The sequence below is a fragment of the Oncorhynchus keta genome, chromosome 13 (assembly GCF_023373465.1).
Source record: "Oncorhynchus keta strain PuntledgeMale-10-30-2019 chromosome 13, Oket_V2, whole genome shotgun sequence".
NCBI classification, from domain to species: domain Eukaryota; kingdom Metazoa; phylum Chordata; class Actinopteri; order Salmoniformes; family Salmonidae; genus Oncorhynchus; species Oncorhynchus keta.
Genome location: NC_068433.1, coordinates 50,011,794 through 50,249,293, shown reverse-complemented (window position 1 = coordinate 50,249,293; position 237,500 = coordinate 50,011,794). Strand labels below are relative to the sequence as shown.

The following is a 237,500-nucleotide window of genomic DNA, read 5'->3' as shown; positions in this document are numbered from 1 at the left end:
TTTCGTAGCAGGTTAGGGCAGCATTTTTGTCTCCTAACCTGCTACATTAATTATCCTAACCTGCTGCGTAAGTTCTCCTGACTTGCAGAAAAATAGTCACTTCCTGATCGAAGTGGTGAAAAGAGAGTGTTTTTCCACAGTACAAAGTGAGTGTGCGGTGCACTTCCCCAAGGGTCCTGGGGAGAGGAGAGGGTGCTGGTTCCCTGTGTCTGTCCCAAAGTGTCCTCTTCCTCTTAAGCTGACAGCACAGTATGACATTGTACTGAGCACTGCCCAGCGTTGTAGTCAAGCCCCTAACCTGGACTGAGTACTACAACACTGGCACAGCTCCCACGTGTCCTGTAAGAGAACAGAGTGCTGGGGCCCAGTGTCTGTCCCTAAATGCCCTCCTCCTCTTGGTTCGATGTTAGAATTGATCGACGAGGCGATGTAAGTTGTGGTGGATTGCTGGATCAAAGTGCAGGTTGATAGTGTTGAAATGGACTCCACCCACAATGACCAGCAGTTTCTATTTGTCATTCCCATGAGTTGCTAGGCAACAAAACCAAAACTTACAGTCACATTTCACTCTGCCTGCTCCAGACAGAAACTAAGGCTCTGACTCAGGGGTGTTTGCACAATACTACCAACCAGTGGAGGCTGCTGAGGGGAGGACGGCTCTGAATAATGGTTGGAATGGAGCAGATGTAATGGCATCAGACCATGTGTTTGTGTTTGATACCATTCCACCTATTCCGCTCCAGTCATTACCACGAGCCCTTCCTCCCCAATTAAGGTGCCACCAATCTCCTGTGCCACATTATCTGACAATCTAACAGTCAGATAATAAGTATTGTCTTGTCAAACCAACTGGTATCCGTATATACGGTAAATATGCAGCTGTCATCTTTGCAATATCTATTATGAAATATATTGTGCAGACTAGAGTGACATAAAACAACAACAACAATAATAATACATCTCATTAAATTAGTGATGTGTTGTGTTGTGAGACCACTACTTTACCACTAGATGTCAGAAATTATCCAGACATAATTGCAACTGTTTCTCTTGCAAAGAGAAACAGTTGTTACTCTGAAACACATTGCAAAACTACATTGTAGACTGTTACTTACTGCTGGTGAAGACATGGTAGTATTACTTAATAGGGTATAAATATACAAACATGATCGCCCAATGAGATATGCTGTAATTATATGTTACATACTTTTAAATCTAGATGAAAAATGATCCTAAAGTAAATCCAATTTGTTTCAAATATGTCAGAGACCAAGGGTTACTGTCCTCTTATTAGCAAGCAATTCCAACAGCCTCAACTAAGTATTAAGTATCTCTCTCTCTCTCTCTCTCAGAAGGAGACTGGCAGGGAGGCAGTGCGACGGACGCAGGCTTAGTGATTCATTATTTCTCTCATACCGTTCAATGTTCTCCCAGGCAGCCAGGCAACTAGGAGCCTCATTGGGTTTGAGAATGGCTGTCAATCCCCCTAGGTTCTAATGAGCTTGGGCAGTTTGACATGCAGTGTTCTCTCTTACTATCCTCCCTGGGACTCGTCTCAGTGACGGATGCCTTCTGGAGAGTATCAGGACCCCTCCACCAGTCTCACACCACTATCAGGGCATTATAGAGCTGATAGTACATGGGACAGACATTTCTGTCTCCTAACCTGCGAGAGAGAGAGAGAGAGAGAGAGAGAGAGAGAGAGAGAGAGAGAGAGAGAGAGAGAGAGAGAGAGAGAGAGAGAGAGAGAGAGAGAGAGAGAGAGAGAGAGAGCGCCTCAAATGATCACAGTGAATAACTACCAATGGAACAGGTCCGTAGAGTAGTCCTTGGGTAAATAGTAGAAGACATTAGCAGATGAATATCCTCAAGTTGAAACACAACCGTAATTGTTTCAGCCCCGAGATGGAAGGCCATGGTGCTTGGTCTGTATGTCATGCCTTATCAATATTTCCTATTCAGAAAAAAATAGTTGTGTGACGTGTCGACCAATCATTTCCATTCCCTTCACGTTCTGAGTAGTATTGGACCACGAGCGTCAAAGGAAATAAACCTCAAGCACATCCATTTAATCAGAGGAGAATTTCATTTCTGCTTTTCACACATGAGTTGAGGCCTCTATATAAATTGGATTAAATGCACAATATCACCAGACTGGCCAGGCTGGCTGCTTACCAAGTACCAGTTACCTTTTCGGTCATATTGATTTTTTTTTTTATCCCTTCTCTGTATGGGTGGAGGAACTCTTGACAACAATCTCAGACAGACATGAAACCAATGGCAGAAAGTTTCCCCAGAAGCCATTTTATTTATGGATTCTTACTCAGAGGCGAAATGTGTGTTGATCACTGGAATAAACACGCACACATGCTCGCTCACATGCTCGCTCGCTCACACACACACACACACACACACACACACACACACACACACACACACACACACACACACACACACACACACACACACACACACACACACACACACACACACACACACACACACACACACACACACACACACACACACACACACACACACACACACACACACACACACACACACACACACACACACACACACACACACACACACACAATCTTATTTGGAGAGAATGGTGAGAAACCTGGGACTTAGACTCCATCCTCATTTGGGCTCTGGAAGTTCGCCAGGCCTCACATTCCAGATCTCCAGGATTCACTGGGAGCCCAGCTGTTATTGGGTGTGCAGCCCTGCATATCTCCACCTCCACCGCTGCAAATAGAGTTTAAAGGAGCAACATCAATTCAGTAACCCACACCTGACGGGTCAATACAACACCCACTCTCCCCTCCCCAATCTCATTCTTCTTTTCATTTTATATTCCCAAGCTTTCCTTTATACTCTATCTGAGGGAGAGAGTGATTACAAGGTTGTTTCTGGGAGATGAATTTGTGCTCTGCAATGACTCAAATCGTTATTAGTTTTTTTCTCTGGCTTCGTGATGGTGCGAGCGAGCAAAGCGCTCCTGGTGTAAGGAAGGTTTTCACAATCACTTTCCTGAAATTGTGCTTCATGTTATGGATTTTCTTTTCTTCTATGTCCTGAAACGGTGACTGGGGACAATTATGGAAACACCCACTCTGGAGAGATAAGAAATGATACAATGTGATTCAGATCACAGACGCAGGCACTACATCACGTAGACATCTCCAGACTACGGTGTTTAGAGTAGCGACCATTTTATAAGGGCTGAACAAAAAGGTTGGTGCCAAACCAATGTGACAGATTGACCCTCTCCAAGTAGGTCACATGGCCTACAGTGCAGAAATGGTCATTGTCACTGGTGAGGGGCCTAATCCGCTGTGGTATGCTAGGATAGGCTCTAAGCTCTGGGCAGCACAGGGAAGAGAAGAGGACCAGCTTCACGCCACAGGCAGATAAGGAGGTAGTAGCGAGAGGAAACTGGGAGTCTTTTTAGAGCCAAGATGGATGGTTGTGATGCTCCATCATGGTACAACAGGGCCTCTGTCCCAATGATAGGGGATATTAAGCGCTGTCCTGGGAGAAAGGATCCTGCCCTCATTAACTGTGTGCTAGTGGGGCATATACAAGATGGGAATGGTTAAAAGGCACTATATAATCCTCCATTGACCTCTACCAGCCACCTGCATCCGTCTCAGAGCGGAGGTGGAGTTCAGGGACACGAGTACTACAACACTGGCACTGCTCTCTCATACCGCTGGCTAGAAATAACGTGACTTGTGTGGGGTTGATTCATGACATGATGGGATCCTTGGAGACAGTGGATAGTAGATGGTGCCGTACAGTAACAATACATGTACCTTCCTCTGAGACATCACTGTTATATGTGATTACATTGAGAGTAAGTGATGACGTGAGGCCTCTGCATGTGCCGTTTTCCCATCCTGATCATGGGGGGAGATTTAATTAATAAAACCTCTTTGCTTGCAGGAAGCGATTGTTACCGTCTCAAATTCGACAGTTTCCATGGGACCGAGAATGCAAATAATCCTTTAATCTTAGCAGTCGGTCCCAGCCTCACAGCCGCTCTCCTGCATCCCTCATCACATTACAACTCACACAGCTCACATTGGTCCCAGCAACCCTTTGTCCCATGTCAAATGCTTCAGGCTCGTAGCCATTGTGGGGTTCTAGTGATTTTTATTAGTCATTTCTTAGCGGTTTGGTGCGCTGGCCTCCCACTGAGGGGAGATGGCAGAGAAAGTAACATTCAGTAAATTAGCCTCCCAAAGTGCATCAGCCCAGTCTTTAAGCACTGGCCCGTCATACTAGTGTGTTAGCGTAGGAAATCCCAGGATACTTTGAACTGCTGAGGGCAGAGAAAGTACCATTCAGTAAACAATGAGGAAGTAGAAGGTTGGAGTGAGTCATCAGGGAGTTTTAATCTATAGATAACGAGGATTAGGCATGCAGGTGACATAACAGGTGCATCACTGTGGATCCCTGGTTTAACCGACAGTTACTCATAGCTCAAGTCCATTCAGCTTCAGTCATCAGTGTACAGTAGCCTACATCCTCTTTGTCATGCAAGGAGCCAAAGTGGAGCCGATGAATGAAACGGGATGCCGTCACTCACGGCAACCAGTCCGTCCCCTTTACTCCTCTTCTGTTGGTGGACGCTGGACAGACATAGTCCCGTTGCCAGGCTACGGCAGGGGAATGTTTCGCTTCGTTGTGTCATTTAACAATCGTGTGGATGAGGTCACTAGTTTTGTACCTTATTCGTCTGACATTTCTACCGAGGGGGACCGGGGATGTGTCCCTGACTGATTGCTGACAGTAAATGTCAACTCTAAGACCTAATGATTTTTAGTCGTCGACGTGTTTTAATGTGTCCATTAAAATAGAGCGAAACCAGTCCATTAAAGAGAAGATGGCAGAGAGTGGAGAGAAACTAATAAGGTCTATTTTTAATCACCCAGTGCCTTTCAGAGTGAAATAATGTGAGTTTTTGAAGAAAATAGAAGGCTTCGTAATAATTGTATTTGCGGAAAATGACAAGGAAATAGAATTGGGGCTATAGTCTTAAATCCTGGTTTATAGTCCTTCATTCTCTTGCTCATAGCAGACCATCGACCATCCAGCATGTGACGGCTCCAGTCCGTGACTGTCACAGATGGAAGATGCCGAAGTACCTACACATCAGGCGTGCATTAGTGTGACTGCACTGTTCATAAAACAACAAAGTCCCCTTTCATCATTCTAATAGCTGGTTATTAAAGATAGTCTCCTATTTTACCCTCTGCAACGTGATAAACGACGGCCATAATCTGACTGCCATCTGTATCGACTGGGGCTGGGACTGGGGCCGGGACTGGGACTGGGGCTGGGACTGGGACTGGGGCTGGGACTGGGACTAGGACTGGGGCTGGGGCTGGGACTGGGGCTGAGACTGGGACTAGGACTGGGGCTGGGTCTGGGGCTGGGGCTGGGGCTAGGGCTGAGGCTGAGGCTGAGGCTGGGACTGGGGGGGCTGAGGCTGAGGGAGGCTGGGGCTGAGGACTGGGGACTGGGACTGGGACTGGGGCTGAGACTGGGGCTGAGACTGGGGCTGAGACTGGGACTAGGACTGGGTCTGAGACTGGGACTGGGACTGGGGCTGAGACTGGGACTGGGACTGGGGCTGGGGCTGGGGCTGGGGCTGGGGCTGGGGCTGGGAGGCTGAGGCTGAGGCTGAGGCTGGGACTGGGGCTGGGACTGGGGCTGGGGCTGGGGCTGAGACTGGGGCTGAGACTGGGGCTGGGACTGGGACTGGGACTGGGACTGGGACTGAGAGTGGGGGGCTGGGGCTGGAACTGGGGGGCTGGGGCTGGGGCTGGGACTGGGACTGGGGCTGGGACTGGGGTTGAGACTGTGGCTGAGACTGGGGCTGGGACTGGGACTGGGACTGGGGCTGAGACTGGGGCTGGGACTGGGGCTGGGTCTGAGACTCGGGCTGAGACTGGGGCTGAGACTGGGACTGAGACTGGGACTGGGGCTGAGACTGGGGCTGGGACTGGGGCTGGGTCTGAGACTGGGGCTGGGACTGGGGCTGGGGCTGAGACTGGGGCTGGGACTGGGGCTGAGACTGGGGCTGAGACTGGGGCTGAGACTGGGACTATAGGACTGGGGCTGGGGCTGAGACTGGGGCTGAGACTGGGGCTGAGACTGGGGCTGAGACTGGGACTGAGAGTGGGACTAGGACTGGGACTGGGGCTGAGACTGGGGCTGAGACTGGGACTGGGACTGGAGCTGGGGCTGAGACTGGGGCTGAGACTGGGGCTGGGACTGGGACTGGGACTGAGACTGGGGCTGGGGCTGGGACTGGGGCTGGGGTTGGGGCTGGGGCTGGGACTGGGACTGGGGCTGGGACTGGGGTTGAGACTGTGGCTGAGACTGGGGCTGGGACTGGGACTGGGACTGGGGCTGAGACTGGGACTGAGACTGGGACTGGGGCTGAGACTGGGGCTGGGACTGAGACTGGGGCTGAGACTGGGGCTGCGAATTGGACTGGGGCTGAGACTGGGGCTGCGAATTGGACTGGGGCTGAGACTGGGGCTGAGACTGGGACTAGGGCTGGGACTGGGGCTGGAACTGGGGCTGGGACTGGGGCTGAGACTGGGGCTGGGGCTGGGGCTGGGGCTGGGGCTGGGGCTGGGGCTGGGGCTGGGACTGGGACTGGGGCTGAGACTGGGGCTGAGACTGAGACTGGGGCTGGGACTGGGACTGGGACTGGGACTGGGACTGGGACTGGGGCTGAGACTGGGACTGGGGCTGGGACTGGGGCTGAGACTGGGGCTGGGACTGGGGCTGGGACTGGGACTGGGGCTGAGACTGGGGCTGGGACTGGGACTGGGGCTGGGGCTGAGACTGGGGCTGGGGCTGAGGCTGGGGCTGGGACTGGGGCTGGGACTGGGGCTGGGGCTGAGACTGGGGCTGAGACTGGGGCTGAGACTGGGACTGGGGCTGGGACTGGGACTGGGACTGGGGCTGGGACTGGGACTGGGACAGGAGGAGTGGACTGGAGGAGTCGACTGGGGCTGGGACTGGAGGTGTGGACTGGAGGAGTGGACTGGAGGAGTGGACTGGAGGAGTGGACTGGCCTTGAGAGGAGAAGAGATATTAGAGGCGGGTTGTTTAAAATAGTAGCAGTGCAATCAACCATTGATCTGGGGAACAAGGGGCGGAAGAGGGAGCCGGCCCTGCAGCGGCTCAAATTAATACTAGGGTTTACATTTTGATAAACAATGATGTATGAGCCGATACGGAGAGACGGGAGAAACGAAGCGAGATAATTGTTTTGTTGGTGTTCTCTCTCTCGTCCATGGTGCTCAGTGAAGGTCATGCTTTATTGAGTGTTTGGCAGCGTTTTTATCCATAACCATATTTGAAACACGAAACTATGGGTAATGGCACTATTGATTCTAGCGATCGCCGGAATCGTGTATTTTACGAGCCTTCAACGCGGCCCATAAAGATGCTAAATGAATTTCTCCATTCAAGGTGACACAAAAAGCTGCCCATTAGCCAAGAGGAATTGGAGGCTGTTATATTTCTAATGCAATGCCATTGAGGTAGAGTAAAATATACATATGCAATGGTTTACAGAAACAGTAGTAGGCCCTATAGGTGTCAGGTAAGTGGCATTCCATTTGTAGTTATGGACATCGGAGGATGATGTTTCATTGCTGTGAGGCAGCTCTGAATGATGCAGTTGACTGCTGCTCAGACAGTGGAGCAGAGAGGGAGGTGACATGATCATCATGACAACAGTGATGCAAACCTCTTTGGGTTATCAGTGCCTGTAGAGAGAGGACTGCTGCAAACGCTCTCTCTGTCTCTGCCTAGCCCTGGTCCCAGATCTGTTTGTGCTCTATAGCCAACTCCTATGGTTGTTGATATGCCAGGCGTTGCAGGCATAGCAGGCATAACAACCACCATAGTAGGCTACACAGCACAAACAGATGTGGCACCAGGCTAGTCTCTGACACACATAGTGACCTCCCTCTCTGATGGTCTCGTCACTTACAGGGTGATTGATGCATGGCGCCCGCTGGCTGGATGGTGCGATGGTTGTTTGCAGTCAGACACAGACCCTTATGATGGATTTTTGTGTGGGTTGTAAAGGTCAACACGGTGTTGAACTCCCCTGCCCAGAGCAGACCTCCTCTCAACCTCATTAGAGAAGAGCACAGAACTGCCAGCACCAGACAAACTCATCTGTATGCTAACAGACTAATAAACATGTCAATGTGTCTGGAACGCTGCCCTGTCTGACCCCCTGTATGCAAAAATCACTTATTAAAGCTGTTATTGAACACAAACAGTGTATCATTCTAACAACACCTGCAGATTGAAAACCAGATGAGGAAAGGCGCAGTGAAATCAAAATGGCCGCCCTCTTTGACCAGGGGTGACCCCACTGAAATTTGATGGGAACACGTCAAGTTCCAGTATCCTGCACGGATATTAACTCTAGTAATAAAACTAGATATATTAATAACAGTAGTTACAGTATATTTCAGCCCTGAGAGAAGTTTCAAATGAAATGAAATAAAGCAACTCTGTGGTACTTCATTCTCATCAAACTGGGGATTAAAGTTAAATCGCCCTTTGTTTTTGTTCTCTTGTACAATAATGTGTGATCTTTACAGGTTATGTCTCTTCATCAGTTGGAATGTCATGCTCCTTATTGCCATGGAAATGAATGCACACCCAGCGCACTTCAAAGCAGTCAAATTTGAGTTGTGAATAGATTTTCATTAATAATCGAAATGAGCTCTGAATATTGTGATCAAAGTTAAAATCCGTGTTTAAAGAGTTCCCTTTTTATTGTCCGTAATTACAGTGGATTATGTGGGATTAGCTGGGAAGCAGTGCCATTAGATTAGAGATTATGTCACTCGCTCTGACGTCCCAGGTTGTTTCATAACCTTAGTTTTTCTTCGTCCTACCAGAAGTGTTCTCAGTGATGACATGACTCACCAGATGCTATAGCTAAAATCCACACCCATACAGTACATGTACCGATAGATAACACAACTATAGATATAGGATCTTAATTTGATCATTCTTTTGTTGCTGAGAATTTTCCTCCTCCGCCGGATACGCAGATAAGCTTCTGTGATTTCCATTAACTCACTGAAAACTCACACTAACACACGGTTATATTAACAGTATTGTACTTTTCCTAACCACCGATCGAGCAACAATATTGACTAAACTTTACAATCCTGTTTCGGAAGGAAACACTGTCCAAAAGTTTAGGGTCACTTAGAAATGTCCTTGTTTTGGAAAGAAAAGCTAATTTTTTGTCCATTAAAATAACATCAAATTAATCAGAAATACAGTATAGACATTGTTCATGTTGTAAATGACTATTGTCGCTGGAAACGGCTGATTTTGAATGGAATATCTACATAGGTGTACAGCGGCCCATTATCAGCAACCATCACTCCTGTGTTCCAATGGAAGGTTGTGTTAGCTAATCCAAGTTTATCATTTTAAAAGGCTAATTGATCATTAGAAAACCCTTTTGCAATTATGTTAGCACAGCTGAAAACGGTTGTTCTGATTAAAGAAGCAATAAAACTGGCCTTTAGACTAGTTGAGTATCTGGAGCATTTGAATTTGTGGGTACGATTACAGGCTCAAAATGTCCAGAAACGGGCCTCCCGGGTGGCGCAGTGGTTAAGGGCGCTGTACTGCAGCGCCAGCTGTGCCACCAGAGACTCTGGGTTCGCGCCCAGGCTCTGTCGTAACCGGCAGCGACCAGGAGGCCCGTGGGGTGATGCACAATTGGCCCAGCGTTGTCTGGGTTAGGGAGGCTTGGCCGGTAGGTATATCCTTGTCTCATCGCGCACCAGCGACTCCTGTGGCGGGCCGGGCACAGTGCGCGCCAGCCAAGGTTGCCAGGTGCACGGTGTTTCCTCCGACACATTGGTGCGGCTGGCTTCCGGATTGGATGCGCGCTGTGTTAAGAAGCAGTGCGGCAAGGTTGGGCTGTGTATCGGAGGACGCGTAACCTTCGTCTCTCCCGAGCCCGTACGGGAGTTGTAGCGATGAGACAAGATAGTAGCTACTAAACAATTGCATACCATGAATTTTTTTTTTTTTTTGTTTTTTTTTTTAACTAAAAAATGTGCAGACACAATGTACTTTCTATTCCATGATTGAAATTGCCAAGAAACTGAAGATCTCGTACAACGCTGTGTAGTACTTCCTTCATAGAACTGGCTCTATCTAGAATAGAAAGAGGAGTGGGAGGCCCCGGTGCACAACTGAGCAAGAGGAGAAGTACATTAGAGTGTCTAGTCTGAGAAACAGACGCCTCACAAGTCCTCAACTGGCTGCTCATTAAATAGTGCCCGCAAAACACCAGTCTCAACATCAACAGTGAAGAGGCGACTCCGGGATTCTGGCCTTCTAGGCAGAGTTCCTCTGTCCAGTGTCTGTGTTCTTTTGCCCATCTTAATCTTTTCTGTTTATTGGCCAGTCTGAGATATAGCTTTTTCTTTGAAACTCTGCCTAGAAGGCCAGCGTCCCGAAGTCGCCTCTTCACTGTTGACTTTGAGACTGGTGTTTTCTGGGTAATATTTAATGAAGCACAAGATGGTTGCTGATAATGGGCCTCTGTACACCTATGTAGATATTCCATATGAAATCAGCCGTTTCCAGCGACAATAGTCATTTACAACAGTAACAATGTCTACACTGTATTTCCGATCAATTTGATGTTATTTTAATAGACAAAAAAATTAGCTTTTCTTTCAAAAACAAGGACATTTCTAAGTGACCCCAAACTTTTGAATGGTAGTGTAGGTCAAATTAAGATCCGACATCTGTACGCAAACACAATCCACCAATAATGTTCATTTCATTTCCACTGTAATGGTTTGATGTTACAGTATCCATTACCATGAATCTGCTCTAGTCCAGTCTTGACTCTAACCCAAACTGCTGGTTGAGGAAGACTGATTACAGATTACCGAGGCACTTGCTGTGTGTTAATGCTATGGATTTGTATTGACTTTTGTACTGGCTGGATTGACAGTGAGCACCTGTGAACGGCGAAGCACCATCCCACTAAACAGATCTGTTTATACACTCCATTGATTTGGAGAGGAGGCTGCGAGAGAAGAAATGAGGGCCTGCTGCCCCATGCCAATCAAAAACAATTCAGTGTCTGCTGAAGATGCAGCACACCCTAGTAGTGAACGAGAGCCATAAACAACGCCAGCGCTTGACGCCGTCCTCATCTGATTATTGATGTTAGCTAGGTTTGGTTTCTTATAACTTTTTTAGTAGTACTTTCTCAATCGTTCTTTTTTAAACATTTGTCCCACAAAGGAGTTTAGAAGGAATGGAGATTCGACCTCTTTCTCCTCAGGCCTCCGGCGAGGTCTATGCTGCCTGTGGTAATTTATTTTACAATCGATTTCCACTGCAGGCCCCTCTCTCCTATCACTGATGTCCAGTGATCAGCTGGAGTAAGTGTTTTATTATGGGGGTATTGCTCTCAATATAAACTTCATGGAAAGATACTCTTTATAAAGCACAGCGAGGCAACCAGATGAAGTGGTATGTATCACACCATTACGGGACACGGTTCTGTCTGCCTCTGTGGCAGGAATGGAGGGGAAAGGATGGGGTGAGGAGGGTAAGGGTGGGGTGAGGAGGGTAAGGGTGGGGTGAGGAGGGTAAGTCATATGTCTAATCTACATCTTCTGCCACGTAACAGCTATCAACATGACTGTTTCGGAGAGAGACAGTTCCTCAATGTCCTCAGGTGATACTGAATAGAGGGGTTCATTTCCTGGTCACAGCCCCATCTCTGTCTCGCTCTCCAGCACTTTACATAGGCAAGATAAAAGGCTAGACCTGAGAGCAAACAGCCAAACCCAGTGGCAACAGACAAAAATGACAAAGAAAGAGCAAACTGACCAAACCAAACACAGAGCTTGTGGAATGCTCCCGAGGGCCCAAGGTTCCATCATCTGTAGCAGCCCAAGTCAGGCTTGATTCACTTTAACTCTCTGTTCAGTGTTCACTCCCACTTGCACTAATATCAGTGTTCAGTCTGCTGCCAAGATCACTGACAGTTCGCTCAGAGAAACACAGAGGTTTCCCTCCTCCACGGTTTAATGCTACTGTCTGTCTGTGTCCGTGTGACGTGCAGCAGACAACTGGGAGCACTTTTAACCCTATTCTTTATGAATGGCTCACTTCCTCTGTTGCTATGAAGGGACTGGTGTAGTCACATGGGCCAATCAAGGGCATTGCTAGATGACATAGGGATGTATAGGGTGCATACTGTACATTAGTTACAATGTACACTGTAGGAGGTGTAACCATTATCTTCTTATTAGAATGACAGAGAGAAGCATATCTACCACATGGCTCCAGTTCAGACTTCCACAGTAATTAGATGTATGTATTTAAATCTAGCTTGAGCCCGAGAACACAACACTGCATATTAGGCAGATACATGTGAATAGGAAAATTATTATTTTTCACTAGATTTGTCATGTTTACAGTGTACTTTGAAAGGAGAGAAAGAGCGAGATGTGATATTGTGATAGTAGAGAAAAATGCACAAACATGTCTGAAGTTTTGTTCTAAACCGAGGATTCCTAATCAGAGCACACAAACAAAACACGAGTTCAATATTTCACCAGATTATTTTGAGACATTTTTTGAGAAATCTTCAAGGTTGATCAATAAAAGTCTGGAAGATAGAACACATATAAATCACATATCTAACAGAGGTTTTCGTCACCTCGGGGTATAGAATTCAATTATAAGCAGTGACACAATACTGCAAGACCTGCCCCCCCCTTTGTCTCTCACTTTCTGCTCCTCTCTCTATTTGTCTATCTCTCACACTCTCTCTCCCTCTGCCTCTCTCCCCTCTCCCTCTCTCCCTCTCACACCCAGAGAGGACTTGCAGCTCTAGTCATTATTTTAGTGTAGGTACTGTACACCATCCTCCCGATCCCAGAAGACTGAAGTAGAACTTGTATTCGAATGCCAAAAAACAAAGAAGAACTGGAGGATTTAATTAATACAACCTCTTTTCTTGCAGGAAGCGATTGTTTAGCTTTGTTTGACTGCAAAATTCATTTTTGTGTACAAAATTGACCCTCAAATAAAACATTTGGAAATATAGTTCTGCCGCATATGATTGAAAACTCATTAATAAGAACAAACACGTGGCATCCTTGCACATTGTAATAAAGCCATTAAAAATGCATGAGTTTCTGAGGTGAAGTGTTTGTAGGTGGATAAGCGCATGGCGACTGGGTGAGAGTGTCGAGCTGAGAGACAGATCGCACCCGTCCAGGCTGGCTGTTGCTGCTGCTTCGCAAGCGCTGTCACGCTTCAACAGCCAGACAAGGTGTTTGGCTCCTGCAGATTAATTGTCAGGGCTAAATTAACTTTCCTTCCATCCAATTGCAACCTAAAACAGCCAGGGCTTTCGAGGCTCTGGGTTCTCGAGACAGGGGAGAAGGGCAGCACATCAGGAGCTGTCAGATCCCACACAAGTCCACAGAAGCATCAGGAATCAGTTCACTGGGAGCACTAGACCAGGATTCATGGTGTCTGCTGTCCGAGAGGGTACAAGAGAGAAGGCTTCAGTTGGATCAGTATCAGAGGTACATTCAGTTAGAAATATTTAGTTCAAACTGTAATACATTTTGTAGTAAAATCCCTTGACACAGGGAGAAAATTCACTTTGAACTGTGCATCCTATTCATATGATACAATGAGGCAGCAGCAGTAGTAGTTGTGGTAGTAGTTGTAGTATATTCAAGAAAGAGTACACGTCGACCTGAAAGACTCTTGCATAAATATAGAACAATGAATTGTTCCTCAGAAAGTGCATTGCGAAGGCTTTCATTATAGGGAAACATCATGCTGATAAGGGTTGTCTTGGGTGGGTTAGAAAAGGCCCTCTTTACTTTTATAAGCAGTGGCACAGAAGCATAAATATTAATACTGAGCCTAGAGCTCATGATTTTTTTATGCAACTGAGAATCTTTTGAAATTAAATCGGCATAATAGAATTTCTTTCATTACTTCATTTTGAAGGCCATAAAAAAATGTTGGCGTTTAAACTGCGTTGGAGAGGACTCCCAATAAGAAAAGATTGTATTGTGAACCTATTTGTTTTCCAGCCAGTGAAACACCCAACAACATGGAACTGAGTGGCCTCGTCTGTGACATGTTTTCCAACCTGTCAGATTGTGTGCGGTTTTTCAGGATTGGAGTGGTGCCTGTGACACATCCAGCCTGGTTGCAAGCCAACAGACCCTCAAATCACATACAGTGTGCTCCAAGGTAATGATGAGGGAGAAAGTTAAAGACCCACAAATAGCATACCCCAAGACAACCTCTCACCATCACAATAACAGGGGAGGTTTCATTCAGGATTATCCGTAATCATGGTTCCCGTCCATATTAATGTAGAAGTGTTTACAAACATATTTTATTCTTATTTACAATAAACGTGACTTTAAAATGACACAATACATTATTTAGTCATTATGTAGTCATTCAATTTAGTAAATATGGGACCAAACACTTAACTATTTACATATACGTGAATTTGTCCCAAAACTTCTGGTCCCCTAAAATGGGGGAACTATGTACAAAAAGTGTTGTAATTTCTAAATGGTGTATCCGATATGGATGAAAATACCCTCAAATGAAAGCTGTCAGTCTGCACTTTAACATCATAGTCATTGTATCATTTCAAATCCAAAGTGCTGGAGTACAGAGCCACAACATCATAATTGTGTCACTGCCCCAATACTTTTGGACCTCACTGTAGCTGGCGATTAACGCAGTCAGCCAGATACTCATTTGGCCATCATCTCAGCCTGGAGAGTCCTGGAGGCAATTATGAAGTGGAGAGCAGATGTCATCGGATTCTGAGCGTCTTAACAGATAATAAAGAAATGGATCCAAAGAGCACCGAAGGACACTGACATGTAATCACCAGGCTGATAGATTTTAGACGCTCCACGGTGACATGTAGTGAAGAACAGAGTTACCCCCTGAGAACTCCTCAATGATTGGGTCAACAGAATGCCATCACTTTCACCTGTATTGATGGGTTCCATTCCCTAGGCCCCTCCCCCTCTTGGTTTTGTTCGATCTCAGTCTCTGCCAGTGCCCCAGAGGTGCTCCAAATGTGTTTGTATGAAGTCAGCCTGTTTGTGTGTGTAAGACAAATTAAATGGGGGGAGGCATGAAGTCCACATGCTGAAGTTTGACCATACACTTTAGGTCAAAACGTTCAATCACGCAGACGGCCAGAGACTGGTGTAGACATTGTCTCCATTCGTTCTCTTGCTGTCTCTGTTGGACCTGAAGTTGATAAGATGAATTGGATAAGAACCACTGTGTACTATGGATCCAGACAGAGGAGATGGAGTCTTGCATGTGTTATAGTTCTATCTAAACGCATGTGTTGCTGTTCTACTGTGCTGTGTGACACTGGAGAGGACTATCTTGCCAGACAGTGGCAACCCAGCCTGTCTCTGTGCTAGTCTGATCGAGATGCATGGAGTTACCTGTCCTCAATGGCCAGAGTGTTAGCTGTCAGCCTGGCTCTGTTTGCATGGCTGATTTATGTCATTTCCACTCCACTCGGAATGGACTCTCGGCTTCCATCAAGGTAGAGGAGTTTAGACTCCTTTCGACTCAGCAATAAGTTCAATCTCAATTTCCACTCAGACACATAGCAGAAATGGAACATTTGCAAGACTGAAAAAAAAACAACAAGTAATTCTCCCTTTCCACCGTATGCTCCCTTTTAGCGATGTTTCCCCAACAATATTGCTCTCTGCTCAGCAATTTTCTCCCAGCCAACGTATTTGTGTCTGGGAGATGACAGAGCGAATGACAGCCGGGTCTCTGGGCCTTGGGTAGGTAGGTGTTTCATATGTCATAGAGGGAGCAGCACGACGGTGTTAAAGGGGGATTTCATTTTGTTTCATCAGACACACACACACACACACACACACACACACACACACACACACACACACACACACACACACACACACACACACACACACACACACACACACACACACACACACACACACACACACACACACACCTTAGGGACTGCCCCATGCCATACGAGGGATGGGGTGGGATGGGGCTAACCTAATGGTAGAAACAGGGATTGGATGGGGCTAACCTAATGGTAGAAACAGGGATGGGGTGGGATGGGACTAACCTAATGGTAGAAACAGGGATAGGATGGGGCTAAGCTAATGGTAGAAACAGGGATAGGATGGGGCTAACCTAATGGTAGAAACAGGGCTAGGATGGGGCTAACCTAATGGTAAAAACAGGGATGGGGCGGGATAGGGCTAACCTAATGGTAGAAACAGGGATGAGATGGGGCTAACCTAATGGTAGAAACGGGGATGGGATGGGGCTAACCTAATGGTAGAAACAGGGATGGGATGGGGCTAACCTAATGGTTGAAACAGGGATGAGATGGGGCTAACCTAATGGTAGAAACAGGGATGGGATGGGGCTAACCTAATGGTTGAAACAGGGATGAGATGGGGCTAACCTAATGGTAAAAACAGGGATGGGATGGGGCTAACCTAATGGTTGAAACAGGGATGAGATGGGGCTAACCTAATGGTAAAAACAGGGATGGGATGGGGCTAACCTTATGGTCGAAACAGGGATGAGATAGGGCTAACCTAATGGTAGAAACAGGAATGGGATGGGGCTAACCTAATGGTTGAAACAGGGATGAGATAGGGCTAACCTAATGGTTGAAACAGGGATGGGGTGGGGCTAACCCAATGGTAGAAACAGGAATGTGGTGGGATGGGGCTAACCTAATGGTAGAAACAGGGATGGGATGGGGCTAACCTAATGGTTGAAACAGGGATGGGATGGGGTGGGGCTAACCTAATGGTAGAAACAGGGATGGGGCGGGATATGGCTAACCTAATGGTTGAAACAGGGATGGGATGGGGTGGGGCTAACCTAATGGTTGAAACAGGGATGGGATGGGGTGGGGCTAACCTAATGGTAGAAACAAGGATGGGATGGGATGGGGCTAACCAAATGTTAGAAACAGGGATGGGGTGGGATGGGGCTAACCTAATGGTAGAAACAGGGATGGGGCGGGGATGGGGCGGGATAGGGCTAACCTAATGGTAGAAACAGGGATGAGATGGGGCTAACCTAATGGTAGAAACAGGGATGAGATGGGGTTAACCTAATGGTAGAAACAGGGATGGGATGGGGCTAACCTAATGGTAGAAACAGGGATGGGATGGGGCTAACCTAATGGTTGAAACAGGGATGAGATGGGGCTAACCTAATGGTAGAAACAGGGATGGGATGGGGCTAACCTAATGGTTGAAACAGGGATGAGATGGGGCTAACCTAATGGTAAAAACAGGGATGGGATGGGGCTAACCTAATGGTTGAAACAGGGATGAGATGGGGCTAACCTAATGGTAAAAACAGGGATGGGATGGGGCTAACCTAATGGTTGAAACAGGGATGAGATAGGGCTAACCTAATGGTTGAAACAGGGATGGGATGGGGTGGGGCTAACCCAATGGTAGAAACAGGAATGTGGTGGGATGGGGCTAACCTAATGGTAGAAACAGGGATGGGATGGGGCTAACCTAATGGTTGAAACAGGTATGGGATGGGGTGGGGCTAACCTAATGGTAGAAACAAGGATGGGATGGGATGGGGCTAACCAAATGTTAGAAACAGGGATGGGGTGGGATGGGGCTAACCTAATGGTAGAAACAGGGATGGGGTGGGATGGGATGGGATGGGGCTAACCCAATGGTTGAAACAGGGATGGGATGGGATGGGCCTAACCTAATGGTAGAAACAAGGATGGGATGGGATGGGGCTAACCTAATGTTAGAAACAGAGATGGGGTGGGATGGGGCTAACCTAATGGTAGAAACAGGGATGGGATGGGGCTAACCTAATTGTAGAAACAGGGATGGGGTGGGATGGGGCTTACCTATTGGTAGAAACAGGGATGGTATGGGGCTAACCTAATGGTAGAAACAGGGATGGGATGGGGCTAACCTAAGGGTAGAAACAGGGATGGGATGGGGCTAACCTAATGGTAGAAACAGGAATGTGGTGGGATGGGGCTAACCTAATGGTAGAAACAGGAATGTGGTGGGATGGGGCTAACCTAATGGTAGAAACAGGGATGGGATGGGGCTAACCTAAGGGTAGAAACAGGGATGGGATGGGACTAACCTAATGGTAGAAACAGGAATGGGATGGGGCTAACCTAATGGTAGAAACAGGGATGGGATGGGGCTAACCTAATGGTAGAAACAGGGATGGGATGGGGCTAACCTAATGGTAGAAACAGGGATGGGATGGGGCTAACCTAATGGTAGAAACAGGAATGTGGTGGGATTGGGCTAACCTAATGGTAGAAACAGGGATGGGATGGGGCTAACCTAATGGTAGAAACAGGGATGGGATGGGGCTAACCTAAGGGTAGAAACAGGGATGGGATGGGGCTAACCTAATGGTAGAAACAGGAATGTGGTGGGATGGGGCTAACCTAATGGTAGAAACAGGAATAGGGCGGGGTGGGGCTAACCTAATGGTAGAAACAGGAATGGGGCAGGATGGGGCTAACCTAATGGTAGAAACAGGGATGGGATGGGGCTAACCTAAGGGTAGAAACAGGGATGGGATGGGGCTAACCTAATGGTAGAAACAGGGATGGGGCGGGATGGGGCTAACCTAATGGTAGAAACAGGGATGGGATGGGGCTAACCTAATGGTAGAAACAGGGATGGGATGGGGCTAACCTAAGGGTAGAAACAGGGATGGGATGGGGCTAACCTAATGGTAGAAACAGGAATGTGGTGGGATGGGGCTAACCTAATGGTAGAAACAGGGATGGGATGGGGCTAACCTAAGGGTAGAAACAGGGATGGGATGGGGCTAACCTAATGGTAGAAACAGGAATGTGGTGGGATGGGGCTAACCTAATGGTAGAAACAGGGATGGGATGGGGCTAACCTAAGGGTAGAAACAGGGATGGGATGGGGCTAACCTAATGGTAGAAACAGGGATGGGATGGGGCTAACCTAATGGTAGAAACAGGAATGTGGTGGGATGAGGCTAACCTAATGGTAGAAACAGGGATGGGATGGGGCTAACCTAAGGGTAGAAACAGGGATGGGATGGGGCTAACCTAATGGTAGAAACAGGAATGGGATGGGGCTAACCTAATGGTAGAAACAGGGATGGGATGGGGCTAACCTAATGGTAGAAACAGGGATGGGATGGGGCTAACCTAATGGTAGAAACAGGAATGTGGTGGGATGGGGCTAACCTAATGGTAGAAACAGGGATGGGATGGGGCTAACCTAATGGTAGAAACAGGGATGGGATGGGGCTAACCTAATGGTAGAAACAGGGATGGGATGGGGCTAACCTAATGGTAGAAACAGGAATGTGGTGGGATGGGGCAAACCTAATGGTAGAAACAGGAATGGGGCGGGATGGGGCTAACCTAATGGTAGAAACAGGAATGTGGTGGGATGGGGCTAACCTAATGGTAGAAACAGGGATGGGATGGGGCTAACCTAATGGTAGAAACAGGGATGGGATGGGGCTAACCTAATGGTAGAAACAGGAATGTGGTGGGATGAGGCTAACCTAATGGTAGAAACAGGGATGGGATGGGGCTAACCTAATGGTAGAAACAGGAATGTGGTGGGATGGGGCTAACCTAATGGTAGAAACAGGGATGGGATGGGGCTAACCTAATGGTAGAAACAGGGATGGGATGGGGCTAACCTAAGGGTAGAAACGGGGATGGGATGGGGCTAACCTAAGGGTAGAAACAGGAATGTGGTGGGATGGGGCTAACCTAATGTTAGAAACAGGGATGGGGTGGGATGGGATGGGATGGGGCTAACCTAATGGTAGAAACAGGGATGGGATGGGGATAACCTAATGGTAGAAACAGGGATGGGATGGGGCTAACCTAATGGTAGAAACAGGAATGTGGTGGGATGGGGCTAACCTAATGGTAGAAACAGGAATGGGGTGGGGCTAACCTAATGGTAGAAACAGGGATGGGATGGGGCTAACCTAAGGGTAGAAACAGGGATGGGATGGGGCTAACCTAATGGTAGAAACAGGAATGTGGTGGGATGAGGCTAACCTAATGGTAGAAACAGGGATGGGATGGGGCTAACCTAATGGTAGAAACAGGAATGTGGTGGGATGGGGCTAACCTAATGGTAGAAACAGGGATGGGGCTAACCTAATGGTAGAAACAGGGATGGGATGGGGCTAACCTAAGGGTAGAAACAGGGATGGGATGGGGCTAACCTAATGGTAGAAACAGGAATGTGGTGGGATGGGGCTAACCTAATGGTAGAAACAGGGATGGGATGGGGCTAACCTAAGGGTAGAAACAGGGATGGGATGGGGCTAACCTAAGGGTAGAAACAGGGATGGGATGGGGCTAACCTAATGGTAGAAACAGGAATGGGATGGGGCTAACCTAATGGTAGAAACAGGGATGGGATGGGGCTAACCTAATGGTGGAAACAGGGATGGGATGGGGCTAACCTAATGGTAGAAACAGGGATGGGATGGGGCTAACCTAATGGTAGAAACAGGAATGTGGTGGGATGGGGCTAACCTAATGGTAGAAACAGGAATGGGGCGGGATGGGGTTAACCTAATGGTAGAAACAGGAATGTGGTGGGATGGGGCTAACCTAATGGTAGAAACAGGAATGGGGCGGGATGTGGCTAACCTAATGGTAGAAACAGGGATGGGGCGGGATGGGGCTAACCTAATGGTAGAAACAGGGATGGGGCGGGATGGGGCTAACCTAATGGTAGAAACAGGGATGGGATGGGGCTAACCTAATGGTAGAAACAGGGATGGGATGGGGCTAATCTAATGGTAGAAACAGGGATGGGGCAGGATGGGGCTAATCTAATGGTAGAAATAGGAATGTGGTGGGATGGGGCTCACCTAATGGTAGAAACAGGAATGTGGTGGGATGGGGCTAACCTAATGGTAGAAACAGGGATGGGGTGGGGCTAACCTAATGGTAGAAACAGGGATGGGATGGGGCTAACCTAATGGTAGAAACAGGAATGTGGTGGGATGGGGCTAACATAATGGTAGAAACAGGAATGTGGTGGGATGGGGCTAACCTAATGGTAGAAACAGGGATGTGGTGGGATGGGGCTAACCTAATGGTAGAAACAGGAATGTGGTGTGATGGGGCTAATCTAATGGTAGAAACAGGAATGTGGTGGGATGGGGCTAACCTAATGGTAGAAACAGGAATGTGGTGGGATGGGGCTAACCTAATGGTAGAAACAGGAATGTGGTGGGATGGGGCTAACCTAATGGTAGAAACAGGGATGTGGTGGGATGGGGCTAACCTAATGGTAGAAACAGGGATGTGGTGGGATGGGGCTAACCTAATGGTAGAAACAGGAATGTGGTGGGATGAGGCTAACCTAATGGTAGAAACAGGAATGTGGTGGGATGAGGCTAACCTAATGGTAGAAACAGGGATGGGGCGGGATAGGGCTAACCTAATGGTAGAAACAGGAATGTGGTGGGATGGGGCTAACCTAATGGTAGAAACAGGAATGGGGCGGGATGGGGCTAACCTAATGGTAGAAACAGGAATGTGGTGGGATGGGGCTAACCTAATGGTAGAAACAGGAATGGGGCGGGATGTGGCTAACCTAATGGTAGAAACAGGGATGGGGCGGGATGGGGCTAACCTAATGGTAGAAACAGGGATGGGGCGGGATGGGGCTAACCTAAGGGTAGAAACAGGGATGGGATGGGGCTAACCTAAGGGTAGAAACAGGGATGGGATGGGGCTAACCTAATGGTAGAAACAGGAATGGGATGGGGCTAACCTAATGGTAGAAACAGGGATGAGATGGGGCTCACCTAATGGTAGAAACAGGGATGGGATGGGGCTAACCTAATGGTAGAAACAGGAATGTGGTGGGATGGGGCTAACCTAATGGTAGAAACAGTGATGGGATGGGGCTAACATATTGGTGGAAACAGGGATGGGATGGGGCTAACCTAATGGTAGAAACAGGGATGGGATGGGGCTAACCTAAGGGTAGAAACAGGGATGGGATGGGGCTAACCTAATGGTAGAAACAGGAATGTGGTGGGATGGGGCTAACCTAATGGTAGAAACAGGAATGGGGCGGGATGGGGTTAACCTAATGGTAGAAACAGGAATGTGGTGGGATGGGGCTAACGTAATGGTAGAAACAGGAATGGGGCGGGATGTGGCTAACCTAATGGTAGAAACAGGGATGGGGCGGGATGGGGCTAACCTAATGGTAGAAACAGGGATGGGGCGGGATGGGGCTAACCTAATGGTAGAAACAGGGATGGGATGGGGCTAACCTAATGGTAGAAACAGGGATGGGATGGGGCTAATCTAATGGTAGAAACAGGGATGGGGCAGGATGGGGCTAATCTAATGGTAGAAATAGGAATGTGGTGGGATGGGGCTCACCTAATGGTAGAAACAGGAATGTGGTGGGATAGGGCTAACCTAATGGTAGAAACAGGGATGGGATGGGGCTAACCTAATGGTAGAAACAGGGATGGGATGGGGCTAACCTAATGGTAGAAACAGGAATGTGGTGGGATGGGGCTAACATAATGGTAGAAACAGGAATGTGGTGGGATGGGGCTAACCTAATGGTAGAAACAGGGATGTGGTGGGATGGGGCTAACCTAATGGTAGAAACAGGAATGTGGTGTGATGGGGCTAATCTAATGGTAGAAACAGGAATGTGGTGGGATGGGGCTAACCTAATGGTAGAAACAGGAATGTGGTGGGATGGGGCTAACCTAATGGTAGAAACAGGAATGTGGTGGGATGGGGCTAACCTAATGGTAGAAACAGGGATGTGGTGGGATGGGGCTAACCTAATGGTAGAAACAGGGATGTGGTGGGATGGGGCTAACCTAATGGTAGAAACAGGAATGTGGTGGGATGAGGCTAACCTAATGGTAGAAACAGGAATGTGGTGGGATGAGGCTAACCTAATGGTAGAAACAGGGATGGGGCGGGATAGGGCTAACCTAATGGTAGAAACAGGAATGTGGTGGGATGGGGCTAACCTAATGGTAGAAACAGGAATGGGGCGGGATGGGGCTAACCTAATGGTAGAAACAGGAATGTGGTGGGATGGGGCTAACCTAATGGTAGAAACAGGAATGGGGCGGGATGTGGCTAACCTAATGGTAGAAACAGGGATGGGGCGGGATGGGGCTAACCTAATGGTAGAAACAGGGATGGGGCGGGATGGGGCTAACCTAATGGTAGAAACAGGGATGGGATGGGGCTAACCTAATGGTAGAAACAGGGATGGGATGGGGCTAATCTAATGGTAGAAACAGGGATGGGGCAGGATGGGGCTAATCTAATGGTAGAAATAGGAATGTGGTGGGATGGGGCTAACCTAATGGTAGAAACAGGAATGTGGTGGGATAGGGCTAACCTAATGGTAGAAACAGGGATGGGATGGGGCTAACCTAATGGTAGAAACAGGGATGGGATGGGGCTAACCTAATGGTAGAAACAGGGATGGGATGGGGCTAACCTAATGGTAGAAACAGGGATGGGATGGGGCTAACCTAATGGTAGAAACAGGAATGTGGTGGGATGGGGCTAACATAATGGTAGAAACAGGAATGTGGTGGGATGGGGCTAACCTAATGGTAGAAACAGGAATGTGGTGGGATGGGGCTAACCTAATGGTAGAAACAGGAATGTGGTGGGATGGGGCTAACATAATGGTAGAAACAGGAATGTGGTGGGATGGGGCTAACCTAATGGTAGAAACAGGAATGTGGTGTGATGGGGCTAATCTAATGGTAGAAACAGGAATGTGGTGGGATGGGGCTAACCTAATGGTAGAAACAGGAATGTGGTGGGATGGGGCTAACCTAATGGTAGAAACAGGAATGTGGTGGGATGGGGCTAACATAATGGTAGAAACAGGAATGTGGTGGGATGGGGCTAACCTAATGGTAGAAACAGGAATGTGGTGTGATGGGGCTAATCTAATGGTAGAAACAGGAATGTGGTGGGATGGGGCTAACATAATGGTAGAAACAGGAATGTGGTGGGATGGGGCTAACCTAATGGTAGAAACAGGAATGTGGTGTGATGGGGCTAATCTAATGGTAGAAACAGGAATGTGGTGGGATGGGGCTAACATAATGGTAGAAACAGGAATGTGGTGGGATGGGGCTAACCTAATGGTAGAAACAGGAATGTGGTGGGATGGGGCTAACATAATGGTAGAAACAGGAATGTGGTGGGATGGGGCTAACCTAATGGTAGAAACAGGAATGTGGTGTGATGGGGCTAATCTAATGGTAGAAACAGGAATGTGGTGGGATGGGGCTAACCTAATGGTAGAAACAGGAATGTGGTGGGATGGGGCTAACCTAATGGTAGAAACAGGAATGTGGTGGGATGGGGCTAACCTAATGGTAGAAACAGGGATGTGGTGGGATGGGGCTAACCTAATGGTAGAAACAGGGATGTGGTGGGATGGGGCTAACCTAATGGTAGAAACAGGAATGTGGTGGGATGAGGCTAACCTAATGGTAGAAACAGGAATGTGGTGGGATGAGGCTAACCTAATGGTAGAAACAGGGATGGGGCGGGATAGGGCTAACCTAATGGTAGAAACAGGAATGGGATGGGGCTAACCTAATGGTAGAAACAGGGATGTGGTGGGATGGGGCTAACCTAATGGTAGAAACAGGGATGTGGTGGGATGGGGCTAACCTAATGGTAGAAACAGGAATGTGGTGGGATGAGGCTAACCTAATGGTAGAAACAGGAATGTGGTGGGATGAGGCTAACCTAATGGTAGAAACAGGGATGGGGCGGGATAGGGCTAACCTAATGGTAGAAACAGGGATGGGATGGGGCTAACCTAATGGTAGAAACAGGGATGTGGTGGGATGGGGCTAACCTAATGGTAGAAACAGGGATGTGGTGGGATGGGGCTAACCTAATGGTAGAAACAGGAATGTGGTGGGATGGGGCTAACCTAATGGTAGAAACAGGAATGTGGTGGGATGGGGCTAACCTAATGGTAGAAACAGGGATGTGGTGGGATGGGGCTAACCTAATGGTAGAAACAGGGATGTGGTGGGATGGGGCTAACCTAATGGTAGAAACAGGAATGTGGTGGGATGAGGCTAACCTAATGGTAGAAACAGGAATGTGGTGGGATGAGGCTAACCTAATGGTAGAAACAGGGATGGGGCTAACCTCATGGTAGAAAAAGCCCTTATACTCTGCCAGGTTCATAGGGCCAACAACCAGCTTAAACTGATGAAAAATAATGAGGTAGGAACTGGACCTGCCGGAGAGAGCAATTTCCTATGTCCTCTGCTTGTGAATTGTGTTTTTGAGAGCGGTGCCCTGTGATAATGGTGAATCCACAGTTGTTCTGGGTTGAATGAATAGAATAAAACGGCTGGTGTTGACCGAGACCTTTTTCATCGCGTCTCGAGAAATCATCGAGTCTCATTTCTCATTCAATAAGTTGATAAAAATGGCATCACTGAAAGAGCTCAAGAGGGACATACTGGGACATATAACACACTTAGGGGAGGGGAGAAAATGGAGTGAGTTCATTATTGATGAGAGGAATATGAGAAGGAAGGAAGGGGATGGTGGAGTGACATATTACCACCTGGGACCATGACTCATACTGGCCAATGACCACCGATGATGTTCTCCTGATGAATGTCTCAAATTAAAGAGTTACTTTAACTGTAGTGTGATACCGAAAGAAGAGCTGGTGGTTCAAATTGGCATTTTAAGCACAAAATGCGCTTCACAGCTTCCTCATCCAACAACACAGGGTGGGTCCTCCTCTATAGATTGGACAATACTCAGTCCTTTCCCTTTGTCTAATGTGGTAGAGAAAGGCACTTTCCAGCAATCTAAATACATTCCATAAAGAGACTAGATCTTTTCAAACAGATATTTGATTTCAAATTGGATTGATAAAACATTCAACAAACATTCTGATAAATACTTCGAAACCAGCATCAAAGGCCTGTCTAATAGTATGTCTAGGCTCAAGCTCCTGTTATGAAACACAAGGCTGTGTGTGTGTGTGTGTGTGTGTGCGTTTGTGCCCGCATGCCTGTCTGTATAGGCTGTGTTAGTCTGACGTCAGTATTGTACATGGGCTGTGGAATGTCCAGCGGTAATGGCACGGGTTATTGATTCAGTGTGCACTAATCTGTCGAAACCGGTCGAAACCAGCTGCAACAGGGGGCGACGCTTCCTAAAAGGTCATCTGCAGCCATCTGCTCCGCAGCGGATGTGATTATCCTCCTACAACTTGTTAAAGTGCCACCATTAAGAGGATCCCACAGCAAATTAGAACTGAAATTAGTTGAGAAGAGGGAGAGTTTTCAGAAAGTTACTTTGTCGAACGCAGTTGTAGTCGACAGAAGTACAGTGCTGTCGATTGAGAATGATACCAGTTAAAAGTCTAACTGATCCAAACTCCTATCACTCAATAGTATTTTGACGATACTCATATTGAAAAAAGGCCTATTTTTAGATACCTTTTTAGGATACATTAAATATAAAAAATTGGCCAAATAATGTATAATTTGAATTTTATTTAATACATTTGAAATACATTCTGAAATATATTACGGAATGTATTTAAAATGTATGTCAAGTCTATATCACAATATATGTTAAATGCATCGGAAAATGTATTTACTAAATTTCAAAACACATTCTGAAATACATTAAAGAATCTATTTTAGAATCTATTTTCAAATGAATTTGTCGATATATTTGGTAAATATATTTTAAAATGTATTTGGAAATGTTTAGTAAAATATATGCCAACATTCATTTACATTTATTTGTCAGAAATATATATTTTAGATTAGAATGTATGGCAAATACAAAAATTGGCCAAATCATATTGGAACAAAATGGTGACTGTCTTAACAATGAAACTGTCAGAGTAGGCTCTTTGGTATCACATGCACTGATATCAGTCTCATGAAGACTGTGGAACTGGCAGTGTCCAAGCATAACCTTTAGGGAAATTTCTAAATGTTTCAACTTCATATTCATCATCACTCAACAAATTGGATGCAGTCTATTCCAGTGCCATCCGTTTTGTCACCAAAGCCCATATACCACCCACCACTGCGACCTGTATGCTCTAGTCGGCTGGCCCTCGCTACATATTCGTCGCCAGACCCACTGGCTACAGGTCATCTATAAGTATTTGCTAGGTAAAGCTCCGTCTTATCTCAGCTCACTGGTCACGATAACAACACCCACCCATAGCACACGCTCCAGCAGGCATATCTCACTGTCATCCCCAAAACCAACACCTCTTTGACCGCCTTTCCTTCCAGTTCTCTGCTGCCAATGACTGGAACGAATTTCAAAAATCGCTGAAGTTGGAGACTTATATCTCCTTCACTAACTTTAAACATCAGCTATCTGAGCAGCTAACCAATTGCTGCAGCTGTACACAGCCCATCTGTAAATAGCCCATCCAATCTACTTACCTCATCCCCATATTGCTATTATTTACTTTTTGCTCTTTTGCACACCAGTATTTCTACTTGCACATCATCATCTGCACATCTATCACTCCAGTGATAATTTGCGAAATTGTAATTACTTTGCTACTATGGCCTATTTATTGCTTTATCTCCTCACGCCATTTGCACACAAGGTATATAGACTTTTTTTATATTGTGTTATTGACCTGGCATGATGACTCCTTGCTGTCCCCAGTCCACCTGGCCGTGCTGCTGCTCCAGTTTCAACTGTTCTGCCTGCGGCTATGATTTTGACCATGATTTATAAATGACCAGATTTATGAACATTTGAACATCTTGGCCATGTTCTATTATAATCTCCACCCGGCATAGCCAGAAGAGGACTGGCCACCCCTCATAGCCTGGTTCCTCTCTAGGTTTCTTCCTGGGTTTTGGCCTTTCGAGGGAGTTTTTCCTTGCCAACGTGCTTCAACACCTGCATTGCTTGCTGTTTAGAGTTTTAGGCTGGGTTTCTGTACAGCACTTTGAGATATCAGCTGATGTACGAAGGGCTATATAAATACATTTGATTTGATTTGATCTAATTGACTGTACGTTTGTTTATTCCATGTGCAACTCTGTGTTGCTGTTTGTGTTGCACTACTGTCACGCCCTGGCCATAGCGAGGCTTTTATTCTCTATTTTGGTTAGGCCAGAGTGTAACTAGGGTGGGCATTCTATTCTATGTTCATTTTCAATGTTTTGTATTTCTTTGTTGTTTGGCCGGGTGTGGTTCTCAATCAGAGGCAGCTATCTATCGTTGTCTCTGATTGAGAACCATACATAGGTAGCTTTTTCCCACATGGGTTTTGTGGGTAGTTGTTTTCTGTTTTTGTGTCTTCACCAGACAGAACTGTTTCGGTTTCGTTCGTTGTCTTTGGTCTCTTTGTTATTTCGGTGTTCAGTCATAAAATAATGGACTCCTGGACATGGGAGGAGATCCTGGACATGAAGGGACCCTGGAGGCAGGCGGGGGAGTATCGCCGGAGTATCGCCGTCCACAGGAGGAACTGGAGGCAGCTAAGGCTGAGCGGCAAAAACATATTTTTGTGGGGGGCACACGGGGAGTGTGGCAGAGTCAGGATTCAGACCTGAGCCAACTCCCCGTGCTTACCGTAAGGAGCCGAGGATGGAACCAGAGCCAGTCAAGGTAAAATTGGAGGTGAGCGACAGAAGCAAGGAGGAGACAGTGAAGGAGTTGATGGGGAGACTGGAGGCGAGAGTAGTGAGGGAGTTGCTGTGTTGGTGCATGAGGCATGACCTCCACCCGACAAAGTGTGTCCTGGATTTGATGTCACCTGAGTCAGCTCTCCATACTCGTTTTGAGGTGCATGCTAGCTGTCTGGTGAAGACTGTGCCAGCCCCACGCACCAGGCCTCCTGTGCGCCTCCCCAGCCCTGCACGTGGTGTGCTAGCTTGGCGCTACAGATCTCCAGTATGCGTTCTGAGCCCGGTGCGCTACATTCCAGCTCTCCGCATCTGCTGGGCTAGGGTGAGGATCCAGCCAGGACGGATGGTGCCAGCCCTGCTCTCCAGACCTCCAGTGCATCTCCTCGGGCCAGGATATCCCGCGCCGGCTCTAGGCAGGGTTTCCCCAGTTCGCCAGGAGATCCCAGTGCAGCCTGTTCCAGCTCCCCGCACGTGCCGGGCTAGAGTGGGCACTCAGCCTGGAAGAGTGGTATCAAGGCTATGCACCAGATCTCCAGTGCTCCAGTGCTCCCCCACAGCCCGGTCTATCCTGTGGCTCCTCCACGGACCATTCCTCCAGTAGGTCTCTCCAGCCTGGTGAGTCCTGTGCCTGTTCCCAGAACCAGGTCTCCTGTGCGTCTCCCCAGCCCGGCGAGTCCTGAGTCTCCCTCCTGTCCGGAGCTGCCAGAGTCTCCCTCCTGTCCGGAGCTGTATAGAGTCTCCCTCCTGTCCGGAGCTGTATAGAGTCTCCCTCCTGTCCGGAGCTGTATAGAGTCTCCCTCCTGTCTGGAGCTGTATAGAGTCTCCCTCCTGTCCGGAGCTGTATAGAGTCTCCCTCCTGTCCGGAGCTGTATAGAGTCTCCCTCCTGTCCGGAGCTGCCAGAGTCTCCCTCCTGTCCGGGGCCCGTTGCGAGGGTCCATGCTCCAGAGGCGCAACCTAAAGTGGGCCGGGGTGGAGTGGGGTCCACGTCCCGCACCAGAGCCGCCGCCGTAAAGAAGGCCCACCCGGACCCTCCCCTTTAGAGTCAGGTTTTTGAGGCCGTAGTCTGCACCTTTGGGGGGTGGGGGTACTGTCACGCCCTGGCCAAAGAGGCTTTTATTCTCTATTTTGGTTAGGCCAGGGTGTAACTAGGGTGGGCATTCTATGTTCATTTTCTATATTTTGTATTTCTTTGTTGTTTGGCCGGGTGTGGTTCTCAATCAGAGGCAGCTGCCTGTCATTGTCTCTGAGAACCATACTTAGGAAGCTTTTTCCCACATGTGTTTTGTGAATAGTTTTCTGTTTGTCTGCACCAGACACAACTGTTCTTGGCCTGGTCGCAGTTGTAAATGAGAACTTGTTCTCAACTGGCCTACCTGGTTAAAGGTGAATAAAAAAATCATCTCCAGCACCACACCAACAGCAACATATGTGAAGATGGTGCGTTTCTATGTTTTGTAGTAACAAACAGAGGAATATGTGTTTCCAGTGACATCAACCAATTACTAGATGCTTGGAAACACTTACCTAGAAGTGATTACAGCTGGGAGTCTCTAAGAGCTTTCCACACAGATTGTGCAACATTTGCCCATTATTTTCAAAATTCTGCAAGCTCTGTCAAATAGGTTGTTGAACATTGCTAGACAACCATTTTCAGGTCTTACCGTAGATTTAAGTCAAAACTGTTACTCGGCCACTCAGTATCATTCAGTCTTCTTGGTAAGCAACTCCAGTGTAGATTTGGCCTTGTGTTTTATGTTATTGTCCCTCTGAAAAGTGAATTAATCTCCCAGTGTCTGGTGGAAAGCAGACTGAACCAAATTTCTCTAGGATTTTGCCAATTCCATATTTTTTTTTTATCCTGAAGAACTCTCCAGTCCTTAACGATGACAAGCATACCCATAAGATGATGCAGCCACCACTATGCTTGAAAATATGGAGAGTGGTACTTAGTAATGTGTTGTATTGGATTTGCCCCGAACATAATACTTTGTATTCAGGACAAGTTAATTGCTTTGTCATTTTTTTGTTGCAGATACTTTAGTGCCTTGTTGCAAACAGGATGCATGTTTTGGAATATTTTATTCTGTACAGGCTTTCTTCTTTTCAGTCTGTCAATTGGGTTAGTATTGTAGAGTAACTACAATGTTGGTCCAGCCTCAGTTTTCTCCTATCACAGCCATTCAACTCTGTAACTGTTTTAAAGTCATGTTGAAATCCCTGAGCTGTTTTCGTCTTCTACGGTGACGGAGTTAGGAAGGAGGCCTGTATCTTTGTAGTGACTGGTTGTATTGATACACAATCCAAAGTGTAATTTATAACTTCAGTATGCTCAAAGGGATATTTTATGTCTTTTTATCCCACTACCAACAGGTGCCTTCCTGGTCTTTATGGTTGAATCTGTGCTTGAAATTCACAGCCTTCGTTTGAGGGACCTTAGAGATAATTGTATGTGTTGGGTACATAGATGAGTCATTCAAAAGTCATGTTAAACACTATTATTGCACACAGAATTAGTTCATGCAACTTATGTGATTGCAAATGTTTACTCCTGAACTTATTTAAGCTTTTGCCATAACAAAAGGGTTGAATACTTATTGATGCAAGACTTTTCAGATTTTCATTTTTAATTTATTTGTAAAGAATTCAAAAAACATCATTCCACTTTGACATTATTTGGTATAGTGTGTAGGCCAGTGCCAAAAATCTAAATGTAATACATTTTAAATTCAGGCTGCTGTGGAGAAAGTCAAGAAGTGTGAATACTGAAATTAAGTTCTCTTTAACAGAATTCAATAAATGTAATTTTCGATAAAGGCTAAAGTGACAATTCAGTATTTTGACATGTCTCTTCGTGGACCCTCTGAGACTTCTAGGAAGGTTTTAAGTATGTACACGTACACTACCGGTCCAAAGTTTTAGAACACCTACACATTCAAGAGTTTTTCTTTATTTTGACTATTTTCTAAATTGTAGAGTAATAGTGAAGATAATAGTGAAGACATCACAACTATAAAATAACACATATGGAATCATGTAGTAACCAAAGAAGTGTTAAAATAATCTAAATATATTTTACATTTGAGATTCTTCAAATAGCCACCCTTTGCCTTGATGACAGCTTGCACACTCTTGGCATTCTCTCAACCAACTTCCAGCTTTTTCAAAAGTCTTGAAGGAGTTCCCACATATGCTGAGTACTTGTTGGCTGCTTTTACTTCACTCTGCGGTCTGTTACTTAAACTCTGTGAAACATTTATGTGGGCTGCAATTTCTGAGGCTGGTAACTCTAATAAACTTATCCTCTGCAGAAGAGGTAACGCTGTGTCTTCCATTCCTGTGGTGGTCCTCATGAGAGCCAGTTTCATCATAGAGCGATTTTTGCGACTGCACTTGAAGAAACTTTCAAAGTTCTTGAAATATTCCATATTGACTGACCTTCTTAAAGTAATCATAGACTGTCATTTCTCTGTGCTTATTTGAGCTGTTTTTGCCAGAATATGGACTTGGTCTTTTACCAAATAGGGCTACCTTATGTATACCCCCCTACCTTGTCACAACACAACTGACTGGCTCAAACGCATTAAGAAGGAAAGAAATTACACAAATTAACTTTTAAGAAGGCACACCTGTTAATTGAAATTCATTCCAGGTGACTGCCTCATGAAGCTGGTTGAGAGAATGCCAAAAGTGTGCAAAGCTGTCATCAAGGCTATCTTCAAGGTAAAATATATTTAGATTTGTTTAACACTTTTTTGGTTACTACATGATTCCATATGTGTTATTTCATAGTTGTGATATCTTCACCATTATTCTACAATGTAGAAAATAGTAAAAATAAAGAAAAACCCTTGAATGACTCTGTGTTCTAAAACTTTGGACCGTTAGTGTACTTAAAATACATTTTACGTGACGTTAAATATATTAAAATGTATTTTTCCCTCTGTGGGTACTGTTCTCCATGCTGTTGTCCATGTTGTTCTTCATGTTGTTTTATATCCTGTCAGAGCCCATCTGTAGCTAACCCCACCCCAACCCAACCCAACCCAACCTCTCGCCCTCTCGCTCTCTTTCTCTGTCCCCAGTGTGACTACATAGCTCCAGTTCTGTCTCTAAGTGCTCCCTCTCCTCCCTCCTGTCTCCCTCTCTACCCCCTCTTTCTCTCTTCTCTCTCTCTGAGTGCTGCTCCCCTGCCAAGCGGGCCGTCCCTGGAGTGACCTTGTGGCAATGAGATCCTGATCACGAGTCAGGAAACCAAGCTTTTCAGAACGCCCTCCTCTCTCAGCAACAGAAATGAGAGGGTGAGAGAAAGAGAGAGAGAGAGAGGGGGGAAACAGCTATCGTTTGCCCAGACTTGTGGAGAGACAAGAGTGAGAGAGTAAGTGAAAGAAAGAGAGGGAGGTAGAGAGAGAATTAGAGAGAGAGTGACTGACAGCAGGGGTGAGGAGCAGATGAGAGGAGAGTTCACAAACTATTGCAAAGCATTGGAACAACCACCAGACCTCCAGTTCAAAGTAAGTACTTATAACCGGAGCAAGGTGCACACTTGGATGTGTGGTGGTAGTTGGGTGACCAGGAGAGATGTGGCGTGTGAAGCTATTGGGGCTGAGATGAGGAGGGAGATTTCAGAACTGTGAGAGGCAGACAGGGACGAGCGATGCTGGGAGGCTGTGGAGTATGAATGGGCCGAGACTCAATCAGATGAGTCCAACTGTAGCCTAGACAGATATGGACAATTAGTGATGGCAGAAGGAGCGTAGGGGGAGTGTTTGTGTTGTGGGATAGTGGAACTGGTGTCTTTGAGTTGGCAGCATCATTATTAACTCTCTGTGTAGTAAGTGTTCTCTGGCTTGCTTTGTTTTGGATGTCGTGCCATGTCCCAGGCTAATAATACACTAAACACTGCGACAAACCAAAGTATAGCTCGAGAGCCTTTTTGTGAAGTTTTTTTTTCTCTAATATAATTTATGGTTGCAGATATTAATCACCACAAGCTATGGGTGTTGTTTTTGTATCCCTTTCAGCACGCTGTTGATGTAAACCATCTTGATTGTCCATGTGTTTCCTATGGTTTATTCAGTTCTGAACGTGGAAGAATCAGGTATATGAACATAAGAGCTCTTCTTTTTTCATTAACAAAAGATTTATAATTTAAACTGGATATATTTCCCTTTCAGGCTTCGTATGAGAGACAAACAAAACAGTAAAGAACAAGAAGCTCAAAACAAGCTCATGAGGAAATAACAGTAGTAGAGAGAGCTGCAGGGCTTTGTGTTTACCATCTCCCTGTAATATTTAGTGTTTGCATTACAGTAAGAGGTTAACTCCAAAAGTAGCATTTATCCAACTACTTAGTATGCTGTAGGACTCATTGCGGACTTCAAGACTTCTAAGAACATCTGTTTCCTCAAGTCTTAAACAATATTTAGTTTTTCTTCATATTGTAGCACAACTGCTTGAATCACTCCATCAGTCAAGTTTCCCAATTCTACAGAGGTGCACGCCCACCAGAACATAACCCTTCATTCTCCAAGCATATCATTAGACTAGTCATTTTATTGCCTCTGTTTGGTATCCTCTTATAAAGACCTATGCTTGCAGTGTATGTGAGTGTGTTTGACAGAGAGTATTTGTGCGTGGCCGTGCATGTGCGTGCGCATGTGTGTTGTCGGGGACAGTGTTTTTCCCAGGATATTGTAATTTGGGTCAGGCCTGACTGGAATGAGAAACCGAGGGCATCGGTATTGTAGCACTCCTATGGTTGAGCAGACCTTGCGCCTGTGTTGCCATAGTTATGTTCACCCCTGGTATAGGAACCCAAACTTCAACCGACATCTCTAGCATTCCTACTGTGTACAAAAGAGCCCCAATCTAGATTTAAATGAGCTTTGGCCAGTTCATTGCTTTAGAAGTAACACATGGTGTGTTCCTAATGAAAGAGCTGGGTGATTAAACATGAGGCAATAGGTGGAGAGATGAGCTTGAGAAACCAGCTTTGGTCAGTGGGAAGTCAAGCTCATTGAGAGACCCGAGGTGGAGCTGAGCTGCCCGGATGGAAGCCAGGAGGGTGAGCTAACTCTCACATAACCAGTCCCATTTGTCAATGTGCACTGGCGTTTATGTAAGGGCTGGCATTTGAGGAAGATAAGGCAGGGCACATTTTACGGATCCTGCTTTCCCTCAATGTTAAGTTGCCCCTCACATTTCAAACATTTGATATTTCCATGTGTGACACTGAGAGATGCTATTCAGCATGGAACACAAAGCCAATGCATTTCAGTCATCTATACAAATGCTGTGTCACATGACCACTCTCCATGGAAGACCTGGAGCAATAAGGTATAGAATGGTCTGTGAGATGCCTAAGAAGGCTGCTTCACAGTGGGGAAGGGAAGCACTCTCAAAGGAGCCAGGTCCGGTCTATGGGGAGTAAGTGGCTGAGAGAGAGAGGGAGGGTGGGAGGGATAAGGAAAATGCACAAAGATCCCCACATTGAGTGGCTGGTTCATTCATGTGGTGTACACATTGACCCCTCACATCACATGTAGGCTGAACAGAGATGGGGTCTGGGGAGGGAGGGAGAGGGCTGCCAGACCCAAACCAGAGACGGACCCCAGTCTCGGCCCTGAGTAGCCGTTCCCCTGTTTGCACCGGATAGCCCTCACTGGCTCTCGTCATGCCATCGACGACCTAGGAAGTTGGCAGTACAGCACAAACAGTTCAGGCTGAGCTCGGAAGTGCATGGGCTGTATGCTGTTCGGTACTGTAGCTAGACTAGAGCCGTCAGCTGGGACCCTGCAATAAGAGAGATAAGGTTCAACAGTGTCCACTATCGCAGAGCTAGAAGAGGCTACTAAGATACTATGATACTAAGAGATGACTGGCTCTCTATTTCATCAAATCTTCTCAGAAAGTCCATCGGTAATCATGGCATGGGATTTAGTCTGAGCTGAGGGCCTGTGTCGTTTAAATGGTTAAATTGTCAATTGAGGAAATGCACATATTCTAATTGAGATGTAATAATAATAATAATAATGATGTCAATTAGACGGCTATTTCATTACAACAAAACCGTAACAATCTCTGGCTTACTGAACATTGCTTGACATGACAGTCTCTTTGTAGGGAGGAACATCCTTGATGGCGCTGCCAATGACTTTTGTTGTGGGGAATCTGATGGGTGCAGTTTTGTGTGAATCATGTCTGTGTCCATCTGTTCGTGTGTCTGTCCGTGTTTTTGTCTATCTTACTGTGTGTGTGTGTGTGTGTGTGTGTGTGCGTGTGTGTGTGTGTTTGATGGGACAGACTTCGAATCACATAACCACGTACATCGAACTTCAGATTCAGACCACTAATGGCCAAATAATATATTCTTAGGAATGTTATGAATATAAACTGTCTGGAGAGTATCTGTATTGTGGAGAGCTAGTTTGCCTGTGGTCATATTAATATCTGACTCTGACTGTGACGTACTGTGGTTTGGCCCTTGTATCGGCCTCATTGGCTGTATGATCCTCTGAGGAACAGTGACGGCCAGAGGCCTTCCACCCTGATCAATTAGTTCATTAGTCTCCCACAGTCACAGCTTGGCCGGCATACTCCTGGCACTGTCCCTTGGCGTCTGATTGGCCCACACACTGCTGGTGAGGTCATAGGTCAGGGTGTTGATGTCTGTCTACTGTACATACCAATTACACAAGAAAGGAAAACTCGATATGTGACCTGACAGGGAATGTGTGTGTGTGTGTGTGCCTGCACGTGCGTGCATTCCCATGCATGCGTATGTAATCAGTCAAGTTGAATCAGATGTTTGTGACTGTGGAATAGAATGCAAATAAAGCCTCCCTACAATCCTGTTGAATTATAGCCCTACTGTCCAAGTATCCTTGCCTCAAGAGGTGACTGGTGCCCTGAGAGAAGTTTGGAGTCCAGCGTCTGTTTGATAGAAGTTTAGAGTCCAGTGTCTGTTTGATAGAAGTTTGGAGTTTGGTGTCTGATAGAAGTATGGAATCCAGTGTCTGTTTGATAGAAGTTTGGAGTCCAGTGTCTGTTTGATAGAAGTTTGGAGTCCAGTGTCTGTTTGATAGAAGTTTGGAGTCCAGTGTCTGTTTGATAGAAGTTTGGAGTCTGGTGTCTGAGTGTGTATAGGATGACAGCCTGTTTGTGTTTGTCTAATGAACTGAGAGAACACAGGAGGGAGAAGATAGGGAAATGGAGAGAGAGAGATATAGGGATGGAGAGGGAGGGAGAGGACAGAGAGAGATGGGAAATATATAGCAAAAGAGAGAGCAAGAGAGAGAGAGAGAGGGACAAAGATAGAGAGCAAAGAGAGGGAGAGAGCAAAGAGAGAGCGCAAGAGTGAGAGTGAGAGAGAGCAAGAGAGATAGAGAGCAGAGAGAGCAAGAGAGAGAGAGCGAGAGAGAGGAAAGAGAGAAAGAGGAAAGAGCAAGAGAGAGGAATGAGAGAGAGTGAGAGAGAGGAAAGAGAGAGAGGAAAGAGGGAGAGAGAGTGAGAGAGAGAGAGAGAGAGAGAGAGAGGAAAGAGAGAGAGGAAAGCGAGAGAGAGAGCGAGAGAGAGCAAAGCGAGAGAGCGAGAGAGAGGAAAGAGAAAGAGAGCGAGAGCGAGATAAACGTTCTGTGTTTGTGTGTACAGGCTGCAGTTACCACACCATGGGGGACCAGCCTGTTTGTGTTTGTCTAATGAACTGAGAGAACACAGGAGGGAGAAGATAGGGAGATGGAGAGAGAGAGAGTAGATAGAGGGATGGAGAGGACAGAGAGAGATGAGATATAGAGAGAGAACAATGAAAGAGGGAGAGAGAGAGAGGAGGAGAAAGAGAGAGAGAAAGGGATGAGGGGAAGAGAGAACAAGGAGAGAGAGAGAAATAGAGGGGGAGAGTGAGAGAGAGAGAGAAATAGAGGCAGAGAGAGAGGCAGAGAGAGAGAGAGAGAGAGAGAGAGAGAGAGAGAGAGAGAGAGAGAGAGAGAGAGAGAGAGAGAGAGAGAGGGCGATCTATGCTTTCATATCTGTGTCATGTGGCGTTATGGATTCTTGTATGTGGTGTGTAGAAGTGTGATTCAGAGCCATTCATCAATCATAAAGCAAATTCTACATAGTGATATTTTATGAAAGGAGGGCATGATAAAATTCATCCTTACAGTACATTGTATTTTTAAAATTGACTGGTTTACATAAGCTAAGCAGGCCAGGGCTGGGTTAACCCCTGGATGGGAGACCACATAGGAAAGTGTGGTTGCTGTTGTTGCAGGTGGTGCTGAAGGGTCAGTAGTAACCTTTTCCCCATATGGTATGAAACTCACATATGAAACTCACCAAGTACTGAACATGCTTACTGATGCATTTAATTGCACTATATAAATGCAACAATCCATTACATACAACATTAAATGTGTCCTTTTATGCATATTGGGAAAATGAAACTATCCACGTCCCTTTCAGCAACCTTTCCTGGCAATAGAGGTGCCTATATAACATTTAACACTCCTTGGGGGCTCAATAACATGACATACAATGTATGTGCCGCCTTCAATGCAAAAATCTAAATGTTAAAATCTATGAAGGCAATCAATGCTAATCTCATTTTATGTTACCGGACCTTTTAGTACTGTGGCTGAGTTACTTCGATCCATCGTAGATGATTTTATTCAATATTATGGCCACTGTTAATCAGAAAGGAGACTGTCGTAAGGCGTAAACAGTGCAGGGGAAACACAGAAAATGACACCCACCGAGAATACTCCCCATATTGGTTTGATGAACCATAGTCCGTCCTTAGGGGACTGTCAGTCTGTCTGCCCTTGACAGGTAGTCTGTACAGACAGACACAACTGAGAGCCATTTCCACTGATGTGGCCAGTCCACTCAAGGTGAATGGAAAGTTTAACTGAGTGTGAGCAGTATCCTGCAGCATTCCACCACTTTGTTTTCTTATTCCATTCTCACGGCTAATAGGATGGCTAATGCAAATGAGAGATGCAGTGGAATGGGGATAATAGCCTAATGACAAGTTCTGATGGAATAACGTTAGACAGCCTATAGTCGATATACTGTGATGCGTAGATGATTTTGAAACTCCACACTTCTGCGGATGGATGAATGTTTATGATGAATGTAAGGATGTTGCCAACAGACCATCATCACAAATGACATTCGAGCCAATCCTTTTGTCAATAATCTGTTTGGATTAGTCTCTGACTTGATCAATTCTTGTTAAAAACAGGAGCATACGTTGCATGTCCATGATCAAGTCTGCAATCAATGCCAGACATCCTCTTATCTTTGTTCTGGATGTGTTTTTTTTGTATATATTTTTTTAATCTGCGTCAGTTATGGATGACGGCTGTTTTTAAAGTCGCCTGAATTGGAGATGTTGCAAAAAGCTATATTTCAAAGTCCTTGTTAAAGTCAAATGCAATCAGACTTTGTACACTAAAGATGGAGCTTAATCCTACTCCATTTAAATCTCACCAGGTTTTAATCGGACTCTGTGGAGACGTTCACAAGCTGATAGCGTTCTGGGATGTTTTTATTTCTTTGAGGGATGCATTCAGGAGTGAGATAATGATTTGATAACTTTACCACATAGAATGGCTAGGGGGGGATTAGGTAAACCCACTCTATGGAGCTAAAACCAAAGCGGTGCTTGTACCCACCAATAGGTGATCAGAGCTTCAGGATCACAACAATTATGAGGAGGGTTGCCATCAGCAGCGCCTCAGGGGGATGTTCAAGAATGTTTTTTATCCCTGTTCTCATTAAACCTCCCACTAAATTCCCCCAGACTGACTTGTGTGGCTCAGAAATCCCTTTGCAAATCCCTCACTAAGGAAACAATCTTCAATGTGCTTGAAGTTGCGTCTTCAATGTGGTGGATTATGGCTCTCACACATACTGTGTTTGTTGTGGAGAGAGGGAGAGAGGGATAGAGGGAGAGAGGGATAGAGAGAAAGAAGGAGAGACAGAGAGGGAGAGATGAAGAGAGGGAGGGAGAGAGGAAGAGAGCGGGAGAGAGAAAGAAGGAGAGAGAAATGAGAGAGAAAGGAAGAGAGTGAAAGAAAGAGAGAGAAAGAAGGAGAGAGAGCGGAGAGAGGAGAACGATGGAGAGGGAGGAAGAAAGATGGAGAGAGAGGGAGAGAGGAGAACAATGGAGAGGGAGGAAGAAAGATTGAGAAAGAGAGAGGAAGCGGGATGGAGAAGGAGAGAGTGAGAGCGAGAGACAGACACCCCATTAGTCATACATTAGTATTCTGTCCACAGCTCATAGTGAGAGACAGCCGGTCTACACTAACACCAGAGAATGGGATGGCTCATTAGAACTTTCTACTCTTTTTTTTACCAATAGCTCAAATTCTCCTGACCCTATACAAAAGGCAGAGAAACACCTCCATGTTTCAGAAGGCAGAGAAACACCTCCATGTTTCAAAATGCAGAGAAACACCCTCATGTTTCAGAAGGCAGAGAAACACATCCATGTTTCAGAAGGCAGAGAAACACCTCCATGTTTCAGAACACAGAGAAACACATCCATGTTTCAGAAGGCAGAGAAACACCTCCATGTTTCAGGCAGAGAAACACATCCATGTTTCAGAAGGCAGAGAAAACATCCATGTTTCAGAAGGCAGAGAAACACATCCATGTTTCAGAAGGCAGAGAAACACATCCATGTTTCAGAAGGCAGAGAAACACATCCATGTTTCAGAAGGCAGAGAAACACATCCATGTTTCAAAAGGCAGAGAAACACATCCATGTTTCAAAAGGCAGAGAAACACATCCATGTTTCAGAAGGCAGAGAAACACATCCATGTTTCAAAAGGCAGAGAAACACATCCATGTTTCAAAAGGCAGAGAAACACATCCATGTTTCAAAAGGCAGAGAAACACATCCATGTTTCAAAATGCAGAGAAACACATCCATGTTTCAGAAGGCAGAGAAACACATCCATGTTTCAGAAGGCAGAGAAACACATCCATGTTTCAGAAGGCAGAGAAACACATCCATGTTTCAAAAGGCAGAGAAACACATCCATGTTTCAAAAGGCAGAGAAACACATCCATGTTTCAAAAGGCAGAGAAACACATCCATGTTTCAAAAGGCAGAGAAACACATCCATGTTTCAGAAGGCAGAGAAACACATCCATGTTTCAGAAGGCAGAGAAACACCTCCATGTTTCAGAAGGAAGAGAAACACCTCCATGTTTCAGAAGGCAGAGAAACACCTCCATGTTTCAAAATGCAGAGAAACACCCTCATGTTTCAGAAGGCAGAGAAACACATCCATGTTTCAGAAGGCAGAGAAACACATCTATGTTTCAGAAGGAAGAGAAACACCTCCATGTTTCAAAATGCAGAGAAACACCCTCATGTTTCAGAAGGCAGAGAAACACATCTATGTTTCAGAAGGAAGAGACACACATCCATGTTTCAGAAGAAAGAGACACACATCCATGTTTCAAAAGGCAGAGAAACATCCATGTGTCAGAAGGCAGAGAAACACATCCATGTTTCAAAATGCAGAGAAACACATCCATGTTTCAGAAGGAAGAGACACACATCCATGTTTCAAAAGGCAGAGAAACACATCCATGTTTCAGAAGGCAGAGAAACACATCCATGTTTCAGAAGAAAGAGAAACACATCCATGTTTCAAAAGGCAGAGAAACACATCCATGTTTCAGAAGGCAGAGAAACACATCCATGTTTCAGAATGCAGAGAAACACATCCATGTTTCAGAAGGAAGAGACACACATCCATGTTTCAGAAGAAAGAGACACACATCCATGTTTCAAAAGGCAGAGAAACACATCCATGTTTCAGAAGGCAGAGAAACACATCCATGTTTCAGAATGCAGAGAAACACATCCATGTTTCAGAAGGAAGAGACACACATCCATGTTTCAGAAGAAAGAGACACACATCCATGTTTCAAAAGGCAGAGAAACACATCCATGTTTCAAAAGGCAGAGAAACATCCATGTGTCAGAAGGCAGAGAAACACATCCATGTTTCAAAATGCAGAGAAACACATCCATGTTTCAGAAGGCAGAGAACACATCCATGTTTCAGAAGGCAGAGAAACACATCCATGTTTCAAAAGGCAGAGAAACACATCCATGTTTCAAAAGGCAGAGAAACACATCCATGTTTCAAAAGGCAGAGAAACACATCCATGTTTCAAAAGGCAGAGAAACACATCCATGTTTCAAAAGGCTGAGAAACACATCCATGTTTCAGAAGGCAGAGAAACATAGATTCCAACGAAGTTCAGGGGGGGGATCTACTTGTGTTAGTGAACCAACACACCATATTCTCCTCAGGAAAGGTGGGAGAAACCAACGTCCAGAGAGAAAGGTAGTCGGGCAGGTTGAGGAAATCGTTGAAGCAAGCTTGTTTCTCGTAACCCCTCAGATGAACACTAATGGTTTGCCCCATACATGTAACTGGGTAATGCCCCTGGTGATTTGAGTGTGCTGGTTGAGGGGGCTTTTTTGTCGTCGTCCCCCCCCCCCCTTCCAGGCCAGACACCCCTGGAGCTGCTCGGAGAGAGCCCCTGGGGGCTAAATGGACCAGTGCATTGTGAGCTGAACACTGATGCTGCACTGTGGACACTGTCAGACTGTTGTGAGAAGGAGCCAACAGCTAAACTGGCATCAACAACCAGAGTTGGGTAGGGTACTTTCTAAATATAAGCCGTTACAGTTACTAGTTACAGTGCCTGTCCAAAATGATCAGTAACGTAACTTTTGGATTACCCAAACAGAGTAACGTAATCTGATTACTTTTGGATTACTTTCCCCTTAAGAGGCATTCGAAGAAGACGAAAAAGATCCCTCAAACGCATTTGATGTGATTTCATAGTGGTCTCTGATTCACTCAGGTGGAACAAACTTAAATTGTGCCTGTTTTCAATGCTGAATTGAATGTCATTGAGAAAATAGAAAGTTGTCATGTTTTTTTTGCAAACATCCTTTCTGAATTTAAATGTAATCCAATTAGTAATCGTCTACTTTTTTGAAAGTATCTGTAATCTGATTACAATATTTTAGCTGGTAACGGATTAGTTGTAGTTGTTTTTGTAATCAGATTACATATAATCACTTACTCCCCAACACAGTTAACAACCAATTTCTGCAACTATGCTGGATGTGTAACCAGGCCAACCCAGTACAGCTCAGCTTGGTTTGACTCAGTAGTGTGAAAACGGTATTAGATAACTATACAAACACACACCCAGACAGACAGGTCAAGATCATAAAAAAACACGTGATTTGAAATGAGTTCTTCAGTTTTTGCATACCAATCTGTTGTGATGTATTCTCTGAGGGGGAAACCACATATGCCATAACCTGTTTGTCTGTGTGACCCAGTTCAATGTGACAGAGGTGGTCAGAGAAGGCATGGCACGTTGCACAATCAACCACACTTCAACTCACGGAAAAGGAGTGTGTTTCTGCCCAGTCTGGCGTAATGTTCTGTGTCATGTTGAAAGGGCCCGGTCAATGCTCTGGGCTGTGCTGTGTCTGTGAGCAGGTGGCCAGAAACTATCTTGAATCCCACCATGACCAGAGACAGTGATGGGACACTGCCAGAAACATTTTGTTTTTCTGAGAAAAAACATAGGGATTGAGTGGAGGTTGTCATGTATGCTGGCTCCCAGGAGTGTTGTTATTCCCTTTGAGGAGGATGAAAGTGGAAAGCTATATGCACTCTATAGCAAAAAAGAGCTCCTCAATGTACTTGCATGTTGTCCTTTGGAAAGAAGCATGTATTTAGGTTCTACTAACCACCGGTCCTGGCAACCCACACTGTGTTCACCTGGCAACCCACACTGCGTTCACCTGGCAACCATCATTGCGCACACCTCTTCCCCATCGTTAAGCACACCTGGACTTCATCATCACCCTGATAACTCTCTGTTCATATAGCCCTCTGTTGCCTCATTCATCAGGCACTGTTGGTTTTGGTTATGTTCAGTATGCAGCTTCTGTTTTGTATTATCCCAAATGGCACCCTATCCCTAGGGGTCCTGGTCAAAAGTAGTACACTATATAGGAGTAGGGTGCAATTTGGGAACCAGGATAACAATACATGTGTGATGGATGGGGATAACATGTGTTGACGAGGCCAGTGATGTGAACAGATGAAGTTGGTTGACAGGGTTGGCAGATCCTCAGTAAGGAGAATAAATGAAATAGCCTCTGAAAACAAACTGAGGCGGGCATTTCACGTGCAAACGCTTTTACTCGTGTGTGTGTGTGTGTGTGTGTGTGTGTGTGTGTGTGTGTGTGTGTGTGTGTGTGTGTGTGTGTGTGTGTGTGTGTGTGTGTGTGTGTGCATGCATGTTTGGGACCTTTGGTTTTGGCAATGGGAGTAGCTAAAGCTGACTAAGACATAGAGTTGATGTTGTATTTTATGTGTGGTACTCTGATTCAAATGTGCCAAGGAGACACTAATTGTTTCATGACAGAATATTTCTGATTAGTATGGCTTGAGACGATAACATTGAAAATACCTAGCTAACAGTGGAGGCTGCTGAGGGGAGGACGGCTCATAATGATGTTTGGAATGGAGTCAATGGAATGACATCATTCCATATCATTGGTTGATTCCATTGACTCCATTCCAGCCATTATTATGAGCCGTCCTCCCCTCAGCAGCCTCCACTGCCAGCTAACTAATAACACTTTTAGGCCGCTGGAACATTTCCATAATAAAGGATGGACTTGACTTCATACAGTGCATACAAATATCAAACGACAAATCAATGCAACGACAAATCATTTTTCTCAGATGAATCTTTTAGCATCCGTAAATAATGTGTGCATATACTGAAGTACATTCCACAGCCATTGCACACAGAAACAGACAAACAAGCTTCTGTCGGTTTTATTGTGGAATAAATTAGGCAGCGTTGCTGTGTATCGAATTCCCATCAGCCCTCTCTGCTGACTGACGTCACAGGGCCCGAGGCGTTGGATCTCTCATGGCTCTGCTGCACATGTTTTCGACAGTGGCTGGCTGCATACTCTTCATCAAACAGCTCTATTAGCCCTATATCTCTACAGCCCTATATCTCTAGCAGATCATCCAAAAGTTCTAGTATCCCTATATCTACAGACTAGCAGATCATGCAACAGATAAGGTATATCTCTAAATCAAATCAAATAAATCAAATCTGATTGGTCACATACACGTGTTTAGCAGATGTTATTGTGAGTGTAGCGAAATGCTTGTGCTTCTAGTTCCGACAGTGCAGCAATATCTAACAAGTAATATCTAACAATTTCACAACAAATACCTAATACACACAAATCTAAGTAAAGGAATGGAATTAAGTATATATAAATATATGGATGAGCAATGTCTGAGTAGCATAGACTAAGATACAGTAGATAGTATATAATACAGTATATACATATGAGATAAGTAATGCAAGATATGTAAACATTATTAAAGTGACATTATTAAAGTGACGAGTGCTCCATTTATTAAAGTGGTCAATGATTTCAAGTCTGTGTATGTTGGCAGCAGCCTCTCTGTGCAAGTGATGGCTATTTAACAGTCTGATGGCCTTAGCATTGGTGCACCTGTATTGACCTCGCCTTCTGGATGATAGTGGATTGAACAGGCAGTGGCTCGGGTGGTTGTTGTCCTTGATGATCTTTTTGGCCTTCCTGTGACATCGGGTGCTGTAGGTGTCCTGGAGGTTTGGTAGTTTGCCCCTGGTGATGCGTTGTGCAGACCGCACCACCCGCTGGAGAGCCCTGCGGTTGTGGGCGGTGCAATTGCCGTACCAGGTGCTGATACAGCCAGACAGGATGCTCTCAATTGAGCATTTGTAGAAGTTTGTGAGGGTTTTAGGTGACAAGACAAATGTCTTCAGCCTCCTGAGGTTGAATAGGCGCTGTTGCGCCTTCTTCATCACACTGTCTGTGTGGGAGGACCATTTTAGTTTGCCAGTGATGTGTACTGGGAAACCCGAGAAACGTAAAACTTTCCACCTTCTACACTGCTGTCTCGTCGATGTGGATAGGGGGGTGCTCCCTGTTTTCTGAAGTCCATGATCATCTCCTTTGTTTTGTTGATGTTGAGTGAGAGGTTATTTTCCTGACACCACACTCCAGGAGCCCTCACCTCCTTCCTGTAGGCTGTCTCGTCGTTGTTGGAGTCTAGTATCAGCTACATTTATGCCTTTACTAGACTATAGGGATATGTTATATATGAACGCTTCCGCTCAGTGTTTGAGATCAATTGACACTCTTTACCATGACACTTTGAGATTGATTTTAAACTGCAAAACCCTTACGCACCACTGCACTTTGTATACCAGTGTTGACTGGCCTTCTCTAGTCACTCGTAGGCTCAGTCACTGGAAAACTTTCATTTACAAAGCCATTTTGGGTTTACTACCTTTTTATTTGTGCATTGTTATTGATCAGAAATGTGGTGGGTACTCTCTTCGTTCGCTGGACTTTATCCTGCTAACTGTTCCAAATGTCCGAACTGAATTTGGTAAAAGGGCTTTTATGTACTCTGCGCCATCGTCTTGGAACACCTTACAAAATACTTTTAAACTGGAAGAACTTGTCCCGATTGGTGTTTTTAAATCACTGATGAAGGATTTTGAGGCCGATTCCCTGACCTGTCAATGTTTTTAATTTGCTGTTTTATACTCTTGTGAATTCAATGGTTTTTACTAGATTACTTGTAGTTTTTCATGTTTTTTTGTAATGATTTTTGTAATGACTTTTGTAATGACTTGGTGCTGCCTATCTTGGCCAGGGCGCTCTTGAAAAAGAGATTTTAATCTCAATGAGCCCTTCCTGGTTAAATAAACGTTAAATAAATAAAATAAAATAAAAGTTGGTAATCAAGCCTACTACTGTTGTGTCATCTGCAAACTTGATGATTGAGTTGGAGGCGTGCATGGCCTAAGCAGTCATGGGTGCACAGGGAGTACAGGAGGGGGCTGAACACGCACCCTTGTGGGGCCCCAGTGTTGAGGATCAGCAAAGTGGAGATGTTGTTTCCTACCTTCACCACCTGGGGGCGGCCTGTCAGGAGGTTCAGGACCCAATTGCACAGGGCGGGGTTCAGACCCAGGGCCTCGCTCTTAATGATGAGCTTGGAGGGTACTATGGTGTTGAATGCTGAGCTATAGTCAATGAACAGCATTCTTACATACAACTTAACTGACCAAAACCAGATACAAAGCATTCAGAAAAGATATTGAACTATGTACAGTGCCAGTCAAAAGTTTAGACACACCTACTCATTCAAGGGTTTTTCTTTACTTGTTATATTTTCTACATTGTAGAATAATAGGGAAGACATCAAAACTATGAAATAACACATATGGAATCATGTAGTAATCAAAAAAGTGTTACACAAATCAAAATATATTTTACCTTGAAGATAGCCTTGATGACAGCTTTGCACACTTTCTCCAAAGTAGCCACCCTTTGACTTTAAGATAGCTTTGCACACTCTTGGCATTCTCTCAAACAGCTTCATGATGAATGCTTTTCCAAGAGTCTCAAAGGAGTTCCCACATATGCTGAGCAGCTGTTGGCTGCTTTTCCTTCACTCTGCTGTCCAACTCATCCCAAACCATCTCAATTGGATTGAGGTCGGGTGACTGTGGAGGCCAGGTCATCTGATGCAGCATTCCATCACACTCCTTCTTGGTCAAATATCCCTTACATAGCCTGGAGGTGTGTTGGGTCATTGTCCTGTTGAAAAACAAATGATAGTCCCACTAAGTGCAAACCAGCTGGGATGACGTATCACTTTAGACTGCTGTGGTAGCCATGCTGTTTAAGTGTGCCTTGAATTCTAAATAAATCACTGACAATGTCACCAGCAAAGCACCCCCACACTTCATTATCCATGCTTCACGGTGGGAACCACACCTGTGGAGATCATCCGTTTACCTACTCTGCGTCACACAAAGACACGACGGTTGGAACCAAACATCTCAAATTTGGACTTATTCGACCAAAGGACAAATTTCCACCTGTCTAATGTCCATTGCTCATGTTTCTTGGCCCAAGCAAGTCTCTTCGTCTTATTGGTGTCCTTTAGTAGTGGTTTCCTTGCAGCAATTTGAACATGAAGGCTTGATTCACACAGTTTCCTCTGAACAATTTATGTTGAGATGTGTCTGTTACTTGAACTCTGTGAAGTATTTATTTTGGCTGCAATTTCTGAGGCTGGTAAATCTTATGAACTTATCCTAACTCTGGGTCTTCCTTTCCTGTGGCGGTCCTCATGAGAGCCAGTTTCATCATAGCGCTTGATGGTTTTTGCGACCACACTTTTCAAAGTTCAATGTTCTGGATTGACTGACCTTCATGTCTTAAAGTAATGATGGACTGTCGTTTCTCTTTGCTTATCTGAGCTGTTCTTGCCAGAATATGGACTTGGTCTTTTACCAAATAGGGCTATCTTCTGTATACCTCCCCTACCTTGTCACAACACAACTGATTGGCTCAAAATCATTAAGAAAATTCCATAAATGAACTTTTTACAAGGCACACCTGTTAATTGAAATGTATTCCAGATGACTACCTTAAGAAGCTGGTTGAGAGAATGCCAAGTGTGTGCAAATATGTCATCAAGGCAAAGGGTGGCTACTTTGAAGAATCTAAAATCTAAAATACATTTTGAATACTAGATGATTCCATTTGTTATTTCCTAGTTTTGATGTTTTCACTATTATTCTACAATGTAGAAAATACTACAAAAAAAATTAAGAAAAACCCTTGAATTTGTAGGTGTGTCCAAACATTTGACTGGTACTGTATATATGTAATTATCTTTGAGAATTTAGAACTAACCATCAAATAAAAGCTAGACAGTCAGCGAAAAGTTAAAGGCCATTCAGAGCACCTGCCCATTGACTTTGTTATAATTTTTTATAAGAAGCATTATCCTTTGCAAAATGCATAGAATTGCAATACATTTAAAACTGCAAAATTGTCCCAGCGCCATGTAAAACTGTGTAGAATTGTTGGAAATTAGCTTCGAAGCTCTCTTAGAGTTTCCACTTCCTCTTCCAGTGAACTGTGGGGAGGTCACAATAATGAACCTGTCTACCAAGTCTTTTCATTTTAAAACATTGATTACTTCTACTTGCCATTATCATTCACCTGATGATGAGACAAGACGCACATCTTTGTGTCGCCGGTTGGCCTGGGAGGGGGTCCCTGGGCAAGAAACATTTGAGCAATGTTTCTCAATGTCACGGGATACTAGGAGTGGTGGGTGGAATTAGGCGCAGAGAGCAGGATTCAGTAGATCGTCAATTTATTCTCTGGCGCACAAAACGGTCACGCCAACATACATACATACATACATACATACATACATACATACATACAATTGACCAGCCCAAACACAGGACCAAATAGTCAGGAGAATACACATACGGAGAATACACATACGGAGAATACACATACGGAGAATACACATACGGAGAATACACATACAGAGAATACACATACGGAGAATACACATACGGAGAATACACATACGGAGAATACACATACGGAGAATACACATACGGAGAGTACACATACGGAGAATACACATACAGAGAATACACATACGGAGAGTACACATACGGAGAATACACATACGGAGAATACACATACGGAGAATACACATACGGAGAATACACATACGGAGAATACACATACGGAGAATACACATACGGAGAGTACACATACGGAGAATACACATACAGAGAATACACATACGGAGAGTACACATACGGAGAATACACATACGGAGAATACACATACGGAGAATACACATACGGAGAATACACATACGGAGAATACACATACAGAGAATACACATACAGAGAATACACATACGTAGAATACACATACGGAGAATACACATACGGAGAGTACACATACGGAGAATACACATACGGAGAATACACATACGGAGAGTACACATACGGAGAGTACACATACGGAGAATACACATACGGAGAGTACACATACGGAGAGTACACATACGGAGAGTACACATACGGAGAATACACATACGGAGAATACACATACAGAGAATACACATACGGAGAATACACATACGGAGAATACACATACGGAGAATACACATACGTAGAATACACATACAGAGAATACACATACGAAAACCACCATACGACAGAGTAACCAAAAAACAATCCCGCACAAAACAAGGGCGGGACAACCTACTATATATAAGGACGCTAATTAAACTAAAATACACACAGGTGAAACTAATAAGACAAAACCAACAGACAAACGAGAAAGGGATCGGTAGTGGCTAGTAGGACGGAAACGGCGACCGCCGAGCACCGCCCGAACAGGCAGGGGAGCCAACTTCGGCGGAAGTCGTGACACTCAACCTCCGGTTCTGGGACAAGCATCAGTCCCAGGGATGATGCTGACCGGTACCTCTGATGGTTCGCTGACATTAATCTTTTTGTCAGTTTTAAAGTTAGTTACAGTATATTGTCATCAGACCCTTAAGTAGGAAGTACCATAGCTTACAGAAAACGTTGGAGAAACACAGGATTTGAGGAATATACTTGTATACTGGAGGCATAGCCTATCCCATGGCCCTCCATCCAAATAGCCCCGAAGACAATGCAATAACATTGACTTGTTTTGGCTTGGAGTCATGTCCTTGACGTAACAGGGTTGTCCAATCTGTTCACACTCACCATTTTCAATAAATAACCTCCCTCTCTGCATCCCGGGGAGCTGAAAATAAAACTGTCTCTGAAACCAGGGATATAGTGCATCTAGACCCTTATGACAGATGGTGTAATTCATTTAAATTAGCAGAAAGTCAGAAATAGAAGTGCAAGAAGTTAAATAGAGACAGCGCTCCATCCACGTGCCTGTAAATATCTTAGAATGGGTTTCTGGCTCCATATTCAGAACACACACACACACCCACTGGGCAAAAAATTGGTTGAATCAATAATGTTTCCACTTCATTTCAACCAAATAATTCAATGTGATGATGTTGAATCAATGTGGAAAACTGATTGGATTAGAAAAACAGTAATCAATGTTAGGAAATTTCATCATTTTTTTCAGACAATTTTTAAGCTAAATCCAGTGAACTATTTTGTGGATTTCACGTTGAATTTACGTTAATTGACAACTCAACCAAATGTCAATCAAAACCAGACGTTGAACTGACATCTGTGCTCAGAGGGAATGCAGTGTTTGTTTGCCGACAGACACTAGAATAAGACTCTCTGGAAGAGAAATGAGACTATTAAATGTACATGGCAGACGTGAGCCTCTCTCTCTCATGACAATCTGGTGCTTGTACCACGGAGGGTGATCATTCTGCTTTGACTACTGTCGCGTACTTGCTGAATTTTGATTGATTGGGCACTATGGCCAAATGTATTTCTCCATTCAGACTGTGTTGTCTATCTTTGTTGTTTAGTGTCTAATCCAAAATGGTGGGCACTCAGGAGAAGCACCAGTGTCAAATTCCTGTTCCTCCACTACTCGCATTTGATCAGCGTCTCATAAGACTGTAATTTGAATGATTCAGGCTCATTGGAGACTTGGTGTAAAATCAAAGCCTGCCAAAATGATTTGTTATCGTAGATGAATTGTTTTCGCCTCAGGGCACAGAACACCCTTAACATGCCAGACGTTAAAGTCCTTCACAGTCCATGCATAAGGGAATACATGATCTGAACGTCACAAACATATTATTCAGCCATGGTACTGAGCCTGCCTGTTTATGAATGACTGGAAACGTCCTATATGTGAAATCATACAGTAGCCCTCTATCACTGGGAAGATTTGACATTTTACAGTAACTCTCATAAATGTTATAACACTGGTCCTCATTTCTCCAGGCAGTACTTAGGACTGCCCAGAAGAGGGCAGTGTGTAGTTAATGAGAAGGACTAGAACTCAAGCGTTTCCATGACTGAATGCAACAAAAGCCATTCTCTCAAGAGACAAACAACTCCTACACATGGAGGTCTCAGTGAAGTTGTGACCATAGATATAATTTAAGCCGCTAGAACAAGAAATATTATGAAGAGAAATCAATGGAAACACCCGCTATACTAAGACACAAAAGAGACTCCAGATGTGCAAGGCAGAGAGCTGTAAGCATGATGAAGCACAAGGCCATTGCTGCCTGTATTAGCTGAGGAAGACAGTAGAGCCTGTTCAGTATTTCATGAGAGAAGGGATGTGGGCTGCATTCAGCAAGTCACAACGTTTTGGAAGAAATAGAAACGGATAGAAATATAAACTGTAGAACAAACACGCCTCTGTAGAAGAAGGAATATCGTCCGCTCTATTTGAGACTTTCTACTTGCAACGTTCCCTAAAGGTTGCCTATTGAACAAAGGCCTGGTGCTCGTTTAGGATTACACAACAGAATGGAGGGGGAGAGAGGTTGCTGTGTGTCTGCTACTACTACAGATCATGAGAGCCTTCTGCTGTCTGTCAGTTGACTCCAGTCGGTGCCCAAAGTACTTAAAAGCAATTGGATCTCTACGTCATACAGTTGGAAGCCCCATCAAAATGAACTAAATCTGTTCTGGAACCGTAAGAGCATTTTGTTCATGGTGGAGTATTGGGGTGTATTTAACACAAAATCACAAAAGCGTCTGTAGGTCTATTTGATAAATGCTTTGTAAATGAATATGTCATGGTATAATAGTAAAGGTTACGATACATGACCACTCTAACACTTGGTGGGAGAGGAAGATTAGGTTTTAATCATAAGGAAGGATGGTAAGATATATAATTCAGCACACCCACTATATACCACCAACATGTAGACATTTACTGTATGTCGTCAAAAAGTAGTAACTTATTCCTGATGCCGATATTAAGGTTGCCTTCAGTTCCCCATCTTCCTACTCCAAGCTAAGGACCTGCTCCAACAACTTGCTTACGATCAAATCACATGAACTTGAATAACCTTTGAGGGCTATTAAAATGCAGTTATTGATCGAGAGCTCAAAGAACATTTTCAATCCTGTTTAGTCTAGACTACTATCCACCCAGATAGATCAGCACAGACACAACATCATCCCTGGCTGTTTATCTACACTTCAATGTTAACTCCAATCTGGATATTCCCATCCAACACACAGAAACAACTGAACAGAATATATTGCACATCCACACACAAGTACAATAGACGAATGCTTTCCTATTGAATTAAACCCCCCTCTATGGATATCTAACCTCAGACAGGTGCTTGTGGAATATATTCATAAAAACAACTTGGATAGGTGTTTGAATTTTGGGCACAAGCACTAATTTGTTCACTCCACACACCTGCTACTAGCATGTGGGTACATCTGGAGTCAATTAGGACGTCAGTGACAAGGGTCTCAAGAGAAAACGACTGAAAATTACCAGCCACAATTCACTTGTACAAAAGCGAACAGGTTAGTGGTTACAAACTAAAAGTTTGAATTATCTGAAAAGGAACTGAAAAATATATGTTGTGTGGAGGACTGAAATCAATGCGACACAGGACAGGCATTTACTTTGTTTAAGGGGACACCAACCAATCTGCTTTTGGACTGCCTCAGGAGGAGCTATAGGAGGACAGGTTCTTTGTAATACCCGGAATGGAATATATGGAAATCACATGATTGACTCTGTTCCATTAATTCCATTCCAGCCATTACGATCATCCCATCCTCCTATAACTCCTCCCACCAGCCTCCACTGCATTGGTATTATATATCCCACACACAGTAGCAATCTCTTGTCAGGGTAAGCTGAGGTGAGACACTAAGCGAAAGGAATGTAATACTGTTGGCTTTTGTGTATGTCGTAATCTTCACCTAAGCCTCGTTCCCTCACCCAGCTTACTGTCTTGTCTCTGTCTTTTACAGGCTAGTTTTCTAGAGGACCTTGGTGCATTGAGTAAAGACACCTAGGTACCCCTGACTGTAATAAGGAAAGGGTAGAGACACTGCCTAGACATGGTTATGCTTGGAATGTCAAAAGTCCATTTGGGACGCTGGTTTCCATGTTCTATTCCCTTGTGTCCTGAGTGGCAGCACTCAGGGCACAACAAAGAACAGCTCCCACAAATGGATAACCCATGGTTCGCGCAAGGGAATAGAATAGGCCTGGGATGGTGGTTTAAATAGGTATGAAAGTAGTATAGGATTAGAGGTGACTGACAGCTTTATATCTCCTCTAGCAGCTTTAGCCAGGCTGGTGACATCTTGTCTTCTAGAAGCTTTAGCCAGGCTGGTTACATCTTGTCCTCTAGCAGCTTTAGTCAGGCTAGTTCCATCTTGTCCTCTAGCAGCTTTAGCCAGGCTGGTTACATCTTGTCCTCTAGCAGCTTTAGCCAGGCTGGTGACATCTTGTCTTCTAGAAGCTTTAGCCAGGCTGGTTACATCTTGTCCTCTAGCAGCTTTAGTCAGGCTGGTTCCATCTTGTCCTCTAGCAGCTTTAGCCAGGCTGGTTACATCTTGTCCTCTAGCAGCTTTAGTCAGGCTGGTTCCATCTTGTCCTCTAGCAGCTTTAGCCAGGCTGGTTACATCTTGTCCTCTTTAGCAGCTTTAGTCAGGCTGGTGATTCCATCTTGTCTTTAGCCAGGCTTAGCAGCTTTAGCCAGGCTGGTTATCTTGTCCTCTAGCAGCTTTAGCCAGGCTGGTTACATCTTGTCCTCTTTAGTTCCAGTTACATCTTTAGCCAGGCTGGTTACATCTTGTCCTCTAACAGCTTTAGCCAGGCTGGTTACATCTTGTCCTCTAGCAGCTTTAGCCAGGCTGGTTACATCTTGTCCTCTAGCAGCTTTAGCCAGGCTGGTTACATCTTGTCCTCTAGCAGCTTTAGCCAGGCTGGTTCCATCTTGTCCTCTAGCAGCTTTAGCCAGGCTGGTTCCATCTTGTCCTCTAGCAGCTTTACCCAGGCTGGTTCCATCTTGTCCTCTAGCAGCTTTAGCCAGACTTGTTACATCTTGTCCTCTAGCAGCTTTAGCCAGGCTGGTCACATCTTGTCCTCTAGCAGCTTTAGGCAGGCTGGTTCCATCTTGTCCTCTAACAGCTTTAGCCAGGCTGGTTACATCTTGTCCTCTAACAGCTTTAGCCAGGCTGGTTACATCTTGTCCTCTAACAGCTTTAGCCAGGCTGGTTACATCTTGTCCTCTAGCAGCTTTAGCCAGGCTGGTTACATCTTGTCTCGCGCTTTGAAACCCTTCACATTGTAATGCCAAGCTGTCATTGAGGAGGGGGTGGGTATGATTGTGGAAGTGGTGTCTCTGTGACACAGGAGATTGGTTGCACCTTAATTGGGGAGGATGTGGTCGTGGTAATGACTGGAGCGGAATAAGTGGAATGATATCAAATACATGAATTCTATGTGCTTAATGCCATTCCATTGCTCTGTTCCAGACATTATTATAAGCCGTTCTCCCCTCAGCAGCCTCCCCTGTTCTGTGAATGTGTCGGTTTGAATGAACATACTGTATTGTAGATTGCTCTTCACTGCTCAAAACAAAGACTCTGAAATCAATTGTGTTAACAGTACTATCATTTTAAATCCGTCCTCTTAGGGTTGGTTTGTTCTTTCAGTTCAATACTTTTTCTTCTTTCAGGTTAAGTGAAACATTTTCAGTTGCTGATTCGTTGCAAATTCATGGTTGGTAAGTCAGAAGTATAGAGTCAAAGTTTGATTCGAAAAAGTATTGAGTGATGTTAAAAGTAAGCCTGTGGCCTTTAAAGTTCTGCAGTAGAATATTTTGCACCTATAATAGTGAAGTCAAGACACAGTCAAGCTTCCACCGTCAGAGCTAAAGAGCACATTGGAGCTGGTGTTTGCATAACGTTGTGGGTTTAACATATTGATATCGCCCTGCAGTTAATGAAATCCTTGGAGACCTTCGACACTATTCATGCATCTATGATGTTAATGCAAATAGTTTATTGTTAAAGTATTATTCATTATTTAGCCTCACTGTCCTTGGCGCTGACACTCACGTTGAAAACTATCAGTCCTTTGTGATAACCTCCGTCGTCCACTCAGTTTCCCGTGACTGACATCAAAACAATGCTCCATAGCTGAAAGAAAGTAGCATAAACATATGAGCACACTGTCTGTGTACAGGGAATGAGTGATAGAGAGAGAAAACCAGAGAGCACGTCCGAGGGGAGCGACAACGCTTTAATCAAAAGCCAGACCAAACTCCCCAAGGCGTACGCAAATGCTGTCTTTCAGACCTGATTTAATGAACTAGTGTCTCAAGGTGCTTTCACCAACGTCTCCTCAATTGTCTCTTCAATTAGGAGGGCTGATCTAAATTGGAAGCTTTCGAGAGAGAGCTGATAAAGGTACAGAGAGAGAGAGCGAGAGAGAGGAAGAGAAGGAGATGAGGAGAGAGAGATATGGAGATGACTGAGGTGCTAACAGTGTGAGGCTAGAGGGACAGGCTGCTGTCACTTGTCTGCCCGTCAGGCCTGCATGTGAGAGGGGATCAGAGGAACACAACTGGCAAGAGAGACAGGATCTAAAGTGAACAAAAAGCTGCTACTTCCAGCAAACAAGAAGGAACCAAAACAACAGGAAATGAAAGATGGATAGGAAGGGGGAAACCTAGTCAGTTGCACAACTGAATGCATTCAACCGAAATGTGTCCTCCGCATTTACCCCAACCCCTCAGAGAGAGAGAGGTAACACATCTCTCCAATAGCCAGAGGCTTCCCACAGCTAATTCAAGCGTGACTTCCACCCGTCTCACTATGATGAATTCTGATCAAAACGAAGAGGGGGTAAAAGTGCTTCCGGAAAATGGTAATATTTCAGCTCCGCCCCAGTGTCGCCATCTCAAGTCCCCAAGTCCCGGTTGAAAATGAATATTCATAAAATATGCAAATTTGTATGAGCCAGAAACAAAACACAAACAAACATGGGCATCTTTGTTGAGTAAAGCCTTTGAATGCAGAAGACAGGAGGACTAATGGTAATGAACCGTTACAGTGTTTAATATGCTAAACTGCTGAGGCAACGCAGCTCGGGCTGCACGCTAACCTGCAGGGGTGAACGGAGACGCTTTAAAGGAAATCTTTTTACTTCGATTTTTTTCTGGAGAGTTGTGACGATCTACATGTGCACAAAGCTGCTCATTTTTTGAGAGACATTTAGGTAGAGCAGACTTTTCTAAAACAGACATGGGATTCCCATCTGTCTTACGTCAAACAGCTCACAGCTCAACAGATATACTGGCAGTCAAGTGGAAAAAGATCTAAATAAGAGATATTTGCATTGAGACTGTTTATCATCAAGAGGGGCTGTTTGTTTGGAGAGTTTATACTCTGGTGGTGGTTAATGGACTGTATGCTTTTTGCAAGGGAGAGATCCTAGGATCTTTGGATAGTGTGTGTGTGTGTGTGTTTGGAAGTGTAAGAGAGAGCGATTGTTGAACAGAAAATGGTGGGTTTAGGTTGTGGGACACAGAGAGTGGGTGTCTAGATGCTAAATGTAATTTCTTGAATGTAATGGAGGCATTCACGCATAATTTGATGTCTTCCATTTTAGTCTTTTCAGCTCTGATGCACTCACTGAGCCACTGCATGTCATCGTTATTAATGTGTTCTATCATTAAACAAGCCTGTTGCCTCGGCTATGTAGATTCCTGCTCTATTCGGCACCTTGCAACACACACACACACACACACACACACACACACACACACACACACACACACACACACACACACACACACACACACACACACACACACACACACACACACACACACACACACACACACACACACACACACACACACACACACACACACACACACACACACTCACTGTTTGTGTTCATAAGAGGATATCTCTGGAGATTGGTAGTGCGTGGCTGTTAGTAGAGATAATGAGGATGGTCTGCACACAGTCACACAATAATACAGTCACACAATAATACAGTCACAAAATAATACAGTCACAAAATAATAGTCATACAGTCACAAAATACACTGGAAAATGGCGACAAGCCTCAATGAAGGATGGAGGATCATGAGTAAAGACTTGCTCCCCCTCAGCTTGATAGCTCCAAGGTTGATGTACGGAGACAACATTTACCCACAGCCATTGTTTACCATGACTTTGACTATCTTCCTCTGGCTGGTGGAGGTTTGTTAACCATGATTTTGACTATCTTCCTCTGGCTGGCTGGTGGAGGTTTGTTTACCATGACTTTGACTCTCTTCCTCTGGCTGGTTGGTGGAGGTTTGTTTACCATGACTTTGACTATCTTCCTCTGGCTGGTTGGTGGAGGTTTGTTTACCATGACTTTGACTATCTTCCTCTGGCTGGTTGGTGGAGGTTTGTTAACCATGACTTTGACTATCTTCCTCTGGCTGGTGGAGGTTTGTTTACCATGACTTTGACTCTCTTCCTCTGGCTGGTGGAGGTTTGTTAACCATGACTTTGACTATCTTCCTCTGGCTGGCTGGTGGAGGTTTGTTAACCATGACTTTGACTATCTTCCTCTGGCTGGCTGGTGGAGGTTTGTTAACCATGACTTTGACTATCTTCCTCTGGCTGGCTGGTGGAGGTTTGTTAACCATGACTTTGACTATCTTCCTCTGGCTGGTTGGTGGAGGTTTGTTAACCATGACTTTGACTCTCTTCCTCTGGCTGGTGGAGGTTTGTTAACCATGACTTTGACTATCTTCCTCTGGCTGGCTGGTGGAGGTTTGTTTACCATGACTTTGACTATCTTCCTCTGGCTGGTTGGTGGAGGTTTGTTAACCATGACTTTGACTATCTTCCTCTGGCTGGTTGGTGGAGGTTTGTTAACCATGACTTTGACTATCTTCCTCTGGCTGGTTGGTGGAGGTTTGTTAACCATGACTTTGACTATCTTCCTCTGGCTGGTGGAGGTTTGTTAACCATGACTTTGACTCTCTTCCTCTGGCTGGTTGGTGGAGGTTTGTTTACCATGACTTTGACTCTCTTCCTCTGGCTGGTGGAGGTTTGTTAACCATGACTTTGACTATCTTCCTCTGGCTGGTTGGTGGAGGTTTGTTTACCATGACTTTGACTCTCTTCCTCTGGCTGGTGGAGGTTTGTTTACCATGACTTTGACTATCTTCCTCTGGCTGGTTGGTGGAGGTTTGTTAACCATGACTTTGACTATCTTCCTCTGGCTGGCTGGTGGAGGTTTGTTTACTATGACTTTGACTCTCTTCCTCTGGCTGGTGGAGGTTTGTTTACCATGACTTTGACTCTCTTCCTCTGGCTGGTTGGTGGAGGTTTGTTTACCATGACTTTGACTATCTTCCTCTGGTTGGTGGAGGTTTGTTAACCATGACTTTGACTCTCTTCCTCTGGCTGGCTGGTGGAGGTTTGTTTACCATGACTTTGACTAACTTCCTCTGGCTGGTTGGTGGAGGTTTGTTTACCATGACTTTGACTATCTTCCTCTGGCTGGTGGAGGTTTGTTAACCATGACTTTGACTCTCTTCCTCTGGCTGGTGGAGGTTTGTTTACCATGACTTTGACTATCTTCCTCTGGCTGGTGGAGGTTTGTTTACCATGACTTTGACTCTCTTCCTCTGGCTGGTGGAGGTTTGTTAACCATGACTTTGACTCTCTTCCTCTGGCTGGTTGGTGGAGGTTTGTTTACCATGACTTTGACTATCTTCCTCTGGCTGGTTGGTGGAGGTTTGTTAACCATGACTTTGACTATCTTCCTCTGGCTGGTGGAGGTTTGTTAACCATGACTTTGACTCTCTTCCTCTGGCTGGTGGAGGTTTGTTTACCATGACTTTGACTATCTTCCTCTGGCTGGTGGAGGTTTGTTAACCATGACTTTGACTCTCTTCCTCTGGCTGGTTGGTGGAGGTTTGTTTATCGTGACTTTGACTCTCTTCCTCTGGCTGGTGGAGGTTTGTTTACCATGACTTTGACTATCTTCCTCTGGCTGGTGGAGGTTTGTTTACCATGACTTTGACTCTCTTCCTCTGGCTGGTGGAGGTTTGTTTACCATGTTTTTTTTCTATGAAATCAAATCAAATCAAAGTTTATTGGTCCCATACACAGTTTTGCAGATGTTATCGTGGATGCAGTGAAAGGCTTGTGTTTCTAGCTCCAACCGTGCAGAAATGTCTAGCAATACAGTCATATCTGTTTTTCTAGGGTTTTGTGAACTTTTATGTTGTTCCGGCCATACTGTATACCTGGTGGCTGTGTTTGCAACCAGTCTTACACTGCACTCCGTAGTCAAGATGTTTTTCATCTGTTTAGAAATGTATCTTAAGGTGTGATGATGAAACACAAACAGGCAAACACTCAACAAAAAATACATCCTTTTAATGTACTGTGTGTCTGGATGAAGCCTTTTTCTGCTCCTCTAAAATATAATTAAAACATCTCAAAGGTGTATATCCATGCTACTTTCCCCAAGGACAAATAGAAAAATACTCAAACATTTTCCCTTTCAATAAGAGTCAACAGAAAGTAATAGCTAAACCAACCAGTGAATTGTGTTCTTTTGAGATAGTCTGGCATCACGTTTTAAACTAGGGGCCACCATCGAGAGTGACGTGATGACCTGATCTTACTAAGGCCTGGAGTTTCTCACAAAGTCAGGAAAGACTCCTGGCCCTCTCATAGCTCTGTACCAAGCATTAGAGGTTGTTGCACCTACTGTAGGTTTTATATAATAAGTAATAAGATATCACAATGACGTCTTAAGGAGTATATAAACCCGCCAGGTGACCAGGCAGTTATAGGACGCTGTGATCTGAGCAATCTGTCATTTCCAGAACTAGGTTTAGCACCCTGGTTTAGTGTCATTGATAGCCATCTCTCTAGCCTACATAAACACCGGTACGCCGTTATTGTAGGTCACCTTCTCACTAAGATAACAGAATGTTGTCATGTACGCATTACATTTTGGAACAACAATACTAGGCATAGGACAGGGAAGGGAGGGAGCTACTTCTCCCTGTTCACAAGTTTGTTTAGGCCTATTTGTTTTCGTAATCTGTGAGCGGCTGAACAGTGGAAAGCTTATTTAAACCTAAAACAATGCTTTGAAGGCTATACTTATCTCAAAATACGATCTATGTATAATTGAATTCTTGCTGGTTTAAGAAAATGGGGATTTGCCTCTGAGCCTTCAGGGGGATAGAATTCAATGCATGTTTTATTTATGTATGGCTACTTACCACAGCATGCTAGTACATGAATCCCCCTCATTTGTTAGGATATTTCCCTCTATCATACCAGTAGAGAGTTGTAATGGTTGGATTACCATATCATCTATTCCGTTCAAAATATTAAAACATGAAAAAAAGATCAAGTGTACATTTTCGTTCTTTGGAGGATGACTGTGGTCCAATATTTTGCATGTAGCTTTAGAAAGCTAATACCCCCCAGTCGATTCTCTTTCTGTCTTTTCATTTATTCATTTTAACGGCTCTTTTCTTGATATGATATGAATAGAGGCTATTGAAGCAGTATCAATGAGAGAGGGAGTGGAGCGGGAATGGAGGGGAAGGAGTTTGTGGTGAGCTCCACAAACTCGCTGAGCGCCGCCACCGCTGTTCACAGATCAATGGGGAAATGGAGTGTTTGACAGGACTAATTCTGCCTGGCTCATGGACTGTGTCTGCCACAGTGTTTCTGTCGAGGGCTGAGGAGGACTGAGGTGCACCCGCCTGCTTGGCAGCTGGTGAACACATGTTCTCCTGTGGTCCCTAAGCCATGTCATCCTCCTCTAACGGAGTGATTGGGGTTGGGCCTCACATGCCTACCCAGCACTCCACACTGTGATCTTCCCCGCTGCGCCACAGGAAAGAATCCCACTTCATTGTGACAGATAGGAGTGATGACTCATTGTATTAGGTCTTCTCATTTGGCTTCCAGTGGTATTCAAACTTTTTCAGCTTGGACCCCATTTTTTTCCCACCAGAATTTCTGGGGACCCTACTTTTTTTCACAATAATTTCTCGCATCCCCACCCATCCCAAATCTAATGACAACCTTTGAAGTGGTAAATTTACATTTTTTACATCAACATATCACCTTCAATTCTTATTGAAATGAAAAGTAACTAATAAATATTGTGAAGTTGACCATGCATTTGGATGTAGCTTTTGCAACAATGCAGATCTACAGACTGGAATAAAAAAATATATACCCAAAGAAAACACAGGCTTCAATCATGCCTGTAAACCTGGCAGTAGTGCTGAACCAGTAGTGCTTTGAGGTCGGTATGGTTTCGGTTAGATTATAAAAAAATTAAAAGGTTTTCGATTTCGGTTTCGATTATTTGTGTTGAATGCTGTAACAACACAGAATAAAACAATTAATACAAGTCCCATGATGGTAGTGACTGCCCATTACTACTTATTAACCATAATTTATTCACATGACTTTACTTTAATAAAATATTTAAATTGTTGTGTATATTACATTTGTTTTATTTGATTAATTTCTTAATTCATTCCAAGTCATCATTGAATCTTTATAGAGCTATGCTATAGACAGCCTATGCTGTCTGACAAAAATCACAATTTTGTAGTTCTTCAAAGTAAGTAACGCATGCTTCTATGACTGCTGAATACCAACTAACAATTATTTTGATCATGTATTTTCAGGTAGACATACCTGGTAAAGCAGCAGTGGATCTCTACATCCCCTCACGATGCCGCATTCTTGTCTCCTCTGTAGCAGGCGTAAAGAAACATACATAGTTTCATACTGTACTGTCTTTGGAAACACAGACCGGACGGACAATTACATTAAGGTCATTGTAGTTAATTACCATGCTTTATGCACTAAACTATGTAGAATATTGGCCTGCTGGAAACTACAACTCCCTACGACATCGCACAGTTCAGACTGGATCTGATTAATCTATAGATATACTGTGCAATTTGACTATTGAGCTCACAGAAACAAACTGAATGACATAGAACTGATGTGGTTAATCGCTCAGCACTAACCAGCAGCAAGCAAGCAAGCATACATGGACATACATAATCAGGCAAGACTTTTGTTTATGTGACAGAGGACATTGGACAAAAGTACCGAATACATTCACTCAATAAAATTGTATTTTTCAAATAATCTTTCTCAAAAACGTTTGTATATTGTCCCATACAATAATCTGTACTCTTATTTTACGGTAAGAAAAAATATATCTATGAAAAAGTATAATTTTGCCAACCCAACTGGAGGTTCACAACCCCAACTGAATTCCACTGTCATAGGGTGACTTGTGTCTGGTTGTGATATGAGAAGATATACATTTGAAATTATCTATGGGTCGTGGGAGGGATAGTGGGAAAATAAATCGTAACTTTATTCTCAAATACAAGTTAAATATCATACGATACCCTGGGTATGGTACAGTATGCATGGTGTGTACAGTATCTGAGAACTCAGGTATTATCGATCGACTCTGTAGTAGTAGGGCGGTAGGTAGCATAGCAGATACAGCATTGGGCCAGTAACCAAACGGTTGCTGGTTTGAATACCCGAGCCAACAAGGTGAACAAAATCTATATTGAGCAAGGCACTTAAGCCTAATTTGATCCAGGGGCACTGTACTAGTATGGCTGACCCTGTAAAACAACACATTTACCTGCACCTATTTGGTGTATGTGACAATAAAAACATCTTTATTTTTTACAATGGAAATCCAGGTTACAATGGAGATGCACATGTAGCATCTAAAAGTCAAGTGTACTGAATCAATCCATTCATCCATTATGGAAAGTGTTGTCATGCTCTGAGAGACAGAAAGGGATTGGGTGTAAATATTTGATGCACAGCACCAGTGAGTGAAAGGAGGAACACTTGATTCCATTGCAATGAGGGAAACCCTGTAGTCTACCCCTCAGCAAACTATTCTGTCTGAACATACTGTACTGAACGCTGCAGGAGGTTGATATCCCCCTTTAACCTGTAGCCCTCCTCAACTACACCTGGACCTGGACTGGAACTCATCTGCAGACTGCTTATTAATCATTAAGGGGAAAGACTTCTCCTTTGAGAAGTCACAATGCCGTAGCTTCCAAACTCCTGGTTGCAAACCAGAAGTACGATTGGGGAATTTCTCAGAAAACACTTTAGACTTTGCAGGTTGTCTATTTTTAGAAACGATCAAAAGTGTTGGACCAACAAGATTTTTCTTGGAATAGAGAGAAGAATGGACCATTGGCTGAACAGTTTGACTGACACCAAACTGCTTCTGGCAAGAAAACAGTCTGTCTAAAGGGGTTCTCAAATCAAATCAAATGTTATTCTGCCTCTGAGTTCAAGTGGGTATGCTGTATGCTTCCACTGTTGAGGGTTCAAGCCCTGTACTGTAAGGGTTCAGATGAGTTCAACTCAGAGTAGACTCATTGTATATAGATGCACGGAGAGCAGAAGTGAATTCAAACCAGTGAATACTCTATTAATAATGGCTAATAATAAAAGAAAAGAAAGAGTTTGAATGCCATCTTTTTAAATTGATTATCACCTTGCCTACATGGCTAATAGACGTGGGGAGCATCAACTTCTGCAAAGTCTCAAACTGGAGAGGACTAAAAATACAGGGCCAAGTGCGCCAGGGGGTTGGTAAGAGCCATGTCATCTCATGATTAATTAAAATTGACAAATGTAAATGATTTCCCAGCCAGGCTGTACCTTTTGCAGTAATTTGGGCACAGTGGAGCATTTTGGCATCCAAGACGCTCGGTAATTGTTTAAATCTCATGCTGATTCCCCTTCTGTGGGTTTTAGGGTATCTCGAAAATAAACAGGGGGAAAGTGAAAGAAGGAATGAATGAGAAACGGGGATGGTGCGCTAATTCCACCACCCAGAGTTCCCGAGCACAGCAGCACCCGCGATTAGAATGGTGCTTCTCTTTATTGGGCCGCTGGGAGGCCGGAGAGCGCCTGGAGGGGAAACAATTAGTCTATTCATAAAGAACATGCAAAAAAAGGTTTATTTCTATTCCCAAATCGTCTGTATCATTGTCTGACAGCCGATAATTTCCCCATGTCATCATACACGTCTGTAGACACGAGCACAGTGCAGCACACAGCAGGCCATTGTAGCAGATAACAACCATTTATTCCACAAATAGCCTGAGCTTGCCTTCACCTGTAACTGTGAACCATACATGTAAGTAGGGGCATGCTGTGGTTCTTTGTCAGGTCTGCCCCTTCGTCTGAAGAAATGAGAGGGTGGTGTTACATTGGTTGCTGTACTTGTTATTCCTCAGTGCCTGTTCTCCCTCTCTCCTAGCATGTCAGGACAGCAGCAGTGGACGCTTCTGGCCGTCATGGCCCTCCTGGTCCTCACAGTGACAGCAGGCGAGGGGGGGAAAGCTGAGAAACAAGGTGAGAAACACCGGCAGATTGGTAGCAGTCAGACAGTTGATATGTGGATGGAGGGGGATCTCCTATTACAGTACCTGCTACAAGGTATGAATGGTAATTTGATGTAAAGCTCAAATCAGGTCAGATTTGTGCATAAATACAGGGGGGGGGGGGGCTCACTGCAGACTCACAATGACAGACGCACATCTCGGTGCTTTATATATTTGAATACTTTGACCTTTCACAGTGGTAGTGTAGCTCTAGACGGGCCTAATTACAGCCCACATAATTATGTTCCAGACATAACTGCAGTATAAGGTTGGTGTGTGTGTGCGATCCTGCAGGGAAGAAGGAGCGTAAGTCGGACTGTGGGGAGTGGCAGTGGAGTGTGTGTGTGGCCAACGAGGGTGACTGCGGCCTGGGCACCAGGGAGGGCACACGCACTGGCACCGACTGCAAGCAGACCATCAAGACCCAGCGCTGCAAGATCCCCTGTAACTGGAAGAAGCAGTTTGGAGGTGTGTGAGTGTGGTCATGGGGAGCGGACTCACATTTACAATTCAGCACGAACATGACTGGTCTAGGGATTTTATGTATTTTTGTTTTGGTAATATTTTTTGTTGTGTATCCATGTCCATTAAAGGGGAAAACATGCTGCTACTCAATGGAGTAGGATATTCAGTTGGGTTTCCAATTCAGTCTTCATGAATGGACATTCCCAGAGAATGATTGCCTGGTTCAGGAAATTACAGCCTGGGTATATACAGCAGAGATGTGAGTCCAAACAGAGCATGGGCTACCTGCCACTTTCCCTACTAGCTTCCTCCTGATTCAGCTCACACCCAGGCTTGAACCCAAAATCTCTGCTTTGCTAGCACACGTGACTGCCCACCTGAAGCATCTTACCAGGCAGCGCCACATGAAAAGCTAGCAAGCGGGGACACTTCAGGCTGAGGAGTAAGGTTCACACATGCCCATATGCTACACGTGTTCACTGCCAAATTATAGGTACAGAGGCACACGCTTTTAGAGCACTCTGTTTTGAAGATCCCTGTAGAATTCCCAGAACAATAGTCCTGTCAACCCCTCCTCACCCCCCTTCGCTCCCCTCAGCCGAGTGCCCTGGGATTTCAGAGCCAGGTGACAGCGGCCCAAGCTTTTCTCTGAGAGAAATAGGAAAACGAGTGTCACAGCCAAGAGGAAGCTACGCCAGAGTCCAACAAAAGGACGGGAGAGAGGGATGGAGGGATGACAAACACAAACACGTACACACACACACGAATGCGGACACACATTCTTACACACAAGAACGGGGCATGGCTAACCTTTCCTGGAACAGCCCTGCATCCTTGGGGGAGGGGTTTAAAGAGGACTCTGAATGAAATTGTAAAATAAGATCCTTAATGAAATCCAGTCTGTAGACTGCTTAAATGTTTTCCTTCCATAAAGATAATAAAATATCAAGTGAAAGAGTGGAGGCCCCCTTTGAAAGGCAGAGAACGTCAGACAGTCTATGTATGGGAAAGACAGATGGAATCTTCAGAGTGGAGAAACTGGGCAAAATGGAGCATAAAGGAGACAATCCGGTCTTGGCAGGAAAGCCATACATTGGCTAATAACACGGTGCACCAGTTGGTGGTTGATAAAGAAAGTCCTGGGGCTGAGAATAGTTGGAATGTAATTATTTTTGCAAATATTACCGGTTCTGGTGTTTTTGAGTAGAAGATCAGATTATTTAACGGATAAAACTAAAATAAATCAGACATTTTATGAAAAAAATCCCCTTTCCAGTAAAAGAAAGGATGTTCCACAACAGCAGCTCTCTGAGCTTGAGGGTACAGGTCTTAATTGCTGATTCTAGGCCGAAAAATGTAATTACATTTCATTTTCTACTTGATCAGTTGTATTCAACCTATGGGATGTCTTCTGGGTGCTACAATCACCATAATACAAGCAGCCTGGACTTACGGGAAGACGTAACATAGTAAATACCAATCTGGGACAGTCAAATTAGTATGATATGGTATGTATTCATTTGTGGAAGTTCATCATCCATTTTGTATTATATGTTACAAATTAAAATTCTTATGATATGTTACCAATTGAAATTCATATAATATATTACAAATCTGCAATACTGATATGTTATGAATTCCAATTTGTTGTGAATGTTAGCTAAGTGGCTAAATGGCTAATGCTAACATTAGCTAGGTGGCTAACATTAGCGAGGCTAGGGTTTAGGGTTAGGGTTAAGGATATGGTTAGTAGTTAGGTGAAAGGGTTAAGGTCAGGGTTAGGGGAAGGATTTTCTAACTTGAAGTACAGTGGGGAGAACAAGTATTTGATACACTGCCGATTTTGCATGTTTTCCTATTTACAAAGCATGTAGAGGTCTATATTTTTTTTTAATCACACTTCAACTGTGAGAGACGGAATCGAAAACAAAAATCCAGAAAATCACATTGTATGATTTTTAAGTAATTCATTTGCATTTTATTGCATGACGTAAGTATTTGATACATCAGAAAAGCAGAACTTAATATTTGGTACAGAAACCTTTGTTTGCAATAACAGGGATCATACGATTCCTGTAGTTCTTGACCAGGTTTGCACACACTGCAGCAGGGATTTTGGCCCACTCCTCCATACAGACCAGACCAGTAAACAGCGTTGTACGTGATCTTCAGTTTCTTGGCAGTTTCTCGCATGGGATAGCATTCATTTCTCAGAACAAGAATAGACTGACGAGTTTCAGAAGAAATTTCTGTTTCTGGCCATTTTGAGCCAGTAATCAAACCCACAAATGCTGATGCTCCAGATACTCAACTAGTCTAAAGAAGGTCAGTTTTATTGCTTCTTTAATCAGAACAACCATTTTCAGCTGTGCTAACATAATTGCAAAAGGGTTTTCTAGTGATCAATTAGCCTTTTAAAATGATAAACTTGGATTATTTAACACAACGTGCCATTGGAACACAAGAGTGATGGTTGCTGATAATGGGCCTCTGTACGCAAATGTAGATATTCCACAAAAAATCTGCTGTTTCCAGCTGCAATAGTCCTTTACAACATTAACAATGTCTACGCTGTATTTCGGATCAATTTGATGTTATTTTAATGGACAAAAAATGTGCTTTTCTTTCAAAAACAAGGACATTTCTAATTGACCCCGAACTTTTGAACGGCAGTGTTTATACAGTAGGTATGTCTGTGGCTGTAACAATCCTGTAAAATGTGTGTTTTATATTGAACATGTATCTCTGTTCTAACCATGTCTCTGTAGGTGAATGCAAGTTTGACTTCCAGGCCTGGGGAGAGTGTGACTTGGTGACAGGGAAGAAGAACCGGACTGGGGTGCTGAAACGCGCTCTCATGGATGCCACCTGTCCTAACACAGTGAGCGCCACCAAGCCCTGCGGCAAGATCCCCAAGACCAAGCTGCAAGGTAGGCTGAGGGGGAGTGTGGGAGAGCTTACCAGCAAAGCCATAGATTTACATATATGGTACATATATGTCTTTACCAGTAGTGTATATCCTGAGGGGTTTGAATGGTAAGATAAACCACTGCAAAGGGAACACATGTTTGGTGAATGTTTAACTTACAATACCAGGAAATGGTGTAGGTACCAGTCAATATATTACTAGTCTAAAAATGTATACAGTACCAGTCACAAGTTTGGACACACCTACTCATTCAAGGGGTTTTCTTTATTTTTTATATGTTCTATATTGTACAATAATAGTGAAGACATCAGCACTATGAAATAACACATATGGAATCATGTAGTAACCATAGAAAGTGTTAAACAAATAAAAATATATTATATATTTTAGATTCTTCAAAGTAGCCAGCCTTTGCCTTGATGACAGCTTTGCACACTCTTGGCATTCTCTCAGCCAGCTTTACTTGGAATGCTTTCCCAACAGTCTTGAAGCAGTTCCCACATATGCTGAGCACTTGTTGGCTTCTTTTCCTTCACTCTGCGGTCCAACTCATCCCAAACCATCTCAATTGGGTTGAGGTCGGGTGATTGTGGAGGCCAGGTCATCTGATGCAGCACTCCATCACTCTCCTTCTTGGTCAAATAGCCCTTACACAGCCTGGAGGTGTTATTTTACAATGATGGCCTACCGCGGCCAAACCCTCCCCTAACCTGGATAACTCTGAGCTCCGCCCTATGGGACTCCCGATCACGGCCGGATGTGATACAGCCCGGGATCAAACCAGTGTATGTAGTGACGCCTCTTGCACTGAGATGCAGTGCATTAGACTCTGTGCCACTTGGGAGCCCCTATCCTCTGCAGCCGAGGTAACTCTGGATCTTCCTTTCCTATTGCAGCCCTCATGAGAGCCAGTTTTATCATAGCGCTTGATGGTTTTTATGTCTGCACTTGAAGAAACTTTCAAAGTTCTTGAAAGTTCCTTATTGACTGACCTTTAAGTAATGATGGACTGTCATTTCTCTTTGCTTATTTGAGCTGTTATTGCCATAATATGGACTTGGTCTTTTACCAAATAGTGCTATCTTCTGTATACCACCCCTACCTTGTCACAACCCAACAGATTGGCTCAAATGCATTAAGAAGGAAAAAAATTCAGCAAATTAACTTTTTACAAGGCACACTTGTTAATTGAAATGCATTCCAGGTGACTACTGGTTGAGAGAATGCAAAGCTGTCATCAAGGCAAAGGGTGGCTACTTTGAAGAATCTCAAATCTAAAATATATTGATTTGTTTAACACTTTTTTGGTTATTACATGATTCCATATGTGTTATTTCATCGTTTTGATGTCTTCGCTATTATTCTATAATGTAGAATATATTCAAAATAAAGAAAAACCCTTGAATGAGTAGGTGTGTCCAAACTTTTGACTGGTACTGTACACGGTTGGTAGAGGACAAAACACAAAGTTAAAGGATCCATTTTAAACACAATAGTCAATACATTGGAGAGTGAATCTCCATAAATGTGCGGAAGCGCTGGAAGATGATATTACGTTTGGTTTATTAAACCATCAGAAAAGGACCATTTTCACCTGCTCCTTTTATGCTTCATATTTAAAGCACGTTGCCACTTTCAGTCAACTATTTTCCTCCTTTAACCTTGCTAACGTATATTTATTAGCATATTATTTGGCAGTACTTTCACAGCTCACACCGATGACATCCTGCTCTGCTGAAGACTCCACATCCTCTGAATGATTCATTCTGCGATAGTGCTGGACTTGTCAGAGATTCATGTTTAATCCAGCTCCACTATGGTGGAATTAGCCCCTTCACTGAGCCTAAAAAGTTCAGTCGGAGTAAGTCTTCAACTCGGGTGAACTAAGGTAAATACAAGTATTGAGCAGTACAAGTATGAAAATGTAATGCTGCATTCTCTCAGTAACTGCCAGTAGACGTCTAGACTCACCCATTTAAAGAAGACAATATGAGAAGTCAAGAAACATCGACTTTTCTCTTTCAATTATGGAAAGCAGTGAGACTGAGATGGTCACCGAACATGACATAGAGGATTGCAGATTGTGGTTTTAGTTGGCAATTCGCCCAACAGACATGATAGATTTCTAATGTATTTCGTTTTGGTTAATTTCACCTGTCTGATACAATGAACGAGATGAGTATCTTAATAGAATGAAAGTGCATATTCAATATTTAGGTCAGTCACAGTTAGCCCTGTTTGTCTAACGACTTCATTCAATGCGCTGATGAACATTGGCATTCATCATTCATCAAACCGTGTTTAAGATAACACATTTGCCATTCAGTTTGTTACAGTGAGGGAAAAATAGTATTTGCTCCCCTGCTGATTTTGTATGTTTGCCCACTGACAAAAAAATGATCACTCTATAATTTTAATGGTAGGTTTATTTGAACAGTGAGAGACAGAATAACAACCAAACAATCCAGAAAAACGCATGTCAAAAATGTTATAAATTGATTTGCATTTTAATGAGGGAAATAAGTATTTGACCCCCCTGCAAAACATGACTTAGTACTTGGTGGCAAAACCCTTGTTGGCAATCACAGAGGTCAGACGTTTCTTGTAGTTGGCCACCAGGTTTGCACACATCTCAGGAGGGATTTTGTCCCACTCCTCTTTGCAGATCTTCTCCAAGTCATTAAGGTTTCGAGGCTGATGTTTAGCAACTCAAACCTTCAGCTCCCTCCACAGATTTTCTATGTGATTAAGGTCTGGAGACTGGCTAGGCCACTCCAGGACCTTAATGTGCTTCTTCTTGAGCCACTCCTTTGTTGCCTTGGCCGTGTGTTTTGGGTCATTGTCATGCTGGAATACCAATCCACGACCCATTTTCAATGCCCTGGCTGAGGGAAGGAGGTTCTCACCCAAGATTTGACGGTACATGGCCCCGTCCATCGTCCCTTTGATGCGGTGAAGTTGTCCTGTCCCCTTAGCAGAAAAACACCCCCAAAGCATAATGTTTCCACCTCTATGTTTGACGGTGGGGATGATGTTCTTGGAGTCATAGGCAGCATCCTCCTCCTCCAAACACGTTGAGTTGATGCCAAAGAGCTCCATTTTGGTCTCATCTGACTACAACACTTTCACCCAGTTGTCCTCTGAATCATTCAGATGTTCATTGGCAAACTTCAGACGGGCATGTATATGTGCTTTCTTGAGCAGGGGGACCTTGCAGGCGCTGCAGGATTTCAGTCCTTCACGGAGTAGTGTGTTACCAATTTCTTTCTTGGTGACTATGGTCCTGGCTGCCTTGACATCATTGACAAGATCCTCCCTTGTAGTTCTGGGCTGATTCCTCACCGTTCTCATGATCATTGCAACTCCAGGAGGTGAGATCTTGCATGGAGCCCCAGGCCGAGGGAGATTGACAGTTCTTTTGTGTTTCTTCCATTTGCGAATAACCAACTGTTGTCACCTTCTCACCAAGCTGCTTGGCGATGGTCTTGTAGCCCATTCCAGCTTTGTGTAGGTCTACAATCTTGTCCCTGACATTCTTGGAGAGCTCTTTGGTCTTGGCCATGGTGGAGAGTTTGGAATCTGATTGATTGATTGCTTCTGTGGACAGGTGTCTTTTATACAGGTAACAAACCTAGATTAGAAGCACTCCCTTTAAGAGTGTGCTCCTAATCTCAGCTCGTTACCTGGATAAAAGACACCTGGGAGCCAAAAATCTTTCTGATTGAGAGGGGGTCAAATACTTAATTCCCTCATTAAAAAGCAAATAAATTTATAACATTTTTGACATGCGTTTTTCTGAAAGTTTTTGATGTTATTCTGTCTCTCACTGTTCAAATAAACCTACTATTACAATTATAGACTGATCATTTCTTTGTCAGTGGGCAAACGTACAAAATCAGCAGGGGATCAAATACTTTTTTCCCTCACTGTATAAGATGTATGTATACCTCATGTCCAAACTTTACAAAATGTTCTGAAAGTAAATCAGATGAATGCTTTAATTCAATGCTCCATCATTCATACAATGACAGAATATTACCAACACAGAGGCCAACACACAGATTTCCATATATTTTCCCCACATAAAGGCTTTATTAACAACTCCCACTTGTCCGTTATTTAGCTGATGACTCCCACTGTTAAAACCAATCAAGTGAGAGCAGAAGTTGTTAAAAAATAGAATGAATGCTGCATGATGTCGCCAGTAAAGGACTCATGGGGCTAGTGTGTACATTATGTCCAATCTGACTGCGTTTCGAGAAGTAGGCTACTGTGGTGATATGTTGAGAGTGTGAAACTGGAATCAGGGTAGATTTGGCAGCAGCCCTGACAGTAATCTGCTGTATGAGAGGGTGTGCCAGAACAGAACAGACTCTCCAGGAGCGACTGGACCAGAGCCTCATTGTGTTTCAGGCAGGCGGCTAACGGTTAAGACAGTTTTCCCGGTCGAGGACAGATAAAAACACGCAATCCTGTCAATCTGATTGGGATTTTGGGTTCAATTCAAGTTTCCCTCGCATCCTAATAACCTGGGAGTTGGGGAAATCAAAAGGGTTAAAAGCTGGTAAAACAAATCTCACAGTGACGAAAAAAAAGATGTCAGATTGACAGTGGAGTGGAACCCCTGGCTTGGGTAATGGTTTTCGGAAAAACTACAATATCGTTCACATAAGCCGAGCAAAGCCTATTTAGGATGTCACATGTAAGGAATCTGATCCAAATTAAAATCATATTTGTGTTGGTGTATTTCTTCTGTGTACATGTATTTCAGTGACAGAAATATCAAGGTGACACACAGAAATAACATTACTTCTGCATTGATTAACATTTAATGGTAATTTCTATACAGTGTGTGTGTGTGTGCGTGCGCGCAAGCACATGTACAGGATTGTATAGCACTGTACCTGTATGAATGATCATATACTCCCAAATTAATTCTGTGTGATGGAGGCCAGTCCTGTTTTAAGTCGGGCCTACTTCCCTGGGGAGGGTGAGAACCACAGTATGAAAGGAGGAGGGAGAGATGACGGTGGAGAAGAAGAATAGAGAGAGTTGAAAAGAAAGACCTCCTATCTGAGAGTATGATTTCCCATGTCTGCCATTTGACAGATAAGCCCTGGTAAGCCAAAGGGTTACTGGGAAACAGAGAGGCTGACGGTGTTTGTGTGTGCGTGTGCGTGTGTGTATGCGCTTGCCTCTGTGTGTGTGTGTGTGTGTGTGTGTGTTGGAAGGGGATTCCAGGCCAGGCAGAGTCACAGAGGAGGGATCAGAGGACTTGTAATGAACCCCAACTACAGAGCGAGGGACTATCCTACATCCGGCTGGGGCCACCACATCCACCCAGTCATATTTACAATTCTAAACAAGCCACCTTGTCTGCTGCTGCCAGGAGCAATGGAGAAAACATGTCAGGCCGATAGTCTTGAGGAGACAATGCTGCGAGGCAGCGAGGGAGCGATCTGAGATTCAGTGTCAGCTTCTCCCTTGTCTAACCTCAGGAAGAGACGGGCCCCACGGAATGAAATGGAAAGGCCGGAAAACAGAGAGTGACCGAAATGAAGCAGAAATGAAACGTTATGAATACCTGTAGAATTCTCCTATTCTCCTCCCTCCTTACCCAGAAGAATGAGCAGGGGAGCCACAGTGGGGAGCGGAGAATGTCAGAGATGATTTACGGGGAAACAAAAGGCTTTATAGAGATGAAAACCCTGTGGCTGCCGTCGAGGAGTTCTTTTGGGGCCGGCGATGGTTTATCATTCCCCTGAGAAGGGCTGTGTCGTTGTGTCTCTGTGTACGAGACAGCCCATTCAGACACTGAATTCAGTTTTATTGCACTCAGCCTGTTTCATGGAATCCCGGTTCAAAACATAATCTCTCAGAGCCGCTCTGATTATTATGAGTCTGTGTCAAAAGTGCGGTGGCAGAAATGAGTACACAGTAATGTGCCTATGCAGCAGAAAGCACTCCGGCATGGTGAGAGCTCCAATCTCACAGACGGGGCTCGCAGAGGGAATGTGATCCTCTCTGTCTCCCTAGGGAGACAAATGTGCTGACAAAGGCAAAGGCAAAAACACAGTTAAACAAATTAAAACTGGCCAAACAAATGGAGCGAGGAGCAATTTTCTGTGTTTTTGTATGAACACCCACGTCCCAATCTCCAAACTCACAGAACTCTCTCGGCTTGTCCACAATATGCACTGCATAGGAGGGGCCGTGACAATTGCAATACATGTGCTTCTGAGAAATGTATAGATCAGATAGCAGGTCCCTGGGGCATTGATGTCAGCATTATATTTTAGGAGGATTCGAGTGACAAACATTATGCATTTTGGTAGCACAGGCAACATCTGGTAGGTTATCACCAATCAGTTAGACACTTGCGATTCATGAGTCATCTCTAGGTCTGTACATTGGCCTGAGGCATATCGACCCTTACAACGGGTTCATTTATACCCACTTATTAATGATTTGGCAATTCTATACAAGCAAGGAATCATTACTTCTGTATTTACCGATGGATTGCATGTTTGTTTATCAGGGATGAACGATTAGCATCGGGATGATTTACAATACTTTATATGCTGATTATCATCACATTCTTCACATTAATGCTCCACTGCTGATAGGATGTTTATGACTTGGCTTGGTACTGTATATGACTTGGCTTGGTACAGTATATGACTTGGCTTGGTACTGTATATGACTTGGCTTGGTACAGTATATGACTTGGCTTGGTACTGTATATGACTTGGCTTGGTACAGTATATGACTTGGCTTGGTACTGTATATGACTTGGCTTAGTACAGTACATGACTTGGCTTGTACTGTATATGACTGTACTGTATATGACTTGGCTTGGTACAGTAGATGACTTGCCTTGGTACTGTATATGACTTGGCTTGGTACAGTATATGACTTGGCTTGGTACTGTATATGATTTGGCTTGGTACAGTATATGACTTGGCTTGGTACTGTATATGACTTGGCTTGGTACAGTAGATGACTTGCCTTGGTACTGTATATGACTTGGCTTGGTACTGTATATGACTTGGCTTGGTACTGTATATGACTTGGCTTGGTACTGTATATGACTTGGCTTGGTACTGTATATGACTTGGCTTGGTACTGTATATGACTTGGCTTGGTACAGTATATGACTTGGCTTGGTACTGTATATGACTTGGCTTGGTACTGTATATGATTTGGCTTGGTACTGTATATGACTTGGCTTGGTACAGTATATGATTTGGCTTGGTACTGTATATGACTTGGCTTGGTACTGTATATGACTTGGCTTGGTACTGTATATGACTTGGCTTGGTACTGTATATGACTTGGCTTGGTACTGTATATGACTTGGCTTGGTACTGTATATGACTTGGCTTGGTACTGTATATGACTTGGCTTGGTACAGTATATGACTTGGCTTGGTACTGTATATGACTTGGTAGTATATGATTTGGTACTTGGTACTGTATATGACTTGGCTTGGTACTGTATATATGACTGTATTGGCTTGGTACAGTATATGACTTGGCTTGGTACAGTATATGATTTGGCTTGGTACTGTATATGACTTGGCTTGGTACTGATTTGGCTTGGTACTGTATATGACTTGGCTTGGTACAGTATATGATTTGGCTTGGTACTGTATATGATTTGGTATGAGTTGGTACTGTATATGATTTGGCTTGGTACTGTATATGACTTGGCTTGGTACTGTATATGACTTGGCTTGGTACTGTATATGACTTGGCTTGGTACTGTATATGATTTGGCTTGGTACTGTATATGATGACAGTATATGATTTGGCTTGGTACAGTACATGACTTGGCTTGGTACTGCTTATATATGACTTACAGGCTTGGTACTGTATATGAGTACTGTATATGACTTGGTACTGCCTTGGTACAGTAGATGAGTATATGATTTGGCTTGGTACTGTATATGACTTGGCTTGGTACTGTATATGACTTGGCTTGGTACTGTATATAACTTGGCTTGGTACAGTAGATGACTTGCCTTGGTACAGTATATGTATATGACTTGGCTTGGTACTGTATATGACTTGGCTTGGTACAGTATATGACTTGGCTTGGTACTGTATATGACTTGGCTTGGTACTGTATATGACTTGGCTTGGTACTGTATATGACTTGGCTTGGTACAGTATATGATTTGGCTTGGCACTGCATATTGGCTAATGCTGCATTGGTGGTGAATAGATCGATTCATGTGCTGTAAATTTAAATCCAATTTGGATCGTTCTAATATGTTGCAGTGGAGCAGCAACGTACAGTAGTATTGATGGAGTGTTTCAATGTTTTATGTTGAGGATGTTTTTCTCAGATTAGCTGGAGAGGGTGGCAAGGCTTTCATCAACAAACTGACGTGGGAGGACCTTAAATTAGTGGCAGGTGGGAACTTGCTTTAGATCAGGTACAAAACAAACAGGTGTTGATTAGCCAGTTGACATCCTCGTCTGTTACCGCCCACCAACAACATCCCACCCTGTAATCTACAATGATAGGAGCTCCTGGGGGAAACAGACTATAGATGAGTCCTGCCTTTTCCTTGTTGTTTACTTTCCCCCTCACGCTCTTCTAAACGCAGACAGACATGCAGACATGCAACCAGGCAGATAGGCAGGCAGACAGACAGACAAGCAGACAGGAAGACAGATAGATTAGACAAGCAGACAGACAGGAAGGCAGATAGACAAGCAGACGTGCAGACAGATCGACAGATAGACAGATGGATAGATAGATAGCAGAATATATGTATGGAGGGAGGGGTATGTTGCTCCTGTTCATCAGACCAGAGACTGGGATATTGACTGTGGTTCCTGTCATGGCTGTCAGGTACTAAAGCCACTCTTGTGGGACAATGATAAAGCACTTTTCATGTTTGTCCACATGCACAGTAAACCTGCAGTCCTCAGGCCAGCGGTAGGATTAACAACACGACTGACTGCAGGGTAAGTGACAGTATGGATGTAGATTCTAACCTGATGCCCACCTGTTTTTGCAGATGCCAAGAAGCCGAAGCGGGAGGGGAAGAAGAGGGAGCGCACCCCGATGGACTAGTGGTGCATCATGGGAATCAGGAAATGGAAGTTGATGCTTATACTGCCCTATCTCAGCATGGTTCCTATATGTTTGTCCTGTAGGTTTATAGGGGCCTGTAGCAGCTACACAACAAAGAGTTGGATAGTAGTGATAAAATGTATTTCTTTCCAGATTTCTCATAGGAAAATCTTGTAGGCGATTTCATACTTTGAGTGAATAATACAAATGAAGCATTTCTTACTAAAATGCTTACCTTATAACATTTTTCAGGGTCATTTTTGGAAAGTCGTAATAAATTGGATTTTTGTTCATATTACATAACATCCTTTTTGTTTGAGGTGACAAAACGATTCTCACTCAAATAAAACATAATTTCTTGCATGTCTTGATTTAAAGCAGCTTAAAGTTAAAAGCTCATGCCTTTACTGGGGTTTTAAAGGTTATTTTGCTGGTACCCTCAACAGCAAAATTCCTAACAACTTTTCTAACAGTTTTTGAGGGCATACATTAATAAGAAACATAAGTACTCATTGATGTAAAGGAAATTCCTTTTCTAATGTTATCTACAGTGAAAGATGTAAACTTTTGTATAAATGAGCTAATGTTCTGTACAGCTGTTAGTGTGTAAGAGCTTGTGTCCAGTATTAGTTCTGGTTCTCCTGCTATTATACCTCACTTTGTAGTTCCCCCGCTCTCCAGTTGAACTCGGAGTAAAACTGTTATTGTAGTTTACAACTGGAGTTGACCTGTCCTAATCATCGATTACATTAAAAAACAACAACTTTGAAATGATGTCCAAATATGTGTGATGTTTACTCACCTTGATTGAAGTAATTCCATGTTCATATGAAATTATGGAGGCTTAATATGAAAGCTATTTCCAATTCCGACCTAACAAGTGATACATTTCTCCACACCACTATCATTTCAATAATCTGGACACAAAATGCCATGAAACATTTTTCATACATTTTATTTGAATTGATTTAAAAAATGAATATGCCTCCATAAATCCACTGAATATGGTTCATATTTTACAGCTTCATAAGTGAGTGGCCAGTGATATTAACACTCAGCTTCGCTGTCCAGAACTATTAAACAATCAACTAATGGCGCAAAGGAAATCATTAACGTCATTACTGTACATTAGGGGTGAGGGAGTATCATATTAGGACAAGGGAGGGTGAGAAGGGAAGGGAACATTCAGATAGCTATTAAACACGTGTAGACTTATGTACATTTCAACTGTACCTCATCCAAATGACATATAATGTATACTATAGAGATATATACAATTCAAATAATACGTTTTAAACAGGCAATATATCGACCGTATTAGGAGCCATGAGGCACAGTGGATGAGAGCACAATGATTCGATTTACATACTGACGCAAATGAAAAATTAACACCCTGTACACTAAAACAAAAGGTGCTATCTGGAACCTTAAAGGGTTCTTCGGCTGTCCCCATAGGAGAACCCTTTTAAGAACTATTTTTGGTTCCAAGTAGAAACCTTCTGGTTCCAAGACAGAGCCCTTTTGGGTTTCATGTAGGACCCTTTCCACAGAGGGTTCTACTTGGATCCAAAAAGGGTTCTCCCTGGAACCAAAAAGGGTTCTCCTATGGGGACAGCTGAAGAACCCTTTTGGAAGAGTGTACACTGCTGTATATACATTTTCCACCATATAAGTTTTCATCATTTGTATTCCATTTGTCCATTTGAAGAGATATTTAAATGAAGTTGCACCTACAATGGTTCAAAATGGTTCATTCCCTCAAGACAAGACTTTGAATATGTTTCAATAACAATTCCCCCAGATATCTGGAAGAGGTCCAGATGTTTCCAATACTACACTGCATGTTGTAGCAGCTGGTCTCACAGTTTCTCCCTACGGTCAGTCTGTGTCCCTTTCCACTCATCACTCATTTACAAGTTGAGACAAAATGGATGCCGAACACACATCCCTTGGCTGATCATCAGCACTTCATTGTTTGTCAGTAATGGGTTTTTTTCTCTACAGATTCAGCAGGTTACCACTTGACTCTCCTCTTCGACTGATCGTCAGTCTCACAAAGCCCAAACATGGGACAGAGTAAAAATAAAAATGTTAAGTGGGACAGTTGAGTGTACTTTAGTTCAGTTTTAAATGTCACACGGCAGTGGTCCGTTCTCTCAGAATTGCATTTGTTTTCTCATTTACTTAACAATGTTTCTTTCTTTCCCGCCATAATATTGTCCCTTCAATAAACACATGTTCAGTCTGGATGCAGTCTCATCTAACACATACTGATACACTGTTCAATTCTAGATTTTGTACAACAATATAATAGATATAGCTTTATAAAACGTGATGCAAAATGTACAGTATGATGATCACATTGTGTTTACATGTGTTTAGGCAAAAATAAATGTTTGTCTTGTAAATCTTTATCTTTCAGAGTGTGTCTTTGGAAGCCACTTGCTTTTGAGACACTTTTCAAACAGGGACTGTGAGGTGAGGACAGAAGCAACATTGTTTGTTGAATCCTTTAGTGTTTCTTACCCCCTGAACGCAATGTGTGGCTTGTGTTTCTATGGGGTTGTGCTTATTTACAGATGCCACTTGGTGCTTTGACATGCTAAGGGTCTCTTATAGAGCAAAGCAAAGCAAAGCAAAGCACACACACACTCATTTGTACAGACAGACAGACAGACAGACAGACAGACAGACAGACAGACAGACAGACAGACAGACAGACAGACAGACAGACAGACAGACAGACAGACAGACAGAGATGCCCATAGGGGGCATAGAGAAAGGTGCCACCCTCAGATTTGTCCTGTTTAATGAATTTATAGGTATGTATGTATGTATGTATGTATGTATGTATGTATGTATGTATGTATGTATGTATGTATGTATGTATGTATGTATGTATGTATGTATGTATGTATGTGTGTGTGTGTGTGTGTGTGTGTGTGTGTGTGTGTGTGTGTGTGTGTGTGTGTGTGTGTGTGTGTGTGTGTGTGTGTGTGTGTGTGTGTTGTGTGTGTGTGTGTGTGGTTGTCGTTGTTTTCTCTGTAATATTACTCCCGACCGCATAAATAGCTACCATGAAGCCACTTCAGGCAATCAAGTTTGAGTAGCGAGCTTGTCTAACTATCTTAGCTGGCATGCCTGCTGGCAAGGTTAGCAGACTTTAGAAAAGCAAGCGTTTTCTAAATGTACTGAATAAGACTCACATTCCTTTCAATCTTTTACCCAGATTTTAGCAGAGATGCAGAGAAGCATATTTAGTTTGTTTAAAAAAAGAACCACCAGTCAGGAGGATACAGACAGCTCAAGAGGTATGCGTAGATATGCAGAAAAATAGACACATTGTGACATATAATGAAGCATAATTATTATGTCTCTAGACTGCAGAAAAAAAGCTATTTCAGGCGTTTGAAAAATGTCAAATTAGCCCCTCTCAGGACCACCCCCAGCTGTCTTCACATACATTTTTGGGGTGCATGACATCCCTGCACACACACACACACACACACACACACACACACACACACACACACACACACACACACACACACACACACACACACACACACACACACACACACACACACACACACACACACACACACACACACACACACACACACACACACACACACACACACACACACACACACACACACACACACACACACACACACACACACACACACCTTAAAGTACCCTCCAAACCTCCAGGGATGAATTAGATACGTTTTCCCCCTTTTACAAAACCTATGCCTTCTACGACCACAACGAAGAAGAAAATAAACATTTTAGACTTTAGATGATCTTGTGCTTTTCTACATCTATGACTGTCACCTTAAATTGCACCACCATCTAACAAAGATTTCATCAACTGAAAATATAAAACATCAATTTAAACATCAATGAGCAATTATAAGAATGGGTAATAAGTAATAAGGCACTTCAAATTGCTCAGTATACAATGTGGCGATATATTTGTCTGTTCAGATACACTTCATATACCACATCGCCTTGGAAACACGGCTAGAAGTGGCAGAAGCAGCCCAACTATCTCAACTAGAAACAGAGACTCAGGATGCTCCCATCTCAATGGGTACTAACCCTCTGCTCAAGAACAGACCAAACAACACAGTAACAATCTAAATAAATACTCTTTCACACACTTGTCAAGTACACTATCAAAACATCACAATTCTAACTAACTAAGTACTACACCAAAACAATCCCCCAACATTTAATCAATCACAATCAAACATTTAGGGGAAATACATCTCCCTAAAAAGGTTTAGCCCTTTGAAACAAGCCGTGTGAAGAGGAGCCCAGCTAGCTCAGACGGCACATGATGATCTGTTGACGCCATGGAGACAATGTTTATGTGATGAAAGGGAAATATACAGTACCAGTGGAATGAGACTCTTTGTACGTTGACAAGTGAATCCACTCAATGAGAAATACCCCCCCGACATGGACAGAGAGCATGTCCTGTTGTTACAGTATGGTAATAAAAAGTCGAGCCAAAATCCATCTGAGAGTTACTGTACTCCATCACTTTGTTTCCATCATTCTCTAGACTATACAGTAACGTCTGATTCCTGAAGGACGGGTAATTTATTTTGTGGAAACCTTTGGCTGACTCCCTTTGGCTGACCCCCTTTGGCTGACCCCCTTTGGCTGACCCCCTTTGGCTGAAATGGCTGACAGTATCCAAACATGGTACCTAAGACGTGAGAGCCTGTTGTGTATCCTGTGGACGACAGGCCGCCTCTCTGCAACTGTGACTACAAATGCGGGCTTATCAGACCGTACAAAGTGGGCAGCGCAGGATTTCTTTGGTCCTGTTAGTCAAACGATATGCTGTTGACAGGTGAGGAGAGCGAAAGGGGTGTGAGCTTTCCACTTTGTCTGAAAGCAGCTGAAAGAGCATTCCGCTGAGACTCAGTGAGTGACAGCCATCTTGTCTGGGGGCGGTGAACCCTGTCCCTCCATTGGTGATAAATGGCTGTCACTTTCCATCAAACACCCGGATAACTGTTCTCTAAAAAGACCCAGACCACCAGTTGTGTTGGAGAGCACTTTCGTTCCTACTGGTATCACTCAAACAACAGCTTAAACTGAGCTGAATCAGACGTTCCGTTCTGGGAAGCTAGGAGGCTCTTAGCAACACCAACCACTGAGACATGTGACAGATGACACCCAGACATGGGTCCACTTATCAACCTGACGGATGGCTGGATTGTAAACTTGGATGGGTGCCTCGCGCACACTGCTGGGCTCAGGCAGTTGAACAGATTGACTGAATTATACGAGCGAGGCTTCCAGAGGACAACCTGCATTTAAATAAGGACGATTGCAAGGAATCAGATGATCTTCATCCTCTTCCACTTCCTTTGCCATCACTATTTCCATTAAAAGCATAATTTATTAATAATTACTTGTGACCTAAATTTTGTGTTATTTTGACGCCTCTAGTGAATTTGCAGTAGGTTGCGTTGTCTTTTATCTTTATAATATTGGGGGCGATGTTAGTCATAACAATGTCATTAAGGGGGAGGAGACATTGGGGGACAATGTCAGAGAGAGAGAGAGCGAGAGTGAGAGAGCGAGCGAGAGAGAGAGAGAATGAGAGAGCGAGAGAGAGAACGAGAGAGAGAGAGAGAGAGAGAGAGAGAGAGAGAATGAGAGAGAGAGCAAGCGAGAGAACGAGAGAGAACGAAAGAGTGAGAGAGAGCGAGAGAACGAGAGAACGAAAGAGTGAGAGAAAGCGAGAGAACGAGAGAGAACGAAAGAGTGAGAGAGAGCGAGAGAACGAGAGAGCGAGAGATAGATAGAGATAGAGAGGGATAGATAGAGATAGATAGAGATAGAGAGGGATAGATAGAGATAGATAGAGATAGAGAGGGATAGATAGAGATAGATAGAGATAGAGAGGGATAGATAGAGATAGATAGAGATAGAGAGGGATAGATAGTAAATGTAAATATGATGTTCCTTATGTTTCACAGGCCTTTAAACAATGCCTGATATAGGGGACGTCACAGTCACACATAACGGGATCAGGAGCAAGTGGGACACTAAGTGGGACGGGAGGGGCTGTGTAAACCGAGCACGTAATAGCCAATCTTTAATCTCCAGTCGGTGTTCCACATCATTTTATAATCTGATCAGGCTCATGGTGAGTTTCCATTAAAGGCCTGTCCCATATCTCTCTTTAAGGAGACTGCCTTAAGGGGCTGCTCAATGCTGGTGTCATTTTCTGTTAAGCCCCCCGAGCAACCAACGTGGCGACCATCCCATGGCTGCTTTATATTCATTACTTAAATTGGAATACAATTAGCATGTTAGAGATAAATGGACTGTGTTGAAGATCAGCATACTGTGTGGACGAAATGAATGGACACAAACAGTATGACACAAAAACATGGGAATTCTAGTATTGTATTATTTCTAACGTCATTAGACTGTGATCTCATTAAAACAGACATACACAAACAGTACAGACTTCATCTATATTCTATATTCATGTGATGAAACACACACACACACACACACACACACACACACACACACACACACACACACACACACACACACACACACACACACACACACACACACACACACACACACACACACACACACACACACACACACTCTTGTCCAGCTAACCTTGTGGGGACACACAATTCAGTCCAATTCAAAATCTTATTTTCCCTAAACCTAAACGTAAAACTAACCCTAACCCATACTCTTATCCTAACCCTAACCTTAACCCAAAAACCTAGCCTTAACTCTAACCCTAACATGCTGACCACACCGCTCACATTGCGTGTGCTCGTTGCAAAATGAATTTAAACATACATGTTATTCAATTATTGCACGCCCCACTGCTCGCAAGCGCCAACGAGCGTCTGCGTTCCCAAGCACTAAAATATACGTTTTATTTGTGACGCTGAAAGTCCTGCCTCTCCCATCTCCTCATTGGTTTATAGAAGCAGATACCCATGTGCCATCTCCTCATTGGTTATACCCACGTGGGTGATTGAAAGATGAACTGAGTTCGGTTGGTCGTCGATGTAACTATAAACTACACAAGTCCAAAAAAGACAAAGCCTGGAAGGAGGAGCGATGACTAGAAACGATTCGGTTGACCGTTTTATGTGTGGATTCATTGTCGGAGTAGAGGACCTTGTGCATTTCAGGTAAAATAACAATTCAACGTTTATCCCAGAACAAATTAGCTAGCAACAGCAAGCTAGCTAGCTAAATTGCCATAAATGTTTAATACTTTTTGACCTGTCCCCAAATGAATATAATTTGTTTTGATATTTTAACCTGCGTGTCTTGATTGCGTTTGGGGGCACAACATCAATTTTGGCACGATGGCGCACGCGTGTGGCCAGTTTGGGTATGGTGTAACCCTTGCTACTAACCCTAACCCTTTATCATCATTCTAACCTTAACCCTAAACCCTCTAGAAATAGAATTTGACCTCGTGGGAACTAACAAAATGTGCCCAGTTGTTCAAATTTAGTTTGTTTACTAATAGTTAAACACGTCCACACACACACACACACACACACGCACAAACGCACGCACGCACACACGCACGCACACACGCACGCACACACACACACACGCGCACACACACACACACACGCGCGCACACACACGCGCGCACACACACGCACACACACACGCACACACACAGATGTAGATGAATTAGTACATCTAACATCGAGTAGCCCTTATAATTCACAAGGCCATGGCCTGTGATTATTGGTATTTAACCCCATTCTGGGGTAACAACAGAAACATGGACTGAAATAACCTCTAAAATCTCCACAATATGACACTCTTTCAATCCCTCTACAACCTTAGTAGCCCCTACTCAACGAACCACCTCTGATGACAGCAAGACAAAATACAATCCTTTTCAATCGTTCTCTTCATTATCAGTCAGGACTGACATACAACAGGCTCTTGTCACAGGCTGTAACATCTGCAACACAGCGGGATTAAATTATGTTGAAAATCCAATCTCAGAGGAATATCCAACTCACCCCTGGAAAAGCACAAGATCCCTTCCTGTATAATTGAATAGGCTTTGGCTCCAAGCCCAAGCCCCTGCCAACTGCCACCCTCTGAATGTATTTACACGCTCCAAGCATCAACACACTTTGAGAAAACAGGCTCCAAAAGGGTTCTGAAGCTGTCCCCATAGGAGAACCCTTTTTGGTTTCAGATAGAACCCTTTTTGTTTACAGGTAGAACTCTTTTGGGTTCCATGTAGAACTCTCTGTGGAAAGGGTTCTACATGGAACGCAAAAGAGTTCTACTGGATCCAAAAAGGGGTTCTCACAGGGTTCTCCTACCGTGACAGCCAAATAACCCTTTTTGGTTCTAGTTAGCACCTTGTTTCCTAAGAGTTTAGACTATCTGACTAAAAAAATATCTTAATATACAATCAAATAAACTTCAAACTGTTCACGTAATGAATTGTAAGAGATCAAATCGCTGATCATCTAAAAGTATGTGGAAAACGAATAGCAAGCTAAATAATGTCATTGAACAATGCCTTTTTGGATGTATTTTTAAATGATCTATTTATTTGTTTACTTGTGACCTTTTTTCAAAACAAGTTTCCTAACCTCAGTCCTGCGTTGTGGTGAGAGGTGACCCTGGCCAGGCCTGGTCTCTGTCCTGCTATGCCCTTCAGGGGCCACTTATGGTCCATCCCTGGAGATAGGAAGGCTCCCAGCCATATTACTCAGTCGTATATGAACATGTCAGAGAGGAAGTTTAGACAAGCTGCTCTACTTTGTGTGCCGCCAACACAGAGTGCCACCGGCATACAGATAACAGTTTGTAGTATGTTCTGTATGTCCTTGTGCTGTCTTTACTGGCAGACATCTCCACTGAAACTGTGTGATGGATCATTCTGTCACGCTCAGACTGATGCACGCACACACACACACACACACACACACACACACACACACACACACACACACACACACACACACACACACACACACACACACACACACACACACACACACACACACACACACACACACACACACACACACACACACACACACACACACACACACACACACACACACACTTAGATTTTGCGTATACATTGATATATACAGGTTTCTTTTTTTGACACTGAATTTCAAACGGGAAGTACATGAATTCAGTCAGCCCTATTTTCCCTTAGAATTCGTCTTGTGCAGTGCAGAGCTCTCTATCCAACTGTCCTTTTCATGTTCGGTCTATTTGTTCTCCTGGCTGTGCGCTTCTTTGTAAGTCTTATGTCTCAACAGTTGCATCACAAATCTCATTCATCAGAGCCAAACCCAACATGGCTGCAGGATACAAGTTCTCTTATGAGCCGTAGCGTAAAAACAAAGGAAAGGGACCACATCATAAACGTCTCTCTCTCTCTCTCTCTCACACACACACACACACACACACACACACACACACACGCACACGCACACGCACACACACACGCACACACACACACACACACACACACACACACACACACACACACACACACACACACACACACACATGCTCACACACTCACATCCACACTCGCATCCATATTCATCTAGCTGACCTAATGTTTTTGTATTGGCAGAGGAGGAGATGTTTGAATGTCTTTTTGAAAGTGACATTGCAGAGGGCATAGCAGGCGGGGTTGATGGTGCTGTTGATGTAGCACAGCCAGTAGCCGATAGTCCAGACTGTACTGGGGATGCAGCTGGAGCAGAAGGTGTTGATGAGCACCATGACATTGTAAGGGGTCCAGGTGGCCACAAAGGCCACCAGGATGGCCATGATGGTACGGGTCACCTTCTTCTCCCGAGACGGTGGCGCTTTCTTCTTCTTGGGCGGCTGCTTGGTCATCTTCACGATTTTCCGCGCCACGTGGTTCTGCTTCTCCGTGGCGGGGACGATCTCCACCGTGGCGTTGGAGGGCGTGTAGCAGTCCCCCTTGGGAGACTTGGTCTTAATCTTGATGCAGGTGAGTTTGGAGCCGCCTGCCTTGGCCCGGTGGCGGGTTGGTTGCTGAACGAGCTCGGTGTTGCAGTTTGCTCTGGATGGCACCGCTTCTTCTTCTTTGTGGTTGGACGCCGCTGCACTGCCAGATGTCGAGTCGTTGGAGCTCTCTTTCTCCTCTCCGTGGGCACAGTTCTCCCTACCCCTGTCCACACCCTCCATCTCCCCCTCTCCACCCGTGGTGGACGGGCCCTTGCCGTTCTGCAGTTTACCGTCGTGCTGGTTGGCCACGTCATCTATGGCTTCGGTCCTGCCCTGCTCTGTGTCCTCTGCTGTCACGTTGTTGTTGATGGGCTTGGCAGGATTACTGCACCTTGCCTGCTCGTGGGACAGGGCCTCTGGGTTGGGCCCTGACGGCTTCCTGGTCTCTTTCTTCACCCGGCTTTTACTGGCTATAGAGATCTGTATGTAGAGAATGACCATGATGATAACGGGCAGGTAGAAGGCTGCGATGGCTGTGCCGAAGGTGACTGCTGCATTAGAGAAGAACTGAATGTAACACTCCCTCTCAGGCACTGTCCGCCCGCCCACGATGAACTGCCAGAAAAGGATGGCCGGGGCCCACAGAATGAAGGACAGGACCCAGGCAGCAGCAATCATCATCCCTGCCATCTTGGTGGTCCTTTTGACAGGGTAGCTGAGGGGCTTTGTGACACAGAAGTATCTGTCAAAACTGATGATGAGTAGGTTCATGACAGATGCGTTACTCACTACATAGTCCAAGGCTAGCCACAGATCACACACCACAGGCCCTAAGGGCCAGTAGCCAATCACTATGTATACTGTATACAAGTTCATGGAACACAGCCCGATGATTAGGTCAGCACATGCAAGGCTGAATAAAAAGTAGTTGTTGACAGTCTGTAGGTTCCTATTGACCTTAATGGAAAGCATGACCAGGATATTTCCAATAACGGTGACCAGGCTGAGGGACCCAGCCACCAATACGATGAACACCACCTCCACAGTCTTGTATGGGCTTTCGGGTTCAGTGACAGGCCCTGCGTCAGTGCCTTCTGAGGCATTCCAGTAGGTGAAGTTGGTGAAATTGAACATCTCCATTGCATCTGGTCTTGGGGATGTTCTTCTATTCAGTTGGAGTTCAGGCTTTGAATCGCCTTTGCACCTATGGAGGGAAACAGAGGAAAATAATGGATTAGATAATTAAGTAGCCTACATGCATCCATCAAAATTTGAATTTAGAGAAACTACTGAAAACTAGGGCTACTTCCACACATATAACATCATTAACATGTATCTTTATTTAATAATAATGAATGTGTGCGACAAGGTGATTAGCGGAGATGTGCTATGAAAACAAAGTTGTTTACAAACAACGACGAGGACTAATGAGATTGTCGAGTTAAAACAAGACATTCGACAACTTGCTGGTGGTATACTGCTGTTGAAAACAGGCCTGGTAAACAAAAACTATTGTAGCCGACATGGGAGAAGATACTTTCAGCAGGACAACGGGACAACCAGAAGTTGGAGAGGAAGCCACATACTGACAACAGTTACAAGAGAGACCCTTTTTGTCTCAACAAAAGAAAACACTGCAAATGAGATGTATTTCCTCCTATTGTTTACAAAAAGCAATGGAATTGACAGACCAATACATTTGTCTCTTGTGTTGTGTTAGGTTATCTTACATGCAACAACATCTATTACTGGTAGGCGATGATTCAGTGTAGGCCTAACAGGGCCATGCAGACCTAGCAGGAGCTCCCCACATCTACAGCAGGTAAGAGCTGGTAGTATTATATCCAGCTGTGTTTCAGGCAGGTAAGAGCTGGTAGTATTATATCCAGATGTGTTTCAGGCAGGTAAGAGCTGGTAGTATTATATCCAGATGTGTTTCAGGCAGGTAAGAGCTGGTAGTATTATATCCAGATGTGTTTCAGGCAGGTAAGAGCTGGTAGTATTATATCCAGATGTGTTTCAGGCAGGTAAGAGCTGGTAGTATTATATCCAGATGTGTTTCAGGCAGGTAAGAGCTGGTAGTATTATATCCAGCTGTGTTTCAGGCAGGTAAGAGCTGGTAGTATTATATCCAGCTGTGTTTCAGGCAGGTAAGAGCTGGTAGTATTATATCCAGCTGTGTTTCAGGCAGGTAAGAGCTGGTAGTATTATATCCAGCTGTGTTTCAGGCAGGTAAGAGCTGGTAGTATTATATCCAGCTGTGTTTCAGGCAGGTAACAGCTGGTAGTATTATATCCAGCTGTGTTTCAGGCAGGTAAGAGTTGGTAGTATTATATCCAGCTGTGTTTCAGGCAGGTAAGAGTTGGTAGTATTATATCCAGCTGTGTTTCAGGCAGGTAAGAGTTGGTAGTATTATATCCAGCTGTGTTTCAGGCAGGTAAGAGTTGGTAGTATTATATCCAGCTGTGTTTCAGGCAGGTAAGAGTTGGTAGTATTATATCCAGCTGTGATTCAGGCAGGTAACAGCTGGTAGTATTATATCCAGCTGTTTGGGGGACAGGCTCTGCAGCTCAAAGAAAAGACAAATTGATCCATGTGTTTTCAGGCCCCTAGTATTTTACCTTGTTTCGTGGCCTGTAGTCTATCCTGTTAGCCTGCCTCAGACAAAGCTACCAGTCTCACGGTAAAGTGTTTGGAGGGAGGCTCTGCACGTTTGCTACATCTCTGACAGTTTAATAATGGTTCAGCCGATGGCAGGGCGATCTCATTTCGTGTACAGCATCTGACTGAGTTACTCAGATTGTCTCTGAGTAATTTGTCACTTTGAGTAGTTGTTTTGTGATACTGGATGGTTCAGGGCCCTGTTTGACTGTCACAATGCACAATTGGTTGATGTGAATGGGACTTAATGAGGAGGTATTGGCTGACAGCTCATTATCTGACACTGAACAACTCCTTCTATCTTAGGTCCTGCTTTTAGGCTTTTCCCCCTTTAACAGTTGAACACAGCCTCTGAATAACTAGCGATACAGTAATTTACTTATCTGCTCTGACAGAAATCCCTAATCATTGCATTAGGCACAGAGCTAAGCTGGACTAATCCCCATCAAATGTTTAAGTCCACCAATTTATATGTTAAAACATCCAACAATACAAACAGGACACACTTGTGGATCACTAGAGAGAAGTGGATTAGAGAAAGAAAGTGGATGATTCAGTGAGGAGAGACTGAGGATGGGGGAGTCAGTATGTCCCTCGGCACATCTTTGTCCACCTCCAGCTTACATAAGCCTCGTCCTACACCTGAAATCTCTGCCATAACAGCCAAAGCTTTGCCCTTCCGGAACCAAACAGAGACAGTCCCAAATCCCTTCTCTGTATTACCATGGCACATAAATGTGGCTTAAGGGCCTCTAGAGAAAGTCTTCTTCTAAATGTCTCCTCACCTTGTCATGGTGACATCACCCTGCTGAAGACATTGCATTCACACTCTAGGGAGCCCAGCCAGTCAGTATTTGACATTTCCCTTGAGAGGATGGGACACAGATGCCTGATGCCCGATCCGGGGCTGCAGTCTGGTTACTCATTTGACTAAATGGGTAACACCTTATTTGTAGATGCTCTACGGACTATCAGGAACATTTCAACTAACTATCTACTAACCCTAACGCTAGTCCTAACACTAACCGTAACCCTTATCCTAACCCTAACGCTAGTCCTAACACTAACCGTAACCCTTATCCTAACCCTAACGCTAGTCCTAACACTAACCGTAACCCTTATCCTAACCCTAACGCTAGTCCTAACACTAACCGTAACCCTTATCCTAACCCTAACGCTAGTCCTAACACTAACCGTAACCCTTATCCTAACCCTAACGCTAGTCCTAACACTAACCGTAACCCTTATCCTAACCCTAACGCTAGTCCTAACACTAACCGTAACCCTTATCCTAACCCTAACGCTAGTCCTAACACTAACCGTAACCCTTATCCTAACCCTAACGCTAGTCCTAACACTAACCGTAACCCTTATCCTAACCCTAAACTTAAGCCTTACCTTAGCCCTTATTTTAAACCTAACCTTAACCCTAACCCTAGCAAGCAGTTGCTTATCAACAGATCATTTGTTGATAGTATGGCCATTTGTAAAGTATCCGGGCTATCCAAATTAAATGTGACCTAGATGGTGTTCAACAAGTGAGTTGGGGTGGGCGTGAGTTGGGGTGGGCATTCTATTTTGTGTATTCTAGGTTTTGTATTTCTGTGTTTTCCCTGGTATGGTTCCAAATCATAGGCAGCTGTCGATCGTTGTCTCTGATTGAGAACCATACTTAGGCAGCCTGTTACCCCACTATGGGTTGTGGGTAGTTGTTTTCTGTGTCTGTGTCTTACCATACAGAACTGTTTCGGTTTTAATTTATTTCTCTTGTTCTTTTGTATTCAGGTTTTGGTTATATTTAATTAAAATATGGACACTTACCACGCTGCGCATTGGTCCGATCTTTCCTACTCCTCCTCTTCTGACCATTACACCATGTTCATAGCACGTAATGACTACATACTTGTTGGATGCCTTTGCAGTTTGATTTGGTTGTGTTTCAGATTATTTTGTGCCCAATAGAAATGAATGGTAAATAATGTATTGTGTCATTTTGGAGTCACTTTTATTATAAATAAGAATAGAATATGTTTCTAAACACTTCTACATTGATGTGGATGCTACCATGATTACGGATAATCCTGTGAATAATGATGAGTGAGAAAGTTACAGAGGGTCAGAGATCATACCCCCAAGACTTGTGTCTTGCCCAACTCATGCCTCCCCCTTGAGCTTAATGAGCTGGCCTAGGTTATCCCTGCTTCAAGCCTATTACCCACGGGCATTGACCTTCCAGCCCAGTCCCGATCCTAGCATCCCACTGATACCAGTGGCGTAGAGCTCGGCAGCCGACAGCTGGAGTGGAAGAAACCTTTTTATTAAAAAACACTCAGTGGGGTGTCCAGCTCAGAGGTAGGGCGACCCCTAGTTCATCAGGCTCTCCCAGGGCTATAAGGCCAGGGAAACTATAAGACCAGAGAAACTATAAGACCAGAGAAACTATAAGACCAGAGAAACTATACGATCAGGGGAACTGACCAGGGAAACTATAAGACCAGGGAAACTATAAGACCAGAGAAACTATACGACCAGGGGAACTATAAGACCAGGGGAACTATAAGACCAGGGAAACTATACAACCAGGAGAACTATAAGACCAGGGAAACTATAAGACCAGGGGAACTATAAGACCAGGGAAACTATAAGACCAGGGTAACTATAAGACAAGGGAAACTATAAGACCAGGGGAACTATACGATCAGGGGAACTGACCAGGGAAACTATACGACCAGGGAAACTATAAGACCAGGGGAACTATAAGACCAGAGAAACTATACGACCAGGGAAACTATAAGACCAGAGAAACTATACGATCAGGGGAACTGACCAGGGAAACTATACGATCAGGGAACTGACCAGGAAACTATACGACCAGGGGAACTATAAGACCAGGGAAACTATACGATCAGGGGAACTGACCAGGGAAACTATAAGACCAGGGAAACTATAAGACCAGGGAAACTATACGATCAGGGAACTGACCAGATAAACTATAAGACCAGAGAAACTATAAGACCAGGGAAACTATACGATCAGGGAACTGACCAGGGAAACTATACGACCAGGGAACTACAAGACCAGGGAAACTACAAGACCAGGAAACTACAAGACCAGAGAAACTATAAGACCAGAGATACTATACGATCAGGGGAACTGACCAGGGAAACTATACGATCAGGGGAACTGACCAGGGAAACTATAAGACCAGGGGAACTATACGATCAGGGGAACTGACCAGGGAAACTATACGACCAGGGAAACTATAAGACCAGGGGAACTATAAGACCAGAGAAACTATACGACCAGGGAAACTATAAGATCAGTGAACTATAAGAATAGGGAAACTATACGATAAGGGGAACTGACCAGGGAAACTATACGACCAGGGGAACTATAAGACCAGGGGAACTATATGACCAGGGGAACTATAAGACCAGGGAAACTATATGACCAGGGGAACTATAAGACCAGGGAAACTATAAGACCAGGGAAACTATAAGACCAGGGGAACTATAAGACCAGGGAAACTATAAAACCAGGGAAACTATAAAACCAGGGAAACTATAAGACCAGGGAAACTATAAGACCAGGGAAACTATAAGACCAGGGAAACTATAAGACCAGGGAAACTATAAAACCAGGGAAACTATAAGACCAGGGAAACTATAAAACCAGGGAAACTATAAGACCAGGGAAACTATAAGACCAGGGGAACTATATGACCAGGGGAACTATTAGACCAGGGAAACTATAAAACCAGGGAAACTATAAGACCAGGGAAACTATAAGTCCAGGGGAACTATATGACCAGGGGAACTATAAGACCAGGGAAACTATACGACCAGGGAAACAATAAGACCAGGGGAACTATAAGACCAGGGGAACTATAAGACCAGGGAAACTATACGACCAGGGGAACTATAAGACCAGGGGAACTATAAGACCAGGGAAACTATACGACCAGGGAAACTATAAGACCAGGGGAACTATAAGACCAGGGAAACTATAAGACCAGGGAAACTATAAGACCAGGGGAACTATAAGACCAGGGGAACTATAAGACCAGGGAAACTATACGATCAGGGGAACTATAAGACCAGGGAAACTATAAGACCAGGGAAACTAGAGTGATGGTATACTTTCTACGCTTGGCAACTGTTATTATTAAATAAATATTTTGTTTTACACCTTCAGGTGTTCGTCACATACCCTTCACCTTTGGACCTGGAGTTACTCACCGTAATGGGACCGAGTGTCCCACGACATTGAACCGTGTCATGCCTTAGTCCCACGAGACTAAATGGTATAGTCACCGTGTCATGCCTTAGTCCCACAAGACTAAATGGTATAGTCACTTAGCCTAACATCCTAAGACATTGCTATACACACCCCATGCATGGACCCACATGGTAACAAAGAGAGGAAGCCCTCTGTTTTATTTTGGTCACTCTAGCAAGTGGAAATCCACTCCCTGTTTTTATTTAAGCAAAGCCCTTTACAATCAGTCTACTTGTCCTCTGGATACCCTAGCCAATCCTAGGGTATCCAACCCGATCCCGATCCTGCCCCTCCCCAAACCCCCAGTCCCCGTTGTTATTATCTTCTTCCAGAATGACGTCAAAGTTCACGTTTCACTGCACATCCCCTCCGTTCTGGTAATTCCCCGGGCTCCACTTTTGGGTGAAGGTGAAGGTGCTGACGATGGAAGTAAGCCTGCTGATGCTGCAATCCCTGGCTGACCGCGAGCAGAGATGCTCGGCCCTCTCCTTCCTGTTTTTCAGATTTTCACGATGAATTCCCGCCTTTATGGCCTCCTGCTCCCTCCGACCCAGAATTAGCTGTAGCTCAGCAGGAGTGAGAGTTACATCCAACCCCCGAGTCACGACACATGCTCACCTCTCACCATTACCAATAACAGGGGAGGTCAGTATGTCTTGGGGGTATGATCTTTGACCGTGTGTAACTTTCTCACTCATCAGTATTCACAAGTAATTTCTCCATTGTTTTCAGCAATACAATGTAGCTCATTATTTGAATTCTTTATTTTATACAGTCTTTATTGCTCATCTTTATCAAAAAGTGTCAATCATTTCTGAACTCACTCTATATCCCCCAGTGATTGGTGCCGAGATACAAAACGTGACAGGGAGATAATGGTGCAATTACAGCCTGTGAGGTGAATAATGGTATCTCCCCTGCAGTCATTGACTTACAGGTGTAGGCTTCCAGCTGTACAGCGGCCCCGCTGTGCGTGTGTACAGTTCAAACCGCCTGAGGCGAGGCCTGCAGGCTCAAGCATGGCCATCAATCATTGAGGTTGCCTCTCATCAGTCATCACTGAGATCCAGTGCACCTGGGTGATCTACACCATAGACTGCATTCATACACAAAAGCACACATCTCAGGCTCCTAAAGATTTCGTTTTTTTTCGATTGCCCTGTCATGTACACTGTTTCCTCCTTGGCTAAAACCTATTTTTTAATGTTAGATTATCTTATGAATATATCTATATTTGTATTGCCTTCCTGTGATTTGTGGTGTAGTCCCATCTCCCATGTCATTGATTTCCACTGTCCCCATTTCCCCATGTTCAGTAAGTTTAAAAAATAAACGCCAAGGAGAGTAAGTTGCTGCTGTGGGGTGGATGTGTGAGTATTGTTCCACATTTGGACTTAGCTGGTCCTGGAGCTGGATCACTAGAGCTGAAAATTGCCTGTGCTCTTTGGGAGGCAGTGTCATGACTTACACGAGGTCGGCTTCTCTCCTTGTTCGGGCAGTGTTCTGCGGTCGGCTCCTCTCCTTGTTCGGGCAGCGTTCGGCGTTCGGCTCCTCTCCTTGTTCGGGCAGCGCTCGGCGGTCGGCTCCTCTCCATGTTCGGGCAGTGTTCGGTGGTCGGCTTCTCTCCTTCTTCGGGCAGTGTTCGGCGGTCGGCTCCTCTCCTTGTTGGGGCAGTGTTCGGCGGTCGGCTTCTCTCCTTGTTCGGGCAGTGTTCGGCGGTCGGCTCCTCTCCTTGTTCGGGCAGTGTTCGGCGGTCTGCTCCTCTCCTTGTTCGGGCAGTGTTCGGCGGTCGACGTCACCGGCCTTCTAGTCATCGCCGCTCCATTTTTCATTGTTCCATTTGTTTTGTCTTGTTCCCCGCACACCTGGTTATCATTCCCTAATTACATTGTGTATATATATATATATATATATATATACCTCTGTTCCCCCCCATGTCCTTGTGTGGAGTTATTTGTTTTGTTACATGTTCAGTGTGTTGCGCCAGGCAGGTTATTTCCTCCCTGGGTATTCATGTGTAACCCATAGGAGGTTGGATTATTATGTTCGTTTTTGTGACTGTATTTAGCGCAGTTCTCTTTTGCATGTTGGCTGGAGGTTTGACGCTGTTGTGTCCGTTCGCTGTTCTTCTGCCCAATAAAGAGTGCGCCTGCTCACAACTCTCTGCTCTCCTGCACCTGACTTCAAACACTAGTAGCGCATACGCTGACAGGCAGGGAGGGCCAACTTCTCCCTTTTTCTGCATTTATGTGGGTATCCATTTTCTCTGTACTGTCTAACCCCAGACAAGTCAGATCACCAGTATGCAAAACGTAAAGACATTTTTTCCCGAAATCGAATAAATCAAACTGATAGTTCTGACCAAAATGTTTTTTTTTTAGGTATACTTTCCAGGTCATATTTGTTAGATTCACAAGCGATATTCTGACTTCACCTATGTCCTAGGAGACACACAAGCATAATTTCATCTTGATTCTGTATAAAACATGCAAGGGAATGTGATTACAGGGGAACGGGTTATTTAGCTGCACTTAAAGTGATGCATTATGCTGACTCCCCAGGGTACAGATTCTCATTCCCATCTCCGAGCACTGATTCAAGGTAAAGCCCTGGCAGTTACCCCCTGTTTCAGATGATTAGATGCGTTTTTATTGCCTGCTCTCCATGGGAATACACAGGGTTAAGGCCTTTGTTTACTGAGCTGTTTGTGGCGAGGCATGCCTGGAATACACAAGCCTTCCTCGCTGCATCACAGCAGAACATTGTTTTCGGGATAGTAAAACGTTTTCACGTGTACACTTGAACGACTGAAATCAGACATAAAGTATGTAGAAAAACAGATAATGAGAACTAACAATCTCCTAAATTAAAGTCGGGGAGAACCCCATTAATTTTGTTATAATGTTTGAGTCACTCAGATAGTATAAGAACATGACAGAAGCCGTGACAAATTGTATAGAATTGCTGGAAATAAGCTTGAAAAGAAATCTCTGCAGCCAAGAGGACGGCCTCAAAAATGTTGGGTCAGAGACATCACCATGGGTCACACCCACTACCACGCCCCCCCACGATCAATAACGTTCAACACTACTCTCAATGGTATTACATGGGTCTGTTCCAGGAAGAACATATCAGGTTAGTTACTAATGCTGCTGAGCTTAGGGCAGGCTGATTCCAGCGCAGTTAGTAGTGGGGAAATAAATGCTTATATTGAATGTCTGCAGTTCTATCTAAAGAGGTTGTCTTAGGATCAAAGTTCTCTTTTAGTGGAATGTCAGACTGTCACGTCTGTCGGACGAAGGAGAAAAAGGTGCAGCGTGGTATGCGTACATTCTAATTTATTAAAAGAATGAACACTGAACAAACGTGACACTAATATGAATAATGCAGACGGGCAACTAAACATAGACCAAGAACCCACAAACACAAAAGGGAAAATGGCCACCTAAATATAATCCCCAATCAGAGACAACGATAAACAGCTGCCTCTGATTGGGAACCATATCAGGCCACCATAGACATATAAATACCTAGACCTACAAAACCCCTAGACATACAAAAACCCCAGACATACAGAAACCCTAGACATACAGAAACCCTAGACAATACAAAACTAGCATACCCACCCTCGTCACACCCTGACCCAACCAAAATATAAAGAAAACAGAGATATTAAAGGTCAGAGTGTGACACAGACTACATGTTGCTCAAGTCACCAATGTGTACACACACACACCTGAAAATGTTATTATGTGAAAATCAGTCAGAGCGGCATTTAGACTGTACTAGGCGTTGTGTCCATGCCCTATTGTCTGTACAAACCCATTTGAATGAAAGTGTTTTGGAATTGTTTACAGATGAAATGTTGATCTTTCATCTCAGCTGAGCTCCTGTGGATTTTCAACTGCCACTGTGAGGTTGACAACCCGGTTAGGTAAATATTGGCTCGTTTCATCACAAGTGTGTGTTAAGTGCATGCAAAATGGGAAATGGTATTGAATACACCCACACATCAATAAACTGCCAGTATGTTATATTTGTGATTCCTATAGGCTATTGGAGCATTGTGGTGTTAGTCATTGGAAGTTTAATGGTTGTGATCTTGTCGAGTTGGTGGATGCCATCTTAGAAAATGGCATCAAAAAATGTAAAAAAGGCCATTTCCACAATCTATTCTCATAAGGCCATATGGTGATGAATGCGTTCATGAAGACTGTAATCTTCAGTCGCTGGATTATGCATACTGTATGTAGTTAATTCAATATGGTTTGCGTTCATTTCCTTGGAGCATCAAACCCAGTGGGATCATAATGTGAGCAACAGGACCTTTCCCTTGACCACAGCCTGGAGAAACCTATACATTTGAACCCAGAGCGTGATCCACTTATCATGGGATGTTTTGACCTTTACATACCTCCCATGGAAAGATGTCTCTCTGATATTGCAAACAGCTTGGGAGGCAGACAGGCAGTCATCAGATCAAATCAAAGGTGATTTTTCACATGCGCCGAATACAACATGTGTAGACCTTACCGTGAAATGCATACTTAACCAACAATGTAGGTCAAGGAATAGAGTTAAGAAAATATTTACTAAATAAACTAAAGTGAAAATAAAAATTACATAACAATAACAGGGCTATATACAGGGGGTACCGGTACCGAGTCAATGTGAGGGGGTACAGGTTATGTTAATGTTAATGGGGGCCTGTCTGGCCCTCCTTTTCATATAATCCACAATCTGCTCCTTTGTCTTGCTCACATTGAGGGAGAGGTTGTTGTCCTGGCACCACACTGCTAGGTCTCTGACCTCCTCCCTATAGGCTGTCTCATCGTTGTCGGTGATCAGGCCTACCACTGTTGTGTCGTCAGCAAACTTAATGATGGTGTTGGAGTCGTGCTTGGCCACACAGTCATAGGTGAACAGGGAGTACAGGAGGGGACTAAGCACGCACCCTTGAGGGGCCTCACTGTTGAGTATCAGCGTGGCAGATGTGTTGTTGCCTACCCTTACCACCTGGGGGCAGCCTGTCAGGAAATCCAGGATCCAGTTGCAGAGGGAGGTGTTTAGTCCCAGGGTCCTTAGCTCAGTGATGAGCTTTGTGGGCTCTAAGGTGTTGAACGCTGAGCTGTAGTCAATGAACAGCATTCTCACATAGTTGTTCCTTTTCTCCAGGTGGGAAAGGGCAGTGTGGAGTGTGATTGAGATTGCGTCATCTGTGGATCTGTTGGGGTAGTATGTGAATTGGAGTGGGTTTCCGGCATGGTGTTGATGTGAGCCATCACCAGCCTTTCAAAGCACTTCATGGCTACCGACGTGAGTGCTACAGGGCGGTATTCATTTAGGCAGGTTACCTTCGCTTTCTTGGGCACAGGGACTATGGTGGTCTGTTTGAAATATGTAGATATTACAGACTCGGTCAGGGAGAGGTTGGAAATGTCAGTGAAGATACTTGCCAGTTGGTCCGTGTATGCTTTGAATACATGTCCTGGTAATCCGTCTGGCCCTGCGGCTTTGTGAATGTTGACCTGTTTTAAGGTCTTGCTCACATTGGCCACGGTGAGCGTGATCACACTGTCACCCAGAACAGCTGGTGTTCTCATGCATGCTTCAGTGTTGCTTGCCTATAAGTGAGCATAAAAGGCATTTAGCTTATCTGGTAGGCTTGTGTCACTGGGCAGCTCTTGGCTGTTTCCCTTTGTAGTCCGTAATATTTGTCAAGCCCTGCCACATCCGACGTGCGTCAGAGCTGGTATAGTAGGATTCAATCTTAGTCCTTTATTGATGCTTTGGCTTTTTTTATTTATTTATTTAACCTTTATTTTACTAGGCAAGTCAGTTAAGAACAAATTCTTATTTTCAATGACGGCCTAGGAACAGTGGGTTAACTGCCTGTTCAGGGGCAGAACGACAGATTTTGTACCTTGTCAGCTCGGGGATTTGAACTTGCAACCTTTCGGTTACTAGTCCAATGCTCTAACCACTAGACGGTTCATCTGAGGGCATAGTGGATTAGTGTCCCTCTTCTTGAAAGCGGTAGCTGTAGTCTTTAGCTTGATGTGGATATTGCCTGTAATCCATGGCTTCTGGTTGGGAAATATACGTACAGTCACTGTGGGGATGGCGTCTTCGATGCACTTATTGATGAAGCTGGTGACTGTGATGGTATACTCTTCAATGCCACTGGATGAATTCTGGAACATTTTCCAGTCTGTGCTATCAAAACAGTCCTGTAGCGTAGCATCCTTGTGATCTGACCACTTCCGTATTGAGCGAGTCACTGGTACCTCTTGCTTTAGTTTTTGCTTGTAAGCCATAATCAGGAGGATAAAATTATGGCCAGATTTGCCAAATGGAGGGTGAGGGAGAGCTTTGTATGTGTCTCTGTGTGTGCAGTAAAGGCGGTCTAGAGTTTTTCCCCCCTCTGGTTGCACATGTGACATGCTGGTAGAAATGAGGTAAAACATATTTAAGTTTGTCTGCATTAAAGTCCCCGACCACTAGGAGCACCGCTTCTGGATGAGCATTTTCTTGTTTGCTTATGGCCTCATGGCCTTATACAGCTCGTTGAGTGTGGTCTTAGTACCAGCATCGGTTTGTGGTGGTAAATAGACTGCTACGAATAATATAGATGAGAACTCTCTTCGTAGATAGTGTGGTCTACAGCTTATCATGAGGTATTCTATCTCAGACGAGCAATACCTCGAGACTTCTTAAAAAATAAACATTACTTACCAGCAGTTATCGACAAATACACACACACACCCCCGCCCTTTGTCTTACCAGACATAGCTGCTCTGTCCTGCCGATGCACAGAGAAGACAGCCAGCTCTATATTATCTGTGGCGTCGTTCAGCCACGTCTCGGTGAAACATAAGATATTACAGTTTTTAATGTCCCATTGGTAGGACAGTCGTAGATCATCCAGTTTGTTTTCCAATGATTGCACATTGGCTGGAGGAAAAGGGGGAGGAGGGCGAGGTGCCTTGTAGGAATTTGCTGATGAGTAGGTAAACCACCACTTCCCTCCGTATTATTGGCCAACGTGGAATCACAAATACTTACAATGTACCCCGCCCTCCTCCCCCTTTTCCTCCATCTTTTCTTCAGCTGATGACTGAGATTTGGGCCTTGTCTTGACAAAGCAGTATATCCTTTGCTTTGGAATCTTAAAATACAAACATCTTCATCCAGTTTGAGGTGAGTAATCGCTGTTCTGATGTTCAGCAGCTCTTTTCGGTCGTAAGAGACGGCAACATTATGTACAAAATGAGTTACAAACAATACGAAAAAATAAGGATTAGGAGCCCGTAAAACGGCAGCCATCCCCTCCGACGCCATGTTTCCTAAGCATTGAAATGTCTGAGCAGGTGTGACAAAGCATACAGTTCACAGGCGCTGCTGAAGTGGCAGAGTGGACACAAAGCGCGAGGGGTTAATGGAGAGTTGACAAGCAGTAAATGACATTCAGCGCAATGGAAAAACACTCTGGGCTGTGCAAACACTGCCTGCTGTCCTCTCCAGAGATCACTGACGGGCCATGTGGCACTGTACGTGTGTAGAGGATGGAAGTGTGTTTGTCTGTGTGTCTGTGTGTGTATGTGTGTGTGTGTGTGTGTGTGTGCGCGCATGTGTGTGTATGTCTGTGAGTGTGTGTGCACATGTGTGTGTGTGTTTTGCATGAAGAGCAGAGTAACCTTGATCCTCCCAGATAGTATGTGACACCTCCTCATCGACTTGGGTCGGTCCCCACTGTGAGGGTTAACCGAATCATAAAAACACCTCTGCTCTCCCTCCATTGCTTCCATTGCTTTAGATCACGTCAAACTAATTCCACAGAGGGCCGAGTGTCTGCGGGTTTTCGCTCCTCCCTTGTACTTGATTTATGAATTAAGGCCACCTATTAGTAAGGAACTCCCCTCACCTGGTTGTCTAGGTCTTCATTGAAAGGAAATAATAAAAACCAGCAGACACTAGGCTCTCCATGGGTTGAGGTTGACACCTCTGCTTTAGATTAACCCCCTCTACTCCTTAGAAGATGAAGAGCCCACAACCTGAACTTTACATGCCACTTCATAGAAATTGCATTCATCCTGATGTACTACAAATGATACTTTCCAAATACAAGGTCTGTCAGTTTAAAGTGTCCCCTATTCCTCTCCCCTGTCTGCACGGCTCTCTGAGAATGCACATGTATGTGCTTACTCATATGCTGGCTAGTTTTCTACAGCAGTCTCCAACGCCATCTGTGAAAAATGACAGTGTCATGTACGACCTCTAGAGTCCTGTCAGACCACACCAACAATAGGGCTGTGCTGATTTACAGCACTAGAGTAGGAGCTCTTTACACAGGAACAACATAGCAAATGCCACAAAATAGGCCTTGGACAATGTAATGCAAAGGTTTAACTCATAGGTCATTCCTGAAGATGAAGCATTAGCCAACTGTCGGACTAACTGTTGTGCTCTACGAAGTTTATCTAAAAAATGTAGTCCTTCCTTGCCCAGTTATGCAAATACCACAGTATGACAGTATGGATATGCAAAGTTGCTTTGTCAGATGAAGAGCAAGAGAAATATAACCTATCACTTAGCCTGCTTTCAATTGGTAACAGTTTCTGAGCCATGTGGGCAGGTCAAATATCACACAGTGATTTGGCAAAATTGCTATGGAAAACAAAGATACACACAGCCCAAATTCTAATGACAAAAAAACGAAGTTCTCAAGCAGACGAGTCAATTTCCTCCTGTCAAATTGAGTGTCCCCGTGTGGCTGCCGCCACTTGACAAACACAATCACGCTGCTTACCCAAATGCTACCAATATTGCCTTTCACTACACATTACTGCGTTCATAATTGACCTTTGACTGAAAACTGGACGTATGTTTCCTGTGTGAGATGAACGGTAATTAGCAGTCTTTGTGTATTGGTGAAGTTCGGTGCATTTTCAGTAATCTTGCGACCATATCAAATCTAAACTAGATACCATGTTTTTGGAGTTAGGACAACCATTGTTTATGCACTGAAAGAATGCAGGCCTCCTGTACGAACAGGGATAATTAAGTCAAATTAGACTTTATAACACAGCAAGACTTCTGACACGGCAGAAAGTAAGAGTTATTAGCTCCAGTGAAATCTTGTTTTGGAAAGTGTCCCAGGTGTCATTGTTGGCAGACGGATGTGCCATGTTTTCCATTGGGATACAAGGACAGTAGCGGCACCCCTGAAATAGCTCATTATCGACAGGCAGACATATTAACGCCAACATCTGGCAGCCAGGTCATCACTCTGGCGGAATGCCGTAGGTGACAACTGCCGGGACAGGCACCATGTTTGGGAGGGGGTATTGGCATGGAAAGAATGTGCACAATGGTAACTGTCACTGGTACACCTTGATGGGCTAACAATCTAAAAACAGACACTTCCCATCAGCTTGTCACTATATTTGCAGTATTCTTCCCGGCAGTGCTAATGACTGGCAAATATACAAATATTTGTTTTTGAATCAAAAGATAAGCAAATATACACATATTTGTTTTTGGATCGAAAGATAACTAAATCCTGCTGTGGCACGTAGCAAGATATAGTGCTGGGTTCAGCCTCATTGGAGGTATCCTGGAAAACAGAATCACTACAGGGTTGTGCTTGGCTGAGGCTACGGTCATGAAACCCATTACACTTGGTAATGTGACGCTCTACATGGCCACTGTCATCATCTGAGCGTATCTCCCAGGTTATACGCTCCCGTAGAGAATGACAATATATCCTGTTTCCTTTTTTATACTGCTGGGGGACTCTCCTGTTGTCCACAGCCATCCATACTATGCATGGCAATGAGCGGGCCTGCCGCACTGCCTCTCCACTCTCTATGTGTTTGTGGCTCAGTAGTCGTATCACGTTGCAGAAATAACCCATTGGCCCTGTCCTGTGCTGAAGCCTCCTCTATAATGGCTTGGTTCCATTACGCCCTGTGCTACAGTGAAGGTCCAGAGCCAGCTGTCTCATAGGTACAGGGAGAGGAACAGGTGTCTGGATCTTTTACAGATGCTGGGAACAAACTTGGAGCAACATGGAATTAGGGAATTAATGGAAACAATTTGGTCCAGTAATTAGATTATGGAAATGAAGCACACCTGGTGTGAAGGAGCACATCCTCCAATCTGATGAACAAAGTCTTCAGTGATTATGAATAGAGCAATCTACAGTACACTACATATACAAATTTGTACATATAGAAATTTGGCTATTTCAGCCACACCCTTTTCTGACAGGTGTATAACATTGAGCACACAGCAATAATCTCCATAGACAAACATTGGCAGTAGAATGGCCTCACTGAAGAGCTCAGTGACTTTCAACGTGGCTCCGTCACCTATCCAACAAGTCACTTCGTCAGATTTCTGCCCTGTTCCAGTGAAGGGAAATCTTAAAGCTACAGCATACATTCTAGATGATTCTGTGCTTCCAACATTGTGGCAACAGTTTGGGGAAGGTTCTTTCTTGTTTTAACATGACAATGCCCCCGTGCACAAAGCGACATCCATACAGATTTCTTTTTTTGAGATTGGTGTGGAAGAACTTAACTGGCCTGCAGAGCCCTGACCTTAACCCCATCGAACAACAGTGGGATGAATTGGAACGCTGACTGCGAGCCAGGCCTAATCGCCCATCATCAGCTACGGGAAAGCCTTGGAAGGCTTTCCCGCAGCAATGTGGAAAGCCTTCCCAGAAGAATGGAGGCTGTTATGGGGCGGCTCTCTAGTGGTTAGAGCATTGGACTAGTAACCGAAAGGTTGCAAGTTCGAATCCCCAAGCTGACAAGGTGCAAATCTGTCGTTCTGCCCCTGAACAGGCAGTTAACCCACTAGGCCGTCATTGAAAATAAGGATTTGTTCTTAACTGACTTGCCTAGTAAAATAAAGGTAAAATAAAAATAAATAAAATAACAGCAAAGGGGGGACGACCAGCTACATATTAATGGCCATGATTTTGGAATGAGATGTTTGACAAGCAGGTGTCCACATAGTAGTGTATGTAAGGACTTTGGAATGTGATGATTTGGTGAAATGGAAGTGTGAACAAAAACATGATTTATATTGGTCGCTGAATGTTGATAATACTGGTATGATATGGTTAGTATGGTGGTTTTGAGGATCTATAACAACTCTAGCCTCATTCTGTGCATTGCCTTTTCACTGCATTAAGAGAGTTCATCTCGTTCTCTCTCACTCTGAATGTATTACATTGAGGACATCAATTGACTCTGGCTAATGAGCCCTTATTGCACGAGTGCAGTCACTTGTTGTACAGTGCAGGGTTCAGTCTCATAATGTGTGGGATGTGGAGGACTCAATGCACTACCCACTTTATGGGAGAGACAAGGGCAAGAGATATGCATTCAGGTCAAGATGAAATGTTTTCTTTAGTAGATTAAGGCCATTTGAAACGCCGCGTCTGAGTGGTTTTACTCTCAGCACCAAAATACCAAAGTCATGACTCGTGGAGTACTTTAGGGTTTATGCCAGTATGAACAGCCAGGACATCTCGGTGATTGGATGAGTCAAGTGTTATTTGAGAATGAACAGTGAATTGCACACCGGATTCAGCATGGTACTCAGGGGACAGTCTTTCCTAGAATGTGTTATTAGATGTTAACTTGCTGGTAGGTACTATGATTTAACTGTCATACAGTGCAAGTGGAGTCCTCTCACACACACAGTGCTTTCGGGAAAGTATTCAGAGTCCTTGACCCCCCCCAAATAATTACGATACAGCCTTATTGCAAAATGGGTTAAATAAATGTTTTTCTTCATCACTCTACACACAATACCCCATAATGGTAAAGTGTAAACAGGTTTTTAAAAACAGAAATACCTTATTTACATAAGTATTCAGACCCTTTGCTATGAGATTAGAAATGGAGCTCAGATGCATTCTGTTTCCATTGATCATCCTTGAGATGATTGATTGTAGTCCACCTGTGGTAAATTCAATTGATTGGACATGATTTGGAAAGGCACACACCGATCTATATAAGGTCCCACAGTTGACGGTGCATGTCACAGCAAAAAACAAGCCATGAGGTTGAAGGAATTGTCCGTAAGAGCTCAGAGACAGGATTGTGTCGAGCTTCACATTTCTGCAGCATTGAAGGTCCCCAAGAACACATCTGGAGGAAACCTGGCACCATCTCTACGGTGAAGCATGGTGGTGTCAACATAATGTTGTGGGAATGTTTTTCAGTGGCAGGGACTGGAAGACTAGTCAGGATCGAGGAAAAGATGAACGGTACAAAGTACAGAGAAATTCTTGATGAAAACCTGCTTGAGAGCGCTCAGGACCTCAGACTAGGGCGAAGGTTCACCATCCAACAGAACAACGACCCTAAGCCCACAGTCAAGACAATACAAGTGTCTTCGGGACAAGTCTCTGAACATCCTTGAGTGGCCCAGCCAGACCCCGGACTTGAGTCCGATCTCAAATCTCTGGAGAGACTTGAGAATAGCTGTACAGCGATGCTCCCCATCCAACCTGACAGAGCTTGATAATACTGCAGAGAAGAATGGGAGAAACTCCCCAAATACAGTTGTGCCAATACCCAAGAAGACTCAAGGCTGTAATCGCTACCAAAGGTGCTTCAACAAAGTACTGAGCTAAGTATCTCAATACTTATGTAAATGTGATATTTCAGTTTTTATGTTTAATACATTTGCAAAAAATTCTAAAAAATGTTTTTTTTTTGTGGGGTATTGTATGTAGATTGATGAGGGTAAAAAAAAACAATTTAATACATTTTAGAATAAGGCTGTAACATAAAATGTGGGAAAAGTCTACTTTCTGAATGCACCGTACATAATCAGTATAATGGAGTTTATCCTACTTCAATCACAAATGGAATCTTAACCTTGTAAACTGAATAGAGTAACAGCAATCATTTAAATTCACATCATAGATATAATAAAGCATTAATACCTTTTTCCAAATATAAGCTCCCTCTTTAAAGAGAACACAGGACGCCTGTGTCGTTCTCCGCCATGATGTCGCTCTCTCTCCTTCTGTGTGAATCAGCGTGGCTGTCTACTCAATCTTAATTGCCCTGTATAGTGTTCTGCCAGCATCGCCGTCACCACGCTCCTGTCCTCTCCCCGTCCCCCCTCTGTGTCCTGCTTGTGATATATTGCTCCTGCACTCTCCGTAGATGGAAAGTTCTGCTGCTCATTAAGATGGAGGAAGATAGTGGGAGTGGAAGGAAAGGCAGACGAAAGGAAGGAGATAAAACATGGGCCTGTTGGATTTGTTCCACTTCATTGTTTTCGTATTTTCAGCCTCTTCCTCTACCTTTCTCCTTTGACGCAGAGCTTGATGACAAAGCCAAGCTACATCGTCCTTGAGCAGGTTGTTCCATTCACCCGAATGCTCTTGCCTGCTTTCCTGGCTGCTCCCGTTTGCACAGGTCTGATAGAATAGATGTATAACACATAGGAATAGGTCTAGGGGAAATGTGCTATAGTTAAAGGGAATACCTAGAACCATACTACCCTGTTCACATTACTTGGCAGTTTTTCCCAACAGGTTCAAGTTGTCTCTGAACCGCACCTTTTGAATTGTAGCTTGACTCATTTTCTTACCGCCAGGTACAATCCAGGACACACACTTGCAACCTGTGTAGCTTCCTCACAGTGGGTTTTGGGAATTGCGGTTCAAGAATCATTAATGCATGAAGGTTCTCTGTGGTCATTGACCTGCAGTAGAATCTGTCTAACACTTATAAAGAGACAACTTCAACTGTGTCAGATAAGGGAGGAACAAAATGTGCCACATGCCAGACAAGTGGGTGACAACATTCCCTTGCAGTAATCTCCAGCCCAAAGCCCTGTGATGTGTGACTGGAAATGAAACAGGCTGAAGGATGCTAATCCATGGAATACAACCTTGATCCAAGCATCAGATTCCCAATGCACAGCAATCACAGACACTAAGACTTTGAGAGGCGATGTCAGGACAGGTGGGAGCAGAGAAGGGTGATCGTGACAGAAATCACTTAGGTAGGTCTTATCTCTGCTTCATCTTACTGTCATTACCTCTCATTCCCCTCCCAATGCAAAAGCCTCAGTATAGATGAATACATGACAGGTTGTATATAACCCGACCACGCATGCTGCTATTAGCACAGAGTCAAAAAGAAGATGGAATTCACATGGTACCTCAGAGCCCGTTAATGGGATTTCTCGCATTGTCTGCTCTCCTGACCTTAAACACGCCTGCATAGTGTGTTAATCAGCTTCCATCAGTCCCTCAACATTGCTTATTGTTTATTACTTTTGCTGTGTTGGACCCAATATTATGACACTTTAGACAATGGTTACATATTTTCACCAATACCAGGTATTCTTGATTAAGTCTTCTCAAAAAGATGCTAATGAATGTCCTATGCTCTACCCATTGACATTGTCAGAACAAGCCTCTTAAAACTTGTTAGGGAAGTGCTCCCGCTGTGGGGATCAAATCAGCGGAAATTTCAAGTGCGCCACGTATAGTTTTTGATAAAACTCAAACTTTCATTAAAATGCACATACAATGTACTGAATTAAAGCTACACTCGTTGTGAATCTAGCTACCGAGTCAGATTTGTAAAATGCTTTTCGGCGAAAGCATGAGAAGCTATTATCTGATAGCATGCACCCAAAAGTACTGGAACTTCATCTAAAACGACAGATTTTGCGGTAGCCGGTCCTAACCAAAACGCAGAAATAAAATCTAAAACATTCATTACCTTTGACGAGCTTCTTTCTTGGCACTCCTAGATGTCCCATAAACATCATTTTGGGTCTTTTTTCGATTAAATCGGTCCATATATAGCCTAGATATCGATCTATGAAGAGTGTGTGATCAACGAAAAAAATAGCGTTTTTTTTTACGTAACGTCATTTTTTTTAAATTAAAAAAGTCGACAATAAACTTTCACAAAACACTTTGAAATACTTTTGTAATGCAACTTTAGGTATTAGTAAACGTTAATAATCGATCAAAATGATTACGGGGCGATGTATATTCTTTAGCTTCACGTCTTGATATCATGTCCGGATATATCTCAACCAAAACATCTTGTCGGAGACCGGAAGAAATCGGCTTCCTTGTGTCCGTTTGACCAAGAAACAAATCCGAGACAAATTACAAGACTGTTGACATCGTGTGGAAGCTGTAGGTATTGCAACCCTCCATTTAATGTGGGTCACTTTTAACAATTGGTTGAAGTTGCGCATGGAGATATTTTCCCATTTTCAGTGATCAGATTTTCCTGCACTTTTCGCTGAAACGCACGTTCTGTTATAGTCACAGCCGTGATTTAACCAGTTTTAGAAACGTCTGAGTGTTTTCTATCCACACATACTAATCATATGCATATACTATAGTCCTGGCATGAGTAGCAGGGCGCTGAAATGTTGCGCGATTTTTAACAAAAAGCTGTGAAAATTCGCAGCTTCCTTAAGAGGTTTTAAAATTGTTTAAAAAAACAAACTCCTCCAATTAGCTCTCAGTCTCGAAAGCCCAGCTATATATTTCACAGGCACTGTCATAAATGAATGCTGTATATTAAACACTTCAGTTTCCCACTTTTCTCTCAACTCATTTGCATTACAGTGAGGGGCCGTCCCGGCAGGAATAGCTGTCCAAAACGGTTACTGCTTCATTAAATGATGCTCACAGAGTTTACTAATAGTGCCTGATTTCTTAGACAATGATCACATAGTTTACTTTTCAAACATGAACGGCCACAGGGGAAGAAGTGCAACAGAGATGTATGAGCAAATTCTATAATTGAGCCAGGTAAGCAGTACGATCAAGGGACTTTCCACTGGGGAAGATCGGCCTCAGTGTTCATACAGTTCTTCAACAGGGACGGACAAACCAATAAGCCGTGAAGACAGAACAAAATCAGCCTCATTAATTCATTAGGAATGTGGACGCAAGAAGAACTTATGATGCAGCGCTTTGGCAATTTGAAGACACAAGGTCTCAGCTGCACAGTTAGCCCCCCTCGGCTCTCTTGCTCTCTCTCCTCGCCGGCAGAATTGCATTCCCCAGTGTTCTGATGGACACCACAACTCAGAATCTCCAGAGGCACCAGGCTGCCGGACTTTGGCAAATAAATCCCCACTCTCATGCCCCTCGAGACACGGCTAATTGGGTTTGCGGATTGGTAGGAGCAAATAAAGTGCGCCCGACACAGCATCTCATCAAAACTCGAGCCCAGAGCCAATCAAAAATCAAGGCCCAGCAGCAAAAGCATTCAATACAGCACTGACTGCGATGAAGGTTATTTTTGTTTGTCAATGTGCTGACTTTGTCAGGGGACCCGGCCTGAAGGAAACTTGCTGTCAAATCTGATTCTGTTAATTGGTGATGTCAGTTCTGAGTTAATGTGGCCTCTGGTCAGAAATGCCTTGAAAAGGGCCGTTCTTTGACCTGGATAGTTCTGCACTTCTGACTGCAACCCTGTTTCATCGACACCATTTCTTCAGAATAGAGAAGAACCCTGCTCTGAAAGAGCACATCTAACTTCCAATTTGCACACAGCAGGCAACAGGATTACCACTTGCAAACCCAGTGAGTTATTCAACAGAACCAAAATGAGCTAAACATGACTGTTTCTCCTTTTGAACATACTTATTCAGCTGTTTGCTCCACTTCAGTTGATTCGCACAAACTTTGTCCTGGTTTGCATCTTGCTTTGGGGTGTACTAGCAGCACCTTTCCAGAATGCTCTGACAGTCTTGGGTGTGTACAGCAGGCACGGAATGAGATCTCCATGAGAATTCACACGTGTGATCCTTTCACTACCTACTATGCCAACAGCCTGATGTTTCACCAGGAGGGTTAGAGGCAGGAAGCTAAGACATACAGGTGACACTTCAATGAGGAAACACATGTCTTGTCGCTTTACATCATGTCAACCTGTCCACATTCATTCATGTGTAGATGTATGTGCCAGCTACCGGTAGTTCCATTGTTCTGGGCTTTCCATCCCCAGTCAACATGCCCGACATTTAGCACGTTGACATACAGTATAGAGTATTGGTTTGTGCTAAATATGGTTTTGGAGAGACACGACTTGACCCAATTGATGACGACAAATGCAGAGCATAGCTGTTGCTAAGCAGGATACGGAACTTTATTCATGGTTCATTAACAGTTACAAAAAGTGAATTGCCGACTGATTGAAGGTATCCTATTTGTGCATTGATAATTGATATGTTTAAAAAAAATAATGTTTTACCTTGCTCTGAGCTGCTGTGTGAATTACTAGTCTTGCTTTTTGAGTTTATATGTAGAACAAAACATACACTGCAACAGGAGAAATCGAATGCTGATTAGGGTCCTACTAGGACTTGTATGTCATGTCAAGTGAACTAAGAAAGAGCATAGAGCAGTAATCAGACATTACGTTTTAGGGGGCCTCAGGAAATGCCGGCGTTGAATGTCTCTCATCTACAGAAGTACATTGTGACAAAGCATGTTTCTGCACGACTGGTTTCTCAAATGTATCAGAGCCTGTTGGAAGAGCTTTCTTGCTGCGAGTCTAAACCAACATCAGCAGACTCCTCGGGGGAAATCTGATATCTTTCCTAATGGAGATCGTTGACCGATTTCATGGTCAAACACATCAATGAAGTTATTCACAGTCACTGCCGAAGTCAAGAGGTTCTAAGAGCGTCTGAGGAAGCCGCCTGAAAGACTAGAAAGACAAGAATTAAGGGTTGTTTTCTGATATATTTGGTTAATAGCAATAGTTGCGGTTTAAAATCTATAACTTCAGAAACTCTGATCTGAACACAGTGTAATGGCTTCCTCTCATGACAGTGTCGGCATTTATATCAATGCCGTTACATTAGCTGTGAGGTTCCAATGGTGGAACCTTTTCACATGAACATTTAGAGTAGAGGTTTTTCCATGGAGTAGCCAATCTTTCACTGTTAGTCTGTAATGCTTCTGCCAATTGTCAATTTGTAAGAGTTTTGAGAGAAAGTTAGGATGAGCTGAAAAGGGGGGTCATTGGCAAACATCCAGTCAAGATAGGGTAAACAACAAACATTACAAACTGATACTGGTCTAAGAAATGCGACAGTGCAAGCGAAAGGCTGGACATGAAGAAAAGTGGTGGATCCACGGGGGGAGAAGAGCTGGATGGAAACACTTCAGATCTGTACCCCATCTTGTTTTCTGAGATGGAGCTGTGTAAATGATTTCCCAAGCTGTCTGAGCTATGATGAAAATGGATGCTGCATTGGAGTATTAAGTCAGCCCCATCAGCGGCTACAGTACTTGATCGGCAGAGACCTACAAATGATAGACTAAGATTAAGAACTGTTTTATGTGACAATGGCCTCACAAAGGGCAGTAGCCCATTTTGAACATGGTAACTCAAGTGATGAAAAATGAAAGGGGCAGAATTTTCTTTCTCTTCAAACTTTTAAGCTTTGAGCGCAATTGACCTATTACTCCGGTGGGGAGATGATAGATTCGGATTAATTCAAATGCATGCAGCCCTTTCTGCAAAAGCAAGACGAGGATCCATCATTCACAGAGAAATGACTGTGATTTTGATCCCCCTCTTTGTCATACGATTCAGATGAGGGTAACTGAAAAATGATAATTGACCAGAATGAAAAAGTCCTTGTCTCTTGAGATTAAATTCACTTCTGTCTCAGCCCTCGGTGACAAGGCCAACCTACCAGTGTAACGATAGCAAATCAGTCAAACACAGAGAAAAGTTGACAAGCTGAACTACGAGGAGCCTCGAACTGCAACACTGTGGATTAACAGAAGCCCAATTTATCTGTAGTCTAATGTTTTTCTGTTCGAAAAAACATGATTTTAGTAGTTTTCTCACATAGTGTGATGGTACATGATCTATTATTGTACAATACATTCGGTAATGTATATAAGTGTTTACAGTATAGCAGCACTTCCTTCACACGCAAAAAAATATGAAAATGACCCTTTTAAAAATGAGTCAATCTTGTATACCTTATTTTAATAATATGCGCTCTTCCCAGGAACGCTAGTTGTGGTGTTCCACTGTTTACTGGGAAAGCTTCAAAGGGAACAAAGCAATGCAATATGTTCCATTGTTTACTGGGAAAGCTTCAGAAGGAACAAAGCAATGCAATATGTTCCATTGTTTACTGGGAAAGCTTCAAAGGGAACAAAGCAATGCAATATGTTCCACTGTTTACTGGGAAAGCTTCAGAAGGAACAAAGCAATGCAATATGTTCCATTATTTACTGGGAAAGCTTCAAAGGGAACAAAGCAATGCAATATGTTCCACTGTTTACTGGGAAAGCTTCAAAGGGAACAAAGCAATGCAATAGGTTCCACTGTTTACTGGGAAAGCTTCAGAAGGAACAAAGCAATGCAATATGTTCCATTGTTTACTGGGAAAGCTTCAAAGGGAACAAAGCAATGCAATATGTTCCACTGTTTACTGGGAAAGCTTCAGAAGGAACAAAGCAATGCAATATGTTCCATTGTTTACTGGGAAAGCTTCAGAAGGAACAAAGCAATGCAATATGTTCCATTGTTTACTGGGAAAGCTTCAAAGGGAACAAAGCAATGCAATATGTTCCACTGTTTACTGGGAAAGCTTCAGAAGGAACAAAGCAATGCAATATGTTCCATTATTTACTGGGAAAGCTTCAAAGGGAACAAAGCAATGCAATATGTTCCACTGTTTACTGGGAAAGCTTCAAAGGGAACAAAGCAATGCAATATGTTCCATTGTTTACTGGGAAAGCTTCAGAAGGAACAAAGCAATGCAATATGTTCCACTGTTTACTGGGAAAGCTTCAAAGGGAACAAAGCAATGCAATATGTTCCATTGTTTACTGGGAAAGCTTCAAAGGGAACAAAGCAATGCAATATGTTCCACTGTTTACTGGGAAAGCTTCAGAAGGAACAAAGCAATGCAATATGTTCCATTGTTTACTGGGAAAGCTTCAAAGGGAACAAAGCAATGCAATATGTTCCACTGTTTACTGGGAAAGCTTCAAAGGGAACAAAGCAATGCAATATGTTCCACTGTTTACTGGGAAAGCTTCAGAAGGAACAAAGCAATGCAATATGTTCCATTGTTTACTGGGAAAGCTTCAAAGGGAACAAAGCAATGCAATATGTTCCAATGTTTACTGGGAAAGCTTCAGAAGGAACAAAGCAATGCAATATGTTCCACTGTTTACTGGGAAAGCTTCAAAGGGAACAAAGCAATGCAATATGTTCCACTGTTTACTGGGAAAGCTTCAGAAGGAACAAAGCAATGCAATATGTTCCATTGTTTACTGGGAAAGCTTCAAAGGGAACAAAGCAATGCAATATGTTCCAATGTTTACTGGGAAAGCTTCAGAAGGAACAAAGCAATGCAATATGTTCCACTGTTTACTGGGAAAGCTTCAAAGGGAACAAAGCAATGCAATATGTTCCACTGTTTACTGGGAAAGCTTCAGAAGGAACAAAGCAATGCAATATGTTCCATTGTTTACTGGGAAAGCTTCAAAGGGAACAAAGCAATGCAATATGTTCCAATGTTTACTGGGAAAGCTTCAGAAGGAACAAAGCAATGCAATATGTTCCACTGTTTACTGGGAAAGCTTCAGAAGGAACAAAGCAATGCAGTACATGTATTGGGCAATTCAAAGGCACTTTGTAAGCATTTCGAACTGCTCGCCTACTCACTGTACTTCTTGGAGCACACACGCTTTTGTGCTTGTAATATATCCCAACTAACAGTTCTATCTTTCTTAGACCATCAATGGAGTAAATAAAATGTTCCAACTCTGCTATTTGCCTGAAAGAAGTCTGCAACCTTGATTTCCAAGTAAGTAACCTTTTCACTTCTATCAAGTTGAAATGTCATCCTAACAGAAGCAGTGCCTTGAAGATACAGTGCCTTGCGAAAGTATTCGGCCCCCTTGAACTTTGCGACCTTTTGCCACATTTCAGGCTTCAAACATAAAGATATAAAACTGTATTTTTTGTGAAGAATCAACAACAAGTGGGACACAATCATGATGTGGAACGACATTTATTGTATATTTCAAACTTTTTTAACGAATCAAAAACTGAAAAATTGGGCGTGCAAAATTATTCAGCCCCTTTACTTTCAGTGCAGCAATGCTGCTATAGGGCACCACCATTCACCAGGTCAGATTAGTTTGAAAAGGGAAGGAGCAAAACATACTGGAACCATGTGCAGGTAAATGAGGTGAAACTTTGGATAAAAGCGTCAGCTAAATGGCATATATTATTATTATTATATTATTACTTTTAGTGTAGGTGATTTGATATGGTATAGCTGTGCTGGGAAGCCCTAGTGCTGGGAAGCCCTAGTGCTGGGAAGCCCTAGTGCTGGGAAGCCCTAGTGCTGGGAAGGCAAAGTGTTCCCATTTTCAACCATTTCATGTGTCTGTACAACTCTGCATACCCAGCAGACCTCGAGAGCAAATCAAGTGCACCTATAGGCCTACCGTTGGCCAATCAGATAGCTCAGATCAACGTGTCTGTACAGTTTCCTCATACCATAGACTGTAAAAAGAAGCCTGGAAGCCAGCAAAGTTGATAATGTGAGACTTCAAAACCTTTAAAACCACGACTAGAGAGAAACTCAACTAATACAGCGAAGAGTGGCTGTTTTTATGAGCAAGTTCATGTTTAAGTTGTTATTCAGCACCGTCAACACTTCGTTCAGCACTTTTATGAGCCATAAAATGTGCATTCTCCTTATACTTCCACTCACACTACAACCAGCACTGCAGCTGTAATGAATGAGTAGCAAAGTGTTTCGACAAGCTCGCATTGTTGTTATTAACGCCTTGTCTTTTTTAATATCGAGGAATATTTCACGTTCTCTGGTCATAGGAGTAACAACATGAATTGGTGCACGAAGCAGAAGTAATGTCGTGCGACTTAAGTTTCGTCATCAGCTGGAAGACTGTGTCCCCTTTTCTCAACGGAGGGCGGGAGTGAAGAGGGTAAGTCTGGTGAGAGGTCAACCTCACCACTGCTCCCTCCATACCCCAGTCTGACCATCAGATGCAGGCCACCAGTCCAGTAAAAGAAGCACATTATTATACTCACTTAGCTGTGCCTCACAAGTAATACAACACATCATCTATGACCAGTGTGATCATGTTCCTACAGTTTTGAAATAGTTTCAAAATGGTCTGAGAAGAACAAAATTGGCAGGGCGATTCAAGCTTAGCCAATATGCAGTGATAATGTATTGGGCCTGTAGCCTGCTGCACAAACCTCATTGCAACAGAACTGTTTTTAATTGGTTAATGTTGCATAGGCTTGAATTTGGACTCAGAAAGTGATCTTGACTCAGAAAAGGTTGGTGACACCCAACAATGTAGAAATCAGTAACAATGTAATACTAAAAATAACAAGATAGAACAAAAACACACAAGATATAAAAATAAGAAGAACACACTGAAGTAAGTAAGCATACTGTACACAGGGTCAGTTCCAGCACCATTTTCACAATATGCAGGGATACTCTAGGCTCTGCGTGTTCATCGTTTAAGCTAAAGGTCACACATTACACTAGGGATGGCTCTTGCTGAGAACCTCAATGGGCCAAAGGTGAAACACACTGTGCTCTATTCTGGGCAATAATGAGATGCACTGCTTCCTGTTTACCTAAATGCTAAACTAAGGCATCTGTTGAAATGCTTCAACTTTTAGATTCACCCGTTTCAACCACAGCACTCCAGGTTTTCCTGCTCATCCCACCAGAACAACCGGTGCTTGAGAATGAAATGTTTCCTCAATAAAAAAGAGCAGATTAACCAAGTATATATATTTTGTTTGAGGGGAATAATGGATATTTCGCATTCTTTAAAATGCTCTCTAGATTGTGTTGGTTTGCCTTCGTGCTTATTTGTTTATTCTCTCATCATGTCTCAGCGTGATTTCTCCTTGTCCCCTGTTGAGCTGTGCCAAATGAGGTGTAGCTTCTCTCCTGGAGGCTGCCACCAGATACTTCCTGGAAGTTTGGGTTTTACTCAATATGATCCCCTCGCAGAGGAAAAGATGGATTTCTGTTTGTTTATGCGTTGGCAGTTGAAACATTTTTGGAGTCAGGCCTCAAACTACTCTCTTGTAATGTGTTCTACTCAATGTGAAGCTTTGAGGTAATTGTTGCATCTACCTTCTTGCCCTTTGTGCTGTTGTTTGTGCTCAATAATGTTGTACCATGTTTTGTGCTCCTGCCATGTTGTGCTGCTGACATGTTGTGTTGCTACCATGCTGTGTTGTTTTTTTTTAATATCCCCCGTCCCCGCAGGAGGCCTTTTACCTCTTGGTAGGCTGTCATTGTAAATAAGAATTTGTTCTTAAACTGACTTTCCTAGTTAAAATAAGTTAAAAAATAAATAAATAATAAACCCAGATAAAAACTTTTTTTCACTCTCCCTCTCTCAGCCGTCCCGTCTCCCCGGTTAGCTATCTGTGCTTTCTCATAATCTGATTAGGAAATCCCATTTGAGGTCTGATTAATCAGCCTAATAAGGGCTCTCTCTTTCTCTCTCTCTCTCTCTGAGCTGTCGTCCCGTTAGCAGATTAGCATCAGGCTGTAGCTGTATGATTGGTCCTAGTGTAGAGTCTGACTGTGTTGAATCTGTTCAGCACCGATGTGATGAGGAAGGCTGAGCAGCCAACTCTTAGGTGGTCCTATTGATCTGATCATTTCCAAATGAAGACGGCTAACCGGAGAAAGCCGACAAAGCGCAGGTTAAAGGAGGAGTTTTGGGGGGGGTGTTTTGGCCGTGAAGGGAGGTGAGTTTAGGCTCATCAGGCGTAGATGACAGAGGGATGAGAAACATTCAATAGTAAATTGGTTACAGGAGCCAGCCAATACAAATGCTTATCAAGTGTCAGGAATCAGGGCGAGTGCAGTCTCTCAGATCTGGCATAAAGTTAGTGTTACAAATGGATAATATCATGGCCTAACATACTGGGCGCACCTTGGCTGGGACAGAATGCAGGACATTTAGAAGGGCAGTGTCGGCGGAAGAAATATTGTTTGTTTGGGTGAGGTAAGGAAATGAGATTATTCCATCTGGCTGTGACCCGGTGTTATGAGTATTATCATATATATTATTATACTCAGTTATGCATTTATTCTGGCAGTGATGGAGCGGAGTGTGGTTTTAATCTGCCAGCGTCTCGCTGTCACACTTTCATGCTGTGGTGGGTTTGATAAACTGGGGCTAAGCGCTCTGAGTGGGAAAAAGGGAGAGAGGGAGTTTGCCATGACCAAGCAACCGTCCAGCTGGACAGTTCCCTGCCCCAAGTTTGACATTGGTACACTGCTTCCTTATCATATGTGACTGGGTTGGAAAGGGGAAAAGAATGGACATCAAGAATGTATACAAGTTTTACATGAAACTATGATCGTTTTTGTTTTCGCTGACTCCTCAAGGGGGTGTTGCATTTTACAACCATTCCTCTTGTGCAACCGGTGTGTCTCTCTCTCTCTCTCTCTCTCTCTCTCTCTCTCTCTCTCTCTCTCTCTCTCTCTCTCTCTCTCTCTCTCTCTCTCTCTCTCTCTCTCTCTCTCTCTCTCTCTCTCTCTCTCTCTCTCTCTCTCTCTCTCTCTCTCTCTCTCTCATATATATATATATATAGCTGAGTAGCAGGGTTAGTGTGCAGCCCTGTCTATTCTGAGACAGAGTCATGAAAGGATCATTATCAGTGACCCCTGAAGTAATAAAAGCACTGGCTTTGTGCATGAGGAGGGGAGGCTGCAGCGAACAGGCAAAGAGGCCAGGCTTCAGTGATGGGTCACTGCACGCTCTTAGCACAGTGCTTTTCAAATCTTTTTTTCCCCTGCCGCTGCCTTCACACAGGGACAGTTTTCTCTCACCGCAATTTCTGGAGTAATTACAAAAAGTTTCAAAGTGAAAATCTGTCAAGTTACAACAAGTGTTGAGAAGAGCAGGTTGTGGGGTAATTTATATTTCTTTTTCAGTGGGTTTGAATTGTAACTTGTTTATTTCTTGTTGGGGAAAAACTATTTAGGTTGGGTGATGATTTTTTTTCAAAGCTTTAGAAATGCCTATTGATGGATGGCATAGGCCCTAGGGTTATATTTTATAAATACTTTAGAAGTATTTATCTCTCAGCCTAATAATCCAAGCAATCAGAAAATGGTGACGTGTGTGTGCGGGTGTGAGTGTTCGTGTGTAACAATGAGGTGCATGGTGGTGGTTTCCATGAATGATGACATCTGGAATCTGTGTGGACATATGATAGTGTATGGCTCCTGGTACTGGCCTGCCCCGTACCAGTTTAACATTGATACCAGAGATAGGTTGTCTAACCATGTTCTCTGTTAGCGTAGAGGGATGGAAGTGCTACATGTATAGGTCACACATGAATCTAGATGCATTCAGCAGATCTCTTGCTGTACAGATGAGAGATTTGATTTTCCAAACGTTTTATTTTGATTAATTTACGAATGAAAGCTGGTGACCAGATAGGAGCACCTCCAGCGTATCTTTTGCATATAAGACAGCTGCAATTGTAACGATGACACTGTCAGGAAGCAAGTGGTGAGTTTATTATTATTATTCACAATGATGATGATGATGATGATGATGATGATGATGATGATGAACATAGAGCGATACAAAACAAGCGCCACGTCTGGACAGAAACACAGAATTAATACTGCCTGAAGAGTGATGCTAGGGAGTGCCAGATAAAGGGGGACTAATCAGGGTAGTGCTGGAGCCCAGATGTGTGCCTCATGATGAGGTGCAGGTGTGCATAATGAGGGTTGTCAGGTTTGTGTAATGATGGGTTGCCAGGTGTACGTAATGATGGGTTGCCAGGACCGGGGGTTAGTAAACCGAGTGCCGGAGCGAGGCAGCGGGAGTATACATTAGATTCATGAGCACTCAATGTTCCCAGCGCTGACCAAAGCGCGTTCCACTTCTACCTACCTGTCAAAAACAGATTTAACATGGAGAAATAACAAAGAACTAGTGCCTTTTTCCTTCGGCACCTATTTGGTCACAGAGAGAAGGCATCAACAACTTCACATTCCATACTGCAATGTGTTCATTATCTGATGGATTACGATGTTATGATTCAGTCTGTGCCTACAGCCCTCTGTTGGGCAGCCAGTGAGCTCAGAGAACGATACATCAGACCATCAAGCATGTCTTTTGAATGACACTCAGAGCAGATAGCTATGCCAAAGCCACAAAGAAAGAGATTTCAAGGCCTGCGTGTCTACGTGGATAGATAAAAATACATACTGTCCCTCTCGTTGGCGTTGTGTCAGAACACTAACACAGTTTATTAGCCTGAATGTGACTAGGTGTTGTGATGCTAATGGCGTTGAGAAATGCAGCAACATTTGGCCACTGATATTGAATCACTAAATGGCTCGATGTGCCTCGCCCGTCGTCATTTCAATATAGCCTATAATATCTTTTGATAAACTCAATTCTTATATGGTTTCACAGCCGTCATCCATTTCAGTGAAATCAAATGTGCAAAGACGAAGTACTCTGCAATATAGTGCAAAACAATCCAGACGACTAATTTTCATATGCCTTGAGCTAGGCCTATATATTATATTCTTAATTGCACTTCTCTTAATGGATTGACCGGACAGTGGGGTTTTCTCTCATCAGACCCGCTGATTGGCTGAGATGAATGGGGGGCCCAGTGTAATGGCTAGTGTGAGGATAGCGATTTTCCATTATGCCTAAGTCAAAGAGAGGGCATCTGAGAAATGACCACACATGTGAAACATTGATCACATCCAATTAAGTTAGCCTCTCCACTCCCCCATGATAGACTGCCTGCCTGGCCTGCCTGCCTGCCTGGCCTGCCTGACGTGCATGGACAGAGGCCTCGGAAGCTACCCAGCTCATCTTAATCTCATCAAGACTACGCCTCTCTTTCCCTCTACCTCAACGTCACTCATCTGTCCACACATTCATTAATTTAGTCATTCTGTCAATTTGTTATTTATGACCAGTTTGTTTATTCATTAAATACACAGAAAGATGGTCAACCCCTGAAGTCTCCCTGGAGGCACCAAGACTATAAAGATCCATCCTTCTACAATATTCCATTACAAAATCCAGTGCCAGTGGAAGGAACCACTACTCCATCACTCTGCGCAGTACAGGGCAAAGTAAGATGGCCAATGCAGGATAACAAACACCTGTCAGCTAAAGGTTAACCAGCTCCAATATAACAACAGAACGAGACAATTAGAGAGGGGAAATAGAGTCATCTCTGGCACTCTTCCACCCTCTAAGCGTTGGGGAAAAGTTCCTTGACAATGTCCATCCTGTTGCATCCATTCAGAGGCAGGGATTACTTAATGCGATTACCAGGGCCGCCAAATCAGCCGTGGTGAACAGAGCCACGTAATTACAGCTGCGAGATGAGGAAGGTGTTTGACAGAGATTAGGAAAGGTGAACTGCAGTGTCCGATAGGAACACAATACTTTTATACGAAACACTTTCACTAAAGGTTCAGGAAGAGTGCGTTTATAGAAACAAAGAGATTCTCGACAGGTAGACGTTTTTTCTCCTTATGAAGGTCACACTATGTCCTATGCTGCTCTGGAATGGTTAAGTACCTTTGATAGTCTACATTCTTCAACATAACTCTGAAATGATTGATGATGGTAATCATAGTAGGCTATAGCTGGTTCGACCCAGATCTGACACGACCAGATTAGTTTACCTGAAGGGAAGTACGACAGTAGGTTTGCATCATCAATGAGTTCGGCCTTGACAAACCATGACAGTTAGTCAACCACCCCATTCACCCTGTTACTCCTTGGCTAGATGTCTTTCATATGAGGAATGGTATTCATTCTCTCCCGTCATATGGGCATTGCCATTTCATTTGCTAGCGAAGGCCCTCCTGTGGATACGGTTACATGTCTTGAGTATCATTTCTGAAGACGAACTCTGGGAGGTTGAGACCTTCTTAATGATACACGGATGAACATTTGATTTGTAATTACACAGATGAACTTGCTCGGTGATATGAGCGCTATCATGTTGCTTCTCCGCTAAATGGATTGGATGGGAGAAGTAATTAAGTGGTTGCCTGTCTGAGATTGTTTAACCATTTTAACTACATATCTAAGCAGCTAAACCGCCCTGCACCCTGCTTAAAGTATTGAGCAGGATATCAATACTCTATTGCTTTTCTAAATAAGCCCTGATGACCGCCTGTTAAGGTGTAATGTCTTGACAGTAAGATGTAGAGGTCACGACCCTTTAAGGTGCCATTAGCGTAACACTACAGGGACTCTATGTGGCACGTGTGTATGTTTAGTATGTACATGGCTAGTAGATGTAGAGAAACATTCAACACCTTGTCATTTAGTTTGGTCTTTTCCCCTCTTTAGCACATCATTCAGAACACGTAATTACTTTCCCAGTTAGACATTTTTCTTCAAGTGTGCCTTTAGGCTGTATGTTGAGTCAAGCGGTTGGCAGCTCATTTGAATTGGGAGACATCACTTGCAATTTGTGTGAAGTAGCATTGCTTCAGTTCCTTCACTTTGCAATAAAGGAGCTTAATGTCCAGGCGGCTATAGTAGTTGTTTTTTTTGGTTTGGGACAGAGGCTGTGAATGGCTTAGTAGTCTTGAGATGGAAATTGTGTGTTTGTGGCATTCGATTCTTGTTGCTTACATTGGAAGTTAGAAGAATAACAGAGAAAAAGGTCATGTTTTAGTGTTAAATTGTAAAGGGTTCTCGTCCTTCTCTTCTGAGGAGGAGTAGCGAGAAGGATCGGAGGACCAATGTGCAGCTTTTTAAGTGTCCATAATGTTTTTTAATAAAGACAATAGAACACTCGAACAAAACAACAAACGATGACGTGAATATACAAAACCGAAAACAGTACCGTGTGGACCAAACACTCACACAGAAAACAAACACCCACAACCCAAAAGTGAAACCCAGGCTACCTAAGTATGATTCTCAATCAGGGACAACAATTGACAGCTGCCTCTGATTGAGAACCATTCTAGGCTGAACTCAAAAACCAACATAGAAAAACAAACATAGACTGCCACCCTACTCACGCCCTGACCATACTAAAACAAAGATATAATAACAGAACTAAGGTCAGAACGTGACATAAATTAAACATCAATCGAGGTTTAAATAACATTTTGTTTGTATCCTATTGGCCTAATCTGTTTTGTTGTAAAGGACAGTAGATTTGAACTGTCTCAAACCCATCCCAGGGGGACTAACAGTATAAAGTATATGCTTGTATAAAGGGCCACATTGTTCTCACATATTATATTTGGGGACATCTGAGTTAATTAAACATGTATGTCTGCATATGACACCACAGCGACAGTGACTCACAATACAGGTCGGGGCTCTCAGAAGAGTATGCCACCATGTCATCTGGTACTGTATCATCTGGTACTATATCATCTGGTACTATGTAATCTGGTACTATGTCATCTGGTACTATGTCATCTGGTACTATGTCATCTGGTACTAAGTCATCTGGTACTATATCATCTGGTACTATATCATCTGGTACTATGTCATCTGGGACTATATCATCTGGTACTATGTCATCTGTTACTATGTCATCTGGTACTATGTCATCTGGTACTAAGTCATCTGGTACTACTATATCATCTGTTTTACCTGCAAGAAATTCATTATGTATCCCTCTCTATGTGACTGTAGCCTACATTTTACCCTCATCCAACCGCTGCCAATCATAATTTCTTGGGGGTGAGAAGGAAGTCAGCCAATGAGAGCATAAGGGAGTAACAGGAAATTGTGTCCAAAGTGACACCCACAAGGTCTCTGATTTACAAAAAAGAAGAGGAATCCCGTCTTTTTATATATCACCTATACCAAGGAGACATGAGGCATCATCCATCAGTGATTTCTCTCAGTTTATCAGGCTTCCCAAGTCGAAACATACACAAGGATGCCAGTTTATCAGACTGCTCAAGTTGAAAGACACACAATGATGTCCGTTTATCAGGCTGCTCAAGTTGAAAGACACACAATGATGTCAGATTATCAGGCTGCTCAAGTTGAAACACACAGGATGATGTCAGGTATGAATCAAATGATGAGCCCTTACACACTTAGATGGGTGCCCTTTCTCCATTCCCAGAGCTGGCGCTGTCCCTGCGGTGTCTCTGAGAACCAGTTAAACCTCTATGAATCTGAGGACCTCGCATGTTGGAGAATGTCGGAGCATGTTGAAGAATGTTGAAGCATGTTGAAGCATATTAGAGCATGTTAAAGCATGTTGAAGAATGTCGAAGCATATTAGAGCATGTTAAAGCATTTTGAAGTATGTTGGAGCATGGTGAAGCATGTTGGAGAATGTTGGAGCATGTTGAAGCATGTTAGAGCATGTTAAAGCATGTTGAAGAATGTTGGAGCATGGTGAAGCATATTAGAGCATGTTAAAGCATGTTGAAGATTGTTGGAGCATGTTGAGGCATGTTGGAGAATGTCGGAGCATGTTGGAGAATGCCGGAGCATGTTGAAGCATGTTAGAGCATGTTAAAGCATGTTGAAGAATGTTGGAGCATGGTGAAGCATATTAGAGCATGTTAAAGCATGTTGAAGATTGTTGGAGCATGTTGAGGCATGTTGGAGAATGTCGGAGCATGTTGGAGAATGTCGGAGCATGTTGGAGAATGTCGGAGCATGTTGAAGCATGTCGGAGCATGTTGGAGAATGTCGGAGCATGTTGAAGCATGTCGGAGCATGTTGGAGCTTGTTGGAGCATGTTGAAGAATTTTGGAGCATGTTGAAGCATGTTGGAGTATGTTGGAGAATGTCGGAGCATGTTGAAGCATATTAGAGCATGTTAAAGCATGTTGAATAATGTTGGAGCATGTCGGAGCATGTTGAAGAATGTTGAAGCATATTAGAGCATGTTAAAGCATGTTGAAGATTGTTGGAGCATGTTGAAGCATGTTGGAGAATGTCGGAGCATGTTGGAGCATGTTGGAGCATGTTGAAGAATTTTGGAGCATGTTGAAGCATGTTGGAGCATGTTGAAGAATTTTGGAGCATGTTGAAGCATGTTGGAGCATGTTGAAGCATGTTGGAGCATGTTGGAGCATGTTGGAGCGTGTTAAAGCATGTTGGAGCATGTTGGAGCATATTAGAGCATGTTAAAGCATGTGGAAGAATGTTGGAGCATGGTGAGCATGTAGTCTTATGAGTTGTGACTTGGGTTCTGTCACTAGAGGTCACTCACTGTATGTAGTTAATAATTGCATTGGCAGTCATTTTGCCCTGTAACATCTTTTCTGTTTTACCTATTAATGTAAATACAATTTGATGACCTTAAGCTAACCTTGGATTAAATAGTGATATAAGAGAAAGTTGAGGTACTCTCACCACTCAGTTTCTTGTGATTCCTACTGATCTCTGTAGTGTTAATCCTGTATTGAAGGTGAACATTTCGAATCCCCAATTCATTAGTAAAAACCAGAAGTCACCAAAACGTCCATGTTTTTCTCCTGAAATATCAGAGAGAATAACTTCCCTTTGATTTCCAGTTGTTTCCAGTGATTATGAATGAGCTGGGAAAAAGATGGTTGTTGTTCCTCCTCCTTCACCATAACAACCTGCACATCTAAAGGACTGCTGCATATGCACTATACCCTGCCTGGAACAATCCACTTTCATTCAGAATGCAGTGGAATGAGGAGATGAGAGTTTCGGGGGAAGGGTAGGGTGCTGTCTCTTATTTTTTAGACTCCCTGCTGATCACTCACTTTCTGCCATCTATAAATTACCATGACAGTTGTCCCATTGATATGATTAACTAGATTGTTTGTGACAGGAGAGGTTTAGCATCAACCCAGTGTTGTACCTTATTGTAGCTCTTTGTAAATGAGCAAAGCACACAAGTAAAGAGGCTCTGGCTTAGATAGTTATTTGGACTCACATTGTTCTGGTCCCCTTTAATAACGGGGGAAGTGAATCATTTCAAATGGAGAGATCTCTGGGAATGCAAGGCAGGGAGCCAGCTGTGATCCACCCTGACACACATTTCTCTGTTCTCTCTCTCTCTCTGTCTTTCTTTTCTCTCTCTCTTCTTTTCTCTCTCTCTCAGTCAGACTGTCCATCAGCATCAGAGAGTGAATGTTTTGGATGCCCCATTTATTTAACTGAACGTCTTTCTATGAGGAAGAGGCAGAGAGAGTGGGTGAATCCACTGTAGCGCTGCAGGGCCTCCGAGGCTGCATGTCACTCGGGTTCACCATGTACATTTTCACTATAACCCAAAATGTCTGCGCTGCACTTTGCCAAGATCAGACTCTTCCGAGATCAGACATGAGCGCCCCACTCTGAGGGCCAAGTGTCTCGATAAACCTCCTGGCTGGTCTTCCAGCGTCGGCTTCGACATCTCTAAGGCGGGGAAGTCACCCAGAAAATTACATTTTTACAAGTTACACACTCACTGGCTGTCACATGCTAATTCTAGTGTGCCTGACTCCTTTACATTTCTTAACTCACTCGGAAGGAAAGCTAAAGGCTTGTAATGGGAGATTATGTATACATACAATTGGTGTTGAACACAGACACAATATTTGGTATTGGGCCATTATGAGTGTGGCATTGTAATTATAATAGTGGTGATGAATGGTAATGTCCCACAAGTGTATGGCCTTATCGTGGCCCCTCTGCTAATGCTATTGCTAACAGACTCTTGTTGGAGTCGCTTTATGGCTGCACACTCCTGTCTCAGAAGACAAACAGCCTGGATAGATAATTCAATACGTTTTCTTATTAATGTACAGCTAGGAGCCCATTTAGATTGACGCAAAGCTAATGTCTTTCCAAGGCGGATTTTGGACTTCTTTTCTACACTTCAGTAAACTTGACTAAGAAATAGCTAGAGGAAAAGTAGACATAGCATATCGTCGCACATCCAGTCACTCTCTTTGGATGTTACAGGTCGTAGCACATCCAGTCACTCTCTTTGGATGTTACGGGTCGTAGCACATTCAGTCACTCTCTTTGGATGTTACAGGTCGTAGCATATCCAGTCACTCTCTTTGGATGTTACGGGTCGTAGCATATCCAGTCCCTCTCTTTGGATGTTACAGGTCGTAGCACATCCAGTCACTCTCTTTGGATGTTACGGGTCGTAGCATATCCAGTCACTCTCTTTGGATGTTACGGGTCGTAGCACATCCAGTCACTCTCTTTGGATGTTACGGGTCGTAGCATATCCAGTCACTCTCTTTGGATGTTACGGGTCGTAGCATATCCAGTCACTCTCTTTGGATGTTACGGGTCGTAGCACATCCAGTCACTCTCTGTGGATGTTACGGGTCGTAGCATATCCAGTCACTCTCTTTGGATGTTACGGGTCGTAGCATATCCAATCACTCTCTTTGGATGTTACGGGTCGTAGCATATCCAGTCACTCTCTTTGGATGTTACAGGTCGTAGCATATCCAGTCACTCTCTTTGGATGTTACAGGTCGTAGCACATCCAGTCACTCTCTTTGGATGTTACAGGTCGTAGCACATCCAGTCACTCTCTTTGGGTGTTACAGGTCATAGCATATCCAGTCACTCTCTTTGGATGTTACAGGTCGTAGCATATCCAGTCCCTCTCTTTGGGTGTTACAGGTCGTAGCATATCCAGTCACTCTCTTTGGATGTTACAGGTCGTAGCATATCCAGTCACTCTCTTTGGGTGTTACAGGTCGTAGCATATCCAGTCACTCTCTTTGGATGTTACAGGTCGTAGCATATCCAGTCACTCTCTTTGGGTGTTACAGGTCGTAGCACATCCAGTCACTCTCTGTGGATGTTACGGGTCGTAGCATATCCAGTCACTCTCTTTGGATGTTACGGGTCGTAGCATATCCAATCACTCTCTTTGGATGTTACGGGTCGTAGCATATCCAGTCACTCTCTTTGGATGTTACAGGTCGTAGCATATCCAGTCACTCTCTTTGGATGTTACAGGTCGTAGCACATCCAGTCACTCTCTTTGGATGTTACAGGTCGTAGCACATCCAGTCACTCTCTTTGGGTGTTACAGGTCATAGCATATCCAGTCACTCTCTTTGGATGTTACAGGTCGTAGCATATCCAGTCACTCTCTTTGGGTGTTACAGGTCGTAGCATATCCAGTCACTCTCTTTGGATGTTACAGGTCGTAGCATATCCAGTCACTCTCTTTGGGTGTTACAGGTCGTAGCATATCCAGTCACTCTCTTTGGATGTTACAGGTCGTAGCATATCCAGTCACTCTCTTTGGGTGTTACAGGTCGTAGCACATCCAGTCACTCTCTTTGGGTGTTACAGGTCGTAACATATCCAGTCACTCTCTTTGGGTGTTACAGGTCGTAGCATATCCAGTCACTCTTTGGGTGTTACAGGTCATAGCATATCCAGTCACTTTCTTTGGGTGTTACAGGTCGTAGCATATCCAGTCACTTTCTTTTGATGTTACAGGTCGTAGCATATCCAGTCACTTTCTTTGGGTGTTACAGGTCGTAGCATATCCAGTCACTTTCTTTTGATGTTACAGGTCGTAGCATATCCAGTCACTTTCTTTGGGTGTTACAGGTCGTAGCATATCCAGTCACTTTCTTTTGATGTTACAGGTCGTAGCATATCCAGTCACTTTCTTTGGGTGTTACAGGTCGTAGCATATCCAGTCACTTTCTTTTGATGTTACAGGTCGTAGCCTATCCAGTCACTTTCTTTTGATGTTACAGGTCGTAGCATATCCAGTCACTTTCTTTGGGTGTTACAGGTCATAGCATATCCAGTCACTTTCTTTGGATGTTACTGGTCGTAGCACATATCCAGTCACTTTCTTTGGGTGTTACAGATGCATCTTTTGGGAAAGTCGTGTTGGGCTACTCTGTACCAGTGCTGTGGAGCACTCTGAACCTGACGTCTGCTGTGTGACTGTTGCTGGGATGAGCCAATCTCATACCTGATCCAACTTTTATTGGACTGCTATCACTGTTTCCACAGCAACTAGCCTCTCATTACCCATCAGTGACCCTGATCAATCCACTGATGATGCAATAACCTTTTTCATTAATATAAGTGGGCTTTTTTAAGTGTCACTATTGGGCTGTTTGGCTATTTATGCCCATGTGGAAACCTCCTTAATGTGTTAGAGGCTGGTCCAATCATGGCTTCACCTCCTCACTGTTTGGAGGCCTATCTATAGAACATGCATAATTCACTGAGCGTATCTGAACTCTGGGAATAGATTCATCACCACAAAGGTAATAGATGGCAATGTTTGATTGGTCACCTGTTGAGTGGATAGGAACTCCCATAAATTCTATGACTCAATAACAGTTCAATGGAGGTGGGAGACATTCATTTAATATACTGTATATTAATGTTATGGAGAATAGTATGAATAGTCTGACGAGTGCAGCAGAGTTCTAAGGCACTGCATCGCAGTGCTTGAGGCGTCACTACAGACCCGGGTTCGATCCAAGGTTCTGTCACAACCGGCCGTGACCGGGAGTCCCATGAGGCGGCGCACAATTGGCCCAGCGTCATCTGTGTTAAGGGAGGGTTTTGCCGGGGTAGCTTTAGCTGGCTCATTGTGCTCTAGTGACTCCTTGTGGCGGGCCGGGTGCCTGCAGGTTGACTTTGATCGTCAGTTGAGCGTGTTTCCTTCGACGCATTGGTGCGGCCGGTTTACGGGTGAAGTGGGCAGGTGTTAAGAAGCGCGGTTTGGCGGGTCACGTTTTGGAGGACGGATGACTAGACATTCGCTTCTCCCGAGCCTGTGAGGGAGTTGCAGCGAGGAGACAAGATTGCAATTGGATATCACGGAATTGGGGAGAAAAAGGGGGTAAAATACAATTTTTTTTTTTTTTAAGAATAGTATGATATTAACCCATATTAAATTAGGCCTATTTCCAGCATTCGTGTAAGCATGTAAATGTGTTAAGCGGCATAGCCCAATCAAGCAGATATTCTGAGACATTCCCTTTGAAGAAATCCCCATCGGGCCACTCGCATACCTGACTCTAATCAATGACTTGGTTCCTGTAATTACTGTTTACCTTGGCTCATTATTCTCCCAGCTTTAATTAAACCATACAATAGTCTTCATGTGGAGGAAATGTGACCTTATTTGGGTAGTTGCCATGGCACATATATCCGGCAACGGTGGTATTGGTATACACAGAAGGAATAGAGGTCAGAGATCAAAGCTGCCTAAGGCAGAAGCTTTTCAATCACCCTCCCACACATCCATCCTCTCTCTTCTCTCTTTGCCGTTGTGTCCATTTAGAATCTCTTTGTAATTGCCCACCGGGTCAACCAGAAACAAAAGATGAACAACAGTTCTTTGGAAGACTGAGCCACAACAAATTGCTCACACATAGCGGTTCAAACAACAGTGCAGAGCGATTCATATCTTGACATTTAGAACCTAATTAAAAGCAAGGAGGGAAATGACCCAAGAGCATGGTCAACCACTTATTACAAACACACACACACACACACAAGCACGCGAGGGCAACAGAGATTCAGTTGTCACATCTGATTTATCTCGTGAGAGAATGCCTCGCGGACACTTGTTTCAATCACAAATAAGCAGGCTTCACTGGACATAAACCCATCGGTTTGGTGGCTGGCGCTTTATGCAACAGACCTGATAAGGCCACATAGAGCTAGTTGTATAGAAATAATAGTTTGATATTGATTTCCATTTCTTCATGGTAGGGTGTTCTGTATAGAACTCTGTAAGCTGATATTGCTATGAGAGGGTATAAATAGACTATGGAAACAAGTCCTAATGCTCTGTGGCCTGGAGTAGAGATTTACAGTATAATCAGGAAATTGTTACCATTCAATAATCTAACATGCATCCCTCCCCCTGTTTCTCCGAATACTCTCAGGGTACTGTGTGGTAAGGCCTTCCAATTCAAGGCCTATCAAATAAGATGACATGAGAGACATTGTTCGTCATCCCATAGTGACTGCCAATGCTGTTTCTTTCCTGTGCTCCATTCACTGAAATGTTCTCTGTAAGTACAGTGCACCTAAAAAAGAACAAGATTGAGGACAGCAGCAGACATTTCCGTTTGCCGCCCCCACACTCCTCTAATGATACACCGCCATGTCATATTTGTGCATGTAGAGACTGCTGTTGGGATATATTCAATATACAGTACATCAAGCAAAACAAAAGCCAGGGCTCAGTAGAATATTTTCCAATGTAAATATTACTGCACCATCTCTATTTAGAAAAGGGAGCTGGTTTGAATGCATTTTCTTCAGGAAGATACAGCTGAAATACTTCACAAAGTAGTAGACAGACAATGGATAAGTCAAAAGTGTCTGTAACTATAGATGAATCGATAACCACTTGCTGAAATGAGCTCAGCTAGCATGCTTCTGGTGTCCTCAAATTGAAAAGCAGCAATTTCTAAAAGCCTTCGCTGTTTTCCATTAACAGAACTGGTGGTGACGTACAGAAGTTGCCAGGTCAGGAATCCAAACTGAACTCCAGCCATTGTTGTTGCTGCTGAGATATATGATGGCGTACAATTCCACAGCATTCTAACCCAGCACATTGAAATATGCCAAATCTGCTAGTAGTTGTTAATCACATCAGCTTTTAAGTATGCAACCTGCTTTAATTCTCCCATTTCCATGCCTAATTGCCTATCCAGCGCACACATTGACAGAAGCAGAAACCTGTGGACACTGTAGATGAGAGGCTAAAGCGGGATTAAACTAAACAGGAATCACTGAAGCAAGGATCTCCGGCTCCTGGCAGACAGTTATTTAAAGGTGCTGCTCTCTTTTCCTTCTACCTGTTTTTTCTACCTCTCAACTCTCCATCTTCCTCTCACCTCACATCTTAATTCTGCCCCTCCGTCTGTCTATTTAATATAATATCCTTCTTGAGACATGTCCACATCTGCCCCCATCCGTCTCAGATTCCAGACCCCATACTCAACTTCTTTGCATCATGGCACATTTAGCCAGCTGAGAATGTTCTCACTATGCCATTAAGATTCCAGCGATGGACCATGCTGTGTTGTCATGTGTTGCTGCCCTGCCTATGCTGTTGTCTTCGGTCTCTATTCATGTAGTGGTTTGTGGTCTCTCTTGTTGTGATGTGTGTTTTCTCCTCATAGGTGGAGAATCACCCACATTTCTCAGTGTTGAATAATGTGGAGCAAATCCCATGAAAACCCAGCCGCTCCAACACCTGCCTTTGAGAAGAAATACCATTTCAGTCAGTGCATGTGCTCAACAGTACATTATTACAAGCAGCACGGAGGACCTCTCACCCTGCATGTGCACAGGCCTTATTTATTTCCATGGTGTTTTCTTGTCTCTTTAAATCACCATGTCTGCCTGTCATTGGATACACTAGTCCAGTAGTATGAAGGTGTGATGAACTATTAGATCTATTATAAGTCACACCAGGATTGATTCATTGCTTTCAACCCATTCACATTCGGGGAACCATCCGCACCGTGTCCCTTTGTCCAATGCTCTATTTCTACAGGGACAATAGAGCATCAATATGGGCCTCCTCAATCTTGTCACTTTAAGCGCGATCAATGCGACTTTCCCTCTGACTGAATGCAATTGGATACCAACCTTCCTCTGCTTCTCTCACAGTGGATTGAACATAACGATCAATACAATCTGCTATACAATTGTCAAAGCCTTTTCGTAAAAAATATATATATTTGCTCATAGAAATGACATACAAGAGTGACCATCTAAAAAGCGTAGCATATTGCATAATTCACATAATGCTACAAAACACTGCCTTAAGAAAAACACAAAATGGCTATAGAGTTTTATATAGAGTGGGAAACTACTACTTTTTGGGGGGACATCAGTGTTTTTCTTGATGGGGAACAAAATTTGAACAGTTAGTTTTATGGGTCACCCCTCTTCCTAATAGGTGAATCGTCACATGACACGTGTTCATGGTGATGATCAATGAGTTGTCAGTGGGTTGCAGAGTGCTCCACTCCAATGAGATGGAATGAAGTGAGTCTTGGACCACAGTCCTCAGCAATGTAGATGAATCTACATTCACAGTTCAGTCTCCTGTTGGTTGGGAGAGGTATAAGTGCCTGGTGTTTGGCCATACTAATTGTGAGTTGTTTGCCTTAAGGATTCCGTTGAACATTGTGCGTGTGTGGATGTTGTTGTTCTGCTACAGCCTAATGCTATGTGAACACTTGAGTTGAATAGTCCTATATGTACTATATCAACTGGTAATTGTCCGTAACTGTCCAGTACCCTCTTCACACACCGCACAAAGGAGTGAGTTGCTGCTGGCTCCTTATCACTTCGGGTACTAGAGGCCCAGTACAGGGCCAAATTCTTCTTCTATTTGAATAGGCTTTAAAGAACTCATCACTCCCCTCTCTAAGACACACAGGCTGTGAGAACTGGTTAGAACATGTTCTTGTTTGTTCAATGCATTAAGGAAGTGGAGCCAAGTCCCCCGTATCTCTCAACTTAGCATCTCTTTGTGTAGAATAAGTATATGATGACTGTGTAATTCTGTAACTTTTCAGTTCCTCTCCGGTTTATCCTGAGTGTGATCTCCCTTGCAATTGCTTGAATAAACTCTTATTAACTTGACAATGAGCTCTGCCTGATCCTTGGAACGAGTTTTCCTCAACAATGTGAGTAGATCTGTGTGTCTGTGTGTGTGTGTGCTCAGGTCTACGTGTGCATCCCTGTCTGGCCTTGGAGCCCGGGCTGAAAGCAGGGCAGGGTTGGAAGGTTACTGGTTGCTAATTGGAAGGGCACTCCCACTGAGCTCTGTCAGCACTGGTGCTGCCCTCTCCTGTCAATCCCTGCCAGGGAGCCGACGAGCACAACACCACACTGACCTGACAGTCCTCTGGGAAGTGCTCCATCTCACACGGCAAACAAACCACCGCTTTGATGCTGCAGCTCCACCAACAACACTACTGTTGAGAGGCAGGCACTGCCACACCATCTACACACAGAACTCTATCTCCATCAGAGATGCAGAAGAGCTTTGAACTGAGAGGGAAAGTGTGGCTGGCAGGGTGGACTAATACTGTGTCCTCCATTATCTCAGAATAACCTGTGAGGCTGTTGATATGGAGCACTAGGCTAACAAATTGCTGTTGTTTATATGGAGCACTAGGCTAACACATTGCTGTTGTTGATATGGAGCACTAGGCTAACACATTGCTGTTGTTGATATAGAGCACTAGGCTAACACATTGCTGTTGTTGATATAGAGCACTAGGCTAACACATTGCTGTTGTTGATATAGAGCACTAGGCTAACACATTGGTATTGTTTATATGGAGCACTAGGCTAACACATTGGTATTGTTTATATGGAGCACTAGGCTAACACATTGGTATTGTTTATATGGAGCACTAGGCTAACACATTGCTGTTGTTGATATAGAGCACTAGGCTAACACATTGCTGTTGTTGATATAGAGCACTAGGCTAACACATTGCTGTTGTTGATATAGAGCACTAGGCTAACACATTGCTGTTGTTGATATAGAGCACTAGGCTAACACATTGCTGTTGTTGATATAGAGCACTAGGCTAACACATTGCTGTTGTTTATATGGAGGACTATTTTTTAATTTTTAATTTATTTAACCAGGTAGGCTAGTTGAGAACAAGTTCTCATTTGCAACTGTGACCTGGCCAAGATTAAAGCAAAGCAGTTCGACACATACAACAACACAGAGTTACACATGAAATAAACAAACATACAATCAATAATACAGGAGAAAAAGTCTATATACAGTATGTGTAAATGAGGTAAGATAAGGAAGGTAAGGCGATAAATAGGCCATGGTGGCGAAGTAATTACAATATAGCAATTAAACACTGGAATGGTAGATGTGCAGAATATAAATATATGAATGTGCAAGTAAAGATACTGGGGTGCAAAGGAGCAAGAATAAATAAATAAATAAATACAGTATGGGGATGAGGTAGTTGGATGAGCTATTTACAGATGGGCTATGTACAGGTGCAGTGATCTGTGAGCTGCTCTGACAGCTGGTGCTTAAAGCTAGTGAGTGAGATATGAGTCTCCAGCTTCAGTGATTTTTGCAGTTCGTTCCAGTCATTGGCAGCAGAGAACTGGAAGGAAAGGCGGTCAAAGGAAGAATTGGCTTTGGGGGTGACCAGTGATATATACCTGCTGGATGCATGCTACGGGTGGGTGCTGCTATGATGACTAGTGAGCTGAGATAAGACAGGGCTTTACCTAGTAGAGACTTGTAGATTTACATTTACATTTACATTTAAGTCATTTAGCAGACACTCTTATCCAGAGCGACTTACAAATTGGTGCATTCACCTTATGACATCCAGTGGAACAGCCACTTTACAATAGTGCATCTAAATCTTTTAAGGGGGGTGAGAAGGATTACTTTATCCTATCCTAGGTATTCCTTAAAGAGGTGGGGTTTCAGGTGTCTCCGGAAGGTGGTGATTGACTCCGCTGTCCTGGCGTCGTGAGGGAGTTTGTTCCACCATTGGGGAGCCAGAGCAGCGAACAGTTTTGACTGGGCTGAGCGGGAACTGTACTTCCTCAGTGGTAGGGAGGCGAGCAGGCCAGAGGTGGATGAACGCAGTGCCCTTGTTTGGGTGTAGGGCCTGATCAGAGCCTGGAGGTACTGAGGTGCCATTCCCCTCACAGCTCCGTAGGCAAGCACCATGGTCTTGTAGCGGATGCGAGCTTCAACTGGAAGCCAGTGGAGAGAGCGGAGGAGCGGGGTGACGTGAGAGAACTTGGGAAGGTTGAACACCAGACGGGCTGCGGCGGATTGGAGATGCTTAATGTGAGTCTGGAAGGAGAGTTTACAATCTAACCAGACACTTAGAATATGTGGACAAATACCTAAGTCAGAACCGTCCAGAGAAGTGATGCTGGACGGGAGGGCAAGTTCGGGCAGCCATCGGTCGAAGAGCTTGTATTTAGTTTTACTTGCATTTAAGAGCAGTTGGAGGCCACGGAAGGAGAGTTGTATGGCATTGAAGCTCGTCTGGAGGTTTGTTAACACAGTGTCCAAAGAAGGGCCGGAGGTATACAGAATGGTGTCGTTTGCATCAAGGTGGATCAGAGAATCACCAGGTCAAGAGTGACATCATTGATTAATACAGAGAAGAGAGTCGTCCCAAGAATTGAACCCTGTGGCACCCCCATAGAGACTCCCAGAGGTCCGGACAACAGGCCCTCCGATTTGACACACTGAACTCTATCGGAGAAGTAGTTGGTGAACCAGGCGAGGCAATTATTTGAGAAACCAAGGCTGTTGAGTCTGCCGATAAGAATGTGGTGATTGACAGAGTCGAAAGCCTTGGCCATGTTGATGAATACGGCTGCACAGTAATGTCTCTTATCAATGGCAGTTGTGATATCGTTTAGGACCTTGAGTGTGGCTGAGGTGTACCCATGACCACCTCTGAAACCAGATTGCATAGTGGAGAAGGTATGGTGAGATTCGAAATGGTCGGTAATCTGTTTGTTAACTTGGCTTTCGAAGACCTTAAAAGGGCAGAGTAGAATAGATATAGGTCTGTAGCAGTTTTGGTCTAGAGGGTCTCCCCCTTTGAAGAGTCGGATGACCGCAGCAGCTTTCCAACCTTTGGGAATCTCAGATGATACGAAAGAGAGGTTGAACAAATATGGGTTGCAAAAATTTTGGCAGATAATTTTAGAAAGAGAGGGTCCAGATTGTCTAGCCCGGCTGATTTGTATGGGTCCAGATTTTGCAGCTCTTTCAGAACATCCGCTATCTGGATTTGGGTGAAGGAGAAATGGGGGAGGTTTGGGCGAGTTGCTGTGGGGAGTGGAGGGCTGTTGATCGGGGTAGGGGTAGCCAGGTGGAAAGCATGGCCAGCCTTAGATAAATGCTTATTGAAATTCTCAATTATAGTGGATTTATCAGTGGTGACAGTGTTTCCTAGCCTCAGTGCAGTGGGCAGCTGGGAGGAGGTGCTCTTGTTCTACATGGACTTTACAGTATCCCAGAACTTTTGAGTTTGTGCTACAGGATGCAGGGAGCGTTTGACAGTGATGAGAGGTGGTCGTTTGACCGCAGACCCATTATGGATGCAGGCAACAATAATATATAATAATATATGCCATTTAGCTGACGCTTTTATCCAAAGCGACTTACAGTCATGTGTGCATACATTCTACGTATGGGTGGTCCCGGGAATCGAACCCACTACCCTGGCGTTACAAGCGCCATGCTCTACCAACTGAGCCACAGAAGGACCAGAACAAGGCAATGATCGCTGAGATCTTGGTTGAAAACAGCAGGGAAGGGCAAGATGGTTAGGAGGATTTCTATGAGGGTGCCCGTGTTTACAGATTTGGGGTTGTACCTGGTGGGTTCATTGATCATTTGTGTGAGATTGAGGGTATCAAACTTAGATTGTAGGATGGCCGGGGTGCTAAGCATGTCCCAGTTTAGGTCACCTAGAAGCACGAGCTCTGAAGATAGATGGGGGGCAATCAATTCACATATGGTGTCCAGGGCACAGCTGGGGGCAGAGGGTGGTCTATAGCATGTGGCAACGTTGAGAGACTTGTTTCCGGAAAGGTGTTTTTTTAAAAGTAGAAGCTTGAATTGTTTTGGTACAGACCTGAACAGTAAGACAGAACTCTGCAGGCTATCTCTGCAGAGATTGCAACACCACCCCCTTTCGCAGTTCTATCTTGTCGGAAAATGTTATAGTTAGGGATGGAAATATCAGGGTTTCTGGTGGTCTTCCTAAACCAGGATTCAGACACGGCTAGGACATCCGGGATGGCAGAGTGTGCTAAAGCAGTGAATAAAACAAACTTAGGGAGGAGGCTTCTAATGTTAACATGCATGAAACCACAGTTACAGAAGTCAACTAATGAGAGCACCTGGGTAGTAGGAGTGGAGCTAGGCACTGCAGGGCCTGGATTAACCTTTACATCACCAGAGGAACAGAGGAGGAGTAGGATAAGGGTACGGCTAAAGGCTATCAGAACTGGTCTTCTAGTACATTCAGAACAGAGAGTTAAAGGAGCAGGTTCCTGATAGAATAGATTCAATAGATTCAAGGCATAATGTACAGACAAAGGTATGGTAGGATGTGACTACATTGGAGGTAAATCTAGGCATTGAGTAATGATGAGAGATATTGTCTCTAGAGACATTTAATCCAGGTGATGTCACCGCATATGTGTGAGGTGGAACTAAATGGTTGGTTAAGGCATATTGAGCAGGTCTAGAGGCTCTACAGTGAAATAAGACAATAATCACTAACCAGGACAGTAATGGACAAGGCATATTGATATTAGGGAGAGGCATGTGTAGCCGGGTGATCATAGGGATCCAGTGAGTGGTTGGGCTGGCTGGAGACACGGCGATTCAGACAGCTAGCAGGCCTGGGATAGCAAGCTAGCAGAAGGGCCTTAGAGGGACGTCTCAACGGAGAAAAGTCTGTTTTAGCCTCCGCGTGTGGTGATGTCGATAGACCAGTCGTTCTGGATTAGTAGGGTTCCAAGTAGCAGAGAGGTCCAAGTCCAATTGGCAAAATAGGTATAGTGGCCCAAGAAATTGGCCAATGGATCTATTCAGCTAACAGTCCAATATGCTCTAGACAGCTAGTGGGCCATGGCTAGGAGGCTAGCAGATGGACATTCAGGCGACGTCGCGATGTAGGGGCCAGTTGAGTTCCCCTTTGAGCAGATTAAGTCGTAATCCAGTCGTGAAGGGTCGGCGGGGTTCCGTGCCTCGAACCGGCAGTAGAAGGGGTCCAGGTATTGTAGCCCTGGAGTGGCTGGTGGGCCTCTTCAGCTAGCTGGGAGAATGGGCCTAGCATGGGCTAGCTCCAGGCTAATTGGTGTTTGCTTCGGGACAGACGTTAGTCAGTAGTAGTCACTCGGGTAGCAGCTAGCTAGTTGCGATGATCCAGGTGAAAAGTTCCAGAGCTTGCGGTAGGAGTCCGGGGATATGGAGAGAAAATAGGTCCGGTATGCTTTGGTTGGAGTCGTGTTGTACAAACTGGCGAGAGCTTTCCAAGCTAGATAAGTTTAATGCTAGTTAGCAACTTACCTTGGCTTACTGCATTTGCGTAACAGGCAGTCTCCTTGTGGAGTGCAACGAGAGAGAGGCAGGTCGTTATTGCGTTGGACTAGTTAACTGTAAGGTTGCAAGATTGGATCCCCCGAGCTGACAAGGAGAAAATCTGTCTTCTGTCCCTGAACGAGGCAGTTAACCCACCGTTTCTAGGCCGTCATTGAAAATAAGAATGTGTTCTTAACTGACTTGCCAAGTTAAATAAAGATTAAATAAAGGTGTACAAAATTATAATAATAATAATTTAATTACATTTTCCAGTTTTCCTCCCATATGAGATGATTTTCTCAGTCTCCTGAGAGCTTGAACAAGCTGCTGAAATTCCACATTACCACTGTAATGAGCAGTAACAAGATGAACAGAGATAATCTCCACATCAACCTTCAGAATGTCACACACACACCTCACAACTATGCTGCAGTGACTGACTGGCCCATGCCTCAGGCACTTATGAAGTTTCACCTCAAGGAATTATACAGGGGAATGGCAGAAGATTGGATGTGGAATGATTCATATTTATTTGACCTTTATTTTACCAGGTTAGTCTCATTGAGATTAACCATTTATTTTACAAGAATATCTAGCAAAATAGGACAGTCCTATACCTATGGACTCTAAATAAATGGACCAACCTCTAGCTGCCTTCAAGTTGTCTTTACGTTCCCAGGAGGTTATGTGTAGAAGTGAGGAGGTTGAGTGAATACATAATTTTTCAGATAATGAAATACAACCTGCCAGCATGTTGAACAGGACGATAATGACCTACCGACCATGAAGTCTATAAGATTTTATTTCAGCTAAAAATTCATAAAGACGATCGAAGCAAACGACACGCGCTTATACCAGGGCAGACACACAACTTTTCAAGTAAACATTAAGGTATGTACATTTTAAATCCATAACAACACAGCAGGGTGTATGCTTCACTGTCAGTTAGAAGTGAACTAGTTCTGTGCAGTCAAGTAAAGGATTTAGGGACTCCCTTATGTTGCTGTATCTCATTGGTTGAGATTTACACACTGGCCGTGGACTGTGCACATTTTTAAGCCAACCTAAGGCTGCAAAATTTCATACATGAAAATACACAGAGCTCATGCATTTAATACCTACTTAGCTCAGATACAGGACGGCTGTTAATGGCCCAAGCTTGAGGGTGTGAGCTTTGGCCAACAGATAATCTTCTCTATTTGCGATTAATAAAAACTGGATCATAGGCAATATGTGACTTTGCTTGACAAAGAACTTCAAATGCGAGCATGTACACCTTTGAAGCTCCATTTCCAATATATTTGAGCCATTAGCGTACAGTCATGATCCAGCACTCTGTTTGTCGTCACATTCTGGGTGTCCTTGTTAGATATAGCACTAGTGAGATTAATGTAGCAGTGGCCAATGCTAACAGCAGAGCCACCATCACATACCAAACATTAGTTGTGAAGAGTTTCAAGATATTTTAAGAGAGAAGGAGTGGTGAAAGGGAGGTGATTGTTGCTTGAATAGTTTCATGAGTAGAACTGATAATTATGGTTGTGTATGAAGGCCAGGGACTTTGTTCAAGGGTGGAACATGTAACTGCCATGGGATTTGCTCTCTCAGCCCTACTGCTTGATTTATAGTCTCCTTCTCCAACCCTAAAGCACCTGTAAACCACGATTTACATAATACATACACTCCACTAGACTAAGCTAATCATGATATGCAAAAGTGTCTTGGCCACCTCACATGTAAATGAGCAGTTCAACCTCACATGCCACATCTATAAAAAATTCCCCTGAGCACTCAGTTACTCAGTTATGTGGCGCTAACAGGCAGCCTGATGTTGAAATGCTAATTTTGTGTCACAGCACCTTGCAGAAATCAAAATACAAAAAAAAGAAGAAGTGATTTCTTGACAGAGAAACTTTGTGCTCGGTGGAGCTAGCATGTTGGAGTGAACAGCTGTGTGTGAGAGGCTCCTGCAACTTTTTTTGCGAAATAATCTCATTCAACCTACTTTATGGCACTTTTTACAACAAACGTTTCTTTCTAATACAAGATTGTAACTTTCTATGTGAAAATGAGTAATAAGCGACCAAAGGACAATAAATCCACAGTGGAGGCCTACTCCCCACTAAACACCGAGACAGACATGGCGGAAGGCACAAGCAACAACGTGACACTTACAGAACTTACCCGGGCTTTGGGGGAGCTACGTGGTGCTGTAGCTGAGGATCTTAATACTACTATTGCTGAACTGGACACCAAAATGTCAAGACCAAACTCTGCAAACTCCATCTTCACCCAGCCTTGCTCTTCCCTGCAAGACTAAGAATTACCCCGCCTTCCGGTGAGAAGATTTGTCTCTCCTCGGTTTTGGACGCAGATAAATTTATCCGGGAAAATGCGCCAATCACCCGTACAGGTTAGAGTGCCTTGTCATTGTGTGTTAGGGTCTGCTCATGGACTCAAATCCATACTATACCATAACGGGTGAAACCGTATTAAACGGGCTCAGCAAGGGCTACCGAACATGTAAGACGCTGAGCCGACCAATGGATGGCGGTCAGAGCTCTCATTTAACGTTAAGTTCACTTTCATCCCGGCTGTGCTCAGAGCGATGCATATTTGGGAGGCCTTCCAGGTTTGATCATTGACACTTTCGGATGAATAGACTTATATTCCCCCATTTTTGTTATGTTTCGTTATTTATTTTTCAATCCTTACATTATTCTTATTACCATACCATTTACTTATTGCTTGCAGGGGACTGGGGGTGATGGTTGGGCAGACGCAGACGCAGACACCTGGTTAGCAAGTTGATGTTTTGTGCCGTTCTGCCTTTGTCTAGCCGTGGGCCGCTCTCCCGACTAGATTCCCACCAGCCCTCTGTAGTGCTTGTGTCTGTGTAGGTGTGCGTACATATAATTACTATTTGTACTTTATTATTATTTTCTCTTAGCATTTCAGTATTATGTATGTGTATATTCTAAATCAGTGTAGATTGTTATTCTGGGGTATGAATGTTTGTATGGGTATGTGTGTATATGTTTGTGTGTGTATATGTGTGTATGTGCATGCATACATATACATACATATATATTTTTATATATTCATTTTTTTGTATGTGTGTGTGTGTGTGTGTGTGTGTGTGTGTGTGTGTGTGTGTGTGTGTGTGTGTGTGTGTGTGTGTGTGTGTGTGTGTGTGTGCATGTATATACAGTATATATATATATAAAAAAAACATTTTTTATTTTTTTTGTTAATCTTTTTTTTTTTTTTTTTCTTTGGTACGTTTAATTGAGCAAAATCCTTGTTCCGATCTTCTGACCCACAGTATGTAAAGGTACTGCTGTCTATGTCGGTTGCGGATGGTTTATGTTTAGACCGGCATTGCTTAGCAATATAATCTTGTGATGCTATATCTTGCTTATCTCAGGGATTGACCCTTAAGTGCGCAATATGTTTAAGTTGCAATTTATTATGTTTAGGTTTATTAGATGCTAATTGAACACTTTATTTGCGGGAGTCTCCTCAGTTCATATGTTAGTAGAAGTTCTAGGAGAGTGAGAGGTGAACGTATAGTTGGGATTTTATTTTTGTTTTACCTCTTGTTCGAGGTCACGCCGTGCTTTTTTGGCATCAGCCAGACAATGTTGATTATTTTGATTTCTCGATTTTTTTTCTCTCCTATTTGTAAGTGTTGGGGAAATTAGGGGAACAGGGTGGGAAGTAAAGGTGCTTGCAGGGGGGAGGGGTTGGTTGGATACTGGTCGGGTGTAGGTGCTACATATGCTGATCATGATGGTTTGGTGCACTTTCTTACCTTTTTATCGAGTTACATGTTATGCAGGCCACCATAGGAACTACAAACGAGAGGAGAGCGGGGCTTACATTCACTTCCTGGAATGTCAAGGGTTTAAACGAACCAATTAAGAGAGGCAAGGTCCTAGCCCACTTGAAAGCACTATCGTCGGATATTATATTTTTGCAAGAAACCCATCTGAAAAATAACACTCATAGCAGACTTAATTGTAGGTGGGTGGGGCAAGTGTATCACTCTAACTTCTCTGCCAAAACGAGAGACACAGCGATTCTGGTACGGAAAGGAATTCCCTTGCTACATAAAACCACTATTGCGGATAAAGAGGGTCGTTATGTGATCGTAATAGGAGAAATCCACTCTACTTCAGTAACTCGACTAAATATCTATGGGCCAAACTTTGATAACCCCTCTTTTTTCAAAAGAGTCCTTGCCCTGATTCCAGATATATCCCATACTAACCTGGTCATTGGAGGGGACCTTAACTGTGTGCTAGACCAATATTTGGATAGATCCTCTACCTGGCAAACACCTACCTCCTATTCAAGCGAATTCTTGAACACCTACATAAAAAAATTCAAACTTATTTGATATATGGAGGATCACTAACCCTACGGGTAGGGAATACTCATTTTACTCTCATGTTCACAATGTTTACACTCGAATTGACTACTTTTTGGTTGATGCTAGACTACTCCCCTATACCTGTAATGTGAGGTATCATGATATTATAATCTCGGACCACAGTCCACGCACCTTCTCCCTGAGATTGGGTGACATTGTACCAAACGAGCTCCTCACAGAACCAACATTCTGTGAACATTTTAAAGACCAATGACATTTTTCTTTGATACCAATGACAACACAGAGACTTCCCCAGCATTATTGTGGGAAACACTGAAGGCTTATCTAAGAGGCTGTATCATCTCCTTTCAGACTGCCAGGAGTAGGCAAAACAGAGGAAAACTGGAAGAACTGGAGGGACAAATTCACTTACTTCATAGGGAGAATGCTAGCCATCCATCTATGGAGAAACATAAAAAAGTACCTATTTTAAACTAGAATATAATCAGATTCTCTCAGGTAAATTGCTAAATCTTTTCTCTATGCCAAGCAAAAATATTTTGAGTTTGGTGACAAACCACACAAATTACTTGCCAGACAACTTCGAAAAAATGTGAGTGACCGAATGATTCACAAAGTTAAATCTGCATCTGGGGAATTACTCCCCCAAAGACATCAATGACAGATTCCGTCAGTTTTATGAGACTCTATATACATCTAAAGCAGATCCTAACCCCTTAATTATGCAAAACTCTTTGGAGGACTGTAATCTCCTGAACCAGGAAGATTCTAACTTCCTGAATAAGGAAATATCTCTTGAAGAAATTTGAGAAACAATTACATCTCTAAAGAGTGGCAAGACCCCGGGCCCAGATGGATACCCTGGTGAATTCTATAAAACATTCAGCAACATGCTCTCTCCCTACCTGCACAAATTGTTGGTTCAGGCCAATGAGGATGGAGCTCTCCCTTCTACTTTGGACGAAACGTTCATTACAGTTATACATAAGAAGGGTAAAGATCCAGAAGAGGTAGGGTCATACAGACCAATATCTCTCCTTAATACAGACCAAAAGATTTGAGCAAAAACTCTGGCTAACAGGCTTAGCACTTTAATTGGCAAATTGGTCCATTCGGACCAGACCGGCTTTGTCCCTAACAGAAACTCATTCTTCAATCTCAGGCGCCTCTTCAACATTATGAGGTTACCCAACGTGGACCTTGCCGTTATATCTCTTGACGCTGAAAAGGCCTTTGACCAAGTTGAGTGGCCCTATCTATTCAAGGTCCTACAGAAATGTAATATTGGAGATGGGTTCATAAATTGGATGCAGCTTTAATATAGGAACCCCTGTGCGAGAATACTCACTAACCAATCATTGTCGCAATACACGGCTATAATACTAAAGATACTCTAAATAAGATCTCCCTATACGCAGATGACATCCTCCTCTATGTAACAGAACCCCAAGCTAGTATTCCAGCTATTCTTGATGTGATCAATTTGTTTGGTACCTTCTCGGGATACAGAATAAATTGGAACAAGAGTGAATTAATGCCCATACGGTCGCAAAACACCTCCTGGCTAGAACATCGCCCAGTTAAGTTATCTTCAGAGAAATTTACCTACCTAGGAATTGTAGTTACCAAACAATACTCTTTACTATTTAAAGAGAATTTCCCCTCTCTGATGCAATAACTCAAGGCAAACATACAATTTTGGAGAACCCTCCCAATTTCCCTGCTCGGAAGAATTAATGCCATTAAAATGGTCTTCCTCCCACAACTGCTCCCAGTATTCATACCTAAATCCTTTCATAAACAACTGGACTCAATTATCAATCATTTCATCTGGGATTATAAAACACACAGGATAGGTAAAAAACACCTCTGTAAATCCAAGATGGAAGGAGGATTGTCTCTCCCAAATGTTATATTTTATTACTGGGCCGCTAACCTCCGCGTTGGTACGTTTCTGTTGGATGACGTACTCCCGGCATCCAGCTGGCTTAGTATGGAGCGTGAGGAGTGTCACCCCTTCTCTATTGGCGTTGTGATTTTGTCGCCTGTCAATCTGGAGATGTCACTTTGTTGTAACAATCCTATTATACATAGCACAGTCTGAATCTGGATCAAATTAAAGTCCACTTTGAGTTAAGACCAATGTCATTCATGCTCCCTGTCGCCAGGAATCCCTCCTTTGCCCCTTCTAACCTTGATAACACCTTTGAGCGATGGGGAGAGCTGGGGATAAGTACAATAGGGGATTTATATATACAAGGGACCTTTGCTTCCTTTGAGTTGCTGAGGGAAACTTATAACCTTCCCAGAAGTAATTTTTTCAGATACCTACAAATTAGAGACGACGTTAGAAAACACCTCCCAACATTTGGGAATGCTAAACCTTCCATGTTTGACGGATGCATACAAATATGCCCCACCTCAGACAAACTGATATCGCTTCTATATGATGCTTTTCAATCTGTTAGCACACCTTCTACTGATGCCATTAAGGCAAAATGGGAGGAAGAACTAGGGACTGACATTTCGGTGGCAGACTGGGAAGAGAGCTTGGAGTATATCCACACATGCTCCATTAATTCCAGACATCGTCTCATACAATTCAAGGTATTACACAGATTACACTATTCCAAAACTAAACTGCATAGGATATTTCCGGATACATGTGTGATAAATGTCAGGCTGCGCAGGGTACACTACTCCACTGCTTTGCACTATGCTCTAGCTTGCATGGTTATTGGTGTGGCATTTTTGGGATCCTCTCTGAAGTTTTGGAGACTTCATTAGACCCAGTCCCGCTTCTGATAATCCTGGGAGTGTCTGAGTCCCTAAACGGATTAACCAACTCCCAAAAACAACTCATCTCTTACAGTCTCATTTCGTCAAAAAAAATTATCTTGTTGTTTTGGAAAAGGAGGGAAGCGCCCTCTACCAAATTATGGCTCAGTGAATTGGCAAACACTGTACACTTAGAAAGAATTAGATATATTCTGAACAATAAATGATCAACATTGATCAAATCTGGCAGCCTTTCCTCTCCTACTTGGACGAGTCGGCGCTGTGAATTTGTACTTATTAACGCACCCTCAATTGTAATATTTTAATCTACCTTTGGGCAGCATGTGCTGGCCCCACCACCTGAGCAGTTGGGGGTAATGGGGGATAAGGGGGGATAAAGGGGGAATAAGTGGGTGGGTGACATCTACCCTCTTTCCTTCTACATGTCCTTGTTCTGTATGTCGTGTTTTGTATAATTTGTTTTGTACCCAGAACTCTGGGTCTTGTTGTTCCTGTATGCTCTTTTATGTTTAGATAAGAATTGTATACCTGTCTTGTATATCTATACACCATTCTTGTGTGTGTTCAATAAAAAATATTTGAAACAGAAAAATGTCATTTCTTTTACATTTTTATTTCACCTTTATTTAACCAGGTAGGCCAGTTGAGAACAAGTTCTCATTTACAACTACGACCTGTCCAAGATAAAGCAAAGCAGTGCGACAAAAACAACAACACAGAGTTTTGAAAACTCTTTACCAGCCGCTACATAAAAACACTCCTGGCACTCTACCTTAAGTGGAGAATGAATGTAACACCTGCTTATGAACCGAACCGCAGGCTGCGAAAGAACACGAGGTATTAAAATAAGGAATAAAAAAGACAAAAGTTATTAGATGAGACATAAGCCCTGTGCCTATGGTTGTGTTTTGTACACTGTCATCCCAGAGCAGATTCAAATATGATATCGTGTTCTGTTTAGGGGACAATATCCTACTCTGCCTGTTATGAGTAATCACACTGAAACAAGAAGGCAGTGAAGAACTCACAAAGCCCCTCAGAGATGAAATGGCACCCTTGAGGCGTGACAGGGGTGATGGAGGTCATTTTCTCTTCAATGCAGATATGTAGAACTGGTGGGCTACCAGATCATTTCTCTTCACATTGTCCAACGTTACATTGTCCAAATGATTTGTCCCCTGGTGAAAATGTGCTTAATGATCTTTGTTTCTGTGGCTATAATTCATTCATTAGTCTAATAGGAAAAGTCGTTAGTTTGATCAGACACATGTAAAGGAAAGTACACTCTGGTGGGAGCTGATCATGTGGAACGGGTTGGAGGAATTTGCATCACTGTGAGAAGTTCTTATTCCGTTGTTTAGTGAAGGTATTTCTGGCTCCTCAGGGAACACCCCATCCTGACAGTGACAGTCACATGATGACGATACTGGAAATTCAGAAAGATTATACGATATAACATTGCCGGCGTCAATTTTGCTGATGATAATATTAGAAACCATTCAAGGTCTTACATTGGTATTTTACACATCCTCGCTATTTTGAACGCAAGCTATATTTCTCAACATCTGGTTAATACCTGATGCAGATTGCTAGCTGACTAAACATACAAGTGAGGCCGCTTGTAAAGTAGCGATATGGTGATGAAAGACATAAGGAGGCAGCTTCTGCTGAGTTCCAATAAAGTTGAGTTCTTCTTCTCTGTCTGTGGCGCAAGCTGTATCTGTCCCGGTTGGAGAGTCATCTGTGTGTCAGTGAGAATGCCCATCAGGGCTGTGAAGTGTGGTCTTTGGTTCTCCATGGATCCTGTCTGGCTGTGGCTGCTGTCTTTGTCCATACTCCATCTCCTTAATCTTCCCTCATAAATTACCCTGCCCTCTTGGGAGGGGGCTTTGATTTAATAAAGCTGCCTGCCTGTCCCAACAGACAGTCATCGCTGATTTACTCTAGACCTGGCTGGTACATCGCTGTGTGTGTGTGTGTTTATATATATATGTACATATATGCGTGTGTGTTTGTGTGTGTGTGTTTATATATATATACATATATATGTGTGTGTGTGTGTGTGTGTGTGTGTGTGTGTGTGTGTGTGTGTGTGTGTGTGTGTGTGTGTGTGTGTGTGTGTGTGTGTGTGTGTGTGTGTGTGTGTGTGTGTGTGTGTGTGTGTGTGTGTACAGGAGGGTCAAAAATGAAAGTGTGTGTACAATTATGTGACTGAGTGGGTTTGTGAGGTCAGAGCTGGTGTCCCTGTGTTGGGTGTTGAACATAATGATCAGAACTACTGTAGTAGGTTAGAGGTCATCTGGTGGTTGAGGCAAGGTTTAGATTGTAGCCTATCAATTGTACATACTCTATTACACTTTGTAGCTGAGAATAAGCAACTCAAGATTGAACTGAATCTACTAGGGTTTAGCTGCAAAACATCTGAAACTAATTACAATCTAGACTTTACCCCCCTGTGATTTCAGTGGTAAACAGAAGCCTTCGAGGTAAACAGTAAATTCAATTGTTTCTGATTAGGCAGAATTAAGATATTATAAAAGTAAGCATATGCTATCACTACCATCAATGCCTGAAATGTATGGTGTCAATTTAATCTGTTAGTTTAAGTTACCCCATTCAACCTTGTAAAAAAGCTGCAGATGGCAGCGTATAACGGAGAAGCAGATATAATGGAGAAACTACACCCTACCCCTTTACTCTCTCAGAATCACCTTTATAAATATGGCAGCTGCTCCTCTCTCCCCCCTGCCGGTGGGTAGAGTACAGGTGGTGAGGCAGGAAGGCCCAGAGGGCTCTGAGAGGATGCCTGCCATCATGAGAGGATGCCTGCCATCATCACCCCTCCTGGGTCAGTACAGCTCCAGAAGGGCCAGGGGAGCTGCGGTGCTGCGCTGGCTATAAGACGTCTTAATGAGGCCCTCTGTCTCTCTGACATGCCTCTACGGCGTCCTGACTGGGTGACAGAACCATTTATCTGGGAAATCTCTCAGCTCAGCCCTCCTTGAAGAGAGGGGTACAGACTGCAGATAGGTGCGGAGCATGCTCACACAGTATAGCAGACCTCCATGGGTGTCTAAATAGGATGTTTCCATATGCACTGGCTTACTGTGAGTTAATGTTGTGCAACAGCTTGCTATGACAACAGCTTGCTATGCTTGCTATGATTGTGCAGAGAACGATAAACTCAAGAGAGATGGTTATATGCAGCAAATAGTAGACATGAAGTTATACTTCAAATTGTCTCAGGTATAAGCAAGCAAATGGTTTCATCGCTATTCTACCTAGGGGGTGCATTGGACACCCCCTGGGTAGAATAGTTTGCTTCATGAACTACGGGGGATTTAATCTATTTATTGTCACTCCCTGATCTGTTTCACCTGTCTTTGTGATTGTCTCCACCCCCCTCCAGGTGTTTCCCATCTTCCCCATTATCCCCTGTGTATTTATACCTGTGTTCTCTGTTTGTCGCTGGCCAGTTCGTCTTGTTTGTCATGTCAACCAGCGTGTGTTGTATCAGCTCCTGCTTTTCACCAGTCTCTCTTTTCTCATCCTTGTTTTGACCCTTGCCTGTCCTGACCCTGAGCCCGCCCACCTGACCACTCTGCCTGCCCCTGACCCTAAGCCTGCCTGCCGTCCTGTACCTTTGCCCCTGTTGCTGTAATAAACATTGTTACTTCAACTCGGTCTGCTTCTGGGTCTTACCTTTATCCTGATAATTCATATTATGTTTTTAGAGTCATCGCAATTTCCCCTCATGCAATCCCTGGTGAAATTGATGTTTTATGTCCAAAGACTCTAGCATTTCCATTTGATACCCCTTAGAGACTAGTATAATTCTCCTTTTACAGAAAAACATATTTGCACCGCTATCAAACTGTTAAGTGCTTTGAAAATACCCTATAGCTAGAATAACCCATTAAACAGGCCTGCCAGTGTTTCCATTTTGAAATACTCAGGAGTGAAAGCCCATAATGCAATGTTCTAGCATTCGGTGTCCCTCTGCGCCAATTGTCAGGGCCTGGGTTCCAAGTATGGGCTGCTGCTCTATCATGGTTCAGGAGTATGACGAGGCTTGACTGGGGCTGTTATAGATCTTAGGGTCTATTCTAAAATGTTCGTCAATGAGAATCACCCCTTAGCTGACGTCTTAACCAGCTCTCCCTGTTGTCTACTTTGTGCCTCCCTACCAGCTGTAGTGCGTGTCTCTGCTCACTGCCTTCTATAACGTCTTGATTATACCATTTTGAAAAGCTGTTCGTCAATCAGCCTCTGCTGGTGTCTGACAATAGGCTACATCTCTGCAATGCAGAGCTCTCACTGCTCTCTATTCCACATCTCTGTATGTTTGTTAAAATGATGGATATCTTTGTGTTTACTTGAATTGTTATTCTCAGACTGCCTTCCCTAGATATTGATCAACCTCAAATGCTCTCAGCAACCTTTCATCCGTCACAGATGAGTTGCTTGCAGTTGTCTAAGAAAGTGGTGCATGCTATTTTACAGGAACATGCCGTACACATGTGTTTTTGTGTTTTTCTCCATGGGTGAATATGTCTGCAGCAGCTTGTTTATTCCGACGTACCGGCTCAGACACCGGGGGCTGGAGTTGACCGTGTTCAGACAACACATCTTCTCGGCTGCTCCCTGTATGAATATCAATGCGACTGAATCAACGAGATTGATTAGAGGGGTCTGTTGTTTAACCCCAGGGCCGAGCGCTCCAGTTATTAGTTTGTTTACTTAGCTATTAGCATTGCTTTCTGCTTTTCTCTCCCACTCAGTATGTCCCAGTATATATTCCTGCTTTGTGTTAACTGCGCTCATTAAGGAGAACGAGGAGAATGAGGAGGCGGAAGGCCTTTCCCGTCACGACGCCAGCGAGGTGATTTCGAGAATGACAGAGAATGACAATGCAAACATTATAGTAGTTGACCCTGGCGCAGGTAGAGCCCGCGGCTGGCACTTGTTGTCCTAGACCTTGTTACTCATAGAGTTGTCATACCTGTGACTAATACAGGTTCAGATGAAGCTGGCCAAGTGAGCAGTCCCTACACGGATACCATGAATTGTGGTATTCCATGTTTTCCTGACTGACTACATCAACTCTTTTTTTGTGTTATTAATTTAGCATGCGGGAGGAAGATTATGTTGAAACAGCTGTTGATCTTGCGTTGTGCTGTTTGGAAAATGCATTGTGTTCTATTTTGGACTTCTAATATTCTTGATATGATTTTCGAGGTTCTTCTCTCATCAACTGAACAACAACGAATTTGGCTCTGTACTTGGAGATGACTGGCAATCATCAAGCATGACATCCATACAGAAACTAGCGTAATGGAGTGAAGGATTCATTTATGCTAATATTGGAAGACATTGACAAGAGGGGTGATTGCTTATTAAATCTTTCTCTGGAACTAGCGTATATAATTGTACACAGTCATGAAACCTCCACTCAACCAGTCTTCTATTGCAACTTTTCAATCAAACGCTTCCCTCTTGTACATTTCTCATGTAATCTGTTTATGAGGCAATTTCAGATTTGTGCGTAAACAGCCCAACAATTAGCTCAATGTGAGATGAATATCAACGAGATTCTGTTGCCACCCCCCTCGCTGCTGTCTGACTACAAAAACAGCCAGTTGGAGAATGGACCCCCCATGTTAATGGCTAAAGGAAGCAGGCAGTGAATACTACGGGCTAGTAAACCGGCCTGATAATGACATTCAGAGGTCAGGGGATTTGTTTTTTCCCCCCACATATTATCTAAAACCTGATAAGCAGGTCTGTTCACTCTGTGCTCTCGGACAAAACCATGCAGCCTCTGCATATTTATTCAACCTCATCCCATCCCCCTAGAAATCCCTGCTATTGAAAAGTGGGCTTTTACAGTGTTCATCATCCTTTGGAGGAAAGCAGTCTATTCTGCTGAGCTCTGACTTTACACTGGGATAAAAAGATTTCTGCCTAAAGTTCAGGGGAGAGCCTGAATGGTGCGAGGGTTAGCCAGCCACAGGAGGGCTGATAAGAAGTGAATCAATATTAAATCCGTGTCATAAAGGTTAGCTCACACATTATGGCCAACTACTTTCTTTCACCATCCAGCACAGTGAGATTTGATTGATTTGATTTGATCAGGTTAATCTTGATGGCAATGCTGGACCTTCCTTTCAAACCTACCAGTATTAAATCTATGTAAATCAGACCTAAACATCTGAAGGCTGTGAGAAATAGGAACGGTGCGTGTGGAGCACTGTATGAACTCATCATCAGGCAGTAGAGTGAATCAACGGTGGCACTCCCAGAGGTTTAGTAGCTGATGGGAAAAGAACAGAGGAGGGGTTTTCTCTGAGATAATAGAATTACATTCACGACTAGAAAGAATTCCGGCGAGGAGTCCTTTTAAAATTAAATTTCCCTCTGCAAGAGGAATAACGGGGGATACTCCTGGAAAAGCAGGCGAGGATATCTGGGTGAAACAAAGGTTACAGGATGGAGAGGACGTCTTCTCTCTCAACTCTGATGTAATACTATCTGAGGTCAGAGGTTACTACAGTGACAGAGATTTAGGCTATTCTGTTCCCTTTGAAGTTTACACGATGCAATTCTCATAGCTTTCCTGAGAACTCCTGGCAGGAACATATAGGGATATACAGCTTTTTTGTGTGAATGAATGCATTGTTTACGCTGTCGATTTGTACTCTGTGAGAACTTGTACAGTTTGTATATTTGACGTTGCAATTGCTGCAATACCGATGGCATCTCAATGGCTCTTTCAGATATTGCTATTTTGCGTTGTTTGGTTCTGTATCCATCGAGAATTGGTTTGTGTTTAATGGATACAACGCTTGTTTTAAAATTGACTTTTTGTTTTCAAATTTCCTGCCATAGTAAACGCAAATGCTGTTGTGTACGAGAGAAAAGATGGGAATAAATACCGAACCTAGTAAATCCCATCCCAAACATTAGTGACACTCCCACGGGCCCAGACCAGGATATTGTGTTGTCATCTACAGTCAACAATGCACGGGGATGGATTATCAGAAAACAAAAGGAACAAGTATGTTTAGTATTCAGAAGGTCTGGTCACAATCTGCCAATGGCAAAAACAAGTCCTCTCCTCACCTCGGCCCTATCTTCAGGCCCTTCAGATAAATATCCCAACATATTCCTTCAGCATTTATTATTTCACTGTTTTCCACTGTAATGTTGATCTTGCCCGTGCAGAATAGCCCTCTGCTGTCATGTCCATGTGGGAGAATTGAATTCTTCGGTGAGTGGTGAAGAGGACGTTACGCTCCTGCACGGCACTGATAACTTTCTGCATTTGACCACGTATTGTGTCGAGCCGAGTGGCTCCTGAAAGCAAAAGTACTGTAAGTTGCTTCTTCCCGAAAGGACGCTAAATAGATTCACACTCTTACATCCGTTAAAGTTTAGAGTTGAAATGTGGACAAATGTTTTGAAAACGAAATAGAGGAGATTGAATTAGGGCAGACATGAAATATGAATGCGACTTGATCTTTACATTTTCATATTTTGTTGCCATATTTTGGTACTCTTCAAGGAAATAAAAACAATTTCACACACGCTTTCCGTACAATTTAAAAAAAAATTCATAATGAAATCGTAATGAATAATGCATTACCTATCCATTGTGATCAAGTTTGGAAGGCGTGTTTCGAATAGTCAGTAGTTTATTTCTTTATTTCTTTATTTCTGATGGCTTCCTAACTAATTAGTCAAGCCTCGACATGAAAACCTGTCAACTGGATGGTACCCAGGTCTGCTGCTTCTACAAATGACAAGAGAGAAAGTTCTGGAAATGGTCCATTGACATCCAGGTGATTTTTTGCCTCTGTCTCGCTATTTATTTCCATCTCTCACTTTCTTAGCTGGCAGTCCTATCTACAAAGTCATATTTTTCTCCAAATGCCACTTTCAGGGCAAAAATATTAGCTTAATAACCATGAACTCTGTAATCTGAGTAGATCTACATGTAGGTGTACGTGGGGTTTTGACCCCAAAAGTGTGAAATACCACTATTGGGACTGGCCAAAACAGGCAGCTTAGACACCATTTCCATGCAGCAAGTCACCCCTCCCAAACTCTCTCCATTCCGCAGCCATTTTCAAGAGCGATTTCGGAGTATAATAGCACTCACAAATCATCCGCTGGGCAGTGGAGTCTGGGAAATTGATGTCCCTTCATTTCAAAACAATGGAGGTGCCTTATGAGGGGGCTCATGATGTCATAACTTCAGGGGCTGACAGACTGGGCAGGGAGAGGGAACGTGGCCCGTGGACAGGCGCAGGGCCAATGGAACCCTAGGCAGGTACGACTCAATCAATCCCTGCACTGGGGAGACGCGGGGCTGTGGTCCAAGTAGCCAGAGACATGTTCAATCACATCTCCTCACAGTGAACAAATTGACAGCCTTTACTCTGGGTATCATCCCCTCCTTATCCCCCCAGTCTGCCAGCCTCTCTTTCTCTCCTTCCCAATCTTACATGCACAGAAACAGGTAATTCAAAGGATAATCTAAGACCATGTACCTCATCATTCTGGCAGACACCACCTGCACAATGCCTCATTGGGTCAACCGGGCAAAGCATTGAGATCAAAAGTATTCAAAGTTTTTCAAAGTTGCATGATAAACTGAAGACAAAAAGAGAGAGAGAGCGAGATGTGTTGTCGCAGAAGTTCGGTTTTTATACGTCTCTCAGTCCACCAATATACAGTCAGGCAGGCTAATATCAGTGTGGATTAAAGAGCTGCTGGGGGTTGTGTGAGAGACATTGAGTAATAAATAATTCATGCAGGCCAGTGGAGGAAGACGATAAATCTCCAGTTTTTGAGTCCTGCATGCAATTTAGAGGGCCGGGCACCGTTGGAACGGACGTTCCCCTGATTTAAACCCACAGATGAGACGAATAAAACCATCATTTCTAAGGGGAAATTCAAATCATCAACCCTATCCATCAAACCCCTTCTGTGTTCTTTTGATTAATGTTGCTCCCCTGTGGGTTTATATGAGAGCAAGGGTTACCACACCTTCCGAAGAAAATATTAAAAAGACACTTACATACTGGATTACTCTCAACCAAGGGTGAATTGGAAGTGGATTGACTTGGCTGGGTTCCTGGCTACACACCTGGTCTCATACATAAATATGGAACGCAACTTGCGTTTTTGAACGAGTCGCCCCACGGTAGTAGAACCTTTTCACACCGGAGGCACTGTGTCCTGCCTCACCAAATCCAACCATCACTTCAAAGAGACAGGACAACGGTGATCTTTGCATGACGGATGGGGCTTTCCTGGCTCTAAGCACTGGGGAATGAGTCGCTATGCGTATCTGGGTCTCGCACACCATGGCATTCCAACAGTCACAAATAACACAGACACTAGAACGTCACCCAATCAGGATGGAACCAGCCCCCACCCCCGTTCAATGTAAAATGGATGCCTGGTCTGGTTTGTGGAGATCATAGCAAGGCTGGCAGGTTACGCATCCGGGGGAATGTGAGGAGACGGTGTGTGGAGTGATGACATGTGATTTTCCCTGTGCTGTCACCGAGGCTGTGGCATGGATGGCTGCTTTACAGACTCTGAGCCGGGGACTGATGGCAGAACGTGAAGAAAACAGACGGGGGGGATCTCTGTCTGCTTACGTTCGTCAGCGAGGGTCACTGTCACGACGAATCCTCTGATGTAAATGAGGCTAACCGCACCGTCTGGAGACACACACACACACACCTCTCTTTCTCAGAACAGAGCACATCTCCAGGGCTGTCAGACAGGGTTGTGAGGTTAAGGGAGGTTGGCACAGCAGAGCAGGAGCAGAGCAGGCTGACTGTCAATGCTGTTGACAGCAAGACGGACGGACCAATACTTGAGGGAGCAACAGGCCCACTTTCCCTGTTTTATTAACACACTGTCCTGTCAGGGATGGATGTCTCCCAAATGCATCCTAACCCTCCTTCATTATCCTTCATGACCTGCTATCATTCACCTTAATTTCTTAAGACATCAGTATACACTCACACACATCCTATCATAAACACCCTGCGACCCCCCCCCACCCACTCACCCCTCCTCTAAACCCAAACAGTACACTTTCCCCCATTCAGGCCTCCGGATCCATACATGAGAAGTTATTGGGCTAGGCCAGCTGGAGGTAGCACAGTCATTTCTCACCACTCTGTGCCTCGGAGGAGAGTCGGTGATCCCAGTCAACATTAACATCAGCTTTCTGGAGCAGGGCCTCCATTAAGAACCAGCTGCATGGGAAAAGCCCATCACTGCGCTAAGGCGAGAAGCAGAGCTAGAGAGAACACACGAGGGGAGGGAGGGAGATGGAGACAGACAGGAAATATTAGGCGACTGTGGGGAGAGGAGAGGGAGAATAATGAACTGAAACAGAGGAGGAAGGAGGTCAGGTTGCGATGGAAAGGAGAACAACTGAACCAATAAATCACAAGTTAATAGATCACTGGAAAGACGTCCCCTAGGGATCTCTTTCCAGAGCCACGAAATTACACAGCTTAATTCTCAATTAACTCAGTATAAGAATCCGGGTCCTTCTGGATTAATTCCAAGGTATGTGATGCCTGATGTGATGGCAGACATAATGATTCTATCCAGCCTATTTCAAATATTTTTGCTTACAGGTTGATACACTGGGAGACAGGAGGCCATATTGGTTTGGATCTATGGAGACGTATTCCAAATGAATCAGGTATAAATCAACTAGGAAGGCTGAATAAGTGGTACTACTCTGGAGACCTTTCCATCCTAGCCAATAAGTGGTTGATCCTCCAAGTCTAAACCACTGTCATCCTGTTCACACAGATTAAAATGTTAGTCATTGTTTACATGTTTTTTTTTCTCATTCATGTCACCTAGACTTAATGCTCTCTCCTGACATTATCGCTGCTAGGGAGTTTAAGCGCAGTTCATCATTCCACTGCCCAAAACTGTGAAAGCTGTCACGCCTCCAGACTTCAGTCAATAGGCAAGACCATGGTGAGTCACCACTGGCTCGCAGAAATGTTCTCTCACCATGCACATAATAATGAGAAGGATCTGAGTGACCTTAAAGGCAAAATGAGGCAGTTTGGTCGACAGCACCACTCAGCCAACACCAGCCAATTCAGAACCAATGTCTGTGGATTAAAGATGATATCTACATTGAATGCACATATGTTTAGTCTGATGGAATAAAGCAGAGCAGATTTCTCATTCAACTTTTTTCGGCATGTATTCATCTCTATACAAGCCTATTGTTATATATCCAAAGACATTCTGTTATTTACAGAAGAAAGTAGTTACTTTTTGGCAACCAATCCCTCCCTTTTCCCTGTAGTTCTGTTTAACTGCAACAAAGACAGCATTGCAGCCTGCTGTTTATACTCACAACAGGACGTGCTTGTTGAAACGAGCTGCGGGCTTTTCTCTAATGAAAGCCAGGGGTATTTAAGGATGGGGACTGACTGGTAAAAAAAAAAGAAAGGATTTTGTCTGTACCTACCGCCACCTCAGGACGTAGGCCAATACGTCACAGACACACTCATCACACGGCATCTGGTCTGATATATCTATGGCCAGGTTGCCACCATCCTGACTGATGAGATAGACCAGTAAGACAATACCCAAATACCTTCCACCTCCACGTTCACGGAACACGGTGAAGCAGAGAGAATAGTGTCTCCTGCATTCTAACAGCTCCCAATGATCTCTTGTCTCTGAGTCGAAGCCCCTCTGATTTAGTCCTTGGAATTATTAATTTTTTTTATCGCTCGCTTGCCTGTTCATTGTTCTCTACTCGTCTTTGTTCCAGCTGGTCTGACAAGCACAGAGTTTTTCTCTGGTTGTGCTTCTTGTTCTTTTTCTTTAGCGCCCTGCCTCCTTTCTTGGATGGTTCCCGGAGAGGTCTGTCAGAGGGTGTGAATTCAGAGAATCGATCCCCCGAGTGTGTTTGTGTTACACGGACACACTGTATTCTCTGGGCCCCCTCGGCAACCCTGTCTCTGTCAACTCAAAGTAACAGCATATCAGACGGGGCCGTTCAGTTTGACACGGCCAGCTGACTCAACGGGGAGTCTAAAGATAATAACGGACATAATAAATCCTTTCATAAACCCACAGAACTCGCATATAAATACCACATGGAATCATCGGGGGGACGGCCGTGCACAGTTCCTAAAACGCACACAAATGGCTGAAATACACTCTTTCTCCATGGCATTTATTCCAAATGTCAATTCAGCCACCTGGAAAGGGTTTTGTCCATAATGGTTTCTTCATGAATGTCGGGTCGAGTCATGGATCTGTGTGCAGCAGGTCTATAGGCCAAATGGCTGGTTGTTTCTCTCACTGACAGCCTGAGGTTGAGAAAGTTAGCTAGATATCTAGGTATTGGATGATCCGGACATGTTGTGCTTCTGGCTTATGGAAATGTCTCTGAAATATCATATGTCTGGAGTCGTCCTGGTCTTGTTTTGATAGTGGAAGTATGTCATGACCCTGTTTCCTCTTTGTCCCAGTCACTCTTCCTCCTTGGGATATATCTACATCCTCCAGTGATTTCCCTCCACTGTCCCCCCGGGCACAGCTAGACACACCTCTTTGCTCTTTCTGAGAAATAACAAGGAAATAACAGACATCTACGAAATGCCATCCAAGACTAACAAGACAGCGGTATTTACAACCGCTATCTGGCCTTTGTCTTGCGTTTACGTATAGTTAGACAGAATGGACAGCCGCAGTAAATCTAACCAGCTGAGCACATAAAAGAACTGGGCTTTACTACACAACATAGTAGAAAAAGAAACAAAAGGTGAGATGAGTTATACCTGAAGCTACAGTATAAACAGGTCTGCACTTACAAATGCACAAGAATTAACTGAGGCACTGCTGAATCTGTAACCTCAAATGATCATTGCCTGCATTAGTATCGCTCGGTTTTAACACGTGTTCAACATGATCCTCCACCATGGTGGTTAGAGCGTTGGGCCAGTAACCGAAAGGTTGCTGGATTGAATCCCAGAGAAGAAAAAAAATGAGGAAAGACACATTTCAATTGAATGCATTCAGTTGTACAACTGACTAGGTATCCCCCTTTCCCTTTCCCTTTCTGCTCCTTAAATTAGCCAGCGTCTTGGACAGGAGCATTTTTCTCTGCTAGGATTCCGTCATTATCTTCAGTTCAGAGCCTGTGTTTAGCTGGTGAGAGCTTGTGGGCCTGTACAAAATGGAGCTTTTGTGTGAAGCAGTAGTCTCTCCACTACTCTAATTGAAGTTTAATTTTCGCAGATTGCCTTTTTTTCTCCACTGACACTGGTATGGGAGAAGCACAATTGCTTTGTAAAATTGCATAGGCAATTTACAGACTTGCTTCTTTGGCACATTCTGCAGTTCTGAACATTCACCAAAAAAAGTACAGTATTTATGTTGCAAGAGGCTCGCAAAAGGACTAAACGGAAAAATGGATTGATGCTGTAATTTCGTGCCAATTCCTTTCAATGGTACGTTTTGGCAGTATCTACTGAACAGAGAATGAAATAAAGCGTTCTAGGGCATTTAGGGTTCCTTAATGGTCGGAGGACAGGACCAGGGCAAAGGTGACATAGAACAACAGAGGTTTACAATAAGGATTTGTAATTAAGATGTTAAGGCCTTTTAAGAGTACAATTGAATTTAAAGTGTGAGAATGACCTTTAAAACCATGTTAGTCCTTTACATAGGGGCTCAAAACACTTAGTTCTTGAAAGTGAATGGCTGAGGATGGGAAAACAACAGATCCACTAGGGCAGGGGAAATGCAGAATTAATTCAAGAAATACACATGATTAACCTATCACCTTGGTAGACATGTCAACCTTTGGGGGGAGCCCAGTATCCAGGAGAAAGAGGGCATCATTATAAGGTACATTCTTTGAAAAAAGGTTTCCAAAAGGGTTCTTCAGCTGTCCCGATTGGAGAACCCTTTTTGGTTCCAGGTAGAACCCTTTCTGGTTCCAGGCAGAACTCTTTTGGGTTTCATGTAGAGCCCTCTGTGGAAAAGGTTTTACATGGAACCCAAAACGGTTCTACCTGGAACAAAAAAGGGTTCTTCAAAGGGTTCTCCTATGGGGACAGCCGAAGAACTGTTTTAGGTTCTAGATAGCACCTTTTTTCCAAAGTGTGTAGATGAGAAAAAGGAAATAGAGATGATGACAGTGATCCAGGGAATGGTGAATGAAGAGAAAAGGATGGGCATAGGAGTTTGTGTGTGTGTGTGTGCGTATGTGTGCCAGTGTGCTGTGTGACCATGAGTTTATGTGCGTGTGTATCTGTACGGCTTCCTGGAGTGTGAATGTCAAATGTTTGAGATGCTATCTTTCTTTCTGACATAACACAAACCCATTCAGACAGTCTCACTGGTCCTGTTAGTGGCTGTGAATGATTAAAGACCCAGTCCTGTCAGACTCTGCCTGAAAGAGCTCAAACTCACCAGGACTGTAGGGAGACATTTTTTCAGCCTCGTATCATCGTCCCTCTTCCTGTCTAATTGCTCGTTAGTGTTCATGACCCGAAAGGGGAGAAATTGACACAAGGCTCTCTCACAAACATTCACACAGTCAGCAGCAGCAACAGCAGTAGCACTGTAGTGGGAAACATCCCTCCAGAGTCCAGTATATTCTGTCTGGGCAGAGTTGGTAACAATAACAGCCAGATGAGCCAGGCTGGCTGTATCATTCTCTACCTACTGAGTCTAGAATGGGGATTGGGAAAACAAATCACCCCTTAACACTTTCCTCTCTTGGACTCATTCTCTGTGTCCCTCACCATCAAATGCAACTCCAATAGCCAACCTGGGAGGTCAGAGGGCAGGGAGGGAAAACCATCTCTCCATGTCTTCTGTCTTCTTCCAATCCCACATCATGGAGGAATTAGATCTGGCTGCAAAATTACAATGTCACTGCTCTGCCATGGTTCCAACGGGAGCGGGGACTGCTGAATGTTTTATGGAGCCAATAATAATGGAGCTAGAAGAGCAGGGCCGGATTTATCCGGTGCCGAGGCTTAGTGCAATTAAGCACCGGGAATGGCAGCCGGAATTATTACTGGATGAGTGGCAGGACTTAGGAACACCTGAGGCTTCCTCAGCTGTGTCTGAGAACCGAAAACAGGCAGAGAAATATCTTGTGATATCGATGGTACTACTACTTAGTAGTACTACTATTACTTTATTATTCATTTATTTATTGCATTTTACCCCTTTTTCTCCCCAATTTCGTGGTATCCAATTGTTTAGTAGCTACTATCTTGTCTCATCACTACAACTCCCGTACGGGCTCGGGAGGGACGAAGGTTGAAAGTCATGCGTCCTCCGAAACACAACCCAACCAAGCCGCACTGCTTCTTAACACAGCGCGCATCCAACCCGGAAGCCAGCCGCACCAATGTGTCGGAGGAAACACCGTGCACCTGGCAACCTTGGTTAGCGCGCACTGCGCCCGGCCCACCACAGGAGTCGCTGGTGCGAGATGAGACAAGGACATCCCTATCGGCCAAGCCCTTCCTAACCCGGACGACGCTAGGCCAATTGTGCATCGCCCCACGGACCTCCCGGTCACGGCCGGATACGACAGAGCCTGGGCGTGAACCCAGAGTCTCTGATGACACAGTGCACTGCAGTACAGCGCCCTTAACCACTGCGCCACCTGGGAGCCCCGTACTACTATTACTAAGCAGTCTTGGTTCTCTGTTATGATACAACAAAGGATTCGGCACTGTTTACAGACAGCAGTGGGGAAGCTCATTCTTCCATCTCTTAAGCTGTGTCCCAACAATAGCTGATAGGCTAGCTGCTAGCCCAAGGGTAATGCAGTGAACCCTCTTGATTAGAATGGAACAGTGTCACGGTGCACCTCAAAGACACTGCAACCTTTTAGATGCCTAGGCTAATTCAGAGGGAGGAGACCAGGAAAGAGAGAGAGATGCAGCATGGATGATTCATTACAATGATATCAACAGATCTTCAATTTTCTCCGGCCATGATTAAAGCATGTTGACGTTTATTGGGATGAATCCTGTCCTGGAGAGTTACGTTTAAAATCCGATTGTATGACTTTGTGGCTGTGCCAGCTAGTGACTACCCTGCAGAGCTTCCTCCAGTACATAAGCTTTTACATAAGTCATCCCAATAAATGCCAACCTGCATGATTTAATGTATTCAGGTCTCCCCCTGTGGGACACTAAACAGATCACCTAGAACCAATTTTGAAGAGTAATGGCTTCTGATGTATTCTATCAAACTTTTACACTACAATCATCTCTGGGTTCATCTGAGGTAGTGTAATTCACCACCATATAGACTAGAGAGCCCTGAAATACTAAACGGCAAGCTTGGGTTTTACAACCAATTACCGGGTCACTACATCTCTTCAGCATTTTTTATGAAATATGCTGACACAATGCATAGAAGAAGAAGATAAACACACGACATACCGCTTAGTTCAACAACCTCCAATAGTCTTTGTAGGAAATGCAATGACACTATTTTATTTGATCCATACTTCACAGTGCTAGACAAAGATCTGGAGGAGCATCACTCAGTGCTGTGGAGTTCCTCCGGTACACCCCATATAAGTTCTGACTCCTTCAACGTCAGATAAATAACCCATCATCTGCTCCAGGTGTAATGACTGCTGTTATGACAGCACAATTCAGCTGGATTTTACATGGCTGGTTTGATTGTCCGAATTTTTCGATGTTCCTTGAGCTGAATCGCAGGCTTGCGAGAACCCTATTGTTACAGGATATAGGCTACAGAGTTGTATCAGGAAATCATGCAACGTGCAACGTAAGTACTTATTTGGAGCGGAGATGGGCATGCTGTATCTCAACACATCTCCGTGTTCTGAGTGGTGGTGACTAGCATGGTCAATGTAGCTGCTCAAGAAACCGTCTAGAGAGGACTTGCTAAACATCCTTACCACTCCATTGTGCTCAACACATTAGAGTGGAAGGTTTGCACATGCTCTTATTCCATTCCCCCATTTTAGCCTAATTACATCCACTTCCTTAACAAGCCTCCATCGCTGGTGCCTCAGCTTATCCATACAAAGCTAAAATAAAATTTTAATTGCATACGAATAAAATTAAAAAGTGTGATTTGACACCAGCAGCTCAGCGTAGATGTGGCAGCCTACTGTGGTTGAAAGCGTGATAATCAGGCATTCCTTTTAACTGGTGCCATCTCTCAGCTCCACTGATGTGCACCGCACCACTGCTCGATCACCACCGCACCACTGCTCGATCACCACCGCACCACTGCTCGATCACCACCGCTCGATCACCACCGCACCACTGCTCGATCACCACCGCACCACTGCTCGATCACCACCGCACCACTGCTCGATCACCACCGCACCACTGCTCGATCACCACCGCTCGATCACCACCGCACCACTGCTCGATCACCACCGCACCACTGCTCGATCACCACCGCTGGGTTACTGCTCTAAAGGCCTATGTCCGTTGAATCAAACACATAATCGACTAAATGTCAACTTTTAAAAATACACCTTTGCTCCTCGCTGCTATATCAAATGCACCCCTGGTGCCAGCCTCTCGAACTTTCCATTAGAGCCTGGGTTCATTTAAAAGTGAGCATACATGATGCGCACATGGTGGGAATGTATAGGCAAAGCTAGGAGCGCATTATGTGTTAAGTGTTAACTTTGCAATTGTATTCAACAAGTGAGTAATTATCATGCCTGTTCTGCTCCCACCCTCAGCGGGGAAACATCTTGTTTTCAGGGATACAGTATTTTCAACCTAGCTTCCTTTCCTCCTGAAAACCGGATGTGGGTAGCCCGCTCAGGTGTTTAGTTTACGCCTGCTACCTTAAGTTACTTTGCTCCTAAACAGCTGCTCTTTCAAGTGAGGCAGGGAACCTGTGTGACTTCCAGAGCCATTCAAGTGGCCCCTCTCAAGCAGTCACTTGCTGCTCTCCTAACAGACCACAACTCTATCTCTCAAGCAGTCACTTGCTGCTCTCCTAACAGACCACAACTCTATCTCTCAAGCAGACACTTGCTGCTCTCCTAACAGACCACAACTCTATCTCTCAAGCAGACACTTGCTGCTCTCCTAACAGACCACAACTCTATCTCTCAAGCAGACACTTGCTGCTCTCCTAACAGACCACAACTCTATCTCTCAAGCAGACACTTGCTGCTCTCCTGACAGACCACAACTCTATCTCTCAAGCAGACACTTGCTGCTCTCCTAACAGACCACAACTCTATCTCTCAAGCAGACACTTGCTGCTCTCGTGACAGACCACAACTCTATAGATGGCTTATATGCAAAACATGAAAGCCATTTAGAAAAGTGTAAGTAACTAATATGTTCTGGAGCAGCAACAACTTAAAAATCACAATTGGTCATTCATCTTAATTACAATTGTCCACCATACCTGTTAGTGGCATTGGCTCACTGCATGTCATGAAGGGGTGAGGAACTCCAGCTGAGCTACTGTACAGTAAACCTCCACTTCCACTGTCAAACAGTCTCCATTGTGTTCAGCCCAGGAAGAAGTCTCCGGATGGGGTCAGCTTGGGGTGCCCTTATAGAGAAAACACACAAATAGCATCTCACTAAATGGTAACTGTCTTTGCCAAATCAATATAGCCTGTCAATTTGTCCCACCTTTAGTGGGATGACACTGAACAAACTCCACATCTATCCCATGGTTGGTGTAGATACATTGGAGAATGAGTGTAAAACAAAAAGGAACACTGATAAAAAACGATCCTATAGGTAAAAATGAATAAATCCATAGCTTCTCCCTACACACAAACTCAAATCCCATTCTTCCTCTTTACTCACATTGTTAGTAAGCCAGCATGTCAACCACAGCAGCCAATATGCAACATAACATATTCACACTGATACAAATCTCCAAGTCTATAGAATATAGGTTATGAGCCCTATACAGCGTCTTACCCTAAGGGTTAGTATATACCTATACAGAACAGTATGGGATAATCATGGTCATAAACCACAACGGCACAAAATGCTGCTTACTCTTTAATGGTTGCGTCTCTAATGTGATATCGATAATATATTGACAGTAATGTATTGACTGTGTCCTCGATGTGTAAACAGTAAATATTTACTGAAGAAGTACATGCAAATGCTACCATAAGTGGTAAAAAAAACCGGATCCTTTCCAAAACAACCTCGCTCGGTACAGCTTGAATAAAGTATTATAACCAGTACGGAAATAGCTAGAGTATTTACCTGTGGATAAATCGAAAACGCATTGTATGGATTTCACTGACAGCTTAAAGAATTGTGCACATTTTTTCACACAAATTGCTAGGACTGTGCTGCGTGACCCCTTGGCCATGCAGCTTAATTCATCTTAAACGGGCAAACATTATACAAGTGTACTGCTGCTCACCCCACCTACGGTGGAAGAGGGAGTCAGGAAAAATCAGTCGAGTAAGCTTTTCAGCAATTATATAAGGGCCTTCGTATATTTTCAGAAATGTGATGTTTGTGACAGGGAATATGAGGTAGAAAATACCCTCTCAAAGCTCGCTCACATAATAATGTAGGATACAAATAATCTGATGCAATGGTGTGTGTCTGATCTGCACCATAGCTGATGGCAAGCACGTAATATGGAAAAACGAAATACACCAAATGTATTCCGGGTCTGTACTGTACATGGCAGTGCTGTACAAAAAAACAATCGTATTTTCCTCTGGAAATGAAACTAGGTTACCCGTGCATGTTATTTTGCGAAGATAGCGCAAAGGCAATACCAATAACCATTCTGTTAAAGGCTCTTAATTGTGAGCACCAGAATGCACCCTACCAGCCAAGCTGTACCAGTACCAAATACACTTTGCAAGAACCAAACCACTACCAACAATTATTCAGTATTCAATTGGTCTAGTGTTGAGTCTGCCCAGTCTTTATCTCACAAAACCAATTAATTTCAACAATGAATTCAGGGTCACATTGTTCATAATAATTACCAGTGCACTTACGCACGTAAAAGAGAGAGTGCAGAGTCCGCGCCTTTTTGTTAGAAATGATGACCACGTTTTTCAACCTGCACCTGGACCTCAAATGCATCAAGTGCACTAATTAATCAAACACACCAGACACATTAGCAAGAGGTACATTTGCATCCTTCTTCAAAGCATTCGCCCCCTCTGCAATCTGTTAAATGGCCAACGTCATTTAGACTTGGGAGACCAATCAGTAATGCAAGCACAGATTCTTAATCAATAAAATAATTCATGTTTTTTTTCTCATCGCCTTCATCAACTCGATCAAAAAGTCATTTTTACAGTTTACAGATGGGACAGTCGAGACAGTGTGTCTTTATCCCGGTCTGATAAATGCATATCCTTATCCTTATGTGAATCTATGGGGGTATTTATGAATAGCCAGGCACATTTGTTCTCCCGGATTGTGACCAGAGTTTTATTGGAGATCACAGAGACCCATACATCACATGGGGATGGTAATCGATGCCAATCACATTTTTCTTTTCCAACCTCAAAAGGCTTGACACGACTGTGACGTTATCGTGAGGAATTGCACCAGCTTCCAGCGACCTCAAAACACAAAACCAGTGGCTCATTCCAAAACTTGATTTTAACGCAATTTCTGAAACACGTCATGCAACCTACATAATGAGGCAAGCCCTCTTATTTGATCTGTTAAGAAATCTGGAATCGCTCACAATCTTGTTAATGCTGTCCGTTATACAATCATACAATCTGCTAATCTGTGTCAACATGCACCAGCCATATCCAAACTCATCCTTCGGGGTTTGCTCGCGCAGTGCCAAACGCGCTTTTACGCGCACATTCAGTGAGACGTGCAGCTTCATCACAGTCGAACATACCCTGTTGTTTGGCACTAAATCGAAACCCTTCTCTCACCACCACTGCAAAACAACCACGAGTAAACTCATTGCGCGTTGGGTCAAATAATTGAAGTTCCTCTCCTTAACATATTCGAGCACTCCATTTATTGTTATGATGGTGGGGGGCATAAATTAATGGAGGCTGACGACGAAATCGACAAAAAAAACATTCCCTGTCTTCCTTTGGGGGGTAGGGGACACAACAATAGCATTCAGTCCCCATTGGATGGTCAGAGTCGTATTTGCACGAGGTATGAAGGTCTCCAAATCAAGGACATCGAGTCCAAATCATGCGTCAACTTCCGGATGCTTCATACTTCACAGCAAAATGACTACGATTATTCAAAACTTTGATTTTAAATATTTTAAACATTAACATATACAAAACACAAATCAACGGCATATTTAAATGGTATACCCTCTTTGTGTCGCACAATAGAATAACAGCTTAACGCAATACAGTTATAGTAGCCCATAGCCCAAGCGGAAAAGTCGATTCTGTTGAAATTGGCCAACTCTCACGAAATGCTTGCTGTTACGCTGGAGAAGTGCCTGGCACGGGGATGCGCAATGCCATTCCTATAGAGAAAGGAACCGCTCCATGGATGGATCGGCAACAGACATGCAAATGGTGGAAAATGTAATATTCCCTTTATGATCATTGTAATTATTAAGACAACTAATTAAAGATTATTATCGTAACATTGTATACCACCCTTGTATATATCGTTTCATTTGTGTTGGATGCAGAAACAATCCACTGAAAAGAAGATTTGGATCATATGAGAATTTAATACTTTTTACTTTTCCAAAATAAAAGAGAATCATTCCAATATTGACGACAACAACAGGCGATAGAAAACAATCTCCATAGCACTATGATAATTTATTTATTTGCTAAGCTGAATTTCATTGCGCAATGTGACAATTCCATTCCGCATCATGGCATGGCACAATATACAGATACCCACGTCTAAAGCGCAAACCATCTCCACTCCCATGTCACTGATAAACACGTTTATTACATCCCCCGATAGGAAATATGACTCCTATGCGATATTTTCTATTGCATAGCATCGGTTTATTCAGTATAATGTAGTGAATGCCCAAGAAAGACATTCATATACCATAGGTCAAGTCGAAACTTGCTTGTTGCGCACAAAGTTCTGTCAGTATCCTGCCACGTCTGATGTTGTTACATTATACACTTATCCCAAGTAAATTGATATCCCCCTATCGTGCGCAATTCTCTTCATTCTCTAACCAAACATTCTTAAGATTTGCATGACCTATGTTGGTGAGTTTAATTACCTGCTCTCAGGCTTTTCTGCTACTCGTGCAGCGGGTTACCTTCATCCGGTGCTCTCTGGAAGTCAGTTGGTTCGCTTCATCACACGGCTGCACGTCTGAGGACATGCTTGTAGAGTAAAGCTGGGGAGGCAAAGCTGGCTTCTTGGCTGGAGAAAGTGGCGAGGGACGAGAGCGTGTATGTGAGAGACAGAGAGAGAGAGAGAGAGAGAGAGAGAGAGAGAGAGAGAGAGAGAGAGAGAGAGAGAGAGAGAGAGAGAGAGAGAGAGAGAGAGAGAGAGAGAGAGAGAGAGAGAGAGAGAGAGAGAGAGAGAGAGAGAGAGAGAGAGAGAGAGAGAGAGAGAGAGAGAGAGAGAGAGAGAGAGAGAGAGAGAGAGAGAGAGAGAGAGAGAGAGAGAGAGCGGGAGAGTTAGAGGGGGGCGGTGCACAGTGCAGAATTTCTTAGAATATTTGTTGCGGGTGAAATCCCCTGCGTACCTGTCTTGCTTTTTGACGAACAAAACCAACGGTGATGTTATACACTGATTGTATGCAGAGTTGCAAACTGCGTGATAATTATATTGTATACTATACAAATGATATATGTCCTATCATGGTTGCATTGGTTGTGCTCTGAATGTGCCTAACCTTGATTTGCATTACTTGTGAAATGTCGTTTTGGGCAGCCAAGGCCGTTTGTTTGAGCGGATTGCGTTGATGCCTTTCAGAACCATGGAGAGCGCACACGACGCCTGAGCAAGAAAACCTGGGGAGAAAGTCAATAAGAAGGTAAAGCTGCTGGTTGATCGTCTTCAAAACAGACCTCTGCAGAGGAGGAGTAAAAGGAGTTTAGCCATTTGACCGTACGTGCTGAACTGCACAGCACTCTCAGTGATATGAGATTTGTTTAGCCGCGGGTTAAAACGACCTATCCCAGAACAATGCCTCCTCATGCTGAATGAGCGCAGCATTGACTGCGCACAGAGGCGTCAAGATCAAAGGGAGCACATGGGCGTCCTCACTTGTGTCCTGTTTCATTTTTGATTTGTTGTTATTGTTTCTTTGTAATACTACTAGACACCTAGCAATTTTGATGGCTTACAGCTTAGCTGGCATGCCTGCTGGCAAGGTTGGCAGACTTTAGAAAAGCAAGCGTTTACTAAATGTACTGAATAAGATTCACATTCCTTTCAATCTTTTACCCAGATTTTAGCAGAGATGCAGAGAAGCACATTTCGTTTGTTTAAAAAAAGAACCACCAGTCAGGAGGATACAGACAGCTTAGATATGCTTAGATATGCAGAAAAAATACATATATTTTTTACATTTAATAAAGCATAATGATTATGGTTCTAGATTGCAGGAAAATCTGTTTTTCAGTTTGAAACATACACAATTCTCCAACCACCACCCAACCACCCTCATGTAAAGTGCATTCAGATTGTATTCAGACCCCTTGAATTGTTGCACATTTTGTTATGTTACAGTCTTATTCTAAAAGGTCTTAAATGTTTTTTTCCCCTCATGAATCTACACACAATACCCCATAATGACAAAGCAAAAACAGGTTTTTAGAAGTATCCAGACCCTTTACTTAGTACTTTGTTGAAGCACCTTTGGCAGCGATTACAGCCTCGAGTCTTCTTGGGTATGACGCTACAAGCTTAGCACACCTTTATTTGGGGAGTTTCTCCCATTCTTCTCTACAGATCCTTTCAAGTCCTGACAGCTTGGATGGGGAACATTGCTGCACAGATATTTTATGTCTCTCCAGAGATGTTAGATCGGGTTAAAGTCCAGGCTCTGGCTGGGCCACTCAAAGACATTCAGAGACTTGTACCGAAGCCACTCCTGTATTGTCTTGGCTGTGTTCTTAGGGTCATTGTCCTGTTGGATGGTGAACCTTCGTCCCAGTCTGAGGTCCTGAGGGCTCTTAAGCAGGTTTTCATCAAGGATCTCTCTGTACTTTACTCCGTTCATCTTTGCCTCGATCCTGACTAGTCTCCCAGTCCCTGCCGCTGAAGAACATATCCACAGCATGATGCTGCCACCACTATGCTTCACCGTAGGGATAGTGCCAGGTTTCCTCCAGATGTGACGCTTGGCATTCAGGCAAAATAGTTCAATCTTGGTTTCATCAGACCAGAGAATCTTGTTTCTCATGGTCTGTGAGTCTTTAGGTGCCTTTTGGAAATTCCAAGCAGGCTGTCATGTGCCTTTTACTGAGGAGTGGCTTCTGTCTGGCCACTCTACCATTAAGGCCTGATTGGTGGAGTGCTGCAGAGATGGTTGTCTTCTGGAAGGTTCTCCCATCTCCACAGAGGAACTCTAGAGCTCTGTAAGAGTGACCATTTGGTTCTTGGTCACCTTCTTGACCAAGCCCCTTTTGGTACCCTTCCCCAGATCTTTGCCTCGACACAATCCTGTCTCGGAGCTCTGCAGACAATTCCTTCGACTTCATTGCTTTGTTTTTGCTCTGACATGCACTGTCAACTGTGGGACCTTATATCGACAGGTATACTGTATGCTTTTCCAAATCATGTCCAATCAATTGAATTTACCACAGGTGGACTCCAATCACGTTGTAGAAACATCTCAAGGATGATCAATGGAAGCAAGATGCACCTGAGCTCAATTTCAAGCCTCATAGCAAAGGGTAGTTCTGTTTTTCATTTGTAATACATTTTCAAACATTTCTAAAAACCTCTTTTCGCCTTGTCATTATGGGGTATTGTGTGTAGATTGATGAGGGAAAAAAAGATTGAATCAATTTTAGAATAAGGTTATAATGTAGAAAACAAAATGTGGAAAAATGAAAGGGGTCTGAATAATTTCCAAGGCACTGTACTTTGTGCCCCCTCAGATTTTTGGGGTGCATAAGACCCTGACTGCTCATGCACCCATCTCCCCCACAGGGCAGGCAAGATAATGGCTACCGAGCAGCATCCGGCCTTTGTTCACATGTAATGCCCATCGCAAGGACGCATACTTGACATTATTATCTCCCTATCCCACCATGTCAACCTGTAAATTCTTATTGGCTGTTGTTCCAGTACAAGGCATGGTTCAAATGATTGTTTGTCTTGGCCTCATACTGTACATGTAGCCTACAGGCCTCTTGAGATATACATCTCTTGTTGTTCCAATTCATTGTGAAGCTGATGGGATCTTTTTATAATGAGACAATGATCTAAGCAACTGGAAATAATTATTTTCGAAGATTAGCTCTTGTATAACAGGGATGTTATCATTCGCAAGCTCTCAGTGTGTTTGTCTGTTTGTTTCCCACATTATATTGTTCATTATTATTCCCATTCACTTCCTTTCTCATGGCTTGGCATTGGTTTTTCTGGGGATCATTCCAAAGCAAACAGTGTAGTTGAAACATTTGGGCTCAGAATGTTCTACTGACATCTACTGGGGAAGTCTCTCTGAATCCTGCTGTGTGTTCTCCTCCCAACACACAACACCTCTATATCAGCTGTGTTAAATAAATGATAGAGAACATTGTATATGAGTATACCAAATCACAACACTATGGAGACATTTTAATGCAAGCGACATACAATGTAGACATTGACTGTCTTATAGTCCTGTAAAAGATTCACAGACAGACAGGGAATTTGAAAAGCAGCCCAGTGGCTGCTGGTGGCAGGGAAGTCAGACGCAGGAGAGCAGAACTAGGTAATAGCCGGAGCAGTTTAGTTCCAAAACCAAAGGCATCAAGAAATGAACAACTTGGGTACAAAACCCGACGCGCACCAGTCAACATGTGCACAAGCACTTACAACAAACAATACCACACAAAGACATGGCGGGAACAGAATGTTAAATACACAACACGTAATGAGGGAATGAAAAGCAGGTGTGTGGGAAAACAAGACAAAACAAATGGAAAATGAAAAATGGATCGTCGATGGCTAGAAGATCGGTGACGTCGACCGCCGAACACCATCCAAACAAGGAGAGGAACCGACTTCGGTAGAAGTCGTGACACCCAGTGTCATAAACAGACCCATCTGCCCCAAAACTGCCTCTTTTCATCTCTCCTTTCTCTTCAACTTGACAAAGCCATTACTCCAAGAAAAGCAATTTTCAGTTTTTAAGCCATTATTGTTAGACTATTGCTAGTTGCCAAATTGGGAAAGGGGTTAGAAGACACTGTATGGATAGAAGCAGTTCTAACTGTAGCTTTCAATTAAGACAGTGGACTGTAATGGTGTTTTGGATTTTGCAAAATATACTCCTGCATTAAATAAGAATGGTGTCTTACCATGTAGCAAAGTAGCGGTTGTTAAATTGGCTAGCGGTAAGTGGATGGAATGCCTGCATATAATCTACTTTACATAATGTGAAGTAGGGGGGGGGGGGTGAGGAAAAGAAACATGAACAGGATAAAGCCATGGAGTTCCGTTGTTTTCTCGAGATGTGAAGTGACAAGTTTATATTTTCATCATAAGTGCAACTGTCAGCATTAAGCATCTCCCAACACTGTAATTAGGAAGACAAACAAAAAGCTGGTGTTAATGCTCTTGTTAATGGGAGATGTGTTATTAATCAAGTCTGACAAGAACCAGGAAACATAGGACAACAGTCTGATGCATAATGTGCACGCACACGCACACGCACACGCACACGCACACACACACAGATTAAAAGAGGAGAGGATGATCAAGAGCAGCATATTGAAGTGGCACACTAGAGACAGCTAAAGGTTGGCCTCAATTAGAGGGCAGATGGAGAGAGTATCTTCTGTTAATGGACTGTCTTTCATCAAATTCAGATGTGTTAAAGACCCACACGTGAACCAAAATATTCATTAAGGGGCTATTCTTCCACTATGTATGTATTCAGAGCCATACGTTCTCAAGCACGGTGTTACGAAATACAGAAGAACTTTCTTCCTTCAGTCCAGTCCAGTGTAATAATCCAGTAATGCTCTTCTCTCTCATGAGCAGGCCTTGGGGAGGTGGAGTATAGTGGGGAGTCCCAATGGAACCCTAGAGCCCTGTCTGCAGCCGTGTCATGATTGACATCAAGATATCAACATGGCCCTCTTCAAATACTCGTGTTTAAGTGCTCCCCTGGTTGACACAGTGTGTTGTAGTTACTGGACACTCATTAATCCTGGAGCTCAGAGGATCTTAATTTGACCTATATTGTGATAGCAAAATAATCCTGCAGCAACAGGATTGTAACTTTTAGTCTATAATGTTGCTTGATTGGTGGTTAGGCTATTAGCTGGCCAAAAGTAGGATACATGAAAAGTACAATACTGTTAATATAACCGTGTGTTAGTGTGGGTTTTCAGCGAATTTATTTAAATCAGGAAGCTCATCTGCATTGGGTTGCAGGAAAAGTGAGTCCCGAATTCCTTTGGGGAAGGATAGTAACATATGTTTTCCATTTTCCCTGCTCCAGTATCAATACATATCCTGCAGTGGATGCAGCCATTCGACCCAGCCTGGTGCCAAAACACCTATTTCTAAAGCAGGTGTGATAACCATACACACACCGTGGACTATCGGGGGCAGGGGTGAAGAGCACTACACTATTGTTGGGCAGTGCATCCTAGAGAGTACACATGATATTATGGTACTATCATATCTTTTTACATGAACCTGTAACATCAGCAATACATTGTAACGTACATATCCCCTCAGTGAGCCCCTGACCCAGAATCCTCAGGGTATGGTGTTATAACAGATAAATGAGCATGGAGTAGTTTGTCTTATTCAGGCCTGACAAGTCAATGACAAATTGAGCTGCTCTGAATCCACCTGGGACCATGGCGACGAGAGGGGTGAAGGGAGAAAGAGGGAGAGGGAGAGAGAGTGAAACGCTACATCTCACAAAATATGCACAAATCAATAAAGAGGCAGGTGGAAGACATTTAGATGGAAGTCAGGGACAAGCAGCTGACGCAATTTGTTCCGTTACTCATTGGTTTTACCCACCAGTGAAAAGGAAGGACATTTGTTTTGGTTTATAACCAAATGAAACATGTAATATAACATAGTTAAGTGCAAAATATCACAAAAAGCGAAGGGGATGAGATGATTCACTCAATTCCATTGGTTATACAGCTCTTGCTGCTTGAAGCATGACCAATCACAAGTCTCCCGCCAGCTAATAAGCACTCTGCTGAACAGAGCTTGTTGACACATGGGGCCTGACTATCAAGCAATTACAACACATATTAGCATGAACGTATTGCTGTTGCAACATGGACGAACATTGCTTTCTTCAGAAATAAGGTGCAATGTTCTTTAGTTCCCCCATTCCCTAATGGTCTCACTCAGATTTCTGACTGGTGGGTGACAGTAATGAGTGTATGTAATGTTTTGTAAGCATCAGCCCATAATAGGTGTGTTTTGGTGTCAGTCAGGGGACCTGGTAGCCACTCTTTGCACTATGTTTGGCCCCATTTACATGCTCTCAGCTTCAGTTCTATGACATGCCTATAGTGTCTTTTATTATGTGTTTACAGTAAATAATACAGTAAATACTCATCATACAGCTGTCATCCTACTGTATATGTTTTAGACAACACGGTCTGGTTAAGTAGCTGTGTTCGACAGTATGTTCCAAACCTCGGCATCTCTATCTTCATGGCTCCTTTTGATGTCTTGTTGGCCATTTTGTAGAGGTGTCCGTCCATCTTCCATATTTCCAGTTTCCACCTTAAAGTCTTGATTGATTTGATGTCAATCAGTGAATCCCTCCTGTCGCATAGTGAGGAGACGAGCGGCAGACAGGGCTGACATCAAGCTTAGAGTTCATTATCTTCCTTTCACCATCTCTGTTTCAGTCTTCATTGTCCCTAAATGAGCTTATTAGCAATTCTTTAGATTGGTTTATAGTGTCTTAATTGAGAGTAATTAATTGAAGTGATAGCGATGGTAGGTTGGACAAAGCACTGAAATCTGCCCAAATAGATGAACCATGAATCTGTCGCTAACGTTGACTGCTCAGGAACGAAGACCTCAAATCGTTATTCTGTCGTATGAGACTGCTAGAGGACAGGAAGATCCACACATCTGGAACATATCACTGTTTGCCAAAGCTGATGTATCGATTATTAAATAGAACGTTTTCGCAATAGAGACCAATGGGTGTCATCACAAACAGTCTTGCAGTCAGAGACGAATAGAAGAATAGACAACCATCAACCTGTTTGTTGTCACTGTTCACCTCATATGACTGTCATATGAATGTGTGTTCAAACCCAAGTGCACGCCTGCTGTACCTCTAATTTTTCTGTTCACTTTCTGTTCACAAACAAATGGAAGGAGATCCATATCTGTATTGGCTACTTTGGTTCATAAGGCTATATTGGGATCGGATTGGTCTGTCGTATTCAATATAGTCAAGTTGTTTGAACAATGACACTTAGCAGTGCAGCGCACTCTGTCTGTGACTATTTACAGAAGAGGAGTTTGAGCCTGTATCGTGGTGTTACTGTTGAGGACATTTAGTCTGAGCCTGGTAAATACACCAAATGTGTATGATCTGGAAACTCTTAGAGGTGACTTACAGAGACAGTTGCCGCGGTGAACTGCACATATGAGCCAATTTGGCCTTTGCTCCCGTCCGAGCTTAGTGATGTTTCTGCCGCGGCTTACCTTTCTTAGACTAACCTATTATCTGAAGAATATAAAACCTTTGCTGCAGTGGCAAAACATATTGCGTGCATAGTGGAAAGTGTTTCTGTGCACGCAGACAGGGGGGTATTTAAAAGTAAAAACTCCCTGTCTTTTAAAATCAACCGCAGCAGAAGGCTATGCCATTTCACTGCAGACTGCGGAGATGGCCAGAAATGACTTCAAGACCAAAATCAGTGAAGAAATCAGGAAGTGAGAGCCTTACTAGAATATATTTTTGCGGTGTACTTGCCATGACAAGGACACTGCCCTAATTACTAGTTAGAGCAGGAGTTTAAAAACACTCGGCAGGGTTGCATAGTTGTGAGGATCGTAATGGCACGCTGACTTGAAGAAAAATCTCTGAAATAAACTGTGTCCATTGATACAGAACCACATCTGTATGTCATGCTCTCCAATGACAGCAAATCCTTATTAAAAAGTTTGAAAATAAACTTCATTTAACCAAATGAGTCCCACCGTTGCCCCAGCATGATTCTAGACTTCTACCGCTTTTAAACATTGTGTGTTTGAGCTACATACCTCTGGGTTGTACCATTAGATGTGCCTATTTATTGTGTGATAACAGTGGCTGAGCTAGAGAGGTGTCTGTGAGACAAGGGCGCATCCCGAAGGGGCCCGGGGCCAGGTCTTTTTTATCAAAAACATCTGTAGAGTCAGAATAGTTTGAGCTACAAACTATTAAACATTATCTATGAAAGCTATTTTGCTTTGTGATGCTCCCAAGCTTTACAAGAGTGATTAGAAGGTAAGGGGTTCCTCTCCATAGAAGATCATAGGAAATCCCAGGACATAGTGTCTATAATACTGTAATAAACTCACAAAGTTGCTGTCACAAACTCCACACCGTTGTCACTGACTAGTGAGATATTCATTTCCCACTAAGCAAACAATTAATTTTCTTACAGTGTTCATTTAAATTCATTTTTATCCAATTTTTTGCTTTTGGCTGGCGGTTTTTGTTGTTGTTGAAATGTGTCAATAAAACTCAGGAATGCAACTGTTTATGTCCAATTGGATTCAGTTTGTAGCCCTGGATGTCCTGAAAATAAAATGGTAAAACACTTCATTGTGAGGCTGAATATGAGGGCTGGACATGCAGATAAATAAAAGTCAGAGGAATAAAAAGCCCATTTCTGCTGGGGTCTCGGGACTGATAGGGGTTAACAACTATCTGCCAGTAGTACCTGTCAGCAAAAGGACAGTGGCTTCATAAACACGTGTTTCTCGCTACAGATGATGTATCATTCAGTGATGACATTCTCTTAGACCGACCTCATAGGAAACGGCAGACACACATAACCGACTCATAAAAATGCAAATCTCCTTTTATGAGAAATGCTTTCCTGCATCCGCTCATATTGTCACTTGGACAACAACTCACAGGAAATGGGGATGGGCACTATCCCGTTGTGCCAAATTGTGCATATCAGTGTTAGGAAGTTGAGATTTAATTGGGGTCCAAGGTTCAGATTGTTGTAATCAACCCCAAACTATGAGGAGCTCTTTCAAGCCTGGCAACAACACTTGATAGGTATCATTTTGGATTGGAGAACAAGAGAGAAAGGAGGGGAACACCAACAGTCACAGCCTAACACGAGTGCAAGTTATTTGTGACAAACAAGGGTTGAGGATTGCAAAATAAAATTCTGCTTGAGGGTCTAGCAGCTGTTTTATGCGCTATTTCTCAATTTTTGTCCATAATGTTTCCGCCATCGTTGCCTATGACTGAAAAGAGCTTCTGGAGATCAGAACAGCAATCACTAACCTTGAATGAGGTCTTCTACTTCAATGAGTCGGAGGAGAAGGACATCATTTATTGATTATCCCGGATCAGGTCCAAACCCGGAGAAGGAGGAGAGTGGATAAACCGCCTCAACCCTCCGTTCTATTGGCGAACCTGCAATCACTGGAGAATAAACTGGACGAGCTCCTTTCGAGACTATCCTATCAACGTGACCTGAAGAACTGTAATATGCTATGTTTCTCAGAGTCATGGCTGAACAAGTACGTGTAAAATATAAATCTAGCTGGTTGTTCTATACATCGGCAGGACAGAACGGCAGCGTTGGGAACCTCAGCGGAGTGTGTGTGTCTTTTTGTTAAAAACTGCTGTATCATAATCTCTAATATTAAGGAATTCTCAAGGTTCTGCTCGCCTTAGTTAGAATACCTTATGATAAGCTGTAGACCATTGTATTTACCAATAAAGATTTTGTTTATATCTTTTGGAGCTGTCTATTTACCATCACAAACCGATGCTGGCACTCAACAAACTGTATAGGGCCATAAACAAACAAGGCAGCTCTCCTGGTGGCCGGTAATTTTAATGCAGGAAAACTGAATTTTTTTTAACCTCATTTGTACCAGCATGTCTAGATTTCCTTTACTACACACACAGAGACACATACAAAGTCCTAGATCTCCTTTACGACACACACAGAGATGCATACAAAGCTCTCCCTCACCCTCCATTTGGCAAATCTGACCATAACCTTATCCTCCAGATTCCTGCTTACAAGCAAAAACTCAAACAGGAAGTACCAGTGACGCACTCAATACGGAAGTGGTTACATGAAGCGGATGCTAAGCTACAGGAAGGTTTTGCTTGCACAACCTGGAATATGTTCTGGGATTCATCCAATGGTATTGAGGAATTTACCACATCAGTCACCGGCTTCATTAATAAGTGTATTGATGATGACAATGTACATATCCTAACCAGAAGCCATGGGTTACAGGCAACATCCACACTGAGCAAACACACAACACAGCCGTGAAGAGTGCACGACAACGACTCCTCACCCTCAGGAGGCTAAAAATATTTGTAATGGGCCCTCAGATCCTCAAAATGTTTTAAAGCTGCACCATTGACAGCATCTTGACTGGCTGAAACCCTGCTTGTTATGGCATCTCCTTGGCATCCGACTGCAAGAGGCTACAGAGGGTAGTGCGTATGGCCCAGTACGTCACTGGGGCCAAGTTCCCTGCCATCCAGGACCTCTATACAAGGCAGAGTCAGAGGAAGGACCTAAAAAAAGACTCTGCCACCCAAGTCGGCAAGCGGTAATGGAGCTCCAAGTCTGGGACCAAAAGGCTCCTGAACAGCTTCTACCCCGACTCCATAAGACTGTTGAACAGTTAACCACCTATCTGGTGTATGTGTATTTTTTAAATGGCAACCCAGAATTTTTGCATTGACATTCTTGCACTGGCTGTAGGCACACAATAGTCTCTACCCACACACTCACACATCCTACACTGACACTCCTACACGCACACACTCACTCACACACAGACACACTGTCACACTTTCCACGTGTACTTCTGCTAGTTTATTATCTATCCTGATTGCATAGTCACTTTTACCCCTTCCTAGAATATTACCTCAATTACCCCTGCACTTTAACTCGCTACCGGTACTCCTTGTATATACGTCTACACCTGTTGTATTCGGTGCATGTGAAAAATACAATTTGATTTGATTTCTGAAGCGGGCCGGGATAGATGAAATAGTTTCAGCCCAACCTTGGGTCTCTTGGTCTCAAAACTAAATGAGAAGTAACAATCAATCGTGCCAAGTGGAGCAAGACAGGTATAAGGAAATTGAAAATGATTCCCTGTGCATGTAGCAGTCGTTCCCAGACAGGAAGAGACACATTCATCAGCCACCTCTGGTCACGGCAGAAGGCAGGACAGGAGCCATAGAACCATCTCCTGAGAAAGCCATTGTTATCAACCTTTCTCAGGCTTGAAATACAAAACCAGCCTCTCTGTGTCACAGATCCCTCCGGAACTTTCATTACGCACACCTGGCTCCTATTCCCAGTGATCAGTAATTGTATAAGTGTTCTCTTGGTTTACCAGTATCCTGTCGATTATTATTACAATGTCCGTTGGTTCGTGTGAGTACCTGTGCTGTGTGTTTTGGCTTTCGTGCCATTGTGGATTGCGCAGATGATTGTCTCTTTTGTTTGGGTTTCTACCCTTTCGTATAGTGTTTGTTTGGTCTTTGGTCTTTGTCCCCGTGCCTTGACACGGCACACTGTAATTTGGGTAAAATAAAATAAAAAACGTGCGCTTGTCTCCCGAATCATTCATACCAATGTGACACTCTGTCAAAACTGGAAGAGGCTTCCCATCATAAACAATATGGATTGCTATAATCTATACTTAATATATACTATACTATACTTTCCTAACAACCAAGATGGCGTAGCAGTCGGACGTATGTTTTGTCTTGTCCCGTCCTGTCTAGTGTAAATATAGTTTTCTTCGTTTTTTTTTCTGTATATATTTCGTACATATTTTAATCTCACTTTCAAACTAGAGCTGAATATACTCTCCTGCAACCCGCATCACCCAATGTGGTACGGATCCGCCTTTTCTATACTTTACTTTAGAACCGAAGCCACCATCAGAAGCTAGCCAACTAACTAGCTACTAGCTCGTACTCAGTTAGCCATTGCTAGCGGTCTTCTAAGCTAACTAGAACACCAGCGACATCAACCCAGAGCATATCAGACTGCTCTTTCTCTACCACATCTCCGGATTCCTACCGCAAGCTCTGAACCTTTACACCGGATCATCGCAACTAGCTAGCTGCAATTCCGAGCGGCTACTCCTGGCCAACGTCTCTGGCCCAAAACAAGCTACAGTTAGCCTTGAGCTAAGCCCACCTCCCGACTAGCCGAAGAGGCCCAACGATACCTCTTTTGCCAATTGGCCTGGACCCTTTACTGCCGACACGGAGCGCCGCCGATCCATCACGACTGGTCCGCCGACATAATCGTCCGAGGTGGTTTCAACAGGCCTTTTCGTTGCGACATCGCCAAAGACCCATCTGCTGGCCAAGGACCGCGAGCTTTCTGAAACGCTGTGTCTCCAGCTCACCCAGCGCACTAGAGCTCCTGTAGCATACTCCTGGGCTACAATTACCCGGGCCCACGACCGGTCTGTCGATGTCACCGCAAGAAGAGGAATAAACAGACTCACCCCATCGCGACGTCCCCCAAAGGTTAGCTCTCTAGCCCTCGCTATCTCCCTACTTGCTATTCGGCCTGCTAACGGCTAGCTTGTCTAGCCCGGGCCTACGAACTGTTAGCTTGTTAGCACAGGCCTGCTAACCATCTGACTCACCTCATCCCAAACACTTCTGAACCCATTTACTTTCTATCTCTCTTTGATTTTTATTTGTTTATACCTTCCGGAAACCTGCCTCACCCACTGTGATACGGATTCGCTATCACTTTTAATTTTTATTTATTTTTATGATACACTCAAGAACCTCCAGACGCTAACCAGCTACAAGCTATTTAGTCATTGTTAGTTTAAAAAAAAAAAAAAAACCTGGATAACACTCGCCAGCCCAGCTTCCCTGCCCATCCACCGCTGCCCCCTGGACACTGATCTCTTGGCTACATAGCTGACGCACGCTGGACTGTCCATTAATCACGGTACCCTATTCTGCTTGTTTGTTTATCTGTCGGCCCAGTTGCCTAGTCAACGCCATTTTACCTGCTGTTTGTTGTGCTAGCTGATTAGCCTCGCCTACTGTTTTTAGCTAGCTTTCCCAATTCAACACCTGTGATTACTGTATGCCTCGCTGTATGTCTCTCCCAAATGTCAATATGCCTTGTATACTGTTGTTCAGGTTAGTTATCATTGTTTTAGTTCACAATGGAGCCCCTAGATCCACTCTGCATACCCCTGTCACCTCCTTTGTCCCACCCCCACACATGCGGTGACCTCACCCATTACAACCAGCATGTCCAGAGATACAACCTCTCTCATCATCACCCAGTGCCTGGGCTTACCTCCGCTGTACCCGCACCCCACCATACCCCTGTCTGCGCATTATGCCCTGAATATATTCTACCATGCCCAGAAACCTGCTCCTCTTATCCTCTGCCCCCAACGCTCTAGGCGACCAGTTTTGATAGCCTTTAGCCGCACCCTCATACTACTCCTTCTCTGTTCCGCGGGTGATGTGGAGGTAAACCCAGGCCCTGCATGCCCCCAGGTACCCTCATTTGTTGACTTCTGTGATCGAAAAAGTATTGGTTTTATGCATGTCAACATCAGAAGCCTCCTCCCTAAGTTTGTTTTACTCACTGCTTTAGCACACTCTGCTAACCCTGATGTCCTTGCCGTGTCTGAATCCTGGCTCAGGAAGGCCACCAAAAATTCAGAGATTTCCATACCCAACTATAACATCTTCCGTCAAGATAGAACTGCCAAAGGGGGCGGAGTCGCAGTCTACTGCAGAGATAGCCTGCAAAGTAATGTCATACTTTCCAGGTCCATACCCAAACAGTTTGAACTACTAATTTTGAAAATTACTCTCTCCAGAAACAAGTCTATCACTGTTGCCGCCTGCTACCGACCCCCGTCAGCTCCCAGCTGCGCCCTGGACACCATTTGTGAATTGATCGCCCCCATCTAGCTTCAGAGTTTGTTCTGTTAGGTGACCTAAACTGGGATATGCTTAACACCCCGGCAGTCCTACAATCTAAGCTAGATGCCCTCAATCTCACTCAAATCATCAAGGAACCCACCAGGTACAACCCTAACTCTGTAAACAAGGGCACCCTCATAGACGTCATCCTGACCAACTGGCCCTCCAAATATACCTCCGCTGTCTTCAACCAGGATCTCAGCGATCACTGCCTCATCGCCTGTATCCGCCACGGAGCCGCAGTCAAACGACCACCCCTCATCACTGTCAAACGCTCCCTAAAACACTTCTGTGAGCAGGCCTTTCTAATCGACCTGGCCCGTGTATCCTGGAAGGACATTGACCTCATCCCGTCAGTTGAGGATGCCTGGTCATTCTTTAAAAGTAACTTCCTCACCATTTTAGATAAGCATGCTCCGTTCAAAAAATGCAGAACCAAGAACAGATACAGCCCTTGGTTCACTCCAGACCTGACTGCCCTCGACCAGCACAAAAACATCCTGTGGCGGACTGCAATAGCATCGAATAGCCCCCGTGATATGCAACTGTTCAGGGAAGTCAGGAACCAATACACGCAGTCAGTCAGGAAAGCTAAGGCCAGCTTCTTCAGGCAGAAGTTTGCATCCTGTAGCTCCAACTCCAAAAGTTCTGGGACACTGTGAAGTCTATGGAGAACAAGAGCACCTCCTCCCAGCTGCCCACTGCACTGAGGCTAGGAAACACGGTCTCCACCGATAAATCCATGATTATCGAAAACTTCAATAAGCACTTCTCAACGGCTGGCCATGCCTTCCGCCTGGCTACTCCAACCTCGGCCAACAGCTCCGCCCCCCGTAGTTCCTCACCCAAGCCTCTCCAGGTTCTCCTTTACCCAGATCCAGATAGCAGATGTTCTGAAAGAGCTGCAAAACCTGGACCCGTACAAATCAGCTGGGCTTGACAATCTGGACCCGCTATTTCTGAAACTATCTGCCGCCATTGTCGCAACCCCTATTACCAGCCTGTTCAACCTCTCTTTCATATCGTCTGAGATCCCCAAGGATTGGAAAGCTGCCGCAGTCATCCCCCTCTTCAAAGGGGGAGACACCCTGGACCCAAACTGCTATAGACCTATATCCATCCTGCCCTGCCTATCTAAGGTCTTCGAAAGCCAAGTCAACAAACAGGTCACTGACCATCTCGAATCCCACCGTACCTTCTCCGCTGTGCAATCTGGTTTCCGAGCCGGTCACGGGTGCACCTCAGCCACACTCAAGGTACTAAATGATATCATAACCGCCATCGATAAAAGACAGTACTGTGCAGCCGTCTTCATCGACCTCGCCAAGGCTTTCGACTCTGTCAATCACCAAATTCTTAACGGCAGACTCAACAGCCTCGGTTTTCGGATGACTGCCTTGCCTGGTTCACCAATTACTTTGCAGACAGAGTTCAGTGTGTCAAATCAGAGGGCATGCTGTCCGGTCCTCTGGCAGTCTCTATGGGGGTGCCACAGGGTTCAATTCTCGGGCCGACTCTTTTCTCTGTATATATCAATGATGTTGCTCTTGCTGCGGGCGATTCCCTGATCCACCTCTACGCAGACGACACCATTCTATATACTTTCGGCCCGTCATTGGACACTGTGCTATCCAACCTCCAAACGAGCTTCAATGCCATACAGCACTCCTTCCGTGGCCTCCAACTGCTCTTAAACGCGAGTAAAACCAAATGCATGCTTTTCAACCGATCGCTGCCTGCACCCGCATGCCCGACTAGCATCACCACCCTGGATGGTTCCAACCTTGAATATGTGGACATCTATAAGTACCTAGGTGTCTGGCTAGACTGCAAACTCTCCTTCCAGACTCACATCAAACATCTCCAATCAAAAATCAAATCCAGAGTCGGCTTTCTATTCCGCAACAAAGCCTCCTTCACTCACGCTGCCAAGCTTACCCTAGTAAAACTGACTATCCTACCGATCCTCGACTTCGGCGATGTCATCTACAAAATGGCTTCCAACACTCTACTCAGCAAACTGGATGCAGTCTACCACAGTGCCATCCGTTTTGTCACTAAAGCACCTTATACCACCCACCACTGCGACTTGTATGCTCTAGTCGGCTGGCCCTCACTACATATTCGTCGCCAGACCCACTGGCTCCAGGTCATCTACAAGTCCATGCTAGGTAAAGCTCCGCCTTATCTCAGTTCACTGGTCACGATGGCAACACCCATCCGTAGCACGCGCTCCAGCAGGTGTATCTCACTGATCATCCCTAAAGCCAACACCTCATTTGGCCGCCTTTCGTTCCAGTACTCTGCTGCCTGTGACTGGAACGAATTGCAAAAATCGCTGAAGTTGGAGACTTTTATCTCCCTCTCCAACTTCAAACATCAGCTATCCGAGCAGCTAACCGATCGCTGCAGCTGTACATAGTCTATAGGTAAATAGCTCACCCTTTTTCACCTACCTCATTCCCATACTGTTTTTATACTGTTTTTATTTATCTACTTTTCTGCTCTTTTGCACACCAATATCTCTACCTGTACATGCCCATCTGATCATTTATCACTCCAGTGTTAATCTGCAAAATTGTATTATTCGCCTACCTCCTCATGCCTTTTGCACACATTGTATATAGACTGCCCATTTTTTCTACTGTGTTATTGACTTGCTAATTGTTTACTCCATGTGTAACTCTGTGTTGTCTGTTCACACTGCTATGCTTTATCTTGGCCAGGTCGCAGTTGCAAATGAGAACTTGTTCTCAACTAGCCTACCTGGTTAAATAAAGGTGAAATAAAAAAATTAAAAAAATAACTCAATACAAATCATTTCGGTCATGCCCTGGCCATAGAGAGCCATTGTTTCTCAATGGTGTAGTAGGTCAGGGTGTGACTGAGGTGTTCTAGTTTATTATTTCTATGTGGCATTCTAGTTTTCATATTTCTATGTTGGTGTGCTTGATATGGTTCCCAAATAGAGGCAGCTGGTAATCGTTGTCTCTAATTGGGGATCATATTTAGGTAGCCCTTTTCCACATGTGTTTTGTGGGATATTGAATTTTGTGGTTTGAGTTAGTGTATGTAGCATCGCTTTAGTCATGGTTCGTTGTTTCTTGTTTTGTTTTATAGTTTCACTTTAATACATTATGTGGAACTGTAATCACGCTGCCCCTTGGTCCTTCTCTACAAACGATCGTGACAATTTGTCAATTTAGAAAGGACAAAATATTCCGTAATGTGTTCCATTTATGATGTGGTTTGTCATTATTCCATGATCAATTAAGCAAAGAACTAAATCATTGCTGTAATAGGCTTTTTCTGTCGCCACCACATCAACACCAATGTAAAAAAAGAGATTTCCTTTTATGATGTGCCTCACCACTCGTGTACAGGGAAGAGGGTTTTATTTTTACGGCCATTGTTAAAGTTTAGCAATATGGACAGTGGAGGTGTAAAAGAGATGGTGCTCTTGGCCATGAGTTTAAATCACTTGGCGGGATGAGGGCAATAACAAACCACTGGAGAGGGGAAGAGTGATGGTCGGGCCCTTTATATTCCACTAATGATGCAGTACATTTGAGTGGTGGTAACATTAAGCATCGTCGAGCGAATCTAAAGGGAAATCATGCATCACAATTAATTGGGAATCAGGAAGTTGGTTGATTTCGCCATTTTCTACTTATGGTCAGGTTATTAGGTCCGGCCTTCATATCTGTTTATTACCCCCTTAGTTTAATGATCACGGAGGTTAGCAGTCCATTCACCTCTTCTTGGAGAACGGAGGAGTTTCCTAGCAGTACGGTAAAGGCAGGCCTGACGAGCCCTAGGCCAGGCTATCTCAAGGGTGAGGAGGGATGGAGAGCTAATGAGGAAACATCACATATTTATCTTCCTTTCTATGAAACCCCTGAGCGTCTTGGCCCTGAATGCTGTGGCTGATTGCAGTTATTTAGTGTGTATTTAGTGTGGCTGGGGCATTGGTGCTGCTCCTCTGAGCTGCTCGGAGTAGTATTTACCTGTCTGGACCAGTGGAGGCTGATGAGGGGAGGACGGGTCATAATAATGGCTGGAATGGAGTAAACGGAAAGGCATTAAAACATGTTTGATGTATTTGATACCATTCCACCTATCCGCTCCAGCCATTACCACGAGCCCATCCTCCCCAATTAAGGGAGCCACCAGCCTACTGTGGTCTGGACTGTATCTGATTGGCATTTAGGAGCAGTTAGATTTGCGCCTTGTCTGTTTACTTTAAATCAAAGCCAGAGAACAGCCATTTTTGGGTATAAAGTAGCCTATGTTTGTGCAGCAGAAAGTAATGAGACTGCACCGCATTTTGGCAAACCATTTTCTGGTGTCATCTCACATGAACCTCATAAGTATGGTAATGCCTTCTATCATTCTGCCACAGGCTGACAAATTCCATCATTACTCATCATACTGCATCCATTCTTGGTTCATACAATATCCCTCAAGACATGTTCAAAATTATTTATTTTTTACACTGATGACATCTTGACATCGTTATTGTAAGTGACAAACGTGCTGTAGTTGCTGCTAGATGTGTATAAGGCAGAAATGCACACACAGACATAGACATAGCCAGACACATGACAAACAATGCAGGATTTTATTACGTCATTCTTGCTTTTAGTACACCAGACAGACATTAGACTTGTTGATTTATGGAAGTTTGAGTTACGGAAGTTCCCTTTTCCAGATTCAGTTTCTTCACTGCTCTTTCTAGTTCCTGCAGTGTCTCTTCCTTATCTTCTCACCCATTTCATCCTCTCTCCCTCCCTCTGAACTAGATAGTGTGTGATAATGACATACAGGTGTGTGAACAGGTGATTATAATTCAGGTGATTGGGATCTGGAGAGTGAGCTGAGTTCAGGGGATCTAGGTGTTTGAGAGTGTGAGTTGGAAGCAGACGTTACAACATATCAAATGTCATATTATGTATATATACAGTGTTGTAATGATGTGCAAATAGTTAAAGTACAAAAGGGAAAATAAATAAACATAAATATAGGTTGTATTTACAATTGTATTTGTTCTTCACTGGTTGCCCTTTTCTTGTGACAACAAGTCAGACATCTTGCTGCTGTGATTGCACACTGTGGCATTTCACCCCATATATATGGGAGTTCATCAACATTGGATTTGTTTTCGAATTCTTTGTGGGTCTGTGTAATCTGAGTATGTCTCTAAAATGTCATACATTTGGCAGGAGGTTAGGAAGTGCAGCTCAGTTTCCAATTCATTTTGTAGGCAGTGTGCACATAGCCTGTCTTCTCTTGAGAGCCAGGTCTGCCTTCGGCGGCCTTTCTCAATAGCAAGGCTATCCTCACTGAGTCTGTACACAGTCAAAGGTTTCCTTAATTTTGGATCAGTCACAGTGGTCAGGTATACTATGTTTAGGGCCAAATAGCATTCTAGTTTGCTCTGTTTTTTGGTAAATTATTTTCAATGTGTCAAGTCATTATCTTTTAGTTTTCTCACGATTTGGTTGGGTCTAATTCTGTTGCTGTCCTGGGGCTCTGTGGGGTCTGTTTGTGAACAGAGCCCACTCTCTCTCTCCATTACTGTCTCAAAGTCCTTGAGTCTGGGTACTGGGATGGTTAGTGGACATGATGAGTAGGTGATTTCTCATTCCCAATGAAAAGAATTCCCCTCCATTGCCTGGCAGTGAGTTGGGTGGATCTCTGGGATGTTTGGAGGGAAGCCAGCCAGGCCAGCAGAGTCCTGCAGTGACCAGGGAGAGTCTCACTCTGCACCACTGTTCCTCCCTGCCAACCCCCCCCCCCCCCCAACCTCACTGTTGGACTTTGAGAATAACTTGTAGATGTGTGATACGACAGTACAGAGAAAGGAGTAGTGAAGTGATGCAGGCTATAGACGGGGGGAAACAATCACTCTGCAGTAACGCAAACAGCAACAGTGCCTCTTAACCTCTTGAACCTCTGGGGGCAGTATTTTTTGTCACGAAAAGATGCTCGACTATGCATATAATTGACAGCTTTGGAAAGAAAACACTCTGACGTTTCCAAAACTGCAAAGATATTGTCTGTGAGTGCCACAGAACTAATTCTACAGGCGAAACCAAGATGACATTTCATACAGGAAGTGAGCCAGATTTTTGAGGCGCTGTGTTCCAATGTCTCCTTATATGGCTGTGATTGCGCAAGGAATGAGCCTACACTTTCTGTCGTTTCCCCAAGGTGTTTGCAGCATTGTGACGTATTTCTAGGCATATCATTGGAAAATTGACCATAAGAGACTACATTTACCAAGTGTCCGCTCGGTGTCCTCCGTCGAAACTATTGCGTAGTCTCCAGGTGCGTGCATGTTTCCATTTTGAACAGAGGAGAAACCACACTGCCATGAGTGACTTATCATCGAATAGATATGTGAAAAACACCTTGAGGATTGATTCTAAACAACCTTTGCCATGTTTCTGTCGATATTATGGAGTTAATTTGGAAAAAGGTTTGCGTTGTAATGACTGAATTTTCTGTTTTTTTTCTTAACCAAACGTGATGAACAAAACGGAGCGATTTCTCCAAAACAAATAATCTTTTTGGAAAAACTGAACATTTGCTATCTAACTGACAGTCTCCTCATTGAAAACATCCGAAGTTCTTCAAAGGTAAATTATTTTATTTGAATGCTTTTCTTGTTTTTGTGAAAATGTTGCCTGCTGAATGCTAGGCTTAATGCTATGCTAGCTATCAATACTCTTACACAAATGCTTGTGTAGCTATGGTTGAAAAGCATTTTTTGAAAATCTGAGATGACAGTGTTGTTAACAAAAGGCTAAGCTTGTGAGCCAATATATTTAATTTCATTTGCGATTTTCATGAATAGTTAACGTTGCGTTATGGTAATGAGCTTGAGGCTATAATTACGCTCCCGGATACGGGATTGCTCGTCGCAACAGGTTAATGTCCTTGTATAGTGACAGTCACTGGCATGAGGGGACCCCTAACATCAATGTTTAACATGGCCGTAAACGTTATATAAGGCTTGTGTTTGCTCTCGGCCCTGAGCAAATAACAGATCCTTGAATAAACCCACCTCCTCCAGGAAATGTGTATATGAACAAGTAAAGTCGGTGAGAGTCTTTGAGTAGTTGAACAACTATCGGAAGACGATCAATTTCACGCTTGGTGAGAAGAAGATGCAATGGTAAGAGAGAGGATCTGAAACTGTTCGTTTTTTTAATGAATGATGTGGGATGTCGAGCAGTTGGATCAATATTACTGTGTGAATCCTGGCCGTGTTTTACATTGTGCATTAGTCAATACTGAAAGGTGTAAATAATGTGGCTGACTAGTAGACCACTGTCTAGACTGTCTGCTCAGTCTGAAACATCTATTTCTCACCTTCAGGTTCAAAGGAAATGAGCCATTTTCCATTTTCTCTCCTGAATGCACTGACCATATCCCTAACTGCATAAGTAACATGTTTTGTCATCTTTGTCATCTAAGTCAGCATTGACAAAATATTTATTGTCTACAATTTGAGTCTGACAAATTGTTTGGCAGTGAATTGTTGGAAGCACTTCAGTTTAGGTCTCTATTTCTGCCCTACGCAATGCTGACCAATATCAACCAGTTTGTGCAAGAGATATTGGTATTTTTGTGGTATACTGTAGACCCAGAACTCACCTTAGACCACTGTTTGTTGACTCATATGAACATCCACTGTATACATCATGCTGTAAAAGGGTGTAGAGAAAAACTGAGAAAGCAGATGAAAAATGGGACGTGAGAAGGTGGGAATGTCATCAATCATATGGATGGATTTCCATATACACCTTTGTTGTTTAGTGTACACTTTCATTCCTCCCTAGAAATAATGGCCCGCCCTGACTCTGTGTGTGCATGCGTATTTTTAGGGTTGCGTGAATTCGAATCTGGTATTAGAACAAGTCACTGATTGTCACTGATTGTACTCTATGTACGTTTATTAGCTAAGCAATAAATGGCAAATGCAACTTTCGTATATACGGGCTCACTGTAATACCACGCAGGGCAGAACAGGGAACTGACAGGATGTACGTAAACAGCTGTTCTTATACTGTGATATACATAGTTCCAACCCGTCTGTTGGCCTATCACAGAGGCTGAGCGTGGATTAGACTTGCTCAGCCTATCGCAGGCGCTCAGGCTGTTCCCCGCCTCTTGGCGCTTCTTGGAGTCCACCCTCTGTCGATGTATAGATTCTCACTGTTCTGGTATTGCAGCCTAGTTATAACAGTTGCTCAGTTCCTGCTATTGTGTTATTCAGTATTTTTCCATCTCAGTTAAACCTTGTGATGACCACCCCTCCCTATACCTGATTAACCACAACTTTGTAAGATACAGCAAGTCACACCATGTGCTCAATATTGTCACATACAAACACAAGAACAAAGCATCTGCTGGGCTGTTATCTACAGTTTTGCAACATGCAGGTCACACCATGTTACTCAGTTCTTGTCACACACACACATACACACATGCAAGTAGATGTAGCAAGCAGTTGTTTAATCTCAGGATGATGCTCAAGTGCACAAATGCAGATACTTCACACAGCCAACATCAGATAATATTTAATCATATATATGGTAATGGCTATAATGTAAAACACAGAATCCCACAGTGTGTGTATGAATGTGCATGTGTGTATTGTGTGTGTCCCTGTTTGTGTTAGAAGAAATAACGTCTCATTTTGCCGCCCCTCCCACCTCCATACTTTAACCTCTCTATCCGAGTCATTGAGCTCCAAATATTTCACGGCAGCAGCCACAGTGTGTTGAATTATGCTGCCTTCACTTTGTATTCAGCCTCTTAAATTACATCACTTCAGTTAGCCTCAAAATACTCCCACTTGAGTATGAGGTGTTATGAAAAGGTCCTGAGCAAGATGGAGTCAATGGTCTTTCTATGGGGAAATACCCTCTCAGTATAATTTCAGAGCTTTACTGAGGGGTATACTACGACGCTAGCTAGGTCTATTCGGGATTATCTAAAGCTAGCCAGTTTCAGTTCTAACTAAGGCTTCATCCATGTTACGAAGGTGGATATTGATCCTGCACCTGCGCGTGCATGTCACACATGGATTGGCCAACGAGTCGAAAGCCGAACTCTTCATTGAGACAATGTTGAAACAGCTATCCATGGCCAGTCAGTACCACATTTTCATTTTTGCTGAAATAAATAAAAGAGAAGCAATTTAATCTATGGTGGGAGATATGCTACTAGAAGTGCCTTTTTAAAAATTAAGCGAATCGTTTATGCCGTCATTGTTTTTAGTGGAACTAAAGTTACTGCCCGTGAAGTTGCAGATGTGTGCTGTCATTACTAAATGTATGTAGTGTGATGCGTATTTTAATATTATTCTTTTTAACACGTAAAACATTTGAATAATAAAAGATTTCATCAAATAAAGGAGATGATGAGTCAATCTTTGCGAGAGGGAGGGAATATGATTTCATTGGTCCTCAACTCGCAGCTCAGACACTTAATTCAGAATCAAATGGCATTAGCCTTCCCTGAAGCATGTTAGAGTTTAGGATTCGTTGCCATAGAAATGTACCTGGCTAAAAACGTGAGCCACCTTTGTGTCAAAGGTGATCCCGAGTTAAACTCAGAATTGACCGAAGTTAGCTAGTAATCTCCTCTACCCTGCTTTGTAGTATACCCATGGACTCTGAACAGAACACAGAGTTCTTAGCAGCACTAGAAGTGGGTACTGATCATGCTCAGTATGCAGTGGAGTCTTTTTCCAGTCTCTCAATCCACTGCATGGTTGCAAATATTGGATATTTAAATGAAGTCCACAAATGTATTTTCACCACTCACGTTGACTCTGGGTAGTTGATGTAGCTACAGCAGAGAATACCCAGCATTTTCTTCTCTGATAAGATAAACATCATATCTGGTGAAAATTGATCCATTCTCCGACCTCAAGTCTTCTGAGCAATTACCCGATTAACCCAGTTAGTCTGGATACTTCATTTCTTATGGATCTCTTCCTGTGGAATGCTTAGATAAAGGCTGGGGTATACAGTTGAAGTCAGAAGTTTACATACACCTTAGCCAAACACATTTAAACTCTGTTACTGACAATTACTGACATTTAATCCTAGTAAAAATTCTCTGTCCTGGGTCAGTTAGGATCACAACTTTATTTTAAGAATGTGAAATGTCAGAAATGGAGCAGAGAGAATATTTTTTTTCAGCTTTTATTTATTTCATCACATTCCCAGTGGGTCAGAAGTTTACATACACTCAATTAGTATTTGGTAGCATAGCCTTTAAATTGTTTAACTTGGGTCCAACGTTTTGGGTAGCCCTCCACAAGCTTCCCACAATAAGTTGTGTGAATTTTGGCCCATTCCTCCTAACAGAGCTGGTATAACTGAGTCAGGTTTGTAGGCCTCCTTGCTCGCACACACTTTTTCAATTCTACCAACAAATGTTCTATAGGATTGAGGTCAGGGCTATGTGATGGCCACTCCACTTGTCCTTAAGCCATTTTGCCTATTTGGAAGTATGCTTGGGGTCTGATAGAGGAAATTATGGTTGAAATGACTAATTATGTATACATTCCAATCAGAACTGACTAGTCCAAATGCTACAATGTACTGTACATGTGAATTTTCTCTCTTGCTCCCTTTCCCAATTGTATATAATGTAGTCAGGAGTTTAGTAACAATGAAGGTCTGTTCCTTAGTTCATTCAGTTGTACAAATCTCCAGGTGGTGGGAACGGGCCATCTCCATATTGTCGAGAATGTTGATTTATACTGACTGGCCTTGACTTCGTGCTGATAACGTGAAGGCTCAAAAGCTAGGGGGCCCCTCTGCTTGTGAAATAGAACGTTTGGAAAACGCTGACGTCATTTTCAGTTTATAACCTGTGGAAATGTGTGTATGCATTTAGTACTCTCTGGAATTAAACATTATTACCTTGGCTTTTAAGACTGGTCTCAATCTACTTCATGCATAATTAATGAACTTACAAATAATTAATGAATTAGAATTGAGTGCGAATTTGTTTTTGGCTACAAAACACATAGGAATTATAGAAATTCCACTATCAATTGGTCCTTCGAGACGGATCTAATACCTCTCCCTGCTGTCTGGGGGTAGTACGCTGGAAATCGTGCACGGACGAGTTTTTGACTCGTTTTACTAAAGACCTGACCTCTGAATTGAGGTTAAAATTAAAACAGGCCTGCGTATTATCACAGAGGACAGAGAGGGTGACAGATTCAAACGAACACTGCTTCTCCCAGTCGGCAGCAGGTATGTAGTTTTAATTCTCGATTCTGGGGGGATTTGAGTTCTTTGATTGATGTTCTAAAAATTTTAGAATTCATCAATAAGGGGAGCTTTGCCATTCCCACAGGGTTTGTATGACCATCATACACTGGGTTTTGTATAACCGATATACACTGAAGCAGGTTCAAAAATAATCTGTGGTAATGTGCACTACCGTAAATAAACTAAACTTAATCATGAGAGGTAAACACGCCCGGGATTAAGACGGGATATTAAATAGGTACTGGGGGATAGGACCGTGATCTTGTAAAAATACTAGGCGTGGGGAGACAGCAAGGGAATGCGTAAGATAACTGGATTGGTCATTTGAATAGTGGCAGTATTGATCACCGTTCCGATTCAACTAATACTACGGAAATATCCAAATAAGGAGGAGAGGGTAACTTAAATCTAAAGCGAGAGGGAGTCTAACAATTAATGGCGTGAGATAACGATTATTAGAGTTCTTTACTGACACAACCGGAAAATAAGATTTTAACTAGGGCCTTACAAACCCTGGGCTTATAGTTGTTAGGTTAGACCTAAAAATCTGATTCAAAAGTCAAAACTATTGGTAAGATTTCCATAAAGAGCTAAACTTAATCATGAGAGATTAAGACAGAAAAGGAAGGATTGTTTAGCCGAATAAGGAGGAGAGGGAAACTTAAATCTAAAGCGAGAGGGGAGTCTAACAATTAATGGCGTGAGATAACGATTATTAGAGTTCTTTACTGACACAACCGGAAAATAAGATTTTAACTAGGGCCTTACAAACCCTGGGCTTATAGTTGTTAGGTTAGACCTAAAAATCTGATTCAAAAGTCAAAACTATTGGTAAGATTTCCATAAAAGAGCTAAACTTAATCATGAGAGATTAAGACAGAAAAGGAAGGATTGTTTAGCCGAATAAGGAGGAGAGGGTAACTTAAATCTAAAGCGAGAGGGGAGTCTAACAATTAGTGGCGTGAGATAACGATTATTAGAGTTCTTTACTGACACAACCGGAAAATAAGATTTTAACTAGGGCCTTACAAACCCTGGGCTTATAGTTGTTAGGTTAGACCTAAAAATCTGATTCAAAAGTCAAAACTATTGGTAAGATTTCCATAAAGAGCTAAACTTCATCATGAGAGATTAAGACAGAAGAATAACTAGAAGTAACTAAGTAACGGTAAATTACAAATTTATAGAACTGCACGCACATAGAATTAAAAATTATATAGGTGAGTCATAGATAAGTGATTAGATACCATAGCTACAAGGGAACGGCAAGGATTATGTGGATCCCGCTGAAGCCGAGAGAGGTATAACGGAGTTAGAGAAGGAAATAAAGTCGAGAAAAATGAATAAGGTGAGTCAAAAGAAAAATACAAGATGTTTTAATTGTAACAAAATTGGACATTTCGTGTAACACTCCACGAAAAAATCGTCAACAGGTTGTAATTTAACTGTGGGGAAATCAGAGGCGACAATCGAGTGAAGAAAGAGAAGGTTCAGAGAGAGCGAGATTAACGAGTTCAGATACAAAGAGAGCGAGATTAACGAGAATTCTAACTGAGGGAAAACTTTGGGCGTTTAAGTTTGGGCTATTTTCTGTTGTCTAGATGTCGGAGTATAACAAATAAAGATAACTGTAAAAATGGGTATATTTGCGGAGAGTCTCAGTCAATTTCATAGCGCTGGTGGTAATAGTGGTCAGAGCAGCAGTTTTACCAACGGCAATCCACGGTTCCGTTCCCAGCCGAGGCGGTTAACTAAAACTGATATTTGAGTGAAATTCACCTATTTGCATGTTTTGCCGGAAAAATACGGTCGCCAGTGGTTGTCTAAATATAACTGAACGTTTATTATGTGTTTATGAAATACGGTCGCCAGTGGTTGTCTAAATATAACTGAACATTTATTATGTGTTTTTAGATTGAATACATTTAGTTAAAAAAGAAGTCATTAAAAATAAATGGCGAGACAATTTCGATGTAAAACGCTATTTTGCCCAAAATGATCTGGCGGAATAATGTATTGAGATGGGAGTCGTATTTAAATAAATGTATCATAGAAGATAAGGTTACCTAAAGTTAAATGTAGGGAATAACAGAGAGATACGATACAATTTCGGGCTATCTGGACGTTATAGCATGGTACGTTTAAATGTTAGGGTATAGTAAGTTGAGAAGTTTGGTTGGGTTTACTCTGATGATTAGAATTTGGAACTGAGCTCAATCTGAATAGGGAATATATATTTTACAAAGGCGGGCAGATTTGTGGCTATAGCCAGCAACGGAATTGCTAGACACTCAATGGGGCTATGCTATATAGTGCAACGCTTTGGACTATAAATTAGGAGAACTATTTGTTTTAGTGCAAGGGTATTTTAAAGAGGCACGCTCACATATGGAACCTTATGAGATGTTTTTTTATGGGTTTGAATTATACAGGTGACTATTTCTATTGTAAGGATAAAGGGTTCTTTATGTCTAATATGGTATGACCTTTTGACCTTGTCATGACTGGCTTCTAAGGTCTGATCAGCCTCAGGGGAGAGTCATTTGTATAATGAATGGGGTCATATTGAGTTACTAGTTTTAAGGTAAAATTCATTAGAAATGAAGCAGTTTTGGTTGAGGGTTAGAATTACTGTTTGAACCGCAAATGAGAAAGTGGTTCAGGATTCTGTCTTATAACATTAGCTGTGAAGTTGTTGAATGGGCTATTAGTGATTTGGTATTGTAACAGAGAGAAAGTCATATTCATCATTGAGAATAAATAGGGGAAGATAACATATTTTGAGCCAACAGGGCAGGGAAGAAATTGAGATATTTTTGTTTGGTTTTAACACTCGTGTACAGGAGTGTCAAAAGACGGGGGACATTACCTGTGTAATGGGGAGGGTGTCCGTATGGGGATTACGAAATAACCAACTTGGGACAGTTCTGGGATTGGAGAAGAGGATATCCTTATGGCATAGGGGATCCCACATAGGTGGATAGGTTTTCCATGATATGGGGGAAACCTGGGAGCACTGTTGAACTTTGTAAAGGTGATGAAATCCTACTAACCATCAAAACTATTAAGCTCTCTGATGCAGGCACTTACACCCTCGGACTACAAAGGACCGTGTCAGACACGATGGGTGTGTTTTCTATTAAGGTACTGCCAAAACCAGAGGTCCCAGACGAACCAGGGCCAGACACACTCCTCTACCACCCCTGGACTGAACCTGCTACTACTGGGTTAAAAATCCCATTCAGGTAATTAATGTTAGACTATTCAACTATTGATCAATTAGGCACTGAGACTGGTTTTGAAGGTAGGGACAATTTGTGGCTGTCTTATACAGAATAGACTTGCTTAGGATATGCTTCTTGCTAGTCAGGGGGGCGTCTGCAAGATGTTCGGTGAACAATGTTGCACGTATATTCCTAATAACACCAGTCCAGATGGTAGTATATCTAAGGGCCTTAATGGGCTTGATGCACTATCTGCTGAGATGAGGACCATGGCGGGGGTGGAGGAGTCTGACTGTTCTCTTAGTTGGGAGCCTGGTTTGGTAAGTATACTGGTATGGTGGTTACTGGATTTCTGACCCTAATTCTTGTATTATTTGTTATTGGTGTGTTGTGCTGCTTGCATCATACCGTGTTTTAAGAAGTCTGTTACAGATGTGGTGAAGGCTTCAGGCATGATGCCTTTGCTTGATGCTCCAGTTGTAGAGGCTGAGGTGAAGCATGCTTTCAGGGGAGGATGAGACTGACTGAGGATGACCCATGTTTGTTTGTTCTCCCTGTCGTGAAGGGTGGCATGGTGCCCACCTGGTACAGGATAGGAATAGCTGAGAGGACCAGATGGGTTATAAGAATGCTTTGTTCTGTTTTCCATGACCAAAGTTTTATTCCACACTTTGCAACACATATTAAATCCATGTTATTGTCAGATAGAATACTGAGGGTCCCCAAGGAGAGGGCTTGTTAGTGTAGGAAGGATTTTTAATATGGTTAGCATTTATTAGATTATACGTTTTTAAATAGTATTACATTTAACAGGAATATAGGACATCTATGATGACTTAGGATTATTGTTAGGATTAAGATAGATTGATTAAGGAAATGTAAGGACTTTAGAGAAAAGCCGCTCATAGACATGTTCTTTCTAAAAGAAAATCCATGAGTTTAGATAAAGCCAAACGGTGAGGCATGTAGTTCAAATTTGGGAATGTGAAAAACAGAGCCACAGGCAGACAGAAGAGCCCTCCCCCGCACTGCAGAGACCTTGAAGGTTGGAGAGCAGAGAAGTTTTAGAAGGGGGCCAGGACGAGCAAAGATAACATAGTGTGTAGATAACAGTTACTGAGTGGAGACAAAAGCGAGAATTGGACATGTGGGAAATGAAAGGGACACTCCTAAATGATAATGTCAGACATAAGGATAATTCACTAAATCTTACCTAAGTCATTGTGTAAGAATAAGGCAAGGTTGTTACCTGGGCAGAGCCAGGTAACAAAGGGGGGATGGGTAAATAGTGTTCTAGAATAGGATGTGACCTACGGGATAATTAACTAATACATTTTTTTTAGCTAATAAACAGAACGAATAAGAAACTGTTTTATTAACCAAACCTGTATGTCCAAGAGTTTATGCACTACAGGTGAACTACAGGTGAAGTCACTCAATCCAGTCCCGTAGGCCTGGCGGGGGGACCATACCAAGGGCTCCTGGTGACAGCTAGCTGAAAGAGCTACCCGGATTCATATCGCACTGTGGGAGGGTAAGACACATTTCACGCTGTCGAACAATAACAGAGTTAGAGAGGAGAACTGGAATTAACAGAATTCTGGGGGCCATCTCTCGAATGAAAAATACCTTACCTGTCCTTTCCTCACTGTTGTTGTTCATAGAAGTGAAAGTGTGTCTGGCTCTTGCTAAGCGATGTGTTCTAGGGGAGAGGGTGGGGCTTCACATGGAAGCTGTTCGTCTGAAGCTGTTTTATCGTGGGTGACATGTTCCTGATACAGCACGTCCTACTAGATATGCGGAGAGTGGTCATTTGACCCATGGTTTAGACGGTGAGGATTTTGTTCCAAAATAGAAGAGATATCGGTGCAGGTTCCCATATTGATCGTGGACACAGGTCATACCCCATGGGGAGAGAGGGCTATATGAATCCACTCACCCAGTATGGAAAAAGGTAGAGTGGAGTGGCATAAGGAAATGCTTAACTCTTTAAATAGAAATGAAAAGGATCAAGGGTTGTGGTAGGGAGATGACCAGGTCGACACCCTGGTACGGTTCTGGGTAGAGGAGTGTGGGTCGGTATGGTAAAGCTGTTCATGAGAGCGGGAGTGCCAGATAATGACAGTTGTATTGATTTGCACTATTTATGTCCCCGGGAACCAGGTTGGTGCTTGCGGTGGGACGGAGAGTATGACCACTGACGAGACCATGTCTGAATTGACAGGCTGGTTGAACTCTGGGGATTTCAATAAAATAAAATGGGCCAGTGTTGACACCTAGTGGTTGTGTGGGTCATGTGCACAGACAACAGGACATGAAGTTATCTAAAAGGGAAAAGAGAAGCACTTCATCTGGGTCATTTGATGACAAGGTATACATTGATAACATTGGGGTTCCAGGAGAGGTGCCAGATGAGTCAAATCAAGAAATCAGATCCTAGCAGGATTAGAGTTAAGCATTTCCGGGGTTCTACTCTCACAAGAGCGTGGACTGGATTAATTATAGTTATGATAATCAACAGCGCTTTAGCAGGAATACCAAAGGTGTTATTAAAGGTTTTGTAGAACAGACTGAAGCAACCAGCTGGAAGACCTGACAGAATAGAATTGCATTAGATAAAGGGGGAAGTGGGCGTGATAATCAGGACCATGTCTTACATCCCGGGGTAACACAGCTCCGGACGAATCAGTGCCCGAAGCCTCAGCTGGTTTGACCACCCTGGCTCACGGGTTGGCAGAAAACTCTGGGGTGAATACTTCCCTGACTAATTGGTTTGATAGTACGTTTGGAAAATGGAAAATTTTTATAATCACTGTGTTATGGGCGGCATCCACCTGCATGACTGTTTTAATTTTATGCGGCTGTTGTCTAATTCCCTGTGTGCGAGGCCTTGTTTCCAGGACTCTGGAGAGATCAATGACACTACAGATGGTGCGTTATGGGCCGATTCCAGGTTCTGACCTGTGGAGGACTGAAGGCATGTCTACAGAGGAAGTAGACGAATCTGGATCTGTCATTTGTGGGGAATTTATGTTTGATGAGAATAGTGTTGAGATGAAGGGGAATTAGATTGTAATTTGTTTCAATGATTAAACTGTTTTTTAATAAAGATTGTAAAAAAAAAATCCTGAAAGAGGTGTTATGATTCTGATGTAGGTTTAAAAACAGTTGGAGTTAAGGTTAGATTTGATTGATGGTGGGTGAAGAGTCGGGTAAACATTTATAATAATATTTTTATTTTGTAGATTTGAATGTATAATATTTGATCAAAGGGAGGATTGATAGAGGAAATTATGGTTGAAATGACTAATTATGTATACATTCCAATCAGACCTGACTAGTCCAAATGCTATAATGTACTGTACATGTTAATTTTCTCTCTTGCTCCCTTTCCCAATTGTATATAATGTAGTCAGGAGTTTAGTAACAATGAAGGTCTGTTCCTTAGTTCATTCAGTTGTACAAATCTCCAGGTGGTGGGAACGGGCCATCTCCATATTGTCGAGAATGTTGATTTATACTGACTGGCCTTGACTTCGTGCTGATAACACGAAGGCTCAAAAGCTAGGGGGCCCCTCTGCTTGTGAAATAGAACGTTTGGAAAACGCTGACGTCATTTTCAGTTTATAACCTGTGGAAATGTGTATATGCATTTAGTACTCTCTGGAATTAAACATTATTACCTTGGCTTTTAAGACTGGTCTCAATCTACTTCATGCATAATTAATGAACTTACAAATCATTAATTAATTACAATTGAGTGCGAATTTGTTTTTGGCTACAAAACACATAGGAATTATAGAAATTCCACTATCAGGGTCATTGTCCATTTGGAAGACTCATTTGCGACCAAGCTTTAACTTCCTGACTGATGTCTTGAGATGTTGCTTCAATATATCCACATAATTTCCCTCCCTCATGGTGCCATCAGTCCCTCCTGCAGCAAAGCAACCCCACAACATGATGCTGCCACCCCCGTGCTTCACTGTTGGGATGGTGTTCTTCAGCTTGCAAACCTCCCCCTTTTTTCACCAAACATAACAATGGTCATTTTGGTCAAACAGTTCTATTTTGTATCATCAGACCAGAGGACATCTCTTCAAAAAGTACGATCTTTGTTCCCATGTGCAGTTGCAAAACGTAGTCTGGCTGTTTTATGGTGATTTTGGAGCAGTGGCTTCTTCCTTGCTGAGCGGCCTTTCAGGTTATGTCAATATAGGACACATTTTACTGTGGAAATAGATACTTTTTTTTACCTGTTTCCTCCAGCATCTTCACAAGATCCTTTGCTGTTGTTCTGGGATTGATTTTCACTTTTCGCACCAAAGTAGGAGACTTTGTCATCTCTAGGAGACAGAACGCATCTCCTTACTGAGCGGTATGACGGCTGCGTGATCCCATGGTGTTTATACTTGGATACTATTATTTGTACAGATGAACGTGGTACCTTCGGGCATTTGGAAATTGCTCCCAAGGATGAACCAGACTTGTGGAGGTCTACAATTTTTTTTCCGAGGTCTTGGTTGATTTCTTTTCAATTTCCCGTTATGTCAAGCAAAGAGGCACTAAGTTTGAAGGTAGGCCTTGAAATACTTCTAAAGCTTCTAAAGCCATGACATCATTTTCTGGAATTCTCCAAGCTGTTTAAAGGCACAGTCAACTTAGTGTATGTAAACGTTTGACCCACTGGAATTGTGATAAAGTGAATTATAAATTAAATAATCTGTCTGTAAACAATTGTTGGGAAAATGATTTGTGTCATGCACAAAGTAGATGTCCTAACCGACTTGCCAAATCGATAGTTTGTTAACAAGAAGTTTGTTGGAGTGGTTGACAAATGAGTTTGAACTTTTTATGGCTGCAGGGGCAGTATTGAGTAGCTTGGATGAAAAGGTGCCCATTGTAAACAGCCAGCTCCTCAGTCTTAGTTGCAAATATATGCATATTATTATTAGTATTGAATAGAAAACACTCTAAAGTTCCCAAAACTGTCAAAATATTGTCTGTGAGTATAACAGAACTGATATTGCAGGCGAAACCGTGAGGAAAATCAAATCAGGAAGTGGCTTCTATTTTGAAAACTCCATGTACCATAGCCTCCCTTTGCTGGATTTAAAGGGATATGAACAAGATTCCTTTTCCTATCGCTTCCTTAAGGTGTCAACAGTCTTCAGACATAGTTTCAGGCTCTTATTTTGAAAAATGAGCCAGAACGATAATATCGCGTCAAGTTGTCACATGAGTTTTGCTCGCGCAACAGAATTTGGACTTCCATTGTTTTCCCCTCTCCTACTTTTAAAGACATTAGCGGTTGAAATATTATCGATTATATATTTTTAAAACAACCTGAGGATTGATTATAAAATACAATTGACATGTTTCTGTGGACATTATAGATACTATTTGATATTTTTGTCTGCGTTGTCGTGACCGCTCTTTCCTGTGGATTTCTGAACATAACGCAACAAACAAATGGAGGTATTTTGGATCTAAAAATAATCTTTATGGAACAAAAGGAACATTTGTTGTGTAACTGGGAGTCTCGTGAGTGAAAACATCCAAAGATCATCAAAGGTAAACGATTAATTTGATTGCTTTTCTGATTTTCATGACCGAGGTACCTGATGCTAAGTGTACTTAATGTTTTATCGTGCGATCGATAAACTTACACAAACGCTTGGATTGCTTTCGTTGTAAAACATAATTTCAAAATCTGACACGACAGGTGGATTAACAAAAGGCTAAACTGTGTTTTCCTATATTGCACTTGCAATATATATATATATTGCACGTGATTTCATGAATATAAATATTTATAGTCATATTTATTGTATGTAGCGCTATGTTATTCAGCGGTTGTTGATGACACTTATCCCGATATCGGGATTGCAGCCATAACAAGTTTTTAATGACTCCAACCTAATTGTATGTAAACTTCTGACTGCAACTGAACTTGGTTTCAACTTCAGGTGTTATCTGAACTCCATCTCTGTCTATTCACTCTCCACATCCCCCTCTGTCCTCATAGAAGACAGTCTGTAGATGTAATTGCAGAAAGAGTAAATGGATGCAGATGTAGGATCATCATTTGATCACCCTGTTTCATGATTACTTTCCAGATTAAATAGTCTATTTGTCTGGGGGCTAGGGTCTGTCGTATCTAGTGAAATTCTGGTGTCCTGTGTGAACTTAAGAATGCTCCCTCTAATAATTCTGATTCTCTCCCTCTCCCCTCTCTGAGCTATAGGATGATGCCTCAGGACTACCTGGCCTGATGACTCCTGGCTGTCCCCATCTCCAGTCGTGCTGCTGCTCCAGTTTCAACTGTTCTGTTTGCGGCTATAGAACCCTGACCTGTTCTGCAGACGTGCTACCTTGTCGTGCTGCTGCTCCAGTTTCAACTGTTCTGCTTGCGGCTCTGGAACCCTGACCTGTTCCCCCGGAAGTTTAACCTTGTCCCGGAACTGTTGTTTTTGATCCTCTCTCTCTCTCTCTCTCTCTCTCTCTCTCTCTCTCTCTCTACCGCACCTGCTGTCTCAACCTCTGAATGCTCGGCTATGAAAAGTCAGCTGACATTTACTCCTGAGGTGCTGACCTATTGCAGTCTCTACAACCACTGTGACTGTTATTTGACCCTGCTGGTCATCTATGAACGATCTGGCCTTAATGGCCTTGTACACTTATAATCTCCACCCGGCACAGCCAGAAGAGGACTGGCCACACCACAGTGCCTGGTTCCTCTAGGTTTCTTCCTGAGTTCCTCCCTTTCTAGGGAGTTTTCTTACACACCGTGCTCCTACATCTGTATTGCTTGCTGTTTGGGTTTTTAAGTTGGGTTTCTGTATAAGCACTTTGTGACATCTGCTGATGTAAAAAGGGCTTTATAAATACATTTGATTTGATTTGATCCTGCAATGCCAGAAATGTAAAACTTGTTGTGTAATTGGGGTTTTAAAAGGCTTCTGAAATGTTTGTATATTCCACTTAGAAATTACAGACTTGATTTTCCCTTAGGAAAAATGTATCAACCCCTGTAAAGATTTCCATTAATTATAATCCGTATAATAATTCAAATGTCCTGTTGCTGCAGGGTTATTTTCCTGCTGTAGCAAACTGGCTCAAACAGTGAGTCATTAGCATGACACTACAAGGTTCCTAGATCTGCACTCTAATCTATATTTGACCTGCACCACAGAACTGTAGCATTTATACTTGTTTGGGGATCGAAGGGACAGAGGAATCAAGGAAATACAGTAAACTACAACAGTAGTTCTTGTTGCTGGTATAGAACAGTATCCTTTATGAGACAACTGGGCTATGATGGCTAATACGGAATACGACTACTTGTTCGCCCCCACCAACGTGTTCATGGGTAGAAGGAAAACAGCCTTTCTCAAATTAATGTCAAAATATGCATTTTTTCTGCATTTTACCTAACCCTAACCCTTTTCCTATCCTTAACCTAATTCCCCTAACCTCCTATGTTAATTCTGCTAACCTGCTGCGTAAGTTCTCTTATTAACCTGCTGAGATAAGTCAAAGCTGTCAAAGCTGTATCCCATCTAGTCAAAACCCACCAATGTTGTTTCTGATAATATATATATAATATATGCCATTTAGCTGACGCTTTTATCCAAAGCGACTTACAGTCATGTGTGCATACATTCTACGTATGGTGGTTAGGTGGTATATAATAATATATAATACTAACGTATACCTAGACTATTAAATATGGAATTAAGATACTTTTAAAACAAAAAAGAGAAGCAACAAAACAAGAGATGATGCAAAACAACTGTCTAACTCATGAAAGAACAAAGAAACATAGAGATACATTTTACTTTAAGCTAATCTTGCAAAAAACGTGTTAACTACAGTGGTCCGGAAGCATCCATCCACCTGATTGACAGGCCAGATGAAAAGTTCCTCAGCCAAAGCCTTTTTTTCTCGTTCTCACCCGTCTTTTCCTCCCTCCTAGTTTCCTGGTGATAAGAATGCACAGAGTAATTACAGCCCAGGGTTACTGGTTTTACATCAATAGCGCTGCTTTGGCTGAATAAAATGGGAAAACGACAGCGTGTTCCCAGACAGATAAAAAAATCCTTTGGTCCTCACTTTTCAGGCTTTTAATACAACACATTCTTTGATTGCCGTGGCTGTATTTATTATGCAAGAGGAAGTGACCACTCGAGAGCTTCCCTACATGAAGGCTAAGTGATAACACAGGGCAAATCACACAGTCAGGAAATGGCAAATATTTGCTCTTATTGATTTAATGTATAATAAACATCTAGGAGGAGTTACTGAAATCTAGTCTCTAAAGCTCTTGACTGCAGTTCATAAAATAATTGAACTATTTCACCTATTTCACTTTATCCAATATAATCCAGTGGGTCACCAAGCTGAATACATCGACATTGTTCCAAAGCATTACAGGGATTTTTTCGAAGCGTCCAAGTCAACCCTGTGTACACATGGTGTAATACATTATCAAATTACTCTAACCCATTCGGTTGGATTACGTTATGGTAATATTAGGTTTGTGTCTCTCCCTCCTCTGTTTCCTGTCGGAGGAAGGATAATAAATAGCATATTAAAGCAGTCTCACTTTAATGTGCCACGGCAATTCTCCGTGAAGGACAATAAAGAATGGAGGGAACATACTGTACGTGTGCATACCAATCAACTGTGACTGGGTCCCCCGTGGCCCCGCCGCCCTCAACCTAACCGGCTTCCTGCAGCGTCTTCAGAAGCAAGGGCTTGTGGGTAGACACAGAGCACTGCAGTCAATTAAGACTTTTAAGCGCCACTTTATTCTCACAGAATTCAGGGAAGCACTGACCTGTCTACTTTCATAAATCATGACTCTCCACATCAGTGTGTTATTCAGCAGCCTACTGTATTGACCTCATCGACAAGCTGATTGAAGATGCTGTAGTTGGAGGGGGTCCTTCCCCATGCCTTGAGTGTGGTTTGAGGTCTGAGTTGATGGAAAGGCACCCATGCACATTGTTCCATTGTGACAGGTGCTATCACAGTAGCAGACAAATCCAGGCGGCAGCTGCACGATTAAAGCATGGTGGTTGATTAATGGTGTGTACTCTTGGTCCCTTGCAGGGGAGAATATGCTTGTCTCAAAGAATATGCTTGTCTCATTAGTTGAGAATAATGAAAACAAAGGAGCATAAGGCAAGACAGTAATAATATTGATTGCTATAGAGGGAAAAGATGGCATTTGTTGTTTACGCTTATCGCACAGTGCTGTATGTGGAATACACACAATATCATTGTTGTAATGGACCGTCTAATGTAAGAGCCATGTGGTAATGTCCATTTTAATGTTTAACCCATTGGCCTAATCTTTCCCTGTTAGTGTTTGATGGCAATTAAACACTTTATACTCAATTATGTCATCATTAAGTAAATTATGTTAGTGTAACAGTATAACTTTAAACCATCCCCTTGCCCATACCTGGGCTCAAACCAGGGACCCTCTGCACACATCAACAACAGTCACCCACGAAGCATCGTTACCCATCGCTCCACAAAAGCTGCAGCCCTTGCAGAGCAAGGGGAACTACTACTTCAAGGTCTCAGAGCAAGTGACGTCACCGATTGAAACGTTATTTAGTGCGCCCCACCACTAACTAAGCTAGCCGTTTCACATCCGTTACACTCACCCCCCTTTTGACCTTCCTCCTTTTCTGCAGCAACCAGTGATCTGGGTCACGGCATCAATGTAACAGTATAACTTCAGACCGTCCCCTCGCCCATACCCGGGCTCAAACCAGGGAACCTCTGCACACATCAACAACAGTCACCCACGAAGCATCGTTACCCATCGCTCCACAAAAGCCGCGGCTTCAAGGTCTCAGAGCAAGTGACGTCACCGATTGAAACGCTATTTAGCGCGCACCACCGCTAACTAAGCTAGCCGTTTCACATCCGTTACATTAGAGTGTGTACACAACTATATGAATTTGTATTGATGTGTGTGTGTGTGTGTGTTTGTGCACCCACCCACACACCTACTTGTGTGTGTCCTATACAGGGGATCGATTTCAAATTTAATTCGACGGGACTTTAAAAACCCTGATAACGTCTCAGATCCCTTCACTTGATCACTTCAGTGGCTAATTATGTATGAGAATCTGAAGCGCCTCATTGATCTGTGAAAATTCTGCCCCAGGTTTACTTGTAATCGCTCCGGCAGGAACACCCAGGTCCGCTCGATAGGTCTGGGACTCAGGCTGAGTATCAAATTATACAAGTGACGACTCAATAGGGGCAACACGGGAGCGCTGCTCAGATGTCCTGATGAATATTAGATTGAGACATAATGCGTTGTGTTTACCTTTTTTGTCGGAGTGGAGGTTGACTTAGAGGCCTGGCCTGGCTCCAGTCATGTAGGCCTAGATTTATACAAGCAGCCTGAATGAACACAGGGAAATTCCTGCTCACTACAAGTCACCTCCATCAGCTCAAGGCAGAGCTGCCCTGAACCTTAGTGTCCCGCAAGGGCACCACATGCTACATTTAGATGGATGGCAGGCTTCCAGGTTAGCTCACTCATTTAAGCATGCATTATTAAACAGGATTGTGGGTGGTCCGTTTTGTCACCATAGCCCCATATACTACCTACCACTGCGAACTGTATGCTCTCGTTGGCTGGCCCTTGCTTCATACTCGTCGCCAAACCCCCTGGCTCCAGGTAATCTACAAGTCTCTGCTAGGTAAAACCCCGCCTTATCTCAGCTCACTGGTTACTATAGCAGCACCCACTCGTAGCACGCGCTCCAGCAGGTATATCTCACTGGTCACCCCCAAAGCCAATTTTTCCTTTGGCCGCCTCTCCTTCCAGTTCTCTGCTGCCAATGACTGGAACAAACTGCAAAAATCTCTGAAGCTGGAGACTCTTACCACCTTCACTAGCTTTAAGCACCAGCTGTCAGAGCAGCTCACAGATCTCTGCACCCGTACATAGCTCATCTGTAAATAGCCCATCCAATCTACCTCATCCCCATACTGTATTTATTTATTTATCTTGCTCCTTTCTACCCCAGTATCTCTACTTGCACATTTTCTTCTGCACACCCTACCATTCCAGTGTTTAATTGCTATATTGTAATTACTTCGCCACCATGGCCTATTTATTGCCTTATCTCCCTTGTCCTACCTCATTTGCACATGCAGTTTATAGATTTTTCTACTGTATTATTGATTGTATGCTTGTTTATTCCATGTGTAACTCTGTGTTGTTGTATGTGTCAAACTGCTTTGCTTTATCTTGGCCAGGTTGCAGTTGCAAATGAGAACTTGTTCTCAACTAGCCTACCTGGTTAAATAAAGGTGAAATAAAAAATAAATACATATCTCTCGCTCCAGGAAGTAAAATTGCCATAGTCTTTGACAGAATTCATATTACCTGTGATTAGATTTTGTGATGGCCAAAAAATCTTAGCTTTAAGGTCATGTAATTCAGCAGCTGTCACAGACGGTCAGAAAAATATATTACATGCTAGGGCCATAAATAGCAGTATTGTTGCTTCTGCATAACTAGGCCTTCAAATAGTGATATTGTTCTCATTGCATATCAATCAGTTGATCTGGTTTTCAGCTGGTGTTTCCTCGTATGCCACCATGTACAGATGGGTTAGAGCATATTTAATGGCGTTTCTTTATGCTCCTCAGTGCCTTCCTCTATTCAATAGGTTTTGACTATAACACGTATAGAATGATGTAGCAGTTTTTCCACAGGTCTTATTTTGTAGCTAACTGAACAAATTTACTGCCACGCCTGCTCCCGCTCTTCTCCCCTGGTGCTCGAGGGCGCCAGGCTCCCCAGCATTACGCACTCCTGCCACCATCAGTACGCACACCTGCCTTCCCCGTCACGTGCATCAGCGATTATTGGACTCACCTGGACCCAATCACCTCTGTCATTACCTCCTGTAGCTGTCTGTTCCCCACTTCAGCATTGTTTGTCAAATGTTGTTGCTTGCCCGTGTGCTGACGCTGTGCTTGTATTAAACATGTCTGTTCCTTACTAAATGTTGACTCCCAGTACCTGCTTCTCATCTCCGGGCGTCGGTCCTTACATTTACTGTATAAGAAATGCCACCTAGTAGGCAACAGGCCTTGAGGACTTAGCCTAAATGCCAATTCGCACTGTGACAGTTTTGGCTGATAGCCCAGCTTCCCAGTTTAAATTGAGTTCACCTCTGAAGACTCTACCGGAACGGGTTACATACCCACATCCCTTGGAGCCTGGGAAGTCCCGCCTAAATTTTCATGAGCTGGTCCGACTGTCTGTCAATTTGTGTTCGAAGGGTACATCACAGACTGCATAGCATTGAAAAACTGAGAGTCTCACAAATCGATAGGAAGTAGTCCTATCATCCTATGACAATCAGCAGGGGTGCAACTTTGTTTTAGAAGTGGGGGCGACGTAACTTCTTTTTTTAGACAGTCGGATAAACACTACTAACGGCCTAGCCGACCGGTTGGAGGCATCTGCATGGCACTAAAGCACAGTGTTGCTTCATTTTGTATCACATTCCAATGATAAAACTGGAGTGGACAAAAATACAATTTCAGAATATAGGGGAGACATGTCCCCCCTGACCCCAGTGCAAGTTGTGCCCCTAACAAACACACATGGTTTTATATCGAATTAGATTATTTTAAACAAAATATTATTTGTAGATGTGAAACTTAAGAACTTTATGTTCATTACAGATGTATAACTTTAATAGGACATGAAAGCTGAGATCGTGACAGATTTGTGGAGTCGCTCGCCAACTCGCGGTGGGTTTCAAAAGGGTAGGGGGAGGAATGAATGAAAGCTGTGCAACAAAAATAAGGAACATTTCCCCTACCCACTAGTTTTATGATGAATTATTACAGTGATGAGGCAATCTTATAGGATGTCATTCGTAAAGTTGATTGGAAATGTATGTAGATTATCCCCCCCCAAAATCAGACCCATTTTTCATGCATAGGAAGTTAATCATATGTGATATTTCGTATTTTCATCACATTTGTGCTGTCTACTTGAGCTTGTGTCTTCAAACGTGAGGACATCAAGTCAATAAATAACTACGTTTTATCAGAAAGGTAAGATTCTTATCTTTCTTGCAATATGCAACATATAACTTGTTATTGTTCTGGCCCTCTCATGAAAAGCAATTAGAACCGGGCAGAACAGCCATCCGGAAGACCAGCCACTATCACTGAACTGGACGTTTTTAAGGCTGGATCCTAATTTTTTTTAATATATATATTTTTTACATTTTACCTTTATTTAACTAGGCAAGTCAGTTAAGAACAAATTCTTATTTTCAATGACAGCCTATGAACAGTGGGTTAACTGCCTGTTCAGGGGCAGAACAGCAGATTTGTACCTTGTCAGCTCGGGGGTTTGAACTTGCAACCTTCCGGTTAATAGACCAATACTCTAGCCACAAGGCTACCCTGCCGCCCCATATACCGTAATTACATATTTACATTTACATTTAAGTCTATGGATCTATGTAAACCTCTGTAATTACCCAGAGTATGAAACAATGAGCAGATTAAACACTGGAATAAAATACACATTTGTATGTATACTACTGGTCAAAAGTTTTAGAATGGTTTTTCTTCATTTGTACTATTTTCTACATTGTAGAATAATAGTGAAGACATCAACACTATAAAATAACACATGGAATCATGTAGTAACCAAAAATACATGTTATATTTGAGATTCTTCAAATAGCCACCCGATGCCTTGATAACAGCTTGCACACTCTTGATATTCCTTCAACCAGCTTCACCTGGAATGCATTTCCAGCAGCCTTGAATGAGTTCCCATGTATGTTGAGCACTTGTTGTCTGCTTTTCCTTCATTCTGTGGTCCGACTCATCCCAAACCATCTCAATTGGGTTGAGGTTGGGGGATTGTGGAGGCCAGGTCATCTGATGCAGCACTCCATCACTCTACTTCTTGGTCAAATAGCCCTTACACAGCCTGGAGGTGTTTTGGGTCACTGTCCTGTTGAAAAACAAATGATAGTCTCACTAAGCCCAAACCAGATGGGATAGTGTATTGCTGCAGAATGCTGTGGTAGCCATGCTGGTTAAGTGTGTCTTGAATTCTAAATAAATCACAGACAGTGTCACCAGCAAAGCACCCTCACACCATCACACCTCCTCCTCCATGCTCACGGTGGTGTCATGACGTGGCCCTCTTTGGAGATAGAGAGTACCATCCCCCTCTCTCTGCACCATCCCCATTTCTTTCTCACCACCTCTCTCTCTTCCCCTACACCCAGGCTCTGTTCTGCAGGTCATAAATTCCTAGAGGAGTCTCTCTCCTCATGGCCAGACAATATAGAGAGAGCGAGTTTCACAGGAGAACAAAGACACCTCTTCCACATCACAGAACTTGAGATCTGAACAATGTCCATGCTTTGGAGAATGTGTACACGATCGGGGGAGAATTCAGCTACGACCGGTCCATTTTGTTTTAATGTTTGTGAAACTCATGAGAGACAATACAGCCACATTAGCATAACTCTGTTTATACAAGAGTCTCAGTTGTGAGGCTTGCATTTAGTTGTTGTATAAAATGAATGCGTAACGATGAAACTATTTGTGAAATTATGCAATGTCATTTTGAACTGTTTAATGAAGGAAACTCCAATTCCCTTTGGAGTTTAACTAAGTCATAGGCCCGCCCCATGAGCACAGACATTGACCTGGCATCATGGGACAGCCCTTTTCTTCTATTACGAATATAACCCCCACCTGAAGGATTTCCCAGCAGACCAGCTTACCTCGATTACCACAAGAGGGCAAAGGTAGAGACCATAAACCTGAGTATAAGCTAAGGTTGTCATGGTTGTCAAAACTCTGAGACTATCGATACCGACAGAATAAGAGCAAATCTTTGATACTAATTACTAGTCTGCAGCTAGGAATTCTATACCATTGAATGCGAATGCCGACAACCGCCGAAACATCTGTACTATAAGAACATTTCTGAATGTTACTCTGAAGTAGCCATTCTAACCAAAGACTCCAGGGACGCAGAGAGAGGGGCGGATGAACTTCCAACAGAAAGAAGAAAGAAGTTTCCAACAGAGATCCCGATGACACACTGAGCGTAAATATATATATTTATTTGCAATTATTCCCCAATGAGTGAGCGTCCATGTGCAAAGGATTAGCATTTCAATTGTTATAATTATCAACGGTGTAGTGTCTTTTTGTCTTTTGCGCCCTTCTCAGTCCCTTTGTCTACCAAGCCACCATTCCAGTTTAGTCCACTAGGGCACATCCCCTATCATCTACTTTGTTTGTTTGTTTATGCATTTCTGTGATTATTCAGTTAGTTAATAAATAAATAAATGATTGAGACATTGATGTATGGATGATTCATAGTGAAAACTGGGTTTGTGCAGATAACTAACAATTTACATTAGTTTGGAATGAGACTAACGTGAGGTAAAGAATAATTCATTAATTAGAAGACGAATTGATCAGATAATAAAATATCTGAAAATTATATTAGGAAAATGATAACTTTGTAATCTGAATATTTTCCTTGGTACCCCGACTTCCTAGTTAACTACATTTACCTGATTAGTTAACGACATAATAATAATTACGGAGAATTGATTTAATAAACTAACAGTATTCAGTTTAATGATGCCAAAGACACGACAGTGGGAAATACATCCACACCATGTCTCACAAAGACACAGCGGTTGGAACCAAAAATCTCCAATTTGGACCAAAAGGACAGATGTCCACCGGTCTAATGTCCATTGCTCATGTTTCTTGGCCCAAGCAAGTCTCTTCCTTTAGTAATGGTTTCTTTGCAGCAATTCGACCATGAAGGTCTGATTCACACTGTCTCCTCTGAACAGTTGATGTTGAGATGTGTCTGTTACTTGAACTCTGTGAAGCATTTATTTGGGCTGCAATTTCTGGGGCTGGTAACTCGAATGAATGTATCTTCTGCAGCAGAGGTAACTCTGGGTCTTCCATTCCTGTGACGGTCCACATGAGAGCCAGTTTCATCATAGCTCTTGATGGTTTTTGATTGACTTTCATGTCTTAAAGTAATGATGGACTGTCATTTCTCTTTGCTTATTTGAGTTGTTCTTGCCATAATATGGACTTGGGTCTTTTACCAAATAGGGCTATCTTCGGTATAACCCCTCCCCTCCACCTTGTCACAACACAACTGATTGGCTCAAACTCATTAAGAAGGCACACCTGTTAATGTTGAGCATCATAAGGAATGGAATGGTGAGAGAGATTTTGATGAGAAACAACAAAGAAGGAATTCTGGACAAACAAAGAGAGGTCTCCGCAGTCTGCATGTGTGTCATATCTCACACCAGGCCAGATCAAAAGGCTGACTGCAAAAACAAACAAAAAACTCCAAGCTCATCCATGAGATGAACAATCAAAATCCACCTGACAAAGACTTCACATAGCTTCCAGTCCCAGCACAGTTCAGAGATCACAGCAGACCATTGATACCACAGACAGATATTACACGTACCTGTTTGTTCCCAACAGAAAGCTTCCAGTCCCAGCACTGTTCAGAGATCACAGCAGACCATTGATACCACAGCCAGATATTACACGTACCTGTTTGTTCCCAACAGAAAGCTTCCAGTCCCAGCACAGTTCAGAGATCACAGCAGACCATTGATACCATAGACAGATATTACACGTACCTGTTTGTTCCCAACAGAAAGCTTCCAGTCCCAGCACTGTTCAGAGATCACAGCAGACCATTGATACTACAGCCAGATATTACACGTACCTGTTTGTTTGTTCCAGCACACAGAAAGACCATTGATTACAGCCAGTCCCAGCACAGTTCCCAGCACAGAGATCACAGCAGACCATTGATACCACAGCCAGATATTACACGTACCTGTTTGTTCCCAACAGAAAGCTTCCAGTCCCAGCACAGTTCAGAGATCACAGCAGACCATTGATACCACAGACAGATATTACACTGTTTGTTCCCAACAGAAACCTCCCAGCACAGTTTGTTCCCAGATATTAACAGAAAGCTTCCAGTCCCAGCACAGTTCAGAGATCACAGCAGACCATTGATACCACAGCCAGATATTACACGTACCTGTTTGTTCCCAACAGAAAGCTTCCAGTCCCAGCACAGTTCAGAGATCACAGAAGACCATTGTACAGCCACACACCTGTTTGTTCCCAACAGTCCCAGCACAGTTCAGAGATCACAGCAGACCATTGATACTACAGCCAGATATTACACGTACCTGTTTGTTCCCAACAGAAAGCTTCCAGTCCCAGCACAGTTCAGAGATCACAGCAGACCATTGATACCACAGACAGATATTACACGTACCTGTTTGTTCCCAACAGCTACAGATGGTAGAAGGATTTACACACAATCCCTAATGGGATTTAGGGGAAGGATCAGACTCCAGAAACACAGGAAGCGTTGACCTTGTCAGTTGGTGCAAAGTCTTAGTGTGTCTGGCAGGTAAACTGCCACCGCAAAATGTCTAACCCTTTTTGGTCTAACTCCTTGTTAAGTCCAGTGATTCTCTGGCATCAATTATTCATCACAAATAGAATTTGGAAACAGAAAATGGAAAACCAAAATATCTTCACAAGTAAAACCATGAGGGGCAAAAAGTACACAGTATGACCCGTCTCTGTTGAAACGCCCAAAGCCGTTTTCTGAGAGAGAAAAAATGCCCTTGGTTTGTATCCTCTCCTCAAAAACCCCTTTAAACCTCTGTGTCTCTTTATAGCTGGTGTGTATATACACAATTGAAAGAAATGGATTCCTACTCAGAGCGCCTGGGGCTGGGCAGAACAAAAAACGTGTGTATCAGTGCCTAGCAGAAAGGAGACGCGCAAGACGGAGAGAAGACCAGAGCCCAGCTGTTCTGTCTGTCGCTGCTCTTTAGCCGTTCCATTAAGAAGCCATTCATCAGATTATTTATTCCCAGGATGCACAGCTTTCCCTTTCGCCAGAGTCCCAGTTACTGTGAATTCATCCCGTGGGGGGCGTCGCTAATTGAAATGTCATTATGGCTCCGCACTTACATGGCAAAGAGCACTGTTAAAGGAGCTGAATCATGTATGCAACCCACATACTGGAGGATACCAGTCAATATGAAGTGGGGACTTTTAATATAAATACTAAGGGAATATGAAGGGGCTAGTAAGGTTATTCCAGCAGAAGTCTTTATGTTCTTTTTGACCATTATTGACATAATATTTTCATGAATTTAATTTGGCAGTCCTTGACTCCATTCAAAAATCTAACACAGGCTTGATGTGAAACACCGATTTTATGATCAGTTAGACAAATGAATAGTGCCCAGTGATCGTTCCCCGTGGCATGCTGTTGTTAAAGGGACCATAAGAGGAGAACTTTACAAACACGCTGCTTCTCCATTTTAGTGGTCAGTGCTGTAAAATGTGAATGGCCCTGAAAAGAAGCAAGTTGGAAATAATGACTTTGTGAGTGTGAGGATGTGTAAAAAATCATTTAAACATTCTAATCGAAGCTAAGGAAGCAAATGTGCCTTTGAAGAAATGTAATCCTGGTCTGCATGCTAACCACACTTTTGCCTTAAGAGCGACAAAACCAACTTGTATGGTTAACAACGGCCTATGTGGCATCAATACGTCAGAAACATTTATTCTAGTATCAAAATTGAATGCAAAGTGTAAGTAGAATAATTTTCGTCATAAATTCAGTATATTCCAAAACCGAGTTTTGTGATATTTGTGTAACTGAGGATGCCACAACTTGCATGAGGGTTAGATTTTCATTTCAATCCTGCCCACACAGGGCCACTGTGACTTAATTCACACAGGCAGCCCAATTCTGATATTTTTTCTCCTAATTGGTCTTTTGACCAAACACAAACGATCTTTTCACGTCAGATCTATTTCAGAGCTGATCTGATTGGTCAGTGCTTGGTTTAGTGAAAAAAATATATCAGAATTGGGCTGCCTGTCTAAACGCAGCCTGCCTGGCAGTCTAATCACAGTTGGCAGTAATCAAATAATCTGGTGCACGCTATCCAATCTCTCACCAGAATCAACCTACAACCAACCATTTATTTACAGAGTCATGTGTGCCAATGGGTGGTCCCGGGATCGAACCCAACCATTATGCACTGAGCTACAGCGCCATTAGCACGCATTTGTTTACACAACAAACAAGAAGACATGGTCGCAAATGTAATGTTGAAAGAAAAATAGTTTCTTTTTAACTACAGCTTGCATTTATTCCAACTCAAATATTCTCACATTTGTGAACCAACATTTGCATCACAAAAACAGCTGTCATCAAAGATAGGCTACTACTCTAAAAACAAGCTTCTACTCTGGCAACTAGATACTACTCTAGAAACTAGATACTACTCTAAAAACAAACTTCTACTCTAGAAACTAGATACTACTCCAGAAACAAGCTCCTACTCTAGAAACTAGATTCTACAAGCTACTACTCTAAAAACAAGCTACTACTCTAAAAACAAGCTGCTACTCTAGAATCTAGATACTCCTCTAAAAACAAGCTACTACTCTAAAAACAAGCTGCTACTCTAGAAACTAGACACTACTCTAGAAACAAGCTTCTACTCTAGAAAAATGCTGGTACTCTAGGAACAAGCTACTACTCTAGAAAAATGCTGGTACTCTAGGAACAAGCTACTACTCTAGAAACAAGCTTCTACTCTAGAAACAAGCGACTACTCTAGATAAAAGATATTACTCTAGAAACTAGATAATACTCTAGAAACAAGCTTCTACTCTAGAAACAAGCTGCTACTCTAGAAACAAGCTGCTACTCTAGAGAAAACTTCTACTCTAGAAACAAGCTACTACTCTAAAAACAAGGAAGCAATCACGTTCACGTTGTCATGCTGCGTCGCGTGTTTGGTACGGTGGCTCTTTGGGATATCACATCCACATCAAACCACACCCCCAAATCACCTCTCACTCATGGCTTCTTGCATTTCTTAATGAGCAAGCTACAAAGCCAGGCCAAATCAGTGAGTTCCTCTGTAATATAATTTCTTTCTCTAACAGCCATCACAGGATTAATTCATCTAATGTCTGCTGAAAGCCATCTAATGCTAAGCGGACTACTATTGGCTTTGCTTTGGTAGAGTGTCATAATAATAACTTTTTTATGAGCGTTGTTGTGCTGAAGTGGGGGTTGCACCTGCAGCTACTCCATTGAGTTGGTGCTGGAGGGCATTACCCTGTGAAGAGGCTGACCCTGTCATTTGACCTCAGCCACTGCACAACACTCTGTTTGTTTACCTTTCATCTCTGTCCCCTTTCTTTTCCATATTCAGCATCAATGGTGGCTGTTATGGCTGATAGTTGTCGCCCATTATCTATGAACAAGATGAATAGAATTGGCGGCGTGGCCCACTTTCATGGCGGTAAATCGGAGATGTGAACCGCTATCAATTTCATTAGGGGCTGAGATGCTTCCTGTCAGTTTTTCCATCATTTTCTTTAGTACTCGCCGTGCTCTGAGCTTTGTTTGTCATCATCGCTTTTGACATTTCTCCTGCTTCATATTCATTTGTCTGCAGTAAATAGGAACATTTCTCAATGTTCTGCTTCAATTCCAGAGATGTCTGATTGTATTATGTCATTTGGCATTTATCTTCTCTCACACAGCTCTCCCAATAAATATGTTGCCATTGTTGTGGTTTTATACACGGTAGCCAGTGGCGTTGATTGACCCTATGATGACATGTACACTACTAAAAGTTTTAGAACACCAACTCATTCAAGGGTATTTCTTTATTTTTGACCATTTTCTGCATTGTAGAATAATATTGAAGACATCAAAACTATGAAATAACACATATGGAATCATGTAGTAACCAAAAAAGTGTTAAACAAATATATCAAATCAAATAGCCACCCTTTGCCTTGATAATGGCTTTGGACACGCTTGGCATTTTCTCAACCAGCTTCATGAGGTAGTCACCTGGAATGCATTTCAATTAATCTAACATCATTGAGGCCTTCATATGGGGACCTCTTGCTTTGAAGCCTTCCAACTCTAGCTTTGGGTACTTGATGGAACCCCATCACTGCTGATACAATGGAGAGTCCACCCCACTCTGTGAAGGATGGCTTACCAGAACTGTGAGGCCTGCTCTCACTCTGCAAACCTCTTATTGTTTAGAATTTGCAGAGATATGAAGCAATTTCCTTATCACTGTTTCTGCTTTTATGCACTGTCTAGCTGCTCTCCCTCTCCCAGACTATCTCTGTGCTTCAGTCTTTCCTCTCTGGATGATTCCGTGTTATCTCTGTCTCCAGCGGAGCATCCATCATCACATTACAAGAGTTGGTGAATAGGAGGGCCCGCCACAGACTACACAGGACCCCTCGCTTACTCCCCTGATCAATTATGGATGCATCTGTGTGTTCATCTCCGGGCAGGGAATGTACTTTCTATTATAAATACTGATAACGTGTTTCCCCGACTGTCCTCTTTATCCATCTCTGCCGGAGTTTCAATAACACCCTTCACAAGTAACAAATAGAAAAACTGTCCCGCTGTTCTTTGAACTGTTCGAAGTACTCCAAAATTCCACGTAGTTCCGTCGGTACGTGAAAAGTTAGGTAGGAACACAACATGCATTGTTGGTTCTCCATTTGAGTGTCTTCGTTCTGGAAATACACTATTTATTTTTCGTTATCTGTACGGACCAGTTCCCATATGACTGAATGTGTCTCGTCAACAGGCAATGCTGTGAATTGAAAATAATAACAGGAGAAGTGCTTCCTGGATGGTTTTGGGAAATTATCACCAGTATGTGAGTTCCTTGAGTTATGGAGCTTTGGAGTGTTTGTGGAGAGAGGAATATCTATGAATACAGTGTGACATTTCTCAGACAGAATTGTGCACAAGTTCTGATTGCATTGCAATGACCACAGATGAAGAAAGATAGGAAACTTGAATAATATGTTGTCAAGAGGCAATAGAGTCAATGTCATACAGGACATACAAGAGCAAGCCTTATAAGGGAGTCAAGCGGACAAGGGACTGATGGGGGGCCTTACCATTCAGGGTGTCTTTTCTCAGTGCCTGTCTAGAAATGATACTCTTTTTGGTATGATACTTTGATGGTATGATAACATAAGTTTTTACCTTCAGGCAATCTTTTCTATAAAAAGTTAAAGGATGATATCAAAATGAATCGTAAAAGGCTTTAAAGCATTGAATGAAAAAATAAAACGGCTTTTGAGTCTTGTTTCAATGCTGACCTTCTAGTGTCGGCTTGGCATTAATGTATGTGCTCTCCGTCATCTCTGGGTCTGCATGGCAAATGGCCCAGGATAATGCTCACGCACCAGTCAAAGATAAGATTCCGCCGTTAAGGGGCCAAAAGGCCTCTCTCTCTCACACCGTATACAGCGGACTGACTACTTGAATGTGTGATAGAATTATATATTGCAGCCATGTTTGGTATCTATTTTATACTTGTCCCCTGAGGAGAACTCTGATGCTATCTAATGTATACGGATGTATGATCTCTGTGGTAACTTGCACCTGTACAGGGTGAACTGTAAACTACTGTATGTAAAGGAGTTTTATTGTCTTTAGGAATTCTACCTTAGTTGCATTGGTCTCATCCCCCACAATTTTAACATTTAACATTTAAGTCATTTAGCAGACGCTCTTATCCAGAGCGACTTACAAATTGGTGCATTCACCTTATGACATCCAGTAGAACAGTCACTTTACAATAGTGCATCTAAATCTTAAAGGGGGGTGAGAAGGATTACTTATCCTATCCTAGGTATTCCTTAAAGAGGTGGGGTTTCAGGTGTCTCCGGAAGGTGGTGATTGACTCCGCTGTCCTGGCGTCGTGAGGGAGTTTGTTCCACCATTGGGGGCCAGAGCAGCGAACAGTTTTGACTGGGCTGAGCGGGAACTGTACTTCCTCAGTGGTAGGGAGGCGAGCAGGCCAGAGGTGGATGAACGCAGTGCCCTTGTTTGGGTGTAGGGCCTGATCAGAGCCTGGAGGTACTGAGGTGCCGTTCCCCTCACAGCTCCGTAGGCAAGCACCATGGTCTTGTAGCGGATGCGAGTTTCAACTGGAAGCCAGTGGAGAGAGCGGAGGAGCGGGGTGACGTGAGAGAACTTGGGAAGGTTGAACACCAGACGGGCTGCGGCGTTCTGGATGAGTTGTAGGGGTTTAATGGCACAGGCAGGGAGCCCAGCCAACAGCGAGTTGCAGTAATCCAGACGGGAGATGACAAGTGCCTGGATTAGGACCTGCGCCGCTTCCTGTGTGAGGCAGGGTCGAACTCTGCGGATGTTGTAGAGCATGAACCTACAGGAACGGGCCACCGCCTTGATGTTAGTTGAGAACGACAGGGTGTTGTCCAGGATCACGCCAAGGTTCTTAGCGCTCTGGGAGGAGGACACAATGGAGTTGTCAACCGTGATGGCGAGATCATGGAACGGGCAGTCCTTCCCCGGGAGGAAGAGCAGCTCCGTCTTGCCGAGGTTCAGCTTGAGGTGGTGATCCGTCATCCACACTGATATGTCTGCCAGACATGCAGAGATGCGATTCGCCACCTGGTCATCAGAAGGGGGAAAGGTGAAGATTAATTGTGTGTCGTCTGCATAGCAATGATAGGAGAGACCATGTGAGGTTATGACAGAGCCACGTGACTTGGTGTATAGCGAGAATAGGAGAGGGCCTAGAACAGAGCCCTGGGGGACACCAGTGGTGAGAGCGCGTGGTGAGGAGACAGATTCTCGCCACGCCACCGCCACGCCACCTGGTAGGAGCGACCTGTCAGGATGCTGTGACATCCTGTAGAGATTGGGCCTGAGTGATCAGGTTACTGTAACTAGGTATCATTTAATTGTTCAATGTTGGTTGGTTTTGGTTTGAAAAAGTCACACCTTCAAATGTTATAAATGGAATGAAATGCCTTTTTCTGCCTCTTATCCTGTATTCCACCCATGGGAAAAAAAACTGTATGATAGATTCTCATTTCCTAGGCTATTAGACCTCTGGCCAAGTACATTTTCATCTGATTTGTTCATACTTTGCTTTGTAACTCTAAGGTTTTCATTGCTAGAATAATGTCATGTAATTCTTATTAATGGTTTGTAACTTAAGCTTTATTCCTTGTATAATGAATTGTTTGTTTTACAATGTCATTAAACCATTTTGACCAAATACGTATTTTCCACCATAATTTGCAAATAAATTCATTAAGAATCGTACAATGTGATTTTCTTCACTACACTACCTCCAACATAAATGACCAGACCAAACAGTAGAAGACATTAGAAGCCCCAAGCTCTACTGCATCTTCACAGCTCAGCCGCTGTTGACTTCTGCTTAAACAGCCATGTTAAATTAAATGCTAAATAAAGCTGGGCCATTATATTCAATTAGGCTTTGTTTACATAAGCAATTACCTTCTTATTTAATAAGTTACTTTAGGGGATACCTGATTGGCTGAATAATGATGTTTACCATTGTCTATCAAACACGGCGGCTCAAGGTTAGCCCCTCGGGATTGGCTTGGCTGCTTGCTGTCCTGCTAGTCCAGGTATAGTTATCACGTGACTTTGTCATTGCTAGTTAATGTGTTTCCTATTTTCGGTTGACCCTTCCGCATTATGACTTTCATGCATGAAGACGTTAGCATCAAACATAGTCCACATCTAGACACAGAGACCGGCTGAACTGCTTTGATGAACACCCAATTTCTTTCTCTGCAGAGGCTTTGCTTTGGAGAGTAATGTTAATCGAAAGGATTGGACCCACTGCAGATCTCTTATGTGTTCTATTCTCACCATACTGAATACTATCTGTTATGTGTTAGTTCCAGGGGCAGCGGGAGGCTCTTGGGGAGTTACACAACCTTTGATTATTCCTCTCCTCTCCTCTCCTCTCCTCTCCTCTCCTCTCCTCTCCTCTCCCTCCTCTCCTCTCCTCTCCCTCCTCTCCTCTCCCTCCTCTCCTCTCCTCCTCTCCTCTCCTCTCCTCTCCTCTCCTCTCCTCTCCTCTCCTCTCCTCTCCTCTCCTCTCCTCTCCTCTCCTCTCCCTCCCTCCCTCCTCCTCTCCTCTCCCTCTCCTCTCCTCTCCTCTCCTCTCCTCTCCTCTCCTCTCCTCTCCTCTCCTCTCCTCTCCTCTCCTCTCCTCTCCCTCCTCTCCACTCCTCTCCACTCCTCTCCTCTCCTCTCCTCTCATCTCCTCTCCACTCCTCTCCTCTCCTCTCCTCTTTTCTTCCTGTCCCTTCTGTTCTGTTCTCTTCTCTTTACCCACACCTATGATTCAGAACAGTTCTATTGCTGACACCAAGCACAGAGAGAGACAAGGGTTGGTGATAAAGAATAGAGTCCAATAGGAACACTGTTTGGAAGGAAAAGAAGGATGGAAAAGGTTCCATTCTGAGCACTGACACTCCATTTGGAGACACGTTCGCAGTAGCGGAGGTGACAATTACCCATTGTCAAATAATTTTACCCTTCATTTGGGGGATTGTTATTGCCTTGGTAATGATGTTGGAACATTCCGCAGTGTCGCTCCTACTGAACAGGTACAGTAGATCTTGACTCAATGTTCTCTTCTCTCACCATACAGACTTATACAGCCCATATTAGTTCCAAGTCTACATGTTGTATAAGTCTCTGGCATGGCTTTGCTGAGTGTGGATAATATGGAGGGTCAGTCCCAGTTTCCCTACTGACTCTCATACTTTATTTACCAAGTTGGCTGGCAATCAGTTTCATACATTGCAAGTAAATATGCAGTTTGTCCATGGGAATAACAGAATGTATTGCAAAATGATTTCTTTCCAGTCGTACTTTTTGCACAGGTTTCCAACCACTCTGTATGTATGATGTAATAATTCACCACATTTATGATGGATTTGTGTTATGTGCGGTGGCACCAGTGATAGCCATAAGAGTGTGTGTGTGTGTGTGTGTGTGTGTGTGTGTGTGTGTGTGTGTGTGTGTGTGTGTGTGTGTGTGTGTGTGTGTGTGTGTGTGTGTGTGTGTGTGTGTGTGTGTGTGTGTGTGTGTGTGTGTGTGTGTGTGTGTGTGTGTGTGTGTGTGTAGCCTGAGCAGGAATGAGAGATGAGTAAATAGTATTGCCATAATGACTCATAGCATGTGTTTAAACAGCTGTGGACCTTGTCGATGGGAGGATTATCGTACAGAATGTATATGGGGTTGTAATAAAATATGCAGGTGTTATTCAGATGAGGGAAAGCCCTTGATCTTGTGACTTGATTATGTGTGAAACAGGAAACATAACATGATATAATAGATATATAAACCCTTTAAAATCCTTTGTTTAATTGCATTAAATAATACATGACTACTTTATTGTGCATCATTAAAGCTTGCTTATTAACATAGCTTTATGAATATTCATTTGATGTAAGGCATCAACAGACATGTCATAAATTGCCTATATGCTTTGCATATACTGTATCTTACTGGATGTTGCTCATCATACAATGCTTTAGCACTTCCAGGTCAACCCGCATTCACACAAGCCAAGTGGTTATACATAAAATGTGTTCATTATTTATGTATTATTATTACGTTGTCATGGTTATGGTTTCAGGTGTGCTGCTGATATCCTGCACAGTAAAGTGCAACGGCCAACCTGTGGCGGGGGTCTGACTCTGAACATAAAAAATAATGTTACTCATTATTGTTGAAGTGGACTTCTTGTTGACGTTTCTCCAAGAGGTGCAAATATATCTCCACCCTGGGCAGCTAACAGTATATCAGAGCCTGCTGAGGAAAGGGGAGAGGGACTCATTCAATTATTATGTGTGAGTTGTTTGTCAACTGAATTATTCATAGTGATTTGATTGCTATGGATGAAGGATTTATAGATGCATGGAGGGAGGAAGCTCTTGTTTGTTTGGCTGCCAAATTTCAGAGCTGCTCAATCTCAGGAAGTCTGAGATTTTAGAGGACAAATGTTTTGTATATCTGCTCTGGACTATTAATTATCAACTGACAAATAATGTTTGCAAGTTTGTGGCGTTTCCACGTATTTATCTAACTCCCTATCTCTTTATCACTTTTTCAGTCTGTTGTTTCGTTTCCCTCTCTTGGGTCCTTATAATCTCGCGCTCTCTATATCTCTCTCACACACTCTATCTCTCTCTCGCTCTCTCTATATCTCTCCCTCGCTCCCTCTATATCTCTCCCTCGCTCCCTCTCTCTCTGGTCACACTACTGTATGAAACACATCCCTCAAAATAACAAAAGGAGCATTATCTTTGAAACCCTTTAATCAATTCATTATTTTTTTAATTAAGCATTTTAATTAATCCTTAGTGTCTTGTCCCTCGGGTCCTATGATTTGTCGCTGAAGTAGAATAAATGAATCAGTACAATTTCTTTACCAACAGCCTTATACAAGTGCACCAGTGAACTCAGCTCAACTCAGATTCCTCCTCCTCCGCCTCTCCAGCAGGTCTGAGAAAAGGATAAGTCCATTTCACCTTTCAGGGGGTCATCAGATGGCTGCACTTAAGCTAGAGGAGTGGAAGGCTGGCAGCCCATTATCCTTATTTCACCACACCTGGTGTGTGTTCTCAGTCTGGCTCCATTAAAGGGGCTGTTGGCCGAGCAGAGAGACACCGTCTCCTGTCTACCGGGAGCCTGTGGAGGGACACTTATAAAAGAAACAACAGGAAGTGACCTACTGTGTGTTGTATGTCAAATCAAATCAAATCAAATGTATTTATATAGCCCTTCGTACATCAGCTGATATCTCAAAGTGCTGCACAGAAACCCAGCCTAAAACCCCAAACAGCAAGCAATGCAGGTGTAGAAGCACGGTGGCTAGGAAAAACTCCCTAGAAAGGCCAAAACCTAGGAAGAAACCTAGAGAGGAACCAGGCTATGTGGGGTGGCCAGTCCTCTTCTGGATGTGCCGGGTGGAGATTATAACAGAACATGGCCAAGATGTTAAAATGTTCATAAATGACCAGCATGGTCAAATAATAATAAGGCAGAACAGTTGAAACTGGAGCAGCAGCACGGCCAGGTGGACTGGGGACAGCAAGGAGTCATCATGTCAGGTAGTCCTCGGGCATGGTCCTAGGGCTCAGGTCCTCCGAGAGAGAAAGAAAGAGAGAAGGAGAGAATTAGAGAACGCACACTTAGATTCACACAGGACACCGAATAGGACAGGAGAAGTACTCCAGATATAACAAACTGACCTTAGCCCCCCGACACATAAACTACTGCAGCATAAATACTGGAGGTTGAGACAGGAGGGGTCAGGAGACACTGTGGCCCCATCCGAGGACACCCCCGGAAAGGGCCAAACAGGAAGGATATAACCCCACCCACCCATGTGTGGCACTTCGTATCTTCATATCTTCATTTCCACATAAAAGCAGATGGTGAGACGATAATGTCACATGCACATCTATTCATAGTGTGATGGCTATGCATATAGCCTGTCTGTCTGTCTGTCTGTCTGTCTGTCTGTCTGTCTGTCTGTCTGTCTGTCTGTCTGTCTGTCTGTCTGTCTGTCTGTCTGATATGTAACCAATGATGAGAGGCTTGGTGCAACCACCACCAGGGACAAGTGGACATCGACCACAACTTCAGCCAACTCACTACTAACACCATCCATGTTCCCAAACACCTCTCTGCTCCAGCCCTGAGCACTCACTGGAAGGGAACCACATATTCTCCTCACTTTCCTCCACCTTAACAGGAGACTCACTAGGCCTACATGCTGCAGGAACGGTCAACTGGTTCTCAACAACAGGAAGTGATAACACCAGTGGACCCATGACTTGGTCTTCCAGCGGATCATCACTAATTTCACAAAGTAACGTTGAACAATCCCCCTTCCATAGCTCAGTGAGAAACAGGTAAGCTAAATCAACCCCTGACCCTCAAACAACCTCATGGTCAGGCTGCTGAGGAACCACAACCTTCCCTACTTTGGCAAAGAACGTGTCAGTTAAAGGAATCAAAGAATCACTGAATCAACCTTGGTGGAACCAAATATGTTCTCAGACCACAAAGATAACCCGTTGCTCAGTATTACTTCTTCACTAGGGAGAACCATTTCCTAAGAACCACTGTCTAGTTTGGCAAAAAATGTTTTCTCCAAGTCCCAACATAAATCATCTTCCGGTCACACTTTATTTGGATAGTTGGGATTTTCCATCTGTAGATGCTCTACAGATGGTCATACTATCAACAAACGATCTGTTGATTTTAAGCAACTGCTTGCTAAGGTTACGTTTAGGGTTAAGGTTAGGTTCAGAATAAGGGTTCAGGTAAGGGTTAAGTTTAATGTTTGGATAAGGGTTAGGAGCTCGGTTTAGTCGATAGTTAGTTGAAATATTATTGATAGTCTGTAGAGCATCTACAGATGGACTGTCCAAATAAAGTGTTAACCATCCTCCTCTCTATCTGGTTTGCCATTAGCACTTCTCTGAACAGGAGTAACCTCACAAAGTGGGGATTACGTCAAAACTCTCCTTGAGAGACTCCGCCCCCTGAGACACCTATCTTTTCACTGGTGTTACCCAAACCTGATGACTAGGGGAAGCTAGCTCATCACTCTGATCACTGAAGGAAAGGGGTTTAGTAACAACACCTTCTGACTGACTGACAACATAAACTTTACGCTGTCCTTCATTGATCTGCTGTTTCAAGAGTGCTATTTCCTGTTCTAGCCTTGCAATTTCCAACAACCCACTGGGGACAAAATGGTTGAATCAACATCGTTTCTATGTTATTTCAACCAAAACATTCAATGTGATTGGAAAACGATTGAATTTGCAAAGAGTCATCAACGTTAGGGCATTTCGTCTTTTTTTTTTCCACCCAACTTTGAACCTAAATCCAATGACGTGTTGACATTTTTTGTTGAATTCACATTGATTTCACTCAATAAAATGTATTTATGAAGCCCTTTTTACATCAGCAGTGCTTATACAGGAACCCAGCCTAAAACCCCAAAGAGCAAGCAATGCAGATTTAGAAGCACAGTGACTAGGAAAAAGACAGAAACCTAGGAAGAAACCTAGAGAGGAACCAGACTCTGAGAATCAACCAGGCTCTGAGAATCAACATGAAGTCCAGATAATTCTTCAAGATGTTCAAACGTTCGTAGATGACCAGTGGGGTCAAATAATAATCTCAGTGGTTATAGAGGGTGCTACAGGTCAGCGTCTCAGGAATAAATGTCAGTTGGCTTTTCACGTTAGTTGACCTATGAACCAAATGTAAATCAAACAAGACGTTGAACTGACGTCTGTGCCCAGTGGGATGTCTTCCTCCTGACTGCTATCCAACAGAACTGGGGGCAAGAGCTCATTCCACTTCTCCGATAACTGCTCTGCAACCTCTAATTTGCTCAACTCCTCTGCTGTTTCAACCTCTAGCATTTCTGCCACCCGACATAACTAATCCCTCGATAGCTTGAGAAAACCCAAACTTTCCTCTATCCTCTAAACACTGCTGGCTCAAACGGCCCCGTAGTCAAAATCAGAACACCAAACCGAACCAATAAATCAACTGACAAAAGTCAGTTAGTCACTGGCTCACCGCTAACTAACCAATACTGTACATGCACACACTCAAAGCCCCTGAGATAACCAATCCTACCAGGCAACAACCAAACCAGCATGCCATGCACGAAATCCACACACCATAGCTACAGTTAGCCACTAGCCTAGCACTAACACTACCTGATTTACCAAAGCTACAAACCATAGCAAACATTAGCCACTCGCCTAGCGCTAACTCAAACACATGTGCCACAGAGTCCTCGAGACTCCAAACTGGGAAATCTAATCCTGCACACAGCACTAACAAAAGCAACCAAAATCATAGCCAAAACAGTCAACACATAATGTTATGGCCCATGAGAAAAACAACTCATCAGCTCTACAGTAGCTAACAACTACTACCAGCTCCAAACAATTGACTACCTTCGCGGGCGTGGCCACACCAAACATCAGCTATCTTGCTCGCCAGCAACCTGAAACTGACATTAGCCCTACTGATTACCTCACCTAGGATGCTAGCTTGATTGGATTATATTTTGTTCAGATGGTGACAAAACAAACATAAATATGTAAAAAAGGAAAAATACCAAAGGCATGCTCAAACAAGACTCAAAACCAAATAAAAGGCCTCCTGGCCAACAAACAATCCCAGCAGCCTCACGGCTTGCAAGCAGGGATACTGACTGACGATCGCCTTCATTGGCAGCACTTGATGTGCTTACAATCTAGGCTCAGCACTTGGACAAGGTTTCTACTGCCCCCTGGGGGAATGGAGTGTGTAAGTGGTATTGACCTGTAGTGTGCTATCTAAACTGCCGAACCTATTCCACAACAATAGAACATTTGAGTTACATTGAATCTAACAGGTCACATGTCCAGATACCAAAGAATATGTTCATATACTCTTTTAACCTTAGTGTTTAGAATAGGCAATTGTATTTCCACTAACCATTTCAGTTGTTTGGGTTATTTTTGAAAGCCTTTGGGTCTAATTGAGGGTTAAACTAATGCATTCTGGGAAAGGTAGTATTTCCCCATATTGAACTAAATTGAAATATATTAACTTAGATTATCCATTTGCAGGGTTTTGTTTTCATATCAAAACAAGTTTTATTGGTCACATACGCATGGTTAGCAGATGTTATTGTGAGTGTAGCAAAATGCTTGTGCTTCTAGTTCTGACAGTGCAGCAATATCTAACAAGTAATATCTAACAATTCCACAACAAATGCCTAATACACACAAATCTAAGTAAGGAATGGAATAGGAATATATAAGTATAAATATATGGATGAGCAATGTCAGAGCGGCATCGGCTAAGATGCAATAGATAGTATGGAATACAGTAGATACATGAGATGAGTAATGCAAGATATGTAAACATTATTAAAGTGACTAGTGTTCCATTTCTTAAAGTGGCCAATGATTTCAAATATGTATGTAGGCAGCAGCCTCTCTGTGCTAGTGATGGCTATTTAACAGTCTGATGGCTATTTAGCAGGCTGATGGCCTTGAGATAGAGGCTGTTTTTTAGTCTCTTGGTCCCAGCTTTCTTTGATGCACCTGTTTGATGCACCTTTGATGCAGGCAGTGGCTCGGGTGGTTGTTGTCCTTCATGATCTTTTTGGCCTTCCTGTGACATCGGATGCTGTAGGTGTCCTGGAGGGCAGACTGCACCACCCTCTGGAGAGCCCTGCGGTGGTGGGAGGTGCAGTTGCCATACCAGGCGGTGATACAGCCCGACAGGATGCTCTCAATTGTGCATCTGTAAATGTTTGTGAGGGTTTTAGGTGACAAGCCAAATTGTTTCAGCCTCCTGAGGTTGACTAGGAGCTGTTGCGCTGTTTCCTTGATCATTAACTTTAATAGCTTGTCCTGAAAATAAATTATTTCAACAATATCTAATATTCATGTATATAACAAAGTTTGATGTTTTATGTACAAGATTTCTATTCGTATAGACTACACCTAATATAGAATAGAAGAGGCATTTTAATTCAATTTATTTCCCTGAAATCAATTGTATTTACTTTAATAAAAATTTGAATTGCAATTATGTATCCTGTTTACTACTTCAATTCAAATGTAATTCAAATTCAAGAATTTAACTAAATGAACATTACCTTTGAAACCCTTTAAAGGTAGACTCAGCAAAATGACTTTGACACGAGCAGCACTGGAGATATTGAGATAAGCGAGATGCAACACATCGCTCTCACACAGTCACACACAGTATCTTCGCATGTGAATGGGTTCACTTCACACTGTGTACAGAGTGGTAGCCACAGGACCAAAAACAGAGGAGAAGTTAAGTCTTGCTATTCAACGCTCTTAGTTGTTGCGGAAATTGACCCACTATTCTTTTGACTTTCTGCATCTACGTCATATTGCTGAGTCTACCTTTAATCAAGTCCATTCTTTTAAATCAATCATTTTCTGCCCTGAAGAGCATTTTCACCACACATGGGATTGTCTTGAATGTTATAAACAATAAAGGCATTTGTGTCTTGTCCCTCGGGCACTATGAAAGGCCTTTGTGTCTTGTCCCTCGGGCACTATGAAAGTCCTTTGTGTCTTGTCCCTCGGGCACTATGATTTGTCACAGAAGTAGAAGAAACAAATCAGTACAATGTCTTCACCAACAGAGAGAACATCCATTTGTCTTCGTCTAGGTCTGTGCAATTGCTTTAATACAACTGCACTCGGCACTCTTCTCTTCTGCCTCTCCACCAGGTCTGAGTAAAGGATAAGTCCAGGGGGTCATCAGATGGCTGCACTTAAGCGAGAGGCGAGAGGAGTGGAAGGCTGGCAGACTATTATCTTTATTTCACCACACCTGGTGTGTGTTCTCAGCCTGGCTCCATTATAGGGGCTGTTGGCCAGGCAGAGACAACGTCTCCTGGACTCATCCATTAGTCTGTCAACAGGGGATCCGTGGAGGGGCACTTATAAAATAAACAACAGGAAGTGACCTACTGTTTTATATGTGTGGCTCTTCATTTCTTCATAACCACATGAAGGCAGGGAGGCTGAGCTGGCGGGACGATAATATTACAGGCACAGCTATTCATAGTGTGATGCCTATCCATATAGCCCCCCCCCCCCCAACACACACACAGATGTCTCAATTTGTATGTATATTGTGTTGTGACAGGAGAAAATAGACACAGAACAGAAGACACATTAGTAGTCATTGTACTTCCATCTTTGAAAAGCAAATTCATCTAAGATTTTGTTGCATTTTTCACTAAATGTACACAGTTTGTTTACGTTTCCATGCCTTCTGTAAATTGAGCCGGCAAATCTTCTGGGGAAGGTCATTTATGTTGAGATTTCAGGTATATGGTAAACGCCCCATCAATGCTTCAGTTCAATATGCCTGCTGTTAATAGAGGAATGCCCACCAGGATCTACCTGTCCTCCAAACTGCTCTGAGCTACCTCAAAAAACCTTCCATCTTATTCTGCAGCAGAAATGGAAAGATGCCGTCTTTATCTCCCCAAAGGCTCTTCCACTTTTCATATTTAGTTAGTTTTGTGAGCCAACAGATAATTGAATGACATAATATTTTTTATAATGGAGAGGACGCAACCATAGAAAGAAACCCCTGCGACACAGCTCCTATTTGGGATCACAGTTTAGTGTAGGATTGTTTCTCAGAATCCCTGGTGTGCTCCATTAAAAACAGAACAAAAACACATGCGAGCATAAACCTCCACGATTTATTCCTCAAATCTGAACATTCTTTCCGCTCCCTCTGTTTCCACCCCTCCCCATTGCTCTCTGATTCTCAGCTCAGCTCAGCTCTCCAGGTGCTGTATTAGGTTCAGTGTAGCACTTCTACCTCGCTCCCTGCACTCTGTGGCAGCTCCAAACAGGAACACAAGAGGACCGCAGCGTGTTCTATTCCCACTCCCGGTTGGGAGCTGAGGTGAGCACAGAGGCAGAGACACAGGGAGACAGAAGGGGGAGAAGGTTCCTGAATAAGTACAGTGCTGTAGCTATTTAAGTGCGTTGGTCAAAAGGGTCCCGCCTTTACGCCCCCCTGGAGTGGGAGATATGCGCCGTTTGATGGACAGCCGTGCCTCTGGTGCCGAGGAATATTTTCTCCCTGCGCAGCGCGAGAGTGGATCTACAGGGATGGGAGAAGAAATGAATACGTGGAGAACTGGGGCAGGATTCACTGATAGTGTAGCAGGGGCCTTGTAGGGCCCTATAATGTTTTTGCCTGATTCCGGTTTCCCCCAAATTCTGCTTTCTCAGTTTTTTCAATTTTGATTCAGGTTTTCACTCTCAAAATCTAACTTTTAATAGAAAAACAACAGAAATTGAAGTTCTATGTCCAAAATAAAGCTTAAATCATATCAGAAGACCACTTTTGAGGTCTGTAAAAATTCTTAGAAATGTAGATGTTTGGGTGTAGTGAAATCAACTGGGCACCAGTCAGAGACCATTGTTTGGGTAGGGATGTTTCTGTTGCGTTCATGTGACTGCAGAATTTGAAAAAAAAATGGCCACTGGACTGAGGTAAATAATCATTATATCATTTTGGCAAGTAGTTAACAATTAATTGAGAAGGTTTAGGGAAAGCCTTTCCATCTACCAGTAGAAGTTGTCATTACATTAGCCTCAACGCAAACAGAGTGGTAGACAAATGAGCACACACAGACAGGGGCATCCCTATGCCGTTGCCTCCTCAGAAAGTTGAAGTAAAATATGAATCACTGAGGGATTTTGTTCATGTCTTATGATAATCTTGGGCAAATTGATTCATTTTCGAATCAATTCAATACATTCAATTGATTCCCTACTAAGTTCAATACATTTTAGAATATTATTGAATTCCATTTTAATGCATTATCCTCAATATATATTTTATAGGGCTCAACTTGTTTTTCAAAGGCTTTAGACTAGTTCTCATCAGCGTGTATTTTATACGGCCCTAGACTAGTTCTCCTCAATGTGTATTTTATAGGGCCCTAGACTAGTTCTCATCAACGTGTATTTTATACGGCCCTCGACTAGTTTACATTTACATTACATTTAAGTCATTTAGCAGACGCTCTTATCCAGAGCGACTTACAAATTGGTGCATTCACCTTATGACATCCAGTGGAACAGCCACTTTACAATAGTGCATCTAAATCTTTTAAGGGGGGGGTGTGAGAAGGATTACTTTATCCTATCCTAGGTATTCCTTAAAGAGGTGGGGTTTCAGGTGTCTCCGGAAGGTGGTGATTGACTCCGCTGTCCTGGCGTCGTGAGGGAGTGTGTTCCACCATTGGGGAGCCAGAGCAGCGAACAGTTTTGACTGGGCTGAGCGGGAACTGTACTTCCTCAGTGGTAGGGAGGCAAGCAGGCCAGAGGTGGATGAACGCAGTGCCCTTGTTTGGGTGTAGGGCCTGATCAGAGCCTGGAGGTACTGAGGTGCCGTTCCCTCACAGCTCCGTAGGCAAGCACCATGGTCTTGTAATTCTTGTAGTTCTCCTCAATGTGTATTTTATTTTATACGGCCCTAGACTAGTTCTCATCAACGTGTATTTTATACGGCCCTAGACTAGTTCTCATCAACGTGTATTTTATAGGGCCCTAGACTAGTTCTCATCAACGTGTATTTTATACGGCCCTAGACTAGTTCTCATCAACGTGTATTTTATAGGGCCCTAGACTAGTTCTCATCAACGTGTATTTTATACGGCCCTAGACTAGTTCTCATCAACGTGTATTTTATACGGCCCTAGACTAGTTCTCATCAACGTGTATTTTATACGGCCCTAGACTAGTTCTCATCAACGTGTATTTTATACGGCCCTAGACTAGTTCTCATAAACGTGTATTTTATACGGCCCTAGACTAGTTCTCATCAACGTGTATTGTATAGGGCCCTAGACTAGTTCTCCTCAATGTGTATTTTATAGCGCACTAGGCTAGTTCTCCTCATCATGCATTTTATAAGGCTCTAGACTAGTTCTCCTCAATGTGTATTTTATAGGGCCCTAGACTATTTCTCCTCAATGTGTTTACTATAGGGCCCTAGACTATTTCTCCTCAATGTGTTTACTATAGGGCCCTAGACTAGTTATCCTCAATGTGTATTTTATACGGCCCTAGACTAGTTCTCATCAACGTGTATTTTATAGGGCCCTAGACTAGTTCTCATCAACGTGTATTTTATACGGCCCTAGACTAGTTCTCATCAACGTGTATTTTATACGGCCCTAGACTAGTTCTCATCGACGTGTATTTTATAGGGCCCTAGACTAGTTCTCATCAATGTGTATTTTATAGGGCCCTAGACTAGTTCTCATCAATGTGTATTTTATACGGCCCTAGACTAGCTCTTATCAATGTGTATTTTATACGGCCCTAGACTAATTCTCATCAACGTGTATTTTATACGGCCCTAGACTAGTTTTCCTCAATTCGTATTTTATTGGGCCCTAGACTAGTTATCCTCAATGTGCATTTTATAGGGCCAAAGACTAGTTATCCTCAATGTGTTTTTTAGTTTTCAGCAGTACTGTACTTATTTCTCTGTGTGGGAGAGACTACTCTTATTCCACACAGACATCTCTCCAACCAGGACCCGAATGGTATATATCGACCCAACCAGCCGGCAGAAAAGTGTATCCATGGCTCAGACCGACTCAGACCGCATGCTGTGGGGAGGCCAAGTGGTGGTGAAGCTTCCAGTTAGCTGGTGCTGAGTTTCCTTGCCATGGTCTTTGACTTCTCATGGGGAGCTGAGAGATGGGCTCTCTTCTGTACGCCTGCAGACTGCAGACTCCAGTCATAGCACTGAGGTCCAGGTTAACACAGGAGAACAGCAGGATTATTTGCAATTTCCTGCCTATTGGGGATTTTATTATCTGTAGAAAGGATGGGGCTTCTCAAAGCACACAACTGGATAAGAACATGTACATGATCCGTTTAGGTCTCCATTTCATATAACTTGTATTAAACACTGCAGATTAAAAGCGAAAAATGAGATGGGTAGATGCCATATAGATTGTTGATTATTTTTGAAGCAGACAGTCAAACTGTGTACTAAAACCACATGTGAATAAGTCAAAACTGTTCATTGGGTCCTCCCGGGTGGCGCAGTGGTGAAGGGCGCTGTACTGCAGCGCCAGCTGTGCCACCAGAAACTCTGGGTTCGCGCCCAGGCTCTGTCGTGACCGGTTGCGACCGGGAGGTCCGAGGGGCGACGCACAATTGGCCTAGCGTCGTTAGGGAGGGTTTGGCCGGTAGGGATGTCCTTGTCTCCTCGTGCACCGGCGACTCCTGTGGCGGGCCAGGCGCAGTGCACGCTAACCAAGGTTTCCTCTGACACATTGGTGCGGCTAGCTCCCAGGTTGGATGCGCGCTGTGTTAAGAAGCAGTGCGGCTTGGTTGGGTTGTGTTTCGGAGGATGCATGACTTTCAACCTTTGTCTCTCCAAAGCCCATTTGGGAGTTGTAGTGATGAGACAAGATAGTAGCTACTAACAATTGGATACCACGAAAAGGTGGGGTTTAATAAATAAATAAAACCTGAATAATTGAATAACGATTCCTTTCACCCAACATATATTTTGTAGGAATGTATCAAGTTCTTCTCTCGTATAGTTAAAAATGGAAAGGTGCACGGAGTTTAAATGTAGAGAAGTTCAACTGAATACGTGCCCTTCCTGTCCCAGGGGCTCTCTGAGAGGAGCACAAACGAGAAACCTAAGTGAGCTGTTGAATCATTGATAGCAGGAGGCTATCTCATCTACCTCTACTCGTCTACCTCTGGGTTCAGGGACCTGGGGTAGAGAGGGAAGAGAGGGAAGCTTGAAAGTGAGACGGCCGGGCCGATGATATCCTCAGCGAGAAGGTAGAATGTAGTGAAACGCTGTTTGTTGGCCACCCACTGTGTTCTCCTCCTTTTAGCACCACATGAGCTAATCTATGAGACGGCCTTGATGTAGTCTTGATGTAGTCTTGATGTAGTCTGGCCATTCCTCAGCTCTTTCTTTATCTCTCGTTTTTTCTCTCTCTTAATGATTTTAAGTTTGAAAATGTTTTTGTTTTTTTTCTTTATGAAAAGAGAACAGGGACCGAACATTACAAATAATCATTTCTAATTTCTTATTGAAAAATAAAGAAGTGGTAAATGAGATACTTAGACTTCTAGTAGAGCCTATATTCATCTAATTTTCCGACTGTTCCATTTCACCAGTGACAAATGTTTTGAATTAGGAAAATGTTATTTAGCCTCTCCATAAAGCAAGGGAGAGCTGCCAGTGTGGAGCTGGAGGAGGAGTATAAATTGAGTAATGAGTTTGTGGGGTGGAGCGTAGCGGCTGATGTTCTCATGAACTTACATGTGTAAAAGAACGTGCACAGCGGGTCTTCAGAAAAATATCCACAATAAGCCATAGTAATAAAGTTGGATCAACACACACACACACACACACACACACACACACACACACACACACACACACACACACACACACACACACACACACACACACACACACACACACACACACACACACACACACACACACACACACACACACACACACACACACACACACACACACACACACACACACACACACACACACACACACACACACACACACACTGCTGTCATGTCATGTGTGAGCAGAGAATATGAGATATCAGTCTTGCGGCACACAAACCAGCCAGTCTCTCCCCCTCCAGCATCGACAGTCTCTAGTCTCCAGCTCTCCTACAGGCTGCTGATTTTCCTCAAAATATTCGAAGCAGGGAAAGCCTGGGGCTCATTTCAAAAACACCCGGCCATAACAATGGTTGCTCTGGCCATTTCTCAGCCCTCCTCCCATCCTCCCATCAGCCCTCCTCTCCGTTCTTTCTTTCTCTCTATCATCTATCTATCTCTCTCTCTCTGCCTCTCACTCTCTCTTATCTCTTATCTCTCCCACCTCTCCTCTC

General features: G+C 43.5%; 2 protein-coding genes across 6 annotated transcripts; one reads left to right on the top strand and one right to left on the bottom strand.

The window, feature by feature from the left end:
- Positions 1-13,639: 13,639 nt before the first annotated feature.
- Positions 13,640-78,545, top strand: LOC127906844 (pleiotrophin-A-like). Of its 2 annotated transcripts, none has more exons than XM_052460575.1 (5): positions 13,640-13,658; positions 65,167-65,261; positions 65,585-65,758; positions 68,524-68,685; positions 77,716-78,545. In XM_052460575.1, the coding sequence occupies exons 2-5, from the start codon at positions 65,168-65,170 to the stop codon at positions 77,769-77,771; spliced, it is 486 nt and encodes a 161-aa protein (XP_052316535.1). In that variant the 5' UTR covers positions 13,640-13,658; position 65,167; the 3' UTR covers positions 77,772-78,545. The 2 variants fall into 2 exon arrangements, with proteins under 2 accessions (XP_052316535.1, XP_052316534.1); XM_052460574.1 differs by lacking the exon at positions 13,640-13,658 and adding an exon at positions 33,152-33,378.
- A 155-nt stretch (positions 78,546-78,700) lies between these two features.
- Positions 78,701-169,557, bottom strand: LOC118370758 (muscarinic acetylcholine receptor M2). Of its 4 annotated transcripts, none has more exons than XM_035755870.2 (3): positions 169,332-169,529; positions 165,546-165,695; positions 78,701-88,977 (listed from the first exon to the last, which is right to left on the bottom strand). In XM_035755870.2, the coding sequence occupies exon 3, from the start codon at positions 88,911-88,913 to the stop codon at positions 87,396-87,398; it is 1,518 nt and encodes a 505-aa protein (XP_035611763.2). In that variant the 5' UTR covers positions 88,914-88,977; positions 165,546-165,695; positions 169,332-169,529; the 3' UTR covers positions 78,701-87,395. The 4 variants fall into 4 exon arrangements, 3 of the variants coding, with proteins under 3 accessions (XP_035611763.2, XP_035611764.2, XP_035611765.2); XM_035755871.2 differs by having other exon boundaries at positions 169,371-169,529; XR_008062982.1 differs by lacking the exon at positions 78,701-88,977 and adding an exon at positions 164,377-164,593 and having other exon boundaries at positions 169,332-169,557.
- Positions 169,558-237,500: the final 67,943 nt, after the last annotated feature.

What these genes read in the sequence shown, in the direction of transcription:
- LOC127906844 (XM_052460575.1), top strand. Translation starts at nt 65,168, where the DNA reads ATGTCAGGACAGCAGCAGTGGACGCTTCTGGCCGTCATGGCCCTCCTG. An exon ending in CTGGAAGAAGCAGTTTGGAG is followed by an intron (nt 65,759 to 68,523) that starts GTGTGTGAGTGT and finishes ATGTCTCTGTAG; the next exon opens with GTGAATGCAAGTTTGACTTC. An exon ending in CCCCAAGACCAAGCTGCAAG is followed by an intron (nt 68,686 to 77,715) that starts GTAGGCTGAGGG and finishes CTGTTTTTGCAG; the next exon opens with ATGCCAAGAAGCCGAAGCGG.
- LOC118370758 (XM_035755870.2), bottom strand. Translation starts at nt 88,913, where the DNA reads ATGGAGATGTTCAATTTCACCAACTTCACCTACTGGAATGCCTCAGAA.